The sequence below is a fragment of the Dendrobates tinctorius genome, unplaced genomic scaffold (genome assembly GCF_039654945.1).
Source record: "Dendrobates tinctorius isolate UK_male_01 unplaced genomic scaffold, ASM3965494v1 ptg000004l, whole genome shotgun sequence".
Lineage (NCBI taxonomy): Eukaryota > Metazoa > Chordata > Amphibia > Anura > Dendrobatidae > Dendrobates > Dendrobates tinctorius.
The window spans coordinates 22,543,689-22,787,481 of record NW_027361672.1 but is presented as its reverse complement, the minus strand read 5'-3'; the positions used below and the strand labels follow the sequence as shown (position 1 = coordinate 22,787,481).

The following is a 243,793-nucleotide window of genomic DNA, read 5'->3' as shown; positions in this document are numbered from 1 at the left end:
ATTTAAAGTGAATTCAGCTACCCAAAACATGTGGACTGGTGTGGTACTGTGTTTGGAAGAATGCAGTCATGCATTTATAATTATGTAAACTCCTTTTAAATCTTCTAACAGTGTTTTAGACATTATATAAAGATGATAAAGAAAAACCTTAGGCGCCTAATTCTACAAGACAGGTGATTTTCTCGTCGGTCTTGATGAGGGGAGCATGTTGGAGTCAGAGATTTCTGATTCATTAAGAGGCATAAGTCTCTTAATAAATCAAGGCTGTTTGATAAATGGTATGAGCCTTCATGTGCTTTGCCACGAATATTACTCCAGTCTCTACCTGGAATAAAATTTCTGGTGTAAGGAGCGCCTCCGCTTGTCATGAATTAAACCAGCTGTGGCACAATGCCCTCGCATTGCTCCACCTCACCTTAACTCTGCCCATTTTCCCTGAGCAAACCGGCACGAAATTGCGAAAAGTTGCAAAAATTTTGTGCAATTACGAATTGCATAATTTTTTACAACTTATCACGGAAATTTATGCCAGATTTCAGGCTAAATTACTTTCATGACACTTCCATAATGTTCAACACATGTAGCAATTAAAACTGAATTTTTGCACCCAATCAGCATATATTATTTTCGCCACACCCATGTACTGTATGTACATTTCACCCTTACGTTCAATAACGACCATACAAACCCATTCATTTCTAATATGATTATTTTATTTCAATAACTTTAATGACACCATAAAAGGATAATGTTCAATTTCTGTTTGTTTTTTGCTGTGTAAACCTATAAAAAAGGAATAAAGTCCTGGCTATGATCTTGGCATGATGTATAGAGTCTGCTACAGAGATTATGGCATACTGAAAGCCCCATAACCCAGAGCAGTATATTAGTACATGGTGCCGAAACATATTAAGTTGTAACACTAAGGAACAAGATACAGTACATTTAAATAGCAACATGGGTATAGTAGATTTTCCCCCTTTAAATGTATGCTGGAAAATCCCGGAAGGTCCATTAAATAAAGGTCAATACAATGTACATTTTACTTAATTAAGAGAAAAATAAAACAGTGCAATTCAGAAGAGCTATTTGGGCGTCTGTGGTTTCCAGGGCCCCTAATATAAGAAGGTCATTAATGTTAACTTTCTGTTAACTCTCTAATTTTAAGTACAGTAGTCTAAATATAATTCTGCAAGGCAGCACTAATACACCAAGGTAACTTTTGCAGAAGGTTACGAGTCAATTGCTCTTTTTTTTGCCATGCTTGCATAAGGTTTCCTAGACTATAGACAATTATTTAAGCCAGAGTTGTGACAAGAGGAAGCAGATTAATCTGTATGTGTGCACAGTACCTAGGATATTTCTAGACTTTCTGAAATACCCAATCTCTCCCACTATTTCTCTCCTCCCATAATATGGCAAGGACAGAGCTAGACCCCCTACTGTGTTTTGGTGTATCCATTGTCCTCTACCTCAAGTCAATGAGCTATACCTTGCACCCTTCTCACATGCTAAAATTGCCCTTCACCCAACTACCCTCAAGAACTGCTGTCTCTACCTAGTATGAAAGAAAAACATGCATGTGAGAGAGAATGGATGTTATCGAAAGAAAAATAATAAAAAGCACCAATATATAACCCCAAAGCAGCAAAAAGCAGAACAAATTCTCATAATATATAAGTTTGGGTTGTTATCTTCTTATTTATCTCCCATGTTGTCTGGCCAGGCAACACATTGCATCTCGTATCGTCGAGTGCTGCAATTTTAAAGGAATGCTAAGAAAAATAAATCTGGGGTCTTCGAAGCCATAAGTGGCCTTGTGACCGTATTAATGTTTGGTTAGAATAGACAGCAGAGTCCATCACTGTGTTTCCATCATCCCATTAATCAACTGTATGTATAATCAGGTACTGGCAACACAAATTAACCGCAGTCTCCACTCTCGGTCTCTACCTGATGGATTGTTTATATTCCTATGAGCATTATACAGAGTAGTAAGGTTATTGGTAATGGCACTTCAGGTTACAGAGGCGGGTGTATCACTTGGAGCAGGCATCTCGGAGGCTTCAGCGCCTCATGGGGGAAGCTGATCGGGATCGGATGTCTCTTCCTCCCTGCAAGAAAGAAAACCCATAACACTTGAGAACAAAACACGTTGGCGGCAAAAACTGAGACAGTTTTCCGAGAGGCGAATATTTTTTATAGTGTTACCACAGAAGTACATTGCCTATGTGGCACACGAGAAATCTGGCACGTGGACAATTGCTCCTTTTCCCTACCTGTGCCACAGCGGTGACTGAACTATATCTACAGGGTAGATGTTTGTCACGAAATATACTGACATCAACGCCAATGAGCAATACATGCAGGAAAAAAACTCGTCAACCCATTTACATTGTGTAATGGAATTTTAAATAGAATTTTCTGTAGAGATCCTGTACTGCTATCAACTCCTGATTTGAGCATATCCTATGGCGAGGGTACCCTTTGCAGCCTTCAGGAGGTAGTAAATCTAAGACTGCCTTGGTATCCAGCAGTGTTAATTGCTAGGGTAGTGCTGATTGCCCGGGAAGTGCCAATTGCCTGGGGAGTGCCATATGGGCCAATGTGCTTTTAGAGTAAGCAGCACATGTGCTTGTTTAGCCGTGCAGATTGGGAAGCCTGCTTTCTGTAATTTCTCCCGCATGGTGTCTGTCTGGCCACCGTGCCATCACAATCATCTTGATCCTCCTCTTATACTCATCTTCCCCATGAAAAGAGGGCATGGCAGTCAGGTTAATTGTATGACACACTGTTACATGGCTTGGTTAGCCATGGGGTATTGCTTATAAGGGGTCTGTAATTTTTACTGGTCTGAATATATAGGGGAGCTATATATACAAGGAGTTTTCATCTGTGGTCCATATGCGGATAGGATTAGGGTCTCTTTAAATGTTTAAAGTGGGGTTTGGCCTGGTGTTTATAGCCATCTGTGCTATTCTTCCGATGATATCGGACAGCGTCTGCAGTGGAGGTTCCAAATTGAGGAGAGAACTCTGTTAGAACTTCTTGTAATGAATGCTCATTGGCTTGAAACAATTCAGAAACAGCAATAGAAAAAAACGGCAACAATTCCAGTTTGGGGTATTTGAGGAGCCCTTGTCTTCCATTTATGGGGTCTCCTGGAGTAAAAACTTAACCTTTTTTTTGTGCTGGGTTAATACATCCATTAGACCCCAACGTATCCTGAATATATAATATGATATGACTATTTTTGCTGTTCTCATGTATCAGTTTAAAAGGCATCTATATACAAAGAAGACAAAGATATAAAGTAAACCAGCAATGGTTAAAAAAGAACTTTTATGTCTCCAAATGTTTTTAGGTCAAAGCTCATATTCGAGGTAGCAATTTTAGCCACACGATTTTGAATGACAATATTCGGTGTTTTGTTCTGCCTTTTTATTTCTTCTTTATTATGCTCGGTGGAAAGCTTTCTCCTTGGGACATTATCTGTCCATAGAACACAATGGGATATTGCATGAAATAAGGCTTCTAAAAAGGCCTGTAAGTGCAATGCCTTGTACTGAGCATGGGAGTAATGGTGGAAACATTTTGTTGTGAATTTTCTCAAAATAGGAGTGGTTTTATAACATCACATAAGTCATGTTTTCTGATCTCATATTAACATTTCTGGAGAACATTTTTCTTACCTCCCCAAAATGTGCAGTAATTTAGGCAATTGTACAATCACAAAACCTCCCTTCTAATTGGAGCTAATCCAGTGATCGGCTAATTACCACAAATCTGGCTATAGAAACGTCTGGAAATCACCTGATTGGCTGAAGAACCTGCAGCTGCATTCAGGGAATATGTGGCAATACATGTCACTCAAATGTATGGCTGATACTGTAATTCGTGGATTGGCTAGGGGTCCCCAAGTAAGAAATGTTCTTTATTACCAAGTTTCCACCCTGACTAGTGGGGATGGTGTCTTTTCAATGAGGAACACCCTTCCATGACATCAATTTAACCTAATATGATGTATAGTAAAGGCTATCTGGTGAGACAGCCAGTTTAAAACAAGATCTAGATGACGACGTTGGCCCGTCAAATGATCACTCTGTGCTGCTGCTACATTGCAGCATGGTGCAAGGTAATGGGGTCACAGTGCAACCTGCAAGGTACGGTGACAAGAAAGTCACAAAGATCCAACTGGTTATGTATTTTTGCAACTTGCTTAACTTGTTACCTTCGGTATTCTGCAATGTAGCAGCGGTACACAGAAACCTTTGGTGTAGCCAAAGTTGCCATGTAACTCCAGCCTAAAGCAATCATAATACAAACTGCTTACATAAGTAAAGCGATATCTAAGGCTACTTTCATACTAGCGTCGTGCGACGGCCGTCGCCCTGCGTCGGGGCGACGTACCGTCGCAGGTTGTTAAAGTTGTGCAAAACGGGGGCAGTTGATGCAGTTTTACAACGCATCCGCTGCCCCATTGTAATGTCCAGGGAGGAGGGGGCGGAGTTTCGGCCACGCATGCGTGGTCGAAAATGGCGGAGACGACGCAAAAAAAAGTTACATGTAACGTTTTTGTGTACGTCGCGGCCGCCAAAACACAACGCATCCGTCGCACGACGGATGCGACGTGTCGCAATGCGTCGCTAATGTAACTCTATGGAGCAAAAATGCATCCTGCGGGCAACTTTGCAGGATGTGTTTTTTCTACAAAACGACGCATTGCGATGTGCGTCGCACGACGCTAGTGTGAAAGTAGCCTTAGACCAGATGAGGCTATTATAGTTACTTTGAAAATTAATCTCAGAATTGCTGTAGAATCCCTCTGAAATTATCCTGATTGACAAGCTCCTCAGTGTCCCTCCTCCATGCTGTAGTTTCACACTACTCAGTACAAGCTGCAGGTGGGTGGAGACTGAATAAACTAGGACTCATGAGTTCTCTCACTCTTTAACTGGATAAAAAAAAATGCCTAATATAATGTCATAATTGCACACACATCCTGCTATGGATTTTCAAAGTAAGTATATCTGAGCACTCTCCAGCTTCAGAGCAGCACGTACAGGATGGCAGACAGTGTGCTCCCTGCTTTGGAGACAGGTCGACACTGACAGACTGAATCGAATAACCTAGGTAATGAGCAATAAACAAGGGAATTAAAAATCCCTCCATTCTTAAGAACGAAGAGAGAATTGTGAATGAGGTGAATTGCACCTTTACTTGTTTTCACAAGCACTTTGCAATTTTATTTAATATTTTTGATGTTGAGATAACAGCCAGAACAGAATGGCTGTTCAAACCAAGCACAGGCACAAGGTGTACCCTTGGCCAGGCCAAATTTCCATTTTCCTACCCACTTTGATTGACAGTTCTGACTTTATAGAGGGAGAGAAGGGCGGAGATAGATGGAAAACAAGTAGATGGAAAGGTGCAGTTCATTGTTTGGCCATGTCTAGGGAGCACTGAGCACCTGTGCTTGGTTTGAACAGTCATTCTATGCTGACAGATTCCCTATAATTTATACCCACCAGTCCCCATTCCTGCACTTTTCTTCACCCTCAGATGCCATAACCAGAGATTTAATACATGGAATAATGTTCAAGAATTGTAATAAAATTTCCATTATTTCCATACTGACTGTGGATTATCTGCAATTTATACATAGTTTAATATAATAAGATTTATAGTCAAGTGTGTTTGAGCGTTATGCAAAAAAGAAAAACAAACTTTTTTTTTTATAATTGTCTTCGATGATGATGTTGTGTTGCTCGGTCTTTGTGAATATTCATGTGATAAATTGTCCATTTTGCCATATTTAGGTTGCACTCGCTCACTTTGCATTGAATGCATCATTACACGTCAATGCTGAGAAAATTCAATTAGGCGTTCTAATGAATAATTATAATATCTGTCTCTTTACAAAACTTTGTTATTTCGCATTTCCCGTTTTTTTTCAGCTGCGCTCCTACTGAGTCATAGATAGTATCACAATTTGTCCAAGTGGTGTGACTGTTGTGTGAACAATGAGCCTTTTAGGTTTCATATTAATACTAATGACTGATATTTTTACTTACAGCATTTATGGCATCGGAACATTTATTTTTACTAAATGTAAAGAGTAATTTCATGAGCAGCATATAGAGAGGAGGCCGTTTCCCATTGTACGGTAGAAAATATTATTTCAAAAGTATAAATGTACAAGAACTAATAAAAACTTTATGATGGCGGATTTTGTTGCAGACGATTCTGTGACTATCCTGTCCCATCCAACCCATGTCTCCAAAGCAAACTGCATCCAGACAAATGAAAAGGTTAAGTATTTGTTGCAGACAAATGCTGCATAAAAAAGTGCGTGTTTTGCCGTGTTTTTTAATGCGTTTTTTCATATTCATTAAGAAAAACTGCCAATTTGCTGAAAGAATTGACATGCTGCAAATATGAAACTGCTTCAAATCTGCACGGAAAAACTAGGCAACGTGTTCATGAGGTTTTAGAAATTACTTTACTACTATTACTTTTAGAAATTAGTTTACTGGGACAATAAATTGATGCATTTTTGTGGTAAAAAAAAAGTGCAGCAAAAATGCTACGTATGAATATACCCAAATCAAGTATCAATCGCATAAATATCTACAATAAAATCGGCATATTTATCTACTTTGGGTAACATAGTGGGCAAAATATATAAGACTAAGGTCTAGTGCCCGAGAATGAAAGCTTCATATATTTACATGCAGCTGTCAGGTTCGGTTAAGGAGAGCTGCCAGCCAGTAGGAGCGCTGCGTTCCGATCTCGGTCTGACTGAGCTCTTACAGGGGTTTGGGACAATTTACTGATTGAATTACTTAAGAGCATATTGTCCTAACCCTATGTGTAATGTCAAGAAGGATGGAACACTGTGAAATCATACAGTCTAAAGGGGCATTTACATTGTAAGATAATCGTGAACGAGCATTGTTAAAAATACTAATTTCACTATTATCTTGCCATATCAACAGATTGAGTATCAATCAATGAAAGAGCAAAACACTCGCTCATTGGGTGAAATGATCTTTTGCACAGTGCAAAAAAAAAAAAATCATCGTTCTCCCCAGTGTATTATCCTGTGTAAACAGGACTCGTACTGCCAAGAATCATGGCAGCCTATGCAAACTGAGTGATATACTATAGGTGCGGAAAGATTGCTTTGGTCTGCCTGCGTAGACCGCTGATCAGTAAAACTTTACTGATCGACGGTCATATCCTTGAATTTGCTCTCCAAATATTATTATTATATATATATTCCCAGAGGAAAGGAACTTTGTGCTAGAGCCAAGCCATAAAAAAAGACTTCAGGACAACAGATTACGTTGGCATAGAACACTTTTCACGCTCTGCAAAACCGATCTTGGCAGTCCTGAATGATAATTGTATTCCATCTGCACACATTTCCATTTAAAACAGAATCCTTTCATATAGATACAGTGAAGAACACAAAAGACAGTATTTAGCAATTGAATGGCAATCAAGCCTGACAATATTGCTGGCTAGTTGTCAATATGAAACTTGCTTAACCTATGGTTCAAAAAAGGTATGGACAACATATGTTGCATGCTGAGAAAATGATGAAGGACTGCCATGTTGGGGGTTCGCTTGAGTACGTCACACATCAAGATTTAAAGGGAATCTATTGCCAGGTTTTTCTCAACTAATCTGAGAGCAACCTCATGTAGAGGCAGAGATGCTGATTCCAGGGATGTGTCACTTTCTAGGCTGTTTGCTGTAGTTTTGATGAAATCACTGTTTTATCAGCAGGAGATTATCTATCCAGGACTAGTTGTCTAGTGCCATGTAGTCCTTCTGCTCTGTGTAACCCTGCCCCCATTCCAGATTGGCAGCTTACAGTTAATGCATAGTGTATACAAAAAGCTGCCAATCGGTGATGTGGGCGGGGTTATACACAGCTCATCAATCAGAGAACTTCTAGATCTGCAGCAGATAACTGTGATTTTATCAATACTACAGAAAGCAGCCCAGTAAGTGATACATTCCTTGAATCAGGGTCTCTGTCTATATATCATGCTGCTCTCAGATGGAGTAGTAAAAGCCTGTGACAGATTCCCTTTAAGAGGGTGGGGTGACCTGGATACCCAAAACTTGTACGCTATAACGCGGTAACTGTTTGTATGTTTGTGTTGATATTTTTAATTATTTGTTAAACCAATTGTTGAAAAACATCAGTATAAAGAACAGAGAGGGCAACAATCTAACAAAGACCGGTCTTAAACTGATTTATCGATCACATTGTGAACCTTTCTGCTGCTATTAGAATCACAATGCTGAATATAGCATTTATTCATATGCCTTAGACAAGCTGGTAGTAAGATCCTCACTAGTAGGTCCCTGAAAACCCCTTTGATATTAGAGCTTGCATAGTATTTAAATCGTTACCCTTCAATGAGTCAGACTTTAAGGAAAAATAACGGTAATTTGTCTAATGTAGGCAACTGAACCATTCACAAAGCAGTCAAGATTAAAAGTGCCTATAAACCTTCAACAGCTGTCAGCCGCACACTATCCAAAGCCTTCACAAACACATGTACTTTGTTCTGAATGAGTTGATTTTACAAGATCTTTGTATACTAAACCATTCTACACCTATTGGGGCAAGTAGACATCTTGGATCTTGCCAGTCTAGAGGGAATTGACTCTCTCACTGGTAGATCTGCCCACCTGTGTATTTCATGGTTGGTTTTTCAACTAAATGGCTGGTATATAATACTACTGAACCCTACAGGAGAAAAATACAGCCAACGGTTGTAAGAAACAGCAACCCCTGCATGTGTTGCGGCTGTCGAACTGATGTGAGACTTACAGCCGCGGGGACTGGAACATAGTATTAGAGCACGCCAAAGACACTCGTATAGTACCTGAGCATGCTCCGATAACACCTTACCGAGCCCGTTTGCTCATCACTAGTAGCCTTGATAAGACTACCCCTACATTGACTAAATTAAATACTTCATTTTCTATACAATATGTTTTAAGAGATGCAGAATTTTTATATTACCAGGTTAAAGATCCTGGACAGAGTTCCTTGGCCATCTCTGTGTGCATCCTTGTATCCCTTGTAGGATTTGTGGTGCTCGAAGAACCTAGGACTGGATCCTCCATAGCAGCTCTTGTGCCCCTCACCTCCCTACAGGAAAATAAATGGTTACAACATAATCTTGATACAAAGAAATCCATAACTAGATCATTCTTATGAGACAAGTAGACCGTACTATGGATATGACAGAATGGAATAATGGAGGCGAGCTGAGCTTACGTACTTCATCCCCTAGAAGAAAAATAAGCAAAAACAACATCATCTACATACCCCGTGGAGCGTCACTGAAATGTTAGCACTCATGGAAATGCCTTCCATATTTAATAGGATTATCATCATGCAGAATACTGATTCTTCTAAATAGATGCTTCTGCTAAATAGACCATGACAAGCTTTCTTCAAGTAAGAATTTTATTGTGATCAAAGTAAATTAGATGGTAACTGAATTAGGTATCTGCTCGTGAGTCAAACAACGGGCATCAAAAGATAATCTATTGTGTATGGAGGGGGCCGTCAGCATCCAAGAAAATAGATTTTCTCTGCTTTTTCATTTTTGATTTGTAGCCTTTTATTTAACAGTGTTACATTTGCTAGAAAGCTCCAGACTGGTAAGGGATACAGCCTGAAAATTTATAGAAACAGAAGAGACTAAAGAGGGAACATCCTCATTTTATTATAGAATCTCCCAACGTGTTGGTGCCATCCAAGCAAGTGTGTGTATTCTCTCTGCCGCAACACTATAGGTAAAATCTCGCATTGCACAGCGCCCGTACGAGTTGTCTGTGTGACTCACATTTGGTCAGCCAAAGAAAACAATACTCCTGATATCTGCTCTTAGTCAGCGGAAGGCGGTTATGAATGAAGGGGTTGGGGGGGACCCGCCAGTTAATTCAGATTGTGCTAAGAAGGTGTTTGAAATGGATTTCCTAAATCTATACTAGGGGCTACTTAGGTTGTCTATTAAATTCAATAAGTCCATTAAAAAGAAAAGCACAAGCCATGCTGACACCATCCGGCTGGCACTACAACAATTACATAATATACTGATTTTTTTTAATTGTGGTTGCTAAAAAGAGATGTATATTGGATATTGCATCTTTACATGTATTTTAATGCAGTTTTATGTCAATCGGTTCTCCCCCTTGTATTTAAATACTTATTTTCATTTACATAAACATGTATATCTGTATACATGTATGTATGTATATATCTATCTATATATCTATGTTTTTCCTTTTACACGTGCAGAAAGTTGGTGAGAGTCCCAGATCTGATACACCCTCTAAAACGCTCTATAACATTCAGCTTGTCAGGCAGAAGTGCTCAGAGCAGTGTAAATTTTAACCCCTTCACTACCAAGGGTGGTTTGCACGTTAACTACCGGGCCAATTTTTACAATTCTGTCCACTGTCCCTTTATGAGGTCATAACTCTGAAACGCTTCCGTGGATCCCGGTGATTCTGACATTGTTTTCTCGTGACATATTGTACTTCATGTTAGTGGTAAAATTTCATTCATATAACTTGCGTTTATTTATGAGAAAAATGGAAATTTGGCGAAAATTTTGAAAATTCCGCAATTTTCCAACTTTGAATTTTTATGCCCTTAAATCACAGAGATATGGCACACAAAAATGTTAATAAGTAACATTTGCCACATGTTTACTTTACATCAGCACAATTTTGGAACCAAAATTTTTATTTGTTAGTAAGATATAAGGGTTAAAAGTTGACCAGCGATCTCTCATTTTTGCAACACCATTTTATTTTTACGGACCACATCACATTTGAAGCCACTTTGAGGGGTCTATATGATAGAAAATACCCAAAAGTGACACCATTCTAAAAACTGCACCCCTTAAGGTGCTTAAAACCACATTCAAGGAGTTTATTAACCCTTCAGGTGCGTCACAGGAATTTTTTGAATATTTAAAAAAAATTAACATTTAACTTTTTTTCACAAAAAAAATTACTTCAGGTTCAATTTTTTTTATTTTACCAAGTGTAACAGGAGAAATTGGACTGCAAAAATTATTGTGCAATTTGTCCTGAGCTCGCTGATACCTGATATGTGGGGGGAACCACTGTTTCGGCGCATGGCAGAGCTCAGAAGGGAAGGAGCGCCGTTTGACTTTTTCAATGCAAAATTGGCTGGAATTCTGATCGGACGCCATGTCGCGTTTGGAGAGCCCCTGATGTACCTAAACAGTGGAAACCCCCCACAAGTGACCCCATTTTTGAAACTAGACCCCCTAAGGAACTTATCTAGATATGTGGTGAGAACTTTGAACCCACAAGGGCTTCACAGAAGTTTATAATGTACAGCGGTACAATTAAAAAATCATATTTTTTCCACAAAATGATCTTTTCACCCCCAATTTTTATTTTCCCAAGGGTAACAGGACCCTAAAAGTTATTGTGCAATTTGTCCTGAGTACGCTGATACCCCATATGTGGGTGTAAATGACTATTTGGGCACATGGCAGAGCTCGGAAGGCAAGCAGCGCCATTTGACTTTTTTGGCTGGAATTGAGATCAGACACCATGTCGCGTTTGGAAAGCCCCTGATGTACCAAAACAGTGGAAACCCCCCACAAATGACCCCATTTTGGAAACTAGACCCCCCAAGGAACTTATCTAGATGTGTGGTGAGAACTTTGAACCCCCAAGTGCTTCACAGAAGTTTATAACGCCCAGGCGTGAAAATAACAAACATTTTTTTTTTCACAAAAATGATATTTTTGCCCCAAAATTTTTATTTTCCTAAGGGCAACAGGAGAAATAGGACCCCAAAAGTTGTTTTGCAAATTGTCCTGAGTAGGCTGATACCCCATATGAGGGGGTAAAACACTGTTTGGGTGCATGGCAGAGCTTGGAAGGGAAGGAGCACCATTTGACTTTTTCAACGCAGAATTGGCTGGAATTGAGATCAGATGCCATGTTGCGTTTGGAGAGCACCTGATGTGCGCAAATAGTGGAAACCCCCAATTCTAACCCTAGCCCTAACCCTAACCCTAGCCCTAACCTTAGCCCTAACCCTAATGGGAAAATGGAAATAAATACATTTTTTTAATTTTATTATTTTTCCCTAACTAAGGGGGTGATAACGGGGGGTTTGATTTACTATTTATGGCGGTTTTTATGTTTGGCAGCTGTCGCACGCTAAAAGACGCTTTTTATTGTAAAAATAGTTTTTGCATCACCACATATTGAGAGCTATAATTTTTCCATATTTTGACCCACCGAGTCATGTGAGGTCTTATTTTTTGCGGGATGAATTGACGCTTTTATTGGTATCATGTTCGGGCATGTGACATTTTTTGATCGCTTTTTATTTCGTTTTTTGGGACGCAGAATTTACAAAAACCAGCGTTTCATGAATTTCTTTTGGGTGGTGCGTTTACGCCGTTCCGGGTGCGGTAAAATTTATAAGGCGGTTTTATTCTTCGGGTCAGTACGGTTACAGCGATACCTCATTTAGGTCGTTTTTTTATGTTTTGGCGCTTCTATGCAATGAAAACAATTTTATATAAAAAATAATTATTTTTGCATCACTTTATTCTGCGAGCTATAACTTTTTTATTTTTTCGCTGATGATGCTGTATGGTGGCTCGTTTTTTGCGGGACAAGATGACGTTTTCAGTGGTACCATGGATATTTATATGCGTCTTTTTGATCGCGCGTTATTGCACTTTTTGTTCGGCGGTATGATAATAAATCATTATTTTTTGCTTCGTTTTTTATTTTTATTTTTTAAGGGGTTCGCTTAAGGGGTTAACTATTGGGACAGTTTTATAGGGCCGGTCGTTACGGACGCGGCGATACCAAATATGTGAACTTTTATTGTTTTGGTTTTTTTTATTTCCAAAAAATGAATTTATTGGGGAATATTTTTTTTTTTTTTTTTAATTTATTTGGCGATTTTTTTAAAATTATTTTTACACTTTTTTTTATTTTTTTTTTACTTTATTACAATGTCCCAGGGGGGACATCACTGTCCTGTGACAGATCGCTGATCTGTCACATCACAGATCACTGTGACAGATCAGCAATCTGTCACAGGCACTGCACAGGCTTCCTCATGCCTGCGCTTTGCAGGCACTGAGGAAGCCAGCTTCCTGCAGGCCCCCGGAGGTCCCCGTCGCCATCTTGGATCCGGGGACCTGCAGGAAAGGAGCCCCCCGCAGCAGCGCTGCACATTGCGCTGCTGTGGGGGGCTCAGGGAAGCACGGAGGGAGCCCCCTCCCTGCCGATGCTTCCCTTTAACCCCCGGTACACCACGATCGTGTTTGATCGCGGTGTGCAAGGGGTTAAGGTGTCGGGGGCGGTCCGTGACCACCCCTGACACATTGTGCCGGGTGTCAGCTATGATAATTAGCTGACACTCGGCCGCGATCAGCGGCGCTCACCACGTGGGCGCCGCTGATCGCGATGACGTAATATTCCGTCCATGGTAATTAGGTCCATGGTCACATGGACGGAATATTATGTCATTTGTAGGTAAGGGGTTAATAACTACTTGACATTATCACTCTCCACAAAGAGAAATGCTACACCTTACATCCCAGTCTTAAGCCTCTCACCTAGCCAAATCAGATCTTTGCACTGAAGAGAGGCAAAACCACAGAACACCGTGTCTGCAAATTGAGATTCTGGTTTGGCTTTTATCCTAAGTCATATTGCCAGTCTCGTCAAGGGGTCGGTATTGACTTGCAGGATTGCTGTAGGTGGCACTACAGTTCTAGCCCTCTTCCTCTCTTAAGAGGTAATTTGCATATCTAACTTCCAAGAGGATGCATGGCTTATAAGTCTTCTCACTCTGACATGCCAGACCTGGCATGTCACTCTTCACAAGGAGAAATGTTACCCATTACTTTTTTTTCTGGATTTTTATAAACTTGAATGGCTAATTCTAATCTGCAAAAATGAGGCTAAGTCCACGTTCACACGGTCAGTATTTGGTCAGTGTTTTACATCAGTATCTGTAAGCCAAAACCAGGAGTGGAACAATCCGAGGAAAAGTATAATAGAAACATGTCACCACTTCTGTATTTTTCACCCACTTCTGGTTTTGGCTTACAAATACTGATGTAAAATTACTATACTGACCAAATACTGAGCAATGTGAATGTGGCCTAAGGCATACACTGAGTTTAACAGAATGGATACATGGATCCATTAAAATAAAAACGATTCCATTAAACACTATGGGTCCACATGCTGACCCTTTTAAAAAACAAACAGCCCACAGATAATAATCACTGATGTGTGAATGTGCCCTAAGTGGAAGCATCTTCATTGTACATTTGCCAGATAAGAGTTTTTCACTTTCCAACCCCAATCTATGAAACATTACATGCGTGTGGACATGACTCAGATCTTAGCTGTTGTGGGGTGTACGTGTTTTTCTCTATGCATTTGGCATTTAGAAGTGTGTCATTTATCGTGAAATGTCAAGGTGTTCTGATTAGTTTACGACTGAGAAATGGGCCTTCAGAGCTCTGTGACTATTCAGGCTCTTTGTGCATAAGATCAGATACGTGACGTTCCCATCTCGTGTAGTTTTACTTTTAAATCACCTTGATAGGAACAGAAAGAATAGAGACACAAATATAAGTGTACACAGTCAGCATAGAAATGGCAAATGCACAGGAGCAAATCCGACTTAGAAGTGTCCTTGATTTTAGATGGATCGGATAAGTTTGTGCACTGACTTTTACAAAGCATGGATATGGAACGCTTCCTGGCACTTAGTTCATATTACATTTTCCGATTTATAGCATCTCTGAAATTTTCAATATCAGTATGTCACATGATGTTCCTTGTGCATTTTTCTCTTTTGCATATGAAGTTTAGTGCCTGACGGACTATGATTGTGGTTGTTACTTTGGAATATAAATCACCAGGCTAAAATGAGTCTTAGCCTCCTGCCCAACCAAAGTCGAGTGAATCTGAGCTCATGTACAGTCATGTAGCAGATCCGTTTCCTAATACAGCACCCAATGGGATCTTTGAGCCAATACTGCACCTTTCTATGCCTCCAATATTATATGGATTTATACCGAGCTGGTGGTATGTTTCATTGTGCACCATATTATAGAGGACAACACTATGGTGGTACACAAAGCACCTATGGCTCTGTAGGAAATCTGTGCGTCACCATATCAGCTGTACATGCCATAATCAAAGCTGGAATTTGATAAGCCCAATTTCCATTCTTTATTACACCAAAATGTGGATAAATCCAGATAAATGGTGAAGAGAAGAATGATTTTGTTAACAGAGTACTGATGTAAGCTGGTACCTATAGCCATCAGTAGAGTATCTGGCCAGATAAAACTGTGATCGGACACTATCTCTTTGAAGGGCCTTTCAAGGTCAGCTGATTCTGTGTTCTAAAGAACCTTAGAATATTGGATACGGTAATTAGCTGAAAAGCCAATGTTATCGTTCTCTACTTTTCAACGTACCAAATGGTATTGAGAAATTTCAGAGTAGGACCACTGATATAATATTCTCATGTAAAAGCAGTTTTCCAAAGTGAGAAATCCTATTTCTGCAAAATGCACCCAGTGAACATCCTACTGAGGGATAAATTACTGAACCTGTAAATCATGGTGATTAATTAACCCCCCCCGCCCCACCCACATCCTAGAAAAGAGAAAGATCTAAATGAATAAAGCAAAGTCAATTTTCTTTCATCACATGCAAAAAAAATATATATATAAAGCATGAGAAGCGGGAGAAGAGCAACCAAGAGAAAAGCCAGCTTTGCCATAGACGCATCTGACGCAAGTGTTTTCTTACATCTCAGGACGCTTTTGTCATCCAGTCAATGAAGATGCCGGGGGCTAAAAGCTAAATTTTTTAAAGCAAGCAAAGCTTGAAAGCAACAGTGTGAGAACAGCAAGCAGAAAGTAAAACTGCTGTGAGGAAGAGAAGAATTCTGGAAAAATAAGGAAAATAAGAGGAGCTTTGTGAGGAAGAATATTGGCCCAAGTGACTGAAAAAAGCTGGAGAAGGAAAATATGTTGATCACCTACCCAGCTAAATCTGGCGGGGAACAATCCTCTCTGCACATGGAAGAAATAGAAATGGTAACATGATCACTAAGATTCAACCTCAATCAAATATTATATTCCATCTCTTCACTCTATTAAAAAAAAAAGCCAAAAACAATGCAAGAGAAGCCATTGATGGCCACCATCAGTTCCATTGATTTATTATTACGGGTTTAGTTTTTTGGTGTTTTTACCTATTTTACTTTTCAGTTCCCTTCATTTCTGTTTTTCATTTATTTTGCTACTTCCCAAACAGAAATCTAATATCTGGACTAAAGATTACAGTAAGATTATAGTAAGGCACACATTAGCTCTATGCCTCGGAATTAATGCCACCTAAAGCAATAAATTGTTAGAATTTTCTTAAGAAGCTGTGAAGGGACAACATCACACAAATACAAGTTACGAGAGAACATATTCTGACCATTGCCATGGAAATCTGGCACTCTTAAACAGGAAAGAAATGCAATACAAAGTAAAGCATACGCTGTAAACTGGAAGTTTAGAAAGGTCAGTGACCATCAGACTGGTAATCTGTTGTTAAGGTGGAAAAATGTCAAAAGTGCTTAAACCCTCCAAGGAGATAGGACAGCATGTTGTAAGGAGAGTCATTGGGGATTTATAAGATGAACACTTAGTTGAGGCGTCAGACAGTTACATGACCCTGATTTTTATTTCATAGGTGTATGATGGTTATATGTTATCTTCATCCTTTTCTAATAGTTGAAGGGAAACTCATCAGAAAATTACTAATTGCTTAAATCAGGTTTTTGTGTTACATGTATTTTTTTTTTTTAACGAAATTTATATTTCATGTCACGATAGTTATTAAAACTTCCTACAAGCACGTCGTCGGCCATGTTACTGCCTTTGATGTGGGCTCACACGCTGAGCCCACATATTTACCCATACATAATGGCTAACTTAATCAGCCATAAAGTGCCTCTAACAACCACCAGTTATTTGATGCTGTCAATCATCGACAGTGGCATTTAACACGTGCAGGCAGGAAGCACATCAATAATTCTATGTCCTGCTGAAGACCCCTGTGCCTGCCATCACGATCCTCCTGTGAACCCCAGGCTGTGGCCGTCATTCATAGGAGACCAGGATTTTTGCTACGCAATGCTGGTGGGAAGAATAAAGATAATTTTCTCTCCGCTGCATTCGGCTTTGCGCAGGTGCCAGACAGCATCATAACTCTGTTAACCTGCAGATTAACCCCATATCTTCAGGTTAGCAGTGTTACTCCTAGTGACAGGTTCCCTTTATTTCAGAACATCTTAATCAGTCATGAGTGACTGTGCAGGGGCACAGGCTTAAGCCACAGTAGCTGGCTCCTGCCTCATGTGACCCGCTGTTCCGCAGCTGCCGCTCCACCTCCATCTTTTAGGAACCTCACTCTAGTAAAAGCCGAGGATGGCGTTATCAGCACAAAAAAGTGCTGAAAAACTCAGCTTACACTAAAGTATATATGGTATTTGGTATTGCCGCATTAAGAAATGTTTGATCTATCAAAATTTATAATCAATTTTTATTTTATAATACAGATTTATTTTTAATACAGATGCCTTTTTGGAAAAGAAATACATGAAACATGAAAATCTGATTTTGAAAACAGGTTATTTTCTGATGATCACTGCCCTTTAATTATAATCAGTAGCTAAGGTAGATGACTTCTAGAACAGACAAAATTGCTGTACAACCTCTTACCATTTTTTAATATTTTATGGTAATGATATTACTAGGTTATTTTTACCTTTGGTTGAGAAGGGGGTGGTGTCCTGGGAGTCACCTGGAGGAAAGTAGAGACTGATAAATCTACCAGCAGTAAAATCTAGACATACGCTTGAGGTTTTCATTGGTAAATGGTAACCATCACATTTCTAACATGTTTATCTCTCTTGGCAACTTCTCCATAGGTAAGTATTTGATCAAATTTCATTAAATTTACAGTTTGTTTTCATGTAAGAACTTACAATGTTCCTGAAGAAGTGGACAACAGGGTTGTCATCGACATGTCTTCCATGGGCATAGTAAGATCTCTGAGGGGAGGAAGAGAAGTAAGATCTCTGAGGGGAGTGGTAGCTTGATCTGGACAGGTGGTAATCCTGTAGGAAAGAGCAAGACATATACAAAGTAATCAGATAGGTTTTCATTTATCAAGTGATTCAGTGCGCCGAAGGTCCAGTGATACTTATCAGTATACAGTAATTCTCATATTTTAGTCTTTTAGAAAAATAAAAAAAAAAAACTTTAGAAATTGATATAAACATTTGATTGAAGGCAATAATATAGGCTATTTTCCAAAATGTAACAAGATATTGCACTCTTTTAGCAACCACATATTCATGTCACCTGTACCACTACAACATCTCTAGAATTTATGTGGTAACAGCCAAAACTCCTATTCTTGCTCAAATTTTTTCTCGTCTTGATTACTGCAACTCTCTACTAATCAATTTTTCCCACACTGAGCTCTCCTTCCCCCCACTAATTTATCTTGAATACAATGACTGTACTCATTCTTTTTTGTACAACCACTACACTGATGCCTCCACCTTGTGCCATGCATTGCCCAGGCTGTTCATTTATTTTAGAATACAATTAAAAATGATCATTCTCACCCCCAAAGTTATCCATGGCTCTGCACAGTCCTACATCTCCTCCCTCATCTCTACCATATTACCAATGATCTTCATTCTTTCAATGATCTTAGGCTTACATCCTTCATAACTGGAATTTCCCGTTCCCATCTCCTAGACTATTTTGTGCTCTACCACATTTAATAACATCAATTACCTACAACCACAGATTTAAGTGAGCCTTGAATGGTTTGTTTGGGATTTACATATCGATAGCCTTTCAAGAAACTCTAGGTAATCAATATAAGATCGATTGGATTCGAATAATCAGAACCCTCACTGATCAACTATTTGCTCTGGCAGAGGCAGGAAGTAAGCAATGTATGTGGTGGAACCCTGCATCTCCATACATAGAGGTCTAGTGGCCACTATGAAGTGCTACAGTTTACAGTTGTGGCCAAAAGTATTGACACCCCTGCAATTCTGTCAGATAATACTCCGTTTCTTCCTGAAAATGATTGCAAACACAAATTCTTTGGTATTATTATCTTCATTTAATTTGTCTTAAATGAAAAAACACAAAAGAGAATGAAGCAAAAGCAAAACATTGATCATTTCATACAAAACTCCAAAAATGGGCCAGACAAAAGTATTGGCACCCTCAGCCTAATACTTGGTTGCACAACCTTTAGCCAAAATAACTGCGACCAACCGCTTCCGGTAACCATCAATGAGTTTCTTACAATGCTCTGCTGGAATTTTAGACCATTCTTCTTTGGCAAACTGCTCCAGATCCCTGATATTTGAAGGGTGCCTTCTCCAAACTGTCATTTTTAGATCTCTCCACAGGTGTTCTACGGGATTCAGGTCTGGACTCATTGCTGGCCACCTTAGAAGTCTCCAGTGCTTTCTCTCAAACCATTTTCTAGTGCTTTTGAAGTGTGTTTTGGGTCATTGTCCTGCTGGAAGACCCATGACCTCTGAGGGAGACCCAGCTTCTCACACTGGGCCCTACATTATGCTGCAAAATTTGTTGGTAGTTTTCAGACTTCATAATGCCATGCACACGGTCAAGCAGTCCAGTGCCAGAGGCAGCAAAGCAACCCCAAAACATCAGGGAACCTCCGCCATGTTTGACTGTAGGGACTGTGTTCTTTTCTTTGAATGCCTCTTTTTTTCTCCTGTAAACTCTATGTTGATGCCTTTGCCCAAAAAGCTCTACTTTTGTCTCATCTGACCAGAGAACATTCTTCCAAAACGTTTTAGGCTTTTTCAGGTAAGTTTTGGCAAACTCCAGCCTGGCTTTTTTATGTCTCGGGGTAAGAAGTGGGGTCTTCCTGGATCTCCTACCATACAGTCACTTTTCATTCAGACGCCGACGGATAGTACAGGTTGACACTGTTGTACCCTCGGACTTCAGGGCAGCTTGAACTTGTTTGGATGTTAGTCGAGGTTCCTTATCCACCATCCGCACAATCTTGCGTTGAAATCTCTTGTCAATTTTTCTTTTCCGTCCACATCTAAGGAGGTTAGCCACAGCGCCATGGGCTTTAAACTTCTTGATGACACTGCGCACGGTAGACACAGGAACATTCAGGTCTTTGGAGATGGACTTGTAGCCTTGAGATTGCTCATGCTCCCTCACAATTTGGTTTCTCAAGTCCTCAGACAGTTCTATGGTCTTCTTTCTTTTCTCCATGCTCAATGTGGTACACACAAGGACACAGGACAGAGGTTGAGTCAACTTTAATCCATGTCAACTGGCTGCAAGTGTGATTTAGTTATTGCCAACACCTGTTAGGTGCCACAGGTAAGTTACAGGTGCTGTTAATTACACAAATTAGAGAAGCATCACATGATTTTTCAAACAGTGCCAATACTTTTGTCCACCCTCTTTTTTTATGTTTTGTGTGGAATTATATCCAATTTGACTTTAGGACAATTCTTTTTGTGTTTTTTTATTTAAGACAAATTAAATGAAGATAATAATACAAACGAATTTGTGTTTGCAATCATTTTCAGGAAGAAACTGAGTATTATCTGACAGAATTGCAGGGGTGTCAATACTTTTGGCCACAACTGTATCTCCCATTCACACTCAATTAGTGGAGGTACTAGGTATCAGTTCCCACCGATGTCATATTGATGACCTGTCTTACAGATAGTACATCATTATGAAAGTCCCGGATAACCTCTTCTATGTTATCCCTCAGAGCCTGATGCTTTCATCCAGTATCCCTCACATTTTGTAGTTTCTTGCACCTGATAGTTGTGCTGTACATATACATATATGTTAATTACTCGTTCATGTAGCTTTGTGTGTATTATATTGTTTTTATAAAAGAACAAGTAGTTTTAGCTCTTTTGTAATCCTTATTTCCTCATAGCTTGTAAACCACGCATCAAGAAATACAAAGAAAAATAGTTGAGGAAAAGGACAGCATGTAAATATATCTTAATACCCCCAGGATAAAGAGTGAAGCCAGCAAACACCAATAAAACTGGTATTACTGGAACCCGGTGTCATATATCCTGTGGAACTGGAAGAGATGTCAACAGCTCCTACCATGAGTGAGTATATTTTATCTCCTCAATCAATTTGTGTCTTCTTTCAAGCTTAAAGAGGACCTTTCATTATATTTTTAAATTTAATTCCTCCTCCAATTTCCACTGTTCCTCAGATTTTGAAACAGTTTTTCTTTTTCTCATGTACCCCTCAGTTCCAAAGTTATGACCCTGGAAATAAACATGCAAATTTTCTCTTCAACCAACTGGGCGTACACCATAGATTTTCTCTGCTGGCATCCTCTGACGCAGGCCAATCAACACATGGTTGCACTCACAGAGAAGATCTTTTGTAGACACCCTGTTAGTTGTAGGGAAAATGTGCACCTTTATTACGGGGAGTGTGGAAAAGGGGCACAGATGAAAAAGAAAAACTGTTCTGGAATGAGTGGGGCAGCGCCGGTTAGAGGAGGTATTCAGTTTATATAAGGGGTAAGAACTGCAGTTTCGTAGTATTGAGGCCTAGGGTTGTATGCAAACCAGGATTTGTTCTTCTAGCGTTTGTGTAAGTTTTCCTTCTGGATTATCTGGTTTTCTTCAACAGTACAAACATACATAAAGGGAACCTTCATGCTGAGTCTGATCGTTATGAAATCAGCATGCAATACTGACAGAGGCGCCGATTTCAACAGTGTGTCTGTTGTACATGAATGCACTGTGGTTTGGCCAAAATTAGCGCTAATTCATTCCAGTTTACTGGGGGGTCTGGGGGCCAGGAGTCCGGTGTATTCATGAGCTATGGCACCAACCACCACCTTGCTGCACAGAGATCGGTTTCTCCCTATGTACATTATTAGGAAGAAAGATGTGGATTCACAGTGGGATGGCGCAGGCGGGCAGGTTACTGTTCATGAATACGAAGGACTCATGGGCAACACAACATTGAAATCAGTGGGCCTGTCACTATGTATGTTACTGAGGGTGGCATGGAGTGGGCAGCAGCTTCTGAATTGGCAGTTGGATGCCAAATAGAATAATGTTTGATCAATTCCTAAAAATTTAAAAACATGTAAAAAGCCAGAGTGCTGTAAAACATTCACAAAATGACCGAGTGATGGGTTTATAGATTAGTACGATTCACCTTGTGTTCATTGGGTGTTCCTCACTCTGACATATAATTACTTGGAAATACTGAACAATGGATCCTTCTATGCAATCATGCCTTCTTTTAATACTTTGTCAGAACCATTCTTTAAAATGTAACTTAGGGTTAAAGGATTTGTGGTATTATACCGGGTAATGACATATTCACAGTCTTCAATACTGTAAACCAGAATTTAAAAGGATTGTATAGCTCGTGTCTACAGATGAAAGCCTTCCCCAAATGATAAGAAAATACATATAATTATGCTTTCCAGTCTAATTGTATTCAGAATGCGTGTTCTATAATATACAGCCGTCAGATGTTCTCGCATTTTACAATAACACTATTATGTAAGATATAAATATGGTAAAGGACGGGGATGATTGGCATTTAACCTGTCACCAGGTTTTTCCTGTATAAACCAAATGCATCAACTTTATGTAATCTTGGACGGTCCTCCAGCAACCTGTTCATAAGTGACCAGTTCCCCACGTATCTAAGAATATACTTTATATAGTCCTCCTGCGTGGTTTGCTGATGGAAGCAGTCCAGTCTGATGGGAGTCGCTGGTCTGTGCTCGGCGCCTCCTCTTTCCCCACAATCTCCAGTCCTCCTGATTTGAAGATGTGGTTGATGTCTCCTGCCTCAACCACATTCTGTTCAACGCTCCCGCCTGCACAGTTAACAGGAGCAGCATAGGCGCAACAAACAGAGGATGACATGAGACATAAGACTCATCAATCAAGGCAAGAGGACTGACTATTGTGGGGATAGAGGAGGCTCCAAGTACAGACCAGCAACAGCCATCGCACCAGACAGTGCCTATTAACAACCGGGTCCTGAGACCCCCATCATTCACGCACTAGACCCTTGAAAAACACACAGCTTGTATCTGATCGCCCAGAGTGTGGATAGACTTTAATCTGTCCTCCAGGCTGTGTACGAGCTCAGATAGGAGCTGTGATCCCATATCTGGTCTCTCTTCTCGGGGTCTAGTATGTAATTGGTAGAGGTTGTAAGACTCAGACCACACCAATCTGCAATAACTGCAAAATCTGAAAACTCAGTGAGAAAGTTTAGTTACTCTTTATCATTGTATTGGGGGTTTTCAGCACAGAGTGGTAGAGGGGAAAGGCAGCAAGGCGGAGGGGTGGAGACAAGCCAACAGGAGGTTTGGATACAAGTCTAGGGCGACAAACAGTAAAAAACATTGCACTCTGTCAGTAGAAAACGACTGTTCAAACCAAGCAAAAGGCTATCGGTGCACCCTTGGTGTGGCTGAGCAGCTCAGTGTACCCTCCCGCCTACTTGTTTCCATTTCTCTCTGCCCTTCACTTACTTGATTGACAGCTGAGGCTTTCCAGGAGCCGAAGAAGGGCAGAGACAGATAGGAATAAAAACGTAGATGGGAGTGCACTGCAGTGCTCAGCCACACCAAGGGTGCACTGTGAGCATTTGCTGCTGGATTTGAACTGTCATTTTCTGCTGACAGACTCCCTTCAACCTGCAAGTTACTAGATCTATTAAGTAAAAACTAATAGCTGTCATTACCATTGCATTTAATCTACCGTATTTATGCAATGGCTTCCTGGGAGCAGAGCTGCAGTGTAAAGCATAAGGGGCGGATAAAGCATTTCTATTTTACTAAAGCTGAACTAAAGACAATAGCTAGTAATCACTGGTAAAAGGTAGAGCCATGCATGCAATTTTAAGCTGAGCACATTTTACCAGGTTGACTAGCTTATTGTTATCTAGTATACATTTATATTTTGGAACTTGATTGAGAAATCTGCTTAATCTACTATCCCCTTCGTGTTAGGAAAGTGGAGGTGACATTGGTGCCTTATTTGCGTTGCTCCAGCCTGATGGATCGGTGCCAATATTGCTGGGACCTTTTGCAGCAGATGACTTTAAATTGACTGATAGATGACTTATTTGCTTTGTTATAACTTCTGAATTAATGGTGGCGATTATTGACATTTACACAACTATCATATATTACCGCCACGGAGGTGGAATTACACTCCAGTGACAGATCTGTCCTTTCGGTGCTGTTATAATGTCACCTTTTGTAACCGAGATGTGGGTTACAGAGATTAAAAGCAAGAAGCGTTTCAAAGAGAACGGGACCGGTGTTAATAAGCGCCATTATCTACTTAGAAGGATGACCCGAAGGTTGAACTTCCTCAGGAGATATCCATCTGGAATGTGCAATTAATTAAAGATGTGATAGCTGAAATGCAATTTCTCTGACAAGATCATCACCGTGTTCAGCAACACTACCTGCCATTGTGACAAATCCATTTGTGCAGAGCAATTAGGAACAATATCTATGGCTATAAAATGTTATTCACGTATCAATAGTAAATCCAATGTGTGTCGTCCACTATCAGTTCTCTCCCACACCCGGATGCCTGCTATGTGTGCTTACCACTCGTGGGAGCATTTCTAGAAGCAGGCCGGTGAGTATTGTGTATGGGCATATACCGGTATATAATATTACCGCAGTATATTGGAAAATTAGCATCATTCAGTTACTAACAGCCTAAACAGAAAATTGTTAAAAATTGTAAAAATATAGAAGTATCTATTAAAGAAAAAATAAATGACATTATCTAGTCTGCTCAAGATACTGGCACATCTAGTAGATTGATTTATTTTACAATAAAGCCATTAAAGAGTTTACAAAGATTAGAAAAACAGAGAATTTTTCTATAGACACAGCGCCACTCTTGACCATGGGTAAAGTCTGGTACTACAATTCAGTAACATAAAAAGTGAATGGAGCTAAGCTGCAATACCATGAATAACCAATGATCATGGGTGGTGCAGTTTCTGAAAGAAAGCAGCCATGTGTTCCTAATCCTAGGCAAGCCCTTTAAGAATGCTGCCAGAGGCTTTAAACGGCATCTGTCAGTAGGATCAACCGTCCTGGGCCATATAAAATTGAACAAAATGATACTTTGATATCTGTATTCCAATATCTTATTCCAGAGATATCCATGTATATTTTTTTCATATGTAAATGAGCTGTTAAGGACTAGGAGCTGGACACTGATTTCCCTGAGAATCTGCCTCCAGAAATTATTTTATATGAAAGGAGAAGTTCCCAGTATGAGACATGTAGATCAGGAGAGCAGACTGTCAGTCATTACAGAGCTCGCACTGGTAACGCCTCCTTTCATATAAAATAAGCTCTGGAGGCAGATTCTCATAGAGATCTATGTCCGGCCCATAGATCTTAACAGCTCTTTTAACATATAAGAGAAACATGGATATCTCTGAAACAAGACATCGATTCCCAGTTATCAAGGTGTTGTTTTATGCAATTTTCTAGGGTCTACATGCCGACATACACAGCTTAGGATGGCTGATCCTACAGGAAAATACTCTGTAAAATTAGAAATAGTTTCCTCCATGGAATTAGTCTGTGGTTAAGATTGGGTTGCCTAGAGCTCACTACCTGCTCACACTTTTGATCAAGTCCATTTTCATGGCAGTAAGGGCTAATGCTCAAAATCATACCATGGCTTGTTGTATGGACCAGTAATGGTCCCTGAGCTGAACCTAGAGGTTTCTGTGTCTCAGATATCTGGCAGTTGGTCTATCTACTTTGTAAAGAGTTATGTCCAGCTCCGGCATAAAACAAATTGGGCAGTTTTCTTCCAATTGGCATTTTATACTGAGGCATAAAGCATTTATTTCTGATTAATTTTACGTAAATGCAACTGAAAATTGTGCCATGTCTGGATATTATACAATGGAGGTATTATCTACCGGAGGAAGTGTTGAAGGGGAGAATGTCTTTGTAGTAAGGCGATATATGGAAGTACCATCTGGTGGCATACATGTAGCAATGGTTCCATACTGTGGAGCTCCATGGATATAGGCCGACAGCTCTTCAGTATCCTTGGCACCAACATCAGATATGAGAGCAATAGTCAAAATGTGATAATCATATTACCTGCAGAGATATTGTCATTGCTTCTTTGTGATGGCCTTTTTTGTAAAGTAAAACCATATTAAGCTATACAGTCCATGTCACTTACCTGATGACGGGTCGGATGTCACTTTGTATGCATATACGGAAATATCAACCATTAGAACTGTGTTGCCTTCATTTTTTCTATTATTATTATTATTATTTCTAATATCATTATTACCCAAGTTCCAAAATCTATTAAATGACATCTAGAATTGTGCAAGGAACAGTTTTACCATTAGATTATAGAAAATCAGTGCTTACATTTGATTATTTAATTTCCACTTACCGTATGTATTTTTACCCAGGAAAACTGAATAAATATCAGAGAGAGAGATGTATTGAATATCAAACTGGCAGTGAAATCTCTCTGGAGTGTCATTAGCAGATGATGAGTCCACTTTTACAAATTGTTCCGTGCCCAGCTATAAGAGACAACCAATGGGGCAGGGATCCAGAATAGTAAGAAGCAAAAACAGCCCTGCAAGAATTTTTATCAAGTAATATTCAGAATCAGATGTTTTATCCTTTCAGCCCAAATGTCTAACTGATTGCACCGTCTCATTTTCTTATTCAGAGATCAGCACTTTCAAGTTAGTTCAGATCTCGTTCTGCTTCTTGGGAACTAATGCACATCCATTGCACATTCCCCTCCCTTCAAAGGCGAAAATCAGGAGGCTGAGAAGTAATTACTGAACTGTGTGCTAATACCTGGAAACAGTAGGAAGAGAGAGTTACACATGTGGCCATGAACACTTTATTTATTCAAGATGCTGTTTCTTACTTTGAGTAATGGGGATTATGTGCCTTTTACTAATTTGATTACATCTTTGAAGTCTAAGAAATAAGATATAGGCAGGAAACCTTTCATATTTAGAGAAAAACTATGCCCAGAACGCAAAGAAGAGAAAGGGAAGAAAAGTAAGAGAGACTGTGAGCTACCGTACAGTCTATTGCAGAGGAATGTCAAGCTTCTAGCCACATTGTCCGCAACGGTGGTCCATCCAGACAGTTCTCCAACTTCTCTTGTCAAGATGTACTCCAAAACATTAAGATTGCCAATGCTTGGAGACCACCGAAATTATCAGACATCAAGTAAAGCACTTACCAAATTGGTAGTACAACGAGTTATAATAATCCCGCAGCACCGGATTGAAACGCATTCCGCTATCATTTTAATAAAGCACTTTACATTGTTATTACTCTTCTGGATGCTGTCTGCAATCTCAGGAGATTCCAGTGTCGAAAAAGTAGTCAACTTCCTGGTTTATAGCATATTTTACATATTTGGTAAGGGAATAAAGTGGCTGCCATATTTACTATATATAGTTAAAATTGTACTGTAAAAAAAGTATAAATAGCACATTTTGTAATGGATTTTGTATTTCTAATGTATTAAAAAAATCTAAACATATTCTAGGAGAGAAAAGGGGAAGAATGTAAAACTTTTTTGTTGAGCAATTTTTTTTTTTGTTCCTTCCTACATATGCACCACAAAACATTGTGGGGTAATTACAGTGAACTGTGGATGCATATTTTTCTAATTTTCCATCTGTAGATAAGTAATCTATAAATATAAAGTATTGATAAAAATGAACTTTTAATTTAAAATATTAAAAAGACTAAAGCTTGGAATATGCAAAATACAATATACAAACAGACACAATAGCTTAAAAACGACCATCATCGATCTGGGTTACCCTAGAATGTATTTGTTAGCATTGTGATACCGATCTAGGGGAGGAATAATAATTGAGTGTAGAAAAATAATAAGAACAATCTCACCGTGTGATCAGGTGATATCCTATGGAGGTAGATCCAGGTCAGATCCCTTATGCCAGATACATCAAATTCTATAAATTCTACCTAGTCAGGTATCTCATTACCAACACTTATGTGGGAATTTTGAGCCCCAGCCAATATGGCTGTTATATCAAACCCCATTTCTCCCCTGATGGGTTGGGTCAATGGCGAATTACGGGGCATTCTTATTATTGATCCCTTGGAGACCTATTGAGGGTAATGTGTGGCTTTTTTTTTTAAAGACAATGCCCCCCTCCTCTCTTCTATCCAGCGTGTAGAATTTGATCTATTTAGCTGAAGGGATCTGACCTGGCTCTACCTCTATAGGACACCACCCGATTCTACGGTGTGATTGTACCTACTATTTTTCTACACGTAAACCAGATACAGTAGGTGATGGTCATTTTTAAGCTATTGTGTGCCTATTTGTATATCGTATTTTGCATATCACAAGTCATAGGTTTTTTAATTTTCTATATGTTCTTCGACCTCATAACATATTAAATATGCTCCTTTGTATACATTATACCAAGGGGAGATTTTCTGCAGTCATATATGCTGTGAGGTTGCACCCTATAAGATTTTTTTTAAATGCCATTATTATATTTTTACTTTGTAATGCTGCCTTGAAATTGGGATTATAATAAAAGACATAATAAGACCACCAAAGCACAAATCTTTGAGCGTTGGATTGAGAAGCTGAGCTTTGGTGTTCGTGGCCATTATGGGTAGACCAGCCACCTATCTAATCTATCTCCTGCCATAATTGATAAAAGTAAAAAAAAAAAAAAATACTAGTTTACCCTTTTCCAGCTCATGTCACGTAGGGCAAAACATATTGCTAGATACATAATTAGTGATTCGCGTATAACTCGCACTGAACATGTGAAAGCCTTCTAATTAAGCACGACAAGGCTTCATTTTGAGATAAGTACTATATAAAGAGGGTAATTCTGCTTTAGTAGGAGTTATTTAACCTTTATCAAGAATGATAAGGTAATTACACTTTGTCATGTCCTTTAATCGAGGTTAACAGACTCACAGTTTAATTGCGTCGTGTTACTGCAACAGTGACAAGGGCACTCGGAAAGGAGCAGCTTCCAGGCATTAATGCAGTTATTTCGAAAGGACGACAGATGGAACTTATTAAAGAAAATACAATGGGGCACCTGCTTCAGTTTTCTGGATTTAAGCATTTGTACAATTTTGTGAAGGCCATACGGGTGAGGCAGGGCCACCATTGGCCCCATGAATTTATCAAAACTTATATAAGATATTGGACTTGGGTGCAGTGGATGCCCAAAGATGCTCGTAATCTGTTAAGAGCGCACCTTTTAAGCAAATGCGCAAGATGTGGGAATTGTATTAGGATCTGTCTATCAACGCTGGTCTAAAGCAAATGTACCCTAATTTTTTTTAGCTTACTATTTAAAACCTTAGAGCAAACTTACTTGTCATTACAAATGACTTTTCAGAACAATCTTTCATATGCATGTATTCAAGGAATACTACTGTGATTAATTTCTGCAGGTTCTCTCTCTAATTTTTACTTGACTCTGAGCTAGTGAATGGAGACTAGCAGCTATGATGTCTCCCACACACAGCACACACAGAGAATCGGATTCTTGTTGTTCTTTCCACGTGTAGCACACAGCCAGATGTGGTAGCATTAAATAGGATAGTATACTGCAGGACTTAGCAGTGTAGCTGTGAATCAAACTCTGGCAGGAAATAACACACTAGAGTTCACACCAGAATACAATTCAGAGGCATAGCGCCATTTCTGTCTGTTTCTGACTCTGCTAATCTCTACCTTGCCACCCTAGACTTTAATAGGCAGCAATTTAATTTGACAAAGATGGATTTTACCACTTTTTTAAAGGAAATTACTCTATGAGATGAAGAGGCCGGGGGAAGGAGAAGTATCTTCTAAGTACTGAAAGAAGCATATTTTTTGGACACTAAACAAAGAGATTTGCTAAATTTTGATTGGCAGGGCATTGTATTTATGTATACTAGTAAAAAAAAAACGTGTATATCCAATTTGTATTAAATTTTGGTGATCTACTGACACTTATTATGTAGCACTTTAGACCACATTTAATGGGGATACGAGTATAAAATATCTTTCCATACACACTTCAATATAGTTAAATCAAACGAAAAACCAATTGTATATAAAATCAAAGTCCTGCACTATACACATAAAATCCTCCTAAAAAATGTGCAATAAAAAGACTTATGGTATTATAGAGTAAATTTTATTTTATTGTATAAAGAATATTTTTTAAAAATTATAAAAGCTGAATAAAGGGCACATTATTACAAAAACCCAGAAAAATAATATATATATATTCAGCACATATACATGTTCTGCAGATATTTCATATATTAAATATTATATACCCATAAAGGACATATCGGATAACCAGCATAAATGCAATCAGTGAAAAATCATCCAAAAAAATGTAAATGGTGTGCAAAATAAGTGTTACAAAATGAGATTAAATACTAACAATCCATATATAGTCATACATATATTGTGCAATTATACAAATAAAGTGCATATTCAATATAAAAAGTGCCAAGTGCTCAAAACAAATGCTGCTTAATTAGATAAAATCCAAAACATATGAATGGTGACTGACAAACTAGATACAGCAAAGCGCTGCGGTGCTTATACAGTGCTATTAGTGCTGAGACTACTAATGCTACTGAATCAGATAAAATCCAAAACATATGAATAGTGGCTGCCAGACTAAACACAAAGCGCTGCAGTGCTTATAAGGTGCTAATAGTGCTGAAGATACCAATAGTGCCACTACAGACCAAGCTAGCGGTTTTACTATCCTAAAGCATATACACTCACTGGCCACTTTATTAGGTACACCTGTCCAACTGTGTGTTAAGACTTAATTTCTAATCAGCCAATCACATGGCGGCAACTCAGTGCATTTAGGCATGTAGACATGGTCAAGACAATCTCCTGCAGTTCAAACCGAGCATCAGTATGGGGAAGAAAGGTGATTTGAGTGCCTTTGAACGTGGCAAGATTGTTGGTGCCAGAAGGGCTGGTCTGAGTTTTTCAGAAACTGCTGATCTACTGGGATTTTCACGCACAACCATCTCTAGGGTTTACAGAGAATGGTCCGAAAAAGAAAAAAAATCCAGTGAGCGGCAGTTCTGTGGCCGGAAATGCCTTGTTGATGCCAGAGGTCAGAGGAGAATGGGCAGACTGGTTCGAGCTGATAGAAAGGCAACAGTGACTCAAATTGCCACCCGTTACAACCAAGGTAGGCAGAAGAGCATCTCTGAACGCACAGTGCGTCGAACTTTGAGGCAGATGGGCTACAGCAGCAGAAGACCACACTGGGTACCACTCCTCTCAGCTAAGAACAGGAAACTGAGGCTACAATTTGCACAAGCTCATCGAAATTGGACAGTAGAAGATTGGAAAAACGTTGCCTGGTCTGATGAGTCTCGATTTCTGCTGCGACATTCGGATGGTAGGGTCAGAATTTGGCGTAAACAACATGAAAGCATGGATCCATCCTGCCTTGTATCAACGGTTCAGGCTGGTGGTGGTGGTGTCATGGTGTGGGGAATTTTTTCTTGGCACTCTTTGGGCCCCTTGGTACCAATTGAGCATCGTTGCAACGCCACAGCCTACCTGAGTATTGTTGCTGACCATGTCCATCCCTTTATGACCACAATGTACCCAACATCTGATGGCTACTTTCAGCAGGATAATGCGCCATGTCATAAAACTCGAATCATCTCAGATTGGTTTCTTGAACATGACAATGAGTTCACTGTACTCAAATGGCCTCCTCAGTCACCAGATCTCAATCCAATAGAGCATCTTTGGGATGTGGTGGAACGGGAGATTCGCATCAGGGATGTGCAGCCGACAAATCTGCGCCAACTGTGTGATGCCATAATGTCAATATGGTCCAAAATCTCTGAGGAATGCTTCCAGCACCTTGTTGAATCTCTGCCACGAAGAATTGAGGCAGTTCTGAAGGCAAAAGGGGGTCCAACCCGTTACTAGCATGGTGTACCTAATAAAGTGGCCAGTGAGTGTATACTGCGTGCTTTCAGTGGCAAGAAAAATACATATATTAAAACAAACTAACAGGGTTTTTACATACCAGTGTGTGTGCCCAATTCCCTACGCACGTTTCGGCTAATTGCCTTCTTCCGTATATATACTTATATATTGCGTATATTTTTCTTGCCACTGAAAGCACAGTATATATGCTTTAGGCCTCTTTCACACATCCAGTTTGTGCCGTCAGGCACGTGTGTAAAAAAACGGATCCGTTTTCTTTTACCGCCGGATGCGTTTGTCATTGAGAAGCACATGCGCCGGATCGCGCCGCATGTTCCGGTTTTTACCGGATTCGGCTGAATTCCTCTGTCCGGCGGCCGGAAAGGACAGGTGCTGCAGCGTTTTTTTGTCCGGCAAAAAAAGTAGAACATGGATGTATGCGGCCCTTCCGGCTCTGCGGGACAATGTTTCTCAATGGCACATTCCGGCCGCTGGATCAGGCTTCTACCTGATCCGGCCACCGTATGCACGGTTTTACCCTGTGCACATGCCCGGATATCTCTCTCTTTCATACCCCGTTCCCTCTCTCTTTCATACCCCGGTCTCTCGCTCTCTCTCTCTTTCATACCCCGTTCTCTCTCTCTTTCATACCCCGTTCACCAGCTCGTGCATCCTTTTCTTCCCCGGCGACTCCTTTGCAACATAGCCGTGTCAGGCGCCGTAAGATGCGCCGCATATACTTCCGGTCCCTCCGTTCACGGCTGGATCCGGCACTCCATCTTTTTGCCGCACGGCGCCGGAATGCCACCGATGGACATGTGAAAGTAGCCTTAGGGTAGTAAAACCACTAGCTTGGTCTGTAGTGGCACTATTAGTATCTTCAGCACTATTAGCACCTTACAAGCACTGCAGCACTTTGTGTTTAGTCTGGCAGCCACCATTCATGTGTTTTGGATTTTATCTGATTTAGCAGCATTAGTAGTCTCAGCACTAATAGCACTTTATAAGCACTGCAGCGCTTTGCTGTGTTTAGTTTGTCAGTCACCATTCATATGTTTGGGATTTTATCTAATTAAGCAGCATTTGTTTTGTGCACTTGGCACTTTTTATATTGAATATGCACTTTATTTGTATAATTGCACAATATATGTATGACTATATATGGATTGTTAGTATTTAATCTCATTTTGTAACACTTATTTTGCACACCATTTGCATTTTTTTGGATGATTTTTCACTGATTGCACTTATGCTGGTTATCTGATATGTCCTTTATGTACATAATATTTAATATATGAAATATCTGCAGAACATGTATATGTGCTGAATATATATATATATATATATTATTTTTCTGGGTTTTTGTAATAATGTGCCCTTTATTCAGCTTTTATAATTTTTAAAAAATATTCTTTATACAATAAAATAAAATTTACTCCAATACCATAAGTCTTTTTATTGCACATTTTTTTTTTACTTCAATATAGTTGTGGGGTTGTTCAGGACTTAAGAACTGATCACCTATCCTGACGAGTACGACTGTTTATCACCCTATATTAGATGGGATATAAAGTGGAATAGTCAGCAGTGACAACTAAGCAATGTATGGGGCTGCAGTCTTCCACCCAGTACATTGCTTATATCCATCCACTATCAGATCAGATTTATGTGACCAGTGGGAATATTCGGGTGACCGGTTACTGGAACTCCTGCAATCTATTTTATGGATAGGTCATCAACTGTTAAATCCCGGCAGAGTAGAATTACTGACATCAGGACTTGTAAGATATCATTGGATTCTGCCCCACAATCTAGAAAATGTAATACATTATTAGAGAGGGTTCTCATCCCAGTACTTTAGTGAGGTTAAATGGTGATCGGTCTGCAAACCCTGTCTTATGAGGAAAGGTTGCAGGATTTGGGAATGTTTAGTTTGCAAAAGAGAAGACTGAGAGGAGACTTAATAGCTGTCTACAAATATCTAAAGGGCTGTCACATTGTAGAAGGATCAACTTTATTCTCATTTGCACAAGGAAAGACTAGAAGCAATGGGATGAAACTGAATGGGAGGAGACACAGATTAGATATTAGAAAAAACTTTTTGACAGTTAGAGTGATCAATGAGTGGAACAGGCTGCCACGAGAAGTGGTGAATTCTCCTTCAATGGAAGTCTTCAAACAGAGGCTGGACAGACATCTGACTGGGATGATTTAGCGAATCCTGCTTTGAGCAGGGGGTTGGACCAGATGGCCCAGGAGGTCCCTTCCAACTCTACCATTCTATGATATGATTCTTAAATGTACAAAACTTAACAGAAAAACACATATAGGCTGAATATTATTTAGGTAAATGATATTTAAAAGAAGCACCATATTTCAAAAATGTGGCATTTGACCTCTTTTCATTGGCTTCTGGGGTTGAAAATACTATTGGGTAGTAGGATAAGCACAAAAAGTCTATATGTTGACTTATTGTCATAAATGTAATACATACCAGTTTCTGTATGATGCGTTATTCAGTGGTCCAGTGAATAGATGCCCTCTCATGTCACTAAATCTGATGACTGGCGGCCCTGTGCTACCCACCATACTAAGTGATTCTAGTACCCAAATATAACGTACCCCCTTATTCTTAAAACTGTAGTTCTTGCTTCTGCTGCCTGTAGCATCCACACTTGGAAAAGCTGGACCCCTATGAACAACCCTTCCTTTGAAGACCTAAGCATCACTAACATGTGGCACCAGGGTCAAGACAACCTTTTTGGAACAGTCAGATCTGTAAGCTTGGCCTTTCTTTTAGGACACTATCAATATGATGTGACATTATGTATAACAAGGTATATCAGGTACTTGATAACACCTGTAAGATAAAATTGGCAGCAGCAACAGTAAAGAATTACTGGCATTGAGCGCTGCTAATTATTATTGGGTTTCTGCCTCTAGATCCATCGAACTAACATCATGGTCTTCAGTTGATCGCTGGCTCCTACCGTACTACTGGACTGTTGATCAGTCATTTTAAAATGTACATAAAGTCTGGATTTACGAGGTTTAATAATTAAAAATTAACCATGTAAAATAACTCACATTTAACAATTATTTATGACCTCCGTTCTGCCACCCCAGAAATAGATAGAGGTCACACCAAAATGGTAGTGTAACTTCACTTCTGTACGGCTGTGATAGTTTCCTGTTAATTCAGTCATAAAACAATCATCAGAATATAGCCTTTTGTGTAAATCAGATTTTTGTGTTACAGGTATTTAAAAAAAAAAAAAAAAAAAAAGTTGGCTTTTTTTATCATCCCAATCTTTATTAAAAAATTAAAAACAAAATTAGCGATCTTGAAATTTTCACACTGGGGCTTGTTTTTAGACCCATACTTCCTGTCCTTTCAGGAAAAGTTTTCAGCAGGCTTCTTATCACCAGAGGCAGGGTTACAGTGACAGGTCTGTACATAGCTGATAAAGGATCCACCAACCACAATAGGTGATGTTACAGCTGACCCTGCTCCTCCTCCCTTCATAATGACCTACGCACAGGCTCGTTACATGCTTCAATCCAAAAAGCGGGTCCGGGTGTAACCATTGTAACCGGAAGTTAGAGTCTAAAAAACCCTCAGTGGCCAAAGTGAAGATTGTAAGATTTTTTTTTATCTTTAATACGTATTATAATATGTAAAAAAAAACTCTAAAAAAAAAAAAAAAATTCAAACACAAAAGTCTGATTTAACCAATATCCTAGTGATCTCTTCCCTGTAAGTCAATTCTGCATGTCTCTGTGGGGCTGCATATAGGAGACAACTCTGTAAATACTTGAGCGACTCCTTCGCCATACTTCCGCGTTGACTCTCACGTTTATTGGCCAGACACATACATTTTGTTCACAAGCTCATAAAAAGAGATATTTTGTACATATTCATACATTCCAAGACAAACGAAAACCTGATTGTCAGCGTTTTCAAAACGGCAACAGTGTCATAAAATTCTCTTTTATTTTTCCAAGGCATACCGTACTTTGTACCCGGTAGCACGGCAGCAGTACGTCAGACGATACCTACCTCGTTCTTTTATCCATACCTAAAACACTCGGTTAGGATGAGAAATATAGAAGTTTTAGTTTCGGGAGATGATGACAGAAGTGTAAAAAAAGTGTGGTAATTAAAAGCAGAAAATAGGCAGGTAACGGATGTGTATTAGTATACATGCGGACTTGTGGTCATCTAATATATATACTGTATATATATACACATATACCGTATATGGAAAATATTTGTGTGATTGATTCGGTTGTTTATCGGTTTATGTACTTGGTTCTTTAGAATCATATCGAGTCATTAGAATTTCAATCGAAAATGACATGATCCATGCTAATCTCAAATGTGAAGTAGATTACTTTAGATAAGGCTAGGGAACTACCTGCCAAATGTTATTCACCCGGAGTTCATCGTACTCTATCCCCACATCATCATGTGCACGTGGATGAATTTCTATGAATGAAGAGAAGCCGACTGCTACATATTTCCTTACATTGACCACTCTGTGATCTATGTATGTCACTGCCTATATTGTTTAGCCAAATAACAACCTCTGAAGAATTGAGTCAGTTTAGTGGAAATTTATTAGCCATATTTATTATTAAAACCAGATATTAATATTCTATTTTTTCTAATCTGTTTTTATTTTCTGTTGGTAGATTTTTTTAAAGATATTTTCTATATAGGATTATGTGGCCAACCATCTTGCTTGAACTGCAATTCAAGGGAATCTGTAAGAAGCTATGTAGTCTGAGGGGTTAAAACATTGAATTCAGGGATATGTCACTCATTAGGCTTTGTGCTGTTTACATACAATGAAGGTTTTATCACCAAGACATTATCACTGCCTGAACTACAGCTCAGGCGCCTGCTAGACTGACCACGCCCCCTTCTCTGATAAGCAGCTAACTGTCAATAGACATGTACATAGTGTGCTGTGGGCGGGGTAGCTTTCTCAGCTCTGCTTTATGCTACATCTAAGACCTCTAACTGCTACACTCAGTAAATGAAGTGATACAACATTGGAATCAGGATCTATTTTTCTACATCATGCTGCTCTCAGAAAAGATAGGAATAACCTGGTGACAGATTCCTTTTAACAGCATTAGAGTTATGCTTTGCAGCAGCCATGCATCAGAGTCTGGAAACATTAGCTTGAATGGAAGAATTTCCTACGCATGCTCTGTAATCTGTGCAGGGGTAATTGTGCAGGAGAGGAATAGAATAGTGTTATTCAGTGTCATCTATTTATTGATGTTGATCTTCGTTGTATCCCTTTTGTGCTCATAGTGAAAAGTGGTCTCTATAGAGCAGGTGTCAACCTACAAGGTTCAGCAGCCAGAGTGAAAACTGCAACATTTTAGGATTTCTTTTTCTAATATATAATACAAAATTACCAAAAACTCTTAAAAAATGTATTCACTATGAAACTTGATTTAAAATAAATTACTGGCAATGCCTTTCCTTTTAGGCTATGTGCACACGTAGATTTTGGTCCTGCGGATTTGTAAAAATCTGCAGGTAAAATCTCAGGTCAAAAGACCTGCGGTTTACCTGCGGATTAGCCTGCGGTATCACACCTCTACAATGGAGAAGGAGTGAAACCGCAGCGGAATCCGCACAAAGAATTGACATGCTGCGGATTGTAAACCGCAGCAAATCCGCGCAGAAAAATCTGCAGCATGTGCACAGTGGTTTTCAGTTTACCATTGAAAACAATGGTACTGTACAACGCACCTAAATCTGCTACGAACCCACAGAGCGTGAAACACTGCAGATCCGCAGCAGAATCCGCACCGTGTGCACATAGCCTTAAAGTCAAAGGTGACATCAGTCACACTAAGGAAGACTGATGTCACCTAGAGCGAGAAACACCGTTACAACCAACACTATATCACAATAACTAAAGTGAGTGTTCATTTTTGATGGTTGTACATCTAAAATATTGTTGAAAGAAATACTTCAATTAACTATTTTAGGCTGGTTTCACACTTGCGATTTTTTGCGCTGTGTTTTTGCGCAAAAAAAGCATGCTTTTTTTTTCCTATACTTAACATGGGTGTGCATAGACATGCGTTTGTAGGCGTTTGTATGTGCATGTGTCTTTTTGTAGTGTGCGCCTGGGCGCACAAAATGCATCCGATTGCATTTTTTGTGCGTCCGACCTGTCTCAAAAAACCGCATGCGCACGCAATGCGCACAAAATTCACCCAAAAACACATTACAGTCTATGGGAGCGCTGACGTGCGCATAGTAATGCGCACGTCAGCGCAAAAAAACGCATACGCTAAAACACAAAAAAGCATACACACGCATGATAAGTTTTTTATGTGCGTTTGCACTGTGCACGTAGCGCAAAAAAAACGCAAGTGTGAAAGTAGCCTTAGAGCGATAATGTAAAGTATTCTACATCCTTCTTCTAAATCTAATATGTGGAAACAAATTAAAGTTTCAGATATTAGTCTAATAATAATGAAAGAAAATAATACATTAAGGAACAAAAATGAAGAGGCAATTAGTAAAAATTAATTTTCTAATAAATGTTTATTATATTTTAACATTCAAAGCCAAGACATAATTATAAGGAATCATAAAACACAAAATTCAGTACACAATGCTATGATTTAGAGTCAGAGATTAGTACAATGTCCTCATTCAGATCTACTCATCTTACATTAGCAATGTAGATAAATACAAATACTGCAGTTATACTATATACTGATTATATATATTGATCTGCATTTTTTAAAACACTGTATCAAATAATAAATCACTTTACCAGTTTTAGATCCCATAAAAATACATCATATAAACCTTCTGAAGGGGTTTTCCGAGCTTATATAAAATACATAAAAGTACCTTAATCTTTCTGAATGCTTACCAGATTATGGTTTTCATTATCATTTACATTCCTTATAACTATGGGTGGGATTACCAATATGAATTAGTGACACATAACTCTGCTGTTCCAACAATTACTTGATATTACACTACCTGCTGCCCAGCATGTGAAACACAATCCTTTATGAGACAAGGGGAAGGAGGAGGACAGGGAGAATAGTCATGTAACTGTATGTGGGAGTGACTTACAAAGGCATTTCAGTTACAGACACTATATTAGTAAGTGATCCATCTTAGGCTAGTTTCACACTAGCGTTTTTGAGCGCAGCGACGGCCGCCGCTAAGCCCTGCCCCGCCTCCGCCGGTAGCTCCGCCTACCGGCGCATGACGCAGCATGCGCCCTGCGTCCCCTATCTTTATCACTGGGGGCGCAGGCCGTGCGCAGTATGCGTTTGGCGGCGCATACACCTTTTTGACGGTGCGCTGGCGCAACCAAACTGCAGCAGGTTGCGTTTGGCGCAGGTCGGCGCACTGTCAAAAGGACGCATGCGCCGCCAAATGCATACTGCGCACGGCCTGCGCCCCCAGTGATAAAGATAGGGGACGCAGGGCGCATGCAGGGTCATGCGCCGGTAGGCGGAGCTACCGGCGGAGGCGCGGCAGGGGGCGGGGCTTAGCGGTGGCCGTGCGCAGGCCGTCGCTGCGCTCAAAAACACTAGTGTGAAACTAGCCTTACTGTGGTTAGAGTATCTACACAGCATTTTTTTAAAGATCGGAAAACCCCTTTAATATACTGTACATAAGCATAGTAATAGATGTAACACAAAGTGAGTTAGTATATCCCACCGAATAGCTGCTTCACAAGCATAGCAGAAACTACTCTTTATTATGGAGGACAAAACAAATAAAGTAGGACAATGTTTTTTTTTTGTAATTCCAGAAACACAACCACTTGCTACAGCAAGGGTAGGAGACGCAAACCAATACCGAGCAGATAATGGAGAACAGCAATATAGTGACTACTTAATAATCAAATTACTTCTTACAAGGCTGAATGTTTCACTACAGTTCAAAATGAGAACCAGAACTTTAATTGAGGTTAGAATTGGCTGGGTCAGCATTAATGGGTGCAACAATTACATAGCAACCCCCGACAATGAAACAATATAAAAAACTCAAGCAATATATTAAGAATTATAGCTGGTCGTTTACCACAAATTCAATCATCAAACAAAAGGAATCACCATTCAACTGTTTCAATCTGTCTAGTAGTTTTTCATGCAGAATCTACCTCCTCATCAATACTCTGAACAGGATCTGGCTCTGTACATACCAGAGTGGTAGTGAGAAAAATTCGCATTTCAGCCAATTTTCACTGCATCATAGTAAACACTACCAATTCTACGTGGCCCATCACGTCAGACCATAAAGATGCTAGTAATGGCTTGAGACAGACTTAGGGTTATTATCCCAGCCAGGCACTTGTGTAAGCTTACATGTACTTACAATTGGTTAGCTAACTCTGCATTGTGCCCTGAGTTTATACATATGAAGATATTCAGATCCCAAAGTGGAATAAAACTACCTGAGTACTACCCAATCCAAGCATCGTCAGGGGCATATAAGGAGCCATTGCAGTGTCTGCTGAACCGATGTGTAATATCCTACAATATAACTGTCATTGTCTAGATGCAATTGAATGTGGAAGAGTGCACAAGAAAATAAATGGAAATTATTCCATCATTTGGCAACAATCTTGTTGAATGATTCCTACTTTTAGAACAGAACAGCATGACAGTATTCTAATACATAATGTATAAGTTGATTAGCACACTCGGGCACAGCGTAGGACACGTGCGTGTGCCGGCGGATTGGCTTTTTAGAAGCTGGGAACTACAAATTAGAGCTTTGAAAAGAAAGCACGTCTTATTAGCTGCAGCGCCTCCAAGCAAGATCGACCACTTGCGCAAACAAGTGAGCAGCTTGTCTCGTGCATGTCCGCAATATTGTCAGTCGTCTCCTCAACAGACTAGTTCTAATTACACAGCGTTAAGGCATTGCCTTTCCCCTATCACTTACTGCTGAACTGGAATCACTAAAAGCATAAAACAAAAGTCAGAATATAATTTCCAGTTTTTCATTAATTTGATCTTGGCTGTAGGACACATTGGCAAAGAGCAAGCCTTACAGGACGTACCGCAACACATACCGCTCATATAAAAACTGTATATATGGCAGAAATGATTCACATACATGAAAAGGAGCACATCTCATTCATATACAAGGTTCTATTCCTATACACTAATCGCTAGCTCTAGACTCGACAGCTCTAAGGATTGTGGAATATGGTACAGCTAATACCAGGGCAATAACAGAGAACACTGCACCATCTGTAGCCCAACACTTAAGCATATGACAAATAGGCAGCTTGTAAATGCATGTCCCTGTATAGACGCCCTACTCCCTAGAACCTACCGCATCCTTTGAACTGTGCCAAGTCACTAATAACCTACTATGTACCAAATTAACTATATACACAAGGTCGGCATATGAACATTTGTCTATCCCGATCAATAACATATCGTGGAAGTGATTGCCTGGACAGTAATGTAATGATAATAATACTAGCTAGGTTGAACACGGACTTGATTCCTAATTCCAGGAAAATTATGTATCTACAAAAATTGCTAGCTGAGCTTAAACGTTTAGGTTGTCTTCTATTGGTGATTTTATTGAGAATGTGCCATCATTTTTGATGAGTTATTTCCTACTATTCTATACTAATTTTCTGGTATAACTTAACTAGTAGCCAGAAATAATTTTCTGATACAAAGCTCCAAATCCACTGCACAGTCAGAGATACATTTTAAAATGCGGATTACCTTCAGCTCCTCACTGAAAACTGTTAAAGCAATATTGTCTCTCAGATTCTGGTGCCCAAACCACAGGGATCGAGAATCGGGGCCTAGATGCGCAATTGCAGCCAATTTTGTAGTTCAATGAAACGCTCCAACATTTAAGGGAAAACAGTGTTTGAAGAGCTGGTTGGGGACTAGAGGGAGAGAGGAGACAAGTCCAGCCTCGCCCCTGGCCAACTTATCAAACTCTGATCCAGATGATTGAGAGGTCTCTAACATGTATGTACATAGGGAAAGATGTATCGTTTGGTAACTAGAGCAGCAGGAGGAGAAGCCACCAGAGGAAAATTCTGGTCTAATCTCCTCTCTCCCTGTAATTCCCAGCTGGCTCTTCAAACTATGTTCTCTGAACACTCCGGCATTTCAGAGAACAACGCAGTTGGCTACAAGCACGCATCCAGGCTCCAATTCATGCTGACCATGGCTTGGCAGTATGACTCGAGAGACAAGTTCCATTAATACATAAACTCAATTTCTAGTGAACTCTCAGGCTCCCTTTATTGAGGATTACGGACTGACAGGGTTTTATCATTTAACTTTACAGTTAAAGTGCAAACATAAACATGTATCATTTTACAAGAAATCCATGGTTTAAGTGGATACATTCATTTTAAGGCCCATATAGTCAGTCTATTAAATAGTCTTGTGCACATTACTATATTTTTGACCTGAGTGCGATCTGACAAAACATCGGATCACACTTGGACCAATGTTAGTCCATGGGGCCGTGCACATGTCTGATTTATTCGTCAGGCAGAGTCTGTCTTAGGCAACAATCGCAGCATGCCTAAGTTTGATCCAATATTCGGATCGCCCTTGATCTTGCAAGTCAATGAGTCTGTGGAAACCATCAGACTCCACTCACTGACTGGCTCGACAGACTGATAGAATGGAGAAGATGAAAACATTCCATCTGCTCCTCATCAGTGAGAATCGGATCACACTACGCGGAAACTCTGCTCAGTGTCATTTGCATGATCGATCCAATTGTCTCAGATGTGAGACTACATGGCCGTCTGCTCCTGCTCTTATAGTCAATCCCTACAATTCTACATCTTCTCCACTTTGAAGTCTTGACACTATAAGGACATGTTATAGACTCAGCCTGTGTAGCAGGTCCATGTCCTTGTGGTGACCTTGGCTCTGCGCATCGAATAGCATTTTATTCCAAGCCTAATGATCACATTGTAACCTGCACCTTCCTTTATACACAATTGCTTGTGTCATCTTGTACCACAGCCCCATTGTCCTTGCACATCTTGTCTTTGCAATGTCTGACACTACCCAGATGTCATTTGCTTCCATATAAAAAAAAATAGGAAATTGCTCTTTCACAAATACTTGATATTCAGGAAAGGCTCAAAGAATATCATCTTAGTCAGTTAAAGGTCATTTTCCTCGGGTAATGGCATTCACTGCTTTATTCCTAGTCTCAGGAAAGTGTAAAGATTTTTTTTAATAAATACATTTTAAATAGTAATGAAACGGTTTTGTTTGCTAAATCATGTGCCGGACCGGCATTTTACATGCTTTTATCATAAAGTTAAATCATGGTCAAATTATGCAAAGATGCATTTAGGGAGCTTTAAAATTTGACTTCACATAAAAATATCAAATGTAGGGCTTATAATTCGTAATGTTAGTATGCAGTTTTTGACTAGAGATTCACACGCTGCTAGTGATTTATCTACAAAAAAAATGATTACCGTATTCTATTTAAGGAGCTAACTTGTAACGGTAAAAATTGTAGCAATTGATTTTCACGCTATATAAAATCTGCATTGTGTTCAGCAATGGTATTAAATACAGAAGAGTTGGGCAGCATACAGATTGCCCATCGGGCTCTTTAGAACAGATTTACAAAATTGGTACTGTACATGATTGAAAAGATTAAAATGCTGAAAATTAGCTGTAATATATTTAGCTGGTGAAATAATTGTCCACGATTGACTAATAACAGCGATATCCCCACTGTATGGAACATACACCTCTATCTGTTCAACTTGTGAAATGTTACCAAAGAACGTAATACGACAGTGGAGGAATAATGGCAAATAAAATTGGTAATTAACTGTAAAAGCACATATAATTTTAAGATTTCTCATTAAACGACACCTAACAGACTTGTCTTGTATTCAGATCTACACGAATACATAAAATACATAGACATTGTAGCACATTGTCATATATCAAGTGAATTATTAGGCATCTTCTGTAAATTTCCAGTAAGGTTACTAGCCACAATTATTTGGTGTTCAGCAAACGGTGAAAAAAAATATTGTTTTTACAGCACTGGGACTGAGAAATATAGAAATTTTTACAATTACCTTCATGGTTATAAGCATTATGGGAAAGGAGTTTAGACATCTCTCTCGTGGTATAAGGCACTACACCAAACTGGATGATTAAAATCAATATTTTCTAAGGTACTCCACTTATTAAAAGTTAGGATCAATAATTTCTATAATTTAGGGAATATACAGAAAAGCATATTGTCAGTAAATCACATTCCCACTGGGTCAATTTCAGGATTATTACAGGTATAGCCATGTCTAGCTACACTTGGGAAATCAATTTCCACTGCATCGTCCAGTAGATTGCACCATATCTAATACTGGTTAGTACCAACTGAAATAACAAAATGTGGCTGCAGTGTTTAGTGAATGAGGCGCTAATTATTCACTCATTTTTTGGGACAACATCCCAGGTATTACATAACACAAGATACCCCACTGTACCCCCAGTTCATTTGACTCTCGCTAACAATTTGCTCTATTCCTCAGTGCTCACCTTTCCCTTCCTAGGAACATGCCTGTCACCTCCAAAGAGCCTGCCCAGTGAGTCAAGAAGACCCGAGTCCCTGTACCGGCCGTGGGCTCCATGCCCATGTCTAGAGTGGTCAGAAGTGCTTGCCGATGCCATGTGTTTTGATCCGTGACCACGAGACAGTTTCTGTGATGCCATCAAATCCGTTTCTGATGAAGTTGTTGCACTGTCCTCTGGGATGGTTTGAAGCTCATCTGACTCAGAGGGCCGATCTTTGAAGGTGTTGTCCTCCCTTCCAGGAGCATCTCGGGAAAAGAGGCGGACCAAATGTGGGCGAGAGGCAGCGTCAGCTGGGTTGGCACTCTTCCAGTCATTCTTGGGGTCTTCTGTGCTCGTGGAGTCAGTCACCGCCGTGCCCTTGGATGAGGTGCCATTGTTCTGGTTCACATCTGCTGCAAATAATAAGAGGGAGATGTGAATGCAGGGCTGTGACGAGAAAACAATGATTCCTTCTTCTCACTCTCCTGATTTAGCCATTTCACGCAAAGCTCTAAGAACTTGCACAGGGAAGAATTACAAGTAACTCCGGGGAGAATACCTCAAGATGTAAAGTTACATTAAAAAAGATGTCCCAACTTTCCCATCAGCTCATTAGATTTAATTTACACATAATATGTTTAGTTATATATCAGTATATTCCTAATGTAAGTGAAACAGCCTGTCTTATAAGTGTTTCCAAGAGACGCTTGTACATATTGTTCCCTACTGATAAAATATAGTACCACATCATTCCTGGGGTCCAGGAGAGTCAGTAGTAATTAAGATTGTCACATCTAACAGGAAAGCAATGATTATGTATAACAGGAAATGGAAACCTAAAAACTGCGCAAAGATTTTGAAGTATTTTAACAACTAGAATCTGAGACTAAAGATACAGTAGATGTCCTTTAATTAGTTTGCTAAACTGAAGATTCCCCAAAATCAATTTGCCATAGAAAGAAAAATTGGTGGGTCTGGAGTGGATGAAGTTTAGGAACACATTGATATTCTTCCATTTGGAGACCATTCTACAAGCAGAGCACCTGCGTCAGTGGGACATGACATGGGATACGTCAGGGAGACATGACTGGGATACGTTTTCAATTCAGCATTTTTCTACACACTGAGAAGGGATTTCGAAAATTTTCAGCCCGATTTGTATATGGCTTTTACACTAGATTTCTCAAGACTGGCACATTGGATCTCTGCAAATAAAAGGTATTTTTATTAAGATACAAATGTCTCTACAGTCATAACACTATTTCCATATGTAAAATGTTCTTTCCATTAAGGTAAGTTCACACTAAGCATTTTTCTTTTCTACAGCAAAACCTGATCTCTTGGCAGGAGTGAAGCCACAGAAAAATAAAGTCCTATTCTACAGAATTAGGTTTTGGCACAAAAAAAAAAATGCAGCAAATCCTGATACATTCGTTCTTGGTCACTTTTTTCAGCGATTTTTCACCACCCTTTCATTTCAAAGGGTGTAAAACACTGAAAAACCGCTGAAAGAAGTGACATGCTCTATTGTGCAAAAAAAAACAAACACACAAAGCACAAAATACTGATGACAAAAAAAACAATTTGTGTGCATTTTTCTGAAATCTCATAGACATAGCTGGTACTGTAAAACGCAGCTGAAAATTTGTATAAAAAAAACACTGCAAAAACGCCTAGTGTAAACTTAGCCTAAAGATTGTGTGAAGGATACACACATTAATTTTGCTCTCCTGCATCTATATTACACAGTACATGACCAGGGTATATAAGGTAAGTCAGAATCACAGCGGGCACATTCTATTCATTTATTGTAGCTACACCCTTGCTTGTAAGGGCATGCTTTGTTATCAGCATCGGCATTGTTTCGGAGGAAGAAATAACTTTGATTAATACAATGGGCATTTGTCACACCAGCAGGATACAGAGTGGGACTTTGGTACCATGCAACTACTTCATCCCCAAACCTGACTGAAGTTTTCATGTCAAATCCCAGTTACAAAAAGTGGGGCGGAATTAGCAGGAAGGGGCATGGCCAACCGTGACCTGTCATTTAAAATTTACACCAGAAATTGGCACAAATCAAAGTGGAAATGAGCTAGCATAAATGTTTCAATGTCTGGCAGATAAATAGCCAAAAAATGCACACAATTTATTAACAGATGTGCGACTGAACAAATTTGGTGAGCCTTATGCCAATGGGCTTTTAATAAAGTTTGACTTAAGAAGTAGTACTCTTGATTATTTCCCCCAGAATTATTGTTGGTGCTCTTCCTTCACACCAACATTTTTCAATGTTTTTTGACCCCACCGATCTGATATTGATGACCTATCCTAAGAATATTACTGGGACAACCCCTTTAATTTAGGTCATATATAGATTTTCCACTTAGATGCCACCTATCGGTGGTGCTACACCTACTAACCAAACCCAAACTCCCATCAAAGCTTTATCCTTCTCCGATAATAACAGCTACACTTTAGCATGCTGGCACTTATGTAACGTTTTACGCTCAACTGTTCCGATACAGATGTGGATCCTTATGGTTCTCGTCACATATTACACAACGCCTCGCTGACTTCCTGTGACTAGAAGACGGAACTGCAAATAACTAAAACAGAGGTGGACAGGATGCGCTAAAGGATTTACACAACATGCAGCAGTAAGATATGGAGAATCAGTGGCGCTTTCTAAACAATTCATACAGCATTGATAAAGTATATAAAAAATACAACAGATATTTAATTTCTCAAGTTAATTCTGCTTGTTTGCACATTCTTCTAATAGCTTGGAACTATTTTTCCAGTGTTTCAGATCATCTCTGCTTCCCTATGGCAATTTGACTCCGCACCGCAGCCTTTATGTGCTTTGTGAAGAAGCAGAATACATGTTTATGAGCAGTTAGTAGAAGAATGTAGGGTGCAGAGATCTGGGTCTTTGTGGTAGGCCAATAGTAGGTGGGGTGAAGAGCTGTTACAAATGTTCCATAGACACTATATACAATAAATGATTTAATTACCAGTCTACTGTGAGATATGAGAATGCCTAAATATTTAGGTTTTTGTGGGGCTTTTGGCGGCCAATAGCTCATTTTTTAGGCACTTGTCACCATAAAAAATTCCTAGAAAACATCAAAATGGGGAAAAAAATGCTTGTACAAAATGTAAAAAAATGGCAAAAAACAGTGTGAATGATGTCCTTTACTACTGACTCAACCATGACCTGACAACCTTGGATGGACGGTAACACTCCACCCAGCGATAGCTCTTCTTAGCTAAGTTGTAATGAGCATATTTTTGATCCATGTGTACCATGGATCATACATGAAAAGCACACAGGTCAATCACTGCCTATGTTGTACTGCACATGGGCTATTTCCCACATACAACTCAGGTCCATGTGGTTAAAAGTCACAACCTGTGCTAATCTGGTTCGATTTATTGACCATAGAGAACCCATCCGCTAGTTACATGGAGCTGTACATGGGCCAAGTTACTCCGGCAATTTTCAGCTGCAGCTGGACAGAAAAGTTCAGTACTTGTCTGATCTTAGCCTTAGGTCAGGGCTGCGGAGTCGGTAAGCCAAACCACCGACTCAAGACTCTGGCTCCTCAATTTCCCTGACACCGACTCCACAACAGCGCCTCACTACTGAGCATGTACATAAAGTGCAGCACAGATTTATCTCAACTAATAGCCGAGATCCTTAGCTCAGGGACCGAACAGACATTTCATAACTTTCCCAAATTCTAATGAAAACATTTACAGCACATCCTGCATTGTACTAGTAAACCCAATTTATTATGTATTTTAGGAGTCAGAGTCTGCCCATTTTTTACCGACCTCAACTCCACCAAAATGGACACAGACTCCAACTCAACGACTCCCACACCACGGCCCCGCTTAAGGTATGTTCACATGTAGCATTTTTTTAAGCAAACAAGAAGCTGTTTTTTACAGTATCAGAATAAGTTACGAGATTAAATCTCATGTACATGATTGTTATTGACAACTACTGCGTTTTTAATATCTGCCGTATGTCAATTCCTTCAACGAAAGTGCAAAAATGATGAAAAAACAACACAGCAAACAGGTACTGCAACATGTTTTGTGAATAAAACTAACTTTATTAACCATGTACTAAAGACAAATCACAACTATTTCACCCAAAAAAAGAAGAACTTCGCAAAATATTGCGCTGCCAGACCAGAAATGCTTAACCTAAAGTCCAGTCTCTGGAAAGTTTAGGGACAAAGCTGGTCCATGTCGAATTCTATACCATGCCTTGGAGCAATATTGAAAAACAACTAGTGGATTACATAAAGGAACACTGCCTCTTGCATATTAATACCGTCCAACAGACTCTCATTGTCAACTAAAAATAGTTGCATGAGCTAATACAAAGCATATTTAAGCCACAAGAGCATTTATATTCTCCAAGAAAGACAAATCAGTTGACGGCTGTAACTGCTCCAAAAATAAGATTTTAAGCAGTAAAAATTGTCAATCAGAATCAAGCACATAAGCCCGTGTGCAGAAATCGATAATCGTATGGCTTAAATGATGTGATATACATTTTAATACAGAATAAAATAGGTTGTGTCTTCAGAAGATCAATTCAGAAGAAATGATCAGACCACCATTATAGTCAGTTAGAAGAACTATACAGAGAAGCATATTACTGCAAAGATAAAAGCTCAAAAAATAAAAGGTGCCAAAAAAACACAACAATTCACCTAACAGAGTCATTAAATGTTCAATCTATTTTACTCATAGGCCCTGACCCAAGACCAGCACACGCAAGGAACCTCTAGAGCCATAGGCACCGAATTCATTAAGACACCTATTAATGAATCAGGTGCATCTGAAAATTGGTGTGTGCCTGGCCACAAATCTTACTCCAGCGAGTAACATAGTTATTAAGGTTGAAGGAAGACTTTATGTCTATCTAGTTCAACCCATATCCTATCCTAACTTGCCCTAACATGTTGATCCAGAGGAAGGCAAAAAAAAACCCCATGCGGCAAACAGTAAGCTTCACATTGGGGAAAAAAATTCCTTCCCGACTCCACATACGGCAATCAGCCTAGCTCCCTGGATCAACGCAATATAAAGGAAATTAGTGTATATAACCTGTAATATTATACTTTTCAAGAAAGGCATACACCCGTCTTAAATTTTAGTAGGGAATCACCACACGCCATCTTAAACCTGCCCATTTTGGCGGATTTGGCCAAAACTGAAGTGAAAATGACAATGCCGCCAAAGTTGTGAGACTGCTCCAAGCATTTGATGACTGCTGGTTTCCAAGGTAAACAGTGGGTATCCAGGAGCCACGGCTCTTGGATACTCGCTGTTTACCTTGGAAACCGGCGTACACGCTGGTTTTCAAGGTAAACATCGGGTATATAAGAGCCGCGCGGCTCCTGGATACTCGATGTTTACATTAGAAACCAGCGTCGCTGGTGCTGGCCAGCGATCAAAAAATGGCCCAGGCCGATCGAGCACGATCAGTGATACCCGGCAGGGGGGCCGGTTGCTGATCCCAGTCACAAAATTTGTGGAGTCACAAAATCAGCGATCTCGCTTGCGAGATCGCTGTGTGTGATGGGGCCTTTAATTTTGCCACGATAAGGACAATGACCAAAAAAAAAAGAGTAATTTAGGCCTGCAACATGGAGTCTCCTGTACGTCTGGAGTGACTCATGTCAACACTTAAGAATTCTGAAGTATCACATTGCTATATTTTTTAATACAAGGGTATACACATAATAGACAAAATTTTTAATAATTCTAAAGAATTCTTATAAAAAGCTTTTTTTTTTTAATATAATTTCCTTCTGAAGTAGGGCTAATATACCTAAATACCAAATATCATGCAGAAAATGAAGCAACAAGCAAAAAAACGCCATCACATCATATCAACTCTCCTGTGCTCGAAGCTACTGCGACCCCTAAAATCCGCTTGTCCCCACAGTATCGGTCACATAGTATAATTTAGCTTGACATTCAATGGTCCCAAGGCAGAGAAAAGATAACTAAATTAATCATTCAGAAAATATGCAACTATGTAGGGATATACAATACAGAAAAACCTCCTAGATGAGCACCCAAAACGGCATTGAAAAGTGGTCCTCTAAGAAAGTGAGCATCTCAAAGATGTCCACTATGCATTATGGTGGAGCTGGAAATCTAGTCTAGACATAAGGGTGGTCTTTTCAGAGACACGGAGAGAAGTTTCATTGTACATGTCACGGGACATATGACATCTGGAATGGGAAAGTGCACCTTGGTACTCCTTGCATTCATTTGGAGAATTGAAAGCTATGGCATAAAGGTTTATGAATACAAAGTTTCCACTTTTTTTTTTACTTCTTGGCTAAATGAGTTTATTCATATAAAAAAAGGTGAGAACCCTTTAAGTAATGAGCAGTTAATGGAGATCCGTCACACGGTCGGAGCCAGTGCCATGTGTGGTGCCTTCACATTATTGTCATTCATCTTCCACTACCCTTTGGAAAACTGAGCAGCTCCCCATGGTTCACAAAGTACAAAGACATTCTACGGTATTTCTCCATCATACTGTGCCCTTTTGCTACGTTGTTACCAGTGACAGTTCTAATAGGTGACATGATGATAAGTAGCTGGTGAGCGTGGTAATGTGTCATTCATTCTGCAAGCCATACTTACAGATTAATGGAGAAAAGATGACTCCGATATCAAGCAGAAGAGACACTTGACCACGGAACCAGGGAAATGCATTTCCCCAGCAGACTGGGTTCACGGGTAATGATTGGTATGTGTATACTGTATTTCTCTCGGTGATAGAGATTAAACAGCACGTCAATTTAATTTAAAAAAATGTATGTAAAGCCAAACATATTCATCAGAAGTAATGAGATCAGCGTAGAGGAAATACTGAGCAGGTATAAATAGCCGCAATTCTGAAATGTAAAATTATACTAGACTTTAGTAAATCATGTAATACAGTGGGGCCGATGGGCAATGATCTTATTAAATGCAAAACAATCTAAAAAGTAATTGCTTTAGAGATGCCACAATGTGATATCTTACCGTTTAGCTATCAATTAACTGAAGGAACATGATGGTTTAGTAGAGGCAGGTATGTAATTTACGTACATAAGGTCACGCTATGGCGCAGAAGCATTCGTGTAAATATATGCATTAAATTAGGGAATGAGAGCTGGCACTAACTCTGCATAAGCACCAAGGGTTTTTTTCTGGTCTTCTCCCCATGATATGCTGCTCTTAGTCTCCATTGTAAATTCTGTCATATGTCCAGTAGTATTTCTACTGCTAAAATGCTGGACACCATGACGAAAACCTGACGCCGATGGGACCGCCGACCACATTGATCTTGGCCATGTGACAGATCCGGCACTGCAGAGATGGTAATTTTTCATTTCCTGCACCGCTTATGAGACAGAAAAACCAGAAAGGTAAACACAAATGTGAACATATCCCTAAATAGTCAAACATTAGAGGTCACTTCCATGTTTGTGACATATTCTTTAACATATTCGATAACAGAAAGCTTTTCAATATGGGAGCTACAGTATTTTAGCCTGGGTTAAGTGATCTTACTGAGGACCAGAGACGAGCACTGGTCAAACGTGAAGGACGCTACCCTCTCCTAATTCAGAAGACCAGTGTCCCTATATTAATAATGGAAGCAAGTTACCGTAGTTGCTTATTGCATTTGTATGCCTCCTTCATACATAACAATTCCATTTCTCCTCTCTGCCTAGTCATGTGTGAGAGAGTATGGATAAAGTTGCAGTATGCGAGAAACACACCATTTAAAGGGGTTGTCCGGCCTAGTGCTACAAGTCTTCAGTTACTCTGTCATGATCTCAGTGCGGGTTTGACTCGCACACGTGGGGTTAATGTATGGAACCAGTGCTGATGACTGGCATTTCTGGGGTTAAAGGTTGTGATCCCAGTGCAGGCTTACCTGCACACCTGGGGCTATGATTGTGGCCTCTCCCTGGTTCTGGGGGAGGCTTCTTATAGCCTCAGGAAGCTTCCATCCCCGTCAGTTATACTTTCGCCCTTGGCATTGTGTGGTGACCCCTGAGTGTGTTAGTGCTGTGTTCTGGTTGCTTGATTCTCTGTGTACGACTCGGTCTGTTCTCTGGATATTGCTTTGGATTCTGCTTGGTGCCTTCTATGTCTGTTTGGTTTTGACTTCTGCTTGGCCCTGACTATCCGTTCTGTCTCATCCCTGGTACTTTACTGATATCTCTGTGTATGACCTCCGTTTTGCCTGACTGAGTATTTCTGAATAGTGTCCTGCCATCTCTGAAACAGGACACTAAGCCCCGCCCCCTTGCAGTGACATGACCGTAGGTCCTGTGACTGCTTGGTAAACTTCAGCGTCCACAGGTCCTGTGTATCTGTACTTTACGGCTTTACCTGACCCCGGGCCCCCCTACAGTGCGGGCGAGTCCCAGCTCAGCGGAGGCTGCACGCCGGCACTGACAGGATCCTGACAACTCTATGTGACTGTAGACTTGTACATCATCACATCCAGTGGACTGTGCACTGTGAGGATTCTCCACTGCCAGCACCAGGAACAGCATGTACAGTCATATGTTAAAGTTTGGGCACCCCTATTAATGTTAACCTTTTTTCTTTATAACAATTTTGGTTTTTGCAACAGCTATTTCAGTTTCATATATCTAATAACTGATGGACTCAGTTATATTTCTGGATTAAAATGAGGTATATTGTACTAACAGAAAATGTGCAATCTGCATTTAAACAAAATTTGACCGGTGCAAAAGTATGGGCATCTTTATCATTTTCTTGATTTGAACACTCCTAACTACTTTTTACTGACTTCCTGAAGCACTAAATTGGTTTTGTAACCTCATTGAGCTTTGAACTTCATAGCCAGGTGTATCAAATCATGAGAAAAGGTATTTAAGGTGGCCACTTGCAAGTAGTTCTCCTATTTGATTCTCCTATGAAGAGTGGCATCATGGGCTCCTCAAAACAACTCTCAAATGATCTGAAAACAAAGATTATTCAACATAGCTTTTCAGGGGAAGGATACAAAAAGTTGTCTCAGAGATTTAACCTGTCAGTTTCCACTGTGAGGAACATAGTAAGGAAATGGAAGAACACAGGTACAGTTCTTGTTAAGCCCAGAAGTGGCAGGTCAAGAAAAATATCAGAAAGGCAGAGAAGAAGAATGGTGAGAACAGTCAAGGACAATCCACAGACCACCTCCAAAGACCTGCAGCATCATCTTGCTGCAGATGGTGTCACTGTGCATCGGTCAACAATACAGCGCACTTTGCACAAGGAGAAGCTGTATGGGAGAGTGATGCGAAAGAAGCCGTTTCTGCAAGCACGCCACAAACAGAGTCGCCTGAGGTATGCAAAAGCACATTTGGACAAGCCAGTTACATTTTGGAAGAAGGACTGATGAAACAAAGATTGAGTTGTTTGGTCATACAAAAAGGCGTTATGCATGGAGGCTAAAAAACACAGAATTTCAAGAAAAACACTTGCTACCCACAGTAAAATTTGGTGGAGGTTCCATCATGCTTTGGGGCTGTGTGGCCAATGCCGGCACCGGGAATCTTGTTAAAGTTGAGGGTCACATGGATTCAACTCAGTATCAGCAGATTCTTGACAATAATGTGCAAGAATCAGTGACAAAGCTGAAGTTACGCAGGGGATGGATATTTCAGCAAGACAATGATCCAAAACACCGCTCCAAATCTACTCAGGCATTCATGCAGAGGAACAATTACAATGTTCTGGAATGGCCATCCCAGTCCCCAGACCTGAATATCATTGAACATCTGTGGGATGATTTGAAGCGGGCTGTCCATGCTCGGCGACCATCAAACTTAACTGAACTGGAATTGTTTTGTAAACAGGAATGGTCACAAATACCTTCATCCAGGATCCAGGAACTCATTAATAGCTACAGGAAGCGACTAGAGGCTGTTATTTTTGCAAATGGAGGATCTACGAAATATTAATGTCACTTTTATGTTGAGATGCCAATACTTTTGCACCCGTCAAATTTTGTTTAAATGCAGATTGCACATTTTCTGTTAGTACAATAAACCTCATTTGAATCCAGAAATATAACTGAGTCCATCAGTTATTAGATATATGAAACTGAAATAGCTGTTGCAAAAACCAAAATTGTTATAAAGAAAAAAGGTTAACATTAATAGGGGTGCCCAAACTTTAACATATGACTGTACATGAGCACAAATATGTGATTGGCATACATGCAGTCACGTGTTGATTAGGTGGGAGCAGTCTTACTTAATGCAAGCCCCTTGAAAAAGGCCTGACACAGTCTAGTTGGAATGTGGCCAGACATGACTACTTGCTCCCAGAGCGCCAGCACCAGAGAATCCTCACAGTGTGCAGTGTGATGATTCACGAGTCTGCAGTTATATAGATTGACTGCAAACTTGTAGACTAAGTTAACCTAAATCATCTAAGGTATCCAAACCCATTTAAGAGTACAAGATAAGATGTAAGTCAATACAGGATTCTCCAAGGAATAATTCACTACCAAAAGGGTTCAAGAGGGCACAAAAAAGAAATTAACCTCTACAGACAGTTTTCCAACTTTCATGCTGAACAGCCAGGTTTCCTAATTTACGGCTAGTCTACTAGTCTCCTCTCTGATGTCACAATTTACTTTTTCGCCACCTCCATTCTAAAACAGGCAAGGATATTTATGTTCGCCATAAAAATCTAATATATAAAGCTCAAAGTGTGTATGTATGTATGTGTGTGTGTATGTGTGTATGTCCGGGATAGGCATCCGCAACGTCGCAGCTACAGCCATAAAATTTGGCACTGTAACACGTGTGTACCACGAGAGCGTCCTAAGCTATGTTGTGAGGCGAAATTTTAACGCCTCGCGTTCCAATTCACCAAACAATTTTGCCCCTATCTACATACTGGGGAAAAAGTGTGTGCGCGTCAAGCCCCGCCCCTCATTATGTCATAATGCCCCTATCTACATACTGGGAAACAGTGTGTGCGTATCAAGCCCCGCCCCTCATTATGATGTCACAATGGTTGCCATGGCGACGCTGATGTCATCATACGTTGCAAGCCCCGCCGCTCATTATGATGTCAAAATGGTTGACTATGGGATGGAGGATGTGTGATGGGTATATGGGCACTGGACTATGGGATGGAGGATATGTATGATGGGTATATGGGCACTGGACTATGGCATGGAGGATATGTATGATGGGTATATAGGCACGGGACTATGGCATGGAGGATATGTATGATGGGTATATGGGCATGGGACTATGAGATGAAGGATGTATGATGGGTATATGGACACTCGACTATAGGATGGAGGATATGTATGATGGGTATATGGGCACGGGCCTATGGGATGGTGGATATGTATGATGGGTATATGGGCATGGGACTATGGGATGGAGGATGTGTATGATGGGTATATGGGCACGGGCCTATGGGATGGTGGATATGTATGATGGGTATATGGGCACGGGACTATGGGATGGCGAATATGTATGATGGGTATATGGGCATGGGACTATGGGATGGCGAATATGTATGATGGGTATATGGGCATGGGACTATGGGATGGAGAATATGTAAGATGGGTATATGGGCACGGGACTATGGGATGGAGGATATGTATGATGGGTATATGGGCACAGGACTATGGGATGGAGGATATGTATGATGGGTATATGGGCACGGGACTATGGGATGGAGGATAATTATAATTTGCTATAACTAACCACAGTTAGTTACTATGCCCGGGCAGCGCCGGGCTCTTCAGCTAGTTCTCTATAAAATACTATTATACAGATCTCTATCATGGAGAAAAATGTGCTTGTCACATTACCATAAATCCAGTACATTCCTAATACGTTTTGAAACATTTACTAACAGCTAAAGAAAATACTAAAAAATATTTTAACATAAAACATTGTTATTCAAGTAAAACATTCAAGGGACCGAAACAACAGTGCAAACTAAAACTACAGCAGCGACAGTAACGATCTTTCACGGCCTTGAAAAACACAATCTGAATACAAAAACATTATGAATAATGGATGGGAAAGGTTAAAGCATGCTAACTGTCCAGATCTTTCCTTCTCCACAAGCATAACAGGAAGGTTACTACACATAAAATGTCAAAGTCATTGCTAAAAGGTTGCCATATTTTAATGCACGCATCTTGGAAACTGATGAAAAATTCAAGTAAAAGTGCTTTTGCCACCTTGCACTTTACAGCTTTTTTGGTTTTCACATTAGGTCTCTGAACACCTACAGGTCCAACTAGCATCTAAACTTTCCATAAAGGACAAACAAGATATAAAAAATGAAGAATAAAAGTCATTGGCCAATGTCTAGAACATAGACTTAGGCCGGCGTCACACTACTGCAGAATACGGGCTAGTGCTATGCGAGAAAACATTGCATAGCATTTGGCCCAGTGTTAATCTATGGGGCAGCTCAAATCAGTGTTTGTTTTCTTGGGCGTATTCAGCATGCATGTAAAATCGCTGCATGGTGAGATTGTCACCGAGACTTGTCAGAGATTCGCCTATGCAAGCCTATGGGTTCGAGAAAAAAAAAATCTCACAGCACTCGGACCATGCGAGTGCTGTCCGATTTTTACGCCCTTGTGTCCTTTGAAAAGCTGGCAATTCATGTGCCGCATACAGTAAAATTACACTGATAGAATAGAATAGATATATACACATAGAATACATAGACATATACTGTAGATGTCAGTGCCGCACACATATACAGTTGTGCTCAAAAGTTTACATACCCCGGCAGAATTTTTGCTTTCTTGGCCTCATAGAATATGAATAATAACACCAAAACTTTTTCTCCTCTCATGGTTAGTGGTTGGGTGAAGCCAGTTATTGTCAAACTACTGTGTTTTCTCTTTTTAAGTCATAATGACAACCCAAAACATCCAAATGACTGATCAAAAGTTTACATACCCCATTTCTTAATACCGTGTATTGCCCCCTCTAACATCAATGACAGCTTGAAGTCCTTTGTGGTAGTTGTGGATGAGGTTCTTTATTTTCTCTAGTTGGTAAAGCTGCCCATACTTCTTGACAAAAAGCCCTCCAGTTCCTGTAAATTCCTGGGCTGTCTAGCATGAACTGTATACTTAAAATCTCCCCATAGTGGATCAATTACATTGAGGTCAGGAGACTGAGATGGCCACTCCAGAACCTTCACTTCATTCTGCTGTAGCTAAGGACAGGTCGACTTAGCCTTGTGTTTTGGATCGCTGTTATGTTGGAACATCCAAGTACATCCCATGCGCAGCTTTCGGGCTGATGATTGCAAATTTGCCTCCAGTATTTGCTGATAACGTGCTGCATTCATCTTTCCTTCAACTTTGACCAAGTTTCCTGTGCCTTTGTAGTTTACACATACCCAAAACATCAGCAATCCACCTCTGTACTTTACAGTAGGAATGGTGTTCCTTTCATCATAGGCCTTGTTAACCTCTCTCCAAATGTAACATTTATGGTTGTGGCCAAAAGCTAAATTTTGGTCACATCACTCCAAATTACCTTGTTCAAGAAGTTTTGAGACTTGTGTCTGTGCTGTTTTGCGTATTGTAGACTAGATACTTTGTGGCATTTGTGCAGTAATGTCTTTCTTCTGGCGACTCGAGCATGCAGCCCATTTTTCTTCAAATGCCTCATTATTATGTATCTTGAAACAGCCACTGATACAGAGACTCTGATTTTCCATTGGTTAATTACAGTTTGAATGCTGCTGAATGGCATTATCAATTCCTTGGATATCTGTATCTCTTTCCTGTTTTATACAGTTCAACTACCTATTCCTGTAGATCCGTTGACAATTCTTTTGCTTTCCCCACGACTCACAATCCAGAAATTTCAGTGGCTGGATGGAATTTGTTTAAATTTTATTGAGTCCATCTTTCCCTCTACTTGGTAAATGTTCGCCGTGCCATTGGCTGCAACATAACTCCAAAGCATGAGTGAACCACACCATTATTGATGGTTGGCAAGAAGTTCTTATACTGAACTTCTGTGCCCTCTTTTCTCCACACATTCCTTTGATCATTGTGGCCAAAGAGTTCTATTTTAACCTCATTGGACCACAGGACTCGTTTCCAAAATGCCTCAGGCTTGTATAGATGTTATTTTGTATACTTCTGATTCTGAACTTTATGGTGAGGACTCAGGAGTTTTCTTCTGGTGACTAGTCCATGAAGGCCATATTTATGCAGGTGTCTATGAACTGTAGAACAGTGTACCACAACTTGCGTGTCTGACAAATCTTTCTGAAGGTCTTTTACAGTCAAGTGGTGGTTCTGATTTGCCTCTTTAGCAATCCTATGAGCAGCTCTTACTGACATTTTGCTTGGTCTTCCAAACCTTCTCTTGACCTCCACTGTTCCTGTTAACTACCATTTCTTAATTACATTTCAAAGTGAGGAAAGGGAAACTTGAAAATGCTTTGCTATCACCTGGCTTTTCCTAACAATGATGGTGAAGAAGTCATAACGCTAAGGGTATGTGCACACGCTGAGTAAAATTTCTGCATCTCTCGGCAGGAAAACGCAGCTGCAAAAACGGGCTTTTTGCCTCATTTTTGGTGGGCTTTTGCCCTGCATTTTGACTGATTTGAGTGAAGTCAATGGTGAAAAACGCAAGGCAAAAATGCACAGAGAATTGACATGGTGCAAATTATTTTCTGCACCAAATCTGCAAATCAAAAATAACCATTGTGTGCATGACACTTCAGATTTCTCATTCACTTGGCTGACATCAGAATTGCTTCAGGTTTTTCTAGGATATCAACATGGCAAAAACCATCATCTTCTTGATTACACTTCAGAGGTTTTCAATGGGGGTTCAGGTCTGGAGAATGGGCTGCCCATGACAGGGTTTTGATGTGGTGGGCTCTTAATTTTTGCCAGAGCTGTGTATATGTATATATATATATATATATATATATATATATATATTTTTTTTTTTTTTTTGGCCTAAAATACAAAGGAAATGTGTCATCTTCTACTTTAGTCCTTTTAGAAATCATTTTATATTTAACTTGCGTGACTGTTCACAATAAGAGAAATTTTGACCAGGGGTGCCCAAACTTTTACATCCTACTGTGTGTGAATTTAATCATTTTCGTCTACATTAAAGTTAGTATTGTATAAGCTGTAATACTTTTGGACATATGTGATCATCAACTTTAGCAAGTCCATGGTCCCCGCACAAAGGTTGTAAATGGCTTTGTCGCAGTAATGAATGGATCAGCTGTCTAAGTTAATGTACCAGGGTGCCGCCCACAGATTTCAAACAGTGTGGGTCAAACCCTAAAGCGTACCCTCCGCATTGTTATAAAGAGCCCTGGCTATGCCTGGTGATGCCTAGAACGAGAGCACAGCTAGTAGAAAACAAAAAGGTCCATGGTTTACTAGTGGTGGGATTTGCTATGAGAGAAATTCTAAAGCTATGAGAGGAATGTGGCTGCACTCCAACCAGCCTGCAGATTTTCTTTTTCCAATTGTTAAATAAATGGATTCTGTCAGCCCACCCGTACAAAATCAAAATGTTTCTTTGTTTTCCTAAACCATACATATTTTCTGGGGCATGAATAAAAAGTTAGACTGGAGAATATGCACACTCTTCTGTTTTAAGCTTTGCCTCTTTGCGCCGCTAGTATTATATATACCACTGGAGCAAGCCATTTTTATCATACTTTATTTAACTTTTTTTTGCAAGCTACTATTACATCAAAATTACTTAGCTCATGAACACAATAATGCTTGAAATCTGTAGCAAACCCAGATACATCCTAGACATATAAAAATGCTTTGGCTTTGTAAAATGGCAACCTGTGCCTGGGATTTTGGTAAGCCAAATAGTCAGATCACAAGAATTTCCACTGATCGAGTCAATTCACTGGGATCTCAGACAGATTGCTATGGGCAAGAAGAATGGGTTTTTTGTTAGTTTGAGGCCCAAATGGTTACTATTTTGGCCAGAAGAATAGTGTAAAGGTGGCCATAAACCCCTTAAGCTGATTGCTCTACTTCTAGATCTCTCTAAGCATGGGTGGGTTTGGTTTAGTTCTCAAGGAGAAGAGGTGAATAAATCATTGCCAGACATTTCTGGGAGCGGACAATGTCTCTTGAGAAAAAAGGATCAAACATATTGAAATTTAACATAACTAGTCCGTCAATTAGTACAATTATTTTATGAGCATTAAATGGGCACGATTAGTGAGAATAATATCGGCACAAACGAGATATGAATGTAAAGCTCCCCATACACTTTAGATATCTGTCAGACAGTCTTCTCAGTCGTCTGTCCCATACATAGTCATCTCCAGCGGCGATTTATCTCAGAAAGAGCAAATGATTTGCAGTCGAAAAGCAGAGATGTTGGATCATTAACTGTCCCAAACAATTTTCTGTCTGGGACCTCATTCACTGACTACCGGTTGAACCTTTCGATACACATTCTCATCGATCGATGTCTTCCCGTTTCCAGCACTGCTAGGGTCCTCTTGACTATTTCCAACTTGCCAGATTATTCTGGGGTTTCTGTGTGAGCTGGAAGTCGCTATTACAATTTAAACCTATGGAGTCTTGTTTTGAAGCTCAAATGACTCGCATCATAAAAGCAACTTCCGGCTCACACAGAGTCCTGGCTGATACGTAGAGTCGGAACTTCAATCACATGACTCAAAAAAGGCCAGAAGCGGCAAGGGAAACCAGAGAAGACAATTGGTAAGAATATTAATGCCCCTACCCTGCACTACATGTACATTCACACAGGTTTCGCCAATAAAAATGTTAACAAAAGTAGTTGTTTAAAAAAATAAAAATAAAAATCCTAGAGGCCCTATATGGTCTCCCAGTAAGTCAGGGACTTCAAACAATCATTGGCTAGTATCAGCTAAATTATCCTTTAGCTTATTCAAAATTCCATACATCTTCCATCAACATCTTTTAATAAAAAATAAATAATTTCAATGAAAATTAATGTTGCAAAGGAATGGCTCATTGTATTATCTCTGATGGAGACATGGGTCTCTGAATCTAACATCACAATCGGCAATCAGGAGCTGCGTTCAGGAGCTCCACCCATGGAGACACTTTTAGGTAGTAGCCACTGGCCGGGGCACTACTAAAAAACTCATGGCATCATTTTTGACTTATTAGAGCTATAGGACTATAAAGAACCATGCCTCACAACCTTTGAACAAGAAAAGTGGACATATGGACCAGGGCACTGCCTCCTGCATCGCCGAGGAGGTCGGTACTTTGGGGAGAAAAAAAACCAAAAAAAACCACACATGGCAGCAATTTCAGTCACGTAAGTCATGGGCACATATGGGAGAAATGTAAGTCACTGACACCACTCACCCCTCTCTCCTGCACCCCAGCCATCGCTCCCCCCCTGCACTCGATTTTATTTGAGACTCTCGGACACACATACAATTGATGTCATCAGCACCCGTGACGGGAGCAGCAGCTCTAGTCAGCTCCCTGCCCTGCCAGGTTTTCCTTCAGAACGCAGGCCACTTCCAGATGGCGCATGCAGGGACCATCGGATGGCATGATACAGAGATATCATCACGCCATCCTGCATCCACTGCAGTACAGGAAGCAAAACAGCTGTGGAGTACAGTGAGCTGGGATTAGGCGAGTATAAAGTTTTTTTTTCCCTTGATATTTTGCCAATGAATGGGGGACTTTATGATGGCAATATGGAGGAGATAGGAGGAGCTGGTTATGGGGGACATAAGAGGAGCTGGCTATGAGGGACATAAGAAGAGCACTCTATGGGGTACATAAGAACATAAGAGGAGCTGGCTATGGGGGACATAAGAACATAAGAGAAGGTTATGGGGGACATAAGAAGAGGTTAGGGGTAACATAACAGGGGCTGGCTATGGCGGACATAGGAAGAGCAGGCTATGGACGACATAAGAGAGGCTGGCTATGGCGGACATAAGAGAGGCTGGCTATTGTGGACATAATAGGGTCTGGCTATTGTGGACATAAGGGGCTGGCTATGGAGGACATAAGAGGGGCTGGCTATGCAGGACATAAGAGGGGATGGCTATGGAAGACATAAAAGGGGCTGGCTATGGAGGACATAAGAGGGGCTGGCTATGCAGGACATAAGAGGGGCTGGCTATGGAGGACATAAGAGGGGCTAGCTATGCAGGACATAATAGGGGCTGGCTATGCAGGACATAAGACGGGCTGGCTATGCAGGACATAAGATGGGCTGGCTATGCAGGACATAAGACAGGCTGGCTATGCAGGACATGAGAGGGGCTGGCTTCAGGAACTATCACAAGAGGGGCTGTGGGGGACATCATATATCAGAGACTGTGGGGAACATTATACTGGGAGTTGTGGGGAACATCATACTATATAGCAGAGGTGGGCAATTAATTTTTCCGAGGGGCCACATGAGGAACTGGGACAGTTGTGGAGGGCCGAGCCAATCAGCTGAACTGAATTCAGCTCAATATTTTGTAGTTTTTGAAAATACATTTTAATTAGAAGTATATACGGGTAAGAATACAGGTAATAAGCTTTATAGCAAAATCTACTAGAAGCTAGCCAACGTGATACCCCTACAGCAAGCAAGCATATTTTCACTACTTTAATTGGTCTTTTTAACATAACATACTTTAATTAGTGATGTAATGATTGAAAGATTGCATATAGCATACTTGTGGTCATGTGTCCACCCGGAGCCAGAGAATCCTCACAGCGCGTAGTGCACGTGCTGTAAGGATTCACAAGTCTGCAGTCACAGAGTGTCCGCAGACTTGTAACCAAAAGGCCAGACAACTCCTTTCATGATGTTTTCCAGTTAAAAGTTTCAGCATTTAATCGCCAGCGCTGGATCAAAATAATAAAATATGATGTTACTCACACCAAATTTAGCTCTACTATTTCACCACTGCACTAATCTCTATTTACTGGCTGCAGTAGTAACAGCCCATCTGCAGCTCACATCACCACTGCTGCCAATCACAGAGCTCAACAGGAGCTCTACGCTGTGCACATGGAGCGGAGTCGCTGAGCTCATTGGCTGTGGAGGTGATGTCTGCTGCACTCATCCCGTCATCACTGCAGTCAGTAACCAGAGACCATAGCACAGGCAGAGAGGTGGCCATGGAATCGGGGAGGGTGCATAATATCCCATTTTATTATTATAACCTACTACTGGCTATTAGAGGCCAAAAACTTATAGCTGGAAAATGTCATTAAATAATAACGCACTTATACTTCCTTCACTGGCACCGTTCTTCCACTCTAGAGTCCCGTGTACCCATGTCATTGTCACATGAAGGCTGCTGTCACGATGGAAAATGCTATTTACCTGCAGGTATGTGGTTAATCTGCAGTTAAATAGCCTTATGCTATGTGCCCATGTTGCAGCACTTTGAACACAGGTGAATCCGCATGTGTTCACTGAACAGTGTGGATTCACCGCATCCAATACATTCTATTGGTGAAATTTCTATTATGGAGGCTCGCGTCTCCGCAAGACAAATTGACATATTGCGGTCCTGAAAGATGCGCCACATGTGAGTGTCAGCGGGTGATCCATGGATGTCTATAGACACATGGCAAACATGGGAGCATTTGACATTCAGAGAGAGATGCGGCTTCAGTCACTGCTCAGTACATGGTGAGCGGCAGATGGAAGCAGTACAGCCAGGTGTGTATCGATGCACTGCAACGCAAGCTGTCAACGTCCCGGGACATGCTCCCAGCCACCGCTCACAATATACTGAGCGGTGCTTCACAAATTGATCCGTAAAAAAAAAAAGACTTTTTTTTCACAAAATTTTTCTTTTAGCCTCAGTTTTTTCCTTTTCACATGGGCAACTGGATAAAATGGATCCTAAAATTTGTTGGGCAATTTCTCCTGAGTACACCGATACCTCATATGTGGTCATAAACCACTGTTTGGGTGCACGGCAGGGCCCGGAAGGGAAGGAGCACCATTTGACTTTTTGAATGGAAAATTAGCTCCGTTAGCGGACACCATGTCGCGTTTGGAGAGCCCCTGTGAACCTAAACATTGGAGCTCCCCCACAAGTGACCCCATTTTATAAACTAGATTCCCCAAGGAACTTATCTAGATGTGTGGTGGGAACTTTGAACCCCCAAGTGCTTCACAGAAGTTTATAACGCAGACCAGTGAAAATAAAAAAATCATTTTTTTTCCTCAAAAATGATTTTTTTAGCCAGCTATTTTTTATTTTCACAAGGGTAACAGGAGATATTGGACCACAAAAGTTGTTGTTCAATTTGTCCTGAGTACACGGATACCGCACATGTGGGGGGAATCAATGTTTGGGCGCATGGGAGAGCTCAGAAGGGAAGGAGCGCGATTTTGGAATGCAGACTTTGATGGAATGTTCTGCGGGCATCATGTTGAGTTTGCAGAGCCCCTGTTGTGCCTAAACAGTAGAAACCCCCCCACAAGAGACCCCATTTTGGAAAATAGACCCCCAAGGAGCTTATCTAGATAGTAGTGAGCACTGTGAACCCCCAAGTGCTTCACAGAAGTTCATAAACGCAGAGTCATGAAAATAAAAAATAATCTTTTTTCCTAAAAAATGATTTTTTAGCCCCCTATTTTTTATTTTCAGAAGGGTAACAGGATAATCTGGACCCCTAAGGTTGTTGTTCAGTTTGTCCTGAGTACGCTGGTGCCCCATATGTGGGGGGGAACCACTGTTTGGGCGCACGGCAGGACTCAGAAGGGAAGGAGCGCCATTTGACTTTTTGAATAGAAAATTAGCTCCAATCGTTAGCTGACACCATGTCGTGTTTGGAGAGCCCCTGTGTGCCTAAACTTTGGAGCTCCCCCACAGATGACCCCATTTTGGAAACTAGACCCCCTAAGGAACTTATCTAGATGCAAAGTGAGCACTTTGAACCCCCAGGTGCTTCACAGAACTGTATAACGCAGAGACGTGAAAATAAAAATAGTTTTTTTTCCTCCAAAAATGATTTTTTAGCCTGCAATTTTTTATTTTCACAAGGGTAACAGGAGAAATTGGACCCCAAAAGTTGTTGTCCAGTTTGTCCCGAGTATGCTGGTACCCCATATGTCGGGGGGGAACCACTGTTCGGGCACACGTTGGGGCTCGGAAGGGAAGTAGTGATGTTTTGAAATACCGACTTAATGGAATGGTCTGCGGGCATCATGTTACGTTTGCAGAGCCTCTGATGTGCCTAAACAGTGGAAACCCCCCACAAGTGACCCGATTTTGGAAACTAGACCACCCAAGGAACTTATCTAGATGTGTGGTGAGCACTTTGAACCCCCAAGTGCTTCACAGAAGTTTATAGCACAGAGCTGTGAAAATAAAAAATCATTTTTCTACAAAAATAATTTTTTTAGCCCCCAATTTTTTATTTTCCCAAGGGTAACAGGAGAAATTAGACCCCCAAAGTTGTTGTGCAAGTTTTCCTGAGTACACGGATACCCCATATGTGGGGGTAAACCACTGTTTGGGCACACGTCGGGGCTCGGAATGGAGGGAGCGCTGTTTGACTTTTTAAACGCAAATTTGGCTGGAATAAATCGTGGCGCCATGTCGCATTCAGAGATCCTGTGATGTCCCTAAACAGTCGAAACCCCACAATTCTAACTCCAACCCCAACTCACCCCTAACCCTAACCACAACCCTAACCTCAACACACCCCTAAGCCTAATCCCAACTCTAACCCTGACCACAAGCCTAACCCTAATCCCAACCCCAACCCACCGCTAACCCTATTCTTAACCCTAATTCCAACCCTAACCCTAATTCCACCACTAACCCTAATTCCAACCCTAACCCTATTTCTAACCCTAACCCCAACCCTATTTCTAACCCTAATGGAATTTTTTTTTTTTTTTAATTTTATTATGTGTGCCTACCTATGGGGGTGATAAACGGGGGGGTGTATTTACTTTTTTCATTTTGATCACTGTGAGAGTTTATCACAGTGATCAAAATGAAAACTGAATGGGCAGCCGGCAAATTCATGGGCGCCGCCATCTTGGAAAATGGCAGGCGCACTGTCTCCTCTCCGGCCCCCCTGACCATATGCTGGCAGCTCTGCCCTCCTCAGAATCCTTATGCTGGCTGCACCATGGCCGCTCCGCCTCCTCTCTGCCCTCCTCAGACTCCTCAATGCACACTGTATTGCTACCTGGCCCGCACGCTCAGGAGAGCTGTGACTGCTGGAGCATTTGTTCTAATCTGTTTGCCTGTGCCTGTCCGCGGGCCAGACAAGCACAAGCAAAGGGCCGTATGTGGCCCGTGGGCTGCAGTTTGCCCAGCCCTGCTATATAGGATATGTGGGGAGTATCATAGACATAAATATAGAGACTGTGGGGAACAAAAATCTGGGATTCCCAGGTCTCCAAATGCACCACATGGACAAAGATATTGAGACAACTACACATTACACCTACAGGAGCTTTTAGGACATCCTATTCTAAATTCATAGGCATGCTTTCTACAAGATATGGCCAATGTCAACATGAATTTATATAATGTTTGGGACCCAGTCCTTTTGTCTGCCCTTGTTCACACATTGAGGTCAACTTTGACACAAGGCAAGGTTTTTAATATTAGACAGTGTACGACTACCCCGAACAGAGTTACCGTTTCGTGGTGGGATGGCTTTCATGCTACTTTTGATCAAAAACAGTATTACTAAAAACTCTGTATTATTTAGATGCACTTTTGCTTTTACTTATTTAGTTACAGCAGAGCTTTTGCTCACTTTGCCTTTTGCCAATGTCAACATGCATTTATATGCTGCATGTGTATCAACTCAAAACCAAGCTCAATTTTTTTTTTTTTTTAATGCTTTCTACAAGATGGTGGAGTCTGTATGTGTGCTTTTTCTGCCCATTCATCCAGAAGAAAATTTGTGAGGTTAGACTCAAATGTTGGAGTAGAGTACCCGGATCACAATCACCGTTCTAGTTCATCCCAAAGGGTTTTGAAGGGATTGCGGTCAAGAGTCTGTGTGAACCAGTCAAGTCCCTCTACACCAAACTCTCATAACCATGCCACTATAGACCTGGCTTTGTGCATTAGGGCACAATCACGCTGGAATAGAAAAGAGACCTCCCTAAACTATTTCCTCAACATTCTAAGGTCTGTTTCATACTTACGTTATTCCCGTCAGTTGCCAACCGCCAAAAAGGCGGAGAACAGATCCGTGTCCGTTGAGACTCCAACGGACCGTTGCATTGACGGGGTCCGCCGATGTAGGAATGTTAAAGGAACCGCAGGAAATCAAAAAGTACCGCCGTGCTAGTGGGACCGCGAGAAGAGAGCGGGGCCGCGGGACTGGGAAGAGATCGCGGGACGAGCCGCGAGAAGAGTCCGGGGTTGGGACGAGGAGGTCGTCGGGACGAGATCGGGGGACGAGAGAGAGAATATTTTTTCACCCGCCAGGAATGGCATTTAGGGTTATCTTTCCGGCAAAGTCAATTCCGGGCACGCGCAGTGTAGAAATGCGGATCCAGCAACCAAAAAAAGTTGCAGTGTCCGTCCTGCCATGTCAGCGGACGCTAAAATTTTGGCGGTTCCGTACAAAAACGGATCCAACGGATAACCATCCGTCAAGATCCGCCGTTAATGCAAGTCAATGGGGAAAAAACGGATCCGCCAACAAAAATGGCGGATCCGTTTTTTTTGCAAAACGGCAGCTTTTGACTGATGGTGAAAGACGAATGTGTGAAAGAGGCCTAAGCAAACAATTGTTTAAAACGTCTTGTATGTGTCTCTTCACTGCAACTATTTTTTATATATATTCCTAGGCCGATTCCTGGAAAACAATTCCATAGTATAAAAACTTGAATTTACTTAATAACAGATGCGTCTCAATTTCATCTGCAGTACATAGTGTATATTCATTACATTTTGTGATGTTTATGGTTTTTTTTTTCTTGTTGTCTTTTTCACTAGGTATTGTTGACTGGCAACCATTATTTTGGGTCTTCAATTAGTGTTTTATGTGAAAAACTTAAAGGGAACCCTGACACCTCATAAAACGCTATTTACCCGCAGATATAGCGCTAATCTGCAGGTAAATATGGTTTCAATGCTGCCTGCCTGCCTTACTGAAAGTGTAGCTACTGGGATAAAATAAGCATTTTTTTTCCTGTAATACACCGGCTCTCAGTCATAAGCGCCTTACACCGCTCACTATACTGTGTAAATTCCAGCAGTTTGATTGACAGCTGACTCAGCGGCACATCTGGCCAGAGCGAGCTGACAATTAAAGTGCCAGGGTATGCTTACAGCCGCCACTCATGGTATAGAGAGCAGTGTTGTGAGCGGTGCCTGTAACTGCTCTGTGAACCCTCCCATGACTGAAAGCCGGCGGCTCCCAGAAGGAAATGAGCACATTTTCTCCCGCTAACCACAATTTCAGTAAGGCTAGCATTACAATAATATTTAACTACAGATTGACCCTACATCTGCAAGTAAATAGCATTTTCCAAGGTTACAGGTTTCCTTTAAATCTTGTAACCAGACATAAATGTAGTGGGGCTAAATTTGTCATATCACAATATACTGATGTAACACTGCTGGTTTTGCTTACAATAGTATTTTTTTAGCATTCCTATGTCAAATACTAAAAGTCTCACTTGAATAAATAAGTTAATGGTATGCGTGAATCAGAACAACATTGTATAGGAAATGTTGAATTGTGCAACTCTAGTTATACTCTCCATGTTCGCCCTATATACACCAGAACCATTAAATAAACTTTTACTAGTGTTCTGGGAAAAGCTAAACAAAGGGTTTATAGGCCACAATGCTGTTTCTAAGCTTCAACACTACATCCAAATGACGAAGGGACTTTGTAAGTCGCAAATATTTTACGCAACACAGAGTTGCAAAATTTTTTCTTTTTGCATTTTCACACCAGTTTGAATTTATGAAAGGTGCCAGCATTTTATTTTAATGCCAGAAATACTACTCCAGTCTCTGCACAAAACAGAGAAAAGATGTGGTGAATTCCTCTTCTCAATCATTATTTCCCCCAAGTACAATAATAACAGCTATACTCGCCCCCGCGATCGGGCTGTTCCAGTGGCGATGGCAGCGGCTCTGCGGCTGTTTTCTCACTTCCTCCAAATGTCTGATTTGTCTGAAGTAGGGTTCAGTGAACCAGCCACTAACTGTCATATGAGCCCCGAGCAAGAGGGTGCTGCAATGACGCCTGCACAGGAGTATAGCTGCTGTTATTTTAAAAGCGGGAACATAATGATCGAGTATGGATTGACTGAGGGCAACCCTTTTGATGAATTTGGGGCATGTATTCTCTGGCGTGCACACAGCTTGTTCTACCCCAGCTCTTCCATCACTTTACCCATTTTGGAAGAGCTGCATTAAACTATGTGAAAGCATCAAAGGTGCAAAATTTTTGTGCAACTCCTCATTGCGTCAAAAGAATTGAAAAATTGTCCCTTTAAAAGGGGTTTTCTGGGACTATTTATTTATTTTTTACTATTGCCCTAAGAACTAACAGTCAGATAGTTGCTAACTACCTGAGTGTTCTACACAATGTTAACTCATAGCATTCAAGGACTATTCCTGCCGGCAATTCTGCTGCTTCATGTCAACAGAGCAGCTCTTCCTCTTCCAGACTCTGTCGATCCATGCTGATTGACAGCCACAGTTAGACAGCAGGGACCTGGTTGTCAATCAGCGAGACCAGCAATCACGCCCCATCAACAGAGCAGAGAAAAAGGGAAGTAATTGCTCCATCGACATGACGGAAGCAGCGGTCTGTGACTACTCTAAGCCGGCAGAGATCGGCACCGGGCACAACAGGCAGGTAGATTGCTAGTTCTTAGACCCGTAGTAAAAAAAAAAAAAAAGTTAGTAAATAAAAATAAATTAGTTCTGGAAAATGGCCTTGAATTTCAACTTCAGTGATATCACGTAAAGTCACTATAACAAAAGTTGAAAAGTAAAGGAAACTAAAACTGTTCAGGAGTCATCTAGTATTCATTTGTGGTCAGTAGTAAATGTCAGTGCTCCACGTACATTAACAAATCTATCCGGAACTGATTGTTTTTCAAGTTCTATATCAACCATTGAAAATATAAAAAGTTATTGAGGCAACATTGTACTTAGTATGCTACATCACTACATGTGTGCAAATAAAGAGAAAGTGTCTGAAGGTTGCAAATAAGCCTTCCACCATGCTTCATCACACTAGCAGCATGGACGCTACGAAGAGAAGGAAAAAAGAATTTAGACTACTCTGTGTGTGTCTTTCAGGGCCATTTATATTTAAAAGCCAGCAGTAGCTCTGAGCAGAAACTGTGAGTGTGATCTATACGAGTTAATAAATGCATACTGATGCCCAGTCACAGGTCGGAGAAAGGGAACCTGTTGCCTTTGTGTGGCTAGAAATAACAGAAATTGCTCTTCGTGCTGTGCATGGAGTAGCTCCACAGAGTTCAGTATTGTTCTTTTCACTAGAACCTGGGTGTCCAACCTTTTGGTGTCTATTGGCCACATTGGAAGAAAAAAAAGGTGTCCTGGGCTGCACAACTAACAAAAGCAGATGAGAAAAAAAAGGCATAATTTTTATGATATCTGCCACCACAGATGAGAAAAAAAAATCCTCACATACAGTAATAATCCTAATTTTGCAGTGACCTATTCGAGTCATCTTTCAATATCATCAAGCAATTCCCACATTTCTGATCATTATGCTGTCCCCTTTTGTTTTATCTTTTAAATAGAAAATATATAAAAAAAAAAACTTCTTGGTGGGAGTTGTCTCAAGATTGGAAGTTATCCCCCCTATCCATGCAATATGAGATAACTTTCTGATCTCTCGGGGGCTTACTGCTGGGACCCAAACAATCCCAATTGTGATTGGAACAAATACGTGTGCATGTGCACAGGCTCGACCACTGCTCCTGTTACATGCCCATGGTGCTCTGGGGATTCATGTGGTCAGACACCAAGTGACCGTGAAGTTATCCCTTATCTATGATAACTCCCAAAATTGAGATAACATTTTTAAACAGGTTATCCACAATTAATATTTATTTTCTCATTGGTTGAGGGCATAGAAAATTATAAACAGACCAATACTGAGGAAACACTGAGAAATCACATAGGATACACAGACTGTACTGTCTATATTACATAGCATACACAGACTCTGCTGTATAAACATCACATAAGATATACTGAGGCTGCCGTATATACATCACAAATGAGACAATGAGATTAATGTATATACATTATATAGGAGACACAGATTCCAGCATCCAGCAGAATACACATAACATAGGATACACAGACTGATATATATATACACAAAACACTGGATACCCGGAGACTGCTAGATATTCATCATATAGGAAAAATGAAACTGCCGTATGTACATTTAATAGGAGAAACAAAACTGCTGTATACAGTTGTGGCCAAAAGTATTGACACCCCTGCAATTCTCTCAGATAATGCTCAGTTTCTTCCTGAAAATGATTGCAAACACATTCTTTGGTATTATTATCTTCATTTAATTTGTCTTACATGAAAAAACACAAAAGAGAATGAAGCAAAAAGCAAAACATTGATCATTTCACACAAAACTCCAAAAATGGGCCAGACAAAAGTATTGGCACCCTCAGCCTAATACTTGGTTGCACAACCTTTAGCCAAAATAACTGCGACCAACCGCTTCCGGTAACCATCAATGAGTTTCTTACAATGCTCTGCTGGAATTTTAGACCATTCTTCTTTGGCAAACTGCTCCAGGTCCCTGATATTAGAAGGGTGCCTTCTCCAAACTGCCATTTTTAGATCTCTCCACAGGTGTTCAATGGGATTCAGGTCTGGACTCATTGCTGGCCACCTTTGAAGTCTCCAGTGCTTTCTCTCAAACCATTTTCTAGTGCTTTTTGAAGTGTGTTTTGGGTCATTGTCCTGCTGGAAGACCCATGACCTCTGAGGTCTGAGACCCAGCTTTCTCACACTGGGCCCTACATTATGCTGCAACATTTGTTGGTAGTCTTCAGACTTCATAATGCCATGCACACGGTCAAGCAGACCAGTGCCAGAGGCAGCAAAGCAACCCCAAAACATCAGGGAACCTCCGCCATGTTTGACTGTAGGGACCGTGCTCTTTTCTTTGAATGCCTCATTTTTTCTCCTGTAAACTCTATGTTGATGCCTTTGCCCAAAAAGCTCTACTTTTGTCTCATCTGACCAGAGAACATTCTTCCAAAACGTTTTAGGCTTTTTCAGGTACGTTTTGGCAAACTCCAGCCTGGCTTTTTTATGTCTTGGGGTAAGAAGTGGGGTCTTCCTGGGTATCCTACCATACAGTCCCTTTTCATTCAGACGCTGACGGATAGTAAGCTAAGCATGCTGCATTATTTTATCGAGTAAAATATCAGAAACCCGAAAGACCAGATTATAGTCGATGGGGTTAGTCAGGATCACCAGGAGCCTGCCAAGTGACAGTTCTGGCACTGCTGTCATTGTTGTTGCTCTCCATCTGTATCAGGACAAAATAATGGAAACTACACGTATGGAAACATAATAAAAAGTTAACAGAAACCCATTAATAGTTACAAAAAATAGGTTCCCTATATTTGCAGACATTAAAAGGATATTAAAATCTCTGATTCACCATTTTAGCAATTATGTAATAGAGAGCTACAAAAAAGCTGCCAAAAATGCATCAGTTTCCAAAACCACAATACAACCGCAACATGTAATCACATCTTAATAAATACAGCATCATCCAAATAAATTCAGACAGCTGCGTGTTCTGGAGTTTTACTAGGGGATAAGCACTTTTTTAAGCTGCACAAAACATAGTGATCATTCTCAGAGTGGAAGCAAGAATTGTGATTATTTTTTAATTCTGTACAATGTCACCTTCTTATAGGGTGAGCTGTCAAATGTGCAAGCCAGTTACCATATATTCTTTACAACACATATTGTACAAGAACTGGCAAGGCTAAATACAATCTCTTATAACTGATGGCTTTTAGTACCGTAAAGATATGTGGCCGACGCACTGAAAGCCTGGATACTGGGAGAAGATCATCTTTATTCCATTCGGCAGCCTCTGGCTTCCAGTCATAGAGTGGCCTTAGTGACTGCTCAGTACCCAGTGAGTGGTGGATGTAACCAGCAGTGACTGACAGCCAACTCAACAGTGCATCAATGCAGAGCTTGCTGTCAATCAGTGCCGGGGCGTGGTTACAGCCACCACTCACTATACAGCATGCGGTGCCTGAAGCCCTGCCGGTTGTGCCACTATGACTCAAAGCCGGAGGCATAAAGAAAATTTCCTCCTGATAGCTGTGCTTTTATGGTGGTAATCAGGCAGCTTTAGAATGCTATGTACTTGAAAGTTGATAGCACTATAGGTTTCCTTTAAGGAAGTTGCCTGCTGTGAAAAAAAAGATAGTTGGTCAACATTACTGACAACCTTGAATCTTAGGGTCCCGTTTCACATAGCGACACACCAGCGATCCCGACAACGATATGACCTTGTAAGGATCGCTGGTGCGTCGCTACATGGTCGCTAGTAAGCTGCCAAACAGGCAGATCTCTTCAACGACGCAGCAACGATATGACGATCCGTATAACGACCTCGGCGGTCGTTGGGACCTTGTCACACAGCAGCTATTCTGACGACTCAGGCCTGCGTCCCTGAGTTCTGCGTAGCCAGCGAGGTCACTAAAAGGCGTCAAACACAGCGATGCATGCTGGCCAGCGGGACGCCAACAATGAAAAAATGGCCCAGGACATTCGAGCACAATCAGCGATATCCAGGGGGAGGGGCAGTCGCCGCTATGTGCTGTTGCATCACAAAATCTGTGACGTTTTAGCGATCTCGCTAACGATCTCATTATGTGAGACGGGGCCTTTAAGTACACCATGTAAAAGATCCCCTGAAATAAGGTCTTAAATGTCTTGGATATACAAGAAAAGTGTGAGGCAACAAATATGTCAAAATTAAAACTGTAGAAAAAAATATACAAAACTAAAGTCAATGCCAAGACTCAATTAATGGCACTCGATGTTCAGTTTGAAACAAAGGACAAAATCAGACTTGTGAATAATTAAAAATTACACTCTTGTCCCGACTTTGACAGCACTCACATAATTTAAAATTAGCATATGAATTAGCCTTTGATGCTAAAAAAGGGCCATTTTTATTGCTTGTTCACAATGTCATACAATAGAGCTGCCTGAGAGGACAAGAAATGCTAATATCACCAGGCACAAGCAGTCTACAGCATAGAATAGTATCTCTACAGACCTTGGCCTCCCAGCTTCAACAATCTGAAATGTTACGAAGAAGTTTGCTGCTCACGGAACAGTTAAGAACCTCCCAGGATGTGGTCAACTTTTTTGATGAATGTATTTGAACATGCTATTAAAATATTCTAATGTTACACAGTTGGCACGTATCCACTTATTTATTTAGATAATGGTTTTTCAATCAATGATGCCAATAAGGTTGACCAAAACTGTAGTTAACAGATATAGAGCTCCTATCAGAACCCTCCAAATACTGTGCTTCAGAAATTAGGTGGGCAGTCTACTATTTTTAATACGCTCCATGTAATGCATCATTTGTCAAGCGGTGGTGATTCTTTGGAAACTGAACACTTGCTCCTGGGTTCCTCCAAAGAACTGGTTTTCGAGGGATCTTGCAACAGGGAGGTGAACCTGTGGACAATTTTTGGCTGACCCTTTGAACAAACAGATTGTCCAAGTTTTACATACAAAGAACAAAATGCTACAGAATATATTTTATTTTCAAAAACTCCCTAAACAGATTGGACTTCAAGTAAGCAAGGCATGGTGCGAATTTTGTACCAAGATGGATATTTTATAATCTCAATGACTGCTTTCTTGTATAACTAGCAAAGTTAGTTATTGCTAAAGCTGCTACAAATCAGAGAACTATGCAGAAGATGAACAGAAGTTTGATGTAAGGAGTTTTTGGAGTGTTTACATGCACCATTACCATTAAGAACTGCGGGACAATCGCAACTTATCCACCAATGACATATCCAAATACTACTGTCGTGGTATCAACGGCGCTTGGGAGATCTTCCAGCTCAAGAAGACGACTATCAATGATGGAAGCTATTAAATGTTGTGCTTTATGTAACTGAACCACATATCAGAAATATCTATTAATCATTTAATTGTCGGTTGAGATATTATTATAGGGTCGCTTGGCATTCAACAAACCCATTGTGACATTTGAGATGTTGATTTATGAGACGTTCTATGTAACCAGTTGGAGGACAGTTTTTCCTTCTTGGTCTATAGTCTGATTTTATGTAATGACATTGAAATATAGGCAGATTCGGACATTACTTTTTCATAATGAAATAACGTACTACCGGATATTAACCATCAAACCGCAGCAATGTACCCCTGAGACCTTCAGCCCATGCATTGTCCTATACTGCAGAGAACAAAACTCAATGCAAAGTGATATCAGCATAGTATATAAGTACATTCTTACTGAACAATGCTTTATTTTAAGCTGTTGTCCTTTCCATGAATACATGCAATGTTTAGCTGTAAATGTGGTCTAATCCTACACGAAGAACAATGGTGACAAACTGTATATAAAAGCAGCAGTGATCGATGTCTTTCCACACAATATCTGCTTTTCAGAAAAAGCTATTCTTCGGAGCAGCCCCAGTCGTTGTACCAGGCAGTGTTTGCTACAGCAGTAGACAAAAAATGATCACACTACGTTAACGACGTTACAAAGTTACTCAGGGCCAGAAAAGCTGCATTGCAGTCAAGATAGCCCGCCACGGGAACAGAATAGGATTTTCTAGTAGTTGAAGTATTGTAGCAATTTCTGAGAATACTAAAAAAAATATATATATTTAAATATCAACTTATTTCTATTGGCTGAGAATCACATACTTAATATTACATATTGTGTGTTTCTCCTTTAGTTATACACTTAGAGATCAAATTATCAAAGTCTTTACCCGAGTTTTCTGGCATAAAACACGTCGATAACTTGCAAAATTCAGCGCTATGCAAAGTTGTACAAAAATTTAGCTCTGACAATGTGGGTGGTGCATGGGTGGGGATAGGGTGTGGTGGAAAATTCAGCATAAGTTATGCCATTTTAGTAGTGTAACTTACACAAGAAATGGTACTACAGTCCCTATCTGGAATATTATTTCTGATGAGGCGCGCACCACTGAGAAGATGTGCATGTGCCTGTTAATGAATTGGGAGCATCTTAAAGAACCCGTCTTTATTAAAACTGGTGTGTATAACACCATTCATCATGAATCAGTCTCTATGAGTTTTATATATATAAAACCCTTGATTGTGGGGCTGTACAACTGATATATGGGTAATACATTACACTCTGATCATTGCCTACACTACAATATATGAGCAGTGTTTAACTTTATGTTGATACCTTGTGTAACTCTTTGAAGACTGTTATGATTGAGTCACCGTAGGAGGCAAAAACAGAAATGCAAGCTAAGTCCAGAAAACCAGAGAGGTTGGCAGCTATCGGATTGCAGACCCCTGAACCTATCAACACAACTAGCAGTAGCCGTGGGGGGTTCCTACGATGCCCTAGACCCTTCGATCACAGCCGGAGGACTAGATAGCCTAAAGACAGAAAGGGAAATCTAAACTGCCCCAGAGCAGACCCCAAAGCAAAAGGCAGCCCCCCACATATAATGACGGTGAAGCAAGAAGAAAGGACACAACACAGACAGAAATATAGACTGAGCAAAGACGGGGCCCAAGCTAACTAGCTAGGAAAGGACAGGAAGGCTGCTGTCTGCAATCCGTGAAAAACCCTATGAAAATAAGAGCCAACAGACTGACAGAGAAAAAGGCCCTGAAGACGCTAGGCTTCAAAAAGACTATGTCAGTACTCGGGAATATTCTGAAGACAGAGCAACCGGCAAAAGGAGATTCAGCTCACCCCAGCAGGGAATGGCAGAATCCAGAAAAGCAAGGCAAACAAAAAACAAAACACAAATGCAAAAAGGCAAAGCAGAAAACTTAGCTTTAGAGGAGCAGGAATCAGACTGGTGTCCTAGAAGTCCACAGAGAAATCACCCGCAGGGCAGAAGGGCGTCCGCAGCCTTATATCCAGTCAGTGACTCCACTCAGCCAGTCATCATCATTAGGCTCAGGTGCCTGATAATCAGGCTCATTACCTTCCTTTACCAGAATAGGGAGTTCACCAGACCTCAGTGACGAAGGGGAAAATGAACTCACAACAGAAGACCATTTGACTATGTTAGCACCTTATGGCTCCAAGTTCAAAAATTCTGCTTTCTTTTCCCTATCATATATATTTGCAGGCTTTTAGCCCGGGAGAGGTAATATCAGTCCAGGGTCCCATCAGAAAAAGGTTGCCTTGTCATGGCTGGTGGCCACACACAATTTATGCACTAAGTACCTTCATTTCATAAGTATCTATATATATAAAACTGAATGTATGTATGTGTGTATCACCAACCAAATCACAAAGCATCTTTCATTTCGCCAGAGCTGTTCAAAAGAAACTGAGCTGTGATTGGTTGCTATGAGCAACAGTTTTCATTGCAACCAATCACTAAGTATCTCTCATTTCACCAGAGCTGGTTAAAAGAAGCTGAGCTGTGATTGGTTGCTATGAGAAAGTTTTCCCACTTGACACCTCAGCAGACACTGACTGGGTGGGAGAAATCTGGCATCCCTGGGAACATAAGCTCCCAGTCATTGTCTGCCCCACAGAAAGGAGCACAGAGCACTTTGGTTTTGACACCAGGCCTCTCTTAAAGGGATCCCCGGTATGGAAGTTAAAACCGTTCCACTCAGCTCTGTGGTTCTGACCCCAGGGTCTCTTAAAGGGATCATTGGTATGGAAGTTAGGGCAAATCCACTCTGCGCTTTGGTACTGACCCCAGGCCTTTCTTAAAGGGATCTCCAGTATGAAAGTCAAGGCAAATCCATCCAGCACTTTGGTTCTGACCCCAGACATCTCTTAAAGAGATCCCCGGTATGAAAGTCAGGGCAATTGCCTTCAAAATGCTCTGGTACTGACCCCAGGCTCTCTTAAAGGGATCTCCTGTATGCAAGTCTGGGCAAATCGACTGCGCTCTGGTTCTGATCCCAGGCTCTGTTAAAGGGATCCCCGGTATGGAAGTCAGGACAAATCTACTCTGTACTTTGGTACTGACCCCAGGCCTCTCTTAAAGGGATCTCCTGTATGGAAGTTAGGGTAAATCCCTCAGCGCTCTGATGCTCACTCCAGGCCTCTCTTAAAGGGATCCCTGGTATGGAAGTTAGGACCGTTCCACTCAGTGCTCTGGTTCTGACATGGAAAAAGGTTGTTAAGCTCCACGATGTAGTGAAAACAAATTTCTTTTATTCACTTCAATCGATACAGGGTAGAGGTTAAAATGCCAGCATAGAAGATATAGGTGCTTGCGTTCTCAATGCATTTCTGGTGTCTTAGTTACTATGCCCGGGCAGCACCGGGCTTTTCAGCTAGTAGTCTATAAAGTAGTCATGCAGTTTCAATTTCACATCTTCAATGTTTGCATATATCACAGCTCATAGTGTGCTGCTGTATTCTTTACTTTCTATACAGTATGAGGTCATAGCAGCTAGTACCTGTTCACATTTGCTTTGTTCTGCTGGTGACAATGTGTGCGACAGAGCAGAAAGGGACACCAGGCCGAAGATCAATCCAACGGGTTTTATTGAGACAGGGAGCATAGGACATAAAATATCAATATCGTCTCTTAGAGTCCACAATGAGTCCACACCAAGAGGGAAACATTTCCGGGGCGCCACCCAGTAATCCGACGCCAGGGAAAAGACAAAATAATCTTGGGATGAGTTCCATTGAATCCAACAGATGAGGGACATAACACCATTCCACGTGGCAGCTTTTAACCCTCCACACAAGAGCACTAGGATCTCGCCTCAGCATAAGTTCCTAGCGCCTGGCCCGTCAACACCCAACTGCCTGGGCCAAACGTGTATATTGTTGTGCGTTCTGGGATCCACCTGTCCATGGGGAAGGGCTACCACCTACTTTTGACTATATGGCTAACTTAAGAAGTTTCCAGAAGCTACAGGCTTGTATTGTATAAGTCCTATGCTGAGGAGAACAAAGACAGACTCCCCCACTGGTTGTTGACTCAGGGCTGATTACACTGCAATCCAGGAACACATGCCAGGGGAGGGACATGCTGTTACACTGTATTTTACGGATTATAAGACACACTTTTTTCCCTCTAAATTTTGGGGAAAAATGGGGGTGCATCTTATAATGCGCATATGCCTAATGGTACGAATGCTGCAGGCTGGGATGAGGTGCCCTGCGGTGCTGCTGGAGTGTCTGTAGGTGCTGCAGGGGTCTCCGGCAGTGCCACGCAGGGCTGTCGACATTTTGTGAAGGGCCAGAGACCCCCACAGTTCTGTGGTTTCATGTGCAGTGGACTCCGGGAAAATGGCAGCTGGGGGGCAGTAAATGCGCAGATGGAGTTCTCGGCATCAAGATCTCGGGAGATAAGATTTCAATGTCGGCAGAGCCGCTGGCAGCACCAAAACCCCCCGCAGCACCGCCGGTCACCCCAGCAGCACCGGACACCTGCAGCGGCGCACTGCACATAAAACTCCCCCTCATCCCAGCCTGCGGTCTGCAGCATCACCCCACTCCTACCTCCTCCAGCAGTGACCCTGGGACCCCGCTTCACCGCAGCCACCACCCCAGATATGCAATAAGACACATGGATTATAAGAAGCACCACCATTTTATGAAAAAAAATTTTTTTTTCGTATTTTTCTCCTAAAAATTTGGGGTGCGTCTTATAATCCGAAATTTGGAGATTACTCTTTTTTTGTAATCTCCAAATAATATAGGTTGGATGTAAGGTCTCTATGCATCCAAGATGCTGAGGTCTTCAGTAGTTCACAACCAAGAAATCTTCTACAGTTGTGGCCAAAAGTATTGACACCCCTGCGATTTTGTCAGATAATACTCAGTTTCTTCCTGAAAATGATTGCAAACACAAATTCTTTGGTATTATTATCTTTATTTAATTTGTCTTAAATGAAAAAACACAAAAAGAAATGTCCTAAAGCCAAATTGGATATAATTCCACACCAAACATAAAAAAGAGGGTGGACAAAAGTATTGGCACTGTTCGAAAAATCATGTGATGCTTCTCTAATTTGTGTAATTAACAGCACCTGTAACTTACCTGTGGCACCTAACAGGTGTTGGCAATAACTAAATCACACTTGCAGCCAGTTGACATGGATTAAAGTTGACTCAATCTCTGTCCTGTGTCCTTGTGTGTACCACATTGAGCATGGAGAAAAGAAAGAAGACCAAAGAACTGTCTGAGGACTTGAGAAACCAAATTGTGAGGAAGCATGAGCAATCTCAAGGCTACAAGTCCATCTCCAAAGACCTGAATGTTCCTGTGTCTACCGTGCGGTGTCATCAAGAAGTTTAAAGCCCATGGCACTGTGGCTAACCTCCCTAGTTGTGGACGGAAAAGAAAAATTGACAAGAGATTTCAATGCAAGATTGTGCGGATGTTGGATAAAGAACCTCGACTAACATCCAAACAAGTTCAAGCTGCCCTGTAGTCCGAGGGTACAACACTGTCAACCCGTACTATCCGTCGGCGTCTGAATGAAAAGGGACTGTATGGTAGGAGACCTAGGAAGACCCCACTTCTTACCCCGAGACATAAAAAAGCCAGGCTGGAGTTTGCCAAAACGTACCTGAAAAAGCCTAAAACGTTTTGGAAGAATGTTCTCTGGTCAGATGAGACAAAAGTAAAGCTTTTTGGGCAAAGGCATCAACATAGAGTTTACAGGAGAAAAAAAGAGGCATTCAAAGAAAAGAACACGGTCCCTACAGTCAAACATGGCGGAGGTTCCCTGATGTTTTGGGGTTGCTTTGCTGCCTCTGGCACTGGACTGCTTGACCGTATGCATGGCATTATGAAGTCTGAAGACTACCAACAAAAATTTTGCAGCATAATGTAGGGCCCAGTGTGAGAAAGCTGGATCTCCCTCAGAGGTCATGGGTCTTCCAGCAGGACAATGACCCAAAACACACTTCAAAAATCACTAGAAATTGCTTTGAGAGAAAGGGACTGGAGACTTCTAAGGTGTCCAGCAATGAGTCCAGACCTGAATCCCATAGAAAACCTGTGGAGAGATCTAAAAATGGCAGTTTGGAGAAGGCACCCTTCAAATATCAGGGACCTGGAGTAGTTTGCCAAAGAAGAATGGTCTAAAATTCCAGCAGAGCATTGTAAGAAACTCATTGATTGTTACCGGAAGCGGTTGGTCGCAGTTATTTTGGCTAAAGGTTGTGCAACCAAGTATTAGGCTGAGGGTGCCAATACTTTTGTCTGGCCCATTTTTGGAGTTTTGTGTGAAATGATCAATGTTTTGCTTTTTGCTTCATTCTCTTTTGTGTTTTTTCATTTAAGACAAATTAAATGAAGATAACAATACCAAAGAATTTGTGATTGCAATCATTTTCAGGAAGAAACTGAGTACTATCTGACAAAATTGCAGGGGTGTCAATACTTTTGGCCACAACTGTAGGTTACATTCATTTCCTTTTCATATGCTTTGCTACAACCCGTTTTCTCTGACCTCCCTGAGATTTTAGATAGCTTCTTCCCCGTCTAGAATTGAGAGTCCTCAGTGATTGATACCTTTTAATGGCTAACTGAAAAGATGGTAACAAATTGCGAGCTTTTGAGACTACTCAGGTCTCTTCATCAGGCATACACCTGAGTAGTCTCGAAATCTTGCAATTTGTTACCATCTTTTCAGTTAGCCATTAAAAGGTATCAATCACTGAGGACTCTCAATTCTAACTATTTTTCTATCTACTGGCTAACAAGGTACAAAGATATATTTCTTCCCTGTCCACACTGAGGAATTCTGTGTACATTCCCTCCTTTCTGTTATCTCTGAGGGCTCATTCAGACGTCCATGTTTTTTTTCACGGACAGAACATGTGCCCATTTAAAGTCTATGGTGCGATTTACAAGTCTGTGTTGTTTTGCGGACACAAAAAAAAAAAAAAAAATCAAGGAGACATGTTGATTTTTGTCACGGATAGAAATTATCAATACAAGTTATGGGTCTGTAAAAATCACAATCAGCACATGGATGGTATCAGTGTGCTGTCCATGATTAATGTACAGGAGAATTTATTTATTGATTTTTTCATTAGTGAAAAATCATCTATAACACACCAACGGTAAAAACTAACACGCTGATGAAACTCAAACCCAAAGCACTATGAATCTTGGAACAATTTTTTCATATGGGAAAAATCATAGATGACTGAATGAGGCCCTAGACTATATAACACGTTGCGCACATTTTTGCAGCGGAAAATATGCAGCATTTTATAGTACCATCAAGGCAAATAAGATTTCTTAAATCTCTTGCTGCTACTTTTTCCTTGCAGATTTGAAGTAGTTTCAACTGAATTAATTTAAGCGGTTAATTCGTTGTAAAAAATGCGTGGGCTCCCGCGGTAAAATCGCAGCCAGAGAGGTAAAGCAGGTGAGTGAGGGTAGATTTTTATAGCCTTGAGAGGGACCATTTTTTTACAACGAATTAACCCCTTAAATTAACACCTCGACGTCCCAAATTGTGCACACAAACCCTCATCTAATTATTAGTCAGGGACATATAAAAAAAAAAAAAACATGAAATGAAATGGTTTACTGTATGTAACCATGTGTCATTTCATGTCGGGTTGGGGAATGATTTTACAAAAGCCGGCAATTGAATTAGCGGCTATTCTACTACGTAGAAATCTATGAAATGATATATATATATATATATCTCATGTGAGGTAGTGCTGTCATTTAAGTAGGGGATCACTCGCTTGGCAGCCACAAAATCAGATCCGGCACAGGTTTTCCATAAACCAGTATAGTCCATGCGGTTTATTAAACATCATAAACCATGACCAGCAATATATTAACGGTATAGCGTCCATGACAGAGCTTCACTCTGTTAGCAATGTCCAATACGCAGGCTTTTCAGCCTCACAGTTATATCTCACCCCGTCAGGGTTCTCTCATGTCTGCTTCTCCATACTGCAGACATTCATTCCCTCCAGGGAACTCTCAGGCACTTGCAGCCATTACTCACAGCGTCCACACGTGCTGTCAGGCAGGAAGCCCCATCTCAGCGGGACCTTCCACACTGGACCAACTGGGTCCAAGCATTCACCCCCTGTGACCTACCCTCGCCATATTATATGGTTCATAGCCACGCCCACCAGGTCACATGACTGACCTCATCACAGGTCCTTCAAGCATTTACACACTCTTTCCAACAGTGCTTTAAACACACCCCCTGGGTGGGTTTGTAAGTAACTAGCCTGCCCATCTCCCTAGTTACCTGGAGACTTCTCCCTGTCACATTAAAGCAGCACCTCAGCAGTATCACTGCTGATCAACACATAAGTCTCCATCTCAAAGCCACCCACTTTGAGATATGTAATGGCCATTCAGTATTCTGCCATTCATCCTTTCTCCTGGGACATCCACACAGCGCCCCATAGCGGACTCAGTGGTTACTACACCACATAATACACAGTATATATATATATATATATATATATATATATATATATATATATATATATATATATATATATATATATATATATATATAATGTACTGTATATACAGGGGTTGGACAAAATAGTGGAAACACCTAATGTTTTGGCATCATAATCTTCGAACATGTTATAAACATGCAAACCCTGACATATGGTAATGTTTTGTAGTTGATTATTTGTGTTATGTGTATGTAAATTAACTGTTTGTTTTGCAGAATTGTAAGAACATTGATGAAAACCTGATACCAATGGCAGACTTCTCGGATTTTCAAAGAGGCCAAATTGTTGGTGCTTGTATGGCAGGCGCTAGTGTAACAGAAAGTGCCCGGATGCTTGGCGTGTCAAGAGGTACTGTCTCCAAAGTAATGACTGCGTTTGAAAGAGATGGAAAAACGTCCGCAGCAAAGCACAGGTCCGGCCGAAAGTTGAAGTTGACTGAGACAGTCAGACTCTAAAGCGAATTGTGAGAGAGGATCACAAGAGCACGGCTCCGAAAATCACTGCTGAGGTCAATGAACACCTTCAGAACCCAGTTTCCATGAAAACTTTTCGTCGGGAGCTGCACAAATCTGGATTCCATGGAAGAGCTGCAATTTGAAAACCGCTGCTCTCAATGACGAATGTTTCCAAGCGTTTAGAGTGGTGTAGAAACCTCCAGAATTGGTCCCTCGAGCAGTGGAAACATGTGATATTCTCAGACGAATCACCGCTTACCCTATTTCCGACCTCCGGCCGAGTGTACATTTGGAGACAGCCGAAAGAAGCATTCCATCCAGACTGCCTTCTCCCAACCGTAAAACATGGCGGAGGTTCTGTGATGATCTGGGATGCTATTTCGTGGAGATCCGCCGGGCCAATGATCTCCCTTCATGGAAGAATTAACAGCCGAGATTATTTAGGCATTTTGGGTGACCAAGTGCATCCTATGGTTCAAGCACTGTTCCCGGAGGGGAACGCCATCTTTCAGGATGATAATGCACCAATTCATACAGCTAGAATAGTTAAAGCATGGCACGAGGAACATTTTAATGAAGTTGAGCATCTCATCTGGCCCCCAAAATTCCCAGACCTCAACATTATTGAGCATTTATGGTCGATTTTAGAGATTCAAGTTAGACGTTGATTTCCGGCGCCATCGTCGCTCAAAGAACTGGAGGGTGTTTTAACTGAAGAATGGGCTACAATTCCTTTGGAACCAATTCACACCTTGTATGAATCCATACCTCGTAGAATTGAGGCTGTAATCGCCGCATAAGGTGGACCTACACCATATTAAACTAACTTTTGTTGAGGTTTCCAGATGTTTCCATTATTTTGTCCAACCCCTGTATGTGTCTCAATGACATGTATATATACATATATGTATTCTATGTGTCTATATCTATTCTTTCGTTTTGTGTTTTAACCTGCCATAGGGATCCATTATATGTCCATTTTGCAAGCCTCTGACAAAATATCGCCAGACGGATGCCATACGAATGCTTAGATGCGAATAAAATCGGATCATCGCAGGAAATTCGGATGACAGATAGATCACTGGTCAGGAAACCTTTGTGCGATTTCGGACCGTAAAAATCGGACCGATTTTTTTTATCGTTGTGTGTGACTCCGGCCTAACTCTGATATCTGGTATAATGCATTATACCTGTTAGTGCTGCACTGACAGAAGCCTCTTAGACACAGTCTAACAAACTCGCTGTATCTGGCTGATCCTAAAGTCGTCATGATGACCTTAGGCTGCCATAGCAGCGATTGGGCCCTCGTAAAGATGTTGTGGGGGTGCAAATCAGAAGGGAGAGTAAGCCCCCTCCCTCTCCTAGCCGTCATCGATCACAGCATTTAGGGGTTAAATGGCCCAGGGTGGTGCACTGCTCCTGGCACTGACCACCCAGTCATGTCTTTAACTTAAGGCAGGCACATACGTCAAAGGTCAGGGACCCCTATCCGACCATTACGTATGGGTACGACAAAGGTTTATTAAGGGGTTAAATAAAATTAGGAAATGAAGGCAAGAATTATAGGCATATTCTTTACATGTGTATATTTTCTGTGGTTTTTTTTTAAACTCATTCCCAAAGTGGCTAATTTTCATTTTTGCAATTTAATTTTGTGATCCCCTTCTTCCCAGAGCCATATTTTTTTTTTTTCAGAAAGAGTTATACTTTTTAATGACTCCATTCATTTTACTACACAGTGTACAGTAAATCAGAAAAAAGGGTGGTGAATTTGAGAAAACCACCGGCAATTTTAACATTGTTTTTACAGCGTGCACTGTGTGGTAAAAATTACTTTGCAATATGATTCTCCCTATCAGCACAATTACGACAATACCAAACATGTCCAGTTTTATTATTATTTTAGTGGTGAAAAAAATCAAAAGTTTAAAAAGAAAAAAAATAAAAAATTTTGGGGGGTTGGGTGTTGACATTTTTCGAGACCTGTAGTGTTTTCATTTTTAGGTCGATGGAGCTGTGTGAGGGCTTATTTTTGTGGTATTGTGGCTACAAAAATAATGCAATTTTGGCCTTTTGATTTTCTTTTCGAGTTATTTTTATATTTTGATACATCAGACTTTTCTTAACGTGGTTATGCAACATCTGGGTATTTTTTATTATTTGTAATGGGAGAATAACGGGGTGATTTGAACTCTTTATATTTTTGATTTTTTTTAAACTTTTACTGTATTTATTAGACTCCTTAGAGGACTTAAAGCTGCAATCATCTGATTGATTGTACTATATACAATACCACAGTAGGTGCATAGAATGATTCACCACCCAGACCGGCGACTGTTAATGATGCTGTCAGAGTTTCAATGCGCCACTTAGCAAGATAACAATTGATAGAGGCAATTCCTGGCTGTAAGACACAACCATTACCTGCCTCCATGCAATCGCTACCAACTTGTGGCATACATGTATGGCGGATGTCGGTAAGGGATTAAATACCGCACTGTCTAAAGAGTAATCCAGCATCAAAACAAGAGTTTGCCAGTTTACTCTGGTAGATTTCTGTATAATAAAAAAGGAATCAGCAGAATATGCCAGGGTTATGGGATGGTAACAGATAAAGAATGAACTCTGAATATCCTCGTGCATTCTGCTGTTGTTGCTGAATACCATCCTCATTCCTTCCCATTTCCTGTAGGTGATGTAAGCCTACTGCTGAACAGTGATGACTCTTTGCCCAACTTTGCAGCCTATGAAAGCAAATAAATAATAATAATAATCTTTATTTTTATATAGCGCTAACATATTCCGCAGCGCTTTCCAGTTTGCACACATTTTCATCACTGTCCCCAATGGGGCTCACAATCTATATTCCCTATCAGTATGTCTTTGGAGTGTGGGAGGAAACCGGAGTGCCCGGAGGAAACCCACGCAAACACGGGGAGAACATACAAACTCCTTGCAGATGTTGTCCTTGGTGGGATTCGAACCCAGGACTCCAGCGCTGCAAGGCTGCAGCGCTAACCACTGAGCCACCGTGCTGCAAATCCTTTGTTTCATCCTTTTATCTGCTCTCCAGAATTCTGGAACAATCTACAAAATTGTAGCTGCTAGATATGATTGTCCCAGACCTCCCTTTATGATGCTTGGCAGCAAAGCATTGTGGAAATTGTGGTTTGCGGCGTGCTGTTCTTCAACCAAGATGGCACAAAACGGATTACGGATTATTGGTTCTTTGAGTAAATAGAAGAAATGCCATGATATTGTGGGCGTGCTGCAGTGTCTGTTCTAAAACTGAATCCTGAAAAATTATAATTGATAATCCCACAATATACACCCCTCACATTTGTGTAAATATTTTCATGGTACAACACTGAAGATATGACACTTTGATACAATATACAGTAGTCAGTGTACAGCTTCTATACCAGTGTATATTTCGTGCGCTCTCTAAATAACTCAGACAGCCAATAATGTCTAAACCACTGGCAACAAAAGTGAGTACACCCCTAAGTGAAAATGGCCAAATTGTGCCCAATTAGCCATTCCCCCTGGTGCTATGTGACTTATTAGTGTTACAAGGTCTCAGGTGTGACTGGGGAGCAGGTGTGTCAACTTTGGTGTTCACAGTCTCTCGAATACTAGTCACTGCAAGTTTAACATGTCACCTCATGGCAAAGACCTCTCTGAATCTCAAAAAGAAGAATTGTTGCTCTACATAAAGATGTCCTAGGCTATAAGAAGATTGCCAGCACCCTGACACTGAACTGCAACACGGTGGCCAAGACCATTCAGCGGTTTAACAAGATCGGTTCCACTCAGGACAGGCCTCGCCATGGTCGACCAAAGAAGTTTAGTGCATGTGCTTGGGGTCATAGCCATAGGTTGTCTTTTCAAAATAGATATACGGTACATTTGCTGCCAGCATTCCTGCAGGTTAATGGGGTGGGGGGGTCAGCCTGTCAGTGCTCAGACCGTACATTGCACACTGCATTAAATTGGTCTACAATGGCTATCGTCCCAGAAGGAGGCCCCTTCTAAAGATGATGCGCAAAAAAACATGCAAACAGTTTGCTGAAGTCAAGCAGACTATGGACATGAATTGTTGGAACCATGTCCTGTGGTCTGATGAAACCAAGATAAAGTTATTAGGTTCAGATGGTGTCAAGCGTGTATGGTGGCAACCATGTGACGAGTACAAAGACAAGTGTGTCTTGCTTACAGCGAAGCAAGGTGGTGGGAGTGTCATAGTTTAGGGCTGCATGAGTTCTACCAGCTGTGGGGAGCTATAGTTCAAAGAGGGAACTATGATCGCCAACATGTTCTGACATAATGAAGCAGAGCATGATCCCTTCCCTTCAGAAACTGGGCCACAGGGCAGTATTCCAACTTGATAATGACACCAAATACACCTCCAAGACTTGCTAAAAAGACTTAGCATAAAGGTGCTGGACTGGCCAAGCATGTCTCCAGACCTAAACCCTATTAATCATCTGGGCATCCACAAAAAGAATGTGTAGGAGCCACATCCACCAGTGACGTCATGGAGGAGTGGAAGAGGATTACAGTGGCAACCTGAGAAGCTCTACTTAACTCCATGCCCGAGAGAGTTAATGCAGTGCTTGAAAATAATAGTGGCCACACAAATATTGACACTTTCGGCACAAATGGGCCACTTTCACTTAGGGATGTACTCACTTAATGGCTGTGTTGAGTTATTTAAAGGGTAAACCAAAGTTACACTGTTATACAAGTTGTACACTGACTACTTTACATTGTATCAAAGTGTCATATCTTCAGTGTTGTCCCATGAAAACATATAAAATATTTACAAAAACATGAGGGGTGTACTCACTTTAGTGATATACTGTATATTTATGTCCAAATTTCTACAGCGTGTGCAACTATGGTTTTATTGTAGAAATTCTTGAAAAAATGTTTGGAAAGCGCGTTTTTCTTTTAACCCCTTTACCCCCAAGGGTGGTTTGCACGTTCATGACCGGGCCAATTTTTACAATTCTGACCACTGTCCTTTTATGAGGTAATAACTCTGAAACGCTTCCATGGATCCCGGTGATTCTGACAGTTTTCTCATGACATATTGTATTTCATGTTAGTGGTAAAATTTCATTCATATAACTTACGTTTATTTGTGAAAAAAACGGAAAATTGGCGAAAATTTTGAAAATTTCGCAATTTTCAAACTTTGAATTTTTATGCCCTTAAATCACAGAGTTACGGCACACAAAAAACTTAATAAGTAACATTTCCCACATGTTTACTTTATATCAGCACAATTTAGGAACCCAAATTTTTTTTTGTTAGGAAGTTATAAGGATTAAAAGTTGACCAGCGATTTCTCATTTTTACAACACCATTTTATTTTTATGGACCACATCACATTTGAAGCCACTTTGAGGGGTCTATATGATAGAAAATACCCAAAAGTGACACCATTCTAAAAACTGCACCCCTCAAGGTGCTCAAAACCACATTCAAGAAGTTTATTAACCCTTCAGGTGCTTCACAGGAATTTTTTGAATATAAAAAAAAAAAAAATGAACATTTAACTTTTTTCACCAAAAAAAATATTTCAGGTTCAATTTTTTTTATTTTACCAAGGTTAAAGGAGAAATTGGACTGGAAAAGTTATTGTGCAATTTGGCCTGAGTACACTGATACCTGATATGTGGGGGGAACCACTGTTTCGGCGCATGGCAGAGCTCAGAAGGGAAGGAGCGCCGTTTGACTTTTTCAATGCAAAATTGGCTGGAATTCTGATTGGACGCCATGTCATGTTTGGAGAGCCCCTGATGTACCTAAACAGTGGAAACCCCCCACAAGTGACCCCATTTTGGAAACTAGACCCCCAAGGAACTTATCTAGCTATGTTGTGAGAACTTTGAACCTACAAGGGCTTCACAGAAGTGTATAATGTACAGCGGTACAATTAAAAAATCATTTTTTTCCACAAAAATGATCTTTTCACCCCCAATTTTTATTTTCCCAAGGGTAACAGGACCCTAAAAGTTATTGTGCAATTTGGCAGTGTGGCAGTTATTGCGCTTTGCAGGCACTGAGGAAGCCAGCTCCCTGCAGGCCCCCGAAGGTCCCCGTCGCCATCTTGGATCCGGGGACCTGCAGGGAAAGAGCCCCCCGCAGCAGCGCTGCACATTGCGCTGCTGCGGGGGGGCTCAGGGGAGCCCCCTCCCTGCCGATGCTTCCCTTTAACCCCCGGTACACCGCGATCGTGTTTGATCGCGGTGTACAAGGGGTTAACGTGTCGGGGCGGTCCGTGACCACCCCTGACACATAGTGTCGGGTGTCAGCTGTGGTAATCAGCTGACACCCGGCCGCGATCAGCGGCGCTCACCACATGGGCGCCGCTGATCGTGCTAGACGTACTATCCCGTCCATGGGCATAGGGGCCCGGGTCCCATGGACGGGATAGTACGTCTGATGTCAGAAAGGGGTTAAAGAGAATCTGTTACCAGGTTTTTGCCAAAAATCTGAGAGCAGCATAATGTAGTGAAAGAGACTCAGATTCCAGCAATGTGTCACTTACTGGGCTGCTTGCGGTAGTTTTGATCAAATCAATTTTTGAAAAGCAGGAGGAGATCACTAGAGAACTAGCAATTCTGCCATGTCATCCTCCATACTTATTACTATTGTAGCCCCAAATCACTGTCTGGCTATGCACATAACACTGGCAATCAGTGGTGTGGGGGTGTTATAGAGAGCTCAGTATTCAGAAAACAGATAGATCTGCGTCAGATAACACTAATTTGATCAAAAGCTACAGTATGCAGCACAGTAAGTGATACATAGCTTGAATCAGGGTCTCTGAATCTAGATCAGCCTTTCCCAAACTCCAGTCCTCACGGCCCCTAACATGTCATGTTTTCAGGATTTCCTTAGTATTTACACAGTTGATGGAATTATTATCAAGGTAGCAGAAATTGTCCCAGGTTCTCTCACCTGTGTAATACTAAGAAATCCTGAAAACATGATGTGTTTGGTGCCCGTGAGGACTGGAGCTTGGGAAACACTGCTATAGATCATGCTGCGCTCACATGGGAAAGCAAGAACCTAGTGGCACATTGAATATACTAGAGTGGCTATGTAATTAAATACATAAGTATATTAATACATATTTCTTTGGTGTACAGTAAGGAAATAGATCAAAGTAAAACATATGTAATTACTACTAACCTGAGGCTTCTACAAGATGATAAGCCTTATTAGAATGTATCCAAACCATTTGTGAGCAATTGTGGCACCCGCTTGGTACTTGATGGTAAGCTCGTAGTTGAACAGCCGGGTCATCCATCGCTGCTCAAGTGCCGAGAATGTGGCCCATGCAACCTGCGCAGGAAAGACTGTAACAGCCGGCGAGCCCCATTACAGCCTATAAATCAACAAACAGCCGCTTGAACTGGCAGCCTTGGATCACGTGAAGTTAACTCCAAGTAGGACTGGCTACACCTACGCTCTGACCATCGTTGACCATTAGTCAAGGTTCACAGACAAATGACATGTGTGAGAACATGAACCTGGTGGTAATTGACCTATTCAAGACCTTACCTCTGGAAGAACGAAACCAGTGGCCAGAGAAGTTGCCAGATGTGGTAGATCTATATAATCATATACCGGTAAACTCCACCAATTGCACTCCGGCCTACCTGATGAGGGCAAGACCTGGCAAGTTACCCACTGATTTGGACATGGGATTCTTAACACCTGAGACGACATCACCAGATGCAGACTGGGATACAGGGCGGCAGCAACAATACCGCAAAGTGCAATGTGTGTAGAAAAGTTTGTCCCAGGCAAGACAGAGGCAGGAAAGGAATTACAATCAACATGCCCCTGCAGTTCCCTTGACACCAGGAGAACAAGTACTCAAAAGAAAGAGATGAGTTCACAAACTAGATGACCAGTGGAAGGCTGAGCCATACATCGTTATACCATCAGACTTTAATAACACCAAGGTATGCCTCATCAGGAAGGATGGAGGAGAAACCTCAGAGGCAGTCTCAAGAGATCATCAAAAAGTGTGCCCTGATCACCTGAATGACAAAGAGAAAGTCCGAGACACCCCTTGGCAGAGGTGGAAGATAAGATCCATACTATCCTTGGAGAATTTCCTTGGTCATGGACACAAGTGAATCAGGCTATCGCAGTACCAGTCCTAACCTTTCACCAGCCTACTGCACCGGATGAAGCAGAGACTCTTATTGAAATGGCTCCAGTAACAGATGCCACATCTGCAGTTGAATGCGGAAGTCTGCCCCCTGCTAGCGACGAATCTGTCAGTCTCATGGTGAGCCTAAGAGTCGGGAGAAGACAGTTCAGAATACCAATACTACACAGGTCCACTTATAGCGTAGTGACTAGGGCACTCGCTGCACCAGCAGTAGACACTAGAGAACAGGTCAGGTCCACGTAGATCCACTCGTAGTACCAGAGGTCAGATCACTGTCCGTTATAGAAAATACATAATGCAAATAAGAATGTATAGTTGTAACTGTTAAGCAAGAGAGCCTACAGAGGCTTAATGTATGAACTTTTTAAGTATTCATAATAACCAGTTGAAGGACAATTGGGTCACAGGACTATGTGTGGTCAGGACTTTATTTGTAAATAGTTACCCCAGCTTGGCCTTGAAAATAAGCAGCCGGCATGGCCGAAAAACCAGGCCCGTCTACAGAGTGCCCTGCAGCCTCATCCAGGGATGACACACAAAGTGGGCTAAGGCAGTTCCCACAAACCAAAACCCAGGTACAAGGAGAAAGACAACTCCTGGATGGCAACATAAGGACTGGTCGCTGCAGTAACTGTGTTTACATTTTTAAGACTTTGTAGATTTTAATTTATTGCTGTTAACAGATCTTGTTATGTTAGCTCAGTCCAGGAGTACTGAATTTAACTGGTGGGGAATGTGGCACCCGAGTACGGTTGCCACGGTGACTTTGCCTCCCTCTAAGGGGTGATGTCATGCCTGGGGGCAGGGGGGGTTCCCATGCCAGGTAACACAGAGTACATGTCAATTCCTGCTCCAGGCCAGAAAGGGGAGCTTCCTTATAAATTCTAGCCAGCAGGTGGAATTAGTGAGTCAGAAAGAAGTCAGCTGATAGAGTAAACGGGGAGTTGTCATGGAAATGGGAGCCAGCTGGTGACAGGACATTGAGAAAGGAGAGTTGGCAGTTTGTCTGTGGAGAGGGAAAGGACAGGAGCAGAGACAAGGGCTCTGGGGAACTAAAATTGCGTATAGCTGACCCCAGAGCAGAGCGCTGATAAAAAAGGATGTCATAGTCCTTGGCTGGGTGGATGCTGTATGCCCTGACAGCCGAATATGGAGGGCAGGGGACTGCAAGCTCCTTTGCCACACTGAACACCTGAAGGCAAGGCAGCAGACCAAGAGCCCGGGGCTGACAGTGAAAAGGACAGTGCCCGCTGTCTGCCATACAGGTTTGAAACCATCACACAGGATAGGGCCGCAGCTTACCTACAAGCAGCAGCGACCCGAAAAGAGGGCGCAGAAGGTAGGTCCCCAACCCCACCTGATAGGGTGGATCCCCTGAATGTCTCCAGGCAAGCCGGACTCAATCCATCATCTGTAATTGGTACCCAGATTGCATCTACTTTCAAGGAAAAGGTAAAGAAAACTGCACCTCTCTGTGCCTTCACTTATTCTCTGCACCCCAATGTTCACCACCATCAGAACAATCAAATATATTTGCCCTGGGGCCCTGCTCTACCCGTGGTGAGCCGGACCATCTGTGCTGTGTCACCATCAGCCCCAGTGGACCAAAACTGCAGCATCGGCCACCCATTGCCGAACACCACGGGTGACATCACAATAAAACACCACATAACTATCTTGTATTTTATGACACGGTCAGGGCCACGGAAACGGATCACGGCCCCTGTGACCTCCCCCATAGAACTGTCTGGTCCGATTCCAGGTACCCCACGGCCCTGGTGGGCGCGTCACAATCACAGTCTAGTAATAGGCAATGTATTTCCCCATTGTAACATTTGCCCCAAAAGAGACCTTCAAGTTATGGAATTATCGTACTTTTAAAGCATTAAAAATTTGGGCAAAGAAAAAAAAGATCAATTTTCTATAGCAAACTTGTATACAAAAATATAAAGTAAAACAAGAAAAAGACTTTCAAATCCTTATAGACTATAGATTTCCAACTTTCTAAATGAAAAATTGAATTCCTGAATGTACACTTGTTAGTTAGTAAAAGAATTGTTCTGTGCTAAAAATTTCTGACATGGCATTGTAATGCCCTTGAGTCTGATGAAATGTAGGTGGGCATGTAATCAAGAAAAGAGTGCTGGATTCATCCTGCTTAACCAGCCTCCTCAGATAATGGCTTGTATTGTTCAAACCTCTGCTTAAAGGACTGAAAGAATAGCAGTCTTGTCACTACCAGGACGCAAGTATGAAGCAGAAAATACTAGCTGTCTTTGCATTTGGAATCTGAAAAGATAACCTTCATTTTTGAAAGGCAGAACAGCTTCCTTATCTCGTCATTTTGTAAGCTGAAATCTCCAGGTGGCACTAAGATCTGTGCACTTATTTCTGTTACTTATATATTAAAATGCATGTCTCACGTATAGTGGCACAGCTCTGTACATTGTGTAGAAGCTGTGAGTAGCACTAAAAGCGCGATTCCATTCATTTGTATGTGAGATTGCAGTACCACTCATGGCCACTACACAATATACACAGCTGTGCCACATCCGCTGAGCCCTGAACCCCTTCAATCAGCTGATTGATGGGAGTGCTGAGAGTCAAATCCTGTCCTAAGGAAAGAAAACCCCTTTACTATCCATTTCCATAACTACTATACTTTATATATTAATCTGTCAAGTTGTTTCAGAAGATATACGAAAACTAAAATGGTGATCATTACCGTATGTGTATTTAGGAGTTAGGGGAATGAGTGATTCATTGCTAACATAACAGCTTTCACCTAAATTTTAGAAAAAGGACTTTAAAAAATGTCAAAAAGATAAAAAAACAAAACTATTCTGTATTATAATGATAGACTTGTTTAATCAGTAGTTTAGTGAGCAAATATTCATCAAAGCCTGGTCTGATAAAATACAGCCTATAACTTGACATAAAAGAGAATAATAAATATTCTTGGGGCAGATTAAGTAATCCTGGCAAATATTTAGGCAGTGTGAATTTACGGTAATCTGGATTTACCATGGTGGGTTAACATGAACGAGGATTCCTAGGAACGCTTATTTCCCTATAACCAGGCAGTTAAAATAAGCTGCCAAACATCCAATGAAGAACAAAGCACTTTGCCAGGTGAAATTAGCTTTAAAGGAAATCTGTCAGTAGAATCAACTTTAATAATCTATACACAGGTCATAGAAAAGTTGAATAAAATTATATCTTGATATCTGTGATCTGATTTCTCATTTTAGAGAAATGCACATTTTACTTAATATATAAATGAGATGTTAAGATAATTTAAATGAAAGGGGTCATTATTAGTGTGAGACATATAATGGCTGACCGTTTGCTCTCCTGATCTTACTGTAGAGCTGTATGTGATTATAACAGTACAGCAGAGCTTAGCTTTGTCTCATTACAAACATATCTATAGCTGCAGATGTCCTCTCATAGTACTGTCAGCTTTGCTGCAGAATTGTATGTTTAAAACTTACACAGTACAGCAGAGTTGAATAACTACAAACACATTTGCTGTTTTAGCTCTCTTCTCACAATGCTGTCAGCTCTGCTGTACTGCTTTTTCCTTCACACTGGCTGCTTGTGAGATGGAAGCTGAAAAACTATACAGTTGTGTTTGTAATTCTGTGCTGCACAAGTTGTAATCACACACAACTATGCAAACTTTTCAGCCATCACATGTCTCACTCAGGGAGCTCTGTATAGTCTTTTGACCTTCCGATCATGCACAGTATGCCTCTGAAGCCAGGAAGCATACACCCAACTACAGAGGCAAAATGACGCTGAAAAAATGAGTTACGCATACATACGAGAGTCGAGATCTAAATCTGTGCATGTGCCGCCTCCCGTGGCCACGTTCCTGAAGCCCACCGCTGTGAAATCAATGGGCAGAGTGGGGACTCCACTCCTGCCTAACCACCAAGATTTTGTTGAAATCCAGGGCCTGCAGCCTCCCAGCCTCACTTCTGCTGCTGCCACCGGCTTCCTACAGCAGCGTGACCCTGCCTCCTGTGACCCCGCTCCACCGCCCCCACCCCCTGGTATGCTACATTCGGACTATAAAGATGCACTCCCGTTTTCCTCCCAAATTTTGGGGAAAAAAATATGGTATCTCAAAAACTAGAACCAATGCAGCAAAAGTAATGTGATTTCTTTTAATTCAGCACCCTCAAAATACCCTAAATGTATTCAGAAAACTTTGGTACTTGAAAAAGTTTTTTTTGTTGACCTGTGATTATTGATTGTTATGTGTACAAAGAAAATGTGGTCTGCCCGCCTTTAGCCTGCATAGTCTAAAAAAGCCTTAAATTTATCACAATGGCTCATGCTGGGTTACAAATTTGGCACAAATTTTGTTCAACTGTTCCCCACCTATTAGTTGGCTTAGATCAATTTTTGTGACAATTTGGGAGCACGCCATCACACTTTCAGCCACAGTGGTTTTCCACTAATGCATGCCCACTTGTTGAGTGAGGCACAAAAAGTGCTTCAAGCAAGTAATAAATACGGTGTAAATGTGTTTCAAGTCCAAGTACGTTGCTTTTTGGTGCAATCAGAGGCAAAATTATGGCACCATGAACTTCGTGAATTTCCTCAATTGTGTGCTGGAAAGTGAAGTAGTATGGTCATGTTAGAGCGGTAACAACTTATCTCTTCTCTGTCTTGGTTTTTAATAGAATCCTATATAAGTGGCAGTCCAGGATATAAGTGCATGGAAAAAAAGCTAGATACAACATCCTCAACTGGAAAAATTAGCTGCTTTATAGCATGTATACGCTAGAAACAAACAAGGAAAGGATGCTTTTAGATCACAAGAGCAGCCTCTAATGAATCTGATGTAGGGTTGTGGTTCTATTGGAAAAAAATGATCTTTAAGAACATGTTCAGATTCTTCTGGTACATGCACCACTGGAAATGAATCATAAGAGCAAGGGATATATAAGGCAAATCAAAGTACTCCAGCGAAGGAAAAAAGAAAACCAAGCACATGATTTCTCATGTCACAAAGTCACAATACCTTAAACAGTTCCCCTATATTGCACTATAGGGGATACGTCCATGTGCCTCTACTGCATATATGACTGTGTGTACTAGAAGGCTGGGTGGCACTAAGCCATGTATAATAGATAAATGAGGTCCTTGTTGTGTCATTCCTTTGAACTACACCAAGGCTTTTTCATGTATAGGTCATGCAACCTAAATAACGTAACCTTAATTAGCGTCATTTCAGAAGAGTATCTCCAGCTTAGAAGCAGCCTCCTGTCTCCCTCTCACAGAGAAAATGTCCATCATGACTACCGGGAAGACGTTCAGATTATATTAGCAGAAAAAGGCAGGCAGACGGGGATAGAAGATTGGAGCAATAGGTGGATTTGATGTCATGGTGCCTAAAAATCTACTGCTTGTATCTAACATAAACATAAAGTTCTGGAATATTCCAGAGGGCTAACATTGGACTTGACTTCCCAAACAAGTGACACAAGGCCAATAACATTACAGCCTGCAAACATTGAAAATTTGATTGAGAATTTCATTTCTACATAAGGTTCCATTGTAGAGGTTTGCAGTTACTGTATATCTATTTCTAGGCAGTCAGGTGAAAATGTATGGACTAAATGGATACTATGGCAGCTACCATAGTTTTGTCAAATAGCTTTCCATTGATATGTACCCACATCCAACATATTGTACACAGTTTGTTCTGCAGATTTGTAGTTTGGGACCTTAAGAAAGCTGGAAGGCAACATTTGTGGGCTGGTCTTAATTGTTACATTTCTAACAGATTTAACTAAGAATAGGTTTATGTAAAAATAAAAGATCTGGAAAAAGATAAATCATTGAACATGCTGCTAGAGAAGTGTAGTTGTGCGTACAGTAAATGTGTAACTAGGCTACTCAACACTGAAATTTCTATACCAAGAAGGAAAACCCTTTTTTGATCAAAATAACGATAACTACTGTGTTGAGAAAAAGTGTTTGCAACTTTCCGGATGTCCTATTCTTTTGCATGTTTGTCACTCTGAAATGTTTCAGATCACCAAACAAATTTAAATATTAGACAAAGATAACACAAGTAATCACAAAATGCAATTTTTCAATGAAGGTCTTCAAATCAAAATCTACAGAGCCCTGCGTGAAAAAGTGATTGCCCCCTAAACCAAATAACTGGTTGGGCCTTCCAAAGCAGCAACAACTGTAATCAAGCTTTTGCGATAACTGGCAATGAGTCTTTTACAACGCTCTAGAGGAATTTTGGCCCACTAATCTTTGCAGAATTGTTGCAATTCAGCCACATTGGAGGGTTTCCGAGCATGAATCGCCTTTTTAAAGTCATGCCACAGCATTTCAAATTGGATTTAGGTAAGGACTTTGACTAGGCCACTCCAAAGTCTTCATTTTGTTTTTCTTAAGCCATTCAGAGATGGACTTGCTGTTGTGTTTTGGATCATTGTCTTGCTACATAACCCAAGTGCACTTCAGCTTGAAGTCACGTAAAGATGGCCTGACATTCTCTTTCTGGACTTTTTGGTAGGCATCAGAATTCATGGTTCCATTTACCACAGCAAGGCTTCTAGGTTCTGAAGCAGCAAAACAGCCTCAGACCATCAAACTACCACCACTCTATTTTACTGTTGGTATGTTGTTACTTTTCTGCAATGTTGTGTTACTTCTACGCCAGATGTAATGGGTCATACATCTTCCAAAAAGTTCCACTTTTGTCTAGTCTGTCCACAGAGTATTCTCCCAAATGTCTTGGGGATCATCAATATATATTCTGGCAAAACTATTACTTATTATTATTATTTATATAGTGCCATTAATTCCATGGTGCTGTACATGAGAAGGGGGGTTACATACAAAGTTATAGATATCGTTAACAGTAAACAAATTTACAATGACAGACTGGTACAGAGGGGAGGGGACCCTGTCCTTGCGGACTTACATTCTACGGGATAGTGGGGAAGAGACAGAAGGTCGGGGGTGCAGCAGCTCTGGTGGTGATGAGGGGGCAGCTCAGGCGGTGGTGAGACGGCAGAATGGACATTGCAGGCTGTAAGCTTTCCTGAAAAGATGGGTTTTCAGGTTCTGCTTGAAGGATCCGAGGGTGGTGGATAATCGGACGCGTTGAGGCATGGCATTCCAGAGGATAGGGGATATTCGGGAGAAATCTTGGAGGCGGTTGTGTGAGGAACGAATAAGTGTGGAGGAGAGTAGGAGGTCTTGGGAGGATTGAAGATTACGTCAGGGAAGATATTGGGAGATTAGTTCAGAGATATAGGGAGGGGAAAGGTTGTGGATGGCTTTGTAGGTCAGTGTTAGTAGTCTGAACTGGATTCATTGGGAGATTGGGAGCCAATGGAGGGATTTGCAGAGGGGGGAGATAGGGGAGTAGCGAGGAGAGAGGTGGATTAGTCGAGCAGCAGAATGGAGGACAGAATGGAGTGGTGCAAGAGAGTTAGTAGGGAGGCAACAGAGAATAGTGTTGCAGTAGTCAAGGCGGGAGATGATGAGGGCATGTACAAGAGTTTTAGTAGATTGAGGACTGAGGAAGGGGCGGATTCTGGAAATATTTTTGAGTTGGAGGCGACAGGAGGTGGCAAGAGATTGAACGTGTGGTTTGAAGGACAGGGCAGAGTCGAGAGTTACTCCGAGGCAGCAGATTTTGCGTGCTGGAGAGGGCGTGATGCCGTTTACCATAATAGATAGATCGGGTAGGGAAGATATGTGAGATGGAGGAAAGATAAAGACTTCAGTTTTGTCTATGTTGAGTTTTAGAAAGCGAGAGGTGAAAAAAGGAGGATATGGCTGATAGACACTCTGGGATTCTGGACAGCAGAGAGGACATCTGGGCCAGACAGGTAGATCTGAGTGTCATCTGCATACAGGTGGTACTGGAAGCCAAGGGACTTTATGAGTTGTCCTAGGCCAAGAGTATAGATGGAGACAAAACTGAGACAAGCCTTCATGTTCTTAATGCTCAGCAGTGGTTTTTGGCTTGGAATGCTACCATGCAGGACATTTTTGCCCTGTCTCTTTCTTATGGTGGAATCATGAACAGTAACCATAATTGAGGCAAGTGAGGCCTGCAATTCTTTGGATGTTGCTGTGTAGTCTTTTGTGATCTCTTGGATGAGTGGTTGCTGCGTTCTTGGGGTACTTTTGGCCGACTGGCCAGTACTGGGGAGGTTCACCACTGTTCCATTTGTGACATTTGTGGATAATGGCTCTCACAGTGGTTCACTGAAGTCCTAAAGCTTGAGAAATGGCTTTATAACCTTTTCACAGATTGATAGATCTCAATTACTTTGTTTCTCATTTGTTCAAGAATTTCTTTGGATCAGGGGATGTCTAGCTTTTGAGGAACTTTTGGCCTACTTTACTTTGTCAGGAAGGTCCTATTTAAATGATTTCCTGATTGAGAACAGGTGTGGCAGTAATCTGGCCTGGGTGTGGCTAGAGAAATTGAACTCAGCTTCCCAAAGATGTTATAAACCACCGTTAATTTATGCTTTAAGTGGGAGGGGTAAATCACTTTTTCACACAGGACCCTGTAGGTTTGGATTTTTTTTTCCTCAACAATAAGGACCTTCATTTAAAAACTGCATTTTGTGTTTACTTGTGTTATCTTTGTCTAATATTTAAATTTGTTTGGTGATCTGAAACATTTAAGTGTGACAAACATGCAAAAGAATAGGAAATCAGGAAGGGGCAAACACATTTTCACACATCTGTAGGTACCTTATGTTATTTACATGTACTATTACTATTCACTTATTACAGGGCATATGAGCATGTTGTTTTTATATTTGGTTTTGTCTGGCAACAGTCTGAACATGCTCTTACATATTGCACGCATACCAACTTATGCTCTGGCTCATCTCTTTGCTTTTCATAGAATGTTAGAGTTGGAAGGGACCTCCTGGGTCATCTAGTCCAACCCCCTGCTGTAGTTTCTTGTACTTTCTGCAAACAAGGGCATAGCTTCCTTTCTTGACCTAGGCATTTCATCTAAATAGCTTCACTTGACTAGGTGTTTGCACAGTTTGGCCCTGGTCTTTCTCTACCCTCATCTACTTTGAGGTTGGCTGACACAAGGTGAAGTTTTAATTCCAGAGAATAAGACTGTCCCGATTGGGGAACAAGTTGGTGGGACATTTTTTATGCTTTTTTTCATCAAAACAGTGTTAACTAAGTATCCGATGTTATTTATGTGCACTATTGTTGTTTACTTATTTACTTACTACAGGGTATATGGTCTTAGGTTTTTACCTATTGATGGCTTGTGTAGGCACCGACGTCTTTGCATGGTCTAGAGACATCTAATTTTACTTCCAGTACTGAATGACTCAATCGTGTTACCAGTGGTATCAGTTTTTTTCTAAAATGTCCCAGGATCTGGTTTTCAACACTATCTCAGGCCACATATTGCTTGTGGTACTGGTAAAAACCTGTGTGGCTTAAACTTACTACCACTGCCTACAGGATCTCTGGACTTGTCTCCCATCGGGAACATCTAGGACATCATTGGTTCGGCAGTTGCAAAGCAAGCAGCTTGCAGCAGGTCATGATTTATGTGTCCAAGTGCATTCAGAGTGGTAAAACATTCCTCAGACGACCATTGATAACCTCATTTACAGCAGCCAAGGGGTGTACATAAATTTCATGTATTTGGGCATGACGCTCATATACGATACGGAATAAATCAAGATATTTTGAACATTTTGTTTCCATTTTTTAATAATTTGCATATCATTAACCTGTTTATCCATCCTGAGACTTCCATAAATCCAAGATTTTTCCTTCTTGGTGCTGTATTTTTAATGTACACATGACTTGTGTAATAACTGGAATAATGAGCAGCAAGTGCCAGGCTGCCATTCAAAATATCTTGCAAGGACTATTGCAAACATTATAATGTAGTGTAATTAGAGACAGAAGTAACTAATCACTACTATAGGGGTCAGATGTGGCCATATTTGTGGCTCCTGCTATTTCGGTGTATTTTATGCTAAAAATTGTAGAAAAATAGAAATAAAACCAGATATGATCAAGTTCAAATATTGTTTGGAAATCAGAATAAAATATTATATGATTGTCAATGGCATGAATGTGGGCACCAGAAACAGTTTATCTTATGACATTTTCACTAATCAAAGCTGGACAGATTATTTGTCTGAAAAATCTTTGCTGCTCCATGCAGACGGCAAGTTCACAACTTGGTGAACCACATCAACCCATGAGTCCTTCTTGGCCTGAAGCGGTGACAAAGTAGTAAGACAGCAGATAAAATTAACAGATAAAAATAACATAATAAATATAAAATATCAGATAATATAAAATATAATACAATGTATAATATATACACCCCAAAAAATAATAGCCTTTATGTGAATAATATATCTGCATGAAGTTTGAATGACAAACCATTCGGTGATAAGAAAAAAAAGTGCAAAAAATCCGTAAAGATGAAAAAATATATAGAAAAAATAATAAATATTACAATAAATATATATACAAGAAATGGGACAAGGAACATGATATTAAATAAAAACCTTTATTATTGATAGGTAGTAAATAGCACCGTACATACTAAAAGCACACCAAAACAATATATAGGAAAATACACAAATATTAAAATACAAGATAGACACACAAAAATCTAATTTATATCTCACTAGCTGAAGAGCTCGACGCTGCCCGGGCATAGTAACTAACTACGGTTAGATATAACAAATTATTATAATGATTATATCTATATATATATAAAGCTGAGTGTAGAGCCCCACCCACTCCGCATAGCCACATTCACTAAAATATCCACATCATCCCGTCAGCCAGAGCCACTGGACTACTACCCATAAAATCCCACATCATCCCATCAGCCAGAGTCACCAGACAACTACCCCTAATATCCCACATCATCCCGTCAGCCAGAGCCAACAGACTACTACCCATAATAACCCACATCGTCCCATCAGCCAGAGCCACCGGACTACTACCACTAATATCCCACATCATCCCGTCAGCCAGAGCCACTGGACTACTACCACTAATATCCCACATCATCCCGTCAGCCAGAGCCACTGGACTACTACTCCTAATATCCCACATCATCCCATCAGCCAGAGCCATCGGACTACTACCCCTAATATCCCACATCATCCCGTCAGCATGGAGTCAGAATCAGAGCGCTGGGTGGAACGGTCCTAACTTCCATACCGGGGATCCCTTTAAGAGAGCCTGGGATCAGAACCAGAGCGCTGAGTGGATTTGCCCTGATTTGCATACCAACGATCCCTTTAATAGAACCCTGGGGTCAGAATCAGAGCACCGAGGGATTTGCCCTAACTTCCATACAGGAGATCCCTTTAAGAGAGCCTGGGGTCAGTACCAGAGCATTTGAAGGCAATTGCCCTGACTTCCATACCGCGAATACCTTTAAGAGAGGCCTGGGGTCAGAATTAAAGCGCTGGATGGATTTGCCTTGACTTCCATACCGGAGAGCCCTTTAAGAAGGGCCTGGGGTCAGTACCAAAGCGCAGAGTGGATTTGCCCTAAATTCCATACCAATGATCCCTTTAAGAGACCCTGGGGTCAGAACCACAGAGCCGAGTGGAACTGTCCTAACTTCCATACCGGGGATTCCTTTAAGAGAGGCCTGGGGTCAAAACCAAAGCCCTGGATGGATTTGCTCTGACTTCCATACCAATGATCCCTTTAAGAGGGAAGATGTGCCTACGGGATGGAGGATGTGTGATAGGGATATGGGCACGGGAGGGGGGGGGGGGGGAGATTAATTTCTGTCATGTGCTTTCTGCTCCTTTTAGGGGGGCAGACAATGGCTGGGAGCTTATGTTCCCAGGGATGCAATATTTCTCCCACCATGTCAGTGTCTGTTGAGGTGTTGTCAAGTGGGAAAACTGTTGGTCATAGAAACCAATCACAGCTCAGCTTCTTTTAACCAGCTCTGGTGAAATGAGAGATACTTAGTGATTGTTTGCAAGGAAAACTGTTGCACATAGCAACCAATCACAGCTCAGCTTCTTTTGAACAGCTCTGGTGAAATGAAAGATGCTTCGTGATTGGTTGGTGATACACACACACACTCATTTTTATATATAGAGATATACATGCCCCAATTGGTATGTACATAAACACCATAAAACCCAAAAAGAGAGAATCCTAAGGTTAACAGGGTTGCAAATCTTAATAAAATGACGAAGGATAAATTCTGAAACGCGCGTTGGGGCACGTTGTACACCATTACATGTATATTGGCCCTACCATAAGGTAATTATCAGTCTTAACTCTTTGTCCCATTTGACACTTATGATGGCGCAACATTGTTATTTAAGGGTTATAATGCACGACCTAGAGGTGTGTGCACTTCTTATTTAAACCTCGTGCTCTGCACTTAGGATTCCATCTCAATAGTATATGGACACTGCATTATTGTGAACAGCCATTTCTTACCCATATCAGTGGGGAGTCCTTTGCACTTAACACTTTATTCTGATACTGTATTACTGTGAGCAGTTGCTTGTTGTTGTATTTTATTTATATTAGCGGCTGGTCCAGTGCACTTTGCACTTTATTATTTTGGCAATTTAGGCACAATTTTTTGATGGCTATTGTCAAATTTACATTGTGATATTTCCTATATGATATTATATGGTTTTTATTTAAGATTAAGCACTGGGCACTTTATACTCTAAGGTTGTTTACAGTTGTATATATTTTGTACACTTTATAACTATCATTTTTTAAGGGTCCTGTACTCTGATATTTTATTAAGATTTGCAACCCTGTTAACCTTAGGATTCTCTTTTTTTTGTTTTATGGTGAATATGTATTACGTATCAATTGGGGCTTTTATATGAGATATAAATTAGGGTTTTGTGGGCCTATCTTGTATTTTAATATTTGTGTACTTTCCTATATATTGTTTTGGTGTGCTTTTAGTATGTACGGTGCTATTTACTACCTATCAATAATAATCTAGCTATATATTTTTACACTTTTTTGCCTGAAGCGGTGACGCAGGTTGGTGGTGTAATGATATGAAGAATTCTTTTCGGACACTCATTAGATCCCTTCATATCAAATTAGTATTTTCAAGTTTGTAACCTGATTATTGGTGCTGAAGAAGAAATCATTGAAATAGGTCTCCAGAAAACGATCTGTTCTGTAAAGAGTGCAAAATGCAAGCACACAATTATAAATGACTGAAATGATAGATAATATAGACAACAAGGCAGCACGGTGGCTCAGTGGTTAGCACTGCTGCTTTGCAGCGATGGGATCCAGACTTCAAATCCCACCAAGGACAACATCTGCAAGGAGCTTGTATGTTCACCCTGTGCTTATATGGGTTTCCTTGGAATACTGTGGTTTTCTTCCACACTCTAAAAAGATACTGATAGGGAATTTAAATTGTGAGCCCCGACGGGGACAGTGATGATAATGTCTGTGGAATTATTGGTGTTACATAAGTGAGTAAAATAAAAAACCTCTTGTCAGTGCTCTACAATCTCGGAATAATGTTCAGAACAGTGGGTTATTTGTAAAGTCTGTTTAGCATTGAGAGAACCTGAATAAGAATCCATAAGTGCCTGGCGCACAATCTTGGTGAAAACATAACAACAAAATAAAGAAATAAGAGGGGAGAAGGTACTAGAAAATTACTTGGAGATGGTTCCTTCATCTGTCTAGACTGAACTTCATAGAAACAGGAGTCGAAGACAGAGCAGTTATATTTCAATAGGAAAATAAGATCTGAAAATACAAGAGACCTTGTAGAACCATTGTTGTCTAACATGAATAACTAAAACGGAACCGGTCATGTAAAAAAAACGCTATCAACCTGTAGATATGGTGTTATACTGCAGGTTAATAGCTGCCCAAGAGCCCAGTTGTCTGGAGGAATTTAACTTTTTTCCTCCCAGCAGCCTTGGGCTTTCAGTCATTGGGGTGGGCCAGTGTGACTTCAGTCACAACTAGTACATAGTGAGCCGGCTGTCAGTCAGAGTTGTGGGTGTGGTTACAGCCACTTTAGGTGGGAAATTGCCAAAAATTGCTTTTAAGAATCCTCCTACTTGCCAACATTCATGATTTTAACAGCCATGCTTTGCAAAGTCCGATTTTACAAGGGCACTACTGAGTGTTTTCAGGGTGTTCATAGCACTGGGCTTCAATGTGCTAATGCTGGGTAAGTGTTAAATCTGCGTGTTGCGAATTCACACTTAGGTGGTCACCAAATGTATATGATGGAATATACAATGCGTATATTGTATAGGATTCTTAAGTTAGACCCAGTGCTCCGTTTTTCAGTCCCTTGTACAAGGATCTTTGGCTTTATTGTGCGAGGCAGAATATGAGAAGGAAGGCAATCAAAACGTTCAAAACAACGGGACAAAGAGTATGAAAGAAGACATAAAAAAAGTATACATTTTACATAAAGAACCTATTTAGAAAATAGCAAACAAGATAATGGAGGGGGGCCAAGAATGTTCGTGGGAGACGCCACAAAAGAGAATTATGGGAAGAACCAAAGCAGCATGAACCTTAGTAAAGAGGTTTCCACCCAGCATTACTATCCTTATTTAGGAAGAATAAGCGGCCTTTACATGTCCTACGTGTTTTGGAGCTCAGCTGTGTAGTCTGATCCAATTCCAGGAGGACTGGAGACTCACATTTATACCTAATGCAACACTATTGATTTTTACATAATGCTTCAGCTCACTTTTATTTTTCTATTTCCTGTGTGCAAGAAATGTAATAGCATTTTATATTAATCTCCCATCTTTACGTTATAAAAGAAAAAGAAAATAATCAAGAATCAAGGTTATTGAACTGTCAAAAGAGAAAACCATCAGTGATTCTATTAAATTAGGCTTTTAATGAACTCTACCCAACAAAATCCCTTACTGGCGATTTGAAGTGTCAAAATAATCGGAACGACAATCACTCGAAAAAAAAAATTGTCTAGGGGCCATGTAGTTTATATCCAGCCTAGGAATATACGCGGCTGGATTGTCATTCTCCAGCTGCACCTCTGAGATGGCAGACCGGTAGAGGAGTTACCAGTCAGGAGCAGTCATCGCCTTAATTACTACTTTTACAAGCGCAATCCAATGGCCGAGATAACAATTTGTGCCAAAGAAGAGCGGAGATGTGAAATCACTTATGAATTCTGCAAATTGTCCGTTATCTGCTTCTCGCTGTTTAAAATCAGTGATAAAAGCTGAACATTTTCCATAGCAGATGACAGAATACAATGTGAGAGAACACAGATGACATTTTGAAAGCTAAGTGATGAGCGGTGGCATTCAGTGGCATTTGCATTCATCGTAACCACAGAAAAGAGAACGAGGTGTGCCCGCGGGGCAAGAGACCTAATAACGGACAAATGGGCGCTGGGAGGCAACAATGGGGAAGTCTGCTGCATATCAAGGCAGAGCTCTTAGAAATCTAGCAGTCACATTTAACCCTTTAATGGATTCAGAGTACAATACTATACATGACATAGATTAATCACAAGAAAACACAAAATGACAAATTTGCAAAAAATACTCTGCAGTAAAAAACATGACAGTAATCAGCAAGTGCTGTATAACAAATATAGGGTATTTAGTCGATACGTTTTTTTGCAAAAAATGTATACCAAGCTGCTTCACCACGTCACGGTAACCCTTCACGAAGCAGTCCCCATCTAATGTATTTAAAACCTGAACATGTGAACAGTGTCTAAATGAACAGGATACAGACAGGCGCCTCCTAGTATATGGGCTTGTGGTGTAAGACAGCTCATTTAAGTGCATGTCACACAGGAGAGGGGTGGGGTCTCCCAAACCATGCTTAGCAAGGAAAAAATGGTTACCGTGACATGGTGAAGCGGCTTAGTATACATTTTTTGCAAAAAACGTATCGATTAAATACCCTGTATTTGTTATACAGCACTTGCTGATTACTGTCATGTTTTTTACTGCAGAGTATTTTTTGTAAATTTGTCATTTTGTGTTTTTTTGTTGTCTTTCAGCCATTGGGTGGTGTGAGCATTGTCTGACCGACTTGTTCACACTTGTGCATGTCACATATGTTATGACATAGATTAATCCAGGGTCCAAACCTTGTGACTTTTTTAATGAAAAAATTTAAAAAGACAATTATAGAATATTATAGTTTAATAACATAGCAAATATTTTTAACTCCGTCGCTATCACTTCAATCCATAAGGCAAGTTTTTATTTTTTACGTTCCCTCAAAAATTTGTTTTACATGGATAAACATACAATTTTGAAACGGTTTATTTCGAAATAAAAAGTACTTATCTTAAAGGGTTGCTCTCATGATCATTTTCTTCATCAGGAACGCACCACTTCAGTCACTCCAGTTTACTGCCTTTCTGTTGGCTGGGGAGCAGTGAGCTCCTGTAGAATAATTTGGACAGGCGGCATTGTTACTGTGCGCTCTACACTGCTTTAAGCAGAGGAAACCTTGCCAATGGGAACAAACCATGCGTTTGCCCAGCTTCAGAGCAGCACTTCCAAGCTCTATAGGAGAAAGCTAGTAAGCATCCAGCATGTATAGTCAATGCTGCATGAATGCAATGTTGGTCGGGTACGACCAGTAATCAATTCACTTGCACTTTACAATTTTAGCCAATAAAGAACATGAGACAACTCCTTTAAAGAAGATGTCTCAGAAACATCTTTATTCTGTTACCCTTCCTAAATATCTATGTAATGGTGTGTAATCGCTGCTCCGGCACCATGCGACTGTTCCGCCATTTCACACATTTACCGTGTGGAACGGTAGCCACTTTGACAGTCTATGTCTATGAGACTCAAACAAGGCGCCATAGATTTACATGGAGAAAGCGACTTCTGGTCCACACAAAAACCTCTGTGTGATCATCATGCTTAGCTGTTTCTCCTGCTAATATGACAGAAACTACAACATGGACTTCTAAAGGAGGTTCCAGTGCAACAGTGAATGAGGCCTTCCTTATTTTTTCCAAACAATATATACTAATATTAGCACACAATAACATTTTCCTGTTTAGGAAAGAGAAACATCAGGTCCCTGCGGCACCGCCAATGGAAGTCTTCAAGCCGACCATGGTGTCAGCATTCTTCCTTGTAAGGCGTTTTCCAATGGAACTCTATGAATAAATTACTTTTTTTTTCCCATTGCTATACATAATGGTAGTGTCAGCTGGAGATTTCTTACACATTGCTGCTGTTTTCCAAGAAAAAAAAAGCAGACTAAAGTGACAGAGCCCTTTCGGCATATGTGTTGTTGACAATGTAATTTGAACGCTATAAGCTTTTTGGGCCCTGGCTTCATATCTAAATAAAGGTTGTCGCTTTTAAGAGCACTGTTGAAAGTATAAATTGCAAAAAAGAAACTTTAATCAGATTTGTAGCGCTCAGATTTAGGGCTGATGCAGACGAGTGTAGATTCATCTGAGAAAATTGGGCCAACTATGCAAATCAGTGTGATCATAGCGGAATCTGATTCTCTCGGATGAGAAGATGGAGAGAAAAATGTCTCCATGTTTTCCATTCTGTCTGTCCGTGGAAATTGGACTGCACTCACATGTCACCCGAGTGCAATCCGATGGTTCAAACTAACTCAATGATTTGCATGGTCAAGTGGGATCTGGATATCAGATTACATTTGGGAATGCAGCGTTTTTTCTTTACACAGATTCTGTGCGACAAAAAAAAAAATCAGATATATGCAAGGCCCAGTAGCATAACATTGGTCTGAGTGCGATCTGATGTTTTGTCGGAACGCCCTGACTGAAAATATGCTCGTCTGCATTTACCCTAACAGTGATCTCCTCCAGAGCCTCTCCAAAATGTCCACTTTTTGTGTCTGAGATAGAGAGGAGAAAACGTGCTCGGATATCCGAACATGCTCGGGTGCCAACAGAGCGTCTTCGGCGTGCCTGAATGCGATGTTTGAGTCTCTGCGGCTGCGTGTCTCATGGCTGTTTGACAACCGCAACACATGCAGGGAAAGACAATCCCTGCATGTGTCACAGCTGTTGAACAGCCACAAGACACGCACCCACGGGGACTCGAACATAGTATTCAGGCACGCCGAAGACGCTCTGTTGGCACCCGAGCATGCTTGTATTTGTATAACATCTTATCTGAGCACGTTCGCTCATCAATTGCCTGAGACCATGACACTTTGTATCAACTGCTATTAAAACGCCATGTTCCATGTCCAAAAGAAGCTGTCACTTTCTTTCCTCCCAAATTCGAGTGGCTAGAGTAAATCTCCTAGTCGGTCAGATCCCTTGCATTGGGCAAGAGGAGACGAGCTTCACACTCATAGTCCTTGATAAAAAACATTTAATGACAATTTTGTGTAAAAGGTGCCAACTTTACATTTATCCATATTGCCAATCTGACTTGAAATGTTTTTTTTTTTCTTAAATATTATTAAAGTCTATTTTTTTTTGCCAATAAAGAAAAAACACATGACCAGGTCTGAATCTTTGTAAAACGCGAGCTCTGTTTTCCCCTTTGCCAAGTCACTGCCCTTCAGTTACACGGGCTCAGCTTTAGCCTTGCACTCCCCCTACTGAACGCTAGAAAAACTGCCAGACTCTTACCAAGCGTAGCATAAAAAGTCCGGGGGAGAAAAAAATACACCTCATTATTAACCCCTGTTTGGTTGGGGCACATATTTGGGGGCCATTTTGGAGACGGTACCCTTATTTTATCCATGTAGAAATCCCACTCGCGTTACTACAGAGAAGCGGTGTGGGTATCGGAGAAACAGGAGGTTTGTGCACAAATTACTTTGACGGAATCATTTATGTCAGTATGTTAAAACAGATTGCTAAGTGAAGTGCAATTAAGTAAGAAAAAGGGGTAATCCGAACACACTAAGCCAAGAACTTGCAGCGCGTCGGAGCGACAGGATAAATGACATCGCCTTATCGCTGCATGAATTATCTTCTCTCCTCAGCAACAAACATTATAAATAAAAGGGGGCTCTGGAGGGGCTCCCAAATCCTCAGATGACATGGAGCTAGTGCATATTCCAGGACTCGCGCAGCTGCTGCATTACAGCTAAAAATAAGAACGCTGCGTAATAAATCTGCCCGATGTGCTCACGCCAGACCTCATCCACATGGCTCTAATTCTCGTCTCTCTTCCCAATACGGCTTAATGACACACCGGCAGATGATTACTGCAGAATGGAGGATATACTGGAAACATCTGCCAGCAATATGCATGGACAGAAAACGCTGCACTTCACTCCAAGGGGCACCGGGGAGCTAAGCATCACGATAGCAATTACCCCCTGACCAAACGGAGCACGAGCTTCAAGGTTACCAGCTAACGAGGAAACAGAGAAAGTAGATAATATTGCACATCCGATGACTCATTCCTGCAAACAAAATAGTATACCTATATAGGGAAGGGAGTCAAAATAAGCAAAACTGCTGGTGTGATGGTAAATGAGTCATATAGTAAACAAAGTACACAGGAAATCGTGCACAATTCATAAACAGATAGGAATGTGGTTCTGATGAGCAGCTAAGAATCTTACAGGGAGCCCTAAATGTAGCAAACCACCATTAGAGTGTTATATATGCCTATAAAAGCATCCAGATGGAGTCTTTTATGGGTGATAGTAATGTTTCCAGGTTTTCAAGAAGAACTTTTCATTTCCCCTTGGCACATGCAAAAGAGTCAGGACTAGTCTGGCAGGGTGTCACTTCCACCAGATCCACTACACTATTTATGACCCCTGGGCATCCTCCATAAAATGCTCAGCATAATAGGACTTCCTCGGGGTATGACTAGAGGCAGGACTAGTCTAGCAGGGTGTAACTTCCCTCACATCCTTTTCTATGACCTGTGTGCATAATAGGCATCCTCCATACAATACCCACCATAATAGGACCGCCTAGGGGCATGGTTAGAGGACTAGAGGCAGGACTAGTCTAGCAGGCTTCACTTACCCCTCGATCTTCCATTTATGACCCCTGGGCATAATGGACATCCTCCATAAAATACCCACCATAATAGGATGGCCTATGGGCATGGTTAGAGGATTAGAGGTAGGACTAGTCTGACGGAAACAACCAGATTTGTTTGTTAATTTGGAGCTCAAATCAAAAGCTCTTTTTTAAAACATGGAAATATTCCTGCTACACATAGAAGACTATCGGTGAGGCATGTAAAAGTTTGGGCACACCTAGTCACAATTACTGTTATTGGGAACAGTTAAGCAACCTGAAGATTAAATGATCTCTAAGAAGGGCTAAAGTTAAATATGACACATTTACTTTGTATTTTATGCAAGAAAATTTTTTAATATTTTACATTTTAAAAATTCCAAAAAGGAAAATGAGCTGATGCAAAAGTTTAGGCACTCTGCATGGTTAGTACTTAGAAGTATCACCTTTAGAAAGTATTCCAGTTTTTAAACACTTTTTGTAGCCAGACAAGTGTCTTTCAGTTCTTGAGCTATTTTCATGCATTCTTCCCGTTCTGTGAGACTGATGGATCATCTTGCATGCACTGCTATTTTGAGGTCTAGCCACAGATTTTCAATGATGTTCAGGTGTGGGGACTGTGAGGGCCATTGTAAAACCTTCAGCATGTACCCATTGAGGTAGTCTATTGTGAATTTTGACGTATCTTTAGGATCATTGTCCATTTGTAGAAGCCATCCTCTTTTCAACTTCAGCTTTTTTACAGATGGTGTTATGTTTGCATCAAGACTTTGTTGAAATTTTATTGAATCAATTCTTCCCTCTACCCTTGAAATGTGCTCCGTGCCATTGGCTGCAACACAATTCCAAAGCATGATTGATTCACCCCCATGCTTAATGATTGGTGAGATATTCTTTAACTGAAATTCTGTGCCATTTTTTCTCTACACATACTTTTGATCATTGTGACCAAAGAGTTCTATTTTTACCTCATCATTCCACAGGACTTGTTTCCAAAATGCATCAGGCTTGCTTAGATGTTCTTTTGCATACTTCTGATGCTGAATTTTATGGCGAGGATGCAGGAAAGGATTTCTTCTTAAAACTCTTCCATGATGGCCATTTTTAGGCTGGTGCCTGAACAGTAGAACAATGTATCAGAACTCCAGAGTCTGTAAAATCTTTCTGAAGGTCTTTTGCAGTCAACCAGGGGTTCCGATTTGCCTCTCTAGCAATCTTATAAGCAGCTCACACTGAAATTTTGCATGGTCTTCCAGACCTTTTATTGATCTCCACTGTTCATGCTAACTGCCATTTCTTAATTACATTTCAAACTGAGGAAAGGGAAACTTGAATAAGCTTTGCGATCTTCTTATAGCCTTTTACTGCTTTGTGAGCCGCTACCATTTTCACAGTGCTAGGCAGCAGCTTAGAAGAACCCATGGCTGTCATTTAAGCCATTTCATAAACCTGGGAAATTTGCATCACCTGGCCTATCCTAACAATGATAGTGAACAAGCCATATTCCTAACAGGGTAATTAAGGTCTCAAACCTTGGTCAAAGCTATCTGAGCACACAAATTGCCAAGGGTGCCCAAACTTTTGCATAAAGACACATTTTTATTTCCTAACATGTGTTAGGAACAAGATAATGTGTTATCTTAACTGTTAGAGATCAATTTATCTTTATTTAACTTGCAACAATACATGACTTTTGACCAAGTGTGCCCAAGCCTTTACAGAACGCTATAGTGGTGGTTTGGGGACCAGAAAGGTTTCCTTTGGAGGTGAATGTTTCACCTTTATCATTTTGCAATAATTGAAGACAGATATTGACTCTGTTTTTTTTTTTTAACTCTGTTTTGATTTCATGATTGTAGATTCTTTCTTATTCAGTACACGATTATGTGGGCAGTCAGTCTGCCTCAGATTTTGTTACCATGACATGAGATATGCTTTACATTAGCCACATAGACTATATACAGCAATAGACAGGTTATGACTCACTCGCTTCTATAGGAAAAACGCTACGCATGACCTGAGTATAAGGAATGGGAGAAGAACTATAACATCAGGTACTGTGAAAGGAGCGTTATCTGTCATTGTTCGGTTGCCTGAGATGATGATGTGATGACCGCACAATGTACCGTAATCTCCACAGAACTGGGAATAACAGCCTATGAAAATTCATGGCAAGTAAGGGCCTTACGCATTTCTAAGGCTACGCTCACACATTGCGCTTTCGCTGAATTTTTCACGATATTTCAGAAATGTCATGCACACACATTGTTTTTTTTCCCTGACCGATTTGGAAAATTTCTGTGTTTTTGCTAACTGTAGCAGGTCACTTCTGTCAGCATTTCTTTCAGGTTCACAAGAATTTTTTTTTTTTTTTTTTTTTTTACATAGATGCAGCAAATAAAGATTTTTTTTTAAGGCTCTACACATTTCCATTGCAATTTCAGTTGCGTTCGCTTAATAGCAATCTTTATTTCAGGAGACACACATCCGTCCTGGTCATGTGAAGGATCACCAGTAGCTAGGCTATTCACTGGACTGCAAGGTAAAATGTCCACATGGGAGGGAAAAAAGAAAAAAATCACTAGTGGATCTCACGACAAATCACTGGCAATATCTGATAATGTTTAATAAAATCTTTAAAACTATCAGCGGATATCAAGGGGGCAACTTCCAGTGTAATTCAGCATGAAGAGTTGACATAATGCAGATATTAAATCCACCCCTGGTGTCAACTTATGTACGGCGTGTTCTCTGCATATTGTGGATGAGATTGGTTAAACTGTCAATTTACTGTTACCGTAATATTCCGACAATTCAGATGGAGCATTTCCAGAGTGTGAACATAACCTAAAAGGCGCCCATACACCTTAGACTAATTCTAGCTGAACCCGCCATATCGGCCATCAGTCTTTTGTGTATGAGAACTTCCCAAATCTTCCCTGATAGATGAAGTCGAAGGAGAGAAGGATCTGGCATGTCCCGTTTCGGATTCCTTTGTCGTGCGGGTGATAAGATGTCTCCAGAGGAGTCCGTCAGCAGCTCTCTAATAGAGAACGGGGGAGTCAACCAAACTGAGCGTTCCTGTGTACAGTTTAGCAAATTGTTTGGATTCAATTGCCGAATCTGGATTTGTCATATTTGTGCCAAATGTATTTTTGATGATCGGTTTTGAACATATTCGGTAATTTCTACTCCCATTGACTCTAATGATGTTCGGCTGTGTTTGATGAATATTGCAAAATCAATATTCGCTGCTTATCGTATTCAGAACCGAATCCAAACAAAATCACTCAACTCTTTTTGTGCGAGGAGGAGTCGAGGAAACAGCTGTTGAGTATACAACTGGCTGAACATTCGACAGCTATCTATTGTGTGTGGGAGGCTTAAAGGGTTTGTCCAGTCTAAAACGACAAGTCTTCAGTCACTCTATGTGACTGCAGACTTGTGAATCCTGACAGCGTACATGTATGCCGAGAATATGACCAGACTGTTTCCATCCTTGCATTGAGCGTGCTGGAACAGTCTAGTAGGATTCTGTCCGGGAGCATGCATGTCGCATAGCTGCAGTCACGTGACTGACGTTCCTAGTGCTGAACCTGGAGAATCCTCACAGTGCGTAGTGTGTGCGCTGTGAGGATTCACAAGTTTGCAGTCACAGAGAGTGACTGCAGACTTGTCATTTTAGACCGGGCAACCCCTAAATGTAATGAACAATGCATCTGAGACTTCATTACTTCATTACGTGACCAGGACAGGTATTTATCCACTGGAAGCAAACACAAGTATACCCAATACATATAATGCATATATATTCTGTATATGCAAACGTAAGTTTCCAGGTAATACATTTAATATAGTCATAAGGAAACCCCTGAGCACTAGATAAAAATGCTTCTTGCTAGGCTTACACGGTAACACAGAAGCTTACATCACTGCCGCACTTCTACCAAGTGTTCGAGTTCCTTCTTGTTTCTGGGAGATACATACCAAACACGTCATTATCTTCACATTCCTGGACTGACTCTGCCACGTCACTCATAGACTTCTGTTCTTCTACTACTCGGTCTTCTGCATCCTGAAATAGATAATAAACACTAGAATATGATTCTCTACACCAGGGATGCACAATCTGAGGCCCAGGGGCCACATGTGGCCTGCGCTGGTCATTGCATCTCCTTTTTTCTGGAGTTGTAAATAGTGGATCAGAGGACCCTCTGTCTACAATAGTGAATATCCCAGAAATTAAACCTCCACTTATTAGATTATTGCATACACAGTACTGTTAATATATACTAAAGATCAGAAAACCCCTTCAAACTTTATGCGGTTCTTTAGAGTGGTACAATCACAAAATATGGTAGTTGGACCAAAAAGGTTGTGCACCTCCAATTTAATTTAAGGATTGTCAATCATCTAAACTTGTATGTATTGATCGCCAACAGTGTCAGATAAACAGAAATCCCACCATACAACAGCATACAGAGGAATCGAAAATTTCCAATTTTCATTGTCAAAAATTCATCATGGGACACAGAGCTCGAAAGGGGCTTTATTATATGTCACACTGGTTGAACATGTTTAACAGGGGTTCCAGGAGCAGGAGAAGCTGCAACCAGCTAATCAAGGGAAACTTCTATTGAGAAACACATTATTTGTAAGGACCAAGTGGCATGTGAAATATGTAGTGTCTTCTAGTAATTATTTTTTATTGATTAGGTGATAACATGAGAAGTTCCTGTACACCCCATCTCTGACGTGGGGAACATAACGTAGCAGGCCGTGGCCTTTCTTACGAATGTCACTTGCCCTCTCCCACTTATATACACACAGGACCAGGAAACAAGCTTTTCATGCTGCTCTATGACTTCTATTGAGTGTTGGATCTGGAATATTGAGCAGGACATTATACTGAAGTCCAGAATTTTGCTTTCCAATAATAAGAGGTCTTTGCTCTAACCCTCAACCAAAATGTCACAAGAATTTAAGAAACCACATTTAGAGGTTCGCAGGATGGGGAGAAGTCTAGAGCACTTTATAATAAAGCTAAATACAAAGGTGCATAGGGTGTAAAAATAGATATTTAGAAAGGACATTTTTGGTATCAGACCACCACTTTAAGGACACCTTGGCCATTTGAGATGAGAAGATTTTGTGGGAATATTGGAGCACATGGGTGTTGTTCCTGCTGCAGAAGAGCTCCTTGCATACTGGAGTAATCCCAGTTACTTGTGGGTGAGCTTGTTATATCCTTGTTCTTTACAGAAAGCATGATGCTTTACATAGAGACAAGTCAACGCTAGTCAAGACTTCTATACCCGATCTGAAAGCAGCTCAACTTACAGTAGATGTGACATGTGAAGAGATACAGTACTGTGCAAATGTTTTAGACAGCTGTGGAAATATCCTGAAAATCAAGAAAGTTTATTTTATCATGGTGGCTCAGTGGTTAGCACTGCAGCCTTGCAGCGCTGGGGTCCTGGGTTCAAATCCCACCCAGGACAACATCTGCAAGGAGTCTGTATGATCTCCCCGTGTTTGCGTGGGTTTCCTCCAGGTTCTCCGGTTTCCTCCCACACTCCAAAGACATACTGATAGGGAAAATAGACTGTGAGCCACATTGGGGATAGCGATGATAATGTCTGTAAAGTGCTGAGGAATGTGATAACATTTATTATGCTTTGCTTTTATAGCGCTATCAGTTAATAAAATACAAAGTGAATGAACAAAAGAGAAATCTAAATCAGTATTTGGAGCGACCGCCCTTTGATAATCAGACACCTCCCTGATGATACTGCCTGTTGGATAAGTATCTATCTGCATTTCTCAGCTTTGAGGACATCATAAAATTTGATCTAATTCACAACTCTGTTTGCTGAAATGCTTCCCCAAACTTGCAAAGACCTCCACCATGCTTTTCTGTTGTCTGCAGACACTCATTGTACCGCTCTCCAGCCTTTGGTGAACAGACTGCATTCTGTTATGGCCAAGTATTTTACATTTTGACTCCTCAACTCAGAGCACCTGCTGTCATTTTTCTGCACTTCAGTTTTTATATTTTTGGCCACAATTCTTACATGAAGACCTCTTCTGTCCAGTAAATGAGTGTAGCTGGGTTCCGCTGGTTGCTGCCAGTTCTGGAATGATGGAAATGCTGGACATTTTCTGATTTTTGAGTGGATGTGTGATGTATCTTATCTATTACATTAAGTTTCCTTAGCTGCCCAGTTTGGTGTATACATACCTTACATTTGCCCTTCCAATTTCAACACTAATTTTATTGGTATCATTTTTTCATACCAGTGTGCAAATATTACTTTATTATTTGAAGAGGTCCACTTAATTTCTCCCAAAAAATTGACTTCTATACTACGTAAAAATCTCTTAGCTCCTGTGATTCCTCTTTTTTTCTGTTTTGCACTGCCTTGTTCCATTGCAGAGATATGTGTCACATATGTGAAATATCTGCTTGAAGCCCAACAGGGCATTTCTTTGGAGTCTTTTCTTTGGGGTGTGCACTTTCACCTGACCTTCCCAGACGCGGCTGTGATCTAGCAATCTCAGATGCTGAGCTGCAAATGACAGCTTCTGGGAGGGAGATGTAAAAACGCACACCCCCAGAGAAGACTCCGACGCATTGCCTGGCAATAAGAGATTTCACATACTGTGCTCCAAAAGCAAGAAATATCTCCGCAATATAGCGTCATAGGGAAAAGAGTGGCAGAATCAGGCAAACTCAGGGATTTTTACAAGGTTTCTTACGCAATTCTTTTGAGCTATTGACAGGTTCTCTTTAATGCATTGTTCATATGACTGTTTTTGTCTTGTATCACCATAACTGAAAGGTAGGTTGCCTGCGAACTAGTATTATAGGCATCTATCGGGTAACTTAGCACATTTTAAGTTACTTACTAAGGAGGCATAGGATGCCTTTACTACTTGTATGGGATGTATGACATTGTGGATCATTCCAACCTTCCAGTTTCCATAATTTTTGTAGGGATGGGCACTCACACCCATTTTATTTAATATTATCTAAAGTCAGTTACTTTATGTTTTAAAAATCACTTTTTTCTATTTATGTTGTTATAAATAAAATATTGACAAAATATTTTGGCACGTGTTCTCTTCCTTTCTGTACGCTACTTCGTTTTCTTAGCGCTTTATTTAAAAAGCTGTTTACGTGTTGTCAGTCCCGCTTCCCGCCCACGCACACTAATCCACAGCTTTTTTGCATGAGTTTGTATACATTGCGAGCAATCAATCCACACTGTATGTCTGTGGAAGCAGGAGGATTTCTGGCGGTATTTAAACATGGGATTACCGAGGGGAATCATAAAAAACAACAAGCTCAGGCCCCCAGCAATTGTTATTTTTTTGGGAGCAATCTGATGCCTTTTTTGCATTCTGCTGGCTCTTAAGATGCGCAATCCGAAGTCACTGACCGGAGCGGATTCTCTGCTAACAATCTTTTACGAGGCCCCAGAGAACCTGCCAAGGAGGATGTGGAGAAATCAATGGATGCCAAAGAAAGACATGCATTTAGTAACTGCGGGAGTGAAGAAGAGTGACCGCAAACTGCAGCTACATGTTAAACTACACGGAAGAGATTACAGCGGAATGGATCGTGGTTATTTGAATCTGGTTATACAAGTAAGGCCGGGATCTGGAAAAAGTCACATACAGCACATTTTCATCTAAATAAATAAATATATATATATATATATATATATATACACACATTAAAATGCCTCCTTATTTGGGTTACACTAATGATATATATAAAAAATGTATTTTTTTCACTAATTATATACAAAATTTATATAATGTTTTTCGAAACAAGAAAACTCTTTGATAGAGAGGTAGGCAAAAGCTACTCAGCCACCACTAGGAGGAGCTGTTCCTCCTTTCCCGAGCTGATCAATGGTTAATTGGTATACATTTAATGACAAATGGAACAAGTACGTGTTAAGGATTAGCCTTACACAACCTTAATATCGACAAGGGGTCCCTCTGAGCTGAACAAGCCAACAACCCGAGCAGGAGCGACAACTGTGCAATAATACAATACAGAAGCAGTCTGCGCTGAAGCACTTTATGGGGATATTAGAACATCAGAGTAGTTTAGCAATGAAGAAGTCAAGTTTGTTTTGTGATATTTTGCAGAACTACAGTCTTTTCCTTTAATATGCTAAACAAAAAGAAAAATCTGCTATAATACATCTGGTGATCAAGCTTGTTTTTCCTAATTTACATACCCAAATTGTTTTATTTATTTTTTTTATCACCATATTTTTCACCTTGGGAAATCCTCAAAAAGAATTGTTTGAATATACAAAGAAAAAAAATTACTGACAGTCTCATATCTGTACAATAAAGATGTTCAGCTCCTGTTTCTATCTGAAAAAGTACACTTCAGAACAGAAAATTGGAAAAAATCCATTCTGCCAATTCCAAATGGTGAAATAGAAATGAAAATAAACATAAAATAAATTCTACGTGTTTAATTCTGAATGTTTGGTCCAGTGGATCGACAATTGGGATCAGGAGGGAAAGATTAGCTCTTTGGGTCAGACATGGATCATGGTTGTACATATACAGTATCTCAACCCTTGGTTGAACTTTTTTTTCAACCATTTTAAAAGGGAATCTGTCACCAGATTTTTGACACCTAATCTGAGAGCATATTACAGAGACAGAGATCCTGATTCCAGTGAGTTGTAGCATTGATAATCTCCTGCTGATAAAACAGTAATTTTATCATTGGGGGACTAGTAAACCTGCTCCCAGGTAGTCAACCATATTCATAAGCTCTGTATAACCCCGCCCACACCACTGATTGACAGCTTTCTGTGTACATGGGTAGGAGGCCGCCGATCAGTGATGTGGATGAGGTTATACAGGGCTCAGCATTCAGATAAATGATAGATCTGCAGCAGATAAAAATTAGTAAAATTAGTAAGTGACATCGCTGGAATCAGGGTCTCTGTCACCCTATCAGAGAGCCGCACAATATGGGCAGAGTCCCTTTAACTATGCAACCATGTAATAAAATACATCATTATTACATGTTATTGATGCCAGCTTAGTCCTAGATATAAAGACATGACAGCAAGATAAACGCTGCAGAGGAATTTGGAGCAGGGGTTAAATAGCTTACTACTGAATTACTGTACAACTTCAATGCAAGATTTCTGAATAATGTAAAACAGTCAGACACAAGATGGGCCTGAAATGCGTGCAGCGGTGATTTCTTTTGGGTGCACACAGTTGGAAGGACGTATGGGAGGTAGCTGATGAAATGCATTACATGGAGGGCTACGTAGCATACAACGACTGATTAGCCAATAAGCATTCCCAGCTCACTTTTCCTCGCATCTTGTCCTTACTGCCGAGAGGATGATCCATCAGAGGGAACATTATGGCAGTTGGTGACAAACTAGGTTCAAAATTCACACCATTGTTAAATATGTTTTGGCGGATTTAAAAGAACTTGGACTGTGTTCAATACTTTTCTTTCTCAGATTTGGTGGGGGAAAAAGTGCAATATGCTGCCTTCTTTTTTTGTGTAAAATGTCGGAGAGTGATGGCTAGCATGCCTCAATCAATGAGTGGAACAGGCTGCCACGAGAGGTGGCGAGTTCTCCTTCAATGGAAGTCTTTAAATAGAGGCTGGACAGACATCTGTCTGAGATTTAGTTTAGTGAATCCTGCTTTGAGCAGGCGGTTGGACACGATGACCGAGGAGGTCCCTTCCAACACTACCATTCTATGATTCCATTACATAATGTACTCTGTCCGGCGCTGTCGACGTCCTTCATGAGCCATACTCAACTGTTGCAACCCCTGTGGATCCAACAGAAGTTACGCATTGGTCTTCGCAGGAGGCCAGAAGTGATGGTGTCAACATTCCCCACACATCTTGTGATTGACTGAAGAGGTCAGTTGACCTGAACATGTACATCATTGGATAAACATCAAGTGACACATTGGTCATGTCACCTGGCTGCAGCCAATCATAGGGTCCTGCAGTGGTGGTGTTAGCATCGCTTTCAGTGCCGGCTCTGACCAGAGAGCAGCCTGTGCTTGACCCACTGGAGTGACAGCAGGAGAATATGGCAGATTGTGAAAGAATCAAAGCCCCCACTCAACACTGTCGTTAGCCCAGATAACCCCTTTTGAGGATTTTGAAAGATGCCATATTTCCATCAGACATTTGTTAACAGCAGTCTGTAGCTGGAGAAGTCACCAGATGTCCATAGACAACCCCATCAGCTCACTCTGCTCTGTCAATTGCCTATTATCTTTCCTCTTTTATCATGATCCTGGCAGTATCACAAATCTATCACTCCGCCGTTAAAGAAGATTTAAGCAAAGTCAAGCCAAACGGTCACAGGGGAGTGCTGGGTTAGCGTTCATATGGGCTAGAGCAAAAGAAGTCCACTGCAGCTCCAGCCGGGTGCCTCTGGAGGAGGCTTGGATACAATGATAAAACCTCGGTCACAAAGGAGCACACGGGACACAGTTGAGAGATGTTAACTTCAATCTCGGTTTATTTCTTATCCACAACGCGTTTCGATGGTAAAGCACTGTCTTCATCAGGTGTCAGTACTGAATAATGAAATACCGTATTTTTCGGATTGTAAGACGCACTTTTGTTCCCCCAAATTTTGGGGGAAAGGGGGGGGTGCGTCTTATAATACGAATCTGTGTGCTGCGCTGTGCTATAGAGGATGGGGGGGCGGCTCTGGCGTGCGTGGTGTCAGGGGGTTGGGGTGGGCTGGCTGCGGGCTGCAGAGCAGCGTGAGGTCCTGTGCTCCCGCTCATTAGGCTCATGTAATATTCACTGCACCCGCTGTCCATCACCTCGGTGCTGAAGCAGCGCTGAGTTGGTAGACAGGGGAGCGGTGCATATTACATGTGCCTGCACTCTCCCCCCTGGCCGTCACTATTGTCACCTACCAATAAAGGCTCCTGCTCCCAGGTCCCCCGTGGCTTCCCTGTGTCTGCAGAGATCCTCCTCCTGCAGGGCGTCTGGCAGCAACTGCTCATTAATGCAGCTCATCGCTTCAGGACCTTCCATGATGTGACCAATTACCAATAGGTCTTATTGGTCACATCATGGAAGGTCCTGTAGCTACAATGAGCTGCCTGAATGAATGAGCAGCAGCTGCGTGCGCCCTGCAGGAGGAGGATGTCAGCAGAGACAGGAAAGCAACGGGGGAGCTGGGAGCAGGAGCCGTCATCAGATGGTGCGTTAACTGTTTATTATTTTATCATGTGCTTGCCAGCAAGGGGGAAATATAGGGACGGAGGCCATGTGTGACAGCAGGGGGAATATATGAACGAGGGGCCACGCGTGCCAACAGGGGGTAATATAGGGACGGGGGGACAATGTGTGCCAGCAGGGGGGAATATATGGACAGGGGGACAATGTGTGCCAGCAGGGGGGAATATAGGGACGGGGACAATGTGTGCCAGCAGGGGGAAATATAGGGACGGGGGCCATGTGTGACAACAGGGGGAATATATGAACGAGGGGCCACGCGTGCCAACATGGGGTAATATAGGGACGGGGGGACAATATGTGCCAACAGGGGGGAATATATGGACAGGGGAACAATGTGTGCCAGCAGGGGGGAATATATGGACAGGGGGACAATGTGTGCCAGCAGGGGGGAATATATGGACAGGGGGACAATGTGTGCCAGCAGGGGGGAATATATGGACAGGGGGACAATGAGTGCCAGCAGGGGGAATATAGAGAGGGGACCAAAGTGAGTGCCAGCAAGGGGGCAGATAGTGACCGGGGGGGGGCCTATCCAGGATGGGATGGGGGGGCTATGTACCAGCACAAGGGGGTAATGTGCCAGGATGGGGTTTATATAGATACCAGGATGAGGGACATATACATTATATGATTTGAAAGCCGGACACTGGCAGTATAAGACACACCTCCATTTAACATAAAAAAAACATTTTTTTCTCTTTTTCTTCACCAAATTTGGGGGTGCGTCTTATAATCAAGTGCGTCTTATAAAGCGAAAAATACGGTACATTATTCAAACAGGACCCCCGGCGGAATATTGCCCGACTGTCTATACTGAGTCAGATGGAGGCACTGTGGACGCTGTCTGGCCTATGATTTGGCAGTGTCCGTTTTTAGGCATGCATAAAAGCGCGGTCCGCCACAGTTTTGTGCACTTTGGAAAAGAAAGACAATACTGAACAGAGGCCAGCCGGAGTCCAGAGTAACTCCGTTGCCTCATTATAGTGAACGGCTCCCTCAGGGGTTTCATCTGAATCAAGTCACTCTGAGATTTAGATGGAAGCGTATAGCAACAGATACATGTGATCCCATGTTATGTAAAATGTTCCCAACAAAACCTTCAACTCAATCCACAAAAAAAAAAACAAGTCCCCAATCAGGTCCGTCATCTGTCAATGGAAATATAGGGGGCTTCCACGTTACTGGTAGCACAAAGGATATGCAAAAATTGCTATGGCTCGTCGCCTTCAGAAAATTCTGCAATCCCAAATCCAAATGCTCCCTCCCTTCTGAGCCCTACAGTGTGTCTAAACCACTTTTAGCATCAACATGTTTGGCATTTCTGAATCAATGACATCCCGCCTAATTTACAGGTGCATGTCTCCAGAAACAGAAGCCGGGCACAACAACATACTGGTCACTACAATGTACTGGGCACTTTAACAGCAGATTGAAATTTTTCACTCAGAAACATCCAGTGCTGCTCATTTCTGGAACACACACATGGAGTTAAAATTGTCACTACACCTGTCGATAAGCTCCCAAAGTGGTATAATTTTCAAAATGGGGGTCACTTGAGGTGGTATTCTGCTCAATTAGCACTTAGGAGCTCTGTATATGAAGTCTGCAAATTATTCTAGCAAAATCTGTGCTCAAGGAGGCAAAAGCGCTTTATCCCAAGTCTCGCCATGTGGCTAAGCAGTACTGTACAGCCACATATCGGGTATTTCCACAATCAGCAGAAATTGTGGGACATATTTTGGTGCCATTTTTATTTTCCAGTGTGAAAATGTAAAATCTGGAGGCTAAGACAAAATTTTTGGGGTAAAAATGTAATTATTTTTCTTGACTGCCCAATGGTATAAAATTCTGTGACACTCCTGTGGTGTCAATATGATCACTGCAACTCTATATGAATTCATTGAGAGGTGTAGTTTGTAAAATGGGGTCACTTATGGGGGGGTTCTGCTGTTCTGGCACATCAGGGGCTCTACCAATGTGACATAGCACCCTCAAACCAGTCCAGCTTTCCTCTGTGCCTCAATAGTACTTTTCATCCACATAAGGGGTATTGGTGTACTGGAGAAATTGCAGAACAAATTTTGGGGTCCATTTTCTCCTGTTACCCTTGTGAAAATAAAAAATGGGGCTAAAAACATTTTTGTGGATAAAATTTGATTTTTTTTATTTTCGTGGCTCAACGTTATAAATTTCTGAGAAGCACCAATGAGTTCAAGGTACTCATCACACATCTTGGGAGCGATTTCCACTGTTTAGGCACATCAGGGTTTCTCCAAACGCGACATGATGCACGCAGAACATGCTATCAAAATCTGCGTTCCAAAACATCACTTCATCCTTTCTAAGCCCTGTTGTGCACCCAAACAGTAGCTTTCTCCCACATATGGGGGATCGGCGTACTCAGAAGAAATTTCACAACAAATTTTGGGGTAGATTTTCTCCTGGGGTCACTTGTGGGGGGGGGGTTTCCACTTTTTATGCACATCAGGGGCTCTGCAAACGTGACATGGCATCCATTATTGATTTCAAAAAGTCAAATGGCAAGCCTTTCCTTCCAAGCCTGCAGCAAAGCAGTAATTTTTCCCCATATATGAGGTATCGGCGTAGTCAGGAGAAATTGCACAACAAATCGTATGGTGCAATCTGTCTTGTTACCCTTGTGAAAATGCAAAATTTGTGCCTAAAAAACAATTTTTTGTGGGAAAAATGTAATTTTTTTTATTTTCAGGGCTCAACGTAATAAACTTCTGTGAAGCACCTGGGAGTTCAAGGTGCTCATCACACATCTTGGGAGCGATTTTCACTGTTTAAGCACATCAGGGGGTTTTCCAAACGCAACATAATGTAAGCTAATTATTCCTGCAAATTTTACATTCAAAAAGTCAAATTGCGCTCCTTCCCTCCTGAGCCCTGCCGTGTGCCCAAACAGTGGATTTTTCCCCCACATACTCAGCGAGTATTTTTTGAATGTTCGAGCGGGAGCTTGACTCCCCACCCCTCACGTTTGGTGCTTTGTAAACCACCGTTACCATCTTCGTTGTGGCAATACTGTGATTGGCTGGTCACATAGCGTCATGAGGTCTATATAAGACCCGTAATGCCATGTTCATCACACTGTTCCCCGGACACAGGCAGGGTAGGGAGAGGTGCTGGTGAGAAAGGGACAGAATTGTAGTTGCATATTAGCCACGGCTGTAACCACAATTATATTTCTTTTAAGTACAACAGCATTTCTTAGGGCTAATGATGATCAATATTAATACTGCTGTTAGCAGGACTTAGGGAGAGATTGTGCTGACGGGATTGTGTAGGACAGGATAGGGTGAATTGTACGTCCTTTATGCTGCAGCCTGGAACTCATACCAAAACCCCTTCTCAGGGTTAACAATATTCTTTTTGGTCTTAGTACTGCAAATTGTTCTGAGCAGTGAAATATTATACATCATTTTTACTGTAGCAGTTGTGCATCAAAAGCGTACAGACAGACCTGGCTGGATCTCAATAGCATTGCTATATTAACACTGCAGTCTCATCTGAATTGGGCAAATTTGCCAGGCATTGTAATACTGCAATATTTTTGAGCAGTGAAATTTTATACGACATTTAAATTGCTAGAGTTGAGCCTCAAACACAAAAAAAAAACTTTGGTTACAAATAGCAATGCTATATTGATAATACGTCTTATAAGTCCATCTGTAGTGGGCAAATTTTGCAGACATTGTAATACTATCTGCAATGTTTTCTCAACAGGGATATATTATACGTAAATTTAAAATGGGCAGGGCACGTGGTAAGGGACAGGGAAGTGGACATGATGCTGATGGTGAGCGCAGGGGCCGAGGATGTGGGCAAGGCGAAACTGTGCCTGCCGCAGTAGCAGAACACACACACACGTCGATCTATCTTCCTGTCCCACTTTGCAAGGGGGACCACTCTTGAAGCCAGACCAGTGTGAAAAGTTTATTGGATGGATAGCAGATGGAGTCCCTTTGCCAGCACCACCTTGTCTAACACACGGTCCAGGCTCATTAGCCATGATTCTGGACCAAATAAACTTCACCCCGATCCTCCTTTCTCCCACCATGCCAAGTGGATACACACTTGGATACTCCAAAGAGCTGTTCACAATTCCAATTATAGATTCTGTCTCTTGCCCTGCACGTTTCAACCGGGACACGAGGAGATTGCATGTAACTATGCTCTCATATTTGAGCAGCCACGCTCACAAGAAGGCAACGGTGGAAAAATGCAATTCAATTACTGTTGCAAGAGCAGGATGATGAGATACAATTGTCAGCAAGTGGTGTTGTTACATCAGCACGTCAGGAGGAGGAAAGGGGGCGGAAGTGGAAGACAAGGTGATGGACGATGAAGTCACTGATCCAACCTGGGAAGGTGACATGCAGAGTGAGGACAGCAGCGCACAGGGGGTGGGATCCGCAGCACTACAACAGGCAGGAAGAGGCAGTGCAGTGGGGTGGCCAGAGACACAAGCGATGCAACACAGGTGAAGTTGCCAAGCCAAGGGTTAGGTGTTCCCGAATCTGGCGCTTTTTTAAAGACAGCCCAATTAATCCAAAAAAGGCCATTTGCAACATCTGCCAAGCCAGCATCAGCAGAGGCAGCTCAACTACCAGCCTGACCATCACTAGCATGCTCAAGCACATGTAAGCAAAGCACTCGACTACTTGGGCTAAACGCCAGGGACCAGAAAGTGTCTGCTGCTGTTCTACGGTCACGCCAATTCCCTGTCCATGATGTAGGTGAAGATGCCTCATACCCTGCACCTGTCGTTGCACATTTGAAATCACCATCAGCAACCACATTCACGTCCGTGTCCCAGGGCAGCGTTCAGTTGTCACTACCCCAGTCCTTGGAACGCAAGTGTAAATACGCAGCCACCTATCCACAAATGTCAATGCTAAATGGCCACATTTCCAGATTGCTAGCCCTGGTAATATGGCCGTTTAGGCTTGTGGAGACGGAACCTTTCCGCAACCTCATGGTAGCGGCCGTCCCCTGGTACTTGGTCCCCAGTCACCATTATTTCTTCTGATGTGCCATCTCCGCCTTACACAAGGACGTGTTCTATAACACCAGCTGTGGCCAGAGACGCTACATTTCCCTGAAGGCACACAGCGTGAACAATTTGGAAGCCGGGACCCAGTCGGACCCTTGGACGGAACACGTGCTACCGACACTGAGGATTGCAGGCCCTGGTTCATTCAGGGTTGCCCCACCTTCTACAGCATTTCCTGCACCTCATCCTCCATCTTCCAAACTTCAACATCAGTCGCAGGCTGGAAGCACTGCAGCACTGCCTGCTGAAGCTAATCTTCTTAGGTGACAAACTGCACACCACCGCAGAGTTGTCGAAAGGTCTAACAGACCAGATGTCACGGGTGTGTCGTAGACTGCCGGCAGTCACACAGCTTCTGACTGCAGAAGGTCTCTGCAGTTGGCTCTGCAGATGCCTTCCAAGTTCTTCTGACTCTTAGACCCATTGGCAACCTCTCGCCGGCTCTAATTCAAGACACCTGTCTGCTTCTGGGCATTTCCATATTTCGATTTTCCCCTTGGAGCTATAGCAGTCAGCTACCTCTTCCTCTTTGGTGCTGCTGGAGGACGTCTGTGCAACTTCTCTGAGTCTACTCAAGATAAGTCTTCCCCTTGTTTGTCTATCTCAGCTGCCTTTAGTTGTAGTGGGGACTGACTAGTGCTACCTCATCCTTCCCTAAGGAGGGCTTATTGCCAGGGTCAGGAAGAGATTAGGTTCCTGCTCGGTGATAGGTGCTGAACCTATATAGGGATGTTTAGGGCAGACAGGGTGACTTTAGATCTGCCTAGGGGTTCCCACTCCACCCTTCCCTAGATTTAGGCTCCCATTCCCACATCCCTTCGTGTTGCACTTAAGACTTTCCTACACTGTGCGTGACAACAGACTGATCTGTGGCTATACCCCCTGAAGATATAACTAGACATGGTCGTGTGTCTTTCCTACACTATGCATAACAGACTGATCTGTGGCTATAGCCCCTGAAGATACAACTAGGCATGGTCGTGTGTCTTTCCTACACTGTGCGTGACAACAGACTGATCTGTGGCTATAGCCCCTGAAGATACAACTAGACATGGTCATGTGCCACAATGGCGTTAACCTGGTTGCAACTCTGAAGCTTGGTAACGTTGCATACATGCCATGCCTGGCCCATATGCTCAACTTAGTGGTTCAGCAGTGTCTCAAAACCCCCCGAGATCTGCATGAGCTACTTGTGAAATTACACCACGTGTGCCCATTTCAGCAAGTCGGCTACAACTTCCGCCAAAGTGGCAGTGCTGCAGCAGCGTTTACAACTTCCCGCTCACCAACTGGTGTGCGATATCATCACGCTTTGGAACTCAATGTTTCACATGTTGGTAAGGCTTTGTGAGGTGCAGAGAGCAGTAGTTGAATACCAGCTACCTAATGCAAAATGGTATTCTGGTCAGCCTCCGCATACAAGAGCTGATGAGTGGGCATGGATGTCTAACATCTCTTAGGTTCTTCAAAACTTTGAGGACTCGAACAAGATGGTGACCAGTGATGATACCTAATCAGCGTCACCATCCCACTTATCTGTCTACTGAAATGCTCACTGCACACAATTATAGAGGAGGCTTTGCAAGCAGAGCAAATTGAGATGATCAAGAAACTATACTGGGTGATACTACACAGCTCAGCCTCATCTCATCTTCTCAAAGCATATTGGGTAATAATGAGGAGAAACAGGAGCTGGTTGCCAGCACTACAGACGGTATTACCCACACTACCTTCATCCCGTCTGTTTAGTGTGGATGGCCTGAATACAAGTAGTAGAGGGAGGACAAGGAAAAGGACGACATGGACAGTCGCCCTCTTGGTGGGGACAGGGAAGTCTTGGCTGTTGGCAGTCTGGCATACATGGCTGAGTTTATGTTCCACTGCCTTTCCAGTGACCCTTGCGTTGTACACATTTTGGCCAACATTAATTACTGGTTGGTCACTCTTCTAGACCCACGCTACAAGGAGAACTTACATCTCTCCTTCTTGTGGCGGAGAATTCTAATAAAATGTTAAAGCCCTAGTTGAAGAATTACTTAAAAAATTCCTATTTGACAACACTGGGGGCAGAGGTCACACAGTTCCTTGGATAACTAAGGAGTGGAAATTAGGGAGACACACACCAGATGCAGCAGAGGCAGGGAAACATTCTCAAAGGTCTGGAACAGTTTTCTCAGACCCTCCCAGCGTCTAGGCCCTGATGCGTGGGGTATTCTAACAAGGAGGAAGAAGTTTTGGAAGATGCTGAAGGAGTACCTTGCTGATCGTACCAGCGCCCTCCGTGATTCCTCTGTGGTTTACAACTATTAGGTATCTAAGCTAGACACGTGGCATGAACTGTTTCTCTACGCCTTGGAGGTCCTAGCCTGCTCTGCTGCTACTGTTGTTTTGTCAGAGGAGGTGTTTAGTGCCACTGGGGGTCAACGGAAAATGCTGACAGACTGAGTCTTAACAAAATGAACAAGGGCTGGATTGGTACAGACTTTTGTACACCACCAGATAACAGCAGCAGAAAAAAAAAAAAACACTGGATTTGAATTTGGTTTTCTGGACTATTTCCATGCAACCTTTTTCATCCAAACATGGGTATATGCTTCAGGATTTTATCTTTTTTGTCATCCTCCTCTTCCACCACAATATCAACAGGGTGATCACGCTACCGTCACTATAAATTTTTCAAGGGTGTTTATGATGCCCGCACTAACAATTTTTAGAGGTCTACCTCGAATATTCTTTTATATAATATACAGTGAGGAAAAAAGTATTCAGTCAGCCACCAATTGTGCAAGTTCTCCCACTTAAAAAGATGAGAGTGGTCTGTAATTGACATCATAGGTAAACCACAACTATGAGAGTCAAAATGAGAAAACAAATCCAGAAAATCAGCTTGTCTGATTTGGCAAGACTTATTTTGCAAATCATGGAGGAAAAGTATTTGGTCACTAACAAAAGTTCATCTCAATATTTTGTTATATATCCTTTGTTGGCAATGACAGATTTCAAATGTTTTCTGAAAGTCTTCAAAAGGTTGGCACACACTGTTAGTGTTATGTTGGCCCATTCCTCCATGCAAATCTTCTCTAGAGCAGAGATGTTTTGGGCCTGTCGCTGGGCAACATGGACTTTCAAATCCCTCCAAAGATTTTCTATGGGGTTGAGATCTGGAGACAGGCTAGGCCACTCTAGGACCTTCATATGCTTCTTACGAAGCCATTCCGTCGTTGCCATGGCGGTGTGCTTGGGATCATTATCATGCTGACAGACCCATCCATGTTTCATCTTCAATGCCCTTGCTGATGGAAGGAGGTTTGCACTCAAAATCTAGTAGAGGGGAGGACAAGGAGAAGGACAAGATGGACAGTCGCCCTCTTGGTGGGAACAGGGAAGTCTTGGCTGTTGGCAGTCTGGCATACATGGCTGATTTTATGTTCTGCTGCCTTTCCAGTGACCCTTGTGTTGTACACATTTTGGCCAACATTAATTACTGGTTGATCACTCTTCTAGACCAATGCTACAAGGAGAACATTACATCTCTCCTTTTTGTGGCGGAGAATTCTAATAAAATGTTAAAGCCCAAAGGGGTATTTGAGTGCCTACTTCTAATTTTTGTCATCCCTTGCACTTAGTGCAAACGCTTTGCCAGTGTAGGAGACCCACTCTTTTGTAATGGGAAACATGCTTTTCTGTGGATCTACCTTCTAGCTGAGGGAAAATGTTTTGAAGCCAAAAGAATGGGTTCTATTAGTATGTTATCCACTCTATTGTTGTGGGCTGTAATGTGGTCATTACGTAAGGAGTTCTCACACTGCATACAGAATTTCACAGCGGGCATAGGAGAGTTTGTTCAGTAAATTCAGAAGAGCCTGGTCTCCTCCATATCAGGTTGAGTAGATTAGAAATGCTCCACTATATTCCCCCAGCAGGGTTGATGAAACAGTCCTTGATGCTGCTACAATAAACTAATCGTTTTTTTCATGGCTAATTCAAATAGATTCTATTTTGCTATAATAATAATGCTTTTATCTGCAATTAGTCTATGGTGAAGTGTTGCAGTAGGTATAGCGTATGACAGGCATCTAGTCATGGATCATTGCCTTATAAATTGTAAGCCTTGCTGCTGGCTTTTTCCATGCACTCATTGAGAGTCAGTTTTTTACGGAGTTCTGTATTCTGAAATTCATCACAGCAGGCAAAATTACATGATTTAATGTGTACAGTCACAGTTTTTCTGTAGCATCTGTATGCAAAAAAGGTAGTGGTGTGAGACTTTACACTACTGGAGCTGGAATTACCACTTCTGAACTCTCCAGTGCTTTGTTTCCATCTATTTCAGGGTGGTTTTTGAAGTATATTTGGGGTCATTGTCCTGCTGGAAGACTTATGAGCTAGGATGTAAATCCAGCTTTCTGATCCTGAGAACTACATTGCAACCCAAAATCCTTTGGGAATATTCACATTTCATGATGCTTAGCTCACAGTCAAGGCACCCAGGGCCAGAGGCAGGGCTGGCTCCAGGTTTTCGTGGGCCTCTTTAACACATACCAAAATACATGATGCACTGATACGGCAGAGAAATACTGTATAATTATAGCACAATACCAAATATTTCACCTGCTTCTTATATTACATGAATTATATCTATTGTAAATTCTACAATGGCTCAGACAGTATAGTCCTCCATACAGTATTATGGGCACCACATAGCGCTCCATACAGAATGAGACTCATATATTGCTCCATACAGTATTATGGGCACCACACAGTGCTCCATACAGAATAATGAGCCACATATATTGCTCCATACAGAATAAGCCCCATATAATGCTCAATATATAATGGGCCCCATTTGATACCTCATATATAATGGGCCCCATATGATGCTCCAGTATATGATGGGCCTTATATATCATGCTCCAGTGTATGATGAGCCCCATATAATAATGCTCCATATATAATGGGCCACATATATGATGCATCAGTATATGATGTGTCCATATAATGCTCCATATACAGTATAATGGGCCCAATAAATGATGCTCCAGTGTATGAGGTGTCCATACAATGCTCCAGCAAAAACACTACGTGTGAACATAGCCCAAGGTGTGGAGGAGCATTTTTTTTCCTCTTATTTATTTTGCCTTATATACAATTCATTATCCTGGAAAGAATGTTTCTCAACATATCTTCCAGAAAAATCTATTTTAAGTGCAGTATTGTATGTTTTATTGCCAGTCCGTAAAAGTTGTGCAATACTCTGATAACATTGTTCTCAGCAGCAACCTGGGATTCAGAAATGCTTTCAGGAGTCTTCCCTATTCTTCAAAAATAGATAGATAGATAAGCATATAACAAAATAGCTCACAAAAAATTATGCCTTTAAAATTTAACCTTTATTCATTATCCTTAAAAAATACCCAATTAATAAAACACATTAGAGTACACCTGGCCAAGCCAAAAGGTTGGTACTAATTAGATAAGAAGACTGCTTCACCCCATGAAACACTAGTAAACCCTTTCCTATCAGCGGCTAATTGACACCCTAGCTTGATTGCATTGTGGCGCCCCCGCTGAACGAGTCTCAGCCGCTTCATTTAATTAATTCTAATAAGAGGCGCCTGTGACAGTCATCAGCACGTGATCGTATGCAAGTCTTCTGAAGACCGCTAGATCCAGTAAGCAGAACAGAATCATAGTGATGTGTACATTGCAGACCATTAGGATTCAACAAGCTGCATGGCTTGACAAAAAATTTCCTCGGCGATGGACAACACCTTTAAACCAGTAAAGCTCAGCTTGTTTTTCTAAGGCCCGGGTCACACTTACGAGAAAATCGCACGAATCTGGCATCTCAATACCCGGCACTCAGGACCGGAGTGTGCGGCTGCATGTATTTCTATGCAGCTGAACGCTCCGGTCAGAGTGCCGGCAGAAGTGCTGGGTATTGAGATGCCAGATTCGTGCAAGTTTCTCGCAAGTGTGATCCTGGCCTAAAGCTAAAAGTTTGCTGAAAGAGGACAAGCCCTTTAATTAGAAATAACTAGCTTCCGAGATACTGCAAATGCAATCTATTAAATTATATCTGATAGCATACAGACTCATAACTTGACCATGATATGACCTCAAGCTGCACTAAAATGCGGAGTACTTTGGTAAAACTCCATCTGAATATAAAATTAGAATCGGAACATTGAAGAACATGCTAGGTATCCTTGAGATTGGCGTCTGCATTTACAAATATTTTTACAAATTATCATTTACACTTAGTATGGGAAACACAACCTTACTGCCTGGAAACTTCCGAGAAGAACACAATGTTATATTATTGTTTTGCAAAGATGAAATCATTAGTGCCATGCATCTTGACACTTGTTGACTTGCCCAGCCATCAAAACAAAGTACCGTAAGCTGCCTGTGAAGAACACTTCGTTTCTTAGCAAACTGTACCAAATGTCATAGTTAAAGGCAGGAATCCGTTTGAAGCAGATAGACCGAACACATTTACTTCAGCCGCAGTGTAAAATATATTAAATACGGATGATAATGCTTGCAACTCACACAAGGCCATTGGAAAAGCAAGAATTCAAGCTAAACATTAATAACCTTCCAGGGAATAGGTCATCAATATCAAATCATGGGGGTCCGAGACTTGACACCCCCAATTATCTGCTGCTTTTAATTTCGATGCCTGTTGGAAGTTAACAGTGCACAGAGCTGGAACAGCAAGGATCCTTTCACTGTGTAGCGGTTGTTGCCTAAAATTGAAGCTCAGCTCCTAAACAATTGAATAGGGGCCTGAAAGAAAACAGTTTACGGAGTCAGAGCAGCAAAGCTCTGTACACTGTGTGGAGGCCATTCTCGGATATTGCAACTCAGCTCCTATTCACTTCAATGGGAATTTAAATTAATTTTAGAATATGAATTGTGACCATATTTTAGTGCTTGCTGATGAGTGAGCATGCTCAGTTAAGGTGTTTTCCAAGCATGCTCAGGTGCTAATAGAGTATCTTCGGTGTGCTCTAAAGACATGTCTGAGTCCCCATGGCTGCTTGTCTCGTGGCTGTTCGACAGAAGCAACACATGCAGGGGTTGCCTAACAAACAGGCTATGCCTGCATGTGTTGTGACTGTCGAGCAGCTGTAAGACAAGCAGCTGCGGGGACAAGAACATAGTATTATAGCACACCGACGATACACTATTAGCACCCGAGCATCCTCGGATAACACCTTATCCAAGCCCGCTCGCTCATCACTAGTACGGGGCGGCCCGGTCTGATGGGCATCACAGGAGACTGTGCCATGTCCCTAACACCCTGACGCGCATTTCGTCCACACTTCTTCAAGGCGCCCCCTGAAGAAGTGTGGACGAAACGCACGTCGGGGTGTGAGGGACAAGGAACAGTCTCTGCATACAATGCAAGTTAATTTATGCTGATATTATGAATTACCGTGCAATAGATGGTGGATTGTTTAATATAGCGGAGTAATCTTAGGATAGTCTGGGCTAATATTTCCCTCCTGCACTGAGCACTTTTTCTATATATGGACCATTATTGATATACACAGCATATCATATATGAAAGTATGTATAATGGAGTAGATAGCATTTTGTGTTCCTCAATATATGAGATTACTATTGATTTGAATAATGAGTAAATTGTTGTCAATAAACTTTATCTATGACACTTTTGAGAAGTTGGTGTTGATTCTGACCACTCCCCTAGGGGAAGTTTTGTGGTATGAATGGGTTTTTTATTGTTAGTAGTGACACAACAGCAATTCTGTGAATTTTTTGGTTTGACATAGCAAAGTACTGCAGGGCGCAGGCACTGGGCCTCTCTGACCTTTCCCGGCGCCTGTGCACTGCCTTACTTTGCTCTGCCGTCAACAAGGCAGAGAAGTACGCCTGCGCAGGAGCGCGATGTCGGGGAGCGATGAAGCAACAGGAGGGCGGCATCACATAAAGATGGTAGGCGCCAGACCCGGACCTGCGAGACCCTCAACGGAATGGACCGCGCCGGACCGTTCCCCAGGTGAGTATTAGAAAACTTATTTTCCTTATCTTTCAGGTCGGACTGGGGGCTTCTCTACAGCATTATAGAATGCTGTAAATAAGCCCTGAAGGGCAGCGGCCGCATCTTATATCGGCCAAAACTGCTGACAGGTTCCCTTTATTGCCCTCTCTGTACAGGTGCTACTTGTTACCATCATACATTAATACAATCATCTACCTCACTCTAAATGGCACAACTGCCTTCCTGTCCATATTTCAAGGTCTTACGCAAACCTTTTATTCATTTACGCTAATATTTCATTATACATTGTATCATGCGTTTCTATTTTATTTTATGCAGGTAATAAGTCTATGTTCTCCCTATGGCTATGTGCACACGGTGTGGATTCTGCTGCGGATCCGTAGCGTTTCAGGCTCTGCGGGTTCGCAGCAGATTTAGGTGGGTTGTACAGTACCATTGTTTTCAATGGTAAACTGAAAAACGCTGTGCACATGCTGCGGATTTTTCCACGCGGATTTGCTGCAGGTCCAAATCCGCAGCATGTCAATTCTTTGTGTGGATTCTGCTGCGGTTTCACACCTCCTCTATTGTAAGGGTGTGAAACCGCAGGGCTAAACCGCAGGCTAATTCGCAGGTCTTTTGACCTGAGAACTTACCTGCGGATTTTTCCAAATCCGCGCGGAAAAATCAGCAGGACCAAAATCTACGTGTGCACATAGCCTATATCCCCTTTCTAGGCTGTTAGCGCAATGCTATTAGTTTATTTAGCTAATCGTAGAATATTTTTTAAACACTTTTCATTCCACTTTTTTTTTTTTTGGGGGGGGGGGGGGATGCAAGATAAAAACCTGAAACTCTGCCATTTTTTCTTAACTTGCCAGATTTTACAATGTGATAATTTTATGCTACGATACCACTGTTGGTAATAAGTAATACATTTTTTCAAGAGGAGGTTTCTTTTATATTTTGAATTCTCACGAGGGTACTACATCATGCAGGCTTGATCACAATCATGGACCTCTGTCAAATACCTGACAAGCTGCATTCACAATTGACTAGAATATTTAAAGGGAATCTGTCACCTCATTTTTGGGGTATAAGCTGCGGCCACCGCTATCAGGGGCTTATCTACAGCATTCTGTAATGCTGTAAATAAGCCCCCAATGTAACCTGAAAGAGGAGAAAAACAAGTTAGGTTATACTCACCGGGGGGCGGGTGTCGCGGTCCGGCGCCTCCCATCTTCTAGAGATGACGTCCTCATTCTTCTGCTGCGGCTTCTGCGCAGGCGTACTTTATCTGCCCTGCTGAGGGCAGAGTAAAGTACTGCAGTGCGCAGGCGCCGGGAAAGGTCAGAGTGGTCCAGCAACTGCGCACTGCAGTACTTTACTCTGCCCTCAACAGGGAAGATAAGGTACTCCTGCGCAGGAGCCGCGGCAGAAGTAAGAAGGAGGATGACATCGCTAGAAGATGGGAGGTGCCGGACCGGATCGCGACACCCATCGGATCGGACGCCCGGGTGAGTATAATCTAACTTGTTTTTCTTATCTTTCAGGTTACATCGGGGGCTTATCTACAGCATTACAGAATGCTGTAGATAAGCCCCTGATGGCATTGGCCGCATCTTATACCCCAAAAATGAATTGTATAAGAACTGCACACAGATGACAAGTGAGAAAAAAAAAAATCATCCCACTTTTATAGATGAATATCGGATCGATTTTTTTATACTGTCATGTGACCCCAGCCTTAAATCAGAGATATCTCCAGTTCCCGCAGTTGTGGCCGGAGCAAGGATATATTAATACAGCACCAGCACTCCTGCTGTTTATCTAGGCCAGACAGCGCTCATTGGATCAGTCTGAAGAATTGAACGTCCTATCTATGTATCTTGTAACATCTGATTTCTCTTTTTTGTACATTTTCCGAACCTAGTTAGCTGGTACCCATAAGGGTATGTGCACACATTGCAGATTTGTCTGCGGATTTTTCCGCACGGAATCTGCAGAATCCGCAGTTCAAAATGTCTGCGTTTTACCTGCGGATTTACTGCGGTTTTCTAGCGGATTTCGCCTGCGTTTTTACACCTGCAGATTCCTGTAATGGAATAGGTGTAAAAACGCTGCCGAATCCGCACAAAGAATTGACATGCTGCGGAAAATAAACCGCTGCGTTTCCACGTGGAATTTTCCGCAGCATGTGCACAGCGGTTTCTGTTTTCCATGGGATGTACAGTACCATGTACTATGGAAAACTGCTGCGGATTTGCAGGGCCAAATTCGCTGCGGATCCGCAGACGAATCCGCAACGTGTGCACACACCCTAAGGCCATGTGCACACGTAGTGGAAGGTGCTGCAGATTTTTCCGCGCGGATTTAGAAAAATCCGCAGGTATTTTTAATTTGCACATTCTTCAAATCAGACTGGAGGCAACAAAACCACAAACAGACACACATGGAAAAAGAAATAAAGAAAAGTGTGACCAGAAAGTGTTGTAAGGTGGCTGTTGGATACATTGTGGATGGGAGATAAACCAGGAGTAAGGCTGGAGTCACACATAGTGACTCACCAGCGATCCTGACAACGATATCAATGTGTCAGGATCGCTGGCGAATCACTATGTGATCGCTGGTGAGCTGTCAAACAGACAGCTTCACCAGCGATCAGCACAGTGACGCCGAGCGACGCTGTGCACGTTAGTAATCAGCGCGCTGATGCAGGAAGCTGGTAACTAACGTACACATCGGGTATCCAAGGGACGTGCGTCCCTAGATACCCGATGTGTACGTTACCAGCTCCCTGCATCAGCGCGCTGGTAACTAACGTACGCATCGGGTATCTAAGGGACGCACGTCCCTTGGATACCCGATGTGTACATTAGTTACCAGCAGATCGCTGGTCTCCCGCCTGTCACACGCAGCGATACGTGCTGGCCAGCGGGAGACCAGCGACCAAAAAAAAAAAGTCCTGGCCTTTCGTGCAGCGATCAGCGATACCGGCAGGAGTGCCTCAGGGGAGTGCAGGAGGTCTCCCCGTTCCCTATTGCAGTGCCCACCGTTGTAACTATTTCCCCTTCCCCTTTGTCTTGTTGTTTCAGTTACCGGCCTGCGGGTCGTGTCACACAGGACAGGTACACGTGTTGATCTTGTTGTTTCAGTTATCGGCCTGCGGGTCGTGTCACACAGGACCTTACACGTGACACTGTCAGACTGTTACACAAATGCTGTATTTCGTGGGTAAAGGCAATTATAAGCCAGGGAGCCACGTCAGACAGCATGGAGGACCTGATTAAGAACCTGGTTCAAGCTCAACAGAAGGCAAGTAAGCTGCTTATACAACAGCACAAGCAACAGCTGCAGCAACAAAAACTGGCACAACAGGAGAAATAATAAGTTTTTTATGCAAGAAGAAAAGCAGCAGCACCAGCAACAGATCCAGCAACAATTCCAGCACCAACAACAGCAGAGGCAGACTGAATTACACAGAGGAGATTCATGGCACGGTGACAGTTCTGACTCTGGGGTCAGCTGATGATTTTTCTATCCGTAAGGCAGTGAGGGAAGCCTTGCAGAAAATATTCCCGGGAGATGACAGAGAACTTTAGAACAGTTTTTGAAAAGGAGAAACTTCCGCCATACCAATGGGCAGAAGTCCTTGCGCCATCCTTGTAGAGCGAGTTTTAATGTACCAGTTTGCGTACTCACTTCTGAGCCCGATGCAGACTTTGGTTGCCCAGCGAGATCCACGGAACGCTGATGACTTGGTCAGACTAGTCGAAAGGCATCAGGGGGTTGAGGGTCCCACTCCATACTGGGGGTCCCATCAGGGAAGGAGGCTAAAAAGGGGGTGGGGCTACAAAGAGGGTTTCATCGAGGAATGTAATTTGCTGAAAATGTCATGGCTCAGGTCACATAGCTGCTGCCCTTGTCCCCTGAGTACTGATCAAGTTGACTGCAGCATGGGACGCTTGTGTTCATTCTACACATATCCAGCCTATTAATCACAAAGAAAAAGGAGCGATCAAACAAATCCAAAAAGACTGGATGTATATGAAACATATAAAATGAATCTTTATTAGGATAAGAGCAGGAAAACAGGACAGGGAATTGAGTCAAAAATTGACCATGGCAGCACGCAGGCGACCAAGTGGGGCATACATGGAGTGCAAGGACCAAACAGGAACACAGGTACCAAACATATAACTATGATGGCATAATTAGAAACATAATGTTTGATCGCTCCTTTTTCTTTGTGATTAATATATATTTTTGCGATTATCCTCGTATATTTATCCTATATTTAATCCTGTTAGATGTTTCCTTTGGTCATTAAAGGATTGCTCTATTCACATTAATGGGATTTTTATCCTTACTATGGTTACATATCCAGCCTGCAGTGTGGACTGTCCACCTGGCGAGGGGCCCCCCAGAGACCCAGTTGAAACTCTATGAAACCTGCCGGCACCTGCGCAAAAGATCGATGAAGACTCTGCCCATAGAATAGCGAATAAGGTTCACATAACCGCACAAGTTGACGGCGCAAGCGTGGGATTACAGCGCAGCAACTGCACATCACTGGTCAGTGAGATGTGCATGGGAGGTGGGTGCATTATAATGGAGAGGAGGCAGGGATTTCTTCCAGGCACCACACGCCCCAGAGCCTGGAAGAAATCATTAACCTATAACATTAAAACTGCTTTTCTCAACATCTACACCGCAGCTATGAAGCATACAGGTAAGACTGGTTTAACCATTCTATTACTTGCATACCCATAGTATTAAGTTAAATTCATCCAAAGGGGCAACAGATTTCCTTTAAGTTTTAGGAATTTGCTGTAGCTGGCAAATTCAAACAATTTGCAATGTAATTCATAATAGTTGTCTAAAAGGCTCACATGACCTTAAGCATGACAAGGTGGCTTTCCACATGAAGTCTTGCAGCTGTCACATCACATGGTATAGAACAACCAATTATGTGGGACTGTCACAGCTTGTATAAGAGCCAAGGCAGGAAATGCTGCAGCCATTTTGTGGCAAAATTCAATAGCAAAAGGACAATACAGCAGTGCTGAACAGTTACCATCCATTTCCCCATAGTCATATATATTCAGGTTACTTTGACATTTCTAAACCCCCTCAAACATAGGCTGAATCCCCACATATTGATGTATTGTGCTGAAAGTTTACGGTTGATCCGACAGACAATTGTCAGTAGAGTTAAGGATCCGACAAGTCTGATGTAGGACTGCCGATCCTGCAACTTGAGATGTCTGGTAGTGGCTCACTAATAGAGTTGATTGGTCAAGCAAGCGTATGAAAAGTTTAAGGCTGTTGTCACTATTCCTTCCCTAAGTTAGTAATTGTTTTGCTGTCCTATGGAAATTAGGTCATGCTGAGTTGCCACGTTTCAATTGACAGCTCGGCTGTCCAATCTTGTGGTAGGCTTGCTGAGCTGTCGGGGTTTTGATTGGATGGCCGAGCTGTCAGTCTGGGACTGGGAGATAGGGGACTTTCTCCAGGTGTTCTCTGTTCTGGAAATTGCCCAACTTATTTAACTGAGCCATTTGCCTCTGATCCTTGCCAGACGTAGTTTATGCTTTCAGGTGAGTGTTTGCCCGATTCTGATTGTGACTATCCCTTTGCCTTGTCCTTTTGCTTTGATCCTCAGTCTCCTCGTATTTTGAACCCGGATCGTGACTTGACTTACGCATTTTGTCTTTTCCCTTGGTTTTCTATGTGTTCTTTTGGTACAGACCCCAGAAGGTCTGACTTCTCTACTTCAAGGTCTGTCCGTGAGTAGTGAATAGCTGTATTTGCATTATATAATTCAAAATTATTTGGCTACAGTACTAGGAGAAATCAGTGGTTTATAAGAGTCTTTTCATGGTAATTGAAGTATTTACAAATATTTTTTCTGTATCACATTTTTGGGGGAAAATTGATTAAACTGGCATTTTTGAATTTTAATACATTTACTCATCTCTAGTTATCACTTAATAATAATTTTATTTGATATAGTGCCCAATATATTCCACAGCACTTTACAATTAAGCGGGGACATATACAGACAATAAATTCAATACAGTTTAAACAGTTACATTAGGAGTGAGGGCCCTGATCGCAAGCTTACAACCTATACCGCAGACAGATTGGTTTAGAATGGAATACCCCTTTAATTCTTTGCCCTGCAATGCTTGTTGTTTTTTTCTACCGGATGTATATAGGCTGCTTTCCATGATGTGAGTATTAATGTCTGCCAACAAGCATACAGTAAGTAGATAGATTAACTCATCAATTAGTAATTCAGGAAGTGTAAATGTCACATGTTCAGTAAACAAAGGTGTAACAAGAGGAGGATCACCGCATAAAAAGCAGAAGTGAACCACAAGAGCGCTGCAGCAGGTTCTAGCATTGCTCAACATACATTGTATTTATAAGCACAGTCAAATAAAGAGCACATTGTGGTTAGCGCATACACTACATATAAAACAGGACTAATGAAATATACACTCTATAAATTATTCAGTACAGTATGCAGATATAAAATACTTATATCAATGGAAATATAAAATCATTCAAAGATCAAAAACTAGTAAAATTAGGTTTATAAGACATACTTTACTAATACAGCAGCATCTATCTGGCAGCACTTGGATGAAATGGTGCTTAGAGTTGGAGTGAATTCATCTGACAGAACAGGTCCGGCTGTGGTCACATTGCTAAACTGTGGTCAGTGGACGAAAAGTATGAGAACTTCCTCCTGACCTATGCGGCGCTTCTTCTGATTAGCTGGCCTGATATGATATCACAAGTGTGTTACTTCACAATAAAGACAGCGCCAGGCTCCCATACAGTGGCCACAGATTACTCTGTGCTACCAAGGTTTTGTCCCTCAGACAATTTTGAGTGTTCCTGATAGATTTTTTCATGCCGATTTCAGAAATGACTTCAGATTTTTCCTGTCACGTAGGGTTTTTGAGATATTATATGAAACATTTTAATATTCTGTTATAATTCTAAAAACTCATAAGAGCTGTGAAGAAACCAGAGTATATCTTAATTGCCCAGACGGCTATGTTTTTGCAGGCCTGGAGGAATTGACTTTTTGTCTGTATATTTGGCTTGTGGATTTAAGAAGGTATTCTTGTGAGGGTTAGTCTGAACATTTACATCTATATTGGGACTAATATCCCTACAAAAGAATTAGTGTTTTACTATGCTAAATATAAGGCATTGTTCTTGACTCAATCTAGGAGCATTAAAGAATATTGTTGTTCTTACAAGCAATTTTATTTGTCATTGGTTACTCAGCATCATATGTGTGTCCGGTTTGTGGTCTAGGTGTGGTTTTGTAAAGTTTTGTCTTTTTGCATTTTCTGTTGTGTTATGTGTTTAGTGCTTTATCTATAAGAGACTATTTTAGATATTCAAGTATAAATAAAGGAAAAAAATAATGGTGGGAAATTATTCTCACTTGTGGTTATTGGTTTCAAAACCTACCTGACAAATAGGTGCTTTTAGGATTTTTCTTTTGTAATATATCTAGCTAATTGAATAAACAATAAAGTTCATTTTTTATGGGGGTTTTCTCTACGGTGTTATAAGTATTCCCAGTATAATAGAAGTATTTAAAGTGTTTTTTTAGGCATACAGACAGACACAGCAGACCATTGATGAGGCATACACAGTAGGTTTCAGACTGCACCATGTCCAACCCCACCAACTCGGCCTTGGGAAGAGGACCGGAGTGGATGTATAGCCGTAACAAGAAATGACAACTACAGGAGCTGTGCCAGTTACGATGTATTGAATACCGGACCACGGACACTCGTTCGGATTTGATCAAGGAATTAGTTCGTTGGGGTACCCAGAACGTCGTGGAGGATGACAAAAACTCTGCTGAGATCCAGGACCCTGTGCCAGACTGGAATCTACCCAGTCACCTGCAGCCCGAATCCAGGAGTTGTTGGTTGCATTGGGACCTGGAGCCTCAAGCGGAGAAAGAGCTTGTGTTATAGAATCAGTCTTGGGAGTTCCAGTACCCCTACAGCCAGCATCAAACCCTACCCCCATGGTAGTTCCCCAACAAAAAACACAGCTCCGCTACAGAGATGTGCGAATGTTTAATGAGTCAAACACCGAAGTCGATGAACATCTGCAAGATTTTGAGACTCTAATGCTGATGCACCAGGTGCCCATAGCTGATTGGGCTAAATACCTGTGGACTAGTTTGACTGGTTGGGCACAGGATGCTGCCCGGTCACTTGGGCCTCAATACTGCCATGATTATGAAACTATTAAGTACACCCTGCTGGCACTTTTTACCATTACACCCGAGAGATATTGCACGAAGTTCCGGACATTGTCTCGCTAGGGGGTCTACTATGTAGAATTTGGCAGTCAACTCCGGAGACACTGCAACCACTGGCTTGATGGTAGGGATGCCCACTCTGCTGCTGCCCTTCGGGATGTGATCGTGCTTGAGCAACTTATGGAGAAGATGGCCCCAAAAATTCGAGAGTGGGTAGCTGAAGCCCGACACCCCAGAGCAAGCAGCCCGATGGGCTGACGAGTTTACAGCCAACCGACCCTGCTGGAGAAATGATATGCCCACCGATCCAAGAAGATCCTTCAACCAAGGATTTGACCAACCACCAGGCCAAAGGATTACCAGCAGCACCCATGAGTTGCCCAACCCACAGCGCTGCTATACATGCGGCCGCCTTGGACACATTGCCAAAGATTGCTCCCAGGGCCCCATGCTTGCAAATCCAGTCAATGTCTGCCAAGACAAGCCATCAGGGTCTCAGGGTCACTACCCCCAGGAAACACCAACAAAGGAAGAAGTGATATACCCTGTTCACACCATATGTCAGGTTGACCACTCTACACCAGCCAACTTCCATAGCCACTGCCAGCCAGTCAAGGTCAGTGATATCGAGGCCCAGGGACCTTGGAACACTGAGACTTCCATCACCCTAACCAGTCCAGATATTGTACCACCAGAACTCCATTTACCAGACTGCCAAGGGGCCTTCTCCAGGACTGGGGGTCAGCGCTTGCGAAATGTGCGTATTTTTGTGGGCAATTTACCGGCCAATGTACGAGAGAAGGAGCTGGAGTTGTTCCATCAGTATGGGAGGGTCCGTTCCATTGAGCTGAAGAATCATGGGGGAGGCGGGGCCCTATCATTCGCCTTCATCACCTTCCAGGATCCACAGGAGGCGGAAAATGCCATGAGTGGAAGCAATGGATACAAGTTTTGTTCTCATCATTTACGTGTGGAGTTTCTCAGGTCACGCAGGAGACCAGGGGGAGGTTATGGAGGACTCTGCTGGAGGAACGGGTTACTTTCTCAGCGAACTAAATACAGAGTCCTCGTCTCAGAGCTTCCCCCCTCAGGAAGTTGGCATGCTCTAAAAGATCATATGAGAAAAGCTGGAGATGTCTGCTATGCTGATGTGTACAAGGATGCACAGGGATTGTGGAGTTTGTTCCCAAGGACGACATGGAATATGCTTCGAGGAAACTGGATGATACAAAGTTTTGTTTTCATAAAGGTGAGTGTTGTGAATTCGCTTTCTGGCCTCCCTCTGGTTACTACTGAAGGTAGTGGAGCTGGTTAAATTGACAGAGGGATTGCGAGTTCTCTTTCTGGGCTCCCTCTGGTGGTTACTGGAGGTAATGGAGCTGATCTGATTAACAGAGGCTTGTCACCTGATAATGAGGACGACGATTGGAGATCTGGAGTTTCAGACTGGGATTTAAGACAGCCGACTCCCTCTATCCCTGCTGGTGATTTTCTTCCTGCCTCCTGAGGTCTTAGCTGAAAATGCAAGGACTGAGCTGGAAACTAAGTGTTCATTTGCTATTCTGTTTACATTTGATCTGGTTTTGTCTATCTCAGTTTTGTGTGGTCAGCCAGCTGGGGCTGTGCTGAATCACCATCCATATGTTACTGCTTGCTGCAGTTTGATTTTGTCCCTTATTAGATTGGCCTCTCTTTGCTCTGCTTTCAGAATATACCAGAGTGCTGATATAGTGGGCGAAGTTGTGCGACTTCAGTATTTTTTGTATCAGATGTGTTGGACTTTTTTGCAGGGCTTTTTGCGTGATTGCAGACAGTGTCTTTCCTTTCCTGTCCTGTCTAGTCAATATGGGCCCCATCATTTGCTCAGTCTATTTTCCTGCCTGTGTTTGTGTTTTCATCTTGTCTCACCGACAATATATGTTTGGGGGCTATCTATTCCTTTGGGGTCTGCTCTGGGGCAGTTTAGATTTCCCCTTTCTTGCTTTAGGCTTAGTTAGCTCTCCGGCTGTGCCGAGGCGTCTAGGATCATCGTAGGCATGCTCCACGGCTACTGCTAGTTGTGTGGATAGGATCAGGAGTCTGCAATCTGCTTAGTTACCAACCTCTCTGGTTTTCTGTGGCTTAGCTTGGGCTTGCTCTCCTCCTCGGTGACCCAATCATAACAGGTGAGACCTCTTACATTCGTGTCTCTGTTTAAAGACATTCTAACGGACTGTCCCGACAAGTAGAGAAGAATGACCGGAAGCCTATCACGTCTGGTTAATTAAGATGGGGGAGCAATGTGAAGAAACGAGAGTACATCTTAATTGCCCAGATGGCTGTTTTTGCAGGCCTGGAGGAATTGACTTTTTGTCTGTATATTTGGCTTGTGGATTTAAGTGTGGATTCTGGTGGGTCAAGAAGACTGACTTGCACAATAATATGCCATGTAACAGTGTGTGCTTATCTGATGTTTGTTTATATTCTGGAATCAGTTTGTTGACTTTGAATGTAGATAGGGAAAGGCTGTGAGGGTGTACTGATGGACACTGGGTAATTCTAAAAATAGCTTACCTGAATCGGGTATAAAAAGACACTGAGACAGAGATGGGGTCTCATCTCATCACAAAGAGCTACCAGCCGGACATTCTGCTAAACACCCAACGGACAAGAAACTCTTCAGGATCCCAGCTGAGGATATGTCAGACCTGGCTGAAAGAACACAGGACTGCTCTCGGTTATCTCCCTACGCTTGTCATGACCTCCTATCTGTGTGTTATCACAGGTGGAAGAGCGACCCTGGGAGCTCTGACATAACATCCACTAGCATCTCGTAAGCCAGCGGAGGTGTGAGACCTTGTAATGTGCACCATCTTGGGGAAATTGCTGGAACTGTTCTGTTTGCTAGTGGGTGTTGTGGTTCAATAAAGCTTAGTCACACTGTTTTACCCTATCCCTGTGTTGTCTGTGTAGTGTTCTGCCCACAAGGAGATAGAGCGTCGGTTCAGTGGTATGAGCCCTGGTCCATGCAGTCTTGCTAAAGACAGCCGGGCCAGCGGACGAGAGCACCCACTAACCCCGTTTCTTCAGAAGAACTTTTTCTGAAACAGTATATTCTGAATTTTCCACTGAAATAACATAAATTGCTGATCTACACATATGCAAGCACTTATTATGCAAATTCCAAGCTGGCACAGTGAATCATTCGGCTGACTGGGTACGGAGCATACCACATCTCCTGGGCAGGGAAGGAATCAAAAGACAATACTGACATACTTAGAGCATGGCTGAATGGATCACGAGCTTCAATGCCGTTCGCTGTCCCAATGATATGGAGAGAGCAGAGAGATCATGAACAGATTGCTACTTCTGCCTTACAAATGTAACAGGATATTCAGCAAAGAACAAGAAATCAATAGACTATCCTAATCTTCCTTCAGCCCTAAAACCAGTGCCACACGCTGAAAGTCTTCGTATTCCAAAGCTGCTCAAAGTATGGACAATGGAGGACAACAAAGATGAATTAACAATGTAAGTGGAAAATGAAACTGCTGCAGATCCAGACTTTGAGCCTTCTACATCTAATCCACATCTGTTCAGTCAAGCCGATCTGAGTGACTTGGTCAGAGATTTGAAATAGTCAAAGAGGCAGGCAGAATTATTGGGATCAAGGCTACAGGAACGGAATCTCTTATTACCAGGAACAAGAGTTTCTGTTTTTTGCAGTCGTCAAGAAGACCTTAATCAATTTTTCAACCATGTTGACAGTTTAACCTTTTGCAACAATGTCTTGAGGTTGTTTGGTGCTCTTGGACTTTTTTAGCGATGAACATAGTGAAAGATTTCACCAAGACATTGCGCTGATGGAGAAAAGGTACTAGGGAAAGTGGAGTATGTCAATGCTGGCTGACTATTGCTGGAATCTTATTCAAGAAGCATATGACACTGATTATAAATGAAAGTCGTCTGCAAAACACTTTTGAACAACTGCATTTGCTACTGACATCGATGCATATGTATGTAGTGTCTCGAACATCATAATGTAGACTATAAACTGTTGTTTCTTAACCCCTTACTGCCAGCTGACGGAATAGTATGTCAGCAGGCAGTATCCCCGGCTTTGAGGTGAGCTCCGGCGGTGAGCCCACCTCAAAGCCGCGACATGTCAGCTGTTTTTAACAGCTGACATGTGCCAGCAATAGGTATTAGCAGAATCGTGATCCGCCTGCGCCAGTTAAAATGTCGCTGTCAAACTCTGACAACGGGCATTTAAATGCACTTCCGGACGCCGGTCCGGAAATACACGCAGCGACGACCCCCGTCACGTGATCGGGGGTCATCGCTGCGTTGCCATCACAACCAGTGGTCTCCTCGAAACCTCTTTGGTTGTTGATGATGGCAGATTGCTATGAGCGCCACCCTGTGGTCAGCGCTCATAGCAAGCCTGTAATTCTGCTGCATAGAGGTGATCTGAGGCGATTGCGCTATGGCAGCTTCTAGCTTCCTATGGAGGCTATTGAAGCATGCCAAAAGTAAAAAAAGAATGGTTTAAAAATATAAAAAAAAAAATTAAAAAACCCATAAAAGTTCAAACCACCCCCTTTCGCTCCAATCAAAATAAAATAATAATAATAAAAAAAAATCAAGCCTACACATATTTGGTATCGCCTGATCAATAAAAAAAGAATTAACCTGATCGCTAAATGGCGTAGCGATAAAAAAATCAAAATGCCAGAATTAAGTCTTTTTGGTCGCCGCAATATTGCTCTAAAATGCAATAACGGGCAATAAAAAGAACGTATCTGCACAAAAGTGGTATCATTAAAAACATCAGCTCTGCACGCAAAAATAAGCCGAGATCACGAAAATGGAGACGCTACACGTCTAGGAAAATTGCAGAATTTTTTTTTTTAGCAAACTTTGTAATTTTTTTTTCACCACTTAGATAAAAGAGAACCTAGACAAGTTTGGTTTCTATGAACTCGTAATGACCTGGAGAATCATAATGGCAGGTCAGTTTTAGCATTTATTGAACCCAGCAAAAAAGCCAAACAAAAAGCAAGTGTGGGATTGCACTTTTTTTGCAATTTCACCGCACTTGGAATTTTTTTTCTTCCCGTTTACGAGTACATGACATGGTAAAACCAATGGTGTCGTTCAAAAGTACAACTCGTCTCGCAAAAAATAAGCCCTCACATGGCCATATTGACGGAAAAATAAAAAGTTGTGGCTCTAGAAAGGGGAGCGACAAACTAAAAATTGAAATAAGATCCGGTCATGAAGGGGTTAAAAAAAACTTACGTGATACAGACTTTTGGAGCATCAGCATATCAATCTATAAGGTACAATAAAATTTTCTCAGGGGACAAGAACTTCCCTGAACTTTGTGGCGCATTGTTACAGACACGGTCAATGTATTGGGTCCTGCAAACCAATTTGCAACAACCCTATGCCACCCAGATACGATACCTGATCTGAAATATAGTAGATGCTTGAAGCAATAGCTTAAAGGCTGCAAAATAAAAAATCAGTCCTGTAAAAGTCACTGTCACCTGGATGTCTTCATATAAAAGTACTAAGAAAGTAGGGCCTTGGGATCCAATTCATAAAATTCCACATACAGTCCTTAACAAAATGCCTGCAAAACCCTTATCAATGTGAGCAATAAATGGGGTAGGACCTGAGCAGGGAGTCTCGTGTACAGAGCTGGTCTGAAATTTGGACAAAGCACCACTGAGCCTATCCTGCCAAGGAAAACACCTGCAAGGAGTTTCTATGTTCTCCCCGTGTTTGAATGAGTTTCCACTGAGTTCTTTGCTTTCCTCCCACACTCCAAAGACATACTGGTAGGGAAATTATATTGTGAGCCCCAATGGGGACAGTGATGATTATGTTTGTAAAGTGCTGAGGAATAAATGTCTCTACATAAAACAAGGAAAAATAAATAAAACAAATTGTAAAATTAAGACACAATGCAACATACTTAAAGATTACTGGGCAGTTACTTGGCGTTTCCTCCATGATAACGTGGAATATTTGCAAACCAAGTCAATAAAAATAATTTTAAAGGGGGTTTTACTTCATTAGCTGTGCTCCTCTTCTAATTATTAGGTTTGATCATTTCAATGCTGAAGCTTGTAAAAGAGAGTCTTTATTTAATTACAAAGCTCATTAACTGCCTTAGGAAGAAATACGAGTATTAATTATATGGCTACTCATGGGTTCCTATGACAGAGAAATCCCTTGGCAATAAATGAGTAGTCACACTCACACCTCAACATCTGACAATCTTCATACCGAGTTGGTATAAAATGGACTGACTCCGAAAATCTAATATATAAAGCTCAATGTGCGTGTGTATGTATGTATGTGTGTGTGTATGTGTGTGTGTGTGTATGTGTGTGTATGTCCATGATTGGCATCCGCACCGTCGCAGCTACAGCTACAAAATTTGGCAAAGTCACATGTCTGGACCCTGAGAGCGTCATAGGCTATGTTGTGAGGCGAAATTTTAACCCCACGCGTTCCAATTCACCAAACAATTTTGCCCCTATCTACATAATGGGGAAAAAGTGAAAGGAAAAGTGTTGGAGGCAAATTGACAGCTGCCAGATGTGAACAAGGGGGACTTAAAGAATGAGAGCGATGGCGCCAAAGAGTATATACCGTACAGTTGCTAAGGTGGGGCCCTGACATGGGATACTCACCACACACGGGGATATGAACACACACACAAAATGCCCCACACACTACCACGTGCTTCAACACATATACCACCCTCAGCACACATTTCACCACACATACACCAACCTCGCCACATAAAAGTCGAAACACAAAAGTCACCACTCAAAACTCACCACGCTGTCCCAGAGCTGCTTAAAAGATGAAAAATGAGCTGTGATTGGTTGCTATCAGCAACAGTTTTCTTTGTAGACAGTTGTGGTAACTGAGGCCTATTATTCTTATCATTTCTATGGTGTTATCGTCCTTCTGTAAAGCTGGAAATAACACAATTTATTACCGTGCCAACACAGACCACCCTCTGACACAGACTGCAGGGGGAGCCCAGTATCACACAGGATAGGATTAGATACACGGCTCAGCAGTCAGTATCACACAGGATAGGATTAGATACACAGCTCAGCAGTCAGTATCACACAGGATAGGATTAGATACACAGCTCAGCAGTCAGTTTCACACAGGATAGGAATAGATACACGGCTCAGCAGACAATAACACACAGGATAGGAAGAGATACATGGCTCAGCAGTCAGTATCACACAGGAGAGGATTAGACATATGGCTCAGCAGGCAGTATCACACAGGATAGGATTAGATACACAGCTCAGCAGTCAGTATCACACAGGATAGGATTAGATACACGGCTCAGAAGTTAGTATCACACAGGATAGGGTTAGATACACAGCTCAGCAGTCAGTATCACACAGGATAGGGTTAGATACACAGCTCAGCAGTCAGTATCACACAGGATAGGGTTAGATACACAGCTCAGCAGTCAGGATCACACAGGATAGGATTAGATACACAGCTCAGCAGTCAGTATCACACAGGATAGGGTTAGATACACAGCTCAGCAGTCAGTATCACACAAGATAGTTATAGATACACTGCTCAGCAGACAGTATCACACAGGATAGGATTAGATACACGGCTCAGCAGACAGCATCACACAGAATAGGATTAGATACACGGCTCTGCAGTCAGTATCACACATTATAGGATTAGATGCACGGTTTTTATGTGCAATGTAATCATTATAATTTGTTATAACTAACCACAGTTGGTTACTATACCCAGGCAACGCCGGGCTCTTCAGCTAGTATATAATAATTGGCTACGGTAGTACAATGCAGGATGTGTTGTAAGTCTTTTCATAATTTTGTAGTTCTAAAATGTACTATAAATGTCTGTTCTGTTCCTGATCTAAGGATCTCGTCTTTTAGTTGAGATGAATCTGTGCTGCACTTTATGTACATGCTCAGTAGTGACCAGTGCTGTGGAGTCTGAGTTTGAGTCGGAAGTCAGGTAAATTGAGGGGTCGGAGGATTAGCTTACCAACTCCACAGCCCTGATTCTGAATCATTAAGCAATATGCAAAAAACCCATGATCTATTGTAGAGAGCCATGTGCAGGTCCTCTTTAGGGCCTATTCATACAGTTTTTTATGAGGATTTAAAAATGGCTTTAAACTGCAAATCCATATAAAAAATGCTTCAAATACTCTTGGAATAAGCTTCCTATTAGAATTCCTGCGAAATGTTCAAAATAATGTGAAAAAAAACAGCACTGTGTGCACTAAAGAAGGTTTTCCTATTAAAATCAGTCAGAAACTTATTGAAACAGCATTTGAAACGGTTTTGATGTAGATTTAGGAGCAGAAACCATTTCTAAATCCTTGCCAAAAAAATCAGTGTGAATCTTTCATTAGAATGCTGATTTTTAGAGGTAAAAAGTCATATAAGTAGCATTTGTATCTATGAAACATTTAATGGTATATACTTTTGATGTGCCATAAATGTCTTTTAGTGCCGTCCCCGGATTGGTTCAATATGACAATGTGGCCCTTGGACCAAAAGATGTTGTGCACCTCTGTACTAGATAGCTAGGTTTTGGGTTGTCAGTAAAAACATCTAATCAGTTATAACTAGAGATAAGCAAGCACTAAAATGCTCGGATGGTCGAAATGAGCAATTGCTAACACTCTCATATTCATTTAGAGTAATGAGTATTAAGGGAGTCAATGGGAAAGATGAGCAGTGAAAATTTTGAAATGGATGAAAAAAGTGCTGAATATTAAGTGCAGCAAGCAAATATTGTTTTTTTAATTTCATACCAATTACATTGAACACAAAGCAGGTTCTACAGTATATGAAAATAGTCAATTTTTTTCACCAAAAATATTTTGTGAACTGTACCAGGCCAAACTGTTTTTAAAAATTTTAACCCACCGTAGTTTTGAATAAAGCATGCTAAAATGTATGCATGAATCATTGAATCCTCAAAAAAAAGTTTTGGAAATTTGTCAGTTTAATATTCTAGTAAAATGTAAAAAGAACCACATTACAGTGTATACATGACTAATTTAATCTGTAAAAAGTTTTGGAAGGGTATTTGTGAGTTTAATATAGCAGCAAAATGTAACAAGAACTGAGTTCGTGTATGGATGAATTATTGAATCCATAAAAAGTTTTGGAAGTTTTTATTTTTATATAACACCAAAATGTAACAGGAAGCATGCAATATTGTATGGATGAGCAATATACCCCCAAAAATTTGACAACTTGTTTTGGAGGGTTATATACCACCGAAGTGTGCCCAAGAACATGTAATACTCTATAGATGAGCAATATAACACAGATACATGTTTTAACAATTATTGGGGGGGTTATATACCAACGAAATGTACCCCAGAACACGTAATACTCTACGGATGAGTAACTGAATCCATATACATTTTTGAATGTTTTTTTTGGAGGGTTAGAGATCACAGACATCTACCCTAGACCACGGAATAGTGTATGGCTGAGAAATTTAACCCAGCAAATTTTTTCTTTTTTTGAGTGTTATAGGTCACAAAAATGTACCTGTTGTGAGTTCATTCTCCCCTTCACCTTTGATGTTTGATGAACTACCTCTGCTGGTGAAGAGAGGTAGTGAAATTGATTGGGATGGGAAGAACCTGTCATCTGAACAGTCGGAGTGTGATTGGACATCTGGAATTTCTGAGTGGATATAAGGCAGCCGACACCCTGCAGGGCTGCTGGTGATCCTTTCTGCTCTGAGCTCTTGCTTCCAGCTTAGTTCCTGTCTACTAAAAGCTAAGTTTTTGCCCTGCTATTATTCCATGAGATTTTGTCTGGTTTCCTTAGTGTTTGTATTCTGCCAGTCCTGGTTGGGACTGGCCGAATTGCACTTTTGTCTCTGATCAGTTGATCTCTTTGCTCTGTTTTCAGAATATACCTGAGTGCTGATATAGTGATTTTGAAGTCTAGCGACTTCAGGGCATTTTTCCCTATCAGACGGTTGGGACATTTTTGGTAGGGTTTTTTGCGGATTGCGCCCAGCATCTTTTCTGTCCTGTCCTATCTAGTTAGTTGGGCCCCATCGTTTGCTCAGCCTGTCTTTCTGTCTGTGTTTGTGTTTTCCACTGACAATACATGTTGGGGGCTGTCTATTGCTTTGGGGTCTGCTCTGGGGCAGTTTAGATTTCCCCTTTCCTTCTTTAGGCTTATGTAGTTCTCCGGCTGTGACGAGGGGTCTAGGGTACCGTAGGAACCCCCCACGGCTACTGTTAGTTGTGGTGTATAGGATCAGGGGTCTGCAATCCGATAGCTACCAACCGCTCCGGTTTTCTGGACTTAGCTTGTATTTTTGTTTTCTCCTCCTCCGGTGACTTATTCATAACAGTACCCCAGACAAGGGAATACTGCATGGGTGAGTAATTTAATCATCAGGGGAAAAAAAAATTTCAAACTTTTTTCTGAGTGTTATATAACACCAAAATGTACCACAAAGCACGTAATACTCGATCACACAATGTTATTTTTTTTTACTAAAAATAAATAAAAAGCCGCAGCTATATATTTTGCAAGGGACTGCAAAGCCCTAATCCCTGAAAACAGACTGTATTCCGCCACTCTCCCTGTTCCTGTGACTCTCGCTTCCTCCCTAGACTAAATTCAGAATGTATCAACACTGCAGGCCTCTGCTCCGTTATACCATGCACGTATGCTTGACAAGCACTCTCTCTCTCCAATACGAAGCATCACAGAGCTGTACAAATTCATCAGTGTGCCGAGCCAGGCAGCACTGTTCTTTTACAACCTCTGATGTCACACGGCCAAAGAATCACAGTAATTTCACAACCAAGGTGACTACGCCATTACAGTGACATTACAGGCAAACCCCGCATGCTTATTGGATTGGTTACGTAACAGGTGCAAACATGTGGGGGATTCGAGCCTTACATCGAGCACGGCACAATGTTCGCAGAGTAACGAATACATCTGAGCACCCAGACACTTCAGTGATATCTGAGTATCATTGAGCACATTCGTTCATCCCTAGTTACAACACCTTCAAGAGGAAAACAAAAAAATAAGTTTGAAAAACAACTTGATCTTAAAATTTACCTTCTCCGAATGATCGCCAGTGTGGTCTCTTCTTCCAACATGGTTCCCCATGGTGCAATACCAAGCACTTCAAAGCCTAAATTGAGAAGAAGTAATGTATTAATAGCAAGAAGTGCATCATTAATCTTTCACTCCTTCAGTTATGTATGCTTTCTCAGTTTCTGCATGGAGGGTAACTACATTTTGGGATTCCTTCGGGAATCTGACCAAATCAAAACTGTCATTCACCATAGGCCACCTATGAATCCTATACTATCCAAAGCTACATAACTAATCGGGACAATTAGTAAACTTTTCAAGTTTGCGTATGATTTACTTTGACAACAAACCTCATATGAACTTCTAAGTGGTCTGTAACATTTGATGATTGCTGCGGCCAGCACAAGCTTCAGCTGCTGCCTTAAAGGGATTGTCACAGATATTTGATTATTTGCTCATAAGCAATGTAAAACAGACTTGTAACACACCTATAAAACTTCTGGCCATGTCTAATGCAGCACTCCAGGGCGTTATGTATACAAGCCCCTGAAGTATTGAGTCTAAGCAATCCAGTATACGTTATATCGTTAGTAAATGGGCAGTGCCAAAATTCTATGATTGCGCTTGTGATGAGTGAGTAGCATGATCCCCGGCCGCACCCTCTACTGCTGTACTCGGAAAGAATGATTATCTCTGCCTATCAAGAGTGCCGTGTACAGCAAAAAGAGATTGTGATATTCACCCTTCACACACTGAAGGGATGCAATGTGCTGCAGCATGGGGCTTTACCTCCCAGAAGCTGATCGGTGGTGGTATTATGCAGAGTCTGAGTGGAGCAATATACTGCAGGAGGAGGCTGTATATGGAGCGGGCTGAGAGAAGCAATGTACTGCAGGAGGGGATAAATGTAGAGGAACAATGTCCTGAAGGATGGAGCTGTACATAGAGGAACTGACAAGGACAATGTCCTGAAGGATGGAGCTGTACATAGAGGAACTCACAAGGACAATGTCCTGCAGGATGGAGCTGTATATAGAGGAGCTGAGAGGAACAATGTCCTGCAGGATGGAGCCGTGTATAGAAAGGCTGAAAGAAACGATGTACTGCAGGACGGAACTGTATATTGTGGAGCTGAACGAATTGATGTACTGAAAAATGGAGCTCAATGTAGAAAGACTGAAAGGAACATTGTACTACAGGAGGGAGCTGTATATAGGTTGGCTGAGTGAAGCAATGTACTTCAGGATGTTGCAGCGTATAGTGGGGCTGAGATGAACGATGCACTACAGGATGGAGCTGTGTAAGGCTAATTTCACATTAGCGTTTTTTTGCGTAGCGCATCGTGCGCAATAGAAACGCATACAAAAAACGCATCATGCGTTTTTGCATGCGTTTGCGTTATGCGCATTCGTTCTCTAGGGGTTAAAACCAGTGTCTACACATTTTTACGCCAAAAACGCATGCACACGAAAACACAGATGAACGCATGTCCATGCGCACGCCTACGTTCCCATAGACTGCAATGCGTTATTTTGTCACATTCCGTGCGCAAGCGTTATTTTGACGCCTTTCGGCAGACCCAAAAATGCAACAGGTTGCGTCTGGCGCGCCTAGGCGCACACCTTGAAAAAACGCATGGGCACGAAAACGCATACGAACGTGTGCAAACGCAAGACCATGCGCATGCCATGTTAAACATACTGTAGGTACGATGCATGCGCATGGACGCGCACGATGCGCTGCTCAAAAAAACTCTAATGTGAAACCAGTCTAATGGTGCGCTGAAAAATCAATGTACTGCAGGATGGAGGCTGGGGCAGTAATATACTGCAGAAGGAGGATGTATGTATAATAAAGGGGAGAGAGGAGTAACATACTGCAAGAGAAAGCTGCGTGTAGAAAAGCAGAGAAAAGTCATGTACTATAGGATGGAGCTAGATATCAAGGTGGCAAAACGTGCGATGTGTTGCAGGAAAGAACTTCCAAAGGCACACACAAGTTGTAAGCAGCTAGCAACTGTGCAAGGAAGACAATGATTGTATGGAAATATTCTCAGAGAGCAGTTGCAGATCCGCACAGACAACAACCAGAGGCAGGAGAAACCAGGGATGGACTGGCTCGGATATAGGGGACACAGTGAAGACGTTACAAGGGTGAAGAGCACTCAGAGAAGGAAAAGACTGATGAAAAGAAAGTATGTGAAGAAAACAAATGCCCATCATCAAGCAGTAAGCAAAAAGTTGAGGATGAATATTTCAGGCATTTTTGGATTTCTTTTGGGCAGTTGGGGAATCTACAAAACCGTATGGGGAAATAAACGCTATGGGCCGGATAAATCAAAGTTTTTACGCCAGAATTCTGTAATTAAAAAAAACTTGAGAGATTGCAAAATTTTGGAGCAGTTCGAGGCTGCACTACAATTTAGCAACTTTTGTCAAACACACAATATTTTTGTGCTGATCCACCAAAGTGGGGTGAGCTGGGTCGGGATGGGGCATCCCCCTCTCAAATTCATGATAAGCGGCGGTGTTCCTTATGACACGAATTTTACGCCAATCCCAGGTTGGAGTTAGATTTGTGGCGTGTGACACTTTTCAGATATTGTTGATTCATAAAGAAGCACTCCCATCAAAACTGTTATACTCACTTTGCAGTCATCACATTACATAGCAGTGTGTACTATGAACAACAATTGCTCATTTTGCCTTTCTACCCAGTTAATTCATCTCTTTTCTATTAGGTCTATGACATCATGTGATTTAAAACAGACTATATGAATCCTTCTAAGCGCTATATAGCAACAGAAAGTCTATCTTCCGTGCATGAGTCAACACTGCAAGTGTTCCTGGCAAGGTGGGGGAAGAGTGGTGCAGCTGGGTCTGGCATTTAAAGGGAACCTGTCACCCTTTCACTAAAAGAGCCACCTTCAGCAGCACTAAGGCTGCATTCTGTGAAGATGGCTCTTCCGTTTCTGACCCCCAGTAATGCCGAAAGATTAACTTTTATAAATAGTTCCTCATACCTGTAATGTGTCCCATAGGTATGGTGTGTCCCCCTGAAGCAGCTGCCTACCTGCCGTCAATCATGTCTCTGTAGCGTCTGGGCCCCACCTCCCATAGCCGTCCATCATGCCCCTGCTCTGCAGTCTGTGCCCCGCCTCCCATAGCAATCCTTCATGCCCCTGCTCTGCCATCTGTGCCCCGCCTCCCATAGCCATCCATCATGCCCATGCTCTGCTGTCTGTGCCCCGCCTCCTTCTGTCTCCTATGTCGGCGCCTGCTCTGTGAAAACAGTTCTCAGGCATGCGCAGTGTGCGCTGCCCGTGAACTGACATCAGACGATCACGCCTGCGTGTTGTGGAGGCCCCAGATCCTGCCCCCCAGTGTGAGTGTTATGATGTATTCACACTGCGGGGCAGGATCTGGGGCCTCCACAACATGCAGGCGTGATCGCCTGATGTCAGTTCACGGGCAGCGCGCATTGCGCATGCCCGACAACTATTTTCACAGAGCAGGCGCCGGCATAGGAGACAGGAGGCGGGGCACAGATGGCAGAGCAGGGGAATGATGGACGGCTATGGGAGGCGGGGCACAGACGGCAGAGCAGGGGCATGATGGACGGATATGGGAGGCAGGGCACAGACGCTACAGAGACATGATTGCATGCGACTGCTTCAGAGTGACACACCATACCTAAGGGACGCATTACAGGTATGAGGACCTATTTATAAAAGTTAATATTTCGGCATTACTGGGGGTCAGAAACGGAAGAGCCACCTTCATAGAATGCAGCATTAGTGCTGCTGAAGGTGGTTCTTTTAGTTAAAAATGCCCAGTGGGGGGGGGGGTGACAGGTTCCCTTTATGAGGGGGATGACTCATGCAGGGAAAAGAGACTTCCTGTTTCTACATAAATTAGAGAAAAGCAAATAATTTATTGGGTAGCAAGGCAAAATGGGCAATTGTAGCGACATAGTGCCATAAAATATGATGGTTGCAATATATTAAGAGGATAAAAACTGTGATGGGATGAGTGCTTCTTTAATTGAGAGGCCCATGCTTCTTAGACAGGAGCATCTGACTCCAGCATGCTCCTTGCAAAATTCCAGTCTTCACGAATCGGGAGCTATGACTAACACTTATTGGCCAACTTCAATTGATGAGATATTAAGAAGAATGATCACTGGCCTAGGATAGTCCTGGTTGCATTTAAACAATTGGGACGTCTTAGTTCTGCAGTAATATTTCCATGGAAATCGTATTAAATATTGGAGCTTATAGACATTTTATCCTTTAGGGCACATTATGAGCCTCTTCACAGTTAAAAACTTTAAGTCAAATTTACTACCTTCATCAAAGAAAATAATGAGATGTTTCAAGACCCCATGAAACCTCAGATTTATTCTCTTAAGAAATTGAGCCCTGCCTGTAAATCGTGGATTTAGTGACAATCAACACTTAAACTAAATCTTCACTGCAGTATAACAGTACGAGACATTACAAGCAAGCCGTTGCCTTAAGGAGCTTTTGGGCTGTGCTCTAGATGCTCGGGGCATAACTCGCTCAAGGTCAAACGCTGGTTGGCTTCAGTAATTCTTCACATGATTCTACTTTGGGATTGTGTTTCCTAAGCTCTCCGTATGAGTTTCAATTGATGTCAGCAGCTTTCCCATGTCTGAAGTAATAACATTTTTTTTGCTTTTACTACGGCAGATGTTGGTTGCTTGACAGTTTACATTCACCCATTATGAAACACCAATACTTAGGCACACACTGCTATGGATGTTCTGCATTCAACTGTACCAAATACATGGTATGGTATGGGTAATTTTGATTTGTGATGCCGCAAAAAAAAAAAAAAAATCACGGAGACATGTCCTGTTTTGACTGGACACATGGACCACAAAAAAAAACATGGACATGTAATTAGACTTTTATGGCTACATCTTCTACCTGTGAAAGACACTGATAGGACATGTATAGGATTCACAGACACCTAAATGAAGCTTTATGTTCCCGTGGATTTAGATAAAATAACTTCATATCGTAGAACCACCTACCACAGTAGTGATTATTAGGATCTGGTCATATCTTTATAAGCATTGTTAATGGTCCACCTGCCACTCAATAGTACTCCTTATCATGGTGACCAAAAAAGCTGGTGTGAGGGTTCTGTTTAAGGATCTTGAAGGGTAACTGTATTAGCTGATGACATTTTCCTATCAGAAGAAGAATCATCATCGGTTCTAGTCTCAGTATTTTCATTTTAGCATCTGCACATGAAGTTTCTGCACGATGTAGGATTTAGCGCACCATACAAGTTCTCTAGAATAACCAGTGAATAACTTTTCAACACGTTGAGTCAAGTTATTACCTGCTAGGGGTGGTCCAAACCCATCAGGTGATCATAATTCTGCTGAACACTGATTTTATCACTTTATAAAAAGCAGTAAATTATATGGTTTTGATTAGCTTCTACTGGTAAGAATACATAAGCCCTATCAAAAAACGTATTAGCGTATTAGCAGTTAGCTAAAGGAGTCTTCCGATTTCTCCCATGGCTGCAGTTTGTTTTGTAGAAAAAAAACACAACACACAAACTGCCTCAGCGGGTCCAGTGCTCAGTCTTTGCCATTGCTGCCGTTATGTCTACAGTGCTGACGTTATGTCTACAGTGCGGCAGCCAATCAGCTCCTCGCTTCAGCAATGGTAAGAGAGCAGAGTCACGGGATGGGGAGAAAATCAAATTTATGCTTCTTGAAGGAAAAAAAAATGCGGGCCTCCATTTGCCCATATCTGTTATAGATGAGTTGTATATTAATGAAAAATTATCATATTCACTAAAAATATATATCAAATATCCCTCAATTCGACAATTCACTGACAAAACGATAAAACTAAACTATATTCAAATCTTAAATACAGACAATATAAACTAAATTCACCCCCGATGGTTAATCAGTGATTGATAGTAAAACACTACCAATGTCTCAGTATATAGGGTGAGGTGACAATAACACACTTGCTCTACAAGCCTCTTGTCTCTACGCGTTTTGTCGTCCTCACCAAAGACGACTCATCAGGAGACTTATTGTTACCTTATATACAAACGAGACTAAACAAAAAACTAAAATCATGCATTGTGCTATCCGAAGCAGTCCAAAAATTAGCCACAAACACCAAACTCGGAACTATACAACTAATAGACTTATAGGCCACTCCAGTGGTGGCCAGTCAGATGTGGTTTGTATACAAGGAGGAAAATACAGTATAGATGGTATATATTATCCTCCTAACAGACCTTCCCTTACTTGATGTTTTAGCAGCTATCATAATTTTTTTTGACTGCTTCGGATAACATAATAAATGATTTTAATTTTTTTTTGTTTACTCTCATTTGAATATCGGTTAACAATACATTAAGTCTCCTGATGAGTTGTCTGGTGAGGAAGACGAAACGCGCAGAGACAAGAGGCTTATAGAGTGAGTACGTTATTGTCACCTCACCCTATAAACTGAGACGTGGGGTTTATGTTTTATTATCAGTCACTCTCTGATTAACCATCAGGGGTGAATTGTTTTATCCTTTTTGAAAAGATTACCAGTTGCATTTTTTTCTTTGGTCTACTGAAGTCATAAAGTGGAGCTTCATTTGCAGATATTTAATAGATTATACTTTGTGTAGGGCCTCGTTCACACATCCAAGTTTTTTGCAGACTGAGTGTCCACAAAAGAAAACAATTGAGGCCTGTGCAGATGATACTACATTTTGCAAGGTAATCAAGACAAAGATGGATTTATGTAAACCAGAGGCTTGAGGTGAGAAATGGCAACTGACGTTTAATGAGCATAAATGTAAGGTCATGAATTTCGGCAGAGGAAACACAATGTATAATCATGAACTAAAAATGGTAAGACACTGGGAAACACTGTCATTGAACAAGACTTGGGCATATGGGTGGATGGGAAACTAAGCTTCAGTGACTAGTGGCATGCGGCAAATAAAATAATGGGATGTATTAGAAGGGGCAACGGTGCTCAGGACAAGAACACAGTTTCGTCTCTACTATACAAGTCACCAATGAGGCCACACTTAAAATACTGTATACAATTTTGGCCTTCAGTGTATTCGATTATGTAAAACTCTGCTACAACACGCTGTAATGGTCGTATTGCTAAACAAATTAAAGGAGAGCCTTCATGCCTTTATTAAAAAATATATTATAGGTTTTGGGTACTAGATTATGTGACGAGATACTGATCTGATTGCCATACTTGGAGCCGGAAAGGAGTTTTTCCCATGTTGGGGCACGTTCAGTATTTTACATCAGTATTTGAAAGCCAAAACCAGGAGTGGGTGATAAATACAGAAGTGGTGACGTGTTTCTATTATAATCTTCTTCTGATTGTTTCACTCCTGGTTTTGGCTTCCTGTGGCGCAGACGAGCGACGTGTGGAGCAGGGCAGGAGGACGCAGGCTCGCCGCGTCTGACAGGTAAGTAGCGATCCCCGTCCCCAGCAATGTCGCTGGAGAGATCTGCCTGTGTGGCAGCTCACTAGCGACCACCTAGCGATGCACAGATAATGATGTAACATACTGACCTAATACTGAACATGTGACCGTGGCCTTATAGGGCAATCAGCAACGGCCTCAAGGGGTTTCTGCCTTCCACTGGATCAGCATGTTAGGGTATACAGTATAATGAACTCGATGGACTTGTGTCTTTTTCCAATTTTGAAGCCATGTCCAATTTTGATCAGGGCGACAAATCAAAATATCACAGAAATAATAATAAAAATAAAACCAGACATATCTTGGACTACCTAAAATTCAAGCTGAGCAGGGGTGTAAGAGCAGCTGCAAATATTTTTTTGCTATATCATAAGTCATCTATCGGTTAAACACAACCATGTAGCGAGACTTCCAATTTCACACCCTACATTGTCAAGGTATTATTTTTATAGACGAGCTGCTCTTCTTTACCTTTTGCTTAATGTTCACTGATTCACGCTTGTTGATTATCCTTTTGTCTTTATCTGAAACTCATCTAAAACTGATTGAAAACCTGAAACAATTTGCTATTATGATACTTACGGAGCTTGGCCGTTTTGGGTCCCAAAACATATACTGCATAAAATGCAAAAAAATTGATTGTATCTTGAAGCCGAGACCAGACATGGCACATAATTTCCTGAACATTTGGCAGGAAACGTCAACTCCATATAAAAATTGCTGCTTTGTATTTGCAATGAGATCTGAGGCAAAACCTTGGGCTTTTGAAGTGGATTTACAATTCGAACTGCTGATGCTCCGCACAGGATTCATCACATTCAATGGAGCTAATCCACATGCTGATACCTGATATATGCTTTGGGGGCTGTAATCCGCTTTAGCAGATGACAAACCATACGAATGACATGATAGATTTCTACTGATTACAAAGGGGATTGTTTTTCAAGTGTTTTTTTTTTTTTTTTACAAAGATTTTTGGCAATTTGTGGGACACAAATATATGTTGTCATATACAGCTCTGGCAAAAATTAAGAGACCACTGCAAAATTTTCAGTTTGTCTGATTTTTCTCTTTATAGGATATTTTTTAGTAAAATGTAAACTGATCTTTTATTCTATAAACTGCTGACAACATGTCTTTGGATTTCCACGCACTAAATTTTGTATTTATTTTCAGAAAATGAGAAATGGTCAAAAGAACAAAAAAAATGCAGTGCTTTCAGACCTCAAATAATGCTAAGAAAACAAGTCCATAAAGAGTTCAGAAATCAATATTTTGTGGAATAACCATGATTTTTAATCAGTTTTCATGTGTCTTGGCATGCTTGCCACCAGTCTTTCACTCTGCTTTTTGTCACTCCTGGTACAAAAATTTAAGTTCTTTGTTTGATGGCTTGTGACTATCCATCTTCCTCTTGATTACATTCCAGAGGTTTTCAATAAGATTCAGGTCTAGAGATTGGGCTGGCCATGACAGGGATTTGATATGGTGGTCCTTCATCCACACATTGATTCACCTAGCTGTGTGGCATGGTGCATTGTCCTGCTGGAAAAAAACAGTCCTCAGAGTTGGGGAACATTGCCTGAGCAGAAGGAATCAACTGTTTTTCCCAGAATAACCTTGTATGCGGCTTGATTCATACGTCCTTCCCAAAGATTATCCAACCCAGTTCCAGCCTTGCTGAAGCATCCACAGATCATCACTGATACTCCATTAAATTTTACAGTAGGTGCAAGACACTGTGGCTTGTAAGCCTCTCCAGGTCTCTGTCTAACCATTAGACGACCAGGTGTTGGGCAAAGCTGAAAATTAGACTCATCAGAGAAGATTACCTCCAGTCCTCTATGGTCCAATCCTTATGGTCTTTGCCAAACTTCAGCCTGGCTCTCCTTTGCTTCTCATTGATGAAAGGCTTTTTTCTACCATTACATGACTTGAGCCCTGCCTCTAGGAGCCTGTTACGAACTGTTCTTGCCGTGCACTTCACCCCAGGTGCCATTTGCCATTCCTTTTGTAGGTCACTTGATGTCATCCTGTGGTTGCTGAGTGACATTCGAATAAGATGACGGTCATCCTGGTTAGTGGAGGGTCGTTTTAGCCCTCTGCTGGTCTGTAGCTTTGTTGTTCCCAATGTCTGCTGCTTGACCTTGTTGTAATGGACTGCCATCTTAGGAATTTTAAGGATGGAGGCAACATGACGCTCACTGTATCCCTCTGCTAGTAAAGCCAGAATTGAGCCCTTCTTTTCCTCACTCAAGACTTTTGTTTTATACTCCTTTGGCATGGTTAAAAGTTATTTTTTTTTGGGATGTTAGCACTTAGTTTTGCCATCCAGCTTGTCCTATTGCAAGAGGATTGTGAACACTATAGCAGTTTTTTTTTTAAACTTTCCTTTGTTATATAAGATTTGGTTCATGTGATCACCTAATCAGAAGCACATTAAGTAGAATGAGGTGTACTCTGGTTGGAATTCAACTGACACTGGAATGGAATGGCTGTCAGACATGTAGAGAAGCTGATTTTCTATAAAACTGTGGAGTGGTCTCAATTTTTGCCAGAGCTGTATATACCAACCAAAATGTTTGAAGTAACAAAAAATTATGTTAACATAATCCTATAAATTAACACAGTCCTAACAGGAGTGATCAGTGTGATATTGTAGGTTCCCATCTGAGGAGGTTGCCTGCCACTGGCAGATGGGCTCAAACAATTTGATCAAGCTGTGCCAAGTACCTCATATTTGTTAGTATAGGCTATATAGGAATGCCGTCTTAAATTCATATAGGTTTGCATACTGTATATCTTACTGAGCTCAGATTGTGGTGCAGTTGTCCGTTTGTATGCTACATGTATATACAGTTGCAATTTGCACATATATAATTATTTACTTATGCAAGGAGGCGCTTGTCACTGTTTTTGCAGTATACATTTTAGGTTAAGTGAGTGTCTATATACTTGCGGAGCGCTCCACCCAACTGTCCAAGGCCATTTTTAATTCAGCTAAATCCTCCTGCCCTTTGTGCAGAACCCCTAAAGCCTGATGAACAATGCCATATGTGGGATTCAGGTCACGTGGATTTTAAAAATATGAACCTTATAAAAGTTACTTACTGGTTACATTCTCTGTTGAAGAGTGTCAAAAACAAGCTTCTAAGGATTAAAGGAGTCATCTTTGGCTCATAATTTTTCCTATCACACATGAGAAATTTCTTTGCGAATTATAGTATTGACGGTAAAGATTTTCATTAGGCAAATCATTTTTTGATTAGTAACCTTTCAGGTCACTGGCAACAGTACAGCATGCATTTGTGACATTGTGTGATTAACCGCTTCCAGAATGCAAACACCTGGGTGGTCCACGTTGTATAATGTCACTGCATTGTAGAGCAGCTGCGGGAACGGTGAGCGACCTGCAAAACACAGTACAGCTCTCCACAGAATAGGCAGGGATGGTTGGTTTGTTACCGTTTCTGCCTTCTAAACTGCTGTATAGACAGTATATGGGAAGTGCTAACAGTGCCAACTCCTCCTTATCCAGCAGTCATGTGATCTATGTATCTACTGTTGGAAGGAACAGGATCTGTTGATTAATACATAAAACTATTTTAATGTTGAAAAACCTTATGGGGGCACAATACAGCTTCTCACAAAATTAGAATATAATCAAAAAGTTAATATATTTCAGTTCCTCAATACAAAAAGTGAAACTCATTATATAGAGTCATTACAAACAGAGTGATCTATTTCAAGTGTTTATTTCTATAATGTTGATGATTATAGCTTACAGCCAATGAAAACCCAAAAGTTATGTCAGTAAATTTAAATAATTAACAAAAAACACATGCAAAGGCTTCCTAAGCATTTAAAAAGATCTTTTAGTCTATTTCAGTAGGTTCCACAATTATGAGGAAGACTGCTGACTTGATAGATGTCCAGAAGGCAGTCATTGACACCCTCCACAAGGAGGGTAAGCCACAAAAGGTCATTGCTGGCTGTTCACAGAGTGCTGTATCCAAGCAAATTAATGGAAAGTTGAGTGGAAGTCTGGTAGAAAAAGGGGCACAAGCAACCGGGATAACCGCAGCTTTAAAAGGATTGTTAAGAAAAGGCCATTCAAAAATTTGGGGGCGATTCACAAGGAGTGAATTTGCTGCTGGATTCATTGCTTCAGGAGCCACCACACACAGACGTATCAGGACATGAGCTACAAGTGTCGCATTCCTTGTGTCAAGACACTCAAGACCAATAGACAACGCCAGGAGCGTCTTACCTGGGCCAAGGAGAAAAATAACTGGACTGTTGCTCAGTGGTCCAAGGTGTTGTGTTCAGATGAAAGTACATTTTTCATTTCATTAGGAAATCAAGATCCCAAAGTGAGGAGGAAGAGTGAAGAGGCACACAATCCAAGCTTCTTGAGGTCTAGTGTGAAGCTTCCACAATTAGCGATGGATTGGGGAGCTATATCATCTTCTGATGAAGGTCCAGTGTGCTTTATCAAGATTAAAGTCAGCACAGCCATCTACCAGGAAATTTAGAGCACTTGATGCTTCCCTCTGAACACAAGCTTTTTGGAGATGAAAATTTCATTCTTCAGCAGCAGACACTGCCAAAAGTACCAATACCAGGTTTAAAAACAACAGTATCACTGTGCTTGATTGGCCAGCAAACTCGCCTGACCTTAACCCCATAGAGAATCTATGGGGTATTGTCAAGTCAGTAGGCCACCATTTCGGATTTTAAAATCATTTTTCAAGCTGGTGTTATAAAGTATTCTAATTTACTGAGATAATGACTTTTGGGTTTTCATTGGCTGTAAGCCATAATCATCAACATTAGCAGAAATAAACACTTGAAATTGATCACTTTTTTTGTAATGACTCGATATAATCTATGAGTTTCACTTTTTGCATTGAAAAACTGAAATTAACTTTTTGATGATCTTCTAATTTTGTGAGAAGCACCTGTATGTGAAATACATGAAAGATAAATATATAAAAAAGTAAAAAGATGGTAAAAAAACAAAAAAAAACCTGCTACCAATCCAAAAAGTTGTTACCAGCCCCGCCCCATAAAAAAACATATCCGATATATTTAACGATTTGTTCCTCTCTCTAGAAGGCCAAAATCACACATTCAGTATTTGGTCAGTATTTTACTTCAGTATTTGTAAGCTAAAATCAGAAGTGGAAAAGTAGAATGGAAACAGGTCACCACTTCTGTATTTATCACCCACACCTGGTTTTGGATTATACATACTGAGATAAAATACTGAACATGGCCCAACAAGCATTTCAGTCAGAATAAAGTATGAAATAGCGCTATATGATGAAGGGATGCGATGCACAGGTTAATCAGGACAATTCACATGGACTGCAATCAGTCTGAAGGTCTTGTTGACCGAAATGTTACCAATTTCGTTTTTTGAATTGCGACTAGCATTAATACTAAAATTTCTTGCAACTTCAAAATTGCCGGATTCTATTCTTATTTTGATTCATGGAAAGGTATCCTATCTGGACACCAGATCTTCCCACAAAGTAACGTATATTCCAGTTGTCTATAACAAGTATTGTTATATATTTTGGTGGTCTTTGTGGCCTCCCCAAAAAATGGGAAAAACAGACATGCACACTGTTTCCTTTATTTCCCCACAAACATCACTTGATGTCAGCAAAGGTATGGGGGAACAAAAAATAAAATAACAATGAAAGAAAAGTGAAGCCCCATTTAACACATACAAATAAAGATTTAAAAATAATTTGAAAATTCAAATGAAAAAAAAAACCAACATAAAAATGTGTCTGTCAGGTGCCAAGTGATGAATTTATTAAAGAAGTTCTCCATTGCTTGGACAACCCCTGCTCATACACCAGGCTTGGCCCCAATAAAATAAAAAAAAAAAAAAAAAACTTATACTCACATCCGTTGCCGGCACCGTTCCAGTGGTGTCGCCACTCGCTCTCCCTGTGGCTCCTGTACGGTTGTTGTGACAAGTGACCCCAACGCCCAATCAGCCCTGGCGTTTCTATTCCCACCTTCTGTCTAAATGAACGTGAAGAAGAAATCAGAGATCAGCTGCAGCCCGGACTTCATCTTCATGTTCAATTTGTCCGAAGGCGGGGACAGTGACACCAGCATTGATTAGGCTCACGAGTCACAGCAACTACACGAGAGCCCCAGGGGGAGCGAGTGCCAACACCACCGGAATGTTGCCGACACGGGAGGGGAGTATAGGATTTTTCATTTTATAGGGTCAAGCGTGGGGTATGTTCTAGTAATGGACAACCACTTAAAATGTATTTAAGTATTTGCTACAGTAGGTCACTTGAGTTTTTATTAAATGTTTTTTACAGCTGCAGCTTTTGTCTCTTTTAGGTATGTCATGGTTTAAATAAAACCGCTTTGTATTGGAACCTTCCCAGTACTTAGCTTTGATATAACTTTTTTTGCATTTCCATTGCAAAAATGAAATACTACCGCATATGACATTTTTATCTGCGGATTTTCCTTATCTCGTGCAAATCTTTTACTGAAAATCCGCATATAAAATTCATATTTACAGCAAGTGAAATTTAACATATTGTAGATTTCAAAAACGCATTGCAGGTCAGTTTACGGTGCGTAAAAAACAAAAAAGCAGCGGGCATGAGATTTATAGATATTCCACATACTTTGCTGTAACTGTAATACGCTGCGATTTTTGTGGGCGAACATATAATGCAGAAAAAGATGCGGCAAAAACTCACAGCAGAGTGCGCTGCCTGTACTGTAGCTCTAGTACCAAACATCAAAGTGAACCTACGGCGGCTTTTATCACGCTTCATCGCTTAGATGAAGTTGTCAATACACTATGCAAAGCCTACAGCTAAATAGATCCATTATCCATGCACCCTGCCAAATAAAACAGAGAGTCTACGAAGCACAACTGGGACAAGAATCAAGTGCTCAGTAAACAAGTCCAGAATTATCAGAACACTGCTCCATGACAATATGGGAAAATCTAAGGGCCGTTCACAAAAGCACAAGTGACACACGTCCCTGGGGTCTCAGGACAAAGCAGGCCGTTTCCATAGAAGCGTGGTCAGATCAATCCATATCGACTGTTGCTATGGACACTGCATTGAGGTTACATCCCCGGTGGGCAAGCTGCAGAAAGCACTTTGCACCACAAATGGTTTGTCAGTCCTGATTTGCCCATGCTTCAGTAACAAGCAGATCTTTCAGATGCTCTTAGAGAGACCATGTGGGCAGTTGTCCTAACACAGAGCCAGAGAGATTCGGGGAGAGCTGAAAGTTGACAAGTAAAAATATGTACCGTAATTGTGTCCCGAGAAAAAAAATAAACAAACAGCTGTTTACTTGAGCAAAGTAAAATCACAGCGTGTGAAACGCTCCAAAAGTTTCTACAAGAACTAGAAAAAGCTCAAATCTGATTATTGAAAAGTTGCTGTAAAATAAGATCATTCTGCCTTTCACTGTGAAGGTCATGGAAAGAAGCCATGTCAATAGACATGCTGATTGGGACATTTTACATATTAATGAGGTTGTCCACTATTTTTACATTGATGACCTATCCTTAAAGCCCCCGTTACACACTGCGATATCGCTAGCAATATCGCTGTAAAGTCACCGATTTTGTGACGTTACAGCGATATCGCTAGCGATATCGCTGCATGTGATACTTACCTCCGACCGGCTCCCCCGCTGGTTATCGCTGATCGCGCGAGAAGCTGCTGGACCATTTCTCGTCGTCTGCTTCCTGCTGTGACGACGAGCGACGCGTGGACGCGGGCGGGAGGACGCAGGATCGCCGCGTCTGACAGGTAAGTAGCGATCCCCGTCCCCAGCGATGTCGCTGGTGAGATCTGCCTGTGGGGCAGCTCACTAGCGACCACCTAGCGATTCACCAGCGATCCTGACCGCGTCATATCGCTGGTCGGGATCGCTGGTGAGTCGCTAGGTGTAACGGTACCCTAAGATAAGTCTTCAATGTCTGACCAGCTGGGGTCCAATATCCGGCACTCCCACTTGCTGATCATCAATGTCTGATCAGCTGGGGTCCAACACCCGGCACTCCCACTTGCTGGAAATACTCACTTGCTCTGTCTATTTGTAGTGGCCAGGCTTAGTACTGCCCATCCTCCTCCTATTCAAATCAATAGGAGGCGGATGTGTAGTACCCTGCAGTGGCCACTATGAGTAGATGGAGCAGCTAAGCAAGCGAGTACTTCCGGCCAGCGGCCGCCAACACAGATAAGAGCTGATCAGCAGGAGTGCCGGGTATCAAACCCCGGCCAATCAGACATTGATGACCTATCCTGAGGATAGGTCATCAATGTATAAGTAGTGGACAACCTCTTTAACATAAAGGTGATATCGGGGGGGGAATCATGAAATATAAAGGCCAAAGTCTGTTGATCAGATGATATTGTAAAATAATTGCTTTTATAAGTTGGAAAAAGTAAGAAAAGTACACAGCTAATAAAATAACACAAGAAGATGGGAAGCTGATCTTCTGTTTAGCTGACTGCATTAAAAGGCATCCTGTATCCACAATTTGACAGCTGCAGCCAAACACTGGCCGCAGCTGTATTGTGTCACAGCTGCTTCTCACTAAATTAGAATATCATCAAAAAGCCGGATTACTTACCGGTAATGCTCTTTTAATGAGTCCACGACAGCACCCACTGGAGGTATCGGATCCGCCCATTTGGAACAGGAAACCCTACAGGAAAGATAAAAGGGGCGGTCCGCCTTTCCTCCTCAGTTTTACGTTTCAGAGTACCAGAAGGACCGCCAAGGATTAGGCAATGTTCTCTTATTTTAACATCTTTCTTATCCATTATTTGGTAATACTTTAACTATTGATATCTTTAGGGGGGGAAGTGAACGGGTGCTGTCGTGGACTCATTAAAAGAGCATTACCGGTAAGTAATCCGGCTTTTTACTCTTCGCCACGACAGCACCCACTGGAGAGATTCCAGAGACCATCACCTGGGTGGGACCACCGTGCCAAGGATAGTCCTGCCAAAGCTTAAGTCAGAGGTTGATGAAAGATCAAGTCTGTAGTGGTTATAGAAGGTAGAAGGGGATGACCAAACTGCCGCCTTACATATAGTTTCAATCGGAACATCTCCCTTTTCCGCCCAAGAGGTTGCCATTGCCCTGGTGGAATGCGCCCTGATGTTCCCTGGAGGATCTTCGTTTTTTGCGGAGTAGGCTAAACGAATGGCCTCTCTGATCCACCGGGAAATGGTGCTCTTCGTGACTCCATACCCCTTCTTACAGCCCTGAAATGAAACAAATAGGGCCCTACTCTGCCTCCAACTGTTGGACCTCTCAATACATTTTAGGACAGTTCTTTTGACGTCCAGAGTATGGAACCTCTGCTCTTCCGGAGTAGAGGGATTTTTATAGAAGGTTGGGAGGAGTATCTCCTGAGATCTATGGTATTTTGTTGCCACTTTTGGCAGGTAGGCAGGGTCTGGTTTTAATACCAATCTGTCTTGGTATTCTTGAAAAAAAGGTGGATCTATTGACAAGGCCTGAATATCACCCACTCTTCTAGCTGAGGTTAGTGATACTAAGAGGGCCATTTTAAGTGCTAAGTATTTGAAGGGTATTGTGTCGATCGGCTCAAAGGGGTCTACCGTTAGGGCGTCTAAGACCAGATTTAGATCCCATGTAGGGACGGAGGGTATGTGGATTGGAGTTATTCGTTCACATGCTGTAATAAAACGAGTTATCCATTTGTTGCCTGCTATATTATGGCCATATAGTGCTCCTAATGCCGATATTTGTACTCTCAGTGTATTTACTGCTAAGCCTAAGTCTTTCCCCTTCTGCAGAAATTCCAAGATTGGGATTATCGGAACTTCTGTTGTATGAGGTACTGTATGGAATTGAAGAAATTTTTTCCATATTCTAATGTAAATCTGGGTCGTGGACTGTTTTCTACTTTGTAGTAGTGTAGCAATTAAGGACTCCGAGAATCCTCTTGTCCTCAATAACTGCCTCTCAAATTCCACGCCGTCAAGTGCAAGCTGAGCACTTGAGGGTGGAAAAAGGGGCCTTGGGAGAGTAGATTGGCAGTCGGAAGGACCCAAGGATCTGTTATCGACATAATCTGCAGCCACGAAAACCACGGTCTTTTTGGCCAGAACGGTGCTATTAAGATTATTCTTGCTTTGTCGTCTCTGATCTTCCGAATTACTTGAGGTAGGAGGATCAATGGAGGGAACGCATACGCTAGGTTGAAATTCCATGGAACTAGAAAGGCGTCCAGTATGTTTGGGTGATCTGACGGAGATAGGGAGGCAAAGGTTTTTATCTGCCTGTTCTCCCTTGTGGCAAAAAGATCCACCTCGGGTTGTCCCCATGCGGCTACTATGTCCCTGAAGACCTTCCGATTGAGGCACCACTCTCCTTGTCGTAGAGTGTGACGGCTTAGGAAGTCTGCCTTTTGATTGCTCTCGCCTCTTATATGAAGGGCCGAGAGGGACAAAAAATAGTTTTCTGCTAAGTTTAAAATTTTTGCCGCTGAAGACATCAGAGTCTCTGATCGAGTTCCTCCTTGTCTGTTTATATATGCCACTGTGGTGGTATTGTCCGACAGGATCCTTACATGCTTCTGTTGGAGCTGCGGAAGGAAGTTGTATAGAGCATAGAACACTGCAGTCAGTTCTTTTAAATTAGATGAGTAATCACATTCCTCTTTACTCCACCTTCCCTGATAAAACCCATTCTCCATGTGGGCTCCCCAGCCCTGGGGACTGGCATCGGTGGTTACAATACAGGATGGAACTATAACCCATGGGACTCCTGAACATAAATGGTCATCGTCTAACCACCACTCTAGGGAAGTCAAGACTTCTTGTGACAGGGTTATTTTGCTCTGTAAACGACCACTATGTCGCTTATCCTCCTGGAGGATCTGGTGTTGTAGTGTACGGACATGGTACTGGGCCCACCGGACTGCCGGGGTGCAAGAATTTAGTGATCCTAATAGTGACATTGCTCCTCTTAAGGATACACGTGGTTTATCTATAGCTGCTTGTATTTTTTGTTTTATGAGGATGATTTTTACCTGGGGTAGTAGACATCTCTGGGTCAAGGAATCTAGTTGAAATCCTAGAAATGTCTGGAGAGATTGCGGATCGAGTCTGGACTTTTGGATATTGATGATCCAGCCAAGGCTCTGAAAAGAGGAGACTGCGTCAGTCACGCGTTCAGTACATTGTTTGACTGAATTCCCAATTACTAGGAAGTCGTCTAGATATGGTACAATTAGTGTGTCCTTTTGGCGAAGGTAGGCCATCACTTCTGCCATCACCTTGGTAAATATTCTTGGTGCCGTGGAAAGCCCGAAGGGCATGGCCGCGTATTGGAAATGACGAATCCTGCCCTCGACTTCCACTGCGACTCTTAGGTATTTCTGGAATCTGTTGTGTATAGGGAGATGATAATAAGCATCTTTTAAATCAATCCCTGCCATTACGCAATTTGGGAAAAGAAGCTTTATAGTGGATCTAATCGATTCCATTTTGAACTTATAATTTTTTATAAATGAATTTAGCTTCTTTAAATTAATAATGGTTCTAAATGTACCGTCTGGTTTAGACACCAAAAACAGGGGAGAGTAAAAGCCTCTACCCTGTTGTTCCTCAGGGACGTCAACTAAAACTTTTTTAGCTAGCAGGACTCGAATCTCGTCTTCGAGAGCCTTTTGCTGAAGTGAGGAATTAAGGCGAGTTATAACAAAGAACTCATAGGGGATTCGAAGGAATTCAATCTTTATTCCTTCCTTGATTATATTCAAAATCCATGGGTTTAACGTAATTTGTTCCCATTTGGTAAAAAAAAATTTTAATCTGCCCCCAACCGGTGGGTCTAAACTTTTAATTTTTTTCTCTCCTATATGTTGGCCCTCTGAAGATGGTACCCTTCTGCTTTTCGTCTTTCGTGGCCCATCTCGTTCTGTCCGATTGTCTTCTTCTCCCGAATGGCCGTCTTTTAAAGGTTTTCCTATAAAACGGAATGGGAGAATCACTGAAGGCCTTTTTTCTTTCTTTTGCCTTGGCGAGAATTTCGTCTAAGGCTTTTCCGAAGAGGAACTCACCCTCGCATGGGGTTGCACTAATTTTGGATTTTGATTGTGCATCCCCTTTCCAGCTTTTTATCCAAAGCGCGCGTCTGGCGTTATTCACCAGGGCTGCCGACCTTGCTGCAAGTCTTAGGGTGTCCGCTGAAGCGTCTGCCATAAAGGCAGCTGCCCCTCTTATCAACGGGATGGCTGCACGCAGTTTCTCCCTTGACACTCTTTGCTCAATCTGCTGGTCTAATTGATCTAGCCATACCAGCATTGACCTAGCAGTACATGTGCTGGCTATTGCGGGTTTGAATACCCCGGTGGTGGACTCCCAGGACCTTTTGAGCGAGGATTCAGCCTTTCGGTCCAATGGGTCTGCTAACAATCCTGCGTCCTCGACCGGGATCGAGGTTTGTTTGGAAGTGGAGGATATGACAGCGTCCACCTTTGGTATTTTAGACCATTTTAATAGATCTTCATCAGTGAACGGGTACTTCCGTTTTGAAGCGGATGGGAGAAAACCCCTCTGGTCGTGTTTTTCCCATTCCCTTTTGATGAGATCTTTAATTGCCGGTATTACTGGAAATGATCTCCTCTTTTTTTCTGCCAATCCCGCAAACATAATGTCCTGCGCGGTCTGGGCTCCCCTTTCCTCTTCACACCCCATAGTATTCCTAACCGCTTTTACCAGGTTATCTACGCTGTCCAGAGGAAAACATGCGCGTCCTTCCGCCTCCGAGGATGATGATGAGGACGTGGATGCGGAGCCTGAGTTTAACCCCTGTTCTTCCTCTGACTCTGAACTGACAATAACCTGTTTTCTATGCCTGGACTCTGCGGGAGTGCTGGCGCGGTTGATGGCTTGTATTTCCTCCCTAATTATGGCTCGGATATCCTGAGAAGATATCGTCGGCCCCTGCCTGGTCTCTTTCATGCATTGTTTGCAGAGTTTTTTGGGGTAGGAGTCAGGGAGAGGCTCTGAACATAATGCACATTCTTTATGTTTTGTTTTTCCTTTTTTCTTTGACTGAAACGGGAGGTCAAAGGTAAAGAGAGGGGGGAGGGGGGGGGGGAGGAGAGGAGGTTAGCTTAATAGGTAGAGCATATGCTTTGCACACTCACCCAGTGAAGCTTAATACCGGTTCAGATGGCTGAGACGGTTTGGATCGGGTTTCTGCTGCCTCGCTCCTGCGGGCAGTCTCCGTCCTGGCGCTGCGGTCCCTGGTGGAGTTGCCCCCAGCTGAATCCCCTGCTGGGGTTTGCGACTCTGCGGGGGACGACATGTTCCAATGTTGCAGCGCTGCAGCGCTGTTTTATCTGTATCGTTGCCCCGGAAGTCGCCCTGTCACAGGGCGCATGCGCCGCGTCATCGCCATCTTACCCCGGAAGTTCAACCATTACTTCCGGGGTATGGGAGCGTCGGGCGCCGGCCTGCTCCCGCGCCACCGCTATTAACACACGCGGCTCGCGCGCACATGGCCTCACCATCCACGCTATACCCCCACCGATGGGAATGGGGGGGGGGGAAATCTCCCGGATGCCAGACCGGCGCGCTCCCTGGTAAGACCGGGCGGCCCTCCCCGGACCCAGCCATTACCACTATGCCACCAGACGAGGGGGGAGCCGTCAAACGGAGTCTCCCCCGACGCTGCCTCCGGACCGCAGCCCCTGCCGTTCCCGAAGAGACCGCACAGGCGGATGCATGGCCCAGGTAAGATCCTGCAGGATCCTGCTCCATTTGGAATAGGAAACCAAAACTGAGGAGGAAAGGCGGACCGCCCCTTTTATCTTTCCTGTAGGGTTTCCTGTTCCAAATGGGCGGATCCGATACCTCCAGTGGGTGCTGTCGTGGCGAAGAGTAAAAAGTTAATTTATTTCAGTTCTTCAATACAAAAAGTGAAACATATTATATAGAGTCATTTCAAACAGAGTGATCTATTTCAAGTGATTATTTCTGTTAAAGTTAACTTGTCAGCAATTTTGGCCGATATAAGATACGGCCACTGCCTTTCAGGGTTTATCTACAGCGTCCTATAATGCTGTAGATAAGCCCCCGATTCGACCTGAAAGATAAGAAAATTAAGTTTTATTATACTGACCCGAGGGGCTGGTCCAGTGCAGTCCGGTCCAATGGGTGTCACAGGTCTGGGTCCTCCCATCTTCTTGTAATGCCGCCCTCCTGCTTGCTTCATCACTCCCGGGCATCGCGTTCCTGTGCAGGCGTATTTATCTGCCCTTTTGAGAAGAGCAAAGTACTGCAGTGCGTAGGCGTGGGGAAAGGTCAGAGAGGCCCAGAGCCTGCGCACTGCAGTGTACTCTGTCCTCAGCAGGGAAGAGAAGTACGCCTGCGCAGAAGCGCGATGCCGGGGAGCGATGAAGCAACAGGAGGATGGCATCGCAAGAAGATGGGAGCGGCCGGATTCAGACCTGCGACACCCATTGGACTGGACCGCATCCACCCCCCCCCCCCCCCCCCCGGTGATTAGAATAAAATGTATTTTTCTCATCTTTCAGGTAGGACCGGGGGCTAATCTACAGCATTATCGATTGCTGTAGCTAAGCCCTGAAAGGCAGTGGCCGTATCTTATATTAGCCAAAGCTGCTGACAGGTTACCTTTAATGTTGATGATTATGGCTTACAGCCAATGAAAGCCCAAAGGTCATTATCTCAGTAAATCAGAATACTTTATAACACCAGCTTGAAACTGGATTTTGAAATCCGAAATGTTGGCCTACTGAAATGTATGTTCAGTAAATGCACTCAATACTTGGTCGGGGCTCCTTTTGCATCAATTACTGCATCAATGTGGCATGGCATGGAGGCGTTCAGCCTGTGGCACTCCTGGGGTGTTATGGAAGCCCAGGTTGCTTTGATAGCAGCCTTCAGCTCGTCTGCATTGTTGTGTCTGGTGTCTCGCATCTTCCTCTTGACAATACCCCATAGACTCTTTTTGGGTTAATGTCAGGCGAGTTTGCTGGCCAATTAAGCACAGTGATACTGTTGTTTTTAAACCAGGCATTGGTACTTTTGGCAGTGTGGACAGGTGCCAAGTCCTGCTGGAGAATGAAATTTCCATCTCCAAAATGCTTGTTGGCAGAGGGAAGCATGAAGTGCTCTAAAATTTCCTGGTAGATGGCTTCGTAGACTTTGGTGTTGATAAAACACAGTGGACCTACTCTCAGCAGATGACATGGCTCCCCAAACATCATGGATTGTGGACACTTCACACTAGACCTCAAGCAGCTTGGATTGTGTGCCTCTCCAGTGTTCCTCCAGACTCTGGGACCTTGATTTCCAAATGAAATGCAAAATTTAGTTTCATCTGAAAACAACACCTTGGACCACTGAGCAACAGTCCAGTTCTTTTTCTCTTTGGCCCAGGTAAGACACTTCTGGCATTGTCTATTGATCATGAGTGGCTTGACACAAGGAATGCGACACTTGTAGCCCATGTTCTGGATACGTCTGTGTGTCGTGGCTCTTGAAGCAATGACTCCAGCAGCAGTCCACTCCTTGTGAACCTCCCCTAGATTTATAAATGGCATTTTCTTAATAATCCTTTCAAGGCTGTGGTTATCCCAGTTGCTTGTGCACCTTTTTCTACCACACCTTCCTTCCACTCAACTTTCCATTAATATGCTTGGATACAGCACTCTGTGAACAGCCAGCTTCTTTAGCAATGATCTTTTGTGGCTTACCCTCTTTGTGGAGTGTGCCACTGACTGCTTTCTGTACATCTGTCAAGTCAGCAGTCTTCCCCATGATTGTGGAGCCTACGGAAACAGACTAAGGGACATTTTTAAAAGCGTATGAAGCCTTTGTATGTGTTTTTTGTTAATTATTCTAAATTACTGAAATAATGACTTTTGGGTTTTCATTGGCTGTAAGTCATAGTCATCAACATTAACAGAAATCAACACTTGAAATACATCACTCTGTCTTTAATTACCTTATAACATATGAGTTTCACTTTTTTTGTATTGAAGAGCTGAAATAAATGAACTTTTTGATTATATTCTATTTTTGTGAGAAGCACCTATACCACAGTAGTACACAGCTACAGTCAAATAAACAGAAGACCGGTGGGAGAATCGGAGGTCTGTTTTACACATACACACTTTTATGTCCATATTAAAGCCACAAGTCCTTGCCTGACTATGGGCTATTAACTTAATACCAACCTCATGCATCCCAATGGTTGTTGGTTCAGGTCATTGGAACTGCAGTTATGCCATTCATCCACAGCAAAATCTGCAAAAAATGAGATTTGCTGTGAATGAGGTCTTCCAGAGTGACATGAATGGGAAAAGTCCTCTAAAAATCAGAAACATAAATTGACATGACTAATTCCACTGAAGTTTATTTCTGCGGTGTGGGTGAAATTTGAAAAAGATTTTTTCTGACCACTGTGTAGAATGTACCCCTAAAGAAGTTGTCCACTACTTGGACAACTTCTTCTCGTAGCCCCGATACAATAATACAGCCTATACTCCTCTTGTGTCGGCGCCATTCCAGCGGTTTCAGCACTCGCTCTCTTGAGGCTCTCATGCGGTGTTGTGACATGTGACGCCAGCGCCCAATCAGCGTCACTGTCCCTGCCTTTGGACAAATCAAATATGAAGAGGAAATCCGGGCTGCAAGTGATCCCTGGCTTCCTCTAAAGACATCATAGGTTGCTCCCCTGCCTTTGATGTGGGATCGCAAGCCAAGCCCGTATCATTATCGACAGATGGATGATTTATTCTGCCATTATCTGCCTCTAACAGCTGTGGGAGGAGCAGGGTTATGCCCATGACTGTCAACTTGTTAAATGCTGCTGTCAATCTTTGACAGCGGCAATTAACACGCATGGGGTGGAGTGTTATATCAGGTGCCCATTGGAGCACCTGTGAGGGGATTGTGGGGCACTAATTGTTTGCCATGACAGCCATGAGTCTGCTGAAGGTGCCCGTAACTTATTACGATACTCTGGGGAAAGCCAGCGTTCAGCTACCATTCATAGGATATCGTAATTTTAGCTACACAAAGCAATGCTGAGGCCCTGCTACATATAGCACAAACGATTAGATTATCAGAGCTTCAAGTCCCCTAAGGGGACAATTAAATATAGTAACAAGTAAAAAAAAAGTTTTTAAATATTAAAACAAAAATACAAAAGTTCAAATCACTCCCATTTTTCCCCTGTAAAAATAAAAAAAAAAAATTAAAAATACACATATTTGGTATCGTTGAGTTCAGAAAAGTGTGATCTATCAAAATATATTTCCGCCAGTTTTTGGGCGTGAATACCTCTCAAGTAGTGACTCATTGATAAGCAACAGATCCAATTATATGCACCTTTTTCCAAATTTACGTCAGTGTGGCATTTAGTTTTCCTAGGGCCCCTGCAGATGAGCGTATGAGGAATTGTCCAAGTTTCATCCAGAAAACCTGGAAGATTTTTTGCTAATTGTCATCTGTGGGTCCGTTTTTTACGTCCAAGTGCGATCAGTTTTCATATATCTACACTAAAATTATGTACATGCTCACATATCGTTTCCTAGGCTTATAAAATTCTTGACTTGTCTATGCCATTTTGATTAATCTGAGAATAAAAAGTGACTTTAAAAAAATACAAAAAAACCCCAGCAAATGATGAATCAGGTACACGGTGTCCATGCCACCTTAGAATTTGGGAAATTTATAGCGATAGCTCGGAGTTCTTTTCAGTTTGCTTTTTATATTCATTATAAATTAGCCACAAGGCTCTTCTTTTGCACAAAATCAACATGAAAAAAATGTTAGTTTAGCCCGCAGTGGTTGCTTGAATATCAATGGTTCTCCATGGCCCCGCATTTCAGTGTTATAACCAAAAATTCTATTGTCTAACTCCATGCTCATCTTTCATTTCAGATTGCTTTGAGTCAAAGTACATTTTTATAATTCACGTTTTGGAGAATCTATGCTGTAAAGTCATAAGCAGAAATGACTACTGGGTTTTCAACTTCTGCCTGCCTTGAAGGCTACTACTCGTTACACCAAAGCCATATACACGATCAGAGATTTTATTTTCAAACTACTTTATGGTAGAAAGTATATGCTGTTTTAATAAAAATAAAATTCTAGGCCTAACGCATACAGACGTTTTATACTTCAACTTCAACAATAAGACGTTATCCGAGCATGCTTGTGTCCTATTCGAGTATTTTTGGTATGCTCGAAAAAAATGCTCGAGTCGCCACGGCTGTGCAGGGATAGCCTGGCGAGCAGCCACGGCGACTCGAATATGCCAAAAATACTCTATTAGGACACGAGCGTGCTCGGATAACACCTTTTCCGAGCATGCACGCTCATCACTACTTACTATACTTCCGTATGCCCTCATCATAATGAGGTATATGACCTTTGCTTTTGTACAAAGATAAACACATTTATAAAAAAAAACTAGCACGCTTCATCACATGCCATAGTACAAAGCAATGGTTTTAAGACAGTTAGGGAAGTTACAAGAATTACAAAAAAGAGCTTAGATTGCTGTGCTATGCAGTTTCTTTAACCCCCGGAGCTTTTTTCGGTTTTGCGTTTTCGTTTTTCGCTCCCCTCCTTCCCAGAGCCATAACTTTTTTTATTTTTCCGTCAATATGGCCACACAAGGGCTTATTTTTTTGCGAGACGAGTTGTACTTTAGAACGGCACCATTGGTATTATCATGTCGCGTACTAGAAAACGGGAAAAAAAATTCCAAGTGCGGTGAAATTGCAAAAAAAAGTGCCATCCCACACTTGTTTTTTGTTTGGCTTTTTTGCTAGGTTCAATAAATGCTAAAACTGACCTGCCATTATGATTCCCCTGGTCATTACATGTTCAAAGACACCAAACATGTCTAGGTTCTTTTTTATCTAAGTGGTGAAAAAAAAAATTGCAAACTTTGTTTAAAAAAAAAAAATAAAAATTGCGCCATTTTTCGAGACCCATAGTGTCTCTATTTTTCATGATATCGGGTTGGGTGAGGGCTTATTTTTTGCGTGCCGAGCTGACGTTTTTAATGATACCATTTTGATGCAGATATGATCTTTTGATCGCCCGTTATTGCATTTTAACCCCTTTCTGCCATCGGACGGAACAGTACGTTCGGTGGCAGCACCCCCGCTTTGATGTGGGCTCAGGCGGTGAGCCCGCATCAAAGCAGGGACATGTCAGCTGTTTTGAACAGCTGACATGTGCCCACAATAGGTGCAGGTGGAATCACAATCCATCCACGACTATTAACTAGTTAAATGCCACTGTCAAATGCTGATAGCAGCATTTAACGCGCGCTTCCGGCCATCAGGCCGGAAATACACGCACCGCTGACCCCATCACGTGATCGGGGGTTATCGGTGCATCGGCATAACAACCAGAGGTCTCCTTGAGCTCTATGGTTGTTGATGTCTGATTGCTATGAGCGCCACCCTATGGTCGGCGCTCATAGCAATGCAGTAATTCTATTTCATATAGGCGATCTGAGCATCGCCTGTATGCAGCAGAGGCAATCAAGCTATGGCAGCTTCTAGCCTCCCATGGAGGATATTGAAGCATGCCAAAAGTTAAAAAAAAAAAAAAAAAAATTAAAATATAAAAAAAAATAAAAAAATATATAAAAGTTTAAATAACCCCACTTTTTCCCCATTCAAAATAAAATAAGAAAAATCACACATACACATTTGGTATCACCGAGCTCAGAATCTCCCGATCTATCAATAAAAAAAAGGTTTAACCTGATCGCTAAACAACATAGCGAGAAAAAAATCGAAACGCCAGAATTACGTTTTTTTGGTCGTCGCGACATTGCATTAAAATACAATAATGGGTTATCAAAAGAACGCATCTACACAAAAGTGGTATAATTAAAAACATCAGCTCATGATGCAAAAAATGAGCCCTCACACAACCTGAGATCACCAAAAATGGAGACGGTAAGAGTCTCGAAAAATGGCGCAATTAATTTTTTTTTTTAGCAAATTTTTGCATTTTTTTCACTACTCAGATAAAAAATAACCCAGACATGTTTGGTGTCTGTGAACTCATAATGACCTGGAAAATCATAATGTCAGGTCAGTTTTAGCATTTAGTGAACCTAGCAAAAAAGCCAAACAAAAAAAACAAGTGTTTTTTTTACTATTTCACCGCACTAGGAATTTTTTTTTCTGCTTTCGAGTACACGACATGCTAAAACCAATGATGTCGTTAAAAGTACAACTCGTCCCACAAAAAAAAGCCCTCACATGGCCATATTGACGGGAAAATTAGAAAGTTATGGCTCTGGAAAGAAGGGGAGCAAAAAACGAAAAGGCAAAACCGAAAAACGCTCCGGTCATTAAGGGGTTAATGCAATGTTGAGGTGACCAAAAAAAATGTAATACTGGCGATTGAATTTTTTTCTCGCTACGCCGTTTAGCGATCAGGTTAATTGATCAGGCTTTTCTGATTGCGGCGATACCAAATATGTGCAAATTTGATTTTATTTTTATTGTTTTATTTTGAATGTGGCGAAGGGGGGGTGATTTGAACTTTTATATTTTTAAGCACATTTTTTCTTTTGCTATGCTTCAATAATCTCCATAGAAGGCTAGAAGCTGGCACAACTCGGCTCAGCTACATAGAGGCCATGAGCAGATCGCCTCTATGCCGAAGCCCACATCAAAGGCAGGGATACCGACATCAGTGTAATAATAAGTCAGATGTCGGTAAGGGGTTAAAGCGAACCTGTCACCAGGTTTGGCCGATATAAGATGCGGCCACCGCCTTGCAGGGCTTATCTACAGCATTCTATAATGCTGTAGATAAGTCCCCTGATCCAACCAGAAAGATAATAAAAATGTGTTTTATTATACTCACCTGAGGGTGGTCCGGTCAGTTGTATGTCGCGGGTCCGACGACTCCCAACCGCCCCATCATCTCGGGCATAAACTCCATCACTAGTAATCTTTCACATTACGTTGATTTGTTTTTACAAAAACACGTTATGAATTTGGATTCCTACATTAAGGACTCATCCCATTTGGTTGATCATCTCTAAGCACTACCTAACATAATGAATTTCTTTCTGATAACCATGGACGTTCAAACCCTCTACACAAATATTCACCATAATCGGGGTCTTGAAGCGGTGACTCACTTCTTCTCAACTGGTGATCAACTACCTCCTTTACAATTGGACTTTTTGAAAAAAGCCATGTTTGTTCTCGAGAATAATGTCTTTTCTTTTGAAGGGGTCTTCTACCACTAAGTGAGGGGCTGCACAATGGGGACGAGATTTGCCTCCAGTTACGCTAATCTGTTTATGGGGGCGTTCGAATCTGTCTTCATCGCGCAGTCCCCACTGGCGATGGGTAAAATTGCTATGTACCGTCGTTTCATTGACGACCTTTTCATCATCTGGACTGGGTCTGAACGGGAAGCACTTGATTTTGCCCTGAATTCTAACGCCTGGGGACTCAAATTCACAGATAATATATCCAATACAATGATTCAATTTTTGGATCTAATGGTGCACGTCGATTCGTATGGCCGTTTTTCAACCACAACCCACTTCAAGAAGGTGGATGCAAACAGTTATCTCAGCTTCAGTCGTGGCCACCTCCCTAAGTGGATCGTAAACATCCCTTATGGGCAATATTGGAGGATTAGAAAGAACTGTACGGAAGACACCACATTTTTTAAAGAGACCGAGGTTTTAAAAAATCGTTTTAGGAGCAAAGGCTACCCACAGAAGTTGGTTTGTGATGCCTTCACTAGGCCTAGAGCATTCACACAAAATAAATGCATTGAGAAAATATAAGGAGAATATGCCTGATAAATCCTCTGATCTAGTGAATTGGAGTTTTATTACTACTTTTAATCAATATCATGTCACCATACGTAATCTTGTTAAAAAATACTGGTTTATCCTGAAAGGGGACCCTACACTATCAGCACAAATACCCGCACAACCCAGAACGATTTTTCGGAAAAATCAAACTTAGGAATCTCGTTGCCCCTAGCAACACAACTCTTAAGTCATCATCTCCATCTACAACCCGGACAAATTGCAATCCGGGTTGTTTTGCATGTAGGACCTCTAAGTGTTTGTGTTGCGTCTCTATTTTGAATGGGGCACAAGAATTTAAATCTTGTACCACAGGCACCAGTTTTAAAATAAACTCATGTAAATTGCCAATCATGCTACATTATTTGAGTGTAGTTGTGGCTTGCAATACATCGGTCGGACGATACAGACGATGTATGCATGACTCAACAAGCACTGTCAAAATATCCGAAATGGGTTCATGCTACATAGTCTTTCTAAACAATTTTCTTTAGTGCACCAAAAGAATTTGAATTCATTAAAACTTATTGTCATTGACGAGATTACCGATGATTTGCCTGATCGGAACAATAATTTAATAAGAAGGGAGAGCTCCTGGATCTTTAAACTTGGCACACTGGCCCCTGAGGGGTTAAACCTCACCATTGAGAAAGTCACGTAATATATGTACGTTGTGATATTTTTTACATTTTTTATGTACACTTTTTATATTCACTTTTAGGTTGGTTTTAGTTTATGTGTGTTTTATATTGCATTCGTTTTTTACTTTTAGTGCAGTCATAATTTGCATTTTTAATCATGTGGGCGTTCTGATTAATTGCTTCTCAATTTTCATTTACTGCTCCACCTTTATATACTTTCCCCATTCCACCCTATGTAAAACTGCCACCTGAGGAAGACAGAGCCATTCCGTTGAAATGCGTTGTGGAAACCAAGAAAAAGAAGACTTTTAATACCAGCTGAATTGTGTAGTTTGCGCTCCTGATGACCGGTTTATTTTATTCCTTCCCTGCTTGATCCTCTCATGAGGTACCCGGCCGGAGCTGCAGCTGACCATCCTCCTTGTATCTACTCTCACTGCCAGCCTGGCGGTCCCTGAGAAGTCGTCTATCTGACTTTATCTACAATAAATAAGATGACATGTAAAAAGGGAATCTGTCAGTAGGATCACCTCTTCTAAGCCATCTACGTGGGCATGTAGGTCATAGGAAGCGGAACAAAATGATACCTTGATATCTGTGTTCCAATGTCTTATTACAGAGAAATCCAAGTTATTCCTATATGTAAATGAACTGTTCAGGACTATGAGTCAGACATTGATCTGAAAGAGAATCAGCCACCAGACCTTGTTTTAAATGAACACAGGTATTACCAGTGTGAGACAAGTAACTATCCCAGAACAGTAGAACTGAACTTTCTATCATAACAAACATGTTAGCAGATATAGATCTCATAGCTCTGCTACACTGCAACAATATTACAACCTTGTCTGCCTGAGAGATGAAAGCTGACAGGAACCTGAAGATGTGTCAGTTATAATCACACACAGCTCTGCAGGGAGATTAGGCTGTGGCCATTGCATATCACACTTGTAAGCCTCGTTTTATTTACATTAAGCTCTGGAGGCAGATTCTTATGCAGATCAGCATCCTCCCCATAGCACTGAACAGCTCATTTACATATAACAAAAACATAAATATATCTGAATAAGACATCAGATCGCCGATATCAAGATAATTTTATTCAGCTTCCTAGGACCTAAGTTCAAATATAGACTGATTAGGAAGGTTGATCCTACCGACATGTTCCCTTTAAAGAGGACCTATCACGTCAAAACGGGCAATTTTTTGTACATTATTCCTTCTGCTCCCCTGAGTATTCAGGTTCTGAAGTAGCAAAGACTCGCCGGCGCCTGCACAGAACAATGTAGTCAATGCCCATCGAAAGGTGGAAAAGGTAAGTACAATCACGCTATTGCAGGGCGCAGGTGTGGGATTCTGGGGCCACCAGTACACGTCACAGGGCACTATGTGGGGCTTGGTAGGCAAATGAACACTGGAGACAGAGTTTTCTTCCAGGCACCACACACCCCAAAGCCTGGAAGTACTCATTAACATAAAGGATTAAAAGATGATTTCTCAACAACAAGACCGCAGCTATCGAGGCATACAGGTATGACAATTTAAACAATTTTATCACCTGTATACCCATATTAATAGCTTAAAAACATCCCAGGTGACAGATTCAATGTAAAAAACTCCTAGGTTGCTTTGCAGTATGTTTTGGGTCATTGTCCACCTGTATTGTGAAGTGCTGTCCAATCAATCTTGCTCCATTTGGTTAAATCTCAGCATAAAGTATAGCCCTGTACATTTCAGAATTCATCCAGCTGCTTCTCTCTTCAGTCACATTATCAATAAACACCAGTGAGCCAGTGCCATTGGAAGCCATGCATGCCCATTCCTTCACAATGACTCCACCATGTTTTACAGAGGATATAGTGCACTTTGGGTCATGAGCTGTTCCAATCTGTCTCCATACTTTCTTCTTCCCATCAATCTGGTACAGTTTGATCTTAGTTTCATCAGTTCAAAGAATACTTTTTCAGAACTGGGCTGGCTTTTTTAGATTTTTTTGGCAATCCAATTCCCGAAGAGTGTTCTACCCTTGGGTGGGTGTTGTGAAGGGACTTTTCTTCACCATGGAAAGGATTCAGCAGTCCTCCAACACTGTTGTCTTCCATGGACATCCAGGCAGAATGTACCAAACTGTTGGTTTAGCCCTCCTAACATTTATGCCATCTCTCTGATAGATTTTTTCTTTCTTCTTCATCCCAATGATGGTCTGTTTATTTTCCATTGAGATTTTTTGACTGCATGTTGTGGCTTCACAGAAAGTTTCTAAATGCAAATGCCACACCTGGAATCAGCTGGAGACCTTTTAACTGCTTAACTGATGATGGATTAATGAGGGAAAAGTCCATGCAGACCATTAAAGAGCTTTTGAGATCATTTGAAATTACTTTTGAGCTCTTGAAAAAGAGGCAGCTACATATGCAAGATCTGTAATTCCTAAACTCTTACTCAAATTAGGATGTAAATCTTAAAGCTGAGAGTCTGCACTTAAAGTTCATATTGATTATAAAATTGTAGACTGTCGAAAATAAAGGGGCACCAATTTAATAGTTTTAATATGTCAATTTTTCTGGGATTTCTTGAGGAACCTCTTATTAGGATCTCTATTGGGTGGTGCTATGCTGAAAGTGCATATAATGTCCAGAAAAGAGAAATGAAAGAGCACTCACCCGATCCTTTGTTAGCTAAAAGTCCATTAATTCATTCAAATGGACATATTCATAAAACTGCAGTTGTTAGTACAAGAAAGTTAGTACAAGTTGTGGTACCAAGAAGGTTTCAGCGAGGGGAGACAAAACACATACATGGACTAAAGGTCCCGTTACATTTAGCGATGCACCAGCGATCCCAACAACGATACCACCCGGTCAGGATCGCTGGTGCATCGCTAAATGGTCGCTAGTGAGCTGCCAAACAGGCAGATCTCACCAGCGATGCAGCAGAGGTCGGCAGTCGTTACTTACCTGTCAGACGTCAGCTCTGGTGACGACTTCCTCCCGCGTCCATGGAGTCACTCGTCGGCGCTAGCAGGAAGCCGATGACGAGAAATGGACCAGGACGATCGCTATGTGTAAAAGGCCCTTAAGGCTGTTTTGCGTCTGGCTGACGCTTCTATGGCTCCATTCTGGAATTTTGTCCATTTGAGTGAATTAAAGGACTTTTAGCCAACAAAGGATCGGGCGAGTGCTGCTTTTTCATTTCCCTTTTCTGGACATTATTTAACTGCATCTTTAAAATGTTTTGATAAACAGCTAAAATGCCAAAACCTGGGTCACTGTCCAAACATTTCTGGATCTAACTGTACATCACTTTCCCTGAGCAGGTGTCTGAACAGTCAGGTCTGGGCCCTGCTCTGCCTTTTTCTATTTTGAGGTCTGCTGACACAGAGGTGAACTACAAAAGTTAGGGTCCATCCCAATTGGGTACACCTTGTTCCAGTGAGATGACTTACACCCTTTTGATCAAAATAGTGTGAAATAATAACCCCATGTTATTTATATGTACTATTTATTTGTTTCAATACTGTTGGGTATTTGCTCATTTTGATTATATCCTAGGCTCTGCATGTTCACATACCTACCACAGTATTGGAATGGCAATAAGCAGTAGCACTAAACCAATAAAAATATGTTTTTAATACGTGGATTTTTCACCCTGGGAATTAATTTTCTTACACTACTTGTCCACTACCGTGGCTGACCTAAGGGTACCGTTTACACTTAAAGATGCACCAGCGATCCCGACAACGATACGACCTTGTCAGGATCGCTGGTGCATCGTTACATGATCGCTGGTGAGCTACCAAACAGGCAGCTTCACCAGCGATCAGCACCAGCGAGGACGCTGGTATCTAAAGGTAAATATCGGGTTACTAAGTGGCGCGCGTCACTTAGTTACCCGATGTGTACCTTAGAAACCTGCGTGATCACGCCGGGAGCTGCGAGCACGCAGGTTTCTAAGGTACACATCAGGTAACTAAGTGACGCGCGCCACTTAGTAACCCGATATTTACCTTTAGATACCAGCTCCCAGCGCCTGCTTAGAGCGCTGGGAGCCTCGCTGATCGTTGGCTCCCGCTGCCACACGCAGCGATGCGTGCTGGCCAGCGGGAGAACAACGATCAAAAAATGGCCCAGGACAATCCTGCATGATCAGCGATACCTGGCAGGGGGCCCGGCTACTGATGTGTGTCACACACAGCAATGTCGCTGGCGAGATCGCTGTGGCGTCAGAAAATCAGCGATCTCGCTGTGTGTGACAGAGCCTTAAGCCTTTACAGCAAATCACAACAAAGATAGTATGTGATTGTATTCTTATCCAACTTGCTCCTTCCAGGAGTAATCTGATAAACAGAATATCGGGAAACTGCCGATAACTCAATATTCTCATGTCCAATAAAGTCCAATCAGTGTTGTAGGTTTAGACCAGTTTCGCACATCTAATTAACGTGGGACTTGTGAATCTGTCTTAACTTTTCCATATAAAGACAGCGTGAACTGCTAAGTAAATAAAGAAAAGCAAATACCGTAAGTCTCAGATGACTTGATTTTCATCATTTGCTAACTCAAGGATCACGCCTTAATTTCTGTGACACACCTGGACTGCAACAACAAGGCACTAATGTATGCCGGTGTGCACTGAAGTAGGCATCTACGTTCTACGGGAACATTTACACAAAAATGCACAAATAGTGAACTATGGACATGCGGTTTTGTCATGCCAGGATAATAATGGCGCCCTCTCCCGAACCGCTGCTGTTCTGTCTACTGTACAATTAAGGCCTTTTTCACACTTCAGTTCTTTGTGATCAGTTGAAATCCGCCAAAGATGAAAAAAAACGGATCCGTTTTGGAACAAACGGATGTCAGCGGACCGTTTTTTGGACGGATCCGCCGAAGGTTCAAAGGGCAGGAAATTTAAAGGAACTGCGGTGCTGAGAGATAAAGATAATTTTTACGCCGCTGCCAGAACGATATTCAGGGTTAAAATGCTTCTCTGAGCAAATCCTTCGTGCATGCACACTTGAAAAAAGCGGACCGTCACTACAAAAAACGTTTCAAAGTCCGTCTGCTCCGCCCGAGATCGGCTACAATTCCAATGGATCCGTCCAAAAACGGATGCAACGGACGACCGTCAGTCAAAATCCGCCGCTAATGCAAGTCTATGGGGGAAAAACGGATCCGCCAAAAAAGGGGCGGATCCGTTTTTTTCTAAAACTGGCGGATTTTGACTGACGTAAAAAAACTGAAGCATGAAACAGGCCTAAAGGTTCTGAAGTTTGAAAGTTATCACATATTCAAAGAATTGGGGATATCTTTCCAATATCTGGAGGTCTGACTGCCATGGCTTCCAACGATCCTGGAAGCTGTGGCTCTGAAGAGCTCTGCGCAGGATGGAGAGGAGGTCGATCATGTACACTGCATTCATTGTAACAGGTGCGCCGAAGATCAGCCGAGCTCTGCATTCGGCAATTCCAGCGCGCCCAATAAGAATCAATAGAGGGATGTGCATGAGCAACCTCCGCTTCATTCAATTGGGGCTCTTTAGAACCGCGGTGCTCAGGATCAGCGGAGGCCACAGTGGTTGGACCTGCAGTAATCGAAAATTAATCCCATATCCCGTCGAACGGTAAAATGACATGCAGAGTACTCAGCGATCCATACTTTAAAGTCATGAAATCTGAAATGCTTCTGGGAAGAAAAAAAAAGGCTTCACTACAGGACATCCAACATTTATTGACAGTAAATACAGATATTCCTGTATGTTGTATCATAAAAATCGGTGACATATCAGTAAGAGGACAGTAAAATATTTTACTGTGCTATTAAGAAAAAAAAGATCAAAAATTGTGATAAAAAATAAAGTCAAAGCAAAATAATGTAAAAAAAAAAAAAAAAAAAATTATAGCCCTATAACTTTCAATATAAATGTCACATCGTTTGATCTTCAAGTTTTGGGGGTTTTCAGATATACAACAGTGAAAAGTCAAACATGAAAAGCAACCATAATATCAGAATATGTCGCCCACATTCTGTCTGCTCACTATATGACTCAATTATGACTGTAAAAATCTATAGGGAATTTCCCCGCTTTACAGACTTATATTCCTCTTCCTTCCAACCTGTAATTTATTTGATTATGCACACAAACTTCCTTTGTCTTACAGATATTTTAGGACCTCAAACTTTCAGACACATAAGCGATAGGTCAAATCAAGAAACCCATAACGAGTCAGGCCAATGCTGTCTATACACGGACAACCATATATGTCCTTCGCATCGTCTGATATGTTCAAATGGAGATTTTGACATGGATTTTTAATGCTGAATATTCCACATCTAAAAGCTACTTAAACAAAAAAAAACACTGGTTTTGATTATTTTTTTTTATATGGCTTTTGCCATGTTTTTCAGATTCGTTTTTGATGTTTTTTTAATTATAAAATGATGTGTAGCAATGATGTGTAGCAAGACGGTTATAGAAATGCATATAAAAAAACTCTTTCCATAAAGCCTGAAAAGCTGTGACAAAAGCATGCATATACTGTATGCGCTAAAGGTTCTTTTTCCCATTCATATGAATTTTTTTTATGCAGATTTTGGAGTGGAATCTGTGACAAAAACATTCCCACTGTTCTTACACTGACATCAGAAAGATGAAGGGAGTTCATTGGCTGTGAACTCGCACAACCTGTCTGACAGCACCGCAAGCAGGAGAACTTTCTCACGCTTGCGGTGCTCTCAAGACAGGGAATAGGAGGTCACAGGAAGACACTAAGCACACGCTGCTCAGTTTCTCTGCTGGATGGCAGGCTGTATGGTCGCATCACGCAACCTGCCATCTAGATGTAGCAGAGCTAGACCCGTAGGGGGACAAATGGATTATCACCATCTCTATGGAAAGGTGAGGAATATGGTTGTTTGTTTTGTTTTTTTAACTCTTCTGCAGACAACAATGGCGTTGGCTGAATGGGGGAGGTCGTAATTATGGTTTAATTAAGATTTATTAAATGAGTCTGTGTCACTCTTTGTATTAAAGTACTTTTTTCTGGGTGTGTGTGCTTTATACGATATGACTATGGGGTTACTAATGGGGGCGTCTTATTGACGCCTCTCCATTACTAACCTCGGGGCTTGATGTCACCTGAAAATACAAAGGTGACATCAACCCCCCAACTATTACCCCACTTGCCACCGCTACAGGGCAAGTGGGAAGAGCAAGGTTAAGTGCCAGAATTGGCGCATCTTAGAGATGTACCTTTTCTGGGGTGGGTGAGAGCTGATATTTTTAGCCTGGGGGGCACTATCCATGGCCCCTTCCTAGGCTATTAATATCAGTCCGCAGCTGTCTGCATAGCCTTTGCCGGTTGTTATAGGGGGACCCTACTTCAATTTTTTTGGGGTCCCTCATTTTAATAGCCAATGAAGGTTAAGTATACAGTTGTGAGCTGATATTAATAACCTGGGAAGCTCCATGGGTATTGTCTCAAGTGTATAGATCGGTAAAAAAAACTTTGTTAAACTAAAATTCAAATATAGACGCAATCGGAAACTGCCACTATTCATGCATACAACGATGAAAATGTCTGCGTGTCCAAAGTATACCTGAAATACCATACTGCGCTTACGGTGTGAGAAATGGAAAAATAAAATGATCAATAACCAAACAAATTATTACCATTTCCTCTAGTTACTAACTATCTACATGATATAGTCAGCTTTTGTATCAGTTCTAACAAACTAATTACATCAGTTCTAACAAACTAATAGCTCCATAATACTATTTACCCCATGATTGCTTTTAGAAACTAAGCTAGTAATTATCGGTTTGCCTTAATAATAGCAATTTGACTTCACTTTTTACTACACAGGAGCCCTTTATAAGGTTTAATAACTCTAGGACAAAGCTCCCATTGAAATCCTTATCTATGATCACAGGGCCCGATGTATAAGCAGCCAAACAATATTCTGTACAGGCGACACCTGACAAAGAGCTCTTACCAACGTCATACACCATTGAATTAATTCACAATTTGGCTGATAAATTAGAAAGTTTTATAAACAGTAATTGCTATGAAAAACAGATACCAGTACATAGACTCTGAAATCTGCCACATTTCCACCAGCTTCCATATTTATGAAGAATAAATCAGACTGAAATGATACAAGTGCACTGCCAACACCGGGCTCTGGATTTTGTGAATCATGCAGCATGTCATCATAACTCTCCATTAAGTTAGAAGAATAAAACAGCAGGCTTCTTCTGACGCTCCATCAATACAAGTTAACAAGAACATCCAACAATGAGTGGCTTAATAATCGGTATCATGTCACCATATGTCACACTTTAGTAGAGTCAAATGTGTGGAAATGTGAGCTGATATCAATCTCCTTATTCTAACTATACCTCCAGTGGAAAAAGATGATTGAGAGCCCTGGATACTTTTATTAAAAGGAAGCTGGAGTCAAAGTCATACTGCAAATCAATTAAATTGTGACACCTGGAAATTTCATCCAAGAATCCATTACAAATACACCATAATATTAGCATATAGTATAGTAAAAAGAGAATTCAATACTCAGAAACCAACGGCCGTATCGAATGGTTTACTACTGGATACAGAAACTGGGTGCCTTTACTAGGCAAAGAGCATACATAGCTCACAAGCAGTACTTTCAAAGCAATCATACAATCAACCGAAAGGTGGATAAATTAAGGGGTTGTCCGGTCTAAAGTGAACTACGAGCTGTGAGGATTCTCCGATGCATAGTCCCGGACACATTCCAACTAGTCTGTTTCCGGCCTTGCTCAAAACACTTGCACTGAGCGAGGTCGCGCCCATCTAGTCTGAATGTTGAACGGGAGTATGCATATGCCATACTTGCAGTCACATTAGAATCCTTACACTGCGCAGAGCACGATGTGAAAATTCACAAGTCTGCAGTCACATAGACTGCAGACTTGTAGCTTTACACCAGAGAACCCCTTTAACGAAGACTGGAAAAGACACTTGGGTGAGGAGAGGGAAGTCATTTTGATTACATTAGTACCAAGCTATAAGTATTTCCACTTACATCAATAGAAAACTGGCTGTAGTAAAGCCAGGTAGGCAAGGGTTACATCCTAGCTCTACAGGTTCTGATTAGATCATCTGGCTAACCCTGCATATACAGCAGTTTGCAAAAACTATTCACGCCCTTGGCATTTTTTGTGTTTTGCTACCTCACACACTGGAATTTCACTTTTTTTTGAGGGTTTGCATTAGCTCATGTTAAGAACTTTCCTACAATTTTGAACATTTTATTTTCTTTTTATTGTGAAGCAAACAACAAATAGGACACAATAACTGAAAACGTTGGAAAACGTCAGAGAGACTGAGAGATGTGAGGGAATGGGATCGGTAGTGCATGTAGTTGGACGAGAAGATGAGAGGAGCCTGGACACTACTTCTTCTGTGATGGGAGCAAATGTGGAGAGTGATCCAGGGCGGAATGGGAGTCACAGCACTTAGTGTCTGGGAGCGGATTTCCTGACAGATATTCTCTATTTTCCCTATAAAGTGCGAGGCTAGGTCATCAGCACAAATGTCTGCGATAGGGCCCTGTGCTTTCGGACTGAGGAGGGAGTGAAAGCTGTCAAAAGTTTTTTTATGTTATTAGACAGTGAGGAGATCAGGGTGGTGTAGTAAGTAAGTCTGTTTGGCGAGGTGAAAGGCAGCGTTATAGGTCCTAAACACAAATTTGAAGTGGACGTAATTTTCGGGTGTGAGTTTTCATCCATAGGCGTTCAGCACTTCTAGAGCATCACTGGACAAATTAAGTTTGCCATGTGAGCTAGGGCTGTTTTACTCTGTATTTGGAGGTTCTGAGGGGCGCTACTTGGTCAAGGGTGCTTCTGAGAGTGTCAATGTAGTGGTGTACAGCCAGATCAGGGCAGGAAGAAGAGGAGATTGGAGACAGTGATGAGTATAGGGAGTCTAAGTGTATGAGGGTTAACGGCTTGTATATTTCTGCAAGTGTGGTAGGTAGGAATGTGCTGGGGTGGGCGAAAATTTGTGAGCGTGAAGGAGAGGATGTTGTGGTCAGAGAGGGGAAGCGGTGAGTTATAAAGATAGGAGATTGGACAGAGCCGGACAAAGGCCAGATCAAGGGTGTTACCACCTTTGTGTGTCTCAGAGGTTGAGAGCTGTGAGTGGCCGAGATAAGAGGTTAGTGATAGAAGCTGTGATGCGGAAGTGGGGCTGTTGATGAGGATGGTGAAGTCTCCCAAGATGGCAGCCAGGCAGAGAATGGTCGGTGGTGAGACTGGTGCGCCGGTATATGACTGCTACTCTGAGGGAGAGGGGACAGAACACCCTGATGGTGTGAACCTCGAACCTCAGTGTTTGTAAGCCAAATCTAGGAGTGGAAAAGTCAGATGAAAAGTAGAAACACGTCACCAGTTATGTATTTTTCACCCAATCCTGGTTTGGGCTTATAAATACTGAGGTAAAAAAATACACCAAATGCTCAATGTGTGTTTGTGGCCTAAGAAGTGTGCAGAGAACTGCAAGTATCAGTGATTGCTATGGACAATAGCTGAGGCTACGTCAGCCGTGTATGAGTAACCAGACCCTCTGTTATGTGTTTGGACCAAAAACTGCATTGTCTGTGTGAACGCTACCTAATGACTACCAGAAAGAATGAATCCTTACAAGACCAAAAGAATACTCAGTTGCAGAGGTGGACATATCATTAGTGCAACCTTTGCAGTAGCACAGGGGCCCAAGATGTAAGGGGGTCCACTTCCACCTTCAAAATAGGTATAATCGTGCATTATGATGAGCTATTGGACTAAACTGCAAAGGACCCATATGTTGATATTGCACAGGGGGCCTCTTCTGTCTGTGTCCACTCATGATCAGTTGTCAAGTGTTTGTCCCATAGGTACCCATAGGTAGGGCTAAGTGACTAATCACGAAAAGTGTTGATCCAATACACCACAATTGATGATTTTTGTCAAAATTGTAAATCTTTTCAAGCTCTGCTCCATATCACCAGCTTCTCATCATGCAGTGGGCAATGTATAAAGAAGTGATGAAGTACATAGCTATCAAATATATTATTTAGGCATAATAGCTATCTCAGCAGTCTCTCCACACTAAAGGACATACACATTAGATAGCTGATGGCCAAACAATCGATTGGCTGACCATTACCTCTACCAATTCCCCCATACACAGGCTCGGCTGTGTGCTTGTGTGTTCTCTAAGAGAGAGTCACTGCTAGACTACGTTAGTGGCAGCTTAAATCCAGAGAGCACAGAAGTCCACTGTTATTCAACAGAACCTTCTTTCTCCATCATCTGCCAGGGGATTCAAGAGACCCCCATACATATCAGATTATTGGCTAGTTCAGTCGACATTAGTGTATGGGTGCCTTTACCCTCAGACTGAAGGTGAGCATATGGGCTGCAGTACAGTGTGCTACAACATTGCCCTGCCCTCAGTGGAGCCAAGACAAGGGTATGCTCACAGGTCTTTTCCAGGTATCCCAGTGGAAACCTGAAGTGGCTTAATGTGACGTCTGCCTGCGGTCTGGGCTGCAGCCGGACAACACCCCGAGAAACACTGATACCCTTTACCCCTATACAGGGATCTGGATTTATAGCAGAGCCCAGGAGGTGCTGTCTGAATAGGAGCAAAGACCAGAGCAGGACGGTCGCCAGAAAGGTGTTCCAACACAGGACACAGAGGCAATGATATCCGAGACTAAACCAGTCAGGCAGAAAAGGTATAAAAACGGTAGACAGCAGCAAAGACAGATACCAGGTCGAAGCCAGAGTCATAAACCAGGAGAGTGGCAGAGGTACCAAATCGTTAGACAGAAGCAGAGTCAGAATCCAGGCCGAAGTCAGTGTCATAAACCAGGAGAGTCGCAGAGGTACAGAATCGTTAGGCAGAAGCAGAGTCAGAATCCAGGCCGAAGTCAGTGTCATAAACCAGGAGAGTCGCAGAGGTACAGAATCGTTAGGCAGAAGAAGGGTCAGAAGTCCAGGCAAAAGTCAGAGTCAGTCAACAGTAATTCACACAGTAACACGCAGGGGAACCAAGAATATATCCGGCGGCCTGCAAGAGCAGTCCCAAGGTATTTGAGGGATCAGATCATCCCTTACAGGCCCGTGGCCTGATGATGTCATCCGGACCGCCCCCAGGACCAGGCTGGATGGTAATGCACCAGCCCCTTCATGACTGACCGAGGAGCGAAGCCTGCGTCCAGCGGACGCCTGCGCAGGAGCCTCATGACTATCGCCGCCACCACTCGGGGTTGAAGCACAACGCCACCCCAGAGACCAAGGCCGAGACTGCAGGCCACGGGTCAGACGGTGATAGGACAGTCCGGCGCCTCCTAGTGGTCGAGGCCGGAACAGCAGGCCCTGAGTCTGACGGTGATGTGATAGTCCGGCGCCTCCTACTGGCCGAGGCCGGGACAGCAGGCCCTGAGTCTGGCGGTGCCGTGACAGTACCCCCCCCCTCTAAGAGGGGCCTCCGGACCCTCAAAACCCGGTTTGTCAGGGTGGAGGAGGTGAAACCTGCTAATCAACCGCTTTGCACGAATGTCACTAGCGGGGACCCAGGACCTCTCCTCTGGGCCGTAGCCCTTCCAATGCACCAAATATTGTACCGAGTTTCTCACTAGACGGGAATCAAATATGCCCTGGACCTCGTACTCCAAGGCGCCCTTGACCAAAACTGGAGGAGGAGGGGACCGGATGGGATGAATTGGGGAGCGGTATACCTTGAGGAGGGACTTATGAAAAACGTTAGGAATTTTAAAAGACTGCGGGAGCTTTAACCGAAACGCTACTGGGTTAATTACCTCTAATATTTCATATGGTCCGATGAACCTGGGACCCAGTTTGGCCGACGGTACCTTAAGTTTGATGTTTCTTGTAGAGAGCCAAACCTTGTCACCAACTCCCAGGTGCGGCCCCTGGGATCGTCGTCTATTGGCTGCCGAAGTCTGTCTAATTTGAGCCCCTTTTAAATTAGAGTTTACTTCGGACCAAATAGTCTTTAGACGATGTATATTTTGCTCAACCCCTGGGATTTCCGACATCTTGGCCGAAAATGATCCAAAGCGCGGATGTAGTCCGAGGTTACAGAAGAAGGGGGTGGTTTTGATGGAGTCTTGGTATCTATTATTGAGAGCGAACTCTGCCAATGGCAAATGTTCCACCCAATCTGACTGATGTGCTGAGACATAGCAGCGGAGGTATTGCTCCAGCGTTTGGTTGGCACGCTCAGTTTGACCATTCGTCTCGGGATGGTATGCCGAGGAAAAAGACAACTCAACACCAATACGTCTACAGAACGCCCTCCAGAACTTCGAGACAAACTGGGTACCCCTGTCGGATACGATATTTGCCGGAACGCCGTGCAAACGTACAACGTGAAGAACAAACAACTTACTTAAGGTTTCAGAGTTGGGTAAGCCGGACAGGGGAACAAAGTGAGACTGTTTACTGAACCTGTCCACCACCACCCAAATACAAGTTTTCCCCTCGGAGGGTGGCAGGTCTGTAATGAAGTCCATGGAGATGTGGGTCCATGGACTTTCAGGGGTGGGCAAGGGCTGAAGCCAGCCGGCAGGACGGTTATGGGGGAACTTGGCGCGGGCACAGACTTCACACGCTGAGACGTACTCCTTACAGTCCTTGGCCACCGTTGGCCACCAAAAGTTCCTGGTTACCAGCCTAGTGGTATTATTGAGACCAGGGTGGCCTGCCAGGACGGAGTTGTGAGATTCTTTTAACAATCGTAAGCGAAAGGTGGCTGGGACGAATAATTTTTTGGGGGGCGTAGTGTCAGGAACTTGTTCTGATGACCTACGGATCTCCTCCAGAAGGTCCAGAGATACTGCCGACACAACAATGCCATTAGCCAATATGGGAGCTGGTTCATAGTCCTCGGTGTGTGTGTGACAAAAGCTGCGGGAGAGGGCATCTGCCCTCACATTTTTGGTTCCAGGGCGAAAGGTGATTAAAAAAAAATCGAACCTGGAGAAAAACAAGGCCCACCTGGCCTGCCTAGGGTTTAGTCTTTTAGCCGACTCTAGGTAGGTTAGGTTTTTGTGATCGGTAATAACTGTAATTTTGTGTTTGGCGCCTTCGAGGAAGTGGCGCCATTCCTCGAAGGCCCACTTAATTGCCAATAATTCTCGGTTGCCGATGTCATAGTTTCTCTCCGTGGCAGAGTATTTGCGGGAGAAAAAGGCACATGGACGAAGCTGAGTGAGGGATGCAGAGCCTTGTGAGAGCACTGCTCCCACTCCGACTTCGGAGGCATCTACTTCCACAATAAACGGGTGGTCCAAGTTTGGTTGAATCAACACCGGGTTGGCCACGAAGCACTCTTTTAGTGTGGAAAAAGCCCTGGTTGCCTCAGGATTCCAATTAGTCACGTCCGCCCCTTTCCGGGTAAGGTCCGTGAGTGGCTTGGCAATCTCTGAGAATCCCCTGATGAATTTGCGATAATAATTCGCAAATCCCAAAAATCGCTGGAGTGCTTTCAGCGATTTGGGTTGTACCCAATCCTTAATGGGTTGAATCTTGGCGGGATCCATGCGGAACCCCTTGCCTGAGACCATGTATCCTAAGAACTGCACCTCTTCGGCAAAAAAAACCACATTTTTCAAATTTCGCGAACAAAGAGTTTTCGCGCAGTCTTTGCAGTACTGAACGGACGTGTTGAGCATGAGTCACAGGGTCAGCAGAATAAATCAAAATGTCGTCCAGATATACAACGACATACACCCCACAAATATCTCTGAAAATATCATTGACGAAGTGCTGGAATACTGCAGGAGCGTTACTGAGTCCGAAGGGCATTACCAGGTACTCAAAATGGCCAAGGGGTGTATTAAAGGCCGTTTTCCATTCGTCCCCATCTCTTATGCGGACCAGGTTATATGCCCCCCGGAGGTCAAGCTTAGTAAACCAGCGAGCTCCCAGTAACTGATTAAACAGATCAGGAATGAGTGGCAGCGGGTATTGATTTTTTACGGTTATGGCGTTCAGCTCACGGTAGTCAATGCATGGTCTGAGTCCACCATCTTTTTTCTCTACAAAGAAAAACCCAGCTCCTACAGGTGAGGTGGAAGGTCTAATGAAGCCTTTTCGAAGGCTGTCTGCTATGTATTCCTTCATGGCTACACGCTCAGGACCAGAGAGGTTGAATATTCTCCCCTTAGGGAGACGGGCACCAGGGACCAATTCAATAGGACAATCGTATTCTCTGTGAGGAGGTAGTTTCTCCGACTCCATTATAGAGAAAACATCTTCATAATCCCTAAACGCATATTGAATAGAAGGTGTTTTAATTTTAATCTGGTTTACTGAAAAAGACATACAGTTACTTTGACACCATGGACTCCAGCGCACAACGTCACCTATGCGCCAGTCAATAACCGGATTATGTTGGTGCAACCATGGCATGCCTAACACAACTGGATCTGATAAATTGTATATAACAAAAAATGACATTTGTTCGTTATGTAATGTCCCCACTGACATAGAAATTTCGGCAGTAACGAATTCCAAGCCTCCTTGGAATATAGATGTACCATTAATCGCAGTAGTCTGAATAGGCGCTTTAAGCCTTGACAGAGGTACACCAAGGCTCTTAGCAAATAAAAAATCCATAAGGTTGACGGCAGCACCACAATCCACATAAGCCTTCACACACAGACGTTTCTTAGCAAAAGAAAGGGAAACTGGTAACAACAGTTTGGCCGCATTTGCGGGCAATACCTGACCCCCAAAGCTGTCCAGGGGGTGATGGTCCAGGAATGTGGATTTCCAACAGCCAGCATTTTCCTTGAAGCTTCCAGGCTGCAGCATGCTTGAGCCTGAGAGTGACTTCCCAGGCTGTGCAATGTAACAGGTGTTTGGGCCAAGAATCAGCTCAGTCAGGAGGAAGGAAAAAAAAAGGTGAGAAAAACTGCTTTTATCTGTGTTAAGTATAGACACAAAAAGCCGTTTTATTTTTTGGGCCGGATATAATGTGACGTCTGCCTGCGGTCTTGGCTGCAGCCGGACAACACCCCGAGAAACACTGATACCCTTTACCCCTATACAGGGATCTGGATTTATAGCAGAGCCCAGGAGGTGCTGTCTGAATAGGAGCAAAGACCAGAGCAGGACGGTCGCCAGAAAGGTGTTCCAACACAGGACACAGAGGCAATGATATCCGAGACTAAACCAGTCAGGCAGAAAAGGTATAAAAACGGTAGACAGCAGCAAAGACAGATACCAGGTCGAAGCCAGAGTCATAAACCAGGAGAGTGGCAGAGGTACAGAATCGTTAGGCAGAAGCAGAGTCAGAATCCAGGCCGAAGTCAGTGTCATAAACCAGGAGAGTCGCAGAGGTACCAAATCGTTAGACAGAAGCAGAGTCAGAATCCAGGCCGAAGTCAGTGTCATAAACCAGGAGAGTCGCAGAGGTACAGAATCGTTAGGCAGAAGCAGAGTCAGAATCCAGGCCGAAGTCAGTGTCATAAACCAGGAGAGTCGCAGAGGTACAGAATCGTTAGGCAGAAGAAGGGTCAGAAGTCCAGGCAAAAGTCAGAGTCAGTCAACAGTAATTCACACAGTAACACGCAGGGGAACCAAGAATATATCCGGCGGCCTGCAAGAGCAGTCCCAAGGTATTTGAGGGATCAGGTCATCCCTTACAGGCCCGTGGCCTGATGATGTCATCCGGACCGCCCCCAGGACCAGGCTGGATGGTAATGCACCAGCCCCTTCATGACTGACCGAGGAGCGAAGCCTGCGTCCAGCGGACCCCTGCGCAGGAGCCTCATGACTATCGCCGCCACCACTCGGGGTTGAAGCACAACGCCTCCCAGAGACCAAGGCCGAGACTGCAGGCCACGGGTCAGACGGTGATAGGACAGTCCGGCGCCTCCTAGTGGTCGAGGCCGGAACAGCAGGCCCTGAGTCTGACGGTGATGTGATAGTCCGGCGCCTCCTACTGGCCGAGGCCGGAACAGCAGGCCCTGAGTCTGACGGTGATGTGATAGTCCGGCGCCTCCTACTGGCCGAGGCCGGGACAGCAGGCCCTGAGTCTGGCGGTGCCGTGACACTTATTGGGCGATTTTCTAGCGTTTCTTAATTTGACATGAAGACCTTTTTTGTAAGCCTTTTTTCTTTTGGGCTTCTCGTGAGCTTCTCTTGTAGCATCTTTTTAAGGATTGTGGGTGTTTTTGTTTATGTACATTAAGCTTTGTGTGAGCAGGTTTTTGTTGTTGCACATTGTGGAGTGACTAACAAGTGGAAAACAGTTTTGTGCACTTGTGAAAAGGACAACACTGAACAAAGACCAGGCGGAATCCAGAGTCAGGGTGTGTGCACAAGCTGCGGATTCTGCTGCGGATCCGCAGCGGTTTTGGTCCTGCGGATCCGCAGCAGTTTTTGCTGCGGTGTACAGTACCATAATATCCTATGGGAAATGGAAACCGCAGACGGTGCGGATTTGCTGTGGTTTCTAATCCGCAGAATGATTGACGTGTCAATTCTTTCTGCGGATTCCGCTGCAGTTTACCATCTCCTCCATTGTAGAGGTGATAAACCGCAGGGCAAAACCGCAGGAAAATCGACCTGCGGATTTACCCGCAGATTTTGCTATATCCGTGCGGATCAATCCGCAGCAGAATCCGCAGCGTGTGCACACACCCTAACTCTGCTGCCTCAATATAGTGAATGGATCTCGCGGGGGTTTCATCTGAATCACGTCATTAGGAGATTTAGATTGAAACCCCAATGTAAGTGCTCAGCATAGAGCTCCAGATAAAGGTGATTCCAGACATTGTGCAAAATGTTCCCAACAAAAACTTCAAATTATTCCACAAAAAAAAGGAAGCCCCTATTCAGCTCCGTCATCTGTCAATGGAAATATAGGGGGGATTCTACGTTACTAGTAGTACAAAGGATCTGGAAAATCAAAATGGCTCCTCGCCCCCCCCCCCAAAAGAAATCCAGCTATTTATGGGCTTCCCCCTCTCTTCTCAGCCACACGGTGTGCCTAAACCACTTTTAGTGTGAACATGTTTGGCATTTCGGTAATGACAGCCCGCCTAATTTACAGGTGCTTATCTCCAGAAGCACAGGCTGGGCATAATGTACTGGTTACTACAATGGCCGTTTGCAATTTTCACTCAGTAACATCCATTGCTGCATGTTTCTGGAAAACACCCATGAAGTCAAAATCGTCACTACACCTGTAATGGATCAACATGTTAGGGCAGGTTAGGACAGGATATGGGTTGAACTAGATGGACTTAAAGTCTCCCTTCAACCTTAATAACTATGTTACTATGTAGATAAATTCCCAAAGGGGTAGAATTTCCAAAATGGGATCACTTGAAGGGGAATTCTACTCTTCCAGAAGCGCAGTATTTGCTGAATTTCTTTTGAGAGGCCAAGAGCCATTTCGCTTTTCCAGAGCACTGAGTGACACGATTCAGACGAAACCCCCGAGGGATTCATTCACTATAATGAAGCAGCACAGTTACTCTGGACTTAGCCTGGCCTCTGTTAAGTGGTGCTCTTTTCAGAAATGAACAAAACTGTGGCGGATTGCGCCTTTATGCACGCCTAAAAACACAGACCCAGCAGAATCACAGGTCCTATGGCATCCACAGTGCCTCCATCTGCCTCATTATAGGGAATCTTCCGCTGGGGGTTCCGTCTGAATCACATTACTTCAGAGAGTTACACATAAACCCCGATGTAAGTGCTCAGTGCAAAGCGCAGGATAAATGTGCGCCGAGCCTTACTGCGACCTTTGGGAGACAGAATGAAAAAGACGACAGCAGGTGAAGAATTGGTTTTATTTTTTATGCCGCTCTTCGTGCGGTAAAAGTGATTAGACGACTTTATTCGTCGGTTCGATGAGATTACAGTGGTATCAGATTTAGATGGTTTTTTAACTCCATTTATGGTTACAATATATTTTTATTTTTTTGTTTTTTTAACATTTTTTTTCATTCTTTTAACTTAGTCTCTCTATGGGACTTTTATTTTTTTCACTGATCACTTATAAAGCATAGCAATGCACGAGCATGCTTTATAAACTGTCAGTGCTGCACTGACATACAAGCTTGGTGCACCATGCTCTTACCATGGTGTAACAAGCTTCTCGTGATAAAGGTGTTGCCATGATGGGTCACCATGGCAACAATCGGGCTCCCGCAATGACGTTGCAGGGGGCGCCAAATGGAGCGCTGAGGGGTCCCCTCCCCTCTACCTTCTAAATGCTGTGATCGCTACATTTAGTGGGTCAAACTGCTGGGAGCAGGGCAGGCACCGGCAGTCAGCTGTCATATCAGCTGAACACCTGGCAGCTATCGCACACACAGCTGTAAGCGCAAAATCGCCAAGAAGTATCAATACGTCCAAGGTCACTAAATATTTACCAAGATTTACCTTTTCATTGATGACCTATTGAGAGTACAACACTGCTGTCAGGATCAGAAGGCGGCCAGCAGAAAGAAAGGCAGAGATGTTTACCTGCCCAGGCCTCCAAACAAATGCACTAACAGGATGCATTGGACCCATTTAACACAGGTGCAAAAATGCCGATGAGACAACCACCCTCAGCATGCCAATCCATGGAGGGGGTGGTTGTTTGGCATATTAATGCACAAAAAATGTCTGTATGTGCCTCTGTTCACACACAGGCGATGCAGAGCATCTGGCTTACAGCGTATTGGTGACACCCATACTATTAGATTAGGCGGGTTACCCAGTGCTATCCAAAATCCATCCCATGTGAACACACACCACAGTTTACAGAGCCAAATGGGCTCAACTGTACCCTGAAAAATAAAGTGCAAAAAACACATACAAAATATATGCGGTATTAGTGGATATTATGGCCAAAATATATAAGCTCGCAACCCACGTCACGGGTCCTCACACTTGCGAGTCCTATCACCAATTCTATCACTAAGCAGCAAAAAGAGGATTTAAAGATCCTCCAAAAAAATTGAAAAACCAGCAGAAAAAAAGACAGATGTTTACCTGCCCAGGCCTCCAAACAAATGGATGCAGTGGACCCATTTAACACAGGTGCAAAATTGCCGATGAGACAACCACTCACAGCCTGCCAATCCATGGTGGGGGTGGTTGGTTGGCATATCAATGCACAAAAAAGGTCTGTATGTGGCGCTGTTCACACACAGGCGATGCAGAGAATCTGACTTACAGCCTATTGGTAAAATGGAAAAACACGGCACTCAATGAGGAGAGAGGTGCACAAGTTGGGTATTCAGCCACCTAACAATGTAGTACAAAAACTTGGCGCTCAAAAAGAAAAAGAAAAATTGGTTTGACAGTTCCTTTATTGTAAAAGGCATCCAGTTGAGTACATTCCTTTAAACGTTTTCGGTCATACAATTGACCTTCATCAGAAACAGAATTTTTTCACAGTTAGTTTTAAGTTAAAAACGTTTAAAGGAATGTACTCAGCTGGATGCCTTTTACAATAAAGGAACTGTCAAACCAATTTTTCTTTTTCTTTTTGAGTGCCAAGTTTTTGTACTACATTAGAGCCTATTGGTGACGCCCATACTAGTCACCATCAGAAGACGGCCAGCTCCACAACTGAGTAGTGACGGCCGGCGACCACAGCTGATCGGCGGGTGTGCGTAGTCTTGGACCTTGACAAATCTTGATAATCTGTCCTAAGGATGGGTCATCAATGATAAAGTAGTAGGCAACCTCTTGAAATTCTCTTTGATGAGCTAGGGTGCACACTGAGTTTTTGGGACTAAGAGCCTTATTTATATTTCTGTAAAAAAAAAAAAAAAAAACACCATGTACACTATACATGTTTTTCCCACTCCAAAAAGGTTTGTGATAATTTTCCTATGATGTGTATTGTGGTGTGGATTCTGCATCAAAATATGTAAAAAAAAAAAAAACACAAACAGCCTAAAGGTGTCGATAGAGGCGACAAAAGCAGAGAGAGACTGCTCTGTAGATGTGATACAGCCATGTGTGATTACTGTATTATCATGTTCTTTGTGGTTAGGTGTAAAAGGCTGAAGCAGAAGATCTGGAGGTGTGAAGAATGGAGATACTTTCAGTCCCATATTTGCTTCCTAAGTGCTAAATGTCTCTGGTGCTGCTCAGATATTATCTACAGAGACTTGTAAACCCCATCCAAGCATTTCTGGCTACCTAAGATGCAGTGTGGGCTACTTTGCAGTCTGGAGTAATATGGGGTAGTAGTGTGACACGGCTGCATTACCCAGCAGGTATGCTAAAAGTATAGTGTTATCCAGCATGAGCCAATGTATACAATCAAGGAGATGAAGCACTTGCACCACAGCCTCTAAAAAAGCGGATTGGCAGAGAACAGTCAACGGGAAGAGGGGAATCAGCTGCTGCCAGACACCTGTGACAATGGTTTATCTCCTGTGGGAACAAAAAATTTGGGCTTTGAAATTCAACATGTCCAATTCTTCTTTTCCATAAAGCCCCACATACACTTTAAACAAATGTTGGCTGATCTTGGCAAAAATGGCAGGATTGGCCAACAGTTGAATGTGCATAGGGGTCCCGGACAATTGATTGATTTCAAGGATCTGGTATGTCTGATTTCAGACTGTCCATCTTTTTGTTCTCCTTGAGATAAACAGCTGCAGAGATTTCACATGTTCTCTTAGCTACGTGTACACGCTGCGGAATGGGGTGCAGATTTGGCCGCACGGGTTTTGTTAAATCTGCAGGTCAAAAGACCTGCGGATTGCTCTGCGGTTTTGCCCTGCGGTTTTTCATCTCCACAATGGAGGAGATGGCAAACTGCAGCGGAATCCGCAGAAAGAATGACATGTCAATTCTTTTTGCGGTTTCAAAACCGCAGGAAAACCGCACGGAAAAATCTGCACCGTCTGCACTGCGGTTTTTTATTCCCATAGGGAATAATGGTACTGTACACCGCAGCAGAAACTGCTGCTGCGGACCCGCAGCGGCCGGAACCGCAGCAGAATCCGCAGCGTGTGCACACACCCTTACAGGTTCTGTGTGTGGGAGAGCGGGCCGAGACGGAGCGCCCCAGTGTGCGGGAGAGCGGGCCGGGACGGAGCGCCCCCGTGTGCGGGAGAGCGGGCCGGGACGGAGCGCCCCCGTGTGCGGGAGAGCGGGCCGGGACGGCGCGCCCCCGTGTGCGGGAGAGCGGGCCGGGACGGAGCGCCCCCGTGTGCGGGAGAGCGGGCCGGGACGGAGCGCCCCCGTGTGCGGGAGAGCGGGCCAGGACGGAGCGCCCCCGTGTGCGGGAGAGCGGGCCGGGACGGAGCGCCCCCGTGTGCGGGAGAGCGGGCCGGGACGGAGCGCCCCCGTGTGCGGGAGAGCGGGCCGGGACGGAGCGCCCCCGTGTGCGGGAGAGCGGGCCGGGACGGAGCGCCCCCGTGTGCGGGAGAGCGGGCCGGGACGGAGCGCCCCCGTGTGCGGGAGAGCGGGCCAGGACGGAGCGCCCCCGTGTGCGGGAGAGCGGGCCGGGACGGAGCACCCCTGCGTGTGGAACAGCAAAGATGAAGGATTATTTGTCCGACACCCATCTAGTGTGTGTGGTGGGTTTTAGCATTATCTGCAGCTGGAGAGTCAGGGAGCCATCATAGATGTAACAGTACGATGGACGACCTGAAATCACTGTTTCACAGACATTGATGTGTATGGCTTCCTCAGGGAATGTTCCACGTGGCACATAAGCAGCGGAAATATGGAAAATCCGAATTGTGAATGAAATTTACTGAAATCTCATAAAGAACTTTACAAAGTGATCGACTCTGTAGATTTCAAATCCATAGCATCTAATTTATGCAACAGCATAATAAACACTTATAAGTACAAAGGGGGAAGTGTAGAGAAATGTCGCTATACCCCTAAGAGACAGAGCCAAGCTTTTAGGCTGGGGTCTCAGATGGCGGCCAGCGTTGTGGGGCTGTCTGTGCAGTTACCACTTTATAAAAATCCAGCGCTTTTTTGCTGATTTTCTTAGATGTTATTTGTAAATTGCTTGTGACCCCGGCGTCAGTCTAGCGTCAGCCTAACTCAAGACAGCCAACACCATCCACTGACCACGGCAAGGGGGCCAGTCTCATTTATCAGGTGCAGTGAGGAGCGAACGTGCTCGGTAAGGTGTTATCTGAGCATGCTCGGGTGCTAAGCGAGTGACTTCGCTGTGCTCAAAAAATATGTCCGAAACCCCGCGGCTGACTGCCTCATTTATCAAGCTCCAGATTACAGAGATAGTAGATCATAAAAATACTTATTCTACGGCTGGGTGACGCACTGACACAAGCTTTCCACCACTTTCTTCACTTTTCAGAAAGGGGCTGAGGACTTACACCGAGTGACGTTTGGCCGCTGGGTGACATGGCGCATACCAGCAATCGTCTGATGTGACAGCGCCATATCACCAGCTCCCATCGCTGCGCCATATCGTGCGCAGACTCTGCCCCGCACAGCGTGTCCTCGTTTAACACCTTCCATCCCGCAGCAGATCCTGCAGATGTTGATGTGGAAAAATAAGACACATAAGCAGAACACTTGGCTGCAGCTTCCTGTGAGGGGAGGCGGGGGAAACAGACTACTTGGTTGGTTTATTCTGCTTTTTTCCCCCTCAGAATGTGAAGGCGGAAGCCTCAGTGACAGCCTGGCCCCACATGCACCACACAGCCTGCTCAGAGCCAGCGCTGCTGGGGTTAATGCCGCCGACTGCAGCACATGCATCATGTCACAGGTCGCTATGCTGCCTGCGTCAGCGACAATCTACACATGGAGGGCTAGAGCCATAGGATGAGCCGTGAGGTCTCCATGCCACCCACCAGCGGGGTCCAGGTATATAGTGCAGCCAGCCCAATACCCATAGCTGTGCCCACCACTCCCACACATACAGATGCACCCACCGTGTGTACATATAGGCGCCTCCTGGGGTCCAGCTCCGCAGGGAGGGCTAGAGGTCACAGCAGATAACAGGTTAAGGAAATTCTCCAGCTGCCAGGTGATCAAACGTCCCTGCCCGGAGCCGCCTCCGCCCCCAGCACAGGCTGCTGCTCCTCCTCCAGATGTGCGCCCAGGTTAGAGCAGGCTCCTTCCTGCACAGGAGAGGTGCAGCTTTCCTTCCGTCTCAGCGTCTGGGGATTAGAAGCGCCATCTGCTGGAGCTGCTCGGAACTGGCGCTGACCTGCTGGGAAAGTCTGCGCACAGCAATGTGTTACATCAATAGGATTACATAAGTGACATCCTCCCCTCCCCCAGGTGATCGGTCAGAGTGTATACTGTCCCAACCACAGGGTGATGTCTGCTAACAATGGGGCATACATATCCAGGGCCGTATTTAGCGTTTATGCTGCCCTAGGCACTTTTAGTGCTGCCTCCTCCATTGGTGAGTATGACTAATCCAGACACTTTGGCAAAAATTACTGATGTGAAAGTAGAGTAGTCTTTCTCCCTAGTGCAGCCATCTCCCCAGCTCAGCCATCTCTCCAGTGCAGCCATCTCCCCAGCTCAGCCATCTCCCCAGCGCAGCCATCACCCCAGCGCAGCCATCTCCCCAGCGCAGCCATCTCCCCAGCGCAGCCATCTCCCCAGCGCAGCCATCTCTCCAGCGCAGCCATCTCCCCAGCGCAGCCATCTCTCCAGTGCAGCCATCTCCCCAGCGCAGTCATCTCTCCAATACAGCCATCTCTCCAGTCCAGCCATCTCCCCAGTGCAGCCATCTCCCCAGCGCAGTCATCTCTCCAGTGCAGCCATCTCCCCAGTGCAGCCATCTCCCCAGCGCAGTCATCTCTCCAGTGCAGCCATCTCCCCAGTGCAGCCATCTCCCCAGTGCAGCCATCTCCCCAGCGCAGTCATCTCTCCAATACAGCCATCTCTCCAGTCCAGCCATCTCCCCAGTGCAGCCATCTCCCCAGCGCAGTCATCTCTCCAGTGCAGCCATCTCCCCAGCTCAGCCATCTCCCCAGCGCAGCCATCTCCCCAGTGCAGCCATCTCCCCAGCGCAGCCATCTCCCCAGCGCAGCCATCTCCCCAGCGCAGCCATCTCCCCAGCGCAGCCATCTCCCCAGCGCAGCCATCTCCCCAGTCCAGCCATCTCCCCAGTGCAGCCATCTCCCCAGCGCAGCCATCTCTCCAGTCCAGCCATCTCTCCAGTCCAGCCATCTCCCCAGCGCAGCCATCTCCCCAGCGCAGCCATCTCCCCAGCGCAGCCATCTCCCCAGCGCAGCCATCTCCCCAGTGCAGCCATCTCCCCAGTCCAGCCATCTCCCCAGTGCAGCCATCTCCCCAGCGCAGTCATCTCTCCAATACAGCCATCTCTCCAGTCCAGCCATCTCCCCAGCGCAGCCATCTCTCCAGCGCAGCCATCTCCCCAGCGCAGCCATCTCCCCAGCGCAGCCATCTCCCCAGTGCAGCCATCTCCCCAGTCCAGCCATCTCCCCAGTGCAGCCATCTCCCCAGCGCAGTCATCTCTCCAATACAGCCATCTCTCCAGTCCAGCCATCACCCCAGCGCAGCCATCTCCCCAGCGCAGCCATCTCCCCAGTGCAGCCATCTCCCCAGTCCAGCCATCTCCCCAGTGCAGCCATCTCCCCAGCGCAGCCATCTCCCCAGCGCAGCCATCTCTCCAGTCCAGCCATCTCCCCAGTGCAGCCATCTCCCCAGCGCAGTCATCTCTCCAATACAGCCATCTCCCCAGTGCAGCTGTTAGGAACGGCGGAACGCACTAAATAAAAATAATAATAAAGTGCGTTCATGGCTCGGGGTCCACCGTGCAGTAGGTGATATAACCGCTGCTAAGTGGTGGCAGGAGCAATATGGCGGTAATGCGCACAGGGTTAAGTGTCACCCAGGTGCACAGAGCAATCTCTGTTAAGTCACAGAGATGCCAAATAAACACAAATACACAGACTGAGCCTGTGGAGGTCACAGCACTCAGTATAAATACACACACAGTATCCGGTCACAGGAGTAGCCCAAGACGGCGGTACTACGTCCGTCTAGACCTACCATGTGTGCGGCGTCGCAGCTGCGGACGCTAAGGAGAGCTGCTACTGCAGCGCGGTGTGGACACTGCCGCTAAACGACAAAGCTATGACGCAAGTGTAGCGCCCCTGAGGCTCAGTCGCCACAGAGGTACTGCACCTTTTCCTAAGGTGTGGTGCCACACCATCCAGGTAAGTTGGAGGCTCCTGACCACGCTCCAACACTCGCACCCCACACAATAGAGTAGTTCAGCCAAACCACATTGCGGCTCCTTGCTTAGAGAGAAGCAGAGCACCTTTGGTGGTTCCCTGCTTGGAACACTAGACGTGCTGGGAGGTGGGTGGAGTTCAGAATATATATATAAGAGCGGGACAGTTCCAGGATTGAAGTTCAGTTAGGTCAGAAGGAGTGTAGGAGAGAGGAAGCCACTCGGGAGGAGTGGGGATCCCTGGAAGAGGGATGGAGCAAGGAGTGCTGCAGCTGCCTCAGTGATCTGAGCCAGCTGGCACGGGAAAGGAAAGTAGGAGAAGGACACTGAACTGTAACCTGAGCTTCCATAGAAGGGAAAAGACAAGTACGGAACGTAGGAGTAAAAGGGAACACAGAGGACGTGGGTTAGAGGAAGAACCCTGCCTAGAAGTTCTAAGCGCAAGGCCGGGGCCCGGTCCCCGAGGTTGTATGGACACTAATGGTTCTGCAGCAGACATCGGTTGAGTAGTGGGCTGTAAATGCACTACTCCCATCTAAGACTTGAGGGCACAACAGCAACACGGATAGAGAGCCGGGACTTAGGAGTAGAGAGTCTGCCGTGCAAGTAGACTTCTTGGGAACATCTGTCAGGAGGAACTCCAGTGTAACTCAGTACTAGGAGATCTTCACACTTAAAGGCGCTATAGAGGAGACGTCCAGGAAAGGCACATAAGTTGGCGGAGTGTGGAAGGGAGCATTCCATCTTGCCTGGAGGTTGACTGAGTCCTTGACCTGGAGGACACGGCACAGAAACAGGCACTACAGACTGTGAGTAAAGCTTTGGAACTACATGCCCTGGTGTCCTCCATTCCTTCCTGCATCCGTCCGCCTGGCACTGCAACATCCCCTGCGCCGTACACTACACCATCTAAGTGTCTCCCCATCTACACTGCCCTGGGACAACAGCCCTGCCTGTGGAGGGCTATACCATCCTTGCTGCACCACACCATTTGTCCCAGAGGATCTGTCTGCAGCGTCGGCTTAACACCTCCCTTGCCGAACACCACAGGTGGCGTCACAAACTATTCATTTAACTACATTCCACCATTCACCACAACATCCCCTATTAATTGGGCGCCCAGGGCCACGGTCCGGGTCACCGCTGCTGTGACACATCCCACTGACACCGGCCCGGTACCGAGTACCCCACAGCCCTGGGAGGGCTACCCACAAGCGCAATGTCGGACGCTAGCAGCTGTGGATGTTGCAGCAGAGGAGCGCTGGCGCAGATTCTAACTCAGTCCCTAACCACATACGTAATATCAGAGGGAAGGGGTTTTATAATGAGTCATTCACCAGAATCATACATCCGTCCTCATACACACAGCAGCAAGTAAGTCTATACCAATGGGTCGCCCTCCCAGGGCTGTGGGGTACTCAGTACCGGGCCGGTGTCAGGGGGATGTGTCAGAGCAGTGGTGACCCGGTCCGTGGCCCTGGGCGCCCAAGCAATGGGGAGATGTAGTTAATGGTAGAATAGTTCGTGACGCCACACGTGGTGTTTGGCAAATATGGTGTTAGGCCAATGCTGCATACAGATCTGCTGGGACTGATGGTATGTGCAGCTTAGATTGTAAAGCTCCCCACAGGTGGAGCTGTAGTCCCAGGGCAGTGTAGATGTAGCTGGCACGGGGATGTAGCAGTGCCGAAAGCGTAGGGAACAGACAAGACACAGCGGTTGTAGTTTCTGTACCTTTACTGGGTATATGCAGTCAAGAGTCCTGATTACAGATGGTATTAAAGCAGGTTAGCCTGGAAGCAGATCAGGATTCTCTCTTAGCAGAAGGGCTGTGCAGTCTCCTTCCTAGCACTTTGTAGTGTGAAGCACTCTAGTACTTAGTTACTCTGAAATGCCTCTCATCAGATGTTCCTAGAACTTTACTTGTATGACAGACAGCTGTAGCCTCTCTCGGGGACTCCTCTCCTGAGTCCTGGCTCTCTATTCAATTGCTGTTGTGTCCCAAGTCTTTGGTGAGAGCAGGGCATTTACAGCCTCTTACTCCTCTGGTATCTGTGGCAGGACCGTTAGTATCCGTACCACCGTGGAGACCAGGCTCCAGTCTTTGCGCTCTAGCGGTGAGGGAGCTCTCCTCTCGGAGCTCAACCTCCACCCCGCTCCACACGTCTGCACACGTGGACCTCCTCACACAATCTGCCTACTCCTTTCTCCTGACCCTCAGAGAGTACTCTGCTCCTCAATGCTGGTTCAGAGTTCCCCCTGGTGGCCCGGAGTGGAACTGTGTTGCATGCATTAGGTTAACTGCTGGAGAGACCCATCACTGCTTCCAAGCCTGGCATTACCCTTCCCTGGAGAAGGGCAAAGCCAGTGTGGCGACCATACTCCTGGGGGTGCCGCATTCCCCCCTAGTGCAAGTCAGCACTCCTGGGCTGAACAAAAGCATGAAAAACAACATATAAACATTTAAACAACAATAATTGTACAAGATTTGAAAAAGAGAAAAATGTACAAAAACCAATTGCTGCAAAAAGGTCCTATGATGACAAGTCCAACATCAATGTCCATGGTCCATTCCTGGCAAATGGTGAATATATACAAAGAAAGTTTTTGACCACACACAAGTCCTGTGGTTCAGTGTCCATGAACAAAACTTAGCAATTTCCAAGGAAACTCTTACAGATTACCTGTAGGTACAAAACTTAGAAAACACTTACATATTTACATTCAATTTCAATATTCACATTTACTTTAGATACGGAACCTAACTGGTAGTACACCCTGTGTGGTACGAGTGGATCTGCGTAACACTGGTACTGTAGTGGGCCTTACTATTTGTCTGGTTCTAACTACCGGTGTGGTGTGTAATGTTCTAGATATGCTCCTAGTAGTTCTACATGGCACGGGGACACTAACTGGTCTGTGAACTCTTGGACTCACCACGGGCACTACAGGTTCACCACTGGCAGGGCGAGGGTTCTCTGACTCCACTGCTGGTGTGGCCTCTGTTGCCTGATTTTCTCGATCTTCAAGGTCTTCTTGAGTCCTATTCTCCTGTGCTTCTACTTGGGGAAATAACACCGGCACCACGATTGCATCATTAACTCTAGTCCAATTCGCAGGGAACTCTCCCAGCACGGTACTTACTGTCTTTTCTTCCTCTGTAGGTGGGATGCTATCTGATCATCCCGCTTTTTCTTTCAACTGGTCAGGGCATAACTTCAAGTGATCCCTGCATACCGCTGCTGAGGTCTCTCCTCCATCTTTGCTAACAAGGCATACTTTGGCATTATCAAAGTTCGAGGGCAGAATGGTGTAAGGTTCCTCTTCCCATTGATCATCCAGCTTATGCAGTCTTCTTTTTCTCTTGAGAACTTGTTCTCCCGGCGAAAAAGGAACAGCAGGTGCATTTTGGTTATAAAGTCTCTCCTGCTTCTGCCTTGCCTGAGCCAGACTCTTATCCACACACTCCTGTACCCTTCTGTACTGCTGCTGCCTCTCCTTGTCCCAGTCAGCATCTGGTGACGTTACTTCAGGCGTCAGGACTCCCATGTCCAAGTCAATAGGCAGCTTACCAGGCCTTGCTCTCATCAGGTACGCTGGAGTACACTTGGTAGAGTTCACTGGGATATGGTTGTAGAGATCTACCAGATCGGGTAACTTTTCTGGCCACAGATTTCTCTCCTCCAAGGGCAATGTCTTCAGTAAATCAATCACTACCTGGTTCATCTTCTCGCACATGCCGTTGGTCTGTGGGTGATAAGGTGTTTCCGGATCTTCTTACACCCATATAAGTTGCAAAATTCATGGAACACTTCTGCCTCGAAAGCTGGACCTTGGTCTGTCAGCACCCTCTCAGGATAACCATGTGGTGTACAGAAGTGCTGTTGGAATGCTCTGGCCGCTGTCCTGGCCGTTAGATCTTTGACAGGCACAACCACCCGGAATCTTGAATAGTGGTCCACAATGGTAAGGGCATAGAGGTAGCCTGACCGGCATGGAACCAGCTTCACATGGTCCAGGGCTACCAACTCCAGGGGCTGTTTGGTGATGATTGGCTGTAAGGGAGCTCTCTGGCTGTCTCGATCCTTTCTGCGCAGGTTATACTGTCCACACTCCCAGCACCACCTCTCAATGGCCTTCCGCATGCCAGTCCAGTAGAACCTCTCTCGGAGCAATGTTTCCAACTTCTTCCATCCAAAGTGTCCAGCTCCATTGTGGTATGCTCCTAGTACCATTGATGCATCTCTCTTTGGGACCACCACCTGCCAGACCAACGCGCGACTTTTGGATCATCTTTCATCATTTTTAAGAAATCTCAATATGGAAGAGGCCAGGAGCCATTTGGTGAGCTGCATTTCTTGCTACATGTTCACAGACTTACCAGTGGAAAAGCCAAACTTCACATGCCACAAATGCAAGCTTGTGTCCCTGTTGGAGGAAAAGTTGCAAAGTCTCGAAGAGAGGTTAGCTACGTTGAAGATCATTAAGGAAGGTGAAGAGTTCTTAGACAGAGCAGAATTATCTCTTCATGTTACAGAAAGAGAAGAAATTCGAAGTGCACCTGAAGAAACAGAGGAATGGAGACATGTGACCCAGAGAAGCAGGAGGATCGGGAGGCAGTCAGCACCCATACTTCTCAGGAACCAGTACCAGGCTCTCACGCAGGAAAACGATGAAGAAATACATCAGGATAAGACTTTGCCCACAAACAGCAACCTTGTACGCCCTCAGAGTCCTCCTGGATGGAGAAAGAAAAATGTTGTGAAGAAGAAACGGAGAGTGGTGGTCATGGGGGATTCCCTGTTGAGAGGAACAGAGGCCGCTATCTGCAGACCGGATATAACTTCAAGAGAAATGTGCTGTCTTCCAGGTGCAAAAATTAAAGATGTGTCTGACTGGATATCAGGACTCTTCAGACCTACAGATGACTACCCATTCCTGCTACTACATGTGAGGACAAATGACACCGCAAGAAACGACCTGGAAACCATCTGCAGAGACTTTGAAGACTTAGGCAAGAAAGTGAAAGAACTAGGAGCGCAGGTGGTCTTCTCTTCCATCCTCCCAGTGGATGGCCATGGAACAAGGAGGTGGAATAAGATTCTGCAGGTGAACAACTGGCTACGTCGATGGTGCCGTCAGCAACAATTTGGATTTCTGGATCACGGAGTGAATTACCTTTACGATGGACTACTTGCTAGAGATGGGGTGCACCTTACGAAGACTGGAAAACATGTATTTGGAAGTCACCTTGCTACACTTGTAAGGAGAGCTTTAAACTAGAACAACATGGGAAGGGAAGCAAAAGACCAGAAAAAGCCATACACCTGACAAATGCTATTGAGAACTCTGCTATTAGAAGTGGAAAGGAAGAACAAAGACAAAAGAATCTAATTAATAAAAATATTGGAGAAAGAGAAACCAATCACAAACTAAAATGTTTCTATACTAATGCACAAAGCATGGGCAACAAACAAGGAGAATTGGAGCTACTAACACAGGGAAAGAAATATGATGTCTTTGGAATCACTGAAACTTGGTGGGACAATACACATGATTGGAATACAAGACTAGAAGGATACAACTTATTTGCAAAAAACAGACTTGATAAACGAGGAGGAGGTGTCGCATTGTATATTAGAAACGCGTATTTCTGCACAGAGATTGAAGCTTCAGAGACTGGGAGTTCTGTGGAAACTGTTTGGGTAAGAATACAAGGACAGAACAATGGAAAGGACACCATTGTAGGCATTTACTACAGGCCGCCTGTGCAAGCTGAAGATATGGATGAACTCTTTATGCATCAAATGGCCAAGTTCTCCAAAAAATATGACGTAGTTGTCATGGGAGATTTCAACTATCCAGACATTTGCTGGGAATCTCTCTCAGGCAAAACTAACAGGTCAAGGAAATTCTTATCCTCTCTTGCTGACAACTTTATCTTCCAAAAGGTAGGGGAGAAAACAAGGGGAACTGCTACCTTGGATCTAATCCTTATAAACAGGGAGGAAATGGTTGAGGAGGTAAAAGTGGCTGGGACCCTAGGAGGTAGCGACCATGCTATTTTAGAATTTTGGATAACTAGAGGAGGAAGACCTGTGAAGACTCAGACGTCAAGGTTAGATTTCAGAAAGGCAGATTTTAATGGATTCAGAAAGAGAATTGGAGGGATCCAATGGCTGGATATCCTTAAAGACAAAAATGTCCAGGAAGGATGGGAAATCTTGAAAAATGAAATTCTCAAAGCACAATTGTTAACAATTCCGAAAAGAGGGAAGAATAGGAAGCATTTAAGGAAGCCAGGATGGATGAACACAGAACTTAAGCACATGCTAAAAAGGAAGAAAAAAATGTTTATAAAATGGAAAGAGGGAGGCATATCTAAAGAAAAATATAATGCTGTCTGCAGAACCTGCAAGGCACAAATCAGATTATTAAAGCTGACAATGAATTGAGGCTTGCAAGAGATGTCAAAAGCAATAATAAAGGATTTTGGGCATATGTCAAAAGTAAAAGAAAAGTCAAAGATGCTATAAGATTTTTACAGGATGAAAATGATGAAATGGTAAGACAGGATGTTGAGAAGGCCGAACTTTTAAATTCCTATTTTGCATCTGTTTTCTCTCAGAAAGGAAATGTAACACCAACTGTTCTTCACTGTCCTATTAAGGGAATAGAAGAATCCAGGATATCTATAAACAGAAAGATAGTGAGGAAACACTTAGCTAACCTAAATGAATTCAAGTCTCCAGGTCTAGATGAATTACACCCCAGAGTACTGAAGGAGATAGCAGAAGAAATTTTTGAACCCCTCTCCATAATCTTTGAAAATTCTTGGAGAACAGGAGAAGTCCCAGAAGACTGGAGAAGAGCAAATGTTGTTCCTATCTTCAAAAAGGGGAAGAAGGTGGACCCAGGCAACTATAGGCCGGTGAGTCTGACTTCTATACCAGGAAAGATCTTTGAACAAATTATTAAACAACATGTATGTCAGTACCTGGATAAGAATGAAGTGATTAAACAGAGTCAGCATGGGTTTGTAATTAATAAGTCATGTCAGACTAACTTAATTTCCTTCTATGACGGAATCACTGATTGGGTGGATCAACCTGCTGCAGTTTGGTTGCGCTCGGCGCACCATCAAAAAGGCGCATGCGCCGCCAAACGCATACTGCGCACGGCCTGCGCCCCCAGTGATAAAGATAGGGGACGCAGGACGCATGCAGCGTCATACACCGGTAGGCGGAGCTACCGGCGGAGGCGCTGCAGGGGGCGGGGCTTAGCGGCGGCCATGCGCAGGCCGTCGCTGCGCTCAAAAGCGCTAGTGTGAAACTAGCCTTAATTTCCTTCTATGAAAGAATCACTGACTGGGTGGATCAGGGAAATGCTGTAGATATAGTATATCTTGACTTCAGCAAAGCATTTGACAAAGTATCTCATACAATCCTTATTGAAAAAATGACTAAGTATGGAATGGACAAGGCAACTGTTAGGTGGATTCATAACTGGCTTAGTGATCGGACCCAGAGAGTGGTTGTAAATGGCTGCACATCCAGTTGGAAGAATGTCTCAAGTGGGGTACCACAGGGCTCTGTCCTGGGCCCTGTATTGTTCAACATCTTTATCAACGATTTAGATGAAGGAATTGAGGGTAAACTGATTAAATTTGCTGATTACACAAAGCTAGGAGGGATAGCTAATACTAGAGAAGAGAGAGGATTCAAAAAGATATAAATAAACTGGAGAAGTGGGCAGCAACTAACAGAATGTTTTTTAACAGGGAAAAATGCAAAGTACTACATCTGGGCAATAAAAATGAAAAAAGCATATACAGAATGGGAGGAATAGGCCTAAGCAACAGCACATGTGAAAAAGACTTGGGTATACTAATAGATCACAGACTGAATATGAGTCAACAGTGTGATGCAGCAGCAAAAAAGGCAAATGCAATTCTAGGATGTATTAACAGAAGCATACAGTCTAGATCACATGAAGTCATTATTTCCCTCTACTCCTCTTTGGTCAGACCTCATCTGGAATATTGTGTCCAGTTTTGGGCACCACATTTTAAAAAAGACATCAACAAACTGGAGCAAGTTCAGAAAAGAGCAACCAGAATGGTGACCGGTCTGCAAATCCTGTCTTATGAGGAAAGGTTGCAGGATTTGGGATTGTTTAGTTTACAAAAGAGAAGACTGAGAGGAGACTTAATAGCTGTCTACAAATATCTAAAGGGCTGTCACATTGTAGAAGGATCAACTTTATTCTCATTTGCACAAGGAAAGACTAGAAGCAATGGGATGAAACTGAATGGGAGGAGACACAGATTAGATATTAGAAAAAACTCTTTGACAGTTAGAGTGATCAATGAGTGGAACAAGCTGCCACGAGAAGTGGTGAGTTCTCCATCAATGGAAGTCTTCAAACAGAGGCTGGACAGACATCTTACTGGGATGATTTAGCAAATTCTGCTTTGAGCAGGGGGTTGGACCAGATGGCCCAGGAGGTCCCTTCCAATTCTACGATTCTATGATTCTATGATTCTATGTGTGCGGGCATTGATACTCCTCCGACACAGCTTCCCTTAATAAATGAACAGCCGACCTCTTTCCTTCCACAACTGATGAGTTTCTTCAGGAGCATTCAACTCTGGGCGTGAGTCACCTTGTGTCAGCAGCTCTTTCACCAGGCGGACTGCAAGGTCATTATCTTGCGCTTCTGCCCAATCATGATGGGGCAACGGATTCAGAGTGACTTCCTTCAAGCCAGGCCGCCTGTTTCTCACTCCTTGAGCACGTTGGGCCGCAAGTGGCCGGTGGAAGGGAGGCAACTCTATCTCTTCTTGAGCCTCAGGGTCTTCTCCTGCATCTGGCAGATTAGGCATTCTGGACAGCGCATCAGCATTGGCATTCTTGTGCCCTGCCCGGTACTTGATGGTAAAATCATAATTGGATAACCGAGCCATCCATCTCTGCTCCAGTGCTCCTAGCTTGGCAGTGTCCAAGTGGGTCAACGGATTGTTGTCTGTAAAGATTGTAAATTTGGCCGAAGCTAGGTAATGCTTGAACCTTTCGGTGACAGCCCAGACTATGGCAAAGAACTCCAGCTTGAAAGAACTGTAATTATCAAGGTTCCTCTCAATGGGACGCAGCTTCCTGCTGGCGTAGGAGATCACTCTCTCTTTTCCATTCTGTACCTGCGACAGTACTGCTCCTAATCCCACGTTGCTGGCATCCGTGTACAGCACAAAGGGTTTGTCATAATCTGGGTAGGCCAGAACTTCGTCACCTGTGAGAGCCATCTTCAATCTGGTGAAAGACCTCTCCAACTCTTCAGTCCATTCAAATTTGGAATTCTTCTGCTTGCCTTTCTTGGACTGCCCCACCAGAAGGTTTTGCATCGGGGTGGCTATTTCAGTAAAGCCTTTGATGAATCTCCGGTAGTAGCCTACCAATCCAAGGAATTGGCGTACCTCTTGGAGGTTGTTGGGCTTCGTCCAGTCCCGGATGACTGTGACCTTGTCAGGATCTGGTGCCACACCTTCTGCACTGACCACATGACCGAGGTACTGTAACTTAGGCCTCAGGAGATGGCATTTTGAAGGTTTCACTTTCAGGCCAAAATTGGACAAAGCTTCAAACTCTTCAGCCAGGTGTTCCAGATGCTCTTCATAGGTTTTAGAGAAAATGATGACATCATCCAGGTACAACAGGACTGTTTCAAAATTCATGTGTTCCAGGCAGCACTCCATCAGCCGTTGAAACATTCCTGGAGCAGTGCAGAGCCCAAATGGCATATAATTGAACTCACAGAGACCCATTGGAGTGGTAAATGCGGTTTTCTCCTTGTCTGCCTCTGCCACGGGAACCTGCCAATACCCACTGGTGAGATCCAAGGTGGAAAAGTAGTTAGCAGTTTTAAGTGCAGCTAATGACTCTTCAATTCTAGGTAATGGGTAGCCATCTTTATGTGTGATACTGTTAATTTTCCCGTAATCAACACACATTCTCATGGTACCATCCTTTTTCTTTACAAAAACTATGGGAGCTGCCCATGGGCTACAACTGTCCCTGATAACTCCAGCTTCCTTCATCTCTTTCAGCATACTCTTAGCACATTGGTACTGTGTTGGGGGTATAGGTCTGTACCTCTCTTTTATGGGTGGATGGTCTCCCGTGGGGATATGATGTTGAACCCCTTTTGCCTGTCCAAAATCTAGTGGGTGTTTACTGAATACCCGCTCATACTCTTGTGTCACTCTGTAGACCCCATTTCTCTGGTATGAAGGTGTAGAGTCAGTTCCCACCTGCAGTTGCTGGCACCACTCTTCTAGCTGCTTCACAGGGCCATTGTCCTCCACCGGATCGGATGAGACCCAAGGCTCTGCTGCCTGCAATGAGTTGTTATTAACAGTGAGCAGTTTAGCAACTGTGGCTTACCGAGGTATTGTGGCTTCCTCCTCCCCACAATTCAGAAGGCGTACAGGTACTCTCCCCTTTCGTACATCAACCACCACTCTGGCTGTCAGGACAGTGGGTCTGCTATCTGAATATACTGGCTCTACCAATGCCTGGTAATCCTGCCCTATGAGACCTATGGCTGCCCGACACCATATCAACATTTCACATCTGGGGGGTATTACAATGGGAAAAGCATCACTCACTCTGACACTGCCAATCTCTCCGCCAGAGAGTTCTACCTGTTGTCTTTGCATCAGGGCTCGGATCTCCTTCTTCTGGACTCTTTGTTCACCGGAACCAGCAGTCTCAGCCACCTGTTGTAACAAGACAATAACCTCGGACAGACAGTTTTCAATTACATTTGTACCAAGAGTAATCATGGGATTAAATTCACGTCGGTCAATGTCAACAACTATCAGACCTTGTGATTTTAGCTCCACCCGCCCCACTTTAACAGAAATTTCCTTGCATCCAATCTGCGGCAAGGTATGACCATTACTAGCAACTACAGTTAGTTCATCAGTGGGGCCATGGGTGAGTTCAGAATCAGCCCAGTACCTCTTGTACAAAATATACGGCATAGTGGTCACCTGGGAGCCAGTGTCCAGCAGAGTGTTCATGGGGATGCCGTCAATCACCACAGAAAGGATCGGTCTCCTTCCCACATACTTGGCTCTCCAGTTCCTTGGGCCTGGTGATCCTACTCCTGGGGGTTGGCCATCTGCCCCAGGGGTTGCTCGTTTAAAGGACAGTACCTTGCAAGATTACCTGCCTTGTAACAGCGGCGACAGATGGGACGTCCTTCATGGTCGTAGCGATCGTTGTTCCTTCCTCGAAGTGGCGGGGTTCTCTTCCTCCGGAGCCACGGGACATCCTCTGGACTGGAAGCAAGCTGGACCTTTTCTTTGGAGGAATCCTGCAGGGACTGCACGGTTATGGTGAGTGCAGCCATTCCTTTGGTCAGCTCCTGGACCTGAAGACGCAGCTCCTCTATTGGATCTTTATCCAGGGTCTGGGCATCAGCCTCCACAGGGATGGTAGGAAAGGATGTAGCTTTCTGATGGTAGGTGATCGCTGGGCACCTAGGGGGCGCTGGACGGCTGTCAGAGGATTCCTGCAGTACCCGGAGAGCCCTGTCCTTACACTCAGCAAAGTTCAAATCAGGGTTTTGCAGGGTAATGATGCGTAACTGTCCTCTGTGGGTACTGGACAGGAGTCCTTCGATGAACTGCTCCTTTAACAATTTGTCTTCTTTCACACTATCAGAGTCAACTTGCTTAACTATTCGCAGCGCCTCCTGCAGGTTGAGGGCATAGTCCCTGATACTGTCCTGCAGGCCCGGATTGGCAATATAACCAACCGGGCATTTTCCCGCTGGGCCGCTGTCACGTGGGCCGCGGGCGGCAGCGCCCAATCATCTGGCCGCTTGCCAGCTGCTGCGGCCACTGTGGCTCCTGCCGCCGGCCCTCTGCAGGCACGGCGGTGATAGTTTCCAAGTTCCTCCCGCACTGCAGGGAGATAAGCCGCCACGCCCCCCACACGCACCCCATCCTCGCCTTAGCATGAGACCCCCTCCCCCCGCAGCCACTCACAGCGTCGCACTCGCTTTGCCTGCTCACTCTGTTCGCAGGACCTGTGATGAGGTCACAGGAGGGGAGGAGTCAGGGGGTCACATGATCAGGAGCCTTCGTCCAGACCCCCGATCATGTCACCCCTGACTCCGCCCCTCCTGTGACCTCATCACAGGTCCTGTGCGCTCAGCCTTGCCTCTACCGTCTGCAAGACTCTGCTTTGCTGTTGTCATGGTGCTGGTTGAGGTAAGTATGTGTGGGGTCAGGATTTACAGTGTGGATGTAGCAGAGCCGTGTGTGTATGAGGTGGACGGAGAGGAGCCGTGTGTGTGTGAGGTGTACGGAGCGGAGCCGCATGTGTACGAGGTGTACGGAGCGGAGCCGTGCGTGTACGAGGTGTACGAAGAGGAGCCCTGTGTGTACGAGGTGTACAGAGAGGAGCCGCACGTGTACGAGGTGTACGGAGAGGAGCCGCGCGTGTACGAGGTGTATGGAGAGGAGCCGCGCGTGTACGAGGTGTACGGAGAGGAGCCGCGCGTGTACGAGGTGTACGGAGAGGAGCCGCGTGTGTACGAGGTGTACGGAGAGGAGCCGCGTGTGTACGAGGTGTACGGAGAGGAGCCGCGTGTGTACGAGGTGTACGGAGAGGAGCCGTGTGTGTACGGAGCGGAGCCGTGTGTGTACGAAGTGTACGGAGAGGAGCCGTGTGTACAAGGTGTACGGAGAGGAGCCGCGTGTGTACAAGGTGTATGGAGAGGAGCCGCGTGTGTACGGAGAGGAGCCGCGCGTGTACGAGGTGTACGGAGAGGAGCCGCGTGTGTACGAGGTGTACGGAGCGGAGCCGCATGTGTACGAGGTGTACGGAGAGGAGCCGCGTGTGTACGAGGTGTACGGAGAGGAACCGCGTGTGTACGAGGTGTACGGAGAGGAGCCGCGTGTGTACGGAGTGGAGCCGCGCGTGTACGAGGTGTACGGAGCGGAGCCGTGTGTGTACGAGGTGTACGGAGCGGAGCCGCGTGTGTACGAGGTGTACGGAGAGGAGCCGCGTGTGTACGAGGTGTACGGAGAGGAGCCGCGCGTGTACGAGGTGTACGGAGAGGAGCCGCGCGTGTACGAGGTGTACGGAGCGGAGCCGCGCGTGTACGAGGTGTACGGAGCGGAGCCGCGCGTGTACGAGGTGTACGGAGCGGAGCCGCGTGTGTACGAGGTGTACGGAGAGGAGCCGCGTGTGTACGAGGTGTACGGAGAGGAGCCGCGTGTGTACGAGGTGTACGGAGAGGAGGTGTACGGAGAGGAGCCGCGTGTGTACGAGGTGTACGGAGAGGAGCCGCGCGTGTACGAGGTGTACGGAGAGGAGCCGTGTGTGTATGAGGTGTACGGAGAGGAGCCGCGCGTGTACGAGGTGTATGGAGAGGAGCCGCGCATGTACGAGGTGTACGGAGAGGAGCCGTGTGTACGAGGTGTACGGAGAGGAGCCACGCGTGTACGAGGTGGACAGAGTGGAGCCGTGTGTGTATGGAGTGGAGCCATATGTGTACCGGATGTACGGAGCGGAGCCAAGTGTGTACAAAGCATACAAAGCGGGCTTTTCCCACGGACACAGGAGTACACGGCGGAGCCCCGAGGAGCATTTTAAAACACACACATGACGTTCCACCTGAAGTGATGTGCTGGAAGCTGACCGGAAATGAGATAATTTCTTGAGGAGATTGTGACGGAACTAGGAATGCTTCAGATCCATCACCGTGTCCTCCTCCGACAGCGCAGACAGCAGGATCGCCTTGGAATCGGGGATGCCGGCCATGTGAGCGGATCATGATAGGTCCTGCAAACAGGAGGCTCAGGTGGGCACTACAATGGGAGCCGGGCTGCTATAGTATCTTTGTAGAATCTTTATTTCTTTCTCTCTTTTTCTTTCTCTCTCTGTTCTTTCTTTCTCTCTGTTCTTTCTTTTCTTTTCTTTACTTCTTTCTTTCTCTCTCTGTTCTTTCTCTGTCTCTCTCTGTTCTTTCTTTCTTTCTTTCCCCTCTTTCTTTCTCTCTCTGTTCTTTCTCTGTCTCTCTCTGTTCTTTCTTTGTCTCTCATTGTTCTTTCTTTCTTTCCCCTTTCTTTCTCGCTCTCTCTGTTTTCTTTTTTCTCTCTCTCTGTTTTCTCTCTTCTTTAGTGCCAGTCAGTGTGCCCATAATGCCAGCCACTGTGCCCTCAGTACCAGTCAGTGTGATCAGCAGTGCTAAATGGGTGCGATTAGGTGTGCACATGGGTGTAACTAGTTGTTAAATGGGTGTGGCTGGGCGTGTCCATCATTCCCTTCTTCAAAAGTTGGGAGGTATGATAGGGGCGGCTATGACCAGGGGGTCTGGTTGCCCAATAGAGAGCAGTTCTGCCAGGAATTCTGTAATCATGCATACAAATGGGACAGAGATTTGGGAGGAGTACTGTACCTAAAAGCAATAAATAGGACTGAGCTGAAATACTGGGCACAGCTATGACTACATGTTGTATAGTCGTGTTAATCTCCTCTCACTTCTTGTAAACTACAAGTGTACAAAGATATTATATAGTCACCATGTGACTAGTGGGCCTGTGTAACTTCAAATGCCAGGGCTGAATTTTAGTCCCAGTCCGGCCCTGCTGTCCTGTGCCCTCTGTTTACAGCCAAAGAACCGCATCTTAAGTTCAGCTGCAGTGCGGGTGTCAAAAGTGCTTCTCAGCTTGGCCAGGATCTTTGCAATAGTGTCCTTATCAGTGTCCTGCCAGGCTTTCACTTCTCTCAGGGCTGCACCCGTTAGCTGTCCAATCAGGATATTCACTTTCTGGTCTTCAGACAGAGGGTAAACTTTAAACAAGCTGCACAGTCTTTCTTTAAATTCACTCAGGGTATGTGACTTACCCGAGTACTGCGGTAGCCAAGCCGCTCCCGGTATGTAGGGCATGGACAGCGGCATTATGGGGACCGGTGCGGCAGGCGCTCCTCCTCCTGGCGGTGCTGCAGGGTAGGCGGCGGCGGCTACCGCTCCGTTGCCGCTCAGATCGGACATTCTCCTTCCCCCTAGTTAACGTTAGCTAGGGCCGGGGGGTTGTGTGAGCTCTCCGGTGGCCGCTTCACAGGCCCGACACTCCAGACTATAGGCCTCAGCTCCTCCCCCTCTCGTGTGCTGTCCTCTCTTCCCGTGCGGCACTTCTCTTCTTTGCGCTCTGCGGCAGGCTCCGCCCACGAAGGCCGCCCCTCTTTCTTCCCGCGCGCGCCAAGCAGCGCGACAATGGCGGTTTCTGGTGCCAAATTCACACAGTTCACAATCACAGTCTATGACACACAGGACCCGGGGATACCGGGCTCCGTAATTCTGTTCGTGTTGCCAAATTGGGTCACCCTCCCAGGACTGTGGGGTACTCGGTACTGCGCCGGTGTCAGGGGGATGTGTCACAGCAGCGGTGACCCGGTCCGTGGCCCTGGGCGCCCAAGCAATGGGGAGATGTAGTTAATGGTAGAATAGTTCGTGACGCCAACCGTGGTGTTTGGCAAATATGGTGTTAGGCCAACGCTGCATACAGATCCGCTGGGACTGATGGTATGTGCAGCTTAGATGGTAAAGCTCCCCACAGGTGGAGCTGTAGTCCCAGGGCAGTGTAGATGTAGCTGGCACGGAGATGTAGCAGTGCCGAAAGCGTAGGGAACAGACAAGACACAGCGGTTGTAGTTTCTGTACCTTTACTGAGTATATGCAGTCCAGAGTCCTGATTACAGATGGTATTGGAGCAGGTTAGCCTGGAAGCAGATCAGGATTCTCTCTCAGCAGAAGGGCTGTGCAGTCTCCTTCCTAGCACTTTGTAGTGTGAAGCACTCCAGTACTTAGTTAATCTGAAATGCCTCTCATCAGATGTTCCTAGAACTTTACTTGTATGACAGACAGCTGTAGCCTCTCTAGGGGACTCCTCTCCTGAGTCCTGGCTCTCTATTCAATTGCTGTTGTGTCCCAAGTCTTTGGTGAGAGCAGGGCATTTACAGCCTCCTACTCCTCTGGTATCTGTGGCAGGACCGTTAGTATCCATACCACCGTGGAGACCAGGCTCCAGTCTTTGCGCTCTAGCGGTGAGGGAGCTCTCCTCCCGGAGCTCAACCTCCACCCCGCTCCACATGTCTGCACACGTGGAACTCCTCACACAATCTGCCTACTCCTTTCTCCTGACCCTCAGAGAGTACTCTGCTCCTCAATCCTGGTTCAGAGTTCCCCCTGGTGGCCCAGAGTGGAACTGTGTTGCATGCATTAGGTTAACTGCTGGAGAGACCCATCACTGCTTCCACGCCTGGCATTACCCTCCCCTGGAGGAGGGCAAAGCCAGTGTGGCGACCATACTCCTGGGGGCGCCACACCAGCGCATGGCGGAACAGCCATGCACGCCTTTTATAGCAACCGGGACCTTCTGCAAGCTTCCAAATCTCTGAGATGGACCAATGAGATCTGGAGCGTGTCCTGAGCACATGACTCCTGATCTCCAATGGGAGATCATCCCATGAGCATGCTCAGTAGGAGGATAGAAGGACTTAGCCTCAGGAGAGATTTGCTGCAAGGCAATCTCCTCTGCAGTAGATAAACAGCAGGAGACTGCAGAATGTGAGGGTCTGGATCCCTGCGGAGTAAATGCAGAAATCCGACGCCTAACAGCAGCCATTTGCTCAGTGCAGCCATCTCCCCAATGCAGTCATCTCCCCAGTGCAGCCATTTCCTCACTGCAGCCATCTCCCCAGTGCAGCCATCTCCACAGGGCACCCATTTCCCCAGTGCAGCCATCTCCTCAGTGCAGCCATCTCCCCAGTGCAGCCATCTCCAGCGCAGCCATCTCCCCAGTGCTGTCATCTCCCCAGTGCAGCCATTTCCTCAGTGCAGCCATCTCCCCAGTGCAGCCTTCTCCCCAGTGCAGCCATCTCCCCAGTGCAGCCATTTCCCCAGTGCAGCCATCAGTGCACCCATTTCCCCAATGCAGCCATCTCAGTGCAGCCATCTCCTCAGTGCAGCCATATCCAGAGTGCAGCCATCTCCCCAGTGCAGCCATCTCCTCAGTGCAGCCATCTCCTCAGTGCAGCCATCTCCTCAGTGCAGCCATCTCCTCAGTGCAGCCATCTCCTCAGTGCACCCATTTCCCCAGTGCAGCCATCTCCTCAGTGCAGCCTTCTCCCCAGTGCAGCCATCTCCTCAGTGCAGTCATCTCCCCAGTGCAGCCATCTCCTCAGTGCAGCCATCTCCTCAGTGCACCCATCTCCCCCGTGCAGCCATTTCCTCAGTGCAGCCATTTCCCCAATGCAGCCATCTCCTCAGTGCAGCCATCTCCTCAGTGCAGCCATGTCCTCAGTGCAGCCATCTCCTCAGTGCAGCATCTCCCCAGTGCAGCCATCTCCCCAGTGCAGCCATCTCCTCAGTGCACCCATTCCCCAGTGCAGCCATCAGTGCACCCATTTCCCCAGTGCAGCCATCTCAGTGCAGCCATCTCAGTGCAGCCATCTCCTCAGTGCAGCCATTTCCCCAGTGCAGCCATCTCCAGAGTGCAGCCATCTCCCCAGTGCAGCCATCTCCAGAGTGCAGCCATCTCCCCAGTGTAGCCATCTCCCCAGTGTAGCCATCTCCTCAGTGCACCCATTTCCCCAGTGCAGCCATCTCCTCAGTGCACCCATTTCCCCAGTCCAGCCATCTCCTCAGTGCAGCCATCTCCCCAGTGCAGCCATCTCCTCAGTGCAGCCATGTCCCCAGTGCAGCCATCTCCCCAGTGCAGCCATCTCCCCAGATCACCCATCTCCCCAGTGCAGCCATTTCCTCAGTGCAGGCATCTCCCCAGTGCAGCCATTTCCCAGTGCACCCATCTCCCCAGTTCAGCCGTCTACCCAATACTGCCGTCTCCCTAGTGCAGCCGTCTCCCCAGTGCAGCCGTCTCCCCAGTGCAGCCATCTCCCCAGTGCAGCCATCTCCCCAGTGCAGCCATCTCCCCAGTGCAGCCATCTCCCCAGTGCAGCCATTTCCCAAGTGCAGCCATCTCCCCAGTGCAGGTTCCGCTCATTCTCCACCCGGCTCATTTCCCCCCCCAGCACTCATACTCCACCCCGGTGCTCATTCCCCCCGGCGCTCATTCTTCATCCCCTGTGGCGCTCATTCCCCCCAGGCGATCATCCCCCCTGGCGATCATCCCCGCCCGGCGCTCATTCTCCCTCCTGCCCCCATTCTTCACCCGGCTCATTCCCCCCGCCGCTCATCCCCCCTCCTGCCCCCATTCTTCACCCGGCTCATTCCCCCCGGCCCCCATTCTCCACCTGGCTCAATCTCCCCCCCGCCGCTTATTCTCCATCCGGCTCACCTGTGTCGTGGCTTGGTCCGTTCCCTGCTGTTGCTGCATGTGCATGTCTCTCTGTAGTTCTTCCTGTTTGTGTGTGTTAGTGCGTGGTCACGTGGTACCGCTCATTAAGGTCATGAATATGGGTGCCACACCTATGAGAGTGGAGTGGTGTCCATATTCATGATCATAATGAGCGGTACCACGTGACCGCGCACTCGCACAGGAAGAACAGATATTGGCGCAGGACCATCGGCGCACCAGTAGGCATCGCTGGAGGAAGTGAGTATGATGGGGAGGGGAACGAGGGGGAGGGCCAACCCCGGACTTAAAAAAAGAAAAACCTTGCTCAGGTGCCGCCCTCCTGCAGAGTCCCACCCTAGGCACGGGCCCACGAGTGCCTAATGGCCCTGTACATATCCCAACCACAGGGTGATGCCTGCTAATGATGTAGCATACATACCCCAACCACAGGGTGATGTCTGCTAATAATGGAGCATACATATCCCAACCACAGGGTGATGTCTGCTAATAATGCAGCATCCATATCCCAACCACAGGGTGAAGTCTGCTAATAAAGGAGCATAGATATCTCAGCCACAGGGTGATGTCTGCTAATAATGGAGCATCAATATCCCAGCCACAGGGTGATGTCTGCTAATAATGGAGCATATATATTCCAGCCACAGGGTGATGTCTGCTAATAATGGAGCATCCATATCCCAACCACAGGGTGATGTCTGCTAATAATGGAGCATCCATATCCCAACCACAGGGTGATGTCTGCTAATAATGGAGCATAGATATCTCAGCCACAGGGTGATGTCTGCTAATAATGGATCATCCATATCCCAACCACAGAGTGATGTCTGCTAATAATGGAGCATCCAAATCCCAACCACAGCGTGATGTCTGCTAATAATGGAGCATCCATATCCCAGCCACAGGGTGAAGTTTGCTAATAATGGAGCATACATATCCCAACCACAGGGTGATGTCTCCTAATCATGGCGCATACATATCCCAATCTCAGGGTGATGTCTGCTAATAATGGAGCATACATATCCCAACCACAGGGTGATGTCTGCTAATAATGGAGCATAGATATCCCAACCACAGGGTCAGGCTGGCACTTTTCAGCCTGGGGGGCAGTCACAAGGCAGTGGCCCTCAAATTGTGGTGGCCCACTTCTGCCCTGTTTATCTCTGTCTGCTACATTAACGTAGCAGAGATAACAAGCTTTAAAGACAGGTTGGTACATAGATATGAGAACAGAACAGGGCTTCCTGCGGAACAGAGCTTGCTGGGAACAGAACCAAAATTACTGCCTACGTAGATACTGCAACAGAAGCAAGCTGACTGCATAGACACGAGAACAGAACCAAGATTGCGACGTAAATAAGGGAACTGAAAAGAGCTTACTACAGAGATGGGAGAGCAGAACCAAACTTACTACAGAGATATGGGAGCAGAAGCGAGCTTACTACAGTGATAAGGGAGCAGAACTGAGCTTACTACAGAGATAAGGGAGCAGAACCGAGCTTACTACAAAGATAAGGGAGCAGAACAGAGCTTACTACAGAGATATGGGAGCAAAACTGAGCTTACTACAGTGATAAGGGGCAGAACTGAGCTTTTTACAGAGATATGGGAGCAGAACCGAGCTTACTGCAGAGATAGGGGAGCAGAACAGAGCTTACTACAGAGATAAGGGAGCAGAACCAAGCTTACTACAGAAATATAAGACGAGAACCAAACTTACTACAGTAATAAGGGAGCAGAACCAAGCTTACTACAGAGATAACGGAGCAGAACCGAGGTTACTACAGAGATAAAGGAGCAGAACCTAGCTTACTGCAGAGATAAGGGAGCAGAACTGAGCTTACTACAGAGATAAGGGAACAGAACAGAGCTTACTACAGAAATAAGGGAACAGAACAGAGCTTACTACAGAGTTAAGGGAGCAGAACGGAGCTTACGGCAGAGATAAGGGAGCAGAACCATGCTTACTACAGAGATAATGGAGCAGAACCAAGCTTACTACAGAGAGAACCAAGCTTACTACAGAGACAAAGGAGCAGAACCGAGGTTACTACAGAGATAAGGGAGTTGTCACGGTGTGACAAGTGGTCGGTCAATGGACGGCATAACTCACACACAACGGAATGGAAAAAGCAAAAGGAAGGCCCTAGCGATAGTGAATAAGGGATGGTCACCACCTAAGCCTGTCCATGCACTCCCCTAACACCCTATGCAGGTCCTTCCTCCTGCCGTCATCAGGAGCATAATCCCTAGTTTTACCTGTCTTTGCCCTGGCTAATGCACTGGCCTGGAAGGAGAACTAGCCTTTGCCACTGCAGATAGTACACGCAGGGGAAAGTGAGAAACACTAAAAAGGACTAGGAGAAAAAACAGCACATTTAGCTTTTATGCTTCGCTGCGAAGTCCCGCAGCACAGATATCAACAGCAACAGGACTCTTAAGACCAAATGTGGCAGGCACCAGAGAGCTGCTTCTGCTAGGCAGGTCTCCAGAAAAGATTACCAAAAAAACTGAGTGTAACTCCAGATAATAAAATCCAAATTTTATTTAGATAATAAGTACATCATACAAAATATAAATAAATATACATACAGACAAGTTCATGAATGAGGAAAGGACAGACAAGCAAGTAAATGAGACTGGGCCTTAGAAAGACATCAAAAGGTGGGGAGGTGGTTAAAAATACCACTAATCTCATATAAAGTTATACACGGCTTTAAAGTGCCTGTGCCCAAATGTAAACCATGAAAAAGATAATCAATCAATAAGCATTAACATGTTACAGGGTCTCCCATCTGATCCCTGACCACCACCCATACATCATAGATGCTATGGAAAATAACCACTCTTACCCATTGTCCCTCACTAAGGGTTCCCGGAACACGCAGTCTCAATGCGCGTTTTCGTAACTTTATATGAGATTAGTGGTATTTTTAACCATCTCCCCACTTCTTGATGTCTTTTTAAAGCCCGTTCATTTACTTGCTTGTCTGTCCTTTCCCCATTCATGGTAATCATGTCTGAAGGAGTGTACCAATTGGGAAATTTCCCTGGTCCTCATGTAATTTGATCCAATTGTGGATCACTTGCAATATATTTACAATGTATTCTGTTCTAATTTGTTTATATGGTCTCCAGAAAAGACCTGTGTAACCAACAGTCAGCTGATGCATCAGGTGACCTTTTAAAGGAAGAAGGGAGTGGTCACCACCAGCATCAGCTGACCCAGCAGCACTGCAGTAACACCAGGTTGCCAGGGGGGAAAAACTGACATTAACCACCGATGGCCTGAAAGGAAAAAAGTTTTACTTAGTGGAGCCAGTGTCACGCTGCCACCGTATACTCACCCTGCCTCCGCTCCTGCGTCGCAGCCTCTCACCACCCAGCAGCTGCGGCGGCCTCTCCTGTCAGGTCCTTGGCCGGTGGCGTCTCTGCATGCTATGTGCATGCGCCATAGGCCGCGGCCATGCCTCCTCCCCGTGTCTTGTGCTCCGGCGGTGCCCTGACCCGGAAGCACGGCCGGACCAATGGGAGACCAGGCAGGGGCATATCAGGCTGCCCTCCTGTAATGGAGGCACCTGATCTTTGTGTCATATAGCACATTAGGCCCCTGTTCTGCTACCACTGCTGCTTACCTTGCCACACTTGTCTCCCGCAGTACTACTCCGGTCCTGTCTTCCATGTCCCTGCTCCATCCTGCTGTCCGTGGTCCAGTCCTGCATTCCTACTCCGGTCCTGTCTCCCATGTCCCCGCTCTGTGCTGCTGTCCATGGTCCAGTTCCACAGTCCTATTCCGGTCCTGTTTTCCATGTCCCTGCTCCATCCTGCTGTCCGTGGTCCAGTCCTGCATGCCTACACCGGTCCTGTCTTCCGTGTCCCTGCTCCATCCTGCTGTTGTTGGTCCAGTCCTGCATTCCTACTCCAGTCCTATCTTCCGTGTTCCTGCTTCGTCCTGCTGTCCGTGGTCCAGTCCTGCAATCCTACTCCGGTCCTGTCTCCTGTAGCTCCGTGGTCTTACTCCAGTCCATTCTGAGCCACCCCTCTCGGTACCGGCTATTGTGGTACCCGAATCCCTGGGCCTGCTCCTAACGATCCCTGTATAGGGGTCGGCTCCACCTGGTGGTTTGCCCGGGGCCCCTCGGTGCCACGATCCAGAGGATCCACTCCTGGAGATTTTCCTCACCTGACCAGCCCGTTAACAGCCAGAACTGCCACAAATCCAAAAATGGATCATGACAGGAGCAAAACCGAGCTTACTGCAGAGATAAGGGAGCAGAACCGAACTCACTGCAGAGATAAGGGAGCAGAACAGAGCTTACTACAGAGATAGGGGAGCATAACCGAGCTTACTACAGAGATAGAGGAGCAGAACAGAGCTTACTGCAGAGATAAGGGAGCAGAACAGAGCTTACTACAGAGAAAAGGGAGCAGAACAGAGCTTACAGCAGAGATAAGGTAGCAGAACTGAGCTTACTACAGAGATTTGAGAGCAGAACCGAGCTTACTATAGAGATATGGGAGCAGAACCGAGCTTATTGCAGAGATAAAGTAGCAGAACAAAGCTTACTAAAGAGATAAGGGAGCAGAACCAAGCTTACTACAAAGATATGGGTGCAGAACAGAGCTATGGGAGCAGAACCAAGCTTATTACAGAGATAAAGTTGCAGAACAAAGCTTACTACAGAGATAGGGGAGCAGAACCGAGCTTACTACAGAGATATGGGAGCAGAACCGAGCTCACTAAAAAGATATGGGAGCAGAACAGAGCTTACTAAAGAGTTATGGGAGCAGAACTGAGCTTATTGCAGAGATAAAGTAGCAGAACAAAGCTTACTACACAGATAAGGGAGCAGAACCGAGCTTACTGCAGTGATATTGGAGCAAGAACCGAGCTTACTACAGAGATATGGGAGCAGAACTGAGCTTACTACAGAAATAAGGGAGCAGAACAGAGCTTATACAGAGATAAGGGATCAGAACTGAGCTTACTAAGTCTACTAAATAGATAAGGGAACAATACCAAGCTTACGGCACACATATGGTACCAGAATCTAGATTACTACATCGATACAGTACCAGAACCAAGCTTACTGCTTAGATATGGTGCCATAACTGAGCTTACCTACAAACATACAACTTCAGAAACACGGACATGTAAGCACACAATACGGCAGGGGTGTTGCTAGGGTCCTAAAAGATCAGGGGTCCAAGCTCCAAAGTTCATATTTCCCCATATGTCCCCCCTATAGCCATTTAAAATAGCATCTGTACATATTTAATTACAGTATACCACTGTTGCTAGCCAACAACTCCCAATGCAAAGACCAATATTATGAAAATACTATAAAAGACCAAAACATTACGGCTACACAATGTCCACTACCATCACCACTACACAGCGAATACATAATAATATGACTATTACCTCTACATACCACACAATATTAAGGTCCCCAAAGCCCTTTATTATACATTGAGAACCCCAGAGCGCCTTATATTTAGTAAAATGGCTGCATAGCCCCTATGCACAATATGATGTCCCCACTGCCCCTATATTTAGTATGACGGTCTATAGTGTGAAGGTCCCCACTGCTCCCCACATGTATAGTATGATGGTCCGCACTGCACCATATATGTATTTAAACATTTTAGTCCTTAACCTCACCACTGGGTCACATTCTATATACAACTGAAAACAACCATACCCTCAGAAAGTATCTTATATCTTTGTGAAGGTATGGTTGTTTTCAACCATATATATAGTAGGATCGCCCCAGTTCCCCCATATATATAGTAGGATGGCCCAAGTTCCCCCATATATATGGTATGATGACCCCAGTTCTCCCCAATAGAAAGTATGATGGACCTAGTTGTCTCCATATATATAGCATGATGGCCACAGTTCTCCCCATATATATATAGTACGATGGCCTCAGTTCTCCCCATATATATACTGTATATATATATATATATATACCGGGTGAGTCATAAAGGACGGATGTATTTGAAGTGGCTATAACTCACCACCAGGTGGAGGTAGAGATGTGCGGGAGGCGGGGTTATGTTTGTGAGGTGAAAGCATTGTTTTTATTTTAGTTTCAGTTTAAGCTATGGAGCCGTGGACGATAGAACATCGCGTTTTTGCGTACGACAGTTTTGTCAAGAATAATGAGTGTATCACAGCCGTTCAGCGTGAGTTTCGGCGTCATTTCAATATTCACAGAAATCAAGCTGTTCCCGCTCGTAACACTATCCTACGTTGGGTTGAAGCACTCCGTACACGAGGTACACTAATGAACAAACGACCACCGGGGGCTCCACGAACGGCACGTACCCCTGAAAATGTGGAACGCGTCAGGCAAGCCATGCTGCGTAGTCCGAGTCGATCTGCTCGGAAACATTCTTTAGAACTTGCCCTCAGTAATCGTACAGTAAGGCGTATTTTGCATTTAGACCTGCATTTCCACCCCTATAAATTGGCCATTGTGCAACAGTTGGAGCGCGGGGATTACGCAGCGCGACTGAAGTTCGCACATGAGATGGAAGCAATTATTGAGCAAAACGACAACCTTATTTTATTCATGAGTGATGAAGCTCATTTCCATGTCAATGGCATGGTTAATCAGCAGAACTGCCGTTATTGGGCCTATGAAAATCTGAAAGAATTACATGAACGACCGCTGCACAGCCCTAAGGTAACGGTGTGGTGCGCTATGGGCAAATATGGCGTGATCGGTCCGTACTTTTTCGAAGGCGATAATGGCAATACTGTTACCGTGAACTCACAACGTTATATCGCCATGATAAATAACTTCTTTGTTCCTGAGTTACGACGGCAACATATCCCCATCTCTAGTGTGTGGTTTCAACAAGATGGGGCAACGGCCCACACAGCCGGAGCAACAATGAACGTTCTTCGCCCTCTCTTCCCTGGTCGCATCATTTCCAGGTTTGGCGATATTAATTGGCCTCCTAGGTCCCCAGACCTGTCCATATGCGATTATTACTTATGGGGTCACCTCAAATCACGTGTATACAAGCTTAAGCCTCGATCATTACAAGAACTGAAGGAAGCTATTCGAGTGGAAGTTGCCCAAATCGACAGAGTTGTGTTGGAACGTGTTGATGCCAACTTCCAAGAACGCCTTTGGAATTGCATCACTGATAATGGCCACCACATGGCAGATGTTGTTTTCCACACTTGAATTTGTCAAATATTTGTCAGTATACGTAACCAAATCTGTGAATACATTTATATTTAATAAATATTTAACGATTTTATGATTAGTTTAAAAACGTCCGTCCTTTATGACTCACCCGGTATATATATATAGTACTAGATGGTGGCCCGATTCTATCGCATCGGGTATTCTAGAGTCTCTGTTAAAATAAAAAATAGTTATATACTCACCTTCCGACGGCCGCCGGACTCTTTCTCTCCTCTCCAAGCTCCCGGCATCTTCCGGTTCCAGTAATTCTTTGCGCGAAACACCGTTGATGGCGTCGCGCTCACGTGAGAGTGACGTCATCTCCGAACCTTCTCGCTAAGCATTACTGGGACCAGAAGATGCCAGAAGCGTGGTGAGAGGCGGGACAGTCCAGGGGCCATCGGAAGGTGAGTATATAACTTTTTTATTTTAACAGAGACTCTAAAATACCCGATGCGATAGAATCGGGCCACCATCTAGTGTATTATACTCCTGTTACACCCGGAGCTGCTGTCACTGTTCTGCTGTTACCTAATGTATTGTACTCCAGTTACAGCCAAAGCTGCAGTCACTGTTCTGCTGTTACCTAATGTATTGTACTCCAGTTACAGCCAGAGCTGCTGTCACTGTTCTGCTGTTACCTAATGTATTGTACTCCAGTTACTCCCAGAGCTGCAGTCACTGTTCTGCTTTTACCTAATGTATTGTAGTCCAGTTACACCCAGTGCTGCAGTCACCATTCTGCTCTTACCTAATGTATTATACTCCTGTTACAGCCAGAGCTGCAGTCACTGTTCAGATCTTACCAAATGTATTGTACTCAAGTTACACCCAGAGCTGTAGTCACTGTTCTGCTGTTACCTAATGTATTGTACTCCAGTTACTCCCAGAGCTGCAGTCACTGTTCTGCTTTTACCTAATGTATTATATTCCTGTTACACCCAGAGCTGCAGTCACTGTTCAGATCTTACCTAATGTATTATATTCCTGTTACACCCAGAGCTGCAGTCACTGTTCAGATCTTACCTAATGTACTGTACTCCAGTTACACCCAGAGCTGCAGTCACTTTTCTGCTCTTACCTAGTGTATTGTATGCAAGTTACACCCAGAGCTGCAGTCACTTTTCTGCTCTTACCTAGTGTATTGTATGCAAGTTACACCCAGAGCTGCAGTCACTGTTCTACTGTTACCTAATGTATTGTACTCCAGTTACACCCAGATCTAAAACTGTTCTGCTGTTACCTAATGTACTCCTGTTACACCCAGAGCTGCAGTCACTGTTCTGCTCTTACCTAATGTATTGTATATGTACAGGACTGTGCCTGTGTAATGAGCGTCACAGGAGTGATGCCTTTAACGGCTGTAATGTGCCTGTACAATAAGCGATGCGGCCATGTTGCCACGACGACTAAGCGACTGTCGCTGATTGGTCGCGGCAGTTAAGCCGTGACCAATCAGTGACGCAGGATTTCAGTTACAGACATGATAAGACAATTATATATATATATAGATGATGGCCCCAGTTCTCCATACATATATATATATATATATATACTACAATGGCCTCAATACCCACATACTGTATCGGACTGGGTGCTAAGGGACCACCAGTAACATTGACTTTGGTGGGGCCCACTTTTCACCTGCTTACAAATATTACACTACCCTCGTACACAAATTTACCTACAGTGTTGGCCAAAAGTATTGACACCCCTGCAATTCTGTCAGATAATACTCAGTTTCTTCCTGAAAATGATTGCAAACACAAATTCTTTGGTATTATTATCTTCATTTAATTTGTTTTAAATGAAAAAACACAAAAGAGAATGAAGCAAAAAGCAAAACATTGATCATTTCACACAAAACTCCAAAAATGGGCCAGACAAAAGTATTGGCACCCTCAGCCTAATACTTGGTTGCACAACCTTTAGCCAAAATAACTGCGACCAACTGCTTCCGGTAACCATCAATGAGTTTCTTACAATTCTCTGCTGGAATTTTAGACCATTCTTCTTTGGCAAACTGCTCCAGGTCCCTGATATTTGAAGGGTGCCTTCTCCAAACTGCCATTTTTAGATCTCTCCACAAGTGTTATATGGGATTCAGGTCTGGACTCATTGCTGGCCACCTTAGAAGTCTCCAGTGCTTTCTCGCAAACCATTTTCTAGTGCTTTTTGAAGTGTGTTTTGGGTCATTGACCTGCTGAAAGACCCATGACCTCTGAGGGAAACCCAGCTTTCTCACACTGGGCCCTACAGTATGCTGCAAAATTTGTTGGTAGTGTTCTGACTTCATAATGCCATGCACACGGTCAAGCAGTCCAGTGGCAGAGGCAGCAAAGCAACCCCAAAACATCAGGGAACCTCCGCCATGTTTGACTGTAGGGACCGTGTTCTTTTCTTTGAATGCCTCTTTTTTTCTCCTGTAAACTCTATGGTGATGCCTTTGCCCAAAAAGCTCTACTTTTGTCTCATCTGACCAGAGAGCATTCTTACAAAATGTTTTAGGCTTTTTCAGGTAAGTTTTGGCAAACTCCAGCCTGGCTTTTTTATGTCTCGGGGTAAGAAGTGGGGTCTTCCTGGGTCTCCTAAATACGGTCCCTTTTCATTCAGACGCCGACGGATAGTACGGGTTGACACTGTTGTACCCTCGGACTGCATGGTAGCTTGAACTTGTTTGGATGTTAGTCGAGGTTCTTTATCCAACATCCGCACAATCTTGGGTTGAAATCTCTTGTCAATTTTTCTTTTCCGTCCACATCTAGGGAGGTTAGCCACAGTGCCATGGGCTTTAAACTTCTTGATGACACTGCGCACGGTAGACACAAGAACATTCTGGTCTTTGGAGATGAACTTGTAGCCTTGATATTGCTCATGCTTCCTCACAATTTGGTTTCTCAAGTCCTCAGACAGTTCTTTGGTCTTCTTTCTTTTCTCCATGCTAAATGTCGTACACACAAGGACACAGGACAGAGGTTGAGTCAACTTTAATCCATGTCAACTGGCTGCAAGTGTGATTTAGTTATTGCCAACACCTGTTAGGTGCCACAGGTAAGTTACAGGTGCTGTTAATTACACAAATTAGAGAAGCATCACATGATTTTTCGAACAGTGCCAATACTTTTGTCCACCCTCTTTTTTATGTTTGGTGTGGAATTATATCCAATTTGGCTTTAGGACAATTCTTTTTGTGTTTTTTCATTTAAGACAAATTAAATGAAGATAATAATACCAAAGAATTTGTGTTTGCAATCATTTTCAGGAAGAAACTGAGTATTATCTGACAGAATTGCAGGGGTGTCAATACTTATGGCCAACACTGTATATCTCTACATAATAATAAACTGGGTACTTTGGTTAATGACTGATGAGATGATGCTTTTTTCTGTATAAAATGAATCAAGTGAATTATGCCAAGTACTGCCCATACAGTGGGGTTTGGGGCCCAGACCTGCACAGGGGCCCACCGGGGGATTCCCCTGCTCCCCTATGGGCCAGTCCGAGCCTGCCCACATATATAGTAGGATGGTGTAGTGCTGACGAAAACTATGTCAGAGAGTGGACCCTCTGGATCGCGGATCCGGAGCCCCCGGGTCGAGCACGCCAGGTGAAGACCGACCCCTATACAGGGACCGTTTGGGGCAGGACCACAGAGGACGGAGGCGCGACAGCCGGAACCAAGAGGGACGGCTCCACGAACAAAAGGCCTGGGGAAGCAGAGGACAGATTTACTAGCAGGGACAGGTGGCTCAGGGAAGGTCTCAATACGGAATGGCAAGAGGAGGAATCAAGGCGAACTGGAGACAGGGGACGGCACATGGAATGGAAGAAGAGAGCCTGGACAGACTAGGGAGAGCGGGGGGGACGACACAGAGGAAGGCAGGAAGGATAGGCAGAGATAGGACTAACTACAGACGAACTGTAGGGGCCAGATTGCTACACAATCATCAGGCGTCCTCCTAACAGCGAGGACGCCTGAAATATACCAGCCCCCGGAAGTGCGTGCACCAGGCCAGCCCCTCAGCGCCGCCCACAGCTGGAGAGAGAGGACGGGAGGGGGCGAGCGCGTGACAGAGAGCGGAAGCCAGGAGCCGCCGTGAGGGAGCGTGGACGACGGGCGCGAGGCCGGACGGGAGCGCGCAGGTAGGGAAACGCTGCGGTGCGCGCTGCTCTAGAAGGGGCATCGGCGGGCATAGCCGCCGATGTCACAGTACCCCTCTCCTTACGTCCCCCCTTACTGAGATTGGCAAAAAACTTTTTCAGAATCCGGGGAGCATTGACATTCTCCCGGGGTTCCCAGGACCGTTCCTCGGGACCAAAACCCACCCAATCGATAAGAAAAAGGGTCTTACCCCGGACTCTTTTCATAGCCAGGATGTCTTTGAACTCGAAGACGTTGTCCGAGATAACAGGTGAAGGTGGGACGATGGAAACTGGTTGGAACCGATTCAGGACTACGGGTTTCAAGAGCGAGACATGGAAAGCGTTGGGAACCCGGAGCGAAGCAGGCAACCTCAGTTTGTAAGCCACTTCATTAATGCGTCCAATTACTTCAAACGGCCCAATGTACCGAGGACTCAGCTTATAAGAGGGAACTCTCAGACGGATATGTCGAGTTGAAAGCCAGACTTTGTCACCTGGATGGTACGGAGGCACGTCCTTCCGTCTTTTGTCTGCATGCTTCTTTATTCGGTTGTTGGCACCCTTGAGCGCGTCCCTGGTCTCTCTCCAAATCTGCGAGAATTCTTTAGCAAGAGAATCGGCTGCGGGTACTCCTGTAGACGTGGAGAAAGGTAACGGAATACCTGGGTTTTGACCGGTTACCACAAAAAAAGGTGACTTGGTGGTAGATTCGTTGG

At 43.2% G+C, this 243,793-nt stretch overlaps 1 protein-coding gene across 2 annotated transcripts; it reads right to left on the bottom strand.

Moving 5' to 3' along the window:
- Nucleotides 1-691: 691 nt before the first annotated feature.
- Nucleotides 692-211,192, bottom strand: MBP (myelin basic protein). 2 transcript variants are annotated; one of them, XM_073566459.1, is made up of 9 exons: nucleotides 211,051-211,192; nucleotides 157,060-157,135; nucleotides 117,229-117,316; nucleotides 44,804-45,231; nucleotides 18,128-18,259; nucleotides 17,908-17,943; nucleotides 16,131-16,160; nucleotides 9,050-9,178; nucleotides 692-2,114 (listed from the first exon to the last, which is right to left on the bottom strand). In XM_073566459.1, exons 2-9 carry the CDS (start codon nucleotides 157,108-157,110, stop codon nucleotides 2,067-2,069), a joined length of 942 nt encoding a protein of 313 aa, XP_073422560.1. In that variant the 5' UTR covers nucleotides 157,111-157,135; nucleotides 211,051-211,192; the 3' UTR covers nucleotides 692-2,066. The 2 variants fall into 2 exon arrangements, with proteins under 2 accessions (XP_073422560.1, XP_073422569.1); XM_073566468.1 differs by having other exon boundaries at nucleotides 44,804-45,228.
- Between the last annotated feature and the right edge of the window lie 32,601 nt (nucleotides 211,193-243,793).

Bases quoted from the DNA above. Each gene is read 5' to 3' on its own strand.
- MBP (XM_073566459.1), bottom strand. From the start codon at position 157,110: ATGGGGAACCATGTTGGAAGAAGAGACCACACTGGCGATCATTCGGAG. The intron at 18,260-44,803 runs GTGAGCACTGAG...TCTTTCCTACAG, and splicing joins ATGTTCCTAGGAAGGGAAAG to GATTACCACCTGTCCAGATC. The intron at 2,115-9,049 runs GTAATATAAAAA...TCTTTCTTGCAG, and splicing joins TGTCCAGGATCTTTAACCTG to GGAGGAAGAGACATCCGATC.